General features: G+C 33.9%; 2 protein-coding genes across 2 annotated transcripts; both read left to right on the top strand.

Moving 5' to 3' along the window:
- Positions 1-13994: 13994 nt before the first annotated feature.
- On the top strand, positions 13995-23938 carry Rtca (RNA 3'-terminal phosphate cyclase). The gene is made up of 8 exons (XM_085943460.1): positions 13995-14155; positions 15130-15247; positions 16213-16339; positions 19571-19898; positions 20884-21008; positions 22261-22408; positions 23028-23138; positions 23746-23938. Exons 1-8 carry the CDS (start codon positions 14111-14113, stop codon positions 23827-23829), a joined length of 1086 nt encoding a protein of 361 aa, XP_085799586.1. The 5' UTR covers positions 13995-14110; the 3' UTR covers positions 23830-23938.
- Positions 23939-81531: 57593 nt separating this feature from the next.
- LOC147074586 (atrial natriuretic peptide receptor 1) lies at positions 81532-270844 on the top strand. The gene is made up of 23 exons (XM_085943988.1): positions 81532-81548; positions 105023-105211; positions 205852-206017; positions 219996-220065; positions 230832-230845; positions 238407-238569; positions 240089-240208; positions 247081-247190; positions 248771-248959; positions 252841-252976; positions 253874-254110; positions 255776-255860; positions 257064-257219; positions 257297-257447; positions 258632-258808; positions 259955-260114; positions 261590-261748; positions 263766-263934; positions 264327-264329; positions 265079-265225; positions 268076-268268; positions 269393-269666; positions 270597-270844. The coding sequence occupies exons 1-23, from the start codon at positions 81532-81534 to the stop codon at positions 270842-270844; spliced, it is 3333 nt and encodes a 1110-aa protein (XP_085800114.1).
- The last annotated feature ends 8155 nt before the right edge of the window (positions 270845-278999 follow it).

Raw genomic sequence — 278999 nt, 5'->3', positions numbered from 1 at the left:
AATATGGTGATCAGTGCACATGGGTGCCAATCCTTAGATACGCAGGTTCAAAATCCTGCTGGGTGTCTGGATATTTCTATTGGTTATAAATATTTCTTTGTGTTTTTAAATCATGTATGTTTAATAATCTGTTTGTTTGCAATTATAAAATCAATAACCTATATTAATTTAATTTTCATAGTTGATTTTGGCAAAACTCATGAATTCAAGAATGAAAACCTAACCTAACCTAACAAATAATCCAGTATATCGACTATTTTAAAAATTTGTTTGCTGCTGGCTTCCTGCAGTGTAAACCGACAAGAACAGTGTTTTATTTAGACATGAATTTTATGTCAGTACTATACGACCCAAAGAGGTTGGACGGTTTTTAATATACGGCCATATATTTTCGATACAAAATTTAACGATGAAGTGTGATACAGCGAACCGGACACGGATCCAAGAATACAATGGCATCGTTGTACCTCTATCACACTGTGGGCGTTTCATTTGTTTGATCAAATCATTATTTATACTAAAACGAATATTATTCGGCCTGACACCACTGCAGAATTTAACTTATGAATTTTTGGTAAATAAATATTTTTTGTTTTGACAGTCATATAGTAAACAAAGCCTTGCAAAAGCACGCTAATAATTACATAAATTTGCTGCCGATGTTCTACTATGCATCTATGAAACTGCATATATCTGACATTGAGCAACTTACTCGTTTATAAATAGTGCCTTTTCTAATTCCTCTTGGTTTTTTTATTTTAACAGGAACGTCAGAAACTGACGCTTCACTGACAGATCGACATTCCATGACACGAAGGCCGGCCGCCGGGAGCCGCATCAGTGTTGCCATATTTTGAAAGTGGAATTATAGTACAGAGCCTCCAAAATTATAGTATTTGGGGAAAAAATATAGTACGCGACCAAAAAATCCTAGAAAGCCCTATTTTTAGATAACTTCAAAAAAAATTTCCTCCAATAAAAATAAATAAAGTACTTACTTAATGAAAACTTTTTTCGTAAAAAAAATATTATTTGTCTTTGTGTACAAATTTCCTCAACCACCCAAGAGGTAAAGTGCGATGGCGCGTTTTTTTTATTGTGGTTTCCCCATGAGGCATATTCCACAGCACTCTTTGAGAGTTTACCTTGTGACTTGCGGCAAAACCGATCTAAATAAAAAAAAAAAACCTTCACAGCAAAGCAATATGGCAAGCCTGGCCAGGACAATATTGCTGTGAAGATTTTTTATTTAGATTGGTATTGTCGTAATTTGTCCGCTATGCTCGTCGATAAAACGCCTAGTCGGTTGCGTTTCCATACAGAAAATTCCGTCTAGTCGCAAAACGTACCAAAATTAATAGGTCAGTTTAATAGAGGTATTTACGTTTTCTCTATAAAAAATAACATAATATAATACTTAACAAACATAAAGGATTTTTACAATCGTTTCAAAATATATACGTACCTCCTTATTCCCAAACACCTGCGAAAGACATCGTATTAAAAATAGATACAATCATAATTATTATTATATACATTTACATAATTATATAAAATAGACAATAACATACCATGAAAACGTAGAACTGCATCCAGCCGATATGCTTCCTATTACAAAAATTTAATACAAATTATATTGTATTATAAAATTTAATGGTGATTCATCACGATTCACAGCACCTAACTATTTAGATAATATTATAATATATTGCAGGGGATCAACTGTCAATTATAAAATCGTCATCTTCAATTGTTTCGCTATCAATACCAGAATACATTGTTCTATTAATTTTACTAAGCATTGATGCATCAGGTTGAAAATTAGTACAATTACCGCTCTTTTTGACACATTCTGCAGATAGTAATGTACCATTTAATGTAGATGTAATCAGTCTATTCCTTTGTTTATTTTTTATTAAATTTACTTTGCTAAAAACTCTTTCACATTCGGCATTCGAATGAGGAAGACTTACTACACTAAGAGCAAACGTGGCTATATTTTCAAACTCTAGTTCATTTAAATCATTTGTTAATTTTAAAATACTAGTCCAAAACACGTCAACTTCCGATTCATTTTTTATAACATCTGTGATCGCAATACAAAGTGGAAGTTTCCTCCACTCATCATCTATCATCTGTTGTAAAATAAGATTATTCGATGGGACAATGCGTACATAAATATTTAACAGCGGAGCTATTGAAGGGTAGGAATTTCTAAACTCATTTGATGTAGCGTTTTTTGGTATTAGCAATTTAAGCAAACTTAATGCGGGATCATTAAATTTAAATCTTTTTTTTGATCTCTATACATGACGTTATCATAAATTCCTGACATCTAGTGAAGAAGTCATTTTTCAAATCATTATGGTTACTAAGTTCTGGTGAATTTAAAAGATTAAGAACTTGAATTCCCATATACATATTGACTTTGTTTATGTATTTTGTGCTGTCTGTTGGATTTATTAGGTCTAAGTCAGTAACTGCTACATATGTTCTATCCATAAAACAAATCAAAATATCACAATATAGTTGGCCAATTTTTTCTTGTAAAGTGGTAATTACAACTCTCTCCGACTGAAAATATTCGTTAAATCGAGTAAATTTCGGGAGAATCCACTGCAAAAAGAGAAAGTATAATTTCATAAATGGATCATTAAGATCATTATGAATATGTTCGGTCGCAATAAGGCGTTCCGAAAACCATGAATGGGTAAAAAATAACTTTAACCCTTTATAGGGCAAAGCATTTTTTTCTTCATTTCAAACCGACCTCTATCATTTTGCATCAGATATTTAATATCTTAAAACAATTTTAATATAAAAATAAAAAATATCTATCAGAAATTTGGAAAAACTATAATATATGGTGGTTTTTTTATCAACCAGTGCCCATTCAGGTGTTTTTTTTTTTGATTTTTTGATATATTTTTTTCAAATAAAACAAATAAATAATGGTTCTACATATTATTTATTTAATCATAAGAAAAGTTACAATTCATTTTTTATTTTTTTACACCCATTTACCTAATACTTTTCAAAACATAGTATGCAAAACGGTACGTTAAAAAATAATATATGCGTTTTGGCTCTCTAACCGTACTACAATAAGCACATCGACAGCTCTTTTTCTTAAATTTACTCATGAACTGAAACAAAAATAAAACATATTATCGTAACAGTACCTACCGACCTACAACATTACCATATTACGAAATGACCGAGAAAAATGGAGTATGCTGGGGGAGGCCTACATCCAGCAGTGGATAGACCCCAGCTGATGATGATGTTACTTCTACAGTCAAATATAATACAATACAAGCCCATGAAAGTTGCGATATTGATACTAATTTAGTACTTTAGCATTCAATTGATGTCACAACTAACAAAAAAACACCTTTTCTTCGAGGATATTTTGAAAACTTTTCCGATCCCAAATATTTTGAGTAAAACTAAAATACATTTATGATAGTATACTATATTCACAATAAAATATAACTATACACAGCTGCCTAAGCCGTTTTTTTATTTTTAAAATAATCCTAGAGGTCAGCCATGCGAATTGCAAATTTGAGGTTATGTACTTCCCGCTTGGCAATAGAATGACGAAACAAGTACTCTGTCAAAATATATTTGTAAAAAATATAATGTAAATCGATAAATAAATGCATATTTAATACTTATGTACATACCTTTTTTCACAAAATATAATATAAATGGGAACAAAATGACTTGCAAAGTCAAGTGTCACTCGCGAATTCGTCGAGTCGCGACCGCAAACGCGCAATGGCTGATACATCGACCAAACGATGAAATAGTGTTTTGCGAGCGATTGACGTACACTTCATATTAGATGGTTTATTTCATAACCAGAGAACGTTCTCGACAACGTCTTGACGCACTAAGGTTGATATTTCCATATTTAGTGTATGACTTATAGCTCATAAATGAGGTGGTTGATAAATAAACCGTTTTCGACCTTTGCCCTATAAAGGGTTATTAAAGCATCCCATTGTTCTAGTATTCTATTAACGACTTGGTTTAACGATAGCCAGCGGGTCTGTGCTGGATGTAACATTTTATGTACGTCTACATTCAAAAAGTTCTGAAATTCCCGTAATTGATGTTGACGTTTGGAACTGTTTTTGAAATGGTTGTAAATATTTCGGGCTAAATCTTCACAGCGTCTTGGGAGACGTTTGGAGGCTTCACTGGCACAAAGATGTGCAGAATGGCAAATACATTTTAAAATGATGATCCCAGGGCAGCTATCCATAAACCGAGACGCCACCGAATTGTATTTTCCCATCATTACGTTGCATCCATCAGATGCAAAACCAATAATATTTTCCATCGGACTAGTTCTACTTGTAAATGTTGAAATTAATAAATTGTACAAATGCTCTGCTGTTGCACTGATATCGCTTACATTGTTTTGATTTTCTGAAAAAACTTGAATCAACTCCCACAATGTACTTATTACTTTACCAGTGGTTTTGTCGTAAAACCTAACTACGATGCACGACGTTTTTTGACAAGAAATATCAGTAGACTCATCAGTCAATACGCTAAATTTAGTATGTCTAAGAATATTTGCCAAGTTGTCTTTATATACTGGAGAAATTACATTTTTTAGTATAGCTGTCAATTTTGTTCGCCCGAGTGATATCGTATCGGCTACAGCAGAATCAGAAAAAATATTTTTTAATAAAATTGTTAGGTGGTCAGCGACTTTAAATGATATATTATGTTCCGCAAAAAAACCCGTCAGTTGAATTTCTGCACAGTTGGTATTTTTTTGCTTCGCGGCTTTACTAGTATCTATGAAAAAATCTGAAAGTGTAGTTTTTTGAGTATTATGGTATCTTAATTTTAATAATTCTAGATGTTTTTTACCTTTAGAATGACCCATTATTACCTGTATTTCCGGAGTAAAACTTACGCTACATAGTTTGCATCTGGCTTTGAACTTAGATTGATAATCCTTGGTTAGCCATCCCTTGAATTCAGGTCTTTTTTCCCAAGCATCACGATACGTCTGCAACCTTTTAGCTGGCTTAACTATTTTTGGGGGCGTCGTTTCTCTACTCGAACCATCGCTGTCCATATTCGATCCTAAGATTTAATTTGAAAAAAAAATCATATAGGTACCTAAGCTTATTTTCACACCAAATAATAGTAAGGGGTACCTATGAAAATAGGACGAACCGAGTAGAAAGGTACATAATATAATATTATGGTTCCACAGTTAAATAATTAATTCAGTTATAATAAATATTGCTATTATTTCACCCAATACTAAGTACCTAACGAAATTTTGCCAATCATCAAACTCCAGAGCATCATATAGGTATTAAATTTGTCTAAAATGATTAATTTAATAAAAAAAGTAAGCACCTACCTTTTCTGGATATGCTGTTGTTCTTATGTAGATTAGCACCAAATCACTAGTTAACAAGATACAAATTCGAACTCAGAACAGTTCAAAATTCATTTACTACCACTACACAACCCTTGGTAAATCCAAAATGGTATTACAAATAATTATTATTATCACGACAATATTAATAAATTTTGCACCGGTAAGGCCATCCTCCCACGGCGCAACTTATGTCCGTCGGAACTGAAACTAAAATTCCAGCCAGTATCTAGCTAATGTATTTCAATGGCGGCTCGCTGACGGCGAGACTGGAATCTCTCGGCTTCAAAACGGTCGCGAAGAGATGCGACATGCTAGTCGCGCGGTCTCTCAAGTTTCCAGTCACCGTAAAACAGTGGTACCAACATCATTAGATTCGGTGAAAAATCATATTTTCTTACCAAAATTGGTAGCACTGCAAACAAGTGGCATGCTATAAAAACCATTTACAACACAAGACGTCAAAAGTACAAGACAAGCAAAATTGAAATAACCTAATTTTATTCAAGTAAACGCGGCAGCGTGCGTGTTGTTGGTTTTTGTACAAAACAGCTGGTGGTCCAGTTTGACAGTTTGAGGTTATGTGATTATTATTTCAAGTGGTTTCAGTAGCGCCGTGTGCGAATCATCACATTGGTCAGTTTATGAGTACCATAACCAACCAGTTCCACCAGATTTCAGTTGCGCCGTGGGAGGAGGGCCTTATAGTTACTAGCTTTTTATCTAAACACTATTCAATTATCGGCTTATAATTTTATTTATCTAACGCGACGATGTTGTCTGTGCAATAATTGAAGAGCTTTTGAGGAAGTAAAGAAAAAGAAAATGGAGTTTAGTCTGTTTAGTTTCAGTATGTATGTCCGGGAATTCACCGTATTCCATCTGAATTAGAAAAAAAACGATTGGGACTCCCCGAGTAGAACGGATTCATTGCTGTACTTATATTTTCACATTGATACAATACATTATAATTATTATTATTTCTTTAAGGAAAGAAACAATCGTCAACTTAATAACCCTTTGTCTACTGTACGGTATTATGGTAATACGATACGGTACACCAGTCGGTGTACGAAGGTTCTCTAAGCAACATAGGAAAATAATGAATCATTTCAGGCTATCGGCATGTGGTGCTCATAAAATTTTGTATAAAAAAAAACGACTTGGAAGTTTAAGGTTAAAAATAATATATGATCACTTCGTTGTAGTTTTTACGATCTGCTATCACAGTAAAAATTTTTTTTTTCCAAAATTGAAAATTATAGTATTTTAGGCGTACTATACCTTTTTTATATCGTACATAGTACGCGGGCCAAAAATATAGTACAAATACTATAATTATAGTACGGTTGGCAACACTGAGCCGCATAGATAATATACGTAAAGGGAGCCGCAAACCCAAACACCAGTATTGCCATCTTTTTGTCACCGAACTGTACACAAACCAGTGCTGCCATATTTTTCTATGCTGATTATAGTACAAAGGCGAAAAAAAAAATAGTATTTCTAAAAAATATATAATACAGGAACATTTTTCGTCTTGAATCCTTTAAAATTATAGTATTTTGGTATATTTGGCGTAAAATTATAGTATTTTACATTTTTCGCAGAATTAAAATTATAGTATTGTACTTATAGTACGGTTGGCATCACTGACACAAACCAAAGAAATTAGTATTTCGGCAAAAATTATAGAGTTGTCATTCTGTTGGAAATATACCTACTGTTACACCCCCGTATGGTCCCCACTTGGGGGTGTCTCTGTGTATCTGGAGAGGCCCGAGTCGGTATCAAATCCAACAAATAGTAAAGCGCTGATTACGAAAATAAATAATAATAATTGAGCCGGCAATGCCGTAGCTTATGACGGTTGAAAAATATTTGCAACGTCGCCTTTTTGACAATGCTTCTGGTTGAAAGCGAAACACAAGATGGCGGGCCGAACGCTGCAAACAGCCAAATCGCAAACACGTACATTTCGTCCTCCGTAAAATAAATTATTAAAAATGTAACTATTATAATATAATATTAACTTAAATATACCTTGCCGTTTCCAAAACAATTTCGGTGTGTTATTTGTTCACCTCCAAGTCCTAAAATCCAGACGAAAAACCAGACAACAAAATAAAAGTGACAGCATGTTTTTCACTTTCGAAAATGGAGGGAAGTGACACTACCTATGTATAGGTTAAATTCAGAAATTCTGAGGCCTTTTTATTTAGGTCTTTCCTACAAAAAATGCTTGCCGGCGAATTTAAGAAATTCCATTTTAAATCAGTCAATAGATTATTTTACCTCTTTCAAGCATTTATTTTCTCGGCTCATCTTATATTTCGAAATTATAGTAGGTAGGTAGGTTCTTCGTGTCAAATGATTCTACGAAAATATTAAAATTCTTGTAATTTTGGTGTATTTTTTAATGTACAAATGAAATCTTTAAGGAAAAAACTTCTTTCCTATACCTAATAAAAATTATTATGGTATTTTGGGTGCCCTATATTATCTTTTTTATATCGTACATTAATTTGTACGATAATTAAAAGGGGTGAGAATTAATAGCACATTGCTATAATGAAAGGAGTTTTACCTACAAATAAAACTCTTATTATTCATGTTGACTTTGAAGTCCTTGAGATAGGGTTTGCTCTTCCTTCTTCGCGTGAGGTTATATTCTACTAATTTATTTTCCTTTTTCTTGTCGTTGGTCATTCCTCCCTTTTTATTTACTGGTCATACCCGCGCGTCCCTTTTTTATGTAGGGAGTTTGGGATTCCTTTGTCTTCATTATAATATGGCTCAAGGAACCAGGTAGAAGTTACCTGGACTTCAAAGTCAACATGAATAATAAGAGTTTTGTTGGTAGGTAAAAATCCTTTCATTATTCGAATTTGACTTTGAAGTCCTTGAGATATCTGTTTGTTATCCACCTTGTGTTGGGTGTGCCAAATTCCTGTATGTGAAAATAATGATTCATTGACGAGGTATAGACCATCGTGACGTTCAATGTATGGGTTGAATAGAGAAGTTAATGAGTTATTTTCCCCTTCTGATGGTGGTGTGTCCATCGTTCTCTGGTAGTTGTCGTAAAATGTCGACTCACTACGCCAGTTACCTCTCTTTAAGATATCATCTATTGGGTATATTTACAGTTTAAGGAAGCCACCACTGAGCGGATTCGTGGTTCTTGTACCCCTGCTTCCAACAGTACTGACCTTACCTGATTCCCTATAACTGTCCTGGAGGCTGGTTTTGGTGGTCCTCTTGAAGATATAAATAATTCCGAAATATTCCCACCTTCCTCTCTCCTTGGGTTTGACACGCAGACGAGTTTACGTAACCAGATAATACTGTACACGTAATACGGGGTCGATGTTTTGACACGTGGAAGCGCTTAGCTTCCATTCCGATTGACGATGCTTGGCGGTATCTGTCTTTGCGCCAAACATTGGCCATACAATTATGTGGTCACCTTTATCCACTAATCCATTGTCCACTATCACTGAGTAGTGTGAGGTCATGAACCCTTCGTCCCGATGCGAGAAGCAGTCGAGTAGCTGTCCTGCAAGACGTTTCAAATAGGTTGTACTCCACCGGTGTTGTTTTCCTAAGATGATCTACCACTCGTCCTGGATCCCAAACCGGTGGTTTGACGGGTTTGGTTTAATGTACCGAAATTGCCTTTAACATATTGTGTTATACTACCACGTTGATGCTGATATCTACAATGATAATCGGTTTGCAAAATGTGGCTATGGCTGACTTATGCACCAGGATGGTGTTGTACGACAAACCCTCCGTGTTGTGCAAGTAGTCTAGGTATCTGGCCAATTCCATTGGTTGAGGGCTATTATGATCCATTAGGTTCATGTTACACCATGTCATTGTCTTCCATTTGCTCCAAGCTGGTTTGTAAGTTTTTAGAGTCGAAAGCCGCCATCTGGAAGTAAGGAGTGCCATTTCTTCCACCATTCAATTTTATGTTATTTCACCCCACCCGAAATTATCCATAGTTAAAAGGACAGGTCCTGGGTCCTTGGAAGTGAACGGTTGGGCTCCGTACCTACTAGTGTCGTATGTAGGTGAGGTATTGTATAAGGAGGTACTATCGCCCTTTTTAGTAAGTCCACTTCCCAAAAGCATTGTTTCCAGCTCGGTGCCACTAGTAAGTACTTCCCTTTTGCTGAGTTCAGGTGCGCTAGGGCTCGTGGAAGTAAGTTTGATGGGGGAAATATCGACGCCAGTCTGAAGTCCTATACTCGGTTGAAGGCGTCGTGAAACAGCGCGCCACTGTCTGTAACGTCTCGTGAGACGTACGTTGCAAGGACATATTGTGCTGTTTCGCTTGCGAATAAATCCACCTCGGGAACTCCCCATCTTTGAAACAGGGGGGTGGTTGCGGTGTTGATGAGGTGCCATTCGGGAATGAGTTGTCTGCGAGAAAGATGATCTGCCACGCAGTTGTGACTGGTAAATACTAGTATCTGTCGGCATTGGTTTAGGAGGGTGACAGATTTTGTGCCGCCCTCGTTGTTGATGTATGCCACCACTGTTTTGTTGTCTGTCTGCAGAAGCAGATCTGATCCTATGATTGCTTGTACCCAAGATTGAATTGCAAACATTTCCTTCCTGTTGGAAAGCCATGCCATGCTAACTGGTCTTGTTTCCACGTACCTGATAGGTGGTGTTCATTCAGTTGGCTCCTCAGCCTGTGTCGGCTGCGTCTGTCGTCAGGAAGTGATTGAATGTCATTCTGTGTATCAACTCTGAGGATCCTATCACCTGGAGCGACCACAATATGATGTCCTGTTAGGATTGTGGTGGGAGAATGGGACCTCGACAATATTGATGACTGGAGCTTTGTAGCCGTCGGCAATGCAACCCTCCTCGTGGAGGTAGGATGCGAAGTTAAGTCGCCCAGAATGGATTGAACATGTGCCTGTTTGAGGGACCAACTGCCTTTTTGTACCTGCATTGTGTTAACTCTGAGGATCCCATCGCATAGAGCCACCACATGTTCTGTTGGGCCTGTGGTTGGATTGTCATCAATTGGCGAGGATGGGACCTCGGCCATATTGATGACTGGAGCGTTGTAGCCGTCGGCAATGCATCCTTCCTCGTGGAGGTAGGATATGAAGTTGAGTCGCCCCAGAAGGGATTGGATATGTGCCTGTCTGAGGGACCAACTGACTTTTTGTACCTGCGTTAGCAGATGGTGACGGAGTGCTACACACTTCGTCGGTGACAGAAACCTCCGCTTATTGTGTTTGTCCCACGTGATGTCCAGGAACCCTCATTGTTGGCTTGGAATTAGACAGGATCTTTTTATATTTATTAACCACCCTAAAGACTGTAGGAAGTTTATCCTGTATTCCACCTGTACCGAGACTGTTTCTCGGATTGGTTGGCTACTAAGAAGTCGTCTAGGTAAGTGAATATTCTCATCCATTCTTTCGTAGGCGTTCAGCGACCCAATTGGTCAGGGATGCAAACATAATCGGAGCGGCTGACAGCATGAACGGGAGACACGTGAATTGTAGTAGCTCCCCTCGATGGGCTAGTCGAACGAATCGACGATGTTGAGAAGCCATGGGTACCTGGAGGTACGCCTGGCTTAGATCTATTATTACTAGCCAGTCTACGTTTTGTAAGATGGCTGTAACCTCGTAATGGTGAATTAGTTTGAATAGCTATGGCTATATGAACGCATTCAAACGCTTTCGGTTGAAAACAGGTCATAGGGTCCCGTCTTGTTTCTTATCAGAAACAGGATTGAGAGAAAACTGGGGATTGGACCCGCTTCTTCTAGAACCCCTGAGTTCTTTAACTCCTCGATCTCGAGAGTGACCTCTGCTGATTGTTGCGTTTGATAGTCTTTCGGTAAAAGTAAAGAAGGACTTACCAATGGTGGTGTCCACACAAAAGGTATGCGGGCATTTTTTTTTTACCAATGTTGGGGGGGGGGGTAAACTACGCCATCCAGACTTCCAGAAAGTCTCTTAGGCGGCCCCCAATGTTGTTGGTCGTCCAGATGCGGTCACCTCCGCTTGGAGTACGGACCCCTGGTGGAGCCCATACCTCCCCTGGAGAACTCCCTTCCCACAGGACGTCTCCCCTTGGGAGTACCCCAGCTATAATGTGAGTTCGAGGGCCTTCCGGGACTCTGAGCTCGGAGGAATCTTTGATAGTGCCTCCCGAGTGAAGGTATCCTTCACTGAGGACGAAATCACCTGGCGCCGAGCTTGTATAATCTCGGCGCGCTTCCCGGTAAGCATCTGAGTCATGTCCTCGCAAATTTGATTATGATTTGTCCCCAAAACCCTCTTCGATATTTTTTTTTTGGTACAGGCCCATCGCTGTTATGATGATTTGCGGATTGGTTGCCCAATCCACTAACCGTTGCATACCCTTCCAGAAGCTGCGCGTTGGGAAAACATCGCATTCTGGAGGGCCACGATGGTCCTCTCCGTCAGATGGTTAGCTGATGACGAGTGGTCGTACCGACGCAACTCGTCATTTAGACCTAACTCTATGAACGTAGGGGCCGCCAAGAATTGTTTTTGGGCGTTGTGCCACTCCTTGCCGGTCCCCCTGCTGAAATAAGGTACGTAACGAGGATCCCTCAAACATCAGCATCCTAATCGACGCTCGTACGTTGAACTTTTCCTCCTGTAGCAGTTCTGCTTCGCTGTCTGGTATCCATTGCTTTTAGAATATCCTCCTCGCGGTCATTCAGATGTTGCGCCATAATCACTGATCACTTAACGTTCACTTAACTATCACTTAACGGTCGTCCAAGATAGTTTTTTTATAGTTAGAAATGAAATGTCAGACGCAACATCTAAACAGTAAGAAAGCCAAATCCAGAATGAAGACAAAGGAGTCCCAAACTCCCTACATAAAAAAGGTACGTGCGGGTATGACCAGTAAATAAACAGGGAGGAATGACCAACGACAAGAAAAAGGAAAATAAATTAGTAGAGTATACCCTCACGCGAAGAAGGAAGAGCAAACCATATCTCAAGGACTTCAAAGTCAAATTCGAATAATCACATTTCACAAAAAAATTACTTTAACATTTGGAAAGTAGTTTTCACATAGTATAATTTTAGTGATATTACAAGAATTATTTCGTAATAAAAAGGTTTTTATAGGGAAAACACATTTTATGGAACAGAAAATACGCTAAGTTGTATTTTACCTGGCAATACTGATTACTAATTGGCTAAATGTCAAAAGAATTTGACACAGTGTTGCCAACCGTACTATAATTATAGTATTTGTACTATAATTTTCGTCTGCGTACTATGTACGATATAAAACAGGTATAGTACGCCCAAAATACTATAATTTTGAGAAATAGGAAAAAAAGTTAAACAAAGAAAAACAACGCCAAAATAATCCGTTAGAAGCAAAAAAAACCCTCTGTCTAAAAAAAGGTGACGGCGATTTCCAAACTAGGAGGCGGGGAGTGTTGCAAAGGGAGACAATTAATGTAGACTCACAGGTTTGCAGTTTGCAAATGCATAGTTTATAAAACGGCCGCTAGTTATAAACTACAAAAAAAAAACTGTCCTATAAAAGGTTGTTTGCAAACCTTTCTGCAAATATGGAGACTAATTTTATAATTCCTCACTTCTATACTATTGTGAAGAGCAATGGCTATCTCGTAAAAAATGGAATAAAAGGGTCAAATTAATCATAATGTTGAAATTTGAGGCAATATTGGTTGAAATTTAAAAAAAATTAAGTGGATAAATCAATTCAAGGACCACTAATATTAGTGGTCGTTGAATTGATTTCGCTTCACTTTGTCGTTTTAAGTCAGTTCAATTCATAAAAATATTGGAGCTTAGGAAATCAAAATGACAAAAAAAAAGTTCGCCTTATCTCCACTTTTAAATGATTTTTACGCCAGATATACTGAAGCAAACAAAAATCTATTTACTGAGTTCTTGGTTAGTTTGCTAATATATTTTTCACATTATTTTATTAATAGCAAAAAAAGTTGCCTGCGGCTGCTTTGTTTCGGAGCTATTAATTTTTTTTAATATATGGTTGAAAAATTCTGACCCGGAGGGTCTGCTTCAGGATGTGGGGTCCTTGATAGAATACATTCATCAATGAACGAAGATGAATTTGGATTGACTACTATTGAAATTGATTGTGCTAATAAACAAGCACATTCGTCAAAGATTAATGTTATATACGTAGTAAAATCTTGTATATTTTTTTTCATTTTTGTATTCATAAGTAGGTACATTGTTGACTATTTAAAAAGGTGTCTATATTATTTAATGAAATACGGGGAAGAGGCGGCTAAATTAGATTTTTTTTAAGTGGGCGTAGTAACATAAAGTTTGGAAACCACTGACTTAACATTTGAATTTTGTCTAAAAAACGAGACGTTAATTACCCTTCATGGATATTTTGTCTAAAAAAACAAGACGTTAATTACCCCACGTTTAATTTTTTTTAAATGCAGAAAATTATTGGTCACCCAACGCGTACTATATTTTTTGCCGAAATACTATAATTTTGAAGGCACTGTACTATAATTCCACTTTCAAAATATGGCAACACTGATTTGACAGCAAGATTAGTCGACAGCAAACAGCAAGTGACAAAAACATAAACGCCGATAGTTCACATAGTTGTTTTCTGAATAAAATAATATTATTATAATTGAAAAGCAAAATGGCTAGTAATATTATTGAAATCGATGGAAGTGTCCTCGAGGGGGTAAATTATTTTATTATTTAATCTGGAAACTGTTACGTAGAGAATATAATATTAATTAAATTACGATATGTACAGCTTTGGTTAAACTGTAACTAATAATTAAGTACATTAATTTTTTGATAGTATGTAATTATATCTAATTAAAACTGCCGGTCGATTTGCGTATCCTCGATCTTTTCATTCGCAAATTTATGAACCGGCTATAATTGGTTTAAAATCACGTATTTCCAGGAATGGTGCAATTTCTTATACGTTACAATTACCTACAGTGTAGTCTCTGTAATCTCACTAATCCGGCACTATCTGATTTTATCAGATTACTGGAAAGTGATCGGAAAATTGTAAAATAAAAAAGTATAAAAATTTTATTAACTCATTAAGTCAAACCAATATGTCTTCAGATAGTGCTGGAATTACAGGAGCTGTTTTTTTTTTTTTTTTTAACTTTTTGTCTGTTCTGTTATCTAATAGTCTAATAAAACAGTCAATATACTTCATAGAAACCTCCAATGAAACATGTCTCATTTTGATAAGACTATACTATGTCCAAAGTATGCATACAATATTATTACAAACACAATGATGACAAATAGCTTACAAAGGACAATTCGGGGGCTTAGGGTGACAAGGGCGAAACTACAATAATCACGGTTGACATTGAACTGGCTCCGAAAATCACTTTTATTACATTATTACAAATAAAATCATTACAAAGGCAAAACCTTACACTCTCAACTGTATTTTTTACTGATAAAAATAATATGTCTTAGGGAGAAAATTACTTAAAAGAAGACTATTTTTGTGTTTATCTGAAAACCATTGTTTTGTAGTTTCGCCCTTGTCACCCTAGCCCCCGAATTGAAAGTCATCCTTAATTTTTGTGCATATAAAGGTTATTTTGCCATGCTGTAAATTTTCAATGTTGTCACATCGGAGGTTATTAAGTACATAACATATTATTATTCTTCTTTCAGGGTGGTCAAATATTACGTATGTCAGTAACGCTAAGCGCACTTTGTGGGATTGCAATACGGATTTGTAAAATACGCGCTGGCAGAAGTAAACCAGGACTGGCTGCACAGCATTTAAAAGGTTTATATTTATCTATTTGAAATGTTGTCCTTTTGTTTTCTTCTGTCATGGTTTGATCAAGTGGTACCCGAGGAGCACTAAACGCACACATGGACGCCCCGAAACACGCTGGATAGACGAACTCATAAACTTCGGTGGATGTACATGGCAGCAAAAACCTATGGATCGAGAAGAGTGGAGGGAGGTCTTCATCTAGCAGTCGATCGACCCTGGCAGATATACATATTATACATAATTCATAATGTACGCGTCATGTAAATCAGTACTTCTCAAACTGTGGGGCGTTACCCCCTAGGGGCCCTGGAGCTCCTGCTAGGGAGCCGCGAAATATTCCAGTATTTGAATAAAAATTTGATCACTGGTCGATGCCTCATACAAATCAGTCAAAATCTCGAGTTTGAATAATTTTCACGCAATCACAATACTTTATCCGATATGGATAAATAATCTACTAATATTTATAAATTATTTAGATTTTTTAGTTAAACAAAATATTATACAAAATTCATATTGACGTAATTGCGAAACATACCTATGCAAAACAGGATTTTCATCATTACTGGTAATAAAAAAAAAACAGATGGTGTATTTTAACGGTGACTTTAAAGCAAACCCTGTAAATTATCATTTAAAACATTGTACCGGATATTGATTTATTATGTAAAAATATGCAATCATTCACTTCTCATTAAATTGTGTTTGTGGGCTATAAATTTTAAGTTATTTTTTTAAAATTATTTGTTTTACATGCGATTAAATGAAATGTTCTATTATTTTTAATAATAATTTACCTATAATAATTATTAATGGTAAATAAGGTACTGTTGATTACTAAAGACTAAATTTTTTGGGGAGGGGAGATTTGGATTTATATTTTCTGATTTCGGGTTTGAGAAAAGTTTGAGAAGCACTGATGTAAATAAATAAATTTGAATCTGAAGTATGATGTACTTAATTGTTTGTAGGAATATTGCTCGTGAGGGACATGTGTGGTGCTCGAGTTCGTGGTGCAGAAATTGGATCCACAGAAGTGGAGTTTATTCCCAATCAGATAAAAGGAGGTGAATACTTTGCCGATACTCATACAGCAGGGTAAAAATATAATTACAATCAAATTAAAGGAGATACTGTACTTATTTTCACCGTGCTTTTAGATGACCACTTATAGCGTTTGCTCAAGATACATAAAATGTTGAGTCACGTTGAATCATAATAACGTCAATATAACATGCATAGATCAAAATACAATGACAGCTGTTGTGAAAGTCGTGAGGTATTGAGGCAACGTTGCATTTTATGAAGTCAGTATTTTTGCTATTTTAAAAATTTAGATTTCCCTTTGATTATTAAAATATTTATTAATTGCCATAAATAATGTTAAAAGTATGCAAACGACATTATATAAATTAATCATTATTATAAACTTTATAATATTTTTTTTTTATTGATTTGACCATGTCCGATCTAATAAGATCATAATATGGACCTCCACAGAGTAGAGGTTTGTATTAACAGATTTATTTTTATGAGAAATGGATGTTAGTCACTTGCGCAACCTATTAGGTCCATACTCTGACTCAAACACAAATTGAAAAACAGTATGTGCATTTGCCAGAGCCAGGATTCAAACCTGGGACCTTCGACGTTATAGGCTGACGCTTAAGCCGCTCAGCTATCGTGGGGTTAACTAAATCAATTGACCCATTGTGGATACAGTATACCTGGTACGGTATACTGGATTCGTATATTTATTTTATTGACATGGCAGGAAAATCATAATATTATCATGTCTACTACTTAATCTGCATTGTTGATAATACAATGAGACATATTTAATATTGCTAGTCGTGTTATAAATATTTCAATGTTTGCAGGGTAATCGTATCTTTTCGGTTGTTATTTGTGTGAATACATACAATTTGCGGCTGACAGAATTATGATGTTATCTGTCACTTGTTCTATAATCTATGTGCATGTTATTTCACACACCGAGTTTGTCTTAATCCTTTTCACTATCAGAAAAACAGCTTATAAATGGCTTAACAGCTTATAATGATTTGTGATTTTCCATAAGGGCAATTTTTGAACGAAGCATTATCGATAGGCATTGTATGAGAAAGTGTTTAGAATGTATGAGAAATTTCATTTCTAATTAGATTTTGACAACCGCATCTAAAAGTGGCTTTTGAGCTTCATATGATTCAATGCTAGAGGCGCTAACTGCGGTCATCGGTTTTAATTTTGACAGATGGTAAACAGATTAAATGTCGGAACGTAATGTCGAAAAGCTTTTGTTTATTGTTTTTTATCTTTTACATATTACCGTTGGAAGTATTATTTTGTGTTTAAATTCTCATTTAAGTATTTATTGTGATTTTGTAATACAGAAACATACATATTTTATTAGTAATAGGTTTGTAAAATACATCAAAAGTTCCGTTCACATTCTCGTATTGAATATTGTAATATCATTATTATGAGGTAAATATTGAAGACGTAAGTAGCTTCTTTAAGGATTAATTATTAGCTACATACTTTAACAATCAAACATTTTAAGAATTCAACGATAACGGATAAGTACTGATTAAATATGATAATGTCATTACTACATTTTAGGTTATTTTGCACGTCCCCAAAAGTGGAAGTGATTCACGCTGAAATTTTGTTGTCAAGATTTGGTAACCGGACTGATCCATTCAAAATGACAGACGAGGCCTTTGTGAAACGATTCCGGTTATCGAAACCATTGACAGATATATTAATTTTCAGGTTGGAAGATCTAATGTCAACCCCAACTAGCTGTCATGTGAGCATAGACAAAAACATAATGCAAACTCTTACGCGACCATAAATAATGTCCGTTCAATATTTTCGTTGCATTATTGGACACCGTTCGAAGCACTATACCGTCGGTCCCTATTAAAAAAGTCGGATCTGCAAAATGCTATTTTTCAGTACGAGCAATCAAAGATGTTTCATCAAATATCCTTTGTGACCTATTGCTTGCCATAATGAATAAAAATACGGGTTATAGAAACTTTTCTAAACGTTTATAAAAACATCCGTCTGTCCGGTGAACATAGAAGCAACTGTCAGATCCGACGCATCTTGCTCACCCACGCCCAGCCAACAATGTCGGTTGGTAAGAACCGACATTGTTATTTGGACACTCTCGGTAGATCCGTCATTTTTAACTTGAATATCTCGAAATTTTTCAAACAAACAAAAAAAACTGTGATTGTGGTATAAATGTTTAAAGTGTTTAAATAACTTTATACACCCACGGTGGCCGCGCGGCTTAAGCGTTGGACTATCACGCCGTGGGTCCCAGGTTCGAATCCTGGGTCTAGCAAGTACACATATTGTTTTTCAATTTGTGTCTCTCAGGGTATGGACCTAATAGGTTGAGCAAGTGGCTGACATCCATTTCTCGTAAAAAAAAAATCAAAATCTGTTAATACAAACCTCTACTCTGTGGAGGCCCATATCGTGGGTATTCTGCGAATAAGCATTAAGTCAAAAATACTAGTTTTGAGATAATCGAGTTTGAAAGTTTGGACGGTCTTAACTTGTTTTATACATATAAATGGCAAATTCCTTTCTGCAATATTGCTTTAAGTATGACTTAGTGCAGTTTCGCACGCAGAATTTTGTGAATATATCCTGAGAATGAGAGAAGCAAATGCACTAAAGTCCCTTTAGTGCCTTTTCTCTGAATTGATGTATGTCTTTTTGACTTATAACATAAATTATCTTCGCCAGTTTTATAGATATGACTGTGTGTGTTTTGTAGACTATAGAGCGTACTCTTAATAAGATTACCTCATCATTAAGTCAAAACAGCAAAATTTTGACTTAGTGCTTTTTCGCAGAATACCCACGATATGATCCTATTAGGATCGGACATAGTCGAAAAAAAAAAAACTTTTACGTAATAATCCGAAAATGACAAAATTGCAGATCCGACCTTTTTAATAGGGACCGACGATACTTCCTTTGAAGATACTGTCGCGTTTTGATTCTTGTTTGCGTACTGTTTCGCTCAAAAATCGCCCTTCATGCATCTCGACATCACAATATTATTATTTTGAATGATGGGTATTTGAAGCTATTTCTATAAATTAGGCTAGAATTTATAATCATAATAAATAAAATAAAACATAATATGCACATCATGTAATAATGATCCAGATATCTATTTTAGAGGTTGACGCAAAGAGAGGTTGACGTGTTTTTAAACAATGAAGTATTTTAAAAATCACATGTCATATTTATTAGTGAAGTAGCAAAAGTTTTACATACGGAGTATAATTCTTTTTTCAGATCAACCAGTTTACTTCTGCAAGTAGCGTTACCGTGTGCACTGTTTGCAAATGCCCCTGTCACTCTGCAGCTGCGTGGTGGTACGAACGCGGATATGGCACCACAAGTTGACTTTACAACTGAAGTGTTCCGCCCAAATTTGGAGAAGTTTGGAGGGGCAACGTTCGATTTTGAATTACACCGGCGGGGGTATTTCCCTAAAGGCGGCGGCTATGTCACGGCAAATATTACGCCTGTTACATCCCTTAAATCTATCAATATGACCGATGTCGGTAAACCTAGATGTCTGCATGGGTGGAGCTATGTAGCAGGGACGCTTCCGATACAAGTGAATGCTATAGATTTTTTTTTTTTTTTGTTTCTTTGTTTATTCATTCATTCATTCTGGCATACATGGAATTTTGAGTCTAAGCAAATCTAAGTAAATAGCCAAGACCAACATTAGGCTGTAGTACTGATCATAACGATGGTGAATTTATTATATTCAATTCATTTTTTAAAGTTTTATAAACTTATCGTCCTTTTTATTATTTCGTAGACAGATTTAATTTTACAACAACGGTCTTCTAGAAATGAGGTGGTAACAGAACTTATAGTTCTGTTAAAAAGTTACTCCAAACTTTGATAATTAACTTTAAACCAGGGGTTTGGAGGTGAGCAGTGGAGCAATGGGTTAGTTCAAAGGTGGAGCAAAGAATATTTTAACTGCCTTTACTACTACAGATATTTGTTTCTCAAAATTTAATATTGATTAAATAAATTAAGGCAAGCAATGCGTATTATATTCGACTGTTAAAAGGAAAAAGGCCATAACCCACACTAATCATATTTTACAGTAGGCACAAAAACATTTTTATTATGGTTTTCGGTCAAAGTTATACAATAGACATTCTTTTTATATATTCTTTTTAATATTACAACAAGCCTTAATAATCCACAAGTGCATGTGCAATTTGTGTTTTATATTCCCAATCTGATATTAATTATTGAGGTAATTAAAGAAAAACCAATAAAAATTATGGTTATGTCTTTTTTCCCAGTTTACTTCCTTTAAGAAAAAGATAATAATCCGGCATCTGCAGCTCACATCTTTTGGACACAGCGTGTATTTAGTCGTGTTCAATGTTATTATTCAATCAAACTTATTTTGAAAATTTTAAGGGTTAATACCTTTTTCCTTTCTACAATCGAACTGTATATAAAAATGCGTGTAGTATTTAACACTTGGTTTTATTAATTTTATTGTATCGTTTTCACCAAAGGCTTTTCATTTGGTTATAGCTTTATTGACGTTTATTGTTCGATTGTTTCAGTTGTCTTACCATATGGAAGATGGAGCAAAGAAAGCGCTTAAGGGTCACATAAGTGGAGTTGAACCGAATATAGAGTCGTACAAAGAAACTCAAGAAATGGCACCAAACAATGCAAACGGAATAATGTAAGTTTTGTTTGAAAATAATAAATAAAATGATTGGCATGTTTTTGTCTATTATTTTTGAAAAATCTACATTTTACGGCAGGGGTAGTCAACCTGGTCCCTACTGCCCGCTAGTGGGCGATCCAGCTTTCATGGTGGGCGGTAGGGATAGCACTGTAAAGCGACGGATTGAAGAAAAGGCATGTATTCATTGTGTGGTGCACAGATAACATCTTGTAGGAAAACATCTAAGTACAGGTCTCCATTCATCATTAACTATACTAACATCATCGTATTTAATTTTGCAGCATCTCAGGGATCTCATTAATAATTTAATTATTCAAATGTAATTTCATCAAACTTCATGCTTCTATGTATGCAAAATATAAATAAAAAGATAGAAAACCATTACTTTGGAACCGGTTTTTTACTACTAACAAAGATACAAAAGTAGGCGGTAGGTATGAAAAGGTTCGACGCAATCGACAGTTTGCCGAATACTGATTTACATAATATAAACAACTGTGATTTTAATATAGCTCGATTACAGTGGCGACGGGTGGAGGTGGGGAGTTAAGATCTGACATAAATTGTGCACACAAAATTTTGTCAGTCATACTTATCGTATTTCCTCGATTATAAGACGCATGTTTTTTCCTATTATGGTGTTTCTGAATTTAGGGTGCATCTTATAATCGATGGCGTCTTATAATCGCTGTAAAATTCCGTGGTTGTGATGAATCGTCACTGATTACTGATAGTAGGGGGGTCAGTTAGTCTGGTGAAATGAATGCGAGTCCTGGTTGTGGACTGACAACCTTCCGTTGACACCGTCCGGTAGGATAAAAAAGCACTGGCATCAAAAATTGCAGAATGGGTGTCAGCTGCTTGGAAGAAAATCCCGGAGACAATAGTGAAATATGCTTTCAAGAATAATGCTGCGTCACTAATGCTCTTGATGGTACAGAGGATGGGATTTTGTCGGAAGACACAGACAATCTTAGAATCTAAACAAAAGATCTTAACTGCCTACCTCCACCCTTTGCCACTGCCTGTTGCAAAGTCTGGTGAGCTGCTACGCATGCAACCTTGCAATTAACCACTGGTCCTTAGCAACAATATTTTTTACGTATTACAAAAATCTGTCTGAACAAAAATGTTAGGTCTCAAAAAGAGGACTTATTGGTACTTGTTTGCTGATGTGGTTCCCGTGTTCTTTTGTCTTCTCACTGATTCTTTAAGATAAATTGTAATGTAGTAATTGATCTTCCAGTCTAGTCTGCGAAACAACAAGCGGCTGCTTTATCGGAGGAAGTGGCTTAGGAAAGCGAGGAGTCGACCCAAATACTATTGGTACATTGGCCGCTCAGCAGATTGTTGAAACATTGTCAAGAAACGCCTGCTTCGATTCTTACACACAGGTAATTCATTACTTATTTAGCTTGTTGCAATGTCGGCGAAGATTTATTCTTCTATGTCTCCGGATAGACCTTCATAAAACTTACATCGGTACGTTATATATTCTTCTTTTGACCATGTCCAATCGTAATAGACTCATATGGGCCTTCACAGAGTGGAGGTTTGTATTAACAGATTTTTTTTTTACGAGAAATGGATGTCAGCCACTTGCTCAACCTATTAGGTCCATACTCTGACTCTAAACACAAATTGAAAAATAATATGTGTATTTGTCAGACCCAGGATTCGAACCTGGGATACACGATATTATAAGCCGACAGGTAAGCCGCTCGGCCATCATAGATTTATTGTATTGTAACGACTTTATTTAATATTTAACAAATATTCATTTATTTGCATTCATAAACACTTAAATAGGATCGTGGCCGCACATGTGCCTACAGGTATGCTGTTGGAAATCTCTTGTCTACTGTATGTAACACAGTGACTCAGTATCCAAGAAAGTATTGTTACGTTTTTTGTTTACCAATTGTTTTTCTCCCCACTCACCGTGCCTCAGTCTGCGCCACTGTTCCCTGTGCCTTATCCATACATACATAGTTGATCTTGGAATTGTTTCAGGATCAAATGATAATCTTCATGGCTCTTGCTGAAGGAGTATCGTCTATTCGAGTCGGCGAAGTTACAATGCATACTAAAACCGCCATCTATATCGCAGAAACATTAACTAAGGTAAATAATTGAAAGGCAAAATTATATAAAAAATTTTATCTTGCGTATTTCATTTTGGGTTATACATTTCCTTGAAGGTTTTCCATTGTCAATGTAGCCTTCCAGGAGGCCAATTTTTGAACGAAGCAGTTTCACACGGAGTAGAAAACCTAGTACCCAGCTTCAAATGAAGTATAGCGCTTCGAACGATGTCCAATAACGCAACGAAATTGTCGGGTGTACATTTATGATCATGTAAGAGTTTGCATTATATTTTTGTCTATGCTCAAATGATAGCTGGATTTAGCGCGCGAAAAGTGTTATATTTGTACAAATACTTCTGTCACCACTCACTTTAGTTTCAACGCCTAATGCCGATAATCTGGTTGGAGGTGGAATTAAATCTTCCAACCTAGAAATTAACATATCTGCCGATGGTTTCGATAACCGGAATCGTTTCACAAACGCATCGTCAGTCATTTTGAAAGCATCTGTCCGGTTACAAAATCTTGGCAGCGAAATTGCCGCGTCAATCACTTCCATTTTGGGGACGTAAACATTGGGTTAATTGGTAGGAGTGTTTTTGTGATTGTAGTGTGAATTATGTAAGGTTTTATTTCTTTTCCAGGCTAAATTCACAATTGAAAATGATGGCAATTCAAATGTCATATCATGCGCAGGAATTGGACTTCAAAACAAGAATAACATTTAGATTTTCTAGATTTCGATTTAGGCTGTGTTCCAGAGTACAATTTTCTTTAAATCACCATTATGTGCATCATAGTGTTACTTATCCAGCTATTGTATTTCTCGAGATTAATTTTTTTTTTTTTTTTTTTTTTTTTTTTTTTTTTCTATCTATCAATTTACGTAATTTGAAGCTTTTTATAATAAAAATATGTCTAAAACTATCAGGAGTGTAATGAATAATAAGACGTAACCGTACCCACAAATTGTAAATCAATTTATTTAATTTTTTTATTAATTAATAATCCAATTCAATTTAAATTTCTTTAAAATTCCAAAATGCGTCTAATAAACTGTGGATAGGTACATAATTTATTTGTTTAAAATGCTTTCCTATTTTCTTATAACCAGTTGAATGAATTTATTATAATGAAATTGAACAAATTTAATATTTACTTTCAATGGTACCCCTCGACCACTGTAAACTGTCAAAACAAACTGCCAATTTAGTTGTGAGGTTGTTATTGAAATATTAAGTTCAAAGTTTAATTATTAATTATTGACATTTTTTAACATGTTGTTTGACTGTAACAATATATATATGTAGAATGTACGTCATATTGTATTAGACTTGGTATTAAAAATGGTAAAAATACCTACATTATAATATTAAAATTGTGAATAAATGCATATTTTGATATTAAAAATATTGTAACTATTTTTGTTATCCTATCCAACCATTCCTTTCTTATGCCTAAACAATTTTTTCTTGCAGAAACAGATTAGACAATTCTTTTTAGGTTTTTAAGTCTAAGTTTTCTTCTAGATTCATCGTTCAGATTGTTTAATTAAAGATCTCACAATTTCCAGGCAGAAATACGTATCATTCTGATGGCCTCCAAAATTCACATCAAAATGTTGTGTCCCGGTTGTGGCTCAACCGGGATCCAATCCGGCCAAGCCAGGACATTTGACAGCCCTAGTCGTGCCACGTGAAGTGCCCTTTCGTTATAACATCCGTCACTGAGGACTAACTAGTCTGTTCAAATCACGTTTGTGAAAATAATAGCAAAATATACATAAGAGTTTACAGAATGAAATACAATGGGAATAAAATCAATACCTCAGATACCTTTTTGTCTCAAGTCCGATTTCACCGAGAATGAGTTAAGTACCCACTGATTTTATATCTAAGGTATCATATCATCGTTAATTTTCTACAAACACGTATCTCAAAAAAAGCAACTTTTCAGGAGAGGCAGATAACAACATTATTCTCTCAGTTTTTAATTCAGAAATAAATTTTCTTTTATAAAATATCCATTTAGTAGGTATAGTTACACATAGTTTCATAGAAAAATGTTATGTTTCTTCAATCTATCACATTACACTTTCGACCGATCAGTCATATTGTTGAAGATACAAGAATGCGTTGCAACTTTACTGTGAATCATTCCACAATATTACTGCAGTAAACACGTATCTTGACTTGCGAGAAAGAACTTCAGTATAATCATCTGTCGGAGTTCAGTATTCTGTGTACTTACAAACACGGGAATGGGACAACTGGGCGCCAGGACAATTGGACGCCGCACTGTCGTATACAGAACGTAGACGAGGAATTTTAATCAGTTTCTATCTACTACTTAGTAGTTTTAATTCATATTACTCTTAACATAATGTTTTTTTTATTGTGGATTGAGAATTACCATGCCTAAGGCTTTAATCTGCTAAAATAAAATAAACTCTTCTTTCGTTGGAACTTAAACAATGCACGATTAAATCATTATTTACATGTGCATATTTAAATTCTCACCAACTATTAAATCATAATATAATAATTTAAATATAAATGATAATATTAAATATTTTTTTTAAAAGTTCCTATAAGTACCTAACGTCTATTTAATTTTGAATTGCGTGGCGTCCAGTTGTACGGCGCCAAATCGTCCTAGACCCTACAAACACGTATCTCAAGATATGAGTTTATAGTTTTTAGGTATAAAAGTCTTTTATCATGATACGATTTTTTGTCATTGCTTAAATCTATTATGTATAAAGTATGTTTTAAGATACGTGTTAGTGGAATATGTGCGTATTCAAATTCTGAATTCATTACATCAAATAACTCAAAACTGACAAAAATTGAGATACGTGTTTGTAGAAAATTAACGACGATATAACCAATTCACCCTTTCAATCTATTCATACTAGAAATCAGATGTTCTTAAAATCCATAGACATCAAATCTGCTAAAAAAATAATCTTAAATTGCATTTTCATAAAGGTGTTTTTTTGGACCAGCTGAGAGGTACAGATATACTTATAACTTTCCATACAAAGTACCACATAAAGCGAGGGTGTTGGGGTGTACAGCAACAGAGCGGCAGGTTTCAGGGGGCGGCAAAATAAATGGAAACAATATTAAAAAATATGTTACTTTCAATTATATAAACTGAATCAAACTTGGATATGAAGTACATACCTACATATGTTGTGTACCAACGAAGGGCGGCACTTACCAGAAGGTGGCAAATCGAAGAATTAATGCAAAATATATAAATAAATATTAACAATTACAGCACATTAATGCATCACAGTCGTATATAAATACACCGAAAAGCATTCTCTCAAAGTCTCAATAGAACAGGGCAGTATTCTATAATATGATGGTTGTCCAAGAATTAAAGACCTTTATTATTTAAAAAATCAGGAAAATTTTATTTTTATAAAAAAAGCATACGAAATTTTACTTATATGTCACCACTATTTTTCGACGTCGTCCCCGTTGCGATCGATGCACTTGGTGAGCCGGGGCACAGGTCCTTGATTCCTTTGTCGTAGATCTCCGACGCCGGCGTCCTCAAAAATGTTCTCAGCTCTTCCTCCACGTCAAGATTGTGCCCAGTTTCCTTCCGTTCCCCGCAATGTATCTACCTTAAGGGGGAGGCTTCTACCTACCAGAGGCACCTAGCGGAAAAATACGAAGCTTCCAATTTGAGATATTTTTTCGATAATTTACAATTTCAACTGTATTGTATTATATTAATATGTATCTGAAAACATTAAAAAGAAAAATATTTTTTATTTTAAGTCAAAGATAAACTTAAATATAAAAAATATTAAAACTGAATTAGTCAAAAATCTGTACGAGGAAAAATTGAAAACTTAATAAACTAAATTTTAATAATAAATATGACCATAAAATATAATGTAATAATTACGTAACTGTGTAAGTACATAAATAATATGTAACAAATTCACATTTTTTTACAATTGTGAGTCAGGGTATGGACCTAACAGGTTGAGCAAGTGGCTGACATCCATTTCTCGTAAAAAACAAAATCTGTTAATACAAACCTCTACTCTATGGAGGCCCATATTATGATCCTATTAGGATCGGACATGGTCCAAAAAAAAAAAGTTTATCTTTGACTTAAAATAAAAAATATTTTTCTTTTTAATGTTTTCAGATACATATTTATTAATACAGTTGAAATTGTAAATTATCAAAAAAATGTCTCAATTTGCAAACTTCGTATTTTTCCGCTAGGTGCCTCTGGTAGGTAGAAGCCTCCCCCTTAAGCCCAAGTATTACAACATTTACTGTATATTGTATGTTTTTGTACATTTAAAAGCCAAAACTTAAATATCATGATATTTTTGGTAATGATGCCGCAGATGCCCGCATGAGCTGTCATAAGATTTTTTTACGAAAACAGTTTCTATCGGCGTAGATGCTTTTCGATCCAATTATTATTGTTAATTAAAAATTTGAAATTTTCATACATTTTGATGCATCATTATCACATACTAAGATTATATTACGTTATATTAGGTTGAGGTAGGTTAGGTTTGGTTTGTTTGGTCTAAAAAGAAAGTTATAAAATCTCATGCGCGCATCTGCGGCATATTTACCCTATTTTTTACTCCGTTTATAAATCTATTTACGACTATGTACATATTATTATCTTTCACATATATCTATTATCATTTGCGGTAGGTACCTCTGTATACTAATCGAAAAGATAATCTTTTGGAAATTAATATACCTAGTTATGTGTTCGTTCAAAGATTCTGGGATTGCAATACCGAAAGGAAATACCAATACCGGTATTAATACTGGTATTGGAAAACAACAAAAGTATCTACCAATTAATATAATATACGACTATGTAAAATCCTCTTTAAAATATTATATTTTATAGCATGTGTCATTGTTAGTCACCAAGGACGATAAAGGGCCACAGAAAAACACCAGACATCGCGTAACCCGTCACCAGACACCACAGTCCTGTTCAGCCTTTTATGTTAAGACGGTACTTCAATGAAACGGCAAATAGTTTTCAACTATAGGTGCGACGAAATTTCGGACTGGCTGGCAATCGGAGAGCAAAAGTCGAGCTGTGAACACGTCAATTTGTTTTGTGATGGCGATTCATTCTTATATCGCGTAAAGATGACTAAAAAACGTTACCCATTTACTTGAAAAGGAAAACATGTCAATAAATATATTATTATTATTATTATTAGTAATTGACCAATAAACATAACATTAAATGGACGCATGTTGACTTTTTATTACAAATTATGTTTTGTTCTGCACGCATCGTTTGCACAATCTTCGCGTCGCGTAGTCACGATCGTTTTAGACCGTGCCCCAGCTGAAGTATAGCCTTAATAAAAACATTTTGTTTCCACTTTCAATACCGAATATGTCGGTTATGACTGATTTTTAATACCGGTATTTCGGTATCGAAAAATGCAAACCATGCAATTTATAATGAAACCCCCGTGATCAAGGAATATTTTTATCATCCGAACTGGTTGGTACCACTTTGTTATGAAATTTAATATTAGATTAGATTAGACTGTCGTGAAAAACAGAATGAAAGTCGGCCGAAATTGGCGAAGGGTTTGATGCGTGGGATATTCGGATACCGTATCATTTCGGCAGATTCCGGCCTATTCAAGGGTAAATTAGGTCCTGGTCCTAAGGGTACATAAATACCTATATTGCAGGGTTGGCGAACCTTTTTATGTACGCGTGCCAAAATTTCCAAAATATTATTTGTGTCTTACGTGCCGAGCAGTTTTTCATGGGGAAAAATTAGTTCTTAAGAATTCTATTCTAAAAATGATGATGTTCTAGATACCATTCACAGAACATAGCACACATATAGCTTTGTCGCTTTTTTCAAATACGCCATACATTTCGGTCCACCAATTTTGAAACTGTCGGCCAGAATAGTAATTCAGAGAAGGAGTGGAGCTAGTAGTAGTAACTACTAGCTCCACCATGATTTTGTTTCTTATTTGTTACAGTCATTTTTTGTTGGTAGAAATGAAATTGTTAATGTCTAAATTAGTTTGGTTTTTTACGCACAAATTTACACCATAATTGCTCCGATCAGCTCAGGCATTCTCTCGCTACTGTGATCTCAAGCATTGTAAATCGATCAAAATTAGAGGTTCGCAGCACGGCACCCCCCACCGCCTGATGAGGTTAGTGCGATAATATTATATCGTCTCTGTTCTGGCAGAACACACTAACTGGAGAATACTAGTTTTGAGTAAGTTGACTTTGAAGTTTTTAAAATGTTTGAAATGGTTTATTAAGTAATTGTAAAAATAATGACTTTAAAATAAAGACTGTTTATTTATTAAGAAGGTTTCCAGACGGTAAAGTTTGAAATAAGGAACATTTTGGTACTTATAACTAACTCAATATGTCATTTTTTCGAATTAGTTTCTTCTGCCAGAACAGTGACGATATGTGACGCATAAAGCCTAATGACCGACCTATGCAATTATATATATATTCACATTAAACGTAATGGTTATTCTTCTGATCTGTCATTTATTATTATTATAGGTCTTTTTCTTTTCAAAAACGTGCCTTGCAAAATCAGCCACCAGTGGCACGCGTGCCATAGGTTCGCCATCGCTGTTCTATTGTATCCTGACAAAACATCGACACACAAACAATTCTAAGGTCTTTGTCGGCTTATTATAATCGATTTAATTTTACGGCGTATATAAATGTGGCATGATTATTGACAAATCGTCATTCAATAAAGAAGATTATCCGCAAAAGGTTGCGTATATTGTAAATCTAATATGAAAACCGATAAAGAGGACGTCTATTCAGTGTTTCGGCCAATCATTATAACATCGAGAATTCTCGGAACACTGCCGTTTATTGACATCAGTAAATGTCAGAATCCAGATGAGACTATGCCGAGAATTCTACGAGTTTTGACATTCTTTTGGGCGGTCGCAATAATGCTTACATATTCGATATTTTTGACGATCTCTCTGATCTCGGAGAGCAAGAAAACTAAAATAGAAAACTGGCTAAATGTGTATATTACACAAGTGAAATTATTCGTAGGGGCATTTTTGATGGTGTCAATGGTTGCAGTTACACCTTTTAGAAAAAAAGACTTCACTACTTTGTTGTCAAAAATACGCGAAATCGACGATGAATTAAATGTTTTATCTCCGTTAAATTATAAGAAAGAACTACACAAAATAATCAAATACATGTTATGTGCATCATTAATGTATAAAGTCGTTTATTTTGGAATAGATTTTAATATTAGAAATTGGTGTGACGGAGAATTACTTGCAGAGATTGGACATATTATCGTATTTTCCGTGTTGCTAATTAACACCGTTCAATATTTAGCTATTTTCGCTTTACTTACATACCGTTTCAAGTCTTTAAATGGCTATTTGTTAATGTTTTGTAATAATTATAAAAACGGTCTCTTCTGGGTAAAGCCATCTTGTTATAAAAGTCCTGAAATATTGACTGTCGCTAGAATTCACGATAAACTGTGTTTAATTTTTTCTTGTGTTGAGGATGTATATTCATTTCAATTGGTTCTGTTCATGCTTCGATACTTTATGACGACGATCTTAAAGCTATATTATTGTGTTTCGAACTTATACAACCATCAGCCAAGGTGTGTTCTTGCTGGGGCAATGTTTGTTATTTTGGCGCAAATCGTGCAGCTTTTTTCTATAATATGTTTCACGTCAGCGGCGACAAAAGAAGTAAGTTTTAATAATTAATCTCCCCTTTGTGCTTTACATCCGTCCTTTTATACATACCACATTGCATGCTATACTATAATTAAGTAGTGTCATACGCCATTTTGTATTAATTTTACGGTGCACACGAGAGGCTAAAGCCTATATTATAATATCGCAAAATCATATGGACGCTTTAAAAATAACAAAAGGTGATTTGAAAATAAAGAGATACTTGAATAATTGGTTACATGTAAATTGTACGTAAAACATTTCACCATGGCACAGTTTGCTGTGAGGTTTCTTATCGGAAAGAGATGACCGTATAATATACAGTCTCCAATTTTATTAGATTCAATATGAACATTAATTCAATTTTTATACTTGATTTTGGCAAAATTGATGAATTCAAGAATGAAAACCTAACCTAACCTAATCTAACCTAACAAATAATCCAGTATATCGGCTATTTTCAAAATTTGTTTGCCGCTGGATTCCTATAATGTGTAAACCGACAAGAAACGTGTTTTATTTAGACATAAATTTTATGCCAGTACTATACGATCCAAAGAGGTTGGACGGTCTCTAATATACGGTCATATATGTCCGATAGAACATTTCACGGTGAAGTGTGATACGGTGAACTGCATACGTACAAGTTTCCGGTCACGATTTGAATTTGGCCCGTATTCTCATACGCATCGCTAGTAGACATAAACCGGTTCGCATACAAGCTCTACTCGACTGCAATACATTTATTTGACGTTTAAAAAACACATGTGACTTAATAAACCACTGCACAAAGCGTCAATGCAACATTTTTGGTTGTTCTCAAATGCAGCAAATTTGAAAGCGATGTATAAACGTACCACAGACTCTGACGGTCATAATTTACAACAGGACTATTCACTCTTGCATGTTAGTTTTTATTGTATGAAACAGAAACGTGGAAAAAACAAGTCGTTTTATGGTAAAGGGTGGGTCAAGATTTAGGAGGAGAATCAGATGATATTCTAGAAAGTTTTTTTTATAACGTGGTCATTTTAGAATAAAATTTTGTTCATTCGAACATCAAGTTGTCGTCATATTAAATAATTACAAGATAAAAAGCACTTTTTATATACAACGTTTTTAAATTTTCTGTTGAATCATATAAACTTGACTTGACTAGCTTAAACGATCAAAAAAAAATTGTACTTGATAGAAATACTGAATAAATATAGAATACTGAAATGTCATTTTGACATTTCATATTGATTTCCATAGTAACGTACGTATATATTAATAATTTAGTTGCTAGGACCCCAGACGGGTCGGTTTACGGATTTCTTCCGAAATAACTTTTCATACAAAACAGAATTAACTGAAAATGAATTCAATTCTACTTAAAGATGGCTAAAAGTATTAAAAGAATGCATTGGCATCGTGTTCTGATATATTCTAAAAGTTTCAAATGTCTAGCTAGTCGGGAAGTTAGTTAAAAATCGATTGCAAGATTTGTACTGGATAAGCAACCACCGGACAAACAAGAATACGACCTAATAAAAACGTTGTAAAAATATATAATCACTATTTATTTTTATTCATTTAGAAAAAGAGTATTACGGCATTACAGCGATTGGCCAATGCGCCATAATACATAATAAATACAAAATTATAAAAATATGTGAATTACAAATAACAACTAATACTCGTATAACAAGATTTTTAAGATTTAAGATTTTTTAAACAGATTTGTTAAATTGCTTAAAATTAAACACAACATGTTGTGTTTATTTCCTAGTTTAATAGTACCTAATTAAGACCGGTTTCGTCCAATTCAACATTTCATGCCTCACACAAATTGCAGTAGTTATAAAAGCAGACATTTGAATATAAAATTTAGCTGTCGAAAGATCGGCAATTTTATGTAGTCAGCCAAAATCAATAGCTACATTGACCATTATTTTTAAGATAACGTAAATGATTGAAAACAACAGACTTTAAAAACCAGAACTCGAGTCGAATTTAGTTTTCGGGCTGTTGACATAAGAAAAAATAATGAACTTGTTACCAATATATAATAATTCGAAAAGCGAACCGCCACAACATTCCTGGAGTACATACTAAGTATTTATCGTTGCTTACAATAATTTACAGTGTCGCCGAACTTCCCAGATACTGCATCGAATCGAGATGAAACAAGTACAGAATAATAAAGATAAGACTGATGTAAGTTGATACGAAAGTATTTTTTTTATTCTTATTAATTTACCTTTACCTGCAACTTCTTACAAATTCCACTAATCTATTTCTCTAGTCCAAATATCAGTAGAATAACAACGTGTTTTAGCGCCCGGGGTAGTAAATAGAAATGAGCCCCGTATGAAATAGCACCCTCCAAAACGAGGGGCTTTTAAGTTGTCTAATTGTTTGAATTTTTGATAAATTTATAAGGATTTATAAGTCTCCTAGCCCAGGGGTCGGCAAACTCTTGAACCAAAAGAGCCAAATATGAGTGGCACAACGGTTAAAAAAAATTCGAGAGCCATACGTATATTTTTATAAATATGATTTATTTAAATGAATTAATTACATTTTACAATTGTTTATTTATTAAGTGAAGAAGATTTCCCGAATAAAACTAACGTACCTAAATATTATACTTATGTTTTTATTGTTGACATCATAAATATAATTTTACAGAATAAGAATTACATAAAATTTTTACGCATTCCTTAAAACTAATGTGAATAATGACCTTCGTTGCATTTCTTTGGAGAGTGTGTATGTGTGATATTATGTAACTTGTAGTTTTTAATTTCAAGCGCGACTCCAAAAAATTCTCATCGGTTATTTGGCTTCTCTAAATGTTATTTATATTGTTCATGTTTGAAAATGATTGTTCACATACATATTATTATGTAGACTCGAATATGAGTTCGGAAAGCTATTCCATAATATGTATTAAAAATCGTAGTATCTACTTTATGTAGATCTTTTAGAGCGCCCACTTGTGTTGTGAAGTTAAATTGCATTTTTCTCTCTCCAAATCCTCAGTTTTGGTGGCAAGACCTACAAATTTTGAGCTCCATAACTATTTGCTTGTTAACAATAAAATTGTATTTCAAAAGTGCTCGTGTCAATACCAAATGCAGAAAAATTTGATTTGTCGACTTTTGCAATGGGCGGATTTAAAACAACAACAATCCTACCTTTTTGCATCAACCATCACGGAGAAAAAATTAGGCTAACGATAATGTCATTCATTATAAATAATATAAGTGTACAAATCAATGACAAAAAATAAAAATTGTGAATTTTGCAAAAGTTTTTGTAAAAATTGGGAATTTGGCAAAGAGCCGCACGCCAATACCCAAAGAGCCATATGCGGCTCGCGAGCCGCGGTTTGCCGACCCCTGCCCTAGCCCAATGCGTAATACACTGGCTTATAATTTATTATTATGATTTTTCGTCCGGGGATTCCGGGTTCAAGTCTGGTGAAGTTACAATACATCTATATGATTTTCTCAAAGCTGAGTGATTCTGTCGTTGTTTCACTGCTACTACCACACTACCATTTTACTACTAGTACACTACAACTATAGTTGGGCCTCCAGACAGCATTAATAAGAAAAAAATCTAAACCCAAATGTTTAATTTGCACAAAAAGTATCAAAATATCATTTAAAACTCCGGTTAAAGTTAAGCGTACAACAATTAAATAGGTACATAATAATACGTGCAGAGTTTTTCATGAATAACGTAAATGTTGTAATATAATATATTATAAATTACCAAGATGGCGGTCAAAATTTAAATTTTCTTTAATAATTATTGTCCGATTTGATTGATTGTCAGTTTAGACATATTAGAGTTTAAGATATTTTGCAATCAGAAACCGATAAAATACGGCGCAAAATGGCGACAAAAAAAAACATTTTTCACATTCCCTTCTGATTATAATTATTTTTTTAATATTTGCTGGACCGAGTGGTATCCTAGAGGTAAAATAATATCCGAAAGGTAGACGTAAACTCTAATAAAATCCCTGATCCCTGGTCTGGTGGAACTGAATCAGTTTCACTGACGTAGATCGCCTACAATGTCGTATACTATCTATGCAATCGTATACATCTACGCAATCGTAGACCGTCTACACTATCCTAAACTATCTACGCCATCGTAGTCATCTACGCAATCATAGACCGTCTACACTGTCGTAGACTATTTATGCCATCGTATGCATCTCCGCAATCGTAGACCGTCTACACTATCGTATACTATCAACGCCATCGTAGGAATCCACGCAATCGTAGACCGTCTACACTGTCGTAGACTATCTACGCCATCGTGTGCATCTACGCAATCGTAGACGTCTACGCTGGCGTAGAAGTATTTTTAGTTACGAGACAAAATTTCATTCAAAAATGTAAATGTTATTATTATTTCAGGCTCTTCTTCTATCTATGCAGATATATCATAGTCGTAAGAAAATCTCAGCTTGCGGCTTATTTGATGTTGACTTCTCTCTGGTGCAAACTGTACGCATAATAATTTACATTAATTTTGCATTTTCATACTGATAACATAGTATTGGTTTTTTGGCTGTCAGCTTAAATAAATGTTGATTGCCGTTTTATATTTTTATATATTATTAATTTTAGTTGAGCATATCGACCTTGTTTAGGAAAAAGGGCGTAACCCTCACAGAACAAATTTTACAGGAGGGGCAAAAAACGTTTTTTTGAATGATTTTGGTTTAATATTTTCAAACACAAAAATAGTCACATACATTGGGTGCATGATGATTGATGATTTGGTGTAATATGTTTTCGATCTAACAATAATTAAAGAAGTTGTTACAGAAAATTTATTAAAATTGAGTGTAAATGCTTTTTTCCTAAAACTTAATTAAAGCTCAATTAAAACCTGAATTTAGATAAGAATTTGGCATTTGCGTCTAACTTCCTTTTTACATAACTTGTATTTAGTTGTATACATTGTTAATATCTAATAAAAGCACTTTTCGAAAAATCGAAGGTTACGCCCTTTTTCCTAAACACGGTCGATATGTGCCTCCATATAATGAAGGTTATAATGGTGCCGTCAAAAAAGTACCAATACTTAGTGTTGTTTATTAAAAAAATTGTAAAATGAGTTATTTTATATTGTATTTTATTTTCAGATGATTGCTGCGGTCACAACATACTTGATTATTATTGTGCAGTTCGACATAAATGGACTAAACTCTGTAAAAAAGCAATTGTTGAATAATACCAGTAATGTAATTAAATAATATTATTATAATCACACGAAAGTCATATAATATGCGATCATATATACAAGATATTCAACGATTTAAAATGATATTGCAATTAAGACTATGCATAAGTCGAAAAATAGGTTGAAATCTACTGATGACCAAAACATAGAGCCATTTGACACATGCACTATTATTTAATATCTTACCTCAGAGCCAGACTGTGTTTTATTCATTTTATTCAATGTTACCGGATATAACTAATAACTCTTAAGTATAGATTATCTACCATAATTGTCATATCTTTCTCACCTTATTTGTATTATTATAAGTCTATTCATAACCAAAACTAAAAATTCTTAAAACAATAAATCCGTAAGTGCATTAACAAACGCCATGAAAAAAATTTAATTCCTTTTCACCAAAAGTATTATTTTTGGACTTAAGATGATACATCAGTGAAACGGCCAATAATTTTCAACTATAGGCGCGACGAAATTGTGGACTCGCTGTCATTCGGAGAGAGAATGTCGAGCTGGGAACACGTCAATTTGTTTCGTGATGGCGACGGGGGTATTAATTCTTAAATCGTGTATAGATGACTAAAAATGTTACCCATTTACTTTTAAAAGAAAACATGTCAATGAATATATTATTATTGTTACTAATAGAACAATCGACAGAACATTACATGGACGCATGTTGGATTTACATGAAAAATTATATTTCGTTTGGCATGCGTCATTTGCACCCGCAATCCGCACATCGCCTAGCCAAGATCTTTTTAGACCGTGCCTCAACTGAGGTATAGCCTTAATGCAGTCTAGCTCTCAGGTTTCTGAGTTAGTTTTTAAATCTTAATTTTTGCGTATACCATTTTTAAAATAAGTAATCGCAGTTTTAAGATATAATATATTTATTGGAATTCGTTCTTTTTCATGTAATTTTTAATACTTTAAATACACATAAATATATATATATATAATTCGAAACAATCATATTTTGTTTTATTCATAAGTTGTTTGTTATAAAAATAATGTCTTGAGACCATGCGATTATTTTTGTTATTACCATATTTCCTCTTTTTTATTGGGTATATATTTATATTATTATCATTATAATAAATAACTACATGGTTATGTACGCCACTGCGTTGCCACTAACCACATCCACCGGCCCTAGTCACACGATGTGCACTTCATTACTATATTTAATTATGTACTCATATATTTATATTAAGCCGAAATAAATTTACATAATGTAGATATTTACAAGTACATCTGCCTTTGAAAATCTGAAGCTAATATTCGAAAAAAATAAACAGCATGCCACCGTATTATTCTTATATCGAAAATTTATCATCATTCAATTTGAGTATTCAGCTCATCGCCCATTAATACGATTTGCGATTTGTGGTCTAGCCGTTGTAATGTGCGACGACGATTTATATCGCTGGATTGATGACGGAACTACGTGATAAGGTGACACCAGGAAAGTGGGTACTGGTAGAAGAAGTATTCAGAATTTTAGCAGTGGATCAAGGGTAGCTAAATTAATTATTATCAAAATTAGTTTAAAATAAAAATACGATTATGAATAAAACAAAACAGAACATCTTTTATTATTCTCTTATTCATAGCAAGTAGGTAGATATACATATTCGACTCCTATTATATGAGACGTTGAATCTGACTATGCGTGCTACTAATAGAGATTGCAATACCGAATGAAAATGTCAATACCGGTTTTTCGGTATTTCTTATTGAATACCGGTATTTCTTAAACATTAAAAAAACAGAAGTAGGTGCTTATCAATAAAATATACCTATTAAAATCTTTTTAAAATATTATTTTATAGCAAAAACCTACATTTATTATGTTGACATTTAAAAATATATATTCATCATAATAATTGTAGAACTAGTGATTTTTTACGAATAATTTGAATATATTGATAATTTTAACTAAAGCCATCAAAAGTTCATCAAGTGCAAACAATTCAGCGTTTGTACAGTCCATCAATAATTATAGAATAATTGAACATTTTTGTCACGGATGTTTTCAATTTTGAAATAATATGATAATTCACCGCGATGATTACTTATATAAATGTATTTGATGAAATTTGTTTTATTATTTTTTCACCTCTGATGGATTCACTCAATATGTTCTCATTTTAGCAGCACATAACTTATAATTCATTTTCAAAAACGTAAAAGAGTGTGCTTTCTTAATAACAACAATTCCGGTATTTTGGATTTTTAAATACCGGTATTTCGGTATTGATAACTACTGGAATACCGGTATTGCAATCCCTAGCTACTACGGGTGAATCAAGAGATTTTCAACCTGGCTTGCGTGTTTTTCAAGTCAACCGGATTCCAGCATCCTGAATTGCCGCTAAATACCACCCACATATTATATAATGGCAAAACTACGGGATACTGGCATGACTGCAAGAAGACTGGCGAACAACAGGGTTTCTCGGAAGCTCGTAGTTTCTATATTATGCTCTAACTGAGAATTGGATACGGACAAAGAATAAAAATAATTATTTTAGAAGGGATTAGATCAAGTACGGCGGTTCTGATCAATACGTATGTAAATCAAAAAGTAATATTATTGCAGAATGCACCTTTTAACGAATGAAACTCATTACCTAATACGAGTTATTTAATTTAAAAAAACTTAGTTTAGTTTCTAATTAATTAAGTTAAAATTAAACATCTCCTTGGTAATGGTTTGATTGAGTTATTTCTAAGGTTCTTATCCAAAACTTGACTTCAATTATAAGCTTCGAATAAAGAAATACTACAAAGTTTTAGTATGAGTATTAAGCAAATAAATATAGAAAATTTATGTTAAATAATAAACTTTTGTGTGAACAATTTAAGTATTTTGTTTTATTTTATTTATCTGCCACGCAACTAGGTATTTCTTTTAATATTTTTGTACATAGGTAATTTGGAAAAAATCATCCCTGCTGTAATCACTGGCCACTAAAACCTTAAATTCATTTTGATTTTTTTTAAAGCTCTCTATATATAATAAATGAAAATATAATTAATATTAAATTCTACAGGTTTTTAAAAAGGTTTGTCGATAGCTATTTCGGTTGTAACACAATTATCAAGACTATTCAGATAGGCCGTTTGCCTTTGCTTAAATACTATACGTATAGATAGAGACATAATACATTTAGTACACATAGCATCAGTAATAATATAACGCCAGAATGTTTGCATATATGTAACAAAGGTCTAAAATTAAATTTACTCGAACAATTGGAAATTAATCGCCAATTATCCAAAAGTAATCACATACTTAATGAAAATTTTATAATGCATTCGTCACCACTATTAAATAAAATTTAAGCACACGATTAAGACAATAATTATACTAATAATATTTTAATTGATTAATAATGTCAATAAATAACCAAAGCACTCGAACACAGTACTTTCGATAAATTTTGTAAATTTTGACATCCTTTAAAAAACCCACTTAGGGTTTTCAAAGTATTAATAATATTACAATTAATAATAAGTATACAAAGTCATAATGTTGTTTGCACGAATAAGAAAATGTATTCTGTCTCTATCTATACATATAGTATTTAAGCAAAGGCAAACGGCCTATCTGAATAGTCTTGTTAATGGTGTTACAACCAAAATAGCTATCGACAAACCTGTAGAATTTAATATTAATTATATTTTCATTTCTTGTAAAACGGAATTCTACCAAGTAAATGCTAACTCAATTAATACTCTCTATAAATATTTCTAAATTTCCTAAATTTGTTTCTTCTAACAATCGTGATTTTTTTTATCAGTATAACGCAATTAATGATAATTAACTGGGGTAGGGGTTTTTTTTACCCTATTTATATCCCCTATGGTGGTAATTCTGAGTAGCCAACTTCCCTACAAACTCATAATAGGTCTGAACCACGTATAGAAAGCATGCATACGTAGAGATAACATCACTCGTTCTTGCATCAGTGCGGAGAAATCAAACCCACCGGGCAAGCTTATTGCCATTCAATAAGCTCTGTTGTTTGTTTTCTTTGTTATACGTTTGTGTTGCCATCTATCGTTTTATATAGGTACCTAGTTATATACATAACATTAAAGTTACACTTTGTCACCATATGAATGAATAAAATAATAAATAATTACAAGATAAAAAGAACTTTTTATATACCACGTTTTTAAATTTTCTGTTGAATCATATAAACTTGACAATTCTATGTATTATTAATTTAGGACAAATAAGGCAATTGTCAAAAAATCATTTTTTTTGCTATTTTGCAACAAACAAACAAATATAGAATACTGAAATGTCATTTTGATTTCCATAGTAACGCACGCATATATTAATAATTTAGTTGCTAGGACCACCCTCTTAGCAACCGATAATAGTGGATTAGATTATGGATTTCTTCCGAAATAACTTTTCATATAAAACAGAATTAACTGAAAATGAATTAAATTCTACTTAAAGATGGCTAAAAGTACTAAAAGAATGCATTGGCATCGTGTTCTGACATATTATAAAAGTTTCAAATGTCTAGCTAGTCGGGAAGTTAGTTAAAAATCGATTGCAAAATTTGTACTGGATAAACAACCACCGGACAAACAAGAATACGACCTAATAAAAACGTTGTAAAAATATATTATAATCGCTATATTTTTTTTTTTAAACAGATTTGTTAAATTGCTTAAAATCAGACACAATATGTCGTGTTTATTTCATAGTTTAATAGTACCTAATCAGGACCGGTGTCGTCCGAATCAACATTTCATGGATCACACAAATTGCAGCAGGTATAAAAGCAGACATTTGAATATAAAATTTAACTGTCGGAAGATCGACAATTTTATGTAGAAATTCCACTAATCTATTTCTCTAGTCCAAATATCAGTAGAATAACAAGGTGTTTTAGCGCCCGGGGTAGTAAATAGAAATGAGCCCCGTATGAAATAGCACCCTCCAAAACGAGAGGCTTTTAAGTTGTCTAATTGTTTGAATTTTTGATAAATTTATAAGGATTTATAAGTCCCCTAGTCCAATGCGTAATGCACTGGCTTATAATTTATTATTATAATTAATTATTATTATAAAAATGAAAGTTTACACAAAGAGAAAGTATTTATTAAGCACGAAAACACATACAGTTACATATAAGGCTTCTAGAATAATTCAATATTACATAAAAAAGCGTACGTATAACAAACACTTGAAAATAATGATTTATATTTCAAGAACAAGATAAATGTCTACTGATCATAAAATGAAAACATTTGTAAAATAAACTATTGATAAAAGAAGTAAGTACATTTTATTTATTGAACATTACATAATAATTATAATAATTCAGTGGTGTTTGGGCATAACCAGTTAATTGCAAAATGTTAAATTTACAGGAGAGAATTTTTTAGCTTTGAATTGCCCACATAAATCTCGTTTGAATTTTGTCTAATATTGAGAACACATTTTAAAATAAATAATTGAAGAAGAATACGATAATACGTAGACTGTCAATAATTTCATTAATTAGGAAAATAATGTCACTTATCAGTGATCAAACTATGATAAGGTATTTGATCATTTTTTGACCAAACTAACCAGTGACGTACCTAGATAAAATACCGCCCCTAGGCAGCGCCAAAATGCCGCCTCATTTTTTTATACATTATTTTTATCATCCTTTCATGAGTCCAATATCTAAGAAATGTGTTGTATGGTTACATTACCAACAAAATATCAAGCTAATTATTCGCAAATCTGCACGTGTCATTTCTGGTCACCAACAACGTCAAAGGGCAACGATATTAAACTAGATATCGCGAACCCGACAAAACAAGTGAGTTTAATTTTTAATGTAAAGATATTTTCGTTATTACATACTAAGTTTAGGTAGATTATATCTATATATTCCAAATGATTTTCCTTGATTTGCCGCCCTTCGAGTAACTGCCGCCCCCAAGCGACGTTCAATCTGCCTACCCTCACGGGACGTCACTGATTATTACCAAAGCATTTTGAGCATTTCTAATGAAATATATGTATATATATCAGGTTATTACCAAATGGAAGATAATACTATGACCCAATTTTTACTCTTAACATAAAATTACCAAAAAAAGCAGTTATCAGGTTATGCCCAAACAACACCGAATTATATATTATAAATAGCGTTACATAGTTATCTTGGTATTGAGTACTGACAATTTCTGTCAGAAGTTATAACTTTTCTTTGTGTCAATAGTTGAATGAAAGGTTTGCAAAGAGTCTCAAGTTTTTGTTATTTCTTTTTTATACAATAATAATTGTTATTTGAAGTTGTTTGTACATTATGGTATATAAGTCAATGACTACAACTAACACTTTTCCTATTGATTTGGATTCAAATAATATTAAATTATGTAAAACATAACAGCCAACTTAGTAAAGGCTCTTACTCACTTTGTAAACATTGGCGTAATTCAAAAACTTCTTTTGAACATCGTTGCATGGATAGAATATAAAGAATCATATAATAATATACACAAATACAATATGATATCAAAACGAAATAATAATATAAACTAATAAAGAAAATACATGCTTATGAAAAACTTCAGAAATATACATATTAGAAAATAATTACAAGATTAAAAGAACTTTTTATATACAACGTTTTTAAATTTTCTGTTGAATTATTATGCTCAATATGCTCAAACTTGTACTTGATATGAAGTAAATAAAAAACAAACAAATATAGAAATACTGAATACTGAAACGTCATTTTGATTTCCATAGTAACGCAGGTATTATATTAATAATTTAGTTGTTGACCACCAAGCAACCTTAGCAACCAATAATAGTGGTTTGGATTACGGATTTCTTCCGAAATAACTTTTCATACAAAATAGAATTAACTGAAAATGAATTCAACTCTGCTTAAAGATGGCTAAAAGTATTAAAATAATGCATTGACATCGTGTTCTGATATATTCTAACAGTTTCAAATGTCTAGCGAGTCGGGAAGTGAGTTTAAAATTGATTGCAAGATTTGTACTGAACAAGCAAGAATACGAGCTAATAAAAACGTTGTAAAATCCTAGAAAAATAGTTGGACCGAGTTAGACTCACATTTTTCACCTAAAAATCTTTATTCGCAATTAATACAAAAACCTCAATAATAAAATTTGGCTCGCGCCGGCCGTCTGTTACAATTAAATTAGTAGATAATAATTTCATATATTTTAACTAATTACAGAAAACGAAAAACATGGAATTTGTAATAGATGCATTAGAAATAGCACAACTATAGCATATAATGTAATAATGGGTTACATGTAAAGTGTACGTATTACATTTCACCGTAGCACAGTTCGCCGTGAGCTTTTTTATCGGAAAGAGATGACCGTTCAGTGGCGGCCGGTGGTCTTCAGAATAACATTTTCTGGTAGTGCGCAATTGTTTACCCTCTATAAAGAGAAGATCTTCTTCTTTCACCCTGTCACGACCCAGCATTGGGGCAAAGGGCAAGCACAAGTTCGCGCCACTTCCCTTGGTCCATCGCCAACTCTTGCGCCTCCCGCCATGTCAGACCTGCAGCACGTAGGCAGGGTAAGGGAGGGCCGGCCATGGCAACGGAACCCTTGAGGCTGTGCCATAAGGGTACGACGTGTCACACTTTTTGTTGGCATCCGGAGCACGTGTCTTAGCCACGTAAGGTCGTAAAGCGTCTTTTCATGAATACCTCAATCACCGAAGGCTACCATGTTCTCTTACCGACTTCTCAGAAGGTAAATTACATATGTCTTTGTTTATTTATACTATTTCTCAAAAAAGATTTGAACAGCTAGAATGATTTAATATCAATAAAGAAATATAAATGTCACAGTTTATGGATTTACGCTCTGAGCGAACAATGAGTTAGCCAAATAAATAACCACTGATGTGTATTTTTATTACTTTGAATGAATTTGAGTGGTTTAGAAATAAACGCGGCAGGTTTGTATTTTCGTAAAATGTTGGCAATTCATTAAATATGTTAACTGTAAAATTATTAAAAATTAACTCCCCAACATTGTTATAAAACAGAAACTGGCGTTTTTGTTTCTAGAGTCCTTCGTTTCGTGCGTCGATCTAAAAGTGTGTAAAAAACTCTACACAAAACGCTATTACAGGAACATTCGGCCACCGTTTAAGCAGTTTACAATGACCTCATTGTAATCCTGTGCAAACTGAAAATCTATTTGGATCGCAATCGCTTTGCGCTCATGAACGGAGTATTGTTAATAATACTGCTACATGTTCTACTTTGCGAAGTGAGTGATACACGTATGAATAACAATGAAAAGTTGAGCGATGTCTTCAAAAATGCAGGCAGTGCGTTGCACTTGCATGATATTAGAGGAGCCGCCGCTGGACCGTATAGTATACGGTATACGTACGTATATATACGGTATATATATAGCACCGAGCGTGGAGCATGTCAAGCAATAATGTTCTCATTTAAACCTAACCTAACCTAACAAATAATCTAGTATATCGGCTATTTTCAAAATTTATTTGCCGCTGGCCGGAACCGTGTTTGATTTAGGCATGAAATCTCAGGAGGTACTGTACGACCCAAAGTAAAGAGGTTGGAAGATCTTTAATATACGACTATATATTTTCGATACAACATGTCACAAAATACGACTTTTTGGACACGACAATAATGAGATAAATTTATTCAACAAAGATTTTTAAATTGTTTTACGGTACATATTGATTTTTGTATTGTGTATAGTGTCGCTATTTTGGATACAATTTTGTTGTATAGAGGTTTATTTTTAACATAATATTATAATCATTGATATTTAAGTCAATTCTCAATTCATCAATACTCTCGTATGGCGGCAGGGAATATAATACAATCTAAGAATAGACATAGAAAGAAAACTACACCCACCAGCACAAAATCACAATGTTACAAATACTTCTCACCGGAGGGCAATCTTTAATAGTAGAGCACCTATTCATACCAGCGCGTTTTTATCAATTTGGTGGATGGCAGAAAGCCCCCCAGAGAAGGTATTATACCTTCTCATACAGGACGCAGGTTTCCAGGGACGACTTTACCAGTACGACCATATGCGCTGGAGTAGTTAATACTAGGGAATCCAATCCCGAGCCAAAATTCTGATCCCGAGATTTCGGGATTACAATTTGACAATACCGGGATTCGGGACTGGTCCCGGGATTGACATTTTTTCCATAGTTAATATATTTTTTTTATATTTACAAATAACATTGATAAAATCGGTCAAAAATAAATCTATTATAATTTATAATATTTAAGACATTTTTATTGTTAATATTGTGTACGTTCAGTCTTGAAAATACATAACTTTAATGGAGTTAATAATATTGTAATATAAATAATAATGTGAATTTAATATGAGATTGCTGTTTCTGATAGTAAAGACTTAATGAATGGGTTAGCGAGATTTAAAATAGTAAAGCAAATCGTGGTGTATGGCCTTTCCGCTTCATAAATCTAATTAGTCAGCCCAATATGAAACTGCCGTAAAACGTATGAGGTCATGGTGGAATTACTTTGTTAAAAGTGCGAAGCATTGCTTTTTTCCAATCTTTCTCATTTGTATTAATTTATGTGAAAAAATTAAATGAATTGGCAACTTACATATGGGTATAAATCAAATTTCATTCAAACTCAGTTTATTTCTAATTTAGTTATTTGTTATTAAAAGTATTTTTTCTGTTATATTTTCGTTTTTATTTTATTTTTCATAAAAATTGATAAAAAATCAATCCCGAAATCTTCGGGATTATGTTTACCAATCCCGGGATTCATAGGTATCGAAAATAGCTCGGGATCCCGGGATTGGAATCCCTAGTTAGTTACAATCCCGCGCTGACAAGAGCCCCCCAATTTTTCTCTAAATCATTTCCAAGTATATCACGATAAGGCTTAAATAATTCGACGTAGCAATTGCCCAAAAAATTTCCATGTAAGTATATTTTTTTCTAGAACGACAATTTGAAAAAGAATGTACCATTTTAACTATTATTATTATATTATGCGATAATATTTTAGAAGTGGCGTCTCACATCTGTTAGAAATATATAACCACTTAAAAAACTGCGACACCCAATGGGATTCGAGCGCGCGCCCGTTGGGTGCCGCATTTTTTCATAAAAGATATTTTCTAGTGAGTAGGTAGTTATATATTTCTCTCAGATATTTTCAAATTATGTATACATAATACCTCAATCATTATGTCATATTGTGAAGTATATTATTGAATTCAATAAGTTCTTTAGACACCTTTTGAAGACATCTCTTTTATCTAGTGAAAGAAATTTTGTCAATGGCATATGTACGTCGTAGTAATACTCAACCGTTTATTTTGTCATATTAAATCTGTTATTAATTACATGTAGTATCTTTTAAACAATCAACAGGTGACTAACAATTATTTGTATCGCGTGGGTTTGAAAATCGTTGTGAACAAAACCAACATTTTGTGAAATAACACCTGTTCTGATTCAGATTACCCACTGATTCATGTTCTTTCTTCTATCATAACTGCCAAAGCTCGACTTTTTTACTCGTTCGTTGATCGTCCGTTAGTCAGTAGCAGAGAATAGACAGATCGGACGATTTATTGTCTTCGGTCTTTTGCCTCGTAAATGGAGCTCCTGAACGGCTCATGCAACGTCGTATTACATTTTCTTCAAATCAACCGGATTCCCGAAAGGCCGTTAAATACTATCCATATTATAATATATGGTGGAGCTGCGGAAGGCAGGTATGGCCTGGACCTAAAGAGATGACATGTTTCTTGGAGATGCTGCGTGGTGTCTATTTGGTCCAATTAAAGAGCGAATATTGATTAAGAAGAAACCGAAATCTGCTGGCAATATGTTTCTTAGAGAACATAATAATATATAATATATAAACCGAGTTCTCTGATTATATTATTGATTGCAGCCTACATTCTTTATTAGATATAATATGATGGTGAAGTTACGTATTTAAATTATAATCATATTATAAATGAGATATTTTGGTTTTATGTGTCGATTAAAGTTAATTGATAGAGTTCCTCGCATCAGATGTTTGCGATTACCGACGTTATAATCTTCCATGTTCGTCATTTTTTTAAACCATTTCCTCTCTTGCCGTCGAGGAAGACTTTTTTAGTTTTAATTGGCATATATGATTGAAGGTGTGATAGAAGGTCGTTGTTGCTTGATTGTTGAGATGAGAGTTTATTGGTTGATACAAGAATACACTGAATACTGAATAGGATGATGACGTGAGATTATAATCGCGAGGTAATGATGTAGGTACCTATTGATCAGATCGATAAAACCAAGAAATTAATTATAAGAATGCACTGATAACTTGATTCGTGTGGAATAACGGATGTAATATGTCGAGTGAAGAAGTTGTGACAAAAGCAGTACCTACGTCTCGTGACGGACTCGATGAGTGGAGTGTTTTCTTTTTCAAGTACATAAGTAAAGTTTTTTAGTCATATTTACACGATTTAAGAATATATTCATCCGACGCCATGACAAAACAAATCGACGTGCGCACACCTCGACTGTCTGTCTCCGATTGGCGACGAGTGCTAAATTTCGTCGCACCTACTGTTGAAAATTATTTGCCGTTTTACTGAAGTACGCTCTTAAGGAAACGCTGACAATTATTATTGCTAATGTTTTGTTTTAATAACAAAACCTACATATTAAAGTGTGTCACTAATTTAATGCAGATTAGTATGATAGCTACGTATGTAGGCGAAGACATTAAAATGTTTTATGAAATAAATTTCGTAACGTTATGTTTTTTAAAAATGGTTGATAATATCTGCATAGAAACGAGTATACGATTGCTGCAATGAAATACTAGCGAAGAGAGAATATTATTTGATTCCTTTGATTTCGAAAGCAGTTCATTTTATATTATCAATATGTCAACCATGAAAAAGAAACGAGAAGACGTATATACGGCATTTCATTCCATAATAAGATTATCAAAGCTTTTCGGATTACTTCCTTTAACGGGGATGACAGAAGGTGGATCACGAAAATGCCGACGTGTTTTGGCGTATATTTGGATTACCATTTTAATGTCATTTTGCATTTACATGTTTTACGGAACTATCGGTAAAGAAGCACAAAAATATGAAGAAAATTGGCTGAACATTGCCATATCAAGGGTCAAGCTTGTGATTGGAGGCGTCATGATGCTGACAATGGTCGGAACGACGCCTTTTAGAAAATTGAATCTTATAAGTATACTGTCAAGCATGCGAGAAGTTGACAACGAATTTAAATGCCTGTCACAAAACGATGAAATATTACGTAAGAGAATACAGCAGATATTCTACGTTTGTACGACAGTCGGAATTCTTTACGCTTCTCTTGATTTTCATTTTAAAATACAATGTAACAGATCGTTTGCAGGGGAAATTGGCCATGCGATAATTCTCGTTGTTCACATCGTTCTACAAACGCAATTTGTATCCGTCACGTATCTCCTAGTATCACGCATGAAAACTTTGAACAATTATCTGTCAGATAGCTATACATATTCCATGGTAAAGTCAGACATTTATTGGGTAACAACTGTAGACAGTAAGGGCTCACAGATTTCTGTTTTTGCTAGGATACACGATAAATTATGTGGGATATTTTACAAGGTAGAAAAAGCCTTCTCTCTGCAGTTGCTTCTGATTTTTTCGCAGTGTTTTGTAATAATGATACTGAAACTGTATCAGTGCGTGTCGAGTTTATATGCGGTACGACCGTGGTGTGTTTTGCTAGGCGCTCTGGTTGCGATATTTACAGATATTGTGCAGATTATGTTGGTGATTTTCGCAGTCTCGCAGACTTCATCCGAGGTAATTATCTAACTTAACTAATCATTACAACATATTACGAGGGTGGTCCCAGAAGAACCCGACCTAACAAAGAAAACACAAAAAATTGGGTTGTTTAAATTTCTCTATGTAGTCTCCTTTTAGGTCGATACACTTTTTCCAGCGATGTTCAATAGCTTTGATACCCTGTTTATAGTGAGAATCGTCGAGCTCCTCAAAATAGCCATCAACCGCCGACTCCACCTCTTCACTGTTGGCAAATCATTTACCACCGAGCCATTTTTACAAGTTTGGAAACAGAAAATAATCCGAGGGGGCTAAATCTGGCGAATAGGGTGCGTGAGGAAGCAATTCGAACTTTAACTCATTTATTTTAGCCATCGCGATAACGAATGTGTGAACTGATGAATTGTCCTGATGAAACGAAACAATCTTTTTCGCCAAATGCGGTTGTTTTTTCTTGATTTCATGATATGTTTGCATAATACACGCCGTTGATTGATTTTCCTTTCTGAAGATAATAAATGAAAATTACCCCACGCGCATCCCAAAAAAACTGACACCATGACCTTGCCTGCAGATAGAACTGTCTTCGCCTTCTTTGGAGCCGATTCTCCCCTTTCAGTCGATTGTTTGGACTGTTCTTTCATCTCAGGTGTGAAGTGATTGACTCATGTTTCATCCATGGTTATGAATAGACGCAAAACTCTGCTTTATTGCTGTGAAACTTAGCCAAACACTCGATTGAAACATCCTCACGACGCTGTTTTTGTTCCATTTTGAGTAATCGCGGTACACACCTTGCGCACAGCTTTCTCATGTCCAATTTTTTAGTCAATATGTTATGTATAGCACTTTTTGAAATGCCTATCATAGTATCGTCAAACTTCAAACTTAGGCTTTATAAGGTTGGTACTTTCTATCATGGTTACTTTTTTCAAACAACAACTGCTATCTATACGTCAGGTCGGGTACTTCTTGGACTACCATAATATTGAACATGCATAACTTGAAAACACCTCAGAAATATACCCACGAGAAAAAATCACATTTTGTGAAAAACATGTATGTGTGTGTGACATAATATATTTCGCAGTGATAAAGAGAAACACATGTTGGTATTTTCTTGGTTTTATTTTATAGTAATAAATTTCAGATAAATACGGCACTAAGAAATGACTATAGCCGCGTTGACACGGTCTAAGTACCATCCAAGTACACTTGGACCGAGTGCTATCCAAGCGCATTCGTATGAGACATCTTCATACTAATTATTCCTATCCAAGCTAACTTGGACGAGTGAGACGCGGTCCGAGTAGCTTGGATAGGAATAATTAGGTAGTATGAAGCTGTCGCTTGGATGGCACTCGGTCCAAGTGTACTTGGATCGTACTTGGACCGTGTCAACGCGCTTTAAGTATCACATTGATTTTAGTTTGAGTTGAAAGGTTTACATTATACTTTGAAATTTACATACGGTGAGAGACACAGAGCAGTGGGGTGTGTCGACTACATTATAAGAAGGCCTAAAGACAACTGTGCCCTAGGAAAGCTCAATGATAACTGTTGTATTTCCGTTTGCGTTATTGGCTATGATCTATCAATGACCATAGACAACAACATGACAGTTATAGAGGTATATGCCTACAAAACCTATACACCTTCCCGCACTTTGTTTTACTTCTAACGTGAAGCGATTTTTCGGTGCTTGTAGATACCTACATACGTTAATTGGAATGGATTTTAATAAACCATATCAAAGAACCTATAAAGCTCATGATTATAGCGACGTCGCATCGTCAGATGGTATATCCGCAGTTGGGGCAAAAGATCTTTTGCAAGATTCTATGATTGAATAACTGTAGCTTGTACATTAAGTACCTACCTAAACCGTTACCGTATCCGAAAATGTGTACGTAAACAGTTCACCGTATGACACTTATTCGTGCGCCGCAGTACGTGAAACATGAGTTCGTGTAACATTTAATCAAATGACAAGTTCTTCGTTAAACATTTCACCGTGGAGTATATTTGTACGTATGCTACAACATGCGGAGATGTCTTTAATAGGTTAGGTTAGGGTTAATCTAATTGGAACAGTACTATTTGCAAACTATCGCCGCATTTTGTAAGATACGTACAAATGTATTCCACGGTGAAATGTTCAACGAAGAATTCGTCATTTGATAAAATATTATACGAACTCATGTTTCACGTACTGTGGCGCACGAATAAGTGTCCTACAATGAACTGCATACGTACAACTTACATGTAACTGGTGCAGATACACAATACTGGTCGCAATAATGTTTTATATACGCAGATAAAACATCACTTTTAAAAAAAATATATCACTTTACTCTTTCCTTGAAAAATTGAATAATAGATGTACCTATCACTCTCGAGTGCGCATACATTGCGAACTCCTTTGCGAGCTTTATCTCAGTTAGTATTTTATGAACAGCTATAAGTACGTGATTTTATGCCATCGTGAACATGCAACGATATCATATAAGTCGTTAAAAGTCAATGAACACGGCGTTCGTGAAGTCAAGACATTATTTTCTCATATATTTTACTGTTATATCACAAGCCCACGCAATATTTATATAAGTTACCTACGTATATACAACAACATATATTTTTAACGCCTTCTTGAATACGAAAAGCTTAAAATATGTTATATTTATCTTTCAATACCTGTTTCAGATTTTTTAATTGATCAGACAGCGTAAACAAATAACATACTTATAATTTGGAACGACTGATTGTTAGCGATTTTCACCAGAAGCGGAAATAGTTATTTTAGTACTCGGGGAAATAAAAAAAAATGCACCCTATATGTGACATAATACTTCTATCGATAATAGTTGTACAAATGTACTTATAATACCTATAGATACCAGTGGCGATGGGTGGAGGTAAGCTGTTAAGATTCGGCATAAATAGTGCACACTAAACTTTGTCAGTCATACTTATTTGTTTTCGTTGAATTAAGAATACAATTTGCAGATGCTGCTAGTTAGCTTTTTTTAAATTCAATTATATCCTGCCTAACTAAAGCATAATAATTTAAGTAGGTATGCTATGGGTGATACGATAAAAATAATGCACACTTTTTCAGACATACAATTTGTTTTCGTTGAATTGATAATAAGTACATGTTATTATTACAGATGATGTTGGTTAGTTTATTTTCGGTTAGGACAAATACATAGCTTATATTCAGTACCTTTAGAATTATCTTAAAATGTGTAAATCTTGCCCATTTTTTTGAATATTAAAATGCCTAATTCTTGTCAAATTTGGGATCATAGAGATTATCAATATAATTTTTTATCGTAAATAATTCACTATTGATAAATTATTAATTAATATTAATTAATATTACTTAATTAAAGATATTCGAGATAAAATTTACTAATGATTTTATAAATGCTTTTAAAAATTAATAAATATAAAAAATCTTAACACCACTGCACATGGATGTAATGAAATATGACTATATTCTAAAAAAATAGAGCGAGAGGTTTAAAAGAATACTATTTCATGTAATAAAAATACTTTATGCAGTCATCAACTGTTTAAAATAAATATAAAAGATAATAAGGCTTCAAAATTATATAAATAGATTATCTACAACGTTTAAGGAATGTCCAGGGTTATGCTCTGAAAATAGCATAAAACCTCCATTTTGACCTACGCTGATCATGTGGGCCGTTAAGCCTTGGCCATACCAAACCGTCACCGATAAAAAATATTCTTCAATCTGTAAAATATCTAAAATTATGTATGGTTTAATGGTATAATTTTAGATACCTATAGATAAACGAATATTTTTTGACTACAATCTACTATGGCTTGAAATAGGCAGAGTTTAATTGAACTTTAAAAACTAGCAAACACTATCTACACATTGAAGTCTTAGTTCAAGAAAATAAAAACGTTTGACTGACAAAGTTTAGTGTGCACTATTTATGTCGAATTTTAACAGCCTACCTCCACCCTTCGCCACTGATACATACTACATAATTTTAAACACTTAATCGCTACCTTCAGTTGAAACTATTAAAACGATGTCATTAACTAGTGGTTCTAAACACTAAATTCTCACTGGTTCTCGACACAAAAATTAGTTAGTTAATTAGTTTTTGGACATTCAGTATAGAGAAACGTATTGATTTTACAACGTTTTTATTAGGTCGTATTCTTGTTTGTCCGGTGGTTGTTTATGCAGTACAAATCTGGCAATCGATTTTCAACTGACTTCCCGCTAACTAGACATTTGAAACTGAATGAATATGAAATAATTGAATTCATTTTCAGTTAATTCTGTTTTGTATAAAAAGTTATTTCGGAAGAAATCCGTAAAAAGTAAAACATTATTATTGGTTGCTAGGGGTCTGAGGTCCTAGCAGCTAAATTATTAAGGCTATACCTCAGTTGAGGCATGGTCTAAAAGTATCGTGGCTAGGCGATGCGCGGATTGCGGCTCGCGGGTGCAAATGACGCATGCCGAACGAAATATAATTCGTCATATAAATCCAAAATGCGTCTATTTAATGTCCTGTTTATTGTTTTATTAGTAATAATAATAATATATTCATTGACATGTTTTCTTTTTCAAGTAAATGGGTAACGTTTTTTAGTCATCTTTACACGATTTAAGAATTCATACCCCGTCGCCATCACGAAACAAATTGACGTGTTCACAGCTCGACGTTCTCTCTCCGATTGCCAGCGAGTCCAAAATTTCGTCGCACCTATATTTGAAAAATATTTGCCGTTTCACTGAAGTATCGCCTTAATATATACGTGCGTTACTATGGAAATCAATATGAAATGTCAAAATGACATTTCAGTATTCTATGTTTATTCAGTATTTCTATCAAGTACAATTTTTTTTGATCGTTTAAGCTAGTCAAGTCAAGTTTATATGATTCCACAGAAAATTTAAATACGTTGTAGGTATATAAAAAGTTCTTTTTATCTTGTTATTATTATGTGTTTACTTGAGCTTTATGGACGCCTTACATTTTTAGTGTCGACGTACTGCAGAAATCTTACACAGGCTCGAGAGACGCTTACGAGAGGACGATAAAGATAGAACCGATGTAAGTATCATATTCACTGATCATACAGAGCCAGATTTGCGACATTATTTTTAATCGCATCTAATAAATTAATAAAGCGCTAGTCTTTGCTAAGTCCCACGCTGGAATTAGGATACCTCAAGCGGCTCTCTTTCAATTAGTAAAATTAGGGAATGCAACGATTCGGCGCCGCCAACTGGACGAAAATAACTGGACGCCGAGACAACTATACGACGAACATATAGGTACCGCATAGATGAATGAAATATACATACATTATGATTTGAATTAACAAATAGACAAGAAAGTCTAATAATATATGTATCGCTGGATTTCAAAACCAGATAAGTCCATAATGGGTGAATAGGAGAAAAACAACTTTTTGTTTTCTCAAGTACATAGTCACAAGGGTGAAAGTTTATATTATTATTTCGATTATAGAATATTTAAAATTAATAAGTTCCCCATTTCGATAATGCAAAAATGTTAGAAAGCAGTAGTTCGTCAACAATTCACAAACAAGTAAAAAATACCTAAAGGTGGACTTAGCTGATTTTGAAATCAACCGACACAAATAGCATCTAACTATAATAAAGTGATTGCTGCAGACTCACGCCAATGGTGAGCTTTCACTGAGTTTTCATCTTGCACTGAGGTGCAGCGATATTGGCAGATATTCCGGAAATTCTGTTGGCAAAACTTGCAATATATCTATGACAACATGGTCTTATTATTGTTTTATATAAATTGCGTTTCAAGTATTAGTTCAATACATTGGAGTGTAGCGCTTCTTTGGATTGAAGCGACATTATTCTGTTGCCTAGAATAATAATTCTTTTCTTCATTTAGATTTCTAGGCTACCTCGCTTTTAAGGGTGGAAGTAATGCCTCCGCGAATGAATTCGAAAACTTCAATTTAACATTTTCATTATTTTAAACAATCAATATGTATATAAAAATAAAACAAAAATATCATATTAAGAAATGAACACAATTTAGAAAAAAAACCAACACGTACCTATCTAAAATACTAAAAAGATTTTTTTTAGAAAGTTTCTTAGAAAGTGACAAAACGATTTTGGAAAAATTCGTGGTTTCAATATATCCAATTTCTGATTATAAAAAAATCGATTTTTCTCGGAAATATTAAATAATATAAATTGAGTATTTATATCGTTTCAGACTTTGGTATCGTGACTGCATCATGGCTCGAGTTGATGAAAATAATAAAAAAGTCAATTTATTTGTTAACTTTGTAGTATTTTAGATACATGGTGTTTTTTCACTTTTTATGGAATTTATCAAACTAATAATGTTTAAATATTTTATAAAATATGAAGTAGGTACACACTATAAGATACTATTACTAATGCGCCGGCTAGACGGCAGCGACTTGCCTGCGCGGTATAGATTTTTACAGCGCTTTTCGGTTTGCTTTCCCTGATACAAACTGGTTTGCACAGGTAAGCTTCTCGTAAAGCATGAGCGTCTAGCCGGCGCATTAGACGCACATTTTTTTAAATTATTGTTTTGTTCTTAGATATTGATTATTTAAAATGAATAGTCTCAATAAAACGTATTAAATTGTAGGTACAAGAAATTATTATTTTAGTATTTTTCACCTATTCTCAGCGCTCGGAATTGGAAATTTGACGAACCGGAGCGCTTAATAATTTTACAAAAATATTTGGATAGATAAATATATAAATACATAGTAATCAAATTTTATGTGTATTTTATAAAAAAATAAGAGTGTTAGATTTTATGTTTGTCAAATTAATTTTTCCATAAGACGGAGCAATATTTTTGGGGATTTTATGAGTGCTCCGGTCCAATTCGAGTCCGACCTATTCTTCACTATTCAACATGGCTTTTGAATAAAATGTACATATTGTTTTTCAGGTGCTGCTTTTTTCGATGCAAATTCTCCACAGCCATACAACATTTTCAGCTTGCGGCTTATTTACGGTTGATTTTGCTCTCGCACAATCTGTACGTAATATTATCAATAATTATTTTTATTTAGTTGTATGTAATCAACTGGTTTTAATGAAAAGTATTATGGGTTTGACTCCTTACCACGTCTTGTGAGTGTGATAAATTTCAATTATCTACTTAAAAGGTGAGCACCCTAAGGCCTTTCGCTCACAAGAATACTCAAAAAAGACGAGACTGAAACTAAAATTCCAGCCAGTATCTAGTTAATATATTTAAATGGCGGTTCACTCACGGCAAGACTGGAATCTCTTAGTTTCAAAACGTTCGCGACTAAACTGAAGAGACGCGAAATGCTAGTCTCACTGTCTCTCAGTTTTTAGTCCCTCATAATACAATGGTGCCAATATCAGTATATTTGTTGAAAAATCATATTTTCTTACTAAAATTGGTAGCACTGAACTGAACCGAACAAGTAATAACAAGTCAAGACGTCAAAAGTTAAAGATTTGCAAACCGATTTTTAATTTTAAATGTAATGTATAATTATAGACTGTCAGAATATTCCCGTAAAGACATTACGGAAAAAGCTTGAAATGAAGTAGGAAAGACAATGGGTTTGATAGTTTGAGGTTATGAGATTATATTTCAAGTGGGTTTCAGTATCGCCGTGTGCGAAGTATCAGTCATTGGCCAGTTATGAGTTCCATCAGCAACCAGTTCATCGAATTTAGTTTCTCCATGAGCGAATAGTTGTTTAATGAAGATCCAAAAGTTCACTAGAGCCACAGACAGATGCGTAGAAGAATTCGCATGGACTCTGTAGTTTTATTACTTTACCAGCGCTCGAAATGGAAAAGTTTGTGAACCGGAGCGCTCGTCAAATTTTGTGAAGATATTTATTTACATAGTCATCAAATCGTAGGTGTATTTTATAAAAATAAGTGTTTCAGATTTTCTATTCTATGGTCTATCCAGCTCAGACGGTCAACATATTTTGTCCACGAGACGGAGCGATAAATTTACAAATTTCACGAGCCGGAACGGCGCTCCGGTGCGTTCCGTTCCATTTCGAGCCCTGTAACTTTACCAACATTTTAGATAGGGGGAGGGATTAATCCTGTGGGATTTTTTTTACGAGGGGTTATTTACATGGGGGTTATTGACGGGGGATTCATTTCCAAGGTTTTTTTCCAGGGGTTAATTGACCTTTAATTGTTTTTATATGACATTAAATTATTATTTGTTTCAGATGATTGGAGCGGTAACAACGTACCTAATAATAATTGTACAATTTGACATAACTGGATTAGATAATAAAAATGCCATTCATTACATACCACCAAATAGTAGTTAACTCAAAATACAACAGAACATAGATGTCAGCACATGCGTATGTAGGAAGGTTTTCTAGTTTGAATAATATTAAAAATGTCGAAGAATTGGGCACTGGGATAACTGGACGCCAGGACAAATGGGCGCCGCACTGTTGTATGAAATAAATAATCGTTCGTCACGATTTGATACAGAAAGTAGACGAGTAATTTTAATAAGTTTCTATCTACTACTTTGTAGTTTTATTAGTAGAATTATTAAAAATAAAAGAACTCTCTTCTGGAACTTAACATAATATTATATACAATTAAATTATTATTTACGTGTGCATATTTAAATTCTCACTAAGTATTCAATAATAATATGTAATTATTAAATATATATTTTAAAAGTACGTACCTATAATTCACGGACGTCTATTTATTTTCTAATTTCATTCGATTCATAGCGCCCAGTTGTCCCGGCGCCGAATCGTCCTAGACCCGGAGAATTGATCCAGCTCATATACGACAGGGAGACGTACCTACAGGAATTTAGCAGGCAACATTGGAAAAAAGAAAGCAGGTCAAAATATTTTAATTCTTCTTTTTTTAAAGATAAAACTAATAATACTACAACTAGAGGTTTAAAAGAATTTTTAATACAGTAGAAAACACTAGTTTGTCATCTTTAAATGCATAAGATAATCAATCAAACACATTTAATAAAACCTTGACTGAGCCTAAATATATGAAAGTGAAACTGAAAAAAACGACTAATGGACTAATATCAAGTACATTAGTGGCAAGTCATTTCGCATTGCTGATTAAAATCAGTGATATATATCTAAATTAATATAGATACTATGTAAACTTATTCGTTTATTAATATACTTTTTATTTTTCATTGTTATTGTTGTTTTTTTTACATAGCTACTTCACTATGATGTTAGGCTAATATTGCTATGTAATATATGTGGAAAGTTACAATGCTTTTGACTTTAACAATGTAATATATTAATATATGTATTGTAACCCTAAGCCCTAAGACTTCAGGTTACTTTCCACATGTCACATTATTATCTGGACTTTAACTCGAGTAAGGATGTAGCAATTTATAACAAACATTTCAGTTGTGCTTAGGGTATTGTATATAACAATATTTTGCTACGACCAAACATTTTTGAGATATAACCGAAAAATCAAAAAAACACCCAAAATTTTGCGGTTTTTTGCCAACCAAAAGTTGTGTCGAAGTCATCCGAATTGGCAAAACTCGTTTTCTTGTCACTCATTACCATATATACAAATTAAAAAAAAAATCTTCTACCCGACCTTTTGCAACCATAACGTATTTTTCGGTCTAATTTGACTGGACTAAAATCGATTTTTTATAACATATAACATTTCGGAAGGGGCTGGAGAGTACAACACGTTCTCTTTTGCCCCAAAAAAGAATCTGTAACTTTTTTCTACCCTACGTAGATCTACTGTCCACCCGATAAAGGTCCCGATATTCAGACCGCGGCACGAAATTGTGAATCAATATTGATAGTAGTGCTAGTTATTGTTTATTTGTCAAATGTAATATGGGAAATAGTTTATAATAGAAAATTATGATAATGAAAACTGTGAATAATCAACGAAATATATAATCTAAAATCTTCATTTTCCATGAACAGGTTAACGCATTGTATTCGAAGAATAACCAATAACTGGCTATAATATGATGGGAATTCACAGTTTCGTGTCGCGGCCTGAATATAGTGGACCTTGCTTCACGCTTGATCGGGTGGACATGGATCCATGTAGGATAGAACAAAAGCGCTTAAGTCAAGGAGCAATGAATACTTGAGGATATTAGTTTCAAAGTCAGTAACCTCATTTTTACGTATTTAATATTTTTCTTGATTAAGAATCTATACTATACAAAGTTGTTTATAGGTATTCGTCAGCCGCCATTTTATTTATGTCCTATCCTAATAAGATCATATTATGGGCCTCCACAGAGTGGAGGTTTTATACAGACTTTGTTTTTACGAAAAATGGATGTTAGCCACTTGCTCAACATATTAGGTACATACTCTGACTCATACACAAATTAAAAAAAAACAATATGTGTACTTGCCAGACTTAAAACAAACAATATGTGTACTTGCATGACCCATAATTCAAACCTGGGACCCACCACGTTTTAAGGTTTTTTATTATTATTATTATTAATGATGTGAAGGAAATTTTATTTGGATATTAATTGTAATCTGATTTTTTTACTAATATGTTTGAAAAAAAAAATATTCTTTATGCAGTCCTAAATGTGCTCGACAGTTTTTCGTGATTATTTCAAAATTCTGGAATATGGTAGTTACCAACTTTGAAACTAACATCCTCATATTTTCCATTTTTTTCTAGAAATAAGCAATAACTAGCACTCTCATCGGAACTTGCATTTTATTATCACGGCCTGGCTAATAAAGGGCGCCTTGGCGTGAATTTACATAAAATGGCGCCAATTATTTCAAATTTGTAAAAAACACACGAGTCTGTTTATGTCAAGCATTCCGTTTTATAATAAATAATGCATCGTTTTACAAATATCACCGATATATTATTGTCATGACGATGACATGTAATGCCTCATGTGCTTCAAGGAAAACGCAACTTACTGCTCAGTTGATAGATATATTTTTTTTATATAATCAGAGATTGTAACGCAATTTGGATAAGTGATGCAAACAGAAAATTGGAAATGCAAGTCAAAGGAAAATAGTACCTACCTCCGTATAATAAAATAAAGACTACGGCAAAGGCGACATTTGGGCCAATGCCAGACAGAGAATAATATTATAGTTGAGTTGCTATGGGATTAACATATAGCAAGGCTGTTGTGATTTTCCCATAGAATAGCACTTTATTCACAGTGCAGTCGCGTTAAGTTTTCAATGTGGAAATCAACTCAATCTGCTAATTATTTTTAAGTCGATTTATGTATTTTTACAGCACGTTACTTTATATTTGTAATAAATTAATATATTAGATTTTTTTAAAAACTTAACTACGTGATGTCGGCAACAATTTTGGCAATCTGTCCCTGCCTGTCGTTGGTCCAAAAAGGATGGAGTGCTGTGCTCAAACTTGTCTCTGGAATTCTTAAGCCGAGACGTTTCTTTTCTGACCATGGCCTCTTTTATCGGGAATTTTCTCTTAACCTTCCCGTTGCTATAATGTCACCAGACGTTACCCACTCCATTAAACTGCAAATATTTCAGTTTATCTGCACTTTCTCATCTTCATATGTCGACTATTCCTAGAATCATCAATATTACACGTAATTAAAATGTTATTTTCAAAACCGATAGCATTATCCAGTAAATACATTTAATTGATAGCTGATATCCATCAAATTTTATTTAACTGACATACAATATAAATGCATATTGTAAACAGAGTTTCGCATTTCATTTCGGTTAAAAGAGATAGATTTAAAAGTATATGCGACAAAGAGAGACACACTTAATTGTGAGGAAGATATATGAACGTAAGTGGTGAGATCAAGATAGTATTATGACTTTTATTCTAAATGTATAGAAATACTCACATGATTATAATTAATATTTGATAATTTTAGAGATAAAACAAATACCAAATAATGATGATGAAACCTTACTAGACTTATTTATGTTGCCAAAATAGGCGTTTCCCCTTTACTCATTGTAATATTATCAATCTCGTACGGTAACCCAATGTGACATCACCGGTACGGACGGAATTTCTTAGCATCGTTAGGGAAAAGTTAAATGATAACTGCAGAAGAATCTCTCGGTATGCCGCACGATGTGCCCAAAGTATTGAAACTTACTTTAGCTAGTTTTTAATACTCTAGCATTTTTTATTCTCAACAAAACGTACACTCGTGACTTTGTCTTTACTATTATACGGGGAATAAGAAAACCAAAAGTCAAGAATCGCGTAATACTACCGTCTTTCAATGATGTTTAGTTCCTGGAGTATCTAGGACCTAGGTATTGGTTCTGTGTTAAAAACAAACAATATGTATAGATATACTAATCTTCTTCTTCTTCTTTCACCCTGTCACGTCCCAACATTGGGGCATAGGGCAAGCACAAGTTGGCGCCACTTCCCTCGGTCCATCGCCAACTCCTGTGCCTCCCGCCATGTCAGACCTGCAGCACGTAGGTCGCTTTTGTAGCATCGCTGCAGGGTGAGGGAGGGCCGGCCACAGCGACGGAACCCTTGAGGCTGTGCCACAAGGGTACGAAGTGCCGCACTCTTTGGCGGCATCCGGAATACATGTCTCAGCCACGTAATTCGTCTCTTCGATATACTAATACCTTATAGTTAATGAGTATCTATATAGAGTTAAAAAACTAAATAAAAAAAATAATAAGTAACCTTATATGGCAGCTAAGAAATCGGAAGTCTAAGTTAAAATAATTTACCGAACAATAAAAACAATTTATTATAATTCAAAATTTAGATCAAGATTAAGATAAATATTCAATGTAAAATAATGATAAATAATATAATGTAAATTAGTTATCGTCATAAATGACAACTTTTTTGCTTTATATTTCTGTACCTGAGAACCAGTGTATTCTAAATCCAAAAAACACTTTCAGTAAAACGCAATTTAAGATGTTCACGCTCTTGGTATGTTAATGTAGTTACAGTTTTAGAGTTTTAATGATTTCAGCGCATCTATTCTATACACAATACTGCTATCGGCAGCTATCGAAGGTAGTTTTTCAGTGTTTGTATCAAAGTATTACAATATAGAATACAATTAAAATAAGTTGGTTGTAATTGTTACAATAAGTGCTACGTTTTAACAGCACCTCTCTTGGTTGTCTTAAATTTTAGAGCGAAATAAACAGTTTTGACTGTTTATATGGCTTAATTATTGTAATTGTTACAACAAGTGCTAATACTTCGATACAAAAAATGAAAAACTACCCTTGATAGCTGCCGATAGCAGTTTTGTGTATAGAATAGACGCGCATGTCTGTTATGAACATCTAACACCCCGTTCAAGTTAGTCCGTGATAGGCCTCGGGACAGAGCACACGCACATTACACAGTCACGCATATGAGTCTAAATTAACATGATATACAATCAACTTAAATAATTCTAATGCCAAAAGTGTTCATACGTGTTTCACCAGTCACCCACTAATAACAATACCACTATGGTGACCCCGGCGTGATCTGAACACGCAACCTTCTGAAAACCTGAATTGACCTTGAACGATACACAATAATAATTTAATTGAAAAATTTATGCTTTACTCATTTTCAACTACATCGGATTTGTACACCCTGACTCTAGGAAACTGATTTAATTCTGAATATTATTTATCTTTCAAGCCAATCAGATTTGGTGTTGCCTCCATATATTTTTTGCTCCCCTATTAATGTGAATCACTCAGTCACGCTCTGACCTCTATTTTATACGCCGCACTGGTTGTAAATGAGTATTGTTAGTGTCACGATAAAGCGAAGCGGTGGACGAAAGCGACTGGCGAGGCGATTAATTTCTAACAAAGGAGCTTAGCTTACTCAATCAAGCATCAAAATCAAATCGCTGTCTCATTTAATGAACAATATTTATTGACTTCTGCTAGGATGTTGACTTATATCGCATAATATGAAAAACCACTATAGCGGAACAGGGCAACAACACTCTTGAAATATTAACGTGGATAATATACAGTATAGTCTAATAATATAAGGAGTTTACTTGGAAATACTTTCGCTAAACGGGAAGGCTGCATATGCATAATGCTTAGTAACAACATAGTTAGTATAACTCGTATTTTTGTTGTGTCACGGGTCGTCATCTTGAGAAATTTATTTATTTAGAAAAGAGTATTATGGCAATACAGCGATTGGCCAATGCGCCGAGCTTCTTTATGAGCTGTATGTTGGCGAATTTAAAAGCGGGCGATTCAGCTACTGCGATTTGATGATTACACACAAAACTTTCAATTCGCTGAGAAGCCACAAGTCAGCGACTATTTTGACAGAACGTACTTCGTTTTTTTACCGGGAGGCTACTGCACTCTACTGCGCAGACGCAGTAGGCCCACACGCCGGCGTGTAGCGTGTAGAGTTGACCGGTTTTCAACTTTTCTCGGTAGAGTGTTTACAACCTGCTTGTTAGCTTGTTCGATGATTACACTGGGTGACTTTACAGACATATTGTAAATTCGCCAATAAACAGCTCGTAAAGAAGCTCAATGTAATTGACGCTTAATACATAATAAATACAAATTATAAAATGACTTAATTACAAATAACAACCAATATAACAAGAAAGTATGTGCTTATGTAGATATTAAAATAAAATGATAAATACAATTATAAATTTAACCTATTTAACACGTCCACAAACATGATATAGTTAATAAAAAATAAATCAATCTTTATGGTGCTATCAAATAAGTTAATAGCATGATACACAGCATCGTGGAGCATTACGCATCAGCGACATGGTATCATGAATACCGTAGAGTTACGAGTGATATTGGTGGGAACATGAAAATTAATATGGCGAAGATGAAATGGCGGACGATTTTTATTTTAACTCAAAATATCGGAAAACTTTTCATATAACAATTAAAAACCACTAAGTTGGGGTATTTGTATATCGGGAACTGTATACAGTACGCAAGCTTGCCAAAGAGAAAAAAAATTAAAATCCATTACTTATAACCGATATAAGCACTGACTGCATGGCTACTGTATAGTTCATATCTTGTTCTATAAGATTCGACTAATGGTATACAAACTAAAACTGATAGAATCATGTTGATTATTTGTAATAATAATTGCCACAGAGTTAACTTAAGTCTTGTCACACACATAAACTTGTCTCAACTACAACACGTCGAATTTGTCGATGTGATTTTGTTGTCATTCACAAAATTAATGGAACTTAATGTATTGCCGCGCATAGCATCGGTGGGACATTTTTTGCTAGAAAAAAACACCTGCTTGTTGCATGTAATACATTTCACTCGACATGGGACGCAGGTATTATAGCGAAATACTGCATCGGCGTATGTGTAGGTGCCAGTGGCGAAAAGTGGAGGTAGGCTGTTAAGATCCGACAAACATAGTGCATACTCAACTTTATCAGTCTAACGAACGTATTTGTTTCCATTGAATTAAGACTACAATGTGTAGATAGTATTCGTTAGTTTTTTTTTTTAAATTCAATTAACCTCTGACTTATCCAACCCATAATAGATAATAGTCAAAAAATGTTTGTTTACCTATAAAATATCTAAAATTATGCCATTAAACCATACATAATAAAATTGGAGATATTTTATGGATGGAAGAATATTTTTTATCCATTATGGTTTGGTTTAGGAAGAGCTTAATGGATATTAACAAACTCACCAATACTATTGGTAATATGTATTCTTAATTCAACGAAAACAAATAAGTACCTATGACTGAAAAAGTGTACCGGATCGACCATAGAAAACTTAAATTATTATGGTTTGGTTTAGGCAAGGTTCAATTGTATTTTAAAAACTAAGCAGCACCATCTGAAAATTGTATTCTTAGTTCAATAAAAACAAATAAGTATGACTGACAAAGTATAGTCCTCACCCCCCATCCCCACCCCGAGCCACTGGTAGGTGTAGGCTTCGTCTGTACTCACGAAAGAGAGTTGTAACGTAACATTTCACCCGGTTTTATGTATGACCATATTCCTGGCGAGACAATTTTCAATGTGCGACCGGGTTAAGTATTGTGAAGTATGCAAGTAAGCAATCGCATTTCGTAGGCCGCTTCTATCGCTGCACTTCAACGTGTCCCTAATCAAACAGCATCCAATACAAAGAGTAATCTAAGGCGTCAATCACATCAGAAAGGTGATAACGGACTTACGGAACCAGATGGAAAAGCTACTGGATTGTTTTATCTCGCTCAACCGAGAAGGAATGTTCTCCAGCGATTTCTTGATTGTTTTTAGCTTACCACTGTTTTGTATTTAAGTATATTACTTGTACAAGTATATTACGCAATGCGCAGATTAGATTGGTTTTATGTAGTCAGTGATAACGGCATGTTTGACAACTGAAGTACTCAAGGCTCGAAATGGACCGCAGCGCACCGGAGCGTAGTTCCGGTTCGTTAAATTCTTAGAGATTATCGCTCCGTCTCGTGGAAAATTATTTTGACCTTCTGAGCTAGTTTGGCCATAATATAGCACAAAATCAAACACATTTATTTTTATAAAATATATATAAAATTATATAAATATGTTTTCCGACATTTATCGAGTGCTCCGGTTCGTAAAATTTTCCATTCGAGTTAAAAAGCTACATGTTACATTTGAAATAAATTATTTAATTTTTGTAAAATGTGTTTACCATTTGACATTCACCAAACATATTTTACTTCATATCATATACATAAACAAAACCAACCTCGGGTTTGACTCTGCAGAACCATGGATTATTAAAATGATAGAGTGGAGCCGTTTTATTCTCCGTTATGAAAATGTTTTTTAATTGTCCATTTATAAATCAATAAATAATATACCTATACAAACATAGACTTTTTTATATCTCAATGTAAGTTTTGTTTCATTTCGAAAACATATATTTATTTAAAATTCATGACGTTCACAACGTGAGATTTACATTATAACAAATATCTCACAAGAGAGAAGAAGAAAATAATAAATAACAAAAAAAAGTTTCAAAAATAAAATGCATAGTACATCAATGAAAAAGCCTATGTCTTTAGGGAGCGCATTTACTAGTCTTGCACCCCTCGCTAATGGTGCCTGATAGGCTTAACTCGAGGAAACAGTTCTGACCCAGAATAGGTCATGGCTGCAACAACGTAGGTAATTGACAGGAACATATAAACCTTAAATTCTTTACGACGCCAGGATTGGCAACCATCCCTCGTGATAACAGGCAAAAATGTTTCAAGAGCAGAAGTGACCTACGAGATTCAAGAGAGTGAAAAGTGAGCATGCGTTGTAGAAACGTTGCAGTCGGAAAGTAATCGTTTGACAAAGGAAAATAGTTATATTATGTCATAAAATAAGGACATTTTATTACATATACAATTGGAAATAATAACGATAATTAAATTTATCCAATTTAATACCCCTTTACACGTGCATGAATTTACTGCTGACAATACATATAATCGCGACCATAACAAGAAAATGCACGTGTAAACACGTATTGTCGTGCAAATTGCAAAATTGCATGCATGCACCAAACAAATTCAGAAGCTTCTGAATTTTCATGCTACAATTGTACTGTGCGATATCTGCACCTACGCTGTAGAATTATAGTTGTAAAAAAACAAAGTACACAGCGCAGAGACTCATTTTCAGGTTAACCGATTTTCACGACCTCTCAAATAGTATCATAAAATGACAACATCGCGTCATTACTCTTGAAGAATGAGATTGGCGAGACAGTCAACATTTTTACATATTATAAACAGTTATTATCGCGATAGTTTAAAATACACACTACTGATGCAAGTAAATCCATGCGCGTATAAAGGCGCTATAATTATTATTATCTCGTACGCAGTACAAGAAATCGCAATCTGCGCGATTTCAAGGCTCCTTAGCAAATTTTAGGATTCATACGACGATGTAAAATACCGTTTTAAGCTTCTCTACAACAACTTATTAACAATAAGAATAGATAAACTATAATATTAATCCTTGGATAAAATTAAGTCCAGTACAGTTTCATGACTATTATACACATTATATTCTTATCTCTTGTCATAACACTAGGTACCAGTTAATTGCTAATTATATTCTTATCACGTTCAAGTGTTGGTAAGTCTCACCTGTAATATTAATTAGTGCACATCTTAAAGAGTATCTTAGAATAAGGAAACGTGGCTAATATTATATTGCTTGAGACTTAGAGATGTTATAACACCGACATTTTTTGTTGCTAAATTTTCATAATATAAAAGAATATTCAGTTCGTACTTATCTACGATGAGATGTGTGATGTAGCCTGTTGTTTCATACAAATCTTAATTACTCTGTGTCCACTGCCGTCCCTTCACACTTATGTACAGCGCTATGACATGTCGTCCACAATATTGTTATCCGAAATCAATAGTGGGATAACTAAAATAACCCACTGTTAATAATGGCATATAAAAAATCTTACATCAATTATCTATTATAAGCCGTAGAAAAAAACCAAATAAACAACAAATTTTTAACTATTTCATTTGTATGACATAGACATTAAAGTTCAATTATCTCGAAATTTGTATCTTTGACTTATTCTACTTTTACTCAAGACTCAGATGACCTCCAAAGCAGAATGCAGAAATAAAATAAACGTAACAAAGACGAAAGTCATGTTCAACTGCGTTGCTGGCCAAAAAGAGATCCTCAACAATAGCACACAGCTCGAACAGGTGAAAAACTACGTCTACCTGGGACAACAAGTGTTTATAGATGGATGTACATTGGATGAAATTATTCGCAGAGTAAAGCTAGGCTGGAGTGCTTTTGGCTGCCTGAATAATGTCATCAAAAGTGACCTCCCACTGTGCCTAAAGCGCAAAGTGTTCAACCAGTGTGTGCTCCCCGTAATCACATATGCGTGTGAAACATGGACCCTAAGTAAAAGAGAGATCCTTAGAGAGCTTAGAGGAGCACAACGTTCTATGGAGAGGTGCATGCTGAGCATAATGCGAAAGGACAAACATAGGAATGAGTGGTTCGGAAACAGATGAGAGTTTGCGATGTGATAGAGTTCGCTAAGAATTTCATATGGAGATAGGTAGGACACAAAGCTCGAAGAAGGGACAGTCGTTGGGCAAATCTAGTCATCCAGTGGTACCCAAGAGGTACAAAATGTCTGCAAGGTTGACCTAGAGGCTGCTGGATACTTGAAATGATTACGTTCTGCGGAAGAACGTGGCAACGCAACGCACAGGACCGAAAGCTTGGAGAGGCCTTCATCCAACAGTGGATAGATTCAGCCTGATGATGATTCTACTATTGCTTTTTATAGGTCGTAACGTGTATGTCTAGTACAGAGGTGACGAATCTTTCAGTCAAATTTTAAATTTTAAAATCAACGAATTAACAATAATTAACCAACAGAAATGGAAGGTGAGGCCTTCAATTTTATAATTTATAGTGTTTATGGTGAAAGAATATGCGCAAAGAGGCAGTAATCTTGTAGTGTAATACCAACATAAAGTTCTAAATAATAACAAAGTATCAAGGTAGCAGAAAAATGTTATAAGAGTCGGTAATCTATTACTACTGACTGCCACGGTATCTATAATACAAAAAGTAAACTCGTTGATTTTCAAAGCTTCTAAAAAGCCTTGTCATTATTTTCAATTAGCTGCCATACATTATTTCTACATGCCTAGTTATTTACTACCATTATGTGGGTAGCTTTATAAATCACTTTATTACAGTATAAATGATATTATGTAATATTATTGGAAGGTTGTAAAATCGACTTGTTTCATTAATAAGGAACTATCTTGATTGTGGAATGATTATGCATAGATTCATAATACTTGTGTGGCAAAATTATGGTCGATTTCATCCATATATTTCCCACCTACCTCAAATCCCCTGTTATTGTCGCAAGTTCAGACGACCACCAGTTACGTGTCATCAGTTGACCGTAATTGAATAACAGGCAGTTACCTCAAGTTACCTCAAGACAACAGGCGTGTATAGGCTTGTTACAGTTTAACGAGAAAGTCGATTATACAGACTGATTCAAAAAGTTAAGTGCCTACCACGAGCGTGTCCAGTGCAACTGTCGTAGAAACCATAATTTCTATAGAGTCTCCATGCGAACTCCTTTAATTTGTATCGGCATAGGGTACCGTGGAGTGTCTACTAGGACGTGAGGGCATACCCCAGGGACCAGTTTCAGCCAGACTGCAGAATATCGTAAAACGTCAGTGCCTAGCATCCTACGTGTAACCGCCCGCCTCTCCAGCATCCACATCCATCATCACAATCATTCCACCAATCAATTACAGTCCACTATGAAAACCGCAAACAATACTGGATACTAAAATTTCTGTGGAATAGTTTTTCAATATCTATTCTAAAGGCATACTTAAACTAGAGTGCTAGACTAGTATTTTATTAGACAATTGATAATTAATTAATTGATAAAAATCTACAGGAAGTATAAATTGCAATCATATTATATTGTATTAAACGTGGAAGGGGTATTTTTCAATATTTATATGTAACCTCTTCCGTTTCCGTTATTCCAATTTTTAAATATATTATTTAAAATTCTGATACCTACTTATAACATTCTATCTACTGTCACATGGATACAATCTACATTTATGTGACAATTTATTCTCTATAAACAGAAAGTGTTTTTTTTTTTTAAGTATTTTTGTTTATTGATCGCTATGAATTGAAAAACCGATCGGATGTACCTATAGGCATGTAATGTGATTCAGCACAACAATATTACTCTCATAGAAATTAAAAAATAAATGAAATGAAAGATGAATTGCTGATATAACAAAATTCCGTGCGGAGAAAGCAAGGTGAAAAATATTGAGTTATTTACAAATTAATTATTAATGGTGATATAAGATATCATTATTATGTAATATTAAAACCAAAATTAAAAAATTCTATTATAATAACACGTATAATCAACAATTCTATAAGTATATTTGAGGGATTTTGATTTAATATTATTCAAATTTTGTTGGTTTCAGTCAATGACATTATATGGACGAAGCATCTGGAAAAAAATGACACTCACTTTTTTGTCGGGTCTGCCGAATAGCATAATCTGTTCTAACGCTATAATTAATTGCTATAAATTCCCGATACTTTTTGTCGGGTCTGCCGAATGGTTCGGTTCGAACGGGTTCGCTCAAATGAACATTGACACTAGAAACACTGTTCTAACGCCATTGCAATAAAGGTGATATTGCTATAAATTCCCGATTAATGGAAATTGCGTGACGTCTACCTATACATATGCGAATTTTACTATGCGCGAATTTACTTGCTAGCTACTGTACTGAGTGCGTTGTCCATTAATAATGTCATTAGTTTCAGTCGATATATTTGCGATTTGGCAGCATAAAACTTATACACCAAAATTAACAAGTATACAATACAGTTAGTAGTAAGTAATAAAAAAATTATATTACATCCATTTTTAAAGACATGTGTATGCTTTCTTAATACCGAAAATACCGGTATTTTTGATTAATGAAACCGGTATTTTGGTATCGATAAACAATTGAATACCGGTATTGCAATCCCTGGAGTAGCTAGAGGATGCCTTCAGATTTGATTACCGGGTCAAGATACAAAATGTATAATGGTTTCTGTATAAATCTTAAATCTTGGACGCCTCGTAAAGAGGTTGTGGTATTCGTCCCATTCAAGTCCATGACCTGCATTCAAACACAAATTGGAAATAAAATCGGTGTGTGTACTTATGTACGCGCGTTAGAAGTTATACTTCTTAGGCGTAACAAAACAAAAACAAAACTTGTGATAACCTAGATTCTTCGACTAGCTCTTGATTATCTTGTTAAATTACACACGTAAGAAAACGGGCCGCTTATTGAAGCACCGTTGATTTATTTCTATACATTTTAACTTATATATTACTAGTAATATTATTACTAAATTATATAATGGTTTCTCGCTTTTTTTTATTTTTAAAGTACCAAATGTCACTCTGACGTTTAATAGTTTGTTTACGTAAGGAATTGCAAATGGCCGACAATAATAAATTCGTTGCCTAGGCAACGGAACAATTCTAAACTATAATATTATACTGTATAATCGTCACGATTGCAGTATCATACTGTGGCGTAAAGGTAATGCGTTCGGCTGATAACCGAACAATCGGTGGTTTGAATCCAATCGAGTGCGTTTTTGTTCTGTGAAAAAATAAATTATGTGTTACACGTCACACGCCAAAAATACACTCTGGTCTGATTTTTCAAACGCGCCTAAAGAAGTATAACTTCAAAAAAATAGCAGCTGGTGAATTTTCCAGATGCGAAATTCAAAATCGCCACCAGCTGGGTAAATTCTTCCAGCGGACAACCGCATACTATGACGTTTTTATGTAATAATATTATAATATCTACTTTAAAAATGTCTTGGATGCAAAGAGATGATCCCTGCTTCCTGCTTTTATGAACAGATAAGGCACGATCATTTTCAGAAGAGAATCCTCGCGTTCATATTTTATGAAAATCGTGCTAGTGAATCTTTACGACATGAATAATAATATTATTAGGAAAAATACAAATTTTATAAGTAATATAAAGGTGTTTTCATGATATTACAGTGTGTAAACTTACACCACAGAGATATAAAAAGCGTACGTCTAATAATAATATGTAGGTAATATAATTTTTCAAATATGTTAAATAATAATATGTATCGTTTAACGGCCCACATGCTCAGCGTACGTCAAAATGGAGCTTTTATGCTATTTTCAAAGCATGATCCTGAACAATCCTTAAAAGTTGTAGATAATCTATTTACATAATTAATTTATTAATATTCTCTTTATCTCACTTCTATCGCAGGCCGTCAGTAATATAATACGAGACTATGCGGACTTCCTCGTGGTTAATTTAAACGACTTTGATGTAAGATGGTTATATAGTAATGAAAATGACTAATGCCTCCTCTTAAATCTCAATCAAGTCATAGAGCGGAATGCAGAAACATTTGTCATAACTAAAATTTCCTTAGCAGAAAACACTATGCAGAAACATTGTCCTTAGTTAAGATCATTTCTATTGAAAATAATACCATATTTAAAAATTTTCTTTCCTATAGTTTGGGTAAATTATTTTATAATTGTTAATTAAATAAACGATGACAAAAATATGACAACTGCATTTGAATACGTGTATTAATTAAGGCTCTAAGTACCAAAAACAAAAAAACTGACATTTTTATAGAAAATTGTTCTACATACTAACGCCAATAACTTCAGCTATGGTCTAAGTGCCTCAAGCAAGTCAAAAAAATACAGCAAAATATTTAAACCTGTTGACGTTGTAAGTCCGTTGGCCTGTTTTATTTATAATGGTGTAAATAGCACTACAGTGGTCAACTTCATTCAATATAAAATGGCTGACGATGGTGTGTTGACACTTGCGACTTCCTAATACCTAAAATTATAGAAACTGCCGTGATTGCTTCACACTGTAAAACCACATTTTTCAAAAGGTCTGCTTCATGAAATTTTACTGCAATGACTCGGTATTTTGTATCTACAGGCAATACTACTTTTTGGTACTTAGAGCCTTAATTAATACACGTATTCATTTTATAAATGCAATAACTATAAATACATATTAATATTTAATTATAATACTCTTATGTTTCCGTTATAAGTCATTATACGTGATTCCACAGGCACCGCAAGATATTTTTTTAACATGGTAACACTAGCGTCAAGTGTCATTCTATCACCTGGCATCTTGTATTTCTGCGGACTGGCGTATAAAAGTAAAATAATATTCTGTAAGTACATGCCAAACGAATTAACACTATCAATATCCATATTGAGATAAATTGTTAAATGAATTTGAGTGTATGGACTGTTTTATAGACATGCGAAATTATTTTGACAGCAGCTGTCAGTGGTAAATGGTAATAAAGAAGGGGGCGTGTTCATAACAAAAGTAGTCTATAGGATTGTCTATAGTTAAGTCATGCTTTTCGGCGACTTATCCTTAGGATCGAAATCTTAGATTGTGCATTCCGCTCATAATGCCTATATTATAACAGAATGTACAAATTTTTATATTTATTTATTTATTTATAAAAAGAGTATTACGGCATTACAGCTATTGGCCAATGCGCCATTACATAATAAATACAAATGTATAAAAATATCTTAATTACAAATAACAATAAAAAGACAGCATGTGTAAATAGTAATGAAATATGATAATTTATACAATTATAAATTTAGCCTATTTAATACGTCCACAAACATTATATAGTTAATAAAAAACAAATCAACCTTTATGGTGCCATCAAATAAGCTAATTGCACGATACACAGCATCATGAAACGTAACATCTGTCCTGCGACGAGGTATCTTGAAGACCGTGGAGCTACGAGTGATATTAGTGGGAACATGAAAATTAATATTTGCCAGTATATACGGATTGTAAATGAACCCACGAAGAAGTAAAAAGAAAATGCTTTAAAAGAACAATCACTCTTCGGGTAGACAGGGATTGCATTGATAGCATACCCAGAAGAAAACGAGTCGGGAAATTCATTTTATTGTCATTATCATAAGGAAAGAACCCGTATGTTCTTAAGTAGAGAAATCTAAGAAATCTATTGTGGACTCGATCCAACTTAATTGTGTGGATGGACCTATTAGGACTCCAAATAATGCTGACATATTCAAGAATACTCAACACAAATGATACGTATAATGTACGTAGCACTCGGACGTTTTCGAATGATTTTGAAACCCTCATTCTAGTACTGATGTTAAGAATATGCTGATTGAAAGTATTCATTCTTTATATGTTCACAACGTTCTCAAACGAATGGGAAAGAACCGAAAGGTTAAGCGTCAGTATCAAAACAAGAAAACTGCATTACTTTGGCCACATTACGAGACGACAAACGTACGGTATTACCCAAGATATTATCGAAAAGATCAATGATAAACATGACAGAAGACGGTATCCATGATTGGTAGTAGTGCAACTTTACCAAACTGTTCCGGGTAGCAGATAACAGAGAAAAGATCTCTCTGATAGTGCAATAAGAAGAAGATTGATGATGTAATACACTCATCAATACACAGGGTATATCGACAATCTTTTGACTTATGTTAGACTTGGAATACGTGTTCGAATAAACCTGAATAAACAATAAAGCCAATAAAATATAGTATTTCATTTTATTGGTATCCAATTTATTGACTCGACACTTCTTTTGATAAAAATGGTGTTTGGGTTGTGGCGAATATCCCAATAAAAAATGGGATCGCTGCGCTGCGTCCTTATAAAATAAATATCCTGGCACAATAATTGTCATTGGCGTACCAACATCTTAGTATTGAAAATTTAACGTTCTTTTATATTTTGTGTCCTGGATATAAAAGAATCAATACTAGTCAAATAATACACGATTAAGAACTCAAATAATACCTTGTAATTAGGGAATCCAATCCGGAACCAATTTTTTGATCCCGGGATTTTGGGATTACAATTTGACGATCCCGGGATTGGCATTTTTCGATAGTTAATATAAATTTTTTATAAAAACAGTGATGAAATCGGTCAAAAGAAATCTAGTACCTATAATTAAATTTATACTATTTAAGACATTTATTGTTATTTTTGTGTTTACTGTTTACATAATAATATATTATATGAGATTGCTATTCTGATAGTAAAGACGTAATGAATAGGTTAGCGAGATTTAAAATAAGTAAATAATCATGGTTTATGACCTTTCCGCTTCATAAATCTAATTAGTCAGCCAAATATTATGAAACTGTCGTAAAACGTATGAAATCATGGTGTAATCACTTTGTTAAAAGTGCGAAGCATTGTTTTTTACAATCTTTCTCATTTTTATTAATTTATGAGAAAAAATAAAATAAATTAGTAACACCCGGGCAATAAATCAAACTTCATTCAAACGCAGTTTATTTATAATGTAGTTATATGTTATTAAAAGTATTTTTTCTGTTATATTTTCATTTTATTTTCCATAAAAATTGATAAAAAAAATCAATCCCAAAAGTTTCGGGATTATGTTTATAAATCCCGGGATTCATAGGTATTGAAAATAGTTCGGGATCCCGGGATTGGAAACCCTAGTTGTAATTTCTTTCACTACTGTATAGAAGAAATCAAATATTAAAATCGGCCCTCAGTCGGAAGTGAGCCTCGTAAAGGACCACGTTTTACGCCTCTCAATACAGTTTTCTAAGGAAGAAAATTTAAAGATATAGTCATAAGATTCCTTCTACCATTTCCTGACGTTTCAGTACGTTAATTTGTTAATATCAAAATAGGCGTAAAATATGTAATTTCTGTTGAAATTTGAAATTATTTTGCATGCGCATGATTTATCGTTATATTATAGCCTATACACGTAGGTGTCCGGAAATTTGTACATATGCAGTTCGCCGTATCACACTTCACAGTGAAATGTTGTATCGGAAATATATGACTGTATGTTAAAGACCGTCCAACCTAATTGGGTCGTATAGTACTGAAGTAAAATTTATGTGTAAATAAAACACGGTTCTTGTCGGTTTACAGACGGTTAAAAATAGCCGATATGTTGGATTATTTGTTAGGTTAGGTTAGGTTTTCATTCTTGAATTCATGACTTTTGCCAAAATCAGCTATGAAAATAGAGATGACCGTATAGTATACGGGCATCTCTTTCCGATAAGAAAGCTCACGGTGAACTGTGCTACGGTAAAATGCAATACGTACAATTTACATGTAACCGTAGACGGACATGGATTTATTGGCATCAAAAGCATGTAAATTAAACTACCGCGACAATATCTGTTTATACTTATAACGGTGCTGACTGTTTCGCTAATCTCATTCTTCAAGCATGAGCAAACGCGTTTGTTGTCGTTGTGTGGCGCTATTTGACAGGACGGACAAGTTGGGAAAATCGATAAACGTCAAAATGCTCTACGCGATGTAGTTAGTATTTTTTCCGTCAGGTTCGACATTATATTTCTATTCTGCCCCCATAAGCAAAAACACAGCTAATGGGAAAAAGTCAATTTTGAGAAAAGAGAGGTTATCATGTTTTTCATTGCTGCTTCATTAAAAGTTAATCAATTTTAATAAATGTTTCGGTTTATAATAGATAATTTAAAAATTGATATTTTGATTACATAAAAATGGCAAAATTACAAAAATATTGATTATAAAACTTCACTATTGTCTTTTTATTTATGATTTTGAATGGAATAATGTCAGTTTCATAAGGAAAAAAACAGTAAATATGTTTTTTTGCTTATAATTGAAATTGTAATAGATATTTTTGAAAAATTAAATACTTATTTTTTAATGTAATGGTATTTTATTTATTAAATTATATTGGAATGACAATATATATTTTTAAATATACAAAAATTCGTCAGTTTTGGTAGGAAGACTCCCAAAACGTCATCATATTTGTAGGCAATACTCTTCCTTATTTTTGAATTATGCATTTCTTATTTTCCTTTGTTACTCCACATGGTGCAACGTACACTTGAGGTTTTGGTATATTAAGGAGAGAAGTTTTAGTCAAAAACCTCATATCGTGCTACGCAGAAGCGATATCAAACGAAGTTTTGTATTTTAAATGTATTGCCTCTGACGGCTTTGACAATCATCATGTCCTTCATGTAGGGTCTACACATGATAATATTTCAAAAATGTATTTTTAAAATTATGAAATTGGTTGATTACACATGACTTGTCTTAAATTTCTTTCCACGCTCAAAAATGATCCATAAACTGCTGACCTGTTAATTAATATTTAATTACCACATTTAAATATCATGTTAATTATATCGAATGGCCAGTCACGCCAAACGCGCTTGTTGCAGTGTCATCACTAAATGAGTTAATATTGTCAATTTTTCCTACTACTGTATACTGTGAAAGATTATTCAGTGAAATGCACTTCATAAAAAACAAATATCGAAGCCAGTTGACAAATTTAAACTTAGAAGCAGCCATGCGGCTCGCATTGGAAAAAAGGAATATTGATGAATTTCGTTTTGCATTATTTTTAAATATCAAATGTTCAGAGACATAAGTACAAATATCATAATTTAATAAAACTAGTTAGTTAGAAATGTGTTTTATGATAGATTAAGATTAAAATTAATAAATCTCATTTAGTGCTAACAACGGGCTGGAGCGTTTTCAGTAGTTGGCCATTAGATATAATTAACATGATATTTAAATGTGGTAATTAAAAAGTGATTAACTGGTCATTAATATTTTATTTGCCATTATAATTTCATTGGATTTTGCAGCATTTTGATCAAGTTTATCCAATTGCATACTCTCCAAAAAAAAGTTGAGAATCTTTTTTTCACGATTCTTAGTCCAATTTAGAACTTAATCACCTTTGAGTCTTAAAATATCATTAAAAATGTAGGGCGATATGAAGTTAGTGAATGATTAATTTGAGGTTATCTCATTATTACCAGTTACATGCGGTATTACGTTTATGTAAAAATTCTAGAATCATAAACAAGAAAACAGTAGGCCAGCGTTTTTAAGCAAAAAACACAGCAAATCGATAGATGTGCTGTGTTTTTGTTTATGAATCATTATTTACTGTTTTGTTGCATCGAAAAGCCTAACATTTTTGCAAAAGTAATGAACACATTATGATGATTTCTATATGAAAAAAAATGATTTGCAGTTTATTTTGTTATGCAATTATGTTCAGAATTTTATCTAGTATGTCACCTCATACTTACTTTAATTTTTCATTTTTTCCCATTAGCTGTGTTTTTGCTTATGGGGGCAGTATTGCACATGCGCATATACTGTGCTACTTGCAACTATCGCGTGAAAATTCAGAAACCGCTGAACTTTTTTGATCCATGCATACAGTCTTGTAACTAACACGACAATACGTGTTTACATTAGCATTTTCTTGTTATAGCCGCGATAATCCTTAATGCTAGCAACAAATCCATGCACGTGTTCAATGGTTGGTAAAGTCCACAAATATAAAGATCGCTCAGTAGGCATTTCGATTCTCTAGCTCAAGCAATGGCTGCCATTTTTTTAATATTCATTGTGATTATTCAATTGATTGCAGTTATAAAAGGCTTTACACAAATTTTGCTGCTTATCTACTCATCATGACAAATTGTTTTTTTATATACCTACCCTGCAAATTGAAAATTAATGTCATAGCAGTAGTGTAAAGTTCTCTGTAAATGAACCTACTATGAGAAGTCACCATCCATCTCTATGGAAGAAGTTTTTTTTTCAACATTTGTAGTTCTATATTCTGGGCTTGATATTATGGTTCATGGCCCCCACATTCTAAAGCAAGCCCCCAGGTCAGGATCTTTGGCGGCCCCCCCTTACCCACCGCTAAGCTTAAAGGCAGTGGGACGTTCTACAGAAGCGTTTTCCTAATGGTATTTCAGGTAAAATTAAGGGTATTCGGTGTATTTTGTATTATTGAATAATTTCACTTGAATTAAGGAGTTGACAAATATCAACATAAAATAATCAAAAATTGTAGCATAGAACTAGATATTTTTAAATGTTAATACCCGTTAAGTAAAATAGCGCCGCAAGCGACTTTTTCCCATAAATGTTTATCTCACTTATCATCACTCATTCCAGATCCCGGGCCCCCGGCTAGACCCTTGTCAGCCCCCTCCCTTGTGGGGGCCATGTTATGATTACATTTTAAGTTACATACTATGTAATTTTACCAATTTCGTCGTACGTCACTGCCAGCTACCCATCTTTGTTTGTCATAAAATGATAAATAAATCATAAGAAGTCAATCATTATGACATTAGGTCGTAAACCTAATTTCTTGTCAATCTGTTCACTTTTTTTCATTAGGTACTTAATTCGATCACTAAAGGTTTAGTAGAGGTTAACATCTACAGTTTTAACGATACATATGTACAGAGTACAGACCGTCAAATAAATACATTCGATAATCCACATGATTACGTTATATTGTTTTGGTGTCCACAAGTTCGTAGCTAAATTGATTTTATAAGCTGTCAAAATAAGAAGCTATACTATAGCATATGAATATAGACATTTTATGGATTGGAACATTGAAGTTAATGGCGTCACCAAAACACACCCGATCTTAATCATACGTTCGGATGTAAAGTATCAGTACATTTTATGACTGTGAAACAGGGCTCGAAATGGACCGGAATGCACCGGAGCGCCGTTCCGGTTCATAAAATCGCACCGTCTCGTGAAAATATTGATTTGACTATCTTAACTAGATATGCCATATAATTAAAAATCTAACACACTTATTTTTTATAAAATACACATACAATTAGACAACTATGTTAATATTTTCGTAAAATTATCGAGCGCTCCGGTTCGTAAAATATTCCATTTCGAGCGCTGCTGTGAAAGTTTCAGGAGCATTTGCCCAAGACTTAGGTCACCATGCACTCAAGAGCACTCACTCAATGCAATCACTGGCTAGAGTGGAGCACATAGAGGACAAATTGAAAAAAAATGTGGTAAATAAAAAAAACTAATACAAAACTGATGAAAAAAATAGCAATAAAAGCAAATAAAATATAAAGTAAATCAGATTGGCCTAATAGAATCTCCAATTTGCTTATGTGGCGAATTGCAGGATGCCTATCACATCCTCTGGGAGTGTCCCCATATGTCGGTTGAAAGGGAAGAGCTTCTCAAGTCGGTTAGAGCCTCAGTTGGACCTGTCGACCATTGCGACTTAGTATATGCGAGGGAAAAATTTTCAGCCTTTAAAAAATTTGCGGCATTTTACGGCGAGCGAGAAGGTCTTTTCTCTTCAAGAATTGACCGTAACACACTATATCAAAGTAAGGATCACGCACACTCTAGTGCACGCCAACCAAGGTCTTGGGAAGTTGCACCTGGGACACTTTCGGCACAAGTTTAAAGAGCGCCTAACGTTCGTTACGCCACAGTATACGCCTGCATAACGGGTGTGGAGACGTGGCGGGTGGTGGGGGGACAAGCAAGTAAATACATTTTCACGTTGACACTATGATGTCGTAATAGCTTAAAAATATAGCTATTAAAGAAATCATTAATCATAAAATGCAGCGCTCGAAATGGAAAATTTTACGAACCGGAGCGCTCGATAATTTTACGAAAATATTAACATTGTTCTATAGTATATTGTATAATGTATTTAAAAAAATAAGTATGTTAGATTTTTTTATTTTATGACATATCTCGCTCAGGCGGCCAAATTAATATTTCAACCAGACTTTTAGGAACCGGAACGGCGCTCCGGTCCATTTCGAGCCCTGATAAAATGCAACCATAGGTACACTGGATCGACGAGATAATCAAGTTTAAAGGAAGAAGTAAGTATATGGCAACGAAAAACTAATGACCAAAACATGGAGACAGCAATCATAGTCAGTGGATCAATAATGGCTGAGATTATCATGAAAACTGGGTATGTCGACATCTACCGACTTTTGTAAATGGATAATTTATTATGTTGCTGTATTCAACGTAGTATGGGAAAATGGGAAGTAAAATGACTACACAGCAAATTCAAACATAATAAAGCAAGTGTAATTAATAATTATCATGCCCCACCATCCTAAAATCCGGTTCAAAGATCCTGAGATTATAACCCTTAATTTAACAGTGCCTCTGGGGTACGGCACTTGAATCATAATTAAGGTTGAAGATAAAATGCACTGATACTATAATTTATACTTAAGAACCAGTGTGTCGTATATAAACATAATGTAGCGGCGTGACTTCCCATAGACCCATAGATGGCGCGGCCCATTGACTGGACGCCGCAAGCATTATGTAGACGGATTAGGATTTAGATTAGTAAGTAAATTGTATTTCGCTCCCAACACCAAAGTACCCACAATATATTGACAATTATTATTAAATAAACTTTCAACTATGTTATTGTCGAACATACATAATTTTTGAAAAACACTTACTGAGAAAATATATAATAACCAATAGAAAAAATCATTTTGAAAAAAGTAAGTCACCCCGGCAGGGAATCGAACCCTGCATCTCCCGAGATTACGCCCCGTCCGTTGCATTTACCTCTATGCTACAAGGTGACGTACTAATTGCGACAAATTTTAACTATTGGCCTTTTTAATACTTACTCATCAGCGTTCTTCTAAATCAAGCTACTTTGACAATCGGTTTTTGTTTTATTAAATCAAAGTAGATACCTATTACTTCAATTACTAACCGACATCGTGGATTTCTCCAATATTTTGTATGATGTAACTTATGTTGTTGTTACTTTAATAAGCATATTCTTGGATGAAAAGTAAAATAGACCTAATATCCAATTGCCTTGAATCTATCAAACCCCATCCACATCAGCAGGTACAAAATATATACTTAATTCATTTTCAGCAAAATCGTACATAAGGCACAATGGGTCTGAAGTACAGGTATTAATTAATTATCCAATTGTATTGATTTCCTTTTCCACTTCTATTCGTGATTTCTTCCCCAGTTTCTTCGTGCGAACTAAATCAAGAATTACCTACAATAAATAACTTCAAACAATACTTAACTGGTGAAACAACTCGCCATACATAATAAAATTAGGGTTATTCACGACTTCTATTACAGGTGTATCAAACCGCACATAACATTTATACATTTAACATACTATAAAAGTAATTACAAGATAAATACAACGTTTTAAAATTGTCTGTTGAATTATTATGGTCAATTTGCTCAAACTTGTACTTGATATTATGAAGTAAATAAAAAACAAACAAATATGGAATACTGAAATGTCATTTTGACATTTCATTTTGATTTCCATAGTAATGCACGTATATAATATTAATAATTGAGTTGCCAGGACCACCCCCTTAGCAAACAATAATTGTCTCTTACTTTTTACGGATTTTTCTGAAATAACTTTCCATACAAAACAGAATTAACTGAAAATGAATTCAATTCTGCTTAAAGATGGTTAAAAGTATTAAAACAATGCATTGGCATCGTGTTTTGATATATTTTAAATGTTTCAAATGTTTAGCTTGTCGGGAAGTTAGTTAAAAATCGATTGTAAGATTTGTACTGGACAAACAACCACCGGACAAACAAGAATACGAGCTAATAAAAACGTTGTAATAATATTTATGCATATGTTACACTGAATGTAATTGGATTATAATTGGACAAAATTTAATATTATTATTATTATGTTAGGTTAGGTTTTGTAATTCTGAATTCAACTGAATGTCCATTTTGAGGTTAGTTAACAAGTGTCAACAAACTATCAAATCATGCTATCGCAAACAAACAATCGACTATTGCACGATTGATACCCAACCACGAATCAAATCGCGAAAATACCTTTTAATAAAATTCTTTCGTTATCATATTATTATAGTTCTAGATTTTTTTTGGGCATAGTAAATGTATATTAACGTCATTGTAGTTATTGATTGGTATATTTTTATATACTTAATCAATGACGTTTGAGACATTTGGTTAGTTTGATTAGTTGCAAAAAAGACCACCGGAGCGCTACTATCGAATTTGTCCAATGCATGGACTAGGCAGAAAAATTACTGCCAAATTAACGCACTTGGCAGATATTTTGCCAAATTCATGAATAAGGCAACGGGATTGCATTTTTCATGATTTAGGCAATTTTTTGCCCATTTCATGTAATAGTCAATTTCGCACATTCGGCGTAACACATATAAATATTTGGCGGTTTTTTGTGGAGGAACGAGACCAATGTAGGATGGTAACCAGGTGTTGAGATGAGGGACTATAATACAGACTAAGATACTGACAGTCCGGGAAATTATGATAGAGTGACCTTTCCAATCAATTGTGATCCGCTATTTATCATCGTACTTACATTCAAAATAATATCTTGAAAATAATATTTAAGAAATAACTATTATAATTGCGGTCAGCTATTTATTGAGTTTGCAATAATTCGACACTGGCTGACTGACTATATGGGAAACGGATAGTAAGGAAATCATAATTGTGGTCAGCTATTCAATATCGCCGACCAATATGCTGACACGGTTTGGGTTGTTGATCCCCACAAATATAAATATACATATAATATTTAACACCACAAGATGCCATGCGGCTCAATGATAGTAGTGTAGTTAGTGATAGAAATGAAACAAACACTTTGAGAAAATCACATATTAAATATATTGTGACATCGCCAGGAGTAGAAACCGGGGCTCCCGGGTGAAAGGCTAGAACCTTAGGCACTGTAATACGTGGGTCTTCGGCAAAGATTATTATTGAACGTTTACCTTGTCTTGTAAAGAAATAATTGAAGTACGACTATTTATTAATCACAACACAATTAGTGCAGTAAACAATGCAAATTGATATATTTTCTGCACCTGTAAATACATTAGGCATAGTATGAACGAATTAGCGACCATATTATGGTGCAGTCTATAGGATGCGTTTTTATTAGTCGCACCGATATGAATTTTTCTCCAAGTAATTCTTCGTAGGTGGTTTTCAAATTGGAATGTAAAAAATAATATGACCTCGGTCTACTTTCTGAGATTATGACAGATAAAAAATTCGATTCTACGCGGCCAGTGCGTGGGCTCCGTAATCTCATTATTGTGTGCTCTTTGAAATTAGACAATTTTCTGTCTGTAGGCAACGGATGACCTGCCTATTCCCAAGGAACGTTACTTATTGGGTTCTGTGATATCTAGATATAATAAATAAATAAATAAAAAAGCCTTTTTATTTCTTACAAACAAAAGTAAATGACAGTTAATTGACTATATCTAATGAATATATATAACCTATGAATATATATATATATTATATATATCTATCTATGATTGTATTATCTACTTATTTTCTAGTTTATATAATATTAATTTTTAAAATTTTTGTGTAATACATATATATATATAAAGATTTTTTATTTTGTATATAATACTATTAGATAATGTCTATAAATTAAACAGTGATATGTAATTAGTTTGTTTGGTTTATAAGAACCCCTCTTCGGGTGAAGGCCTCCTCCCTAGAGTCCCACTGGACTTTAGATATCTAGATATATATATATATATATATATATATATATATATATATATACAGGGCTTTTTTTTTAAAAAAAAAGGTGCCGGAACTCACTTCATGTCAAGCTTTTTACTAAATAAAATTATATTCAAATGTCACTTAAATGAAATTTAAAGGAGCTATGCCACGAAGCGAACAAAAAAAGGTTGATTTTTACGATAATTTTTTTATTTTAGTGAAAACAAAGCTACAGAAACAATAAAATACATACATTATATTTGAAATATATTGTACAAATAAGACTAAATAAGACTAACTTTAAAATATAATTGTAAATACATATGTAATGTATTTATTTATGAACTTGAATAAAAGTTTAGAGTGATTTCCAAAGTTTTTTCCAATTCTCGTCTGATACATCATCTCGATTCCTTTTCTTAGTGTTAGAGTCTAAGGCCGAATGTCTTCCTTTAAGTAACCACCTATCAACATATTTTGAAGGATCGAAAAGTGTCAAGGGTGGTCCCACGAGTTTGATGAACAAGAGTGCCGAAACTGTTTTAGTGTTTAACGAAGCTCTTGTTGGGGTAATAATAAGATTCATTTGCGAAAACCCCCGTTCACATTCACTTGAAGAAATGGGAATAGAATTCAGAGCATATACCAAACGCAAGAGTTTTTCAGAATATGTCTTTTCGAGAATGTATTCGCGAAATCCACGAATCATTTCTCGTTCATCTAGTTGTAGCCTGATCGAAATGTTTCTAATTTCCATCTCTCCAAATGTCAACCGATTATCAATGTCTTCAGGCCAATATTTTTGGTCAAGTACGCGAGCCCAAAGTGCAAACTCAACATCTTTATTATCTAGCAGCCTTTTTTCAATTGACGTTTTCAACGTGGAATAAAATATTTTCGGATCAATAGGAGGATCATTTTTAGAAACTTTTTCGTGAAGTAAAACTCCACGAAAATGCAGATTGCTTATAGCAACTGCAGCACATTTATAATAGGGTCCAAAATTCTGTTTTCTTTCTTCAAAAACTTGAACGAGTTCATTTATTTTTCGATTTGCAATGTAAAGGTTCACATTGCGATTTTGTAGGTCCAAACTAAGTTCCGACAATTCTTGGAGAGCGTCGCACATCAATGCTAGATCCAATAAAAATGCTGTTGATGTTATTTTGTTCTTTAAGCCACTGTAAGTACACTTGTCATTTTTATCTCTTGTAGGGTCATTCATCGCTTCTTCAAAATGACGCACAAGGGATTCATAATTATTCCACACAGCCGAAACTGAACGAAAACTAGATGCCACCCATCGGGTACTTAAAACTCTTCCGATTTTCAGTACCTCAACGCCTAGTGATTCTGCACATAAATGCAACTCTCTATTATTTTTCGGCGACGCGTGGTATAAAACATAAAGTTTATCAATAAATGATTTGAATCTATTGATCCCTGAAATTTTTTTTACAACATCACTTACTGATAATTCTAATCTGTGATTAGTACAATGCCAAACTATAATTGAAGGAAATTTTTCTGTCAGCAATTTTTTCACTCCATTTTTAGAACCTAACATCACAGCAGCGCCGTCGCATGCAACCGAAACTAAATATTTTTTTTAAATATTCTTCTGTCATCCCATATAAATCAAGAGATTGGAGTAATGATTCAAATATTCCTTTTGCCGTTACGTCTTTAAGTTCAATCAAATCCAAAAACAAATTAATTGGTGAATTCATTCCAACACTTTCGACACAGCATCGAACATACACAATGAGGGTGGTTTTTTGGCTTATGGTGGTAGACTCATCAATTATCAAAGAAATTATATTTTTCGATTGAACAATTTCTTTGAAAACATTTTTTCTCATTTCATCACATATATGATTTACAATGTTAACACATGCGTTAGTGGAAAGGAGAATATGACCCATTTCGATCCCATTTAGTTCTTGGAGATTAATTTCACTTTCAAACATATTGAAATTGAAACAGCTACTTTATATGCAGTTCGAAAAATGTTTGCTGTTATTACTTTTTCGCGAGATAACGATTTTAAAAAAGTATTTTCAATCTGCTTTTTTTTGGCTTCAGAAATGATTTTTAACGCTGCTTTGTGTGCAATAGATCGTCTGTGATCGAAAATTTTTTTTCGAAGTGACCCCAATTGTAGCTTCCTCTCTTTCCCAGAATACGTGATTTCATTATTGGCCCATTCTTTGGATATTTTCATTCCCATTGTCGTTTCAGTTCCAAGAGTTCCAACGTTTCTGCAAATTGTGCAGCCAAGTTTCATTTTGTGTACGTTCAACCATTCGTTTTTTGAGCAAAAATCGTTTTTTTGATCTAATGACCAGCAGTCTGGCCAATCGTTTTGAGTTCGACCTTGATCCCCGAGATCAGCTAGAGATGATTCAGGAACATCTACATGTACCGATATTTCCATATCTTCTGTCATCGTTTCTGTTTTGAGCTTTTTATTTGCGGAATCGGCGCCGCTGCCGGTGGTTGAGAAGTAACAGGAAATTTTTTTCATATTTAAACTTGGGGTGGCACTAAATAATATATAAAATAGTTGCACAACACGTAATCGTAACACAAACTGACTAAACAAACGTAAATAACAATATACGCAGATGCTGCCATGCGAATGATGAAGATGATATGAAGCTAGTTACATACGCATGTTTGCTATTTAAACTATACGGTTACTTCACTAACACTAACACGCCAACATTCAAAATGGCTTCCACCTGTACCTTATTTTATCATTTTAAGGGGGGACATGCTCGTCGAAGGTCAAAATTGAGTTTTTATTGTATTTTCAAACCATGATCCTGGACACTGCTTAAACGTTGTAGATAATCTATTTATATAATTTTGAAGCCTTATTATCCTTTATAGTTATTTTAAACATTTGATGACTGCATGAAGTATTTTTGTTACATAAAATAGTATTCTTTTAAACCTCTCGCTCTAATGTTTTAGAATATAGTCATATTTCGGTACAGAACTGTGCAGTGGTGTTAAGATTTTTTACATTTATTAATTTTTAAACGCATTTATAAAACCATTAGTATAATTTATTACGAGATAATTTTTGTAAAATATTCACGATAAAAAATTATTTTGATAATCTCTGTGATCCCAAATTTGACAAGAATTAGGCATTTTATTATTCAAAAAATCGGCAAGATTAACACATTTGAAGATGATTCTAAAGATATTTATTATAAGCTATGTCATTGACCATTCAAGTGTGATAAAAATCTTATGAATAATGATTGCTTTATAATAATTATTGACCTAAGAAGAAGGTAGTGTTTTTTTGAAATACGCCATTTCTTTTGTCATTCCCTAGTAGTTAAGCTACAACATACGGCCGTAGCCATAAAATGACAAACTATAATTAAAGTAGGGAGTAAAATTATGTTAACGCGCGTGTTTGAACATGTATCTAACCGATTTATTTTTTATTTTTTTTTAAACGGTACATGTTCAAACACGCGCGTCAATATCATTTTACTCCCTACTTCAATTATAGTTTGTCAATTTATGGCTACGGCCGTATGTTGTAGCTTAACCACTAGGGAATGACAAAAGAAATGGCGTATTTCAAAAAAACACTACCTTATTCTTAGGTCAATAATTATTATAAAGCAATCATTATTCATAAGATGTTTATCACACTTGAATGGACAAAGACGTACCTTATAAAAAATATCTTTGGAATCATCTTGAAATGTGTTAATCTTGCCGATTTTTTGAATAATAAAATGCCTAATTCTTGTCAAATTTGGGATCACAGAGATTATCAATATAATTTTTTATCGTGAATATTTTACAAAAATTATCTCGTAATAAATTATGCTAATGGTTTTATAAATGCGTTTAAAAATTAATAAATGTAAAAAATCTTAACACCACTGCACAGTTATGTACCGAAATATGACTATATTCTAAAACATTAGAGCGAGAGGTTTAAAAGAATACTATTTTATGTAACAAAAATACTTCATGCAGTCATAAAATGTTTAAAATAACTATAAAGGATAATAAGGCTTCAAAATTATATAAATAGATCATCTACAACGTTTAAGGAGTGTCCAGAATCATGGTTTGAATATACAATAAAAACTCAATTTTGACCTTCGACGAGCATGTCCCCCCTTGCGCAAATATTTTTTCGTTTAATTGATTTTGAAATAAAACCGTGAAAAAAGGTGCCGGAACGCCGTTCCACCGCTTTAAATGGAAAAAAAAGCCCTGTATATATATATTACAAAAAAATACTAATATCAGGTTTACTGGACTTACCTTTTAAACACAAGAGATTGCTACGCACGTTTCCACCTACTTACCTATTTCAATTTTTAACCAGAGCTGTAATTAAAGAATTGATTTTGGATAATTTTTACACAATTTTAATGGGAATCACGCTATTTTTTTTTTAGATTTTAGTATAATTTAATAACTTTGTGACCAAGGCCTGAACAAAAACGAACCATAAGTGCGAGCAAGTAAGCATTTGGCACGCTCACATCTATGCACTATGCGTTAGAGTAAGATAGAATTTCTACGGCTGAATTAAATATTTTTTCAAAACGTCGCCAGTAAAAATGGATCAGACTGATTACATTCATTTAAAAACTGCGAGTACGTGTTACTGAAATTTATTGTTTTTGTGTTAAATATAAAGTTAGTGGTACTTAATTATTTTTAGTTATTTTAGTAGAACATATTGTTAACTATTTTGTGTTTAAATTTGGTAGCCGTACTGAGAAGCAACATGATGGTATTATAACGTTTCATAGTTTATTTATTTAGAAAAAGAGTATTACGGCATTACAGCGATTGGCCAATGCGCCATAATACATAATAAATACAAAATTATAAAAATATCTTAATTACAAATAACAACTAATATAAAAAGAAAGTAGAAAAGACAGCATATGTATAATATGTAAATATTAAAGAAACATGATAATATATACAATTATAAATTTAGCCTATTTAACACGTCCACAAACATTATATAGTTAATAAAAAATAAATCAACCTTTATGGTGCCATCAAATAAGTTAATTGCACGATACACAGCATCATGAAATAGTTGAGTTCATAATGATAAAATCGAGGTTCTACTGTGCGTTATACGCCAGAAACACGGCTTCATTTTGTTGAAAAATAGGCGCTCTCTATGTATACTCTGAGCTTGTGACCGATTTGGACTATTTTGAGGTCACTTTTCAAATTTTCGAACCAACAAGTTGCGTCAAAGAAAATCGTCGCTGAATATTATGATGACTGATTGTGGATTTCATATTACTAGGTACTGCAATATTACATCTGCATTATTTTATCAATATAATATCTATATAGACTTTGGTATGCTTGACACAACATTATTCAGATTGAGAACGATGTTGGTGAAAAAAATCAATAAAGTTGGTCTTATTTGTATGTTTTTTCGACTGCCAATGTACCTACTATAGAAACACGTCCAATTATAATTATTTATGAATTGTTTGATTTTCTTCTTTAACATCTGATCGTGATTTTCTTCTATCTCTCTTCCTCTCTCCTTCTCTTTATCTTTATATATACGATAAAACAAAACAATACATGAAGGAAAATAAAAAAACGAAACAATATTAGGAAGTGGGAATTTCTATTACAGGTGTCTGAAATCTACACATTATTTATATAAGTACGCTATCGTTATATTTTTTTATATTTGCAGTGATGTACAGGAAAGGGGAGAAATTAATTAAACAACTAATTGCAAGACTTTACATCACTTGGCATATTGTTTTATGTGAGATAACATTAATTTTATGTAATAATTAGTTTTATACAAAAATCACTCAAGTATTTTTTCACCACGTCCGATCCTAATAAGATCATATAGGCCTCCACAGGGTGGAGGTTTGCATTAATAGATTTTTGTTTTTACGAAAAATGGATGTTGGCAACTTTACTTGCTCAACCTATTAGGTCTATACTATGGCTCCAAACACAAATTGAAAAACAATATAATATTGTGTATTTGCCAGACCCAGAATTCCAACCTGGGATCCCCTTTAAGCGGCTTGGCCATCGTGGACTCATATTATTTTATAAAATTGTAAATAGTAAGTATATAATATGAGTGGTTCACAAGCATAGTGAACCAAGTCCATTCTGGTTATTTTTGAGTAAGTTAGGTTCAAACATAATTTTTGAGTATTTCTTATTCTGTAAGGGTATGATTTCCCTTACACAATAACTTAAATTTACTGTAAATAACACTTCGGAATTGCAATCACACCCTTACAGATTTAGAAATACTCAAATATTATGTTTGAACCTAGCTTACCCAAAAATAACCAGAATGGACTTGGTTCACTATGCTTGTGAAACACTCATATATTATGAATACATCTTTCAAAGTATTGCAAACTGAAATCAATTTTTCAGTCAAGAATATTTTAGATATTTTAGAAAACTTTAGAAAAATCTTAGAGAAAGAAGTGGGATTCGAACATAGGAGATAACGACATAACGTTTTTCGCTTACCGGGTGGTCGCTGTAAGCACTACGCTACTGACTCAGATATCTGTCTCAATATTAGTAATGTCAATGATGTTTAAAATAATTTTTATATCCCGTCAACAAATGGATATCGTCTGTTTATATTAAATCGAGACAATAATATTTCCCAGAGACTATTAATAGCTTTCCTGAAAAGCTGTTATAATAATTGGCTTGTACTATAAGCCCTTTGATACATATTATGTCGAGTTACGTTAAATCAAAACATCATCAAACCATAGATCAAAATATAATTACAAATGCAAAAGCCGCAAGATATTTATGCAACGTCGGATACAAAGTCAGAATAATAAATTGTTGCCATTAAAAACATTCAATTTTCCGATAACTATTAAAATACTCATACAAATAAAATACATACTAATAAATAAATAGTAATATGAAAGTTAAACAATTTTATTGTTGCTTTATTAGTGGTTAGCTGAATTATTAATTGACAGCTTGTGGATACAGTATACCTAATAAGGTATACTGGATTCGTATATATTTTTTTATTGAGATGGCAAAAAAATTCTACCCTCGTGTGTTTATGAAAGCACCTACCCAACTATGATAATTATGTATTTAATATTGCTAAGCTGTTGTATTTGTATATTTAGTCGATATTATAAATATTTAAAATGCTTGCGTGGTAACTAGGGAATCCAATCCCGAGCCAAAATTCTGATCCCGGGATTTCGGGATTACAATTTGACAATCCCGGGATCCCGGGACTGGTCCCGGGATTGGCATTTTTTCCATTGTTAATACAAAATTTTTATATTTACAAATAACATTGATAAAATCGGTCAAAAATAAATCTAGTATAATTTATACTATTTAAGACATTTATTGTTAATATCGTATAGGTACGTTCAATCTTGGAAATACGCAAGTTTAACGGAATAAATATAATATTGTAATATAAATAATAATGTGAATTTAATAGGAGATTGCTGTTTCTGATAGTAAAGACTTAATGAATGGATTAGCGAGATTTAAAATAGTAAAGAAAATAATCATGGCGTACTTATAGCCTTTCCGCTTCATAAATCTAATTAGTCAGCCAAATATGAAACTGCCGTAAAACGTATGATATCATGGTGGAATTACTTTGTTAAAAGTGCCAAGCATTGTTTTTTTCCAATGTTTCCATTTTTAATAATTTATGTGAACAAAATAAAATGAATCGGCAACCTACACATGGGCATAAATCAAACTTCATTCAAACTCAGCTTATTTCTAATGTAGTTATTTTTTATTAAAAGGATTTTTTCTGTTATATTTTCGCTTTTATTTTATTTTCCATAAAAATTGATAAAAAAAATCAATCCCGAAATCCCGGGATTATGTTTATCAATCCCGGGATTCATAGGTATCGAAAATAGCTCGGGATCCCGGGATCCCGGGATTGGAATCCCTAGTGGTAACCATAGCTTTTTGGTCGTTTTAAGACAAGACATAATTATATCACCAGCTGTCACTGCTCTTGCTTTATACCTAGAGTTTATAGGCTTCGTGTAGTATCATAATAATATTGAAATAAACTATTGTATTTTTCCGTTAAACTGACAATCATGGGAATTAAATTTAAAAAATAAAAGGAATGCAAATTCGTCTGTCAATTGTTTATATTTTCATTTCACAGTCGAATGAGAATCAAATAAAATTAAAAGAAAAACAAAATATTTCCCCCAATAAACCGCTAATATTTACTAAATAAACATTCAAACAAATTTTCCTCTGTATGTACACAATATCATGCCCTCAGGTATCCGCTTCTACCGAGCGCTTTATTAAATACTTATCAACTTAAATATTTATTAAATATTTCAGAGGATTATTTAATTTTACATTCCGATACTATACGATATTATACGTTCAAGATGTACTCCACTGGGGTTAGTCCTAAGTACTACACACAGAGTATCCCCAAAGTATCTTGCTTCCAGAACATGATCTTTAATGCCCAGTTCCCTCCACGGATGCAAGGATTATGACGCACTAGTGCACTGAGAATATAAAACTGTACTACCTATCGTACGTATTTAACTGCAAAAACTTAGAAATATATTAATTAAATTGGCGTTTACGTGGTAAAACTTAGTTATGATGTTTTTAAATCAAAGTGAGAGAACACAACTCAAGAATATAATCCGTTCAAATATTTTCAGAGAACTACGTATTATTAAATTTCGTCAATGATGGGTACCATATTTTGTAACTTGAATCGAGACTATCACAGTCATGTGACTGCTACATATGACCATCCGAGCTCTTGCGTCACAGCCGCATAGATTTCGGCATCGTGTCTGACTATGCTTCGCCTCACTGCGTTGCTGCAAGAACGATCTATATGCAACATAATATATGCCATGGCAAGAGGTGAATAACGTACTACAGGATTGATATGGTGAACTTGACAGGTCATGGAATGTAAGTAATTAATACAAAACACCAATGAAAATTTAATGGTATATGTAGCTATACGCGGCTATTCTCTTACATATTATGGAAGTGGGATGAAACCGATGGGTAAGACATATCTAATGGTTAAAGGTACGTATATCATGGTGATGCGAATTATTTGTATGTCGAACAGCCCTCTCAGAGGGTTGGTTCCACTCCTCTCAGCATTATACGGTACGCAAGGCCCGCAGCACTCATCAAGGGAATCAAATGTTTGCTTTCATATTCTGACGCGGCATGTCTAATAGACAAGACAGCGCGGATGACACAAACGGACACGAACGATCCTAATATTTATAATCGTTAGGTTACGCGCATTTTATAACCACTTGGGGATGCGACAGGTCTCAATAACTTGTAGTTGACCATTAGTAGTTATTGGTGCAAGCCAGTGTTAATCGCTAGATTTAAAATACAAAGTGTCTGGGTATGGTGTGTGTACCCGGAAAAGTGCGGGGGTCCGCGAGGTAAATGTGAAAGTCAGTCGTACTCGCTAGATCTTGTTAACCCCATTCCCTCCCGCCGCCTAAAAATCAATAATAAATTTTTGAAATTGACTTCACCCAGACCATTTTTCTGTGTGCCTGCATTGTTGGACGATACTTAACCTTCCAAGAGATTTCTCTCCAGTAGACCGAAAGGGAAAAGAAGGATTGAAGGTAGGAGGAAGAAAGATATAGACCACGGTGGTTGGACTGTGCATGAATAGACAAAATATCTCTGAATCTTAGACAGTGAGGGTAGTTTGTGGAAAGCAAAGATAAGTGGAAACGTTTCCTGAAGATGACCAAGGTCCACTTTGGGTTGCAGTATGACGATAATTATTTTTTAATAATTTAATATTAAAATATACACGGATGTTGTTGTAATATTGTAGTCGGTTTTGTATTACCGCTCAAAGGACGCATGCATATCCTTCCGCGCGAAAACTACCCCAATTCTCCCGCAATTTTCATCTTTCGCAGTTTTCCTTTAGTCTCATTCTGTCTGCTTAGCGGAAAGGACGTGTTTTCCACCGCAAGGAAAACTGATTTTAAAAGCGAAACGTGTTTCGGATAAAATTTCATGTAAATTCTATTATTTTAATAAAGTGTATGAAAACATCGGTAACTTTCTAAAAGGAAACATTGTTGTCAAACGCCGTATAAAGAAAATATTTCATTAAATGTATTATGTTTAAAAATAGTAAAATAATCGTGTATATGTACTAAAAACCACCTGTTTTTAATATAAAGTTTAGATTAGCATAATATTTTAAAAGAAGAGCTTTTTTTAACTAATTCGTTAGTATATAATATTATAATACGCTAAATACATACTTACTATATTTAAAATTAAAAACCATTATATCGCAAGTCACAAAAACAGCGAAAACTATACCACGTTATATATTTATAAAGCACATGTAAGGACACTATCCGTAACATTATCCTAACGACTTTTTATTGGCCATAATCTTGGCCATAAAAGTTTGAATTTATAAAATGCGGTATCATAAGCACAATATACTTATTTACTTGGTGTGATATTATGGATAAAATAATTAATCGTATTTCCACTGCTGAATGAAAGCTTCTCCTGGCTCTTTCAATTACCTTCGCTGCCATGTACATCTGCTGGACTTGGTGAGTTCGTCAATACAGGTGGCCTTGTGGTTAAGTGCCCACTGTATGGCTGAATTGGCTATCCACTCGCCGAGCGAGATTACGGCCTATTGCCACTCCATCAGTTTGGTAACCTCTATCACATCGCATACTCTATCGTCTTTGTCTGTTTCCTTAAGCCAGCTCTCATATCAAAACTCGTCCGCCTGCAACGTATTGAATTCGTGGATGTGACGTCATCGTTATTCACAAAATACATTTTATTTTATGGAGCTTCGCACACTGGTAGAATAAAACATCTGGAGGCACATGCAACTATTTTCACCCGACGTGCAGCGCAGGTATAATCCCGAAATGTCGCACTACGGCATTCATTTTGGCTTCCCGAGTGACGTCGTTGCGCTCAGTTTTGATTTATGACTATTATCCTAGTCGACACGATTTTAAATGTGCGACTGGGCTAATGTGTAAAAGCGTTCTGTTACCCTAATTAATCCCTCTGCGAGCGAATTTAAAAATGGTTGTTTCATTTTAAATAATGAACACTTACCTATCTAAAGTAGAAAACAAAGATTTCTGATAGTAAGTTGTGCTTTATAAATATTTTTATCATTAAAATGCAGTTTTTTTGGAAAATGAAAAAATCATTTTCATAATCCTGACCTCCTCCGGTATCTACCTCATTTCAAGTTTATTCAAAGCCACTTCTTTCCAGTTTAAAACGCCCAAGGTCTTTAAATACAACTCGACGCCATCCCTCCCCTCCATCTTGTACGATGTCGACCAGGCTTTCGCTTGCCTTTCAGCTTCCGTAATATCAGTTTATTTGTCATACGCGAAACGTCCATCCTGTGTACATGGTCCAGCCATCTAATGCGACCTAATCTGATGGAGTGTATAACCCGCGTAAAAAGTGTACAGTTCGTATCTACCGTGTTATTGATAGTTTTTTTTTTACTTTTTCGTACAAGGTGGTTGTTTGTAATTTTGAACAATCACAAAATACCCAGGCTTTGAGAAAATCACATAAATATTGTGTCCTCATCGGGAATCAAAGCCTCAGTGCCTTACGCACTGCACCACGAGAGCCACCTGTTATTGATAGGTTCGAAGATACACGCAGTATACTATGCTCAAATCAGCCCAACACCAGGTTGCTGAGCCATACATGACATTCTCTTATTAGTGTTTTGTACAAGATACATTTAAAAAAAAATGGTTTTGACACTAGAAAATTTGAATTAATATGATTTTAAATCAATTCGAACTTTGGTAATGTGACCACATCAAAGCTCAACTCGGTATAAATAAAAAAATCACGTTATAAGGAGCCATGTACATTATTTCTGTTATGACATTTGAGATTATTTAGTAAACGCATCAAGTGTGGGTAAGTTGGTAAAGTTTACAATAATATTAATATCGCTCAGTTGGCATTCCGATTTTGAGACCCATGCAATGGCTGCCATTTTACAACGTTTTTATTAGCTCGTATTCTTATTTGTCCGGTGGTTGTTTGTCCGATACAAATCTTGCAATCGATTTCTAACTAACTTCCCGGCTAGACATTTGAAACTTTTAGAATATATCAGAACACGATGCCAATGCATTATTTTAATACTGTTAGCCATCTTTAAGCAGAATTGAATTCATTTTCAATTAATTCTGTTTTGTATGGAAAGTTATTTGAGAAAAGTCCGTAAAAAGTAAAAGACTATTATTGGTTGCTAAGGCGGTGGTCCTAGCAACTAAATTATTAATATATACGTGCGTTACTATGGAAATCGAAATGATTAATGTAAAAATGACATTTCAGCATTCTATATTTGTTTGTTTTTTTATTTACTTCATATCAAGTACAAATTTGAGCATATCGAGCATAATAATTTAACAGAAAATTTAAAAACGTTGTATATAAAAAGTTCTTTTTATCTTGTAATTATTTATGTTCATTTTGTTACTCACTCGATTGCAGTTATAAACGATTTTATACAAATTTTACAGGATTCTTGTATAATTTCGAAGTGTAGTATTGTTAGCTGCTTATATATCCATTGTGGCGAATTGCCTTTTTTTCATTGCCTTCAAGTAGAAGTGTGAAGTTCTCTTCAAACGAGCTTACAATGCGAAATCACCTGTAGCTAATTTCATATCTAGCTGCCGATAGCTGTCTTGTGTATAGAATAGATGCTCAGTGGTGCTTTTTTGCTTCTATTTTTCATATATTTGGTCTGTATATATATATATATATATATATGTGGTTTTCAACATACTTTTGTTATAAATGAGTTATATCATTGCCGACTGAAGTAGAAAGCCGATACATTCACAACGATTGGTCCTAGTTTTTCCGCCCCTCCCATTGTTGTCTATGGATGACCTGTCATTCAGGGCTCGAAATGGACCGGAACGCATCGAAAGTTGAAAGTTCCAAAAACCACAAATTCGTCTCTCCTGTGAAGTTGTCATTTTGGATTTACCGTAGTTTAACTCTGGTATACAGATATGTCAAGCAATCTGGGATCTGATTTTGACAGCTGAACAGTGGACCACTCGTTGCTTGTGCAAAAAGATATGCTCAGGCTTTATTAATGTAAAGATGGCGCTGGTTATACACATTTTTATTTTTTATGAAAATACCTGTGTACAACAAATATTTGTCGGAATTTGAAAACAGATGCCTTAATTACTTGTTGATTTAAATATACTTAGTTGCCGCCGTAAAATTCTCATTATTTACCTTTTGAAAGGGTAGAGACCTTAATTTGATATAAATTAAATGAAGTCTCCTTCGCGTTGGAGGGAAAATGATTAAATTTCATTAAGTAGGCATTTCTTGTTTACTTTATTCATCGAAAAAAGAGAGCTTTAGGCAGTCAGAAATATTTTAACGAAATAATTTACAGCGCCTTAAAATTGTATGTGTATTTTTTTCAATTTGTGTGTTAATTAATAATATACCCAGGTATTATCAACAGGTATGTTGTTTTTAATTATTATTAAAAACATTTTTTAAGTATAGTATCAAAGTGGGAATTTGAAGTTATTTTTAAATTATTTAAACACAACGACATCACAAACTAATTCATAGCATATTGTTTATTCTTTTCTTTCGACCATGTCCGATCCTAATAGGATCATATGGGCCTCCACAGAGTATAGGTTTGTATTGACAGATTTTGTTTTTTACGAGAAATGGATGTCAGCCACTTGATCAACCTATTAGGTCCATACCCTGACACACGCAAATTGAAAAACAATATGTGTACTTGCCAGACCCAGGATTCGAACCTGGGACCCACGGCGTTATAGTCCAACTCTTAAGCCGCGCGTCCACCGTGGGCGTAAATTATAGTAGAATATTAAAATATATTATGTATATATATAAGGGCGTATATTGTTTATAGTAAAACTTATTTTTTTCTTTTGACCATATCCGATCCTAATAAGATCATATGCGCCACCACAAATATTGTTTTTACGTGAAATGGATGTTATCCACTTATATTCCATCATACGCAATGCATGACCTGCCTACACCCACTGGATATCACTGTTTGTAAGCCAGTCTACTAAGTCATATATATATATATATATATTTTTTTTTTTTAAACAAGTTCGGATCCTTATAAGATCATATTATGTGGCGCCACAAAGTGGAGATTTGTATTAAGTAACAGATTTTTGTTTTTACGAGAAATTGGTGTTAGCCACTTGCTCAGTCTATTAGGTCCATACTCTGACTCCAAATATAAATTGAAAAACAATATGTGTATTTGACTGACCCATGATTCGTACCTGAGATCCACGATATTATAAGCCGACGCGTAATCAGCTCGGCCATCGTGGGCGTTTCTTATTTAGTGAAGGTAAAAAATGTGAAACGAAAAGTCGTCACGAAATATTATAAAGTATCCGGACAGCATGATATGTCAGGAGGTGTTTGATTATCAGATAAACGAGTTTCGAACAAATAAAACAAATTTTAAATACAGAACATTCGAAACAAATGAAATAATTTTTTTTAATGAATTCATTATAATAATACCCATGACATATTTATTGTGTAAAACTTTCCTCTATAGTCTATAATATGAGAAAACAACAATTTATTATTGTTAACTCTGTATTATTACGTGATTTGATAGTTAATAGTTGCAATGTATCATAATTATTATGTTAAGCCGGGTACCCATTAGCGAGCCACAACTGTATATACTCCAAATAATTAGTTCGCGAGCCTAATAAAAAAATATTTCGCATCTACAGTTGGTTAAAGTATCTCCGCATCTATTTTATACACAAGACTGCTACCGGCCATTACCGGCAGCTATCGAGGGTAGTTTTGTATCGAAGTATTAGCAATTATTATAACAATTACAATAAATTAGTTTTAATTGTTACAGTAAGTGCTATGTTTTAACGGCACCTCTCTTGGCTGTGCTAAATTTTAGAGCGAGGTAGACAGTTTTGACTGTTTAGACGGCTAACTTATTGTAACAATTATAATACAAACGTATGATAAACTACCCTTGTTAACCGCCGATAGCAGCCGATAGTAGTCTTGTGTATAGAATAGATGCGCTGAAGCGGTTACAGTTACGGATCGCTAAAGAGTATCCGGCTTTATACAAATGCCGTGCGTGGAATCAGCACACTTTTTTTTTTTTTTAATAAATGAAAAGTTATAAACCAAAGAATTGAAACAATATAAAATAATTACAAGATAAAAAGAACTTTTTATATACCACGTTTTTAAATTTTCTGTTGAATCATAAACTTGACAATTCTATGTATTAATAAATACTTTTTTTTTGTACTTGATAGAAATACTGAATAAATATAGAATATTGAAATGTCATTTTGACATTTCGTATTGATTTCCATAGTAACGCACGTATATATTAATAATATAGTTGCTAGGACCCCCTTAGCAAGCAATGGTAGTGTTTTCCTTTTTACGAATTTTTTTCCAAAAAAACTATTCATACAAAACAGAATTAACTGAAAATGAATTCAATTCTGCTTAAAGATGGCGAAAAGTATTAAAAGAATGCATTGTCATCGTGTTCTGATATAATCTAAAAGTTTCAAATGTCTAGCTAGTCGGGAAGTTAGTTAAAAATCGATTGCAAGATTTGTACTGGACAAACAACCACCGGATAAACAAGAATACGAGCTAATAAAAACGTTGTAAAATATTAAAACTATGAATTAGTCAAAAATCTGTACGCAAAAAAATTGAAAACCTAATAAACTAAATTTTAACAATAAATATGACCATAAAATATAATATTGTAATAATAAGATGTGGTCCTGAGACAAATTCACATTTTATAAAAAAAAATTACAATTGTAAGTTTATCTTTGACTTAATTATCAAAAAAATGTCTCAAATTGCAAGCTTCGTATTTTTCCGCTAGGTGCCTCGGCTGGTATAAGCATCCCCCTTAATTGCCGTTTTCAAAAACTGTTCTTTTTGACTTCGTATATATGTGGCATTTTTTTTATGTTTCCCCTAAATGGCCTAAATAACAGAGAGCAATGACAAACTGGGCGGGACGCCGAGGCCATACTTTCAAAAAGAGATGTATAGTAAGCCTAATCACATCTGTATCGCTGTATCGGATAGTCACAAGTAAAATGTATGTATTACATTTCACCGTATCACAGTTCGCCGTGAGCTTTCTTATCGGAAAGATATGACCGTATACTATACGTTCATCTTTATAGCACCGAGATGAAAAAATACGCGTTGTTCGTGGAGCATTGCAGACAATAATATTCATTCTGTTCTGATATATTATAAAAGTTTCAAATGTCTAGCTAGTCGGTAAGTTAGTTAAAAATCTTCAATCGTCCAAAACAAATCTTGGACAAACAAGAAAAAATTTGTACTGGACAAACAAAAATACGAGCTAATAAAAACGTGGTAAAATACAGTAATAGCTGCGAGGGGTGTATTAAGAAATTATAAAACTACACCGTCTTCTTCAAGTACATTTTCTTCTACGGAAGTAGGTAACCATGGAAGCGATTTATCCACCTTTGATAGATTGATTTAGATATAATAATATTTTTTTATTATTTATATTTTTTGGGGCACGGTATATTATGTAATGGTAAAACGTAACAACGTAATATATAGATAAAGCAATATCGATTTCATTTCACATCATGTCAGTAAAGATTATTGAGACAGGCATATATATTTTAAAGTCACATATTATACGGTTATCACTTTGATTTATTAGTACGATGTAAATGTATATTGTATATTAATAAATTTTATATTTCGTTTGATAGACCGTTTGTAAACTTCAATTATTTACAAATTTTAAAAATAATTATTGATGTTTGAAAAAAAAACCTACGCTTGGGTATGTGAAAATTTTCAATATGTTAAATTATTTTGCATGAGCTTTGCATATATTGACGCAAAGTGCTGAGATTTTCGTCGATTTGAACGATTTTTACGTTTAAATAGAATCATAGTACATATTTTATCGTTTAGCATCCAATCATAAATCTTCTTTAAAAATGTGTACATTAAAGAAATTGATGCGTAGATAGATTGTTTCGGTTTCTAAATTATGAACTGTATTCCATAGGCACACTATATTCTGTGGCGGTTGTCTTTCTATCAGTAGCGAAGGTTGGAGGTAGGCTGTTAATATCCGCCATAAATAGTGCACATTAAACATTGTTATTATTGAACCAAGACTACAATTTACAGATGGAGTTGGTTGGTTTTTAAAAATCAATTAAACCCTGCCTAAAACAAACTAGAATAGTACATATTGGTATATTTTGGGCGATATGACAAAATTGTGCACACTTTTTTATTCATACTTATTTGTTTTCGTTGGATTAAGAATAGATATTGGTTAGTTGGGCAAGCGCTGTCTAAACCAAACTATAATAGATAAAAATATTCGGTATTGTTCGGTTATCAGGAATACAGCGGAAAACATATTTTGAAAATTGCCGATAAACTGGATTATTTGTTAGATTAACCTAACCAAACCAAACCTAACCTAACCTAACCTAACCTATCCTATCCTAACCTAACCTAAACTAACCCAAACTAACAAATAATCCAGTATATCGGGTATTTTCAAAATGTGTTTTCCGCTGTATTCCTGATAACCGAACAGTACCAAATATTCTTCTAAATATAAAATATCCAAAGTTATGTATGATTTAATTGCATAATTTTAGATAGGTATATTACAGATAGACGAGTATTGTTTGACGATTATCTATTATGGCTTGGTTTCGCAGGGTTTAATCGAATTTTAAAAAACTAACCAACACCATCTGTAAATTGAAGTATTATTTCAATGAAAACAAATACGTATGACTATGACTGACAAAGTTTAGTGTGTACTACTTATAGTGGATTTCAACAGCCAACCTCCACCCTTCGTCACTGGTAGGTACATAGGTAGACAATACTGAGATTTTAACTAAGGTGCGGGTTTATGGTAGACTTTTATGCTGATGTAGAGGGAAAAAATATAATACTTGAGTTAGGTTCAATGGCATAATACATTATTTTGTTTTTTTTTTTGATAATCGTTCACCAGAAAATATTTTCTTAGTACAAGTATGTCATAATATGATACACTACGTATTTTGTTGAAGGAATTTGCTATTTTTTCTGATCAAAATGTTAGTTAGGTAAGTAAATTCGTTGTGCGTTGTTTCATTGCACGTCAAATAAATTGCATAGATAAAGTTGAAGAGCTGCGGTTGCTTCGAGATTGTATAAGCGAGCCCGCTTACACCTAAAATCGTAATTCACTAAAACATTTTCAAATCGATTTCGGAAATCGTCCCCCAGAGAAAATTTCTGCCTTGTCCCATTATTGTCAAAGGAAAACAGATTGAATTACTTATCTTTTGAAATATTATTACATATTCTTTTTGTCATTTCTGAGAAATAATAAAACATAAAATCCTACTAAATCCGTCGCTAGACTAGATTATAATCCTTATTCAGCAAACAATATACATAATCTCTGGGGTTATTAATAATATTCAACTCTGGCTTTACAAAATAACAACCCTCGACATGATAAGTATTACCTTTATTAAAGTATCATGGTTTCAATAATACAATTATAATTTATAATAAACTATTTCTTTTATCCAACGAATAATTCACAAGATTTAAGAATATATCATTCTGATTATTGAACATATATAATTTTGAAAAACACTTTCGGAGAGAATATATTATAACCAATAGAAAAAATCTTTTTTGAAAAAAAATATCCGTATCTCCCAGGTTTACCTCCCAGGTTGATTTGGAAGAGCGCTGATGAGTAGGTATTAAAATTGACCAATAGTTAAAATTTGTCGCAATTAGTATGTCACCTCGTAGCATAGTGACGCCCTATCCGTTGCATTACCACTAAATTATAACATTAAATACTAATTAATTTAAATACAAATTTTAACTATTGGCCTTTTTAAGTAGCTTGATTTCGAAGAGCGGTGATGAGCAGCGAATAGTTAAAATTTGTCGCAATTAGTAAGTCGCCTTGTAGCATAGAGGATAATGCCCGGACGGGTGTAAACCCAAGAGATGCTGGTTCGATTCCTGCCGGGTGTCTTACTTTTTTCAAAAAGATTTTTTCTATTGGTTATAATATATCTTCTCAGAAGTGTTTTTCAAAATTATGTATATATGTGTTTTTTTTTTTTAAATAAGACTATAATTTACAGATGGTATCGTTTAATTTTTAAAAATCAATTAAACCCTGCCTAAACAAATCCACAATAGTATAAGTATATTATTTTAGGCGATACGACAAAATTGTGCACACTTTTTCATTCATTATTTTCATTCATCATTCATTTTCGTTGGATTAAGAATACATATTAGGTACACATATTATTGTTGGTTTATTTTTTTTATTTCATCAAGCCCTGCCTAATTTTTAGATATTTTATAGATATACGAATATTTTTTGACTATTACATGGTTTTCGCAGGAATTTTAAAAACTAATCAACATCATACTTCTGTAAATTGTAGTCTTATTTCAATGAAAACAAGTACCTATGTATGACTGAAAAAGTTTATTGTGCACTATTTATGGCGGATCTTAACAGCCTACCTCCACCCTTCGCCACTGGTATCTTTTTCTTATTGTGGCACCATTAGGGCGATCTTAGCTTTGTCATCTGCAACCCGGAACAGTTCAGTGGAGCTGCACTTGTACCAAACACTGAGGTTCTTACGCCACGAAATGCAGCGTTACTGCTACGCTTATCATGAATGACAATTTGGGTAATGCAGTGCTTTTATCCTCTCATATATAAGTCAACAATACTTCGCTACCATATGATGCATTCCACATCGCGTTATGTAAGCTTTCTCGTAGTATGTTCGTGTGTTTTTAATTTTATTAGATTATTAAAGGATTGATTGATAACTTCATTATTAACTAACCGTTAGTTTTTAGAATATTAACGGTGATTTAAATTCAGTGTAAATTGTTGTGAAACCTAATTTAAGATATATTTATAACCAACATGATAAAGTAGTGTGTGAATAGTGTTGATTTAGAAAAATTCGTCAAATTTCAATGATGAAAAGACAAAAAAATAACGTTTAAAATACAACGAGATAAAACACCGCTCGTGATAATATAAATCCCGAATATCTACGATGTTTTTACGCCAGTACACTTCCAACACGTATCAGCTCTTCGCCCTAATATTATTTATGGAAATTTGGCTGGGAAAAATAGCTTTCCTATTGAATTTCATTTCACACAATTCCGTCTCTGGCCTCCCGCTTGCTGGAAATAAAACTTATCAAGCCGACCCGGGCGAGAAAACCCAAAAAAACTTTGAAGAACTTACTTGGGAATCCGGACAAACAGATATTTTACAAGAAAATACAGAGATACGTATATTGGGAGATACTATATTATTTAATTCTCTTGAAATACGTTATGATTCCGACGATCGAACTTCGTGGAGGCGCCACGGAAATAAGAATACGTCAAAAAAGTATTCAAACGTAAAAACGTCTCCGATTTCAACAACAAAGAGTCTTGACAGCGATACAGAGAACTTATTAAACGTTTCAAACGATTTTGATTCTACGGAATACGGATACGATAATATATCATACGTAGATACCGCGAATTCATCAATTTTCAATGTCGCAGTAAAGGATTATCAATATGATGTTGTACTTGATAGAAAACAAAGATCTTCTGGTGTTTGGTTTGAGGATTTCGTGCATTATAATGTTGGAGTGTTGATGGCGTCGCACTTGGACTCACCGTTTGACTTGGAGAGGTGCGGACCAGCTGTGGACATGGCTCTTGAAGAAGTCAACGAAAAGTTTCTCTCCGCTCATAAAATACGGCTAATCAAAGTGCAGGGGAGGTAAGTTGTATTTTATTACAATTTTCTTAATTTTTTTTTTTTTAATTTTAAGACCTAATTAATATTAGGTCACTTCAAAAATAATGCAATATTTCGAGAAAGTTTGATAGTGATACAATTTTTCGTTTTTTTTAAGAAAATATATTATCCATTATTATTTTTAAAAATCTTTCCATCATCAATTCGTCAGCGATAGAATATTATCCCGATTTTAAGCTGAAGAATAAAATATCAAGATTCCCTTAGACATCATATTCTGGTTTAAATATAGATGTCTCTAAGACAAAAGTAACGATAAACTGATTTACTGACCTAAAAACAAAAGCTTTTGTAGACTGGAGAAAAGATGATAATTTGGTGGGACCAGTGGGTCTATTCTATACTTATCGAACACTAAATTGATAAATAGTATCAAACTTAGGGTAGGTTTGTATCAAAATATTAGCACTTATTGTAACAATTACACGAAGCCGGTTTTTATTGTTGCAATAAGTGCTATATTTTAACAGCACCTATCTTGCTGCTGTTAAAATATAGCACTTATTGCAACAATAAAAACCGGCTTCGTGTAATTGTTACAATAAGTGCTAATATTTTGATACAAACATACCCTAAGTGTGATAATATTTTTCACTTTATCACTTTAGCGGTCGATAAGCATAGAATAGACCCACTGATCAGGTTATGACTTTTAAGCTGTCTCAGTTTTTTTACAGTTTTTTTTTGTACTGTATGTGCTTTGCGTTAGTTTTATTGTGATGAAAAATTACACCACTTATGTTAGCTAAGATTGACTGCTTTAATCGGTGCATGGCGCATCCATAATTTTCTCCTGATCTGGCACCATCAGTCTGATTATCATCTTTTTTGTACTCTACAAAATCATATGAATTCGTGTGTGCCGCTTTTGGAACAACAAAGCAGTTTATCATTAATACATTTATCTTTAAACATTCTTTGCGGCTTTCTTTTGCAAGCTCTTGCATCTTGTCCAGGAAGACTTTTGGGTCTTTTGCCGAGGCAACAAATACGTCTGTATAACGTTGGTAATCTGTTAATGACATTGTCTGTGTTATCTTATTCAAGTCCTGAATAGAGTTTGGGTGATATCGTGTTGCTTTGCAGCACACCCTTGCTAATAGGAAACCTGGAAGATAGCGTATGAAATACTTACGTAAATTTAACATAACATCATTGATATACTACTGGATGAATCATATGCTTCTTAAAATGACGCCCGATTTTCAGCGACTCGGTCAGTGTTAAAACTTACTGTTTTAATATCAGCGGACTTAACTCGATATAAGCTCACTTAATATTTGTCTCGAAAACGACCTGGCAATAATTATGAGTAAGCCCGATCTAGCTTGCATCTTACTCTAACTAATAGTCAGCGCATGACGACTTGCTCTGTCCGCTCAGACATGAATTTTTGGTAGCTTGCAAGCTTTGGGATGCAGACACCCTTAGGTTCACTATTCCAAGAATGCAAATTTAGTTTTACAGCCAGGGCATTACGGGTGAAATTCGGGAATCCATGTTAACGGTCTTAACGCATTATACCTACAAGGAAATATTATAAGACGATATTCGTAATATCTTCTTTTGTGGTACATTTTTAAAATGACACTTGTATGGGAACTCCTCATCTAGTAGTATATCAATGCATAAAATAGACAAATGTACGCGAAATACTATCCATTCGACACTCGGTTACTGTGACAGAATAATGTGAATTTTGTAAATATTTTTTTTAATTATTGTCGGCGCCATAGAAATCATTCTGTGGTCCTCATGGGTTGAGAATCCATGACATATAAGAATAAAGCAAAACTGAAGAAAAACAATACTGCTTAGTAACGTCGACAAGCAATTAGTCGGGGATTAAAGACAGTAATTGGTACGACTAAGTTTTGTATATTAGATTACTCTAGTTTTTGTTGTCGTCGCTAATTCGATTTTTAATCTTGCCTCTTGCCACTTGTTTGATAAATTAGTGAAGAAGATTGTGGCGAAATAATAAAACACAGAGACGAAGCGACTGGATCAAGTAAATTAGATTCTAAAAGTATTCAGACAGCCACAGCGTCGGCCATTTAAAATTTCAACTTGATTACGTACAATTCGATAATCTGATACGTTTGAGTTTGAAATACATCAATCAGTTTTGTTTCAAACCAATAATGATTTCAGAATAATCCACTTTGCAGTTCGAGCGAATGGATAACCGAGTGATTAAGATGGAAATAAAATTTGCGAGAGAGAAATTTATGAAATCGAATTATGTATTCCCAAATAACACTTTTACAAATTACTTTTATTTAATACGGAAAATTGAACACAAGAAAATGAATTTGTAGTGATAAGTGCTGAATGGAAGCGTCTCTATATATAGAAGAAAATTTTGCCCAGAGTAAATGTGAGTGAGATAAAAATTCTGTACTGTTCGGTTAAAGCGGATACAGCGGAAAACGCATTTTGAAAATAGCCGATAAACTGGATTATTTGTTAGGTTAACCTAACCAAACCTAACCTAACCTAACCCAACCTAACCTAACCTAAACTAACCCAAACTAACAAATAATCCAGTTTATCGGTTATTTTCAAAATGCGTTTTCCGCTGTATCCGCTTTAACCGAACAGTACCAAAAATTCTTCACGAAACATCATAAATTCAAAGAGAGAGCACCGTGGTATACCAAGACTTATTCGATTCTGAGCTAAACGTGGTTTTGAACGTTTTTTGCGACCCGGTTTTCGCCTTTCGGCATCTTCGCAAAGAAATACTCTAAAAATGGAGTAGTACAAAACTAAAATCCATTAGAATTTAAATTCAAATTCCTTCGGTCGATAGTATTAAAGTTATTTTTATTGCGAAGGTAGTTTTTAAAATAAACGTCTAGTTTGAAGTCTTCGCCACAAGCTCAATATTTTCCGCTAGGTGCCTCTGGTAAGTAAAGGTATCGCTTTAACCAAAAATATATGTCTAGTTAACCGGCTTTTAGTGAAAAATTACACGATTATCGGATTATTTAGTTGTTTATTACATAAGCATAGTAGTTATTATTGTATACTGTTTTTAGATCTCTTATACAAGTTATAACATTTACTTTAATTCCTTGGAACCATAATAATATTGATATAATATAAACAGTTTACTTCTAACACAAAGGGCATTATTAATGTTATGAACAATAGAAGTAAACCTAAATGCATTGTATTCATCTTGAACAATACGACAAACAGCTGTCATTTAAGATGGCTTTATGAATACGGCTCCATAAAAGGACAAAATGTCGAGTAGTTATTTATGTAAGAGACAATAATAATAATGATTCAGTTAGCGCGGTGCTAAAATATTTTTATCGCACACCAGGCCGTGTACAGTTGGCGCGTAAAAATTTTCCCGCGCTAAATATTCTCATTTTTTCAGCCGTGGAATAAATCCAATTGAATAATAGGCGATAAAAAGCGGCAGTAAAGTTACTTGGAAACGAGATCGCCGCGCCGGTAGGGTTGGATATCGTTCTGTCGATGACTTGTGAGCGATGTTATTGATAAGAATTCAAAATAGAGCTTCAATATTGGGAGTATTGGGACCATACATAAATAATATTTGATATAAATAAAAGGGATTTCAAGTTATACATATTTATATTTTTTATAAAAAATCGATGTTTTTTAAAATGAATATAAAAAATATTAAAACTATGAATTAGTCAAAAATCTCTCGACATAACATAGAAAACTTAATAAACTGAATTTTAATAATAAATATGACTATAAAACAATATGTAGTAATAAGATGGGACTCTTTGGAAGGACCGTGGCCATGGCCCCCACAAGGGGGGGCTGACAAGGCTCTAGCCTGGGGGCCCTGGTTCAGGAAGGGCCCGGTGTGGCAATTCGACCCGATAAATGAGATAAATACAAATCACAAATTTGTTCTAATAATAAAAAAAAGTCGCTTGCGGCACTATTTTACTTCGATTATATTAATAATTTAAAATATTTGATTGTACGATGTAATTTTTATTTAATTAAAATGGATGTAAGTAGGTACATATTAAAAATACAAAAAAAAATCGCTGAAAATACACCTAAATTTTACCGCGTACACCATTTTGGAAAACACTACCGCAGCGCGTCACACTACCTTTACCCTTAGCGATAGGAAGGGGGGGGGGAACCAACCATCCTAGCCTGGGGGCCCGCTTCAGAATGTGGGGACCATGACCGTGGGACTTATAAATTGGTGCAATTATCTGGGGCATCCAATGTTTTATTTAATATTTCGACGCGGCGTGTTCAAAAGACTAAATAGCGGGGACGAAACTGACAATCCTAATAATTATGACTACCGCACGTAATTGATGTCCACTATTGAATGTGACAGTTCGTAATTACCCTTAATTATACATGCAGGCAAATGTGGAATTTCGTGGCACCTACTAGCTTTTGTCAACTCGCCCAAACAATTCTTCTGTACGCACCATTTATGTCGGATCACCACAACCTACCTCCACCCTTCACAACTGCATGGTAATTACTTTTGGACAAACACCCATCGGTAATCAACCCTCCCCAATTAATTAAATATGATAATAAAAATTAATAAGTAAATATTTTGTTGGATTAAAATTTCATGAAAGTCTTTAATACGTTTCTGTAGCCACTGTCTAGCCGTCGTAAAGTGCGGAGAGCCTTAGATGCTCAGATATTTCATTACGTGCCTTTAATCAAAACAGGTGTCCTATGCTTAGAATATATTTTCCGCATTTGCAGGCTTGTTTATCAGATAATCTTCCATATCACGATACTGTTTATTGTGCGCCCTACAATGGTTTGCAATTTGAAAAAGGATTAATACGTTCGACATCCGGGATATGCCTCTCGGAGAGATGCTGTATGCTGGCTCACCCATACTGCTCATGTGGACAGTTAGCTTTCAACTAAACGTAGACTTACTAATATAACATTTAGTATCTAGGAACTAGGAGCCCTATGCAGAATCCAAGATTTCGATCTTAAGGATAAGTGGCCGAAAAGCATGACTTAACTATAGACTATACTGAGTATAGAGTTAAGGAATCCTTAACCATAGACTACTTTTGTTATGAACACGCCCCCTTCTGTATTACCATTTACCACTGACAGCTGCTGTCAAAATAAATTCGCGTGTCTATAAAACAGTCCATACACTCAAATTTATTTAACAATGTATCTCAATATGGATATTGATAGTGTTAATTCGTTTGGCATGTACTTGCAGAATACTATTTTACTTTTTATACCCTAACCCGCAGAAATACAAGATGCCAGAATGACACTTGACGCTAGTGTTACCATGTTAAAAAAAATATCTTGCGGTGCCTGTGGAATCACGTATAATGACTTATAACGGAAACATAAGAGTATTATAATTAAATATTAATATGTATTTATAGTTATTGCATTTATAAAATGCAGTTGTCATCGTTTAACAATTATAAAATAATTTACCTGACTATAGGAAAGAGAATTTTTAAATATGGTATTATTTTCAGCAGAAAAAAACGAACAAAGCTTAAGACGAGGTGAACCATAGACAACATGATCTTAACTAAGGACAATGTTTCTGCATAGTGTTTTCTGCTAAGGAAATTTTAGTTATGACAAATGTTTCTCCATTCCGCTCTAGGACTATGTAAATATTCTTAGTGTATAAAAAGCGAGAATATAGGTAATTCTAATAAAAATGCGCTGTTTGCAAATAAATAAATAAAGCAACGCGATAGCTCATTTCTCGGGAACGTGATCGTGCCTACGCAATTTTCTCGTTGACAATGAGTGCCGTAGCTGGTAAAAGTATGCAATTTGTATTCATTTTGTTCATGACACAATATTTTGTACGGCTGTTTCACAGTTCATTATAAGGCTTGACTTGTTTTGAAGACAGAATAATTTTATTGGAAACCATTTCCACCATGGCAACACTGAATCACATGATCGTCGACATGCGTGTTGACGCTATTCAAAAATGTCCACTCCTAGAGAAGCCTACGTCAGCTACAAGGGATCCTTAGCATTACGTTTGACAGTAAACTAAAGTAAAGTGGTTTTATTGTTACCATTTGTAACGAAAGATAGTTTGTTGGTTTTTTTTTCTGCGTATTAAAAGTCCTTTATAATTCCTCAGTACAAAAAAGAAAACTAAAGTATTTTCATATTTATGTCACACTTTAAATTTGTAATATTATGCATTGTTCATTGTACATAATATATAATTTAGAAAAACACTTTCTGAGAGAGTATATTATAACCAATAGAAAAAATCTCTTTTGAAAAAAGTAAGCCACACCGGCCGGGAATCGAACCCTGCATCTCCACGGGTAAACGTCGCATTTATCCAATATGCTATGGCGTGACATACTAATTGCGACATATTTTAACTATTGGTTACTTTTAATACCTACTCATAAGCGCTCTTCGAAATCAAGCTACTTTGGCAATCGATTTTTGTGGGTAACTATTTACTATTACTTCGATTACTAACCGACGTCGTGGAATTTCTCCAATATTTTTTAGATGTAACTACTTGCACTTGCTAATAATTTATAATTAACATTTCTTTTATTCAAACGAATAATTCACAAGATTTAAGAATATATCATTCTCTCATTTTGATATATCATATAAGTCATTTCGAATATGAAGCAAAATTGTAGAACTTTTTACATAGTTAAACGGTTAATATGTTTTTATACATATTTATGTCCACGTTTTGTTGGGACATATGTATTAACATATTATATAATAGGTATGTTTAACCCCACGATTGCCGCGTGGCTTAAGCGTCGGCCTATAGCGTCGTGGGTCCCTGGTTCAAGTCCTGGGTCTGGAAAGTACACATATTTTTTTTAATTTGTGTATTTGTCAGAGTATGTACCTAATAGGTTCAGCAAATGGCTGATATCCATGTCTCGTTCCGAAATCTGTTAATACAAACCTCCGCTCTGTGGAGGTCCATATGATCCTATTAGGATCGGATATAGTCGAAAGAAAAAATCAATCCAGGCATGTTTATTGGTTCAAGGACACGTCGTTTCATGAAATGTTTTTATTAAAATACGCAAATATCTACGATGTGGAGTGTATAGACTACTTTGAAAGCGGAGACATTTTTCGAGTTTAAACAAGTATCTGTACATACGCATTTATGTAAGAAATAATTATATAATTTGTTTGAGGGTGGATCATGGCCCCCACAAAGGGGGGGCTGACAGGGCTCTAGCCTGGGGGCCCGGGCTCAGGAAGGGCCCGGCGTGGCGAATCGACCAGATAAGTGAGTTAAACACACATCACAAATTGTCTCGAATAGTAAAAAAAAGTCGCCTGCGGTGCTATTTATCTTCAGTATTATTATTTAAAATTAAGTGGTTATACTATACAATTATTAATTGTGTATCGGTACTCGACAGCTCCATAATTCAAATAGATGAATTCAAATATACAAAAAACACTAAATATACACATTAATTTTACCGCGTAGGTACACCATTTGGAAAACGCTACTCTAGAGCGTCACACTGCCTTTATCTTTAGCGATAGGTAGGGGGCCCGTCAAAGATCCTAGCCTGGGGGGGGGGGGGGGCGCTTCATGATGTGGGGGCCATGGGGTGGATAGCATGTTTATACTAGAATTAGACCATACTTTCGACTTCAAACAAACATTCAATGTATAGAAAATTCATACAGGATCTGAAATAATAATTGAAGATCGGTTCAGCCAATCTCACTACTGATTATTACTACCTACATTTTAGAAAACTAAAATAAATTCTCCTTAAGGCTATACTTCAGCTGGGGCACGGTCTAAAACGATCGTGACTACGCGACGCGGAGATTGTGCAAACGACGGGTGCAGAACAAAACATAATTTGTCATAAAAATTCAACATACGTCCATTTAATGTTCTGTTTATTGTTCTATTAGTAACAATAATAATATATTCTTTGACATGTTTTCTTTTTCAAGTAAATGGGTAACGTTTTTTAGTCATCTTTACACGACTTAAGAATTAATTCCCCCGTCGCCATCACAAAACAAATTGACGTCTTCACAGCTCGACTTTCGCTCTCCGATTGCCAGCCAGTCCGAAATTTCGTCGCACCTATAGTTGAAAATTATTTGCCGTTTCACTGAAGTACCGTCTTAAATATATATTTATTACACCTATATTCTGTGGTGTAATTGTCTTTCCAAATACCTAGATTAATTATAACAATATAGTGAATACTTTGGTAGTTGCGTACCTGGTTATAAATTACTGCTGAAGTAGGGTTAACGACTCTTCATAATTATTTGCAATAAAAAAATTCCACTAATTACCTACTTGACGGGAATATCAAATTATATTATTTACTACTTTATTCGTTATTTAGATAATTTTCTTGCCGTAAAAACAGTAATTAATATTACTTTATTTCTTACCAAACTTATATTAACGTTACTTAATGATTTATGCATAAAATGTCATCATTATGTAAAACTAACTATTTACGAATCATATGCATACAGGTTTAGCAAAACAATCAATAACACTGTACGGTAAAGATCTACCATCGTAAGTTGGCAGCCGGTCGAATTTGAAACTAAAATTGTTTATCGAGGATAAATTTGTTATAAATGCCATTTAATTTTACAACATGTTTCTCGAATTATGGATTGCATAATATTTGTACAGAAATCTACTACCAATAAAAAATTATAAATTACTATTTTTTTGTTAGTTATGGTAAAATTCTCAATGTCATACTAGCGCCCTCGCTGAAATGCCAATTTATGATGGTACGAGGGTGGGTCAATAAGTCCTTAGAAAAGCCGACAGGTGGCGCGACTAGTACTGTAAGCGGTTTGTTTTCATGCAGCGGCACTACCGATTCAGTATGCTGCGAAGTTTCAATCAGATTGGTCGGGTTGTTGTTTTTTATTTTCGTACATTTAAAAAAAAAAATTGCTTGTTTACAAAAATGGAGAAAATTGAGTTTAGAGCTGTTATTAAACATTTTAATATAAAAGGGTTAACAGCAAAGGAAATAAAAAATGAGTTGGATTTAGTTCACGGCATATCTGCTCCTTCACTTGCAACTATTTATAACTGGTTAAATGAATTTAAACGTGGTCGTACATCAACAAAGGATGAACCACGCTCAGGACGTCCTGTAGAGGTGACTACACCAGAAATGATCAATAAAATCCACGATATGGTGTTAAGTGACCGAAGATTAAAGTTGAGTGAGATAATTGAGGTTACAGGGATCTCAAAAGGTAGCGTCATTTCTATTTTACATGACAAATTGGGCATGAAAAAAGTTTCTGCAAGATGGGTGCCGCGTTTGCTCACAGTCGACAATAAACGCAATAGGGTGGTGGCCTCTAAAGCCCTGTTGTCACTCATGCAACGCAATCCGGATGAATTTTTTCGTCGCTTTGTGACTGTAGATGAAACATGGATACACCACTATACTCCCGAGACGAAAGAACAGTCAAAGCAGTGGATTGTGAAAGGCGAACCATGTCCAAAGAAGGCGAAAACCGTAAAATCAGCTGGTAAGGTTATGGCTACTGTATTTTGGGATGCACGTGGAATTATTTTCGTTGACTATTTGGAAAAAGGAAAAACAATAACAGGGGATTATTATGCACTCTTATTGGACCAGCTAAAAAACGAAATTGAAGAAAAACGGCCTCATTTAAACAGGAAAAAAATCCTCTTTCACCAGGACAATGCCCGTGTTCACACATGTTTACGATCAATGGCTAAAATTGAAGAATTGAAGTTCGAATTGGTCGACCACCCACCGTATTCGCCAGATTTAGCCCCCAGTGACTTTTTCCTTTTCCCAAACTTAAAAAAATGGCTAAGTGGACAACGTTTTTTTTCAAATGAAGAAGTCATCGATCGGACAAATGCTTATTTTGAGGACCTTCCGAAAAATTATTTTTCTGACGGTTTAAAAAAAATTGAGAAACGTCTAACCAAGTGTATTGAGCTCCAAGGAGATTATGTTGAAAAATAAAAAAAAAATACAAAAATAAAAACTGTTTTAATGCTTTTTTCTAAGGAATTATTGACCCACCCTCGTAGGTAGATCTATAGCTTTCGGCGATCTAAAGTGTTGGCATTTTAAAAAATACGATTTTCCGTCATACGTGCGCGATAGGATTTTTTACTATTTGTCCTATTTTCAAAATAATGGAATTTCCGTTAACAGTATTTTTACGAAAATGCAACACTATTGTGACAAAATAGTGAAACCTTTTTCATGCAGTGTTTTTTTGTATCCGGATAGAGTTTTGATGACATCTACTACAGAACAAATAATAAATAGAATACCGATAGGCTATATTCAGGGCTCGAAATGGATCGAAACGCACCGGAGCGCCGTTCCGGTTTGTGAAATCAGTAAAATTATCGGTCCGCCTCGTGAAAAAAATAATTTTACCGTCTAAGCTAGATAGGCCATATAACAAAAAATCCAACACGCCTATTTTTTTTATAAAATATACATACAATTTGATAACTGTGTTAATCTTCAGAAAATTATCGAGCGCTCCGGTTCATAAACTTTTCCATTTTGAGCGCTGGCTATATTCAATACGCCGCATGTTGATGTAGGGTTTTGAATATGTGAGTGTCCTACAAAAATGAAGCACGCATTATGCACGTGCAATAGTGTGTGTAATACACCAACATCAAATGAGCGTAAATGCATAAACCGACAGCAGTTTTCATTATTCGACGTAAAACGTATTCTTGACACTTGTGTAAGTTTAACCCGGACTCTTCCTTACTCAAGTCGGTTACCTGCTATTGCCTTACCCGTTATGTATTTCAGTTCCCATTATTTATGAGTTCCCTGCGTGTAACATAATAAATTTGGAAATAATAGATTATAATAACATTCTTATGTTACAGCTTGTTATAGCTTGCTATAAATGCACCTAGCTTATGGCGTTTTTATTAGCGTTTTTTGATACCTTCAACAGCTTTAAATGTGCTGAAAATAAGCTACATATTTGGTTTATTTATTCAGATCTTTAATGAAGGCAGGTCAGTAACAACACAATCAAACAATATGAGCATTCTTGGCATTATAGTGATATAATGGTATCATATATTATAATCCAAGTGGTATCAATGTGGTATATACGAGTTCGACCTAGAGGCCGCTGGATCGATGAAATGATAAAGTTCTGCGAGTACGTGGCAACGCAACGCACAGAACCGAGAGAAGTGGAAGCAGCTTGAAGAGGCCTTCATCCAGCAGTGGATAGATTCAGGCTGATGATGATGATAATATAATTGAATGTGTTCTTAGGCATATTGTGGCATCGGATTGACGATTATCGTGGATTCCACTCTCTGGTACTACCTAATCATTACTAATCGTAGGTTGTTAGATTATTTCACAAAATCTAGCGTTTTTTCCTGCCAAATAATAGTTTGTTTTCGCACCCCGTCTAGCATGTTTTTGTCAACGACAGTTGGCAACACTGCTGGTCACGATTCGCCAGGGCGACATAACGCACACTTTGAAAAAATACTGATTCAAGGAGAAAATAACTCATTCTCCGGATACTAATTATAATATCGTTACCTTTGAATAACGGCGTATAGACTGCTAATGTGTTGATTCTATTTCCTGTTTGTGTAAACTAATATACTCATGGACGGTATATTATGTTTTATTATATAATATTATATATGTATATATGAGTAGTACCCATTTCTATTGATACTCGTAAACATAATGTTATAATGAGGGTTATTTTTTTGTACTATGAAAATGGATACTGTTTACTAGTATAATAGTTTGAATATTGCTTCACCATATAATGCTACCTAACTGTTTTGAATATGGTTTCATTCCAGTGTTGCCAACCGTACTATAATTATAGTATTTGTACTATAATTTTGGTCCGCGTACTATGTACGATATAAAACAGCACGCCCAAAATACTATAATTTTGAATATCGGAAAAAATATGTAAAACGTACTAAACTTTCGATATTTCCGTTCGATAAATTGGTGAAAAGTACTATAATTTTGCAATATAAGAAGATTTGGAGAACTTGGAAAAAAAATCTCGAAAAACGTAAAAATAATCCCTTGTTAAAAATGAAATTTCTAAAATTCTTCGTTAAGCATTTTTGGTCGGAAGGTAGAGGTACCTAAATAAAAAGGGGTCTCGGAGTTTCTCAAATTCTCCGTTACTTTTTTTCTGAGAAACAAAAAACCTGTACATTTTCAACAGATGACAACGCGTACTATATTTTTTCCCCAAATACTATAATTTTGGAGGCTCTGTACTATAATTCCACTTTGAAATGATGGCAACACTGTATCATTCTGTATTTTACATTATATCGACATGTGAATAATATCATCCCTTCACTACGACAACTACAACGTAACCTGAATTATTAATATTATTATGCTCTGTTATTGAGATTATTACTGAATGTGATACATTCACAAATTAGTGGTATAATTTGTCATCGTTACAATAATAATATCACAATATTGATTCGATACTTATTTTATACAAAAGATTTAATTGGAAAAACAGTTGCAGGGTGGATTACAAAAACAACATAGGCATGTCAGTTTTTTTCGTATTTGAGGTTTATTTGTGTCATTTTGTTTTTTTAATGTTGTCTATATGCTCTCATTTATCGTTTTTTCAAAAACAGCACATAACACGAGTTAAAAGGTGTTAAAGTTTTTTGTAATCCAGCAAAAAAAAATATTTGGCAAAAAAGTTTCTACAAATCCATCATAATAATTAAGTCAAATGACATCAGCTGAATTTTTCTGATTATTATTTCTCATTGAAAAATAAGCACATTAATTATTGTGTAGTATCACATAAAAAAGACATAACTCACAAAGATGAGATTCTATTACTATATTCTTCTATAGATTCTATTAAAACATTAAAATTAATTCGTCACTGTTCTGGCAGAAGACACTAATTCGAAAAAATGACATATTGAGTTAGTTATTTATACCAAAATGTTCCTTATTTCAAACTTTACCGTCTGGAAACCTTCTTAATAAATAAACAGTCTTCATTTTAAAGTCATCTTTTTTACGATTACTTAATAAACTCACATGATAGACCATTTCAAACATTTTAACAATTTCAAAGTCAAATTACTCAAAACTAGTATTCTCCAGTTAGTGTGTTCTGCCAGAACAGAGACGTTATGATACTAGAGAATAATTAACCAATATTAATTACGTGAATTATAATTTTTTTATTGTTTTTACTTATAGCGCCCATATACGTGCATCGCGATAATAACTGTTTACACGTAAAAGTACTGACTGCCTAGCCAATTTCATTCAAGAGTTAAGTTAGTTAAGTTATAGTAGAGTATTCGTTTTATAACATTGCAGTTTTTACTAAACTGATACGCCTCTTTGCCTGATTACCTCGCTTAAAATTAGATCAAATGGTATTCACTTGTATTCATATATTATGTACTTAATAATAAGTAAATAAATAATATATGTAAAAAAAATATTTCTAGAATATATTAAGTACATCATTTTTATCCTAGAGCCGGAGTGCAAAGTTATTAAGCGTATACTCAAAACGAGACGCAATCCTGTCATTGTATGGTGCTATTTGAGAGGTCATGAAAATCACTTAACGTCAAAATGAGTCTCTGCGCGGTGTATTTCGTTTTTTTTCTGTAGGTTCGCCGCTATCGCTCTACTACGCAGGCGCAGATATCGCGCGGTCAAATTATTGTCGCCTGAAGATTCAGAAGCTTCTGAACTTTTTTGATCCATCTTGCAACTTGCACGATAATACGTGTTTACATGTACATTTTTTTGTTATGGTCGTGAAAATAATAAGTCCATGCACGTGTAAACGGGGTATTATTTTGACAGTTGTATTTACTACAAGATCGATTTCATCAGACCCGGAGGCACCAGTCACAGATAAAATAAAAACTATACCTACCTAAATTCTAACTACCAACGTACCTAGTAAAATAGCAATGCATCTTTTTCCTAGTGATAGGGTGACAATATAATGATATTATTGGTTTATTTTTTGTATACAATTACGTATATATTTGAGTGATCAAGTTATAGGCTTTTTGGCTTAAATTACAGAGTTTCTGTTGTGATTTGAGTATTATTTTATATGCATCTTTTTAGCATTTCAGTATAATTTAATAATTAAGGACCCTTTAGAATCTTCTGATGAATTGATTGCGTCATCTGCGTTAAAGAAACCTGCCGCTGGATTCCATTATTAATATATTTTTAATTGGGACGGTTCTTAAGGACAAAACCGATCTTGTAGTGAATAAATTAACCTTCTACTAGCAGCATGTATACTCCAAAACTTAGAAACAGTAGACGAGTTTGTATATCTGGGATCGACCATTAGTGGAGAAGGCGGATGTGAAGCAGAGATAAGAAGGCTCACGCAGATTGCGAACAATGATATGATACGTCTTACCACTATATGGAAGGATCGGGGAATTTCAATTGCCACGACAATGATTTTTCGCAATCTAGTAATAATAAACTCCCCCTTATTATATTTTGCTTAATACTAATCAATTATTAATGTGATTATAATTATTATATTATAACCTAGCGGATTAAAATATATTAACTTTATTATCCATTATTATTGTTTTATTATCCGCAAACCCATAATATCTCCAATGCTACATGAACAACGCGTATTTTTTATTTGATCTTGATGCTTTGGCGTGTCTCGTCGTTGAGGGACAAGACCGCCGTGATTGGGGATGACCAGGAGGTGTAGATGGAGAATCGTTAGGACGAGAGATGAGAAAACGAGATTTGGTGGATGCTCCGATGGATGGAGGAGCGAGTTTTATTTGCAGCATAAACAGTCGGTACAAGAGTATGTTATAAGATCGTTATGTTACAATACTTATGATACTGTTCCGAGGTCCGAGTTCGGTGGAACAGAATGCTGTGCGAAGCAACTGACACGAACCTTACTGATCGGACCGAGATTAAGATTGATACTAATATGTATTTAGACTGACTATATATATGCTACTAACTATGGTTCGTATGCATGAGATTCCCAAAAACCTTATAGGCTATATACTGCACGTTTGTATGCATGAGTACAAACGTAATTCGTTGTTTAATGCGATGTCATCATGTATCATGGTGTCCGTATAATGGCAATCTTATAAAATTTTATTCCCTGATCAATAATTCAAAATTTTGAAATTGTAAATGTGTCTGAAAGTGTGTTAATAATTATAAATAAATAATTATTATGAACTTTAAATAATTTATCAGTTATTTTATCACATTTATTTTATAATTTTACTTTACGAAAGGATAAAATATTGCCAGTAAACATTTCCATTTGGTGGCAATAATGAATATTATTATTATGACTAACTTCACTTCAATTGTGAGATGTCAAAACAGAATAAGAATAAATGACAGAAATGCAAATGGATTTAGATAATAATATGTAATGAGCTCTGTATAATATTATCATTTATACCAATCACCGTATGACACTAATGATATATTAAGTGTATTTGAGAGTTGTGCCTTGTTTATTACAGTTATCTTACAATAATTAACTAGGTAGGTACCATAATATTTTGAAGAATGCAGAATGCTTCCAATTGCATATTTTAATGCCAAATACAGCAGTAGGTACCTATTTTTGCGGTCATTTAGCGGAGATATTTTATCGTAATCTTACGTAAATCCATCTTATCTCTCCATGAGAAATATTGCGCTTTGACATTTGGCATTTGAAAATGACAGATGAAGCAGCCATTTTGAATGGCGTGTGACGTCAGATTGCTTACGTCGCCAACAGTGCTATACGCTATATGATGGAAAATCGGTTAAATAGCTTATAAAGAATTTGGGAATCTCATACATACGACCTTATATGCATGAATACTCTGATTGCTGATGAAGTTTGCAATTGAGAAATCTGCTGGCCTCTGCATTATTTCACTTCGAACGTGAGATCCCATCGAATAATGCCACGCGTTTAGAATATGCTGACTGTAAATGCGACGATTGTGCGATAGTTTAAATAACTTGCTAATATTCTTACACTGTCGAAATAATCCTATCAAGGCCCGAAGTCATTGACCCAGTTGCGTCCCTAGACAAAATTCGGCCCCTAGGCAGCGCCAAAATGCCGCCCCATTTTCATACAGTATTTTTTATCATCCTTTCATGTCTCCAATATCTAAGAAATATGTTCTAATATCGGTAATAATATGTTTAGTTTGAGATCGCAAAGGTTTAGGCATTATTAAATCGATAATCGATGACGCCGTGACGCTTCGATACAGACTAAAATCGTGGACCCGGAGTGGTAGGTGGGACGCTCTGTAAGAGGAGGGTGCATCGACGACCAACGCAACTTCCGTGCGTACCGGTTAATAACTCAGACGGTAATTATTCGCAAATTTCCACGTGTTGTTTCTGGTCACCAAGGACGTCGAAGGGCAACGAAAGTAAACTAGACTGAGGGAACTGAATTTTTTAAAATAATAATAGCTATTTATATAAATATTTCAAATGATTCTCTACGATTTGTCGCTCTTCAAGTAACTGCCGCCCCCAAGCGACGCTCAATCTGCGTACCCCCACGGGACGTTACTGCATTGACCGCTACAATGCTATACGATCATCTCTTTCCAGTAAGATAGCTCACGGTTAACTGTACTACGGCAAAATATAATACGTACAATTTACATGTAATCATAATTGTTTAAATCCATCGAATATTCAAATAAGCTTAGTGACAGCAATTCACTGTTACCCACTAGTTTATTCGTGTGTCTACACTCTACAATAATACGCAACATTACCCACCGTCACCTGTCAAAGTAAATACGCGCTGTTACGTATAAGTACAAGTATTTATATCACGGAGTCATAAAGTAAATAGGATATATAGCCTCCCCATACATATAGGTATATAAACAGGACTCGCCCTAATGGAGAATAAAGCTGCGAATTTTGCTTCCATTTAGAGCGACTTTATTTTTAGAATGCCATCTTTCTGTCTGTTGGAAACTGAAAATATCGCGAGTGTTATTTTATAGTCACAGCCGTCCTGATATTATGATAGACAAACTAGGCAAATTTCCAAGGCGCAGAATGAGTCGGGGCACCAACATTCAAAATTTAATCGTGAAAGGTATGGTATGGAGCCGGGTTCAACGTCGCCTCTTCACTCTCAGCGTCATGAGAGGCTGCTTGGTGCGTACTCCTCGTTTCTCCTAAAGTCAGACCACCGCACATCGCGCATCTGGTCTTGAAGCTCAGTATACGGTTGCTCTGAGCTTTCATAAGGTGCCATGATTCGATACCGTAAAGCAACACCGTCAGAATGCAAGCGTCGAATAGGTAGCATTTGATTTTGACCGAGTACAATCGTGAGTCCCTTACACGCCGCCATGAGTTGAATGTTGCTCCAGCCATTCCATTCGGATAGCGAGCTCTTTCTGCAAAATGCCATCGACCGTGATGTGTAGAGTATATGCTTTATAACTTTGCACTCCGGCGCTACGATGAAAGTGTGGTAATATATTCTATAAAAATATTTGTTATATTACATAATACAATTGAATATCATTTGATCTAATTGTATGCGAAAGCAAAAAGGCGTATCGGTGTAGTAAAAAGTACAAAAAAGTGCAAAGTTGTAAAACGTATACTCTACCCCAGGTATTTGAAACTGTTGACGCTCTCGATGTTTTGCCCCTCGATAATCACAGGGAAATCTGAATCAGAACAGGTGCTATTGCATAAAACGTTGGTTTTCTGTAATTTCTGGTGTAATGTAGTGAAATTTATATCCGTTATTCATAGATCAAAAATAAATTCAGTTATTCATTATAAACAGCAAGTGTAAGTACGTAATGATTCACAAAATATATTATATTCCACATTCATGACAATATTTTTTTCAATATTTTGGAATTCGGCACGATTTGTTGATAACAAAAACCATTATCATTATAAATCCCAAATGTGATTGCAACTTGAATATTGTAGTTCAGTGTGAGACTCTATTACGCTGCTCACATTAACAGATTCTAATGCAGCGGTGCCCAACCCGTAGCTCGTTTTAATGTGGCTCGCATATTCAGATTATATACAAAGCCAGAGAAAAAGAAAAACGGACATGCCTACATTTACAATTTTCAAGAAGATTGGGAAGAGAAATATTTTTTTATTTATTTTAAGAACAAATTGTATTGATTTGATTTGCGGTTCAACAGTTACTATTGGAAAAAAGGGCAACGTAGAACGACATTTTACAACGGTTCATAAAAAATATGGTATTGAATATCCTATTATTATTAACACATCGACTGCTGACTAGATGATAACTTTTTATTTACCACATTTAAATAGCATGCTAATTATATGGCGCGTCTTCAGCGTCCAATGTATTAGCAGCAGTTTAAGAAAATCTAAAGTGAAAGAATTGAAAGCCACATTAGTTGCCCAACAATCTATATTTACTAAGTCCGTAACGAAATCAAAATAGGCTACAATTGCTTCATTTAAGATTGCACATATTACTACTTACAATGCACAAAAAACCCTGTATTGTTTTAAATTTGCAGTAGATTAGAAGTATTAATAAACAGTAGTAGTGTAATATTATTGTGTTTTCTTTTACCTATTGTGGTGATTTTTTCAAAAAAAAAAGGTCATCGTCATATGTTTTTAAATTCTCAATTTGCTCGAGATAGACTAAAGTTTGGGCACCACTGTTCTAATGAGTGAAAAAACGTTTTCTAAATCATCTCTTGTTTACTAAAAACCTTCACATTAACTTGCCAAACTATTATACTAAATTGCAATCGTTAATAGACGTATAAACTATTTTCTTATCTTATTTTTCTATTTAAATCACACAATAATCACTTAAATTGCCGACAATTACTGTCTAAAATAAAGTTTAATATACCTACATAGGGTAAATAATCAGTTCCCCACACATTCACACTAAAGCAATCTCGGATACGATACCAGTAATTCGTCTCTGCAAAACTATAAATAATCATCATATCAAGGCTCGAAATGGACCGGAACGCACCGGAGCGCCGTTCCTGTTCGTGAAATCGGTAAAATTATCGCTGTCTTGTGGAAAAAATAATTTGACCGAATGAGCTAGATAAGCCATAAAATAGAAAATCTAATACACTTATTTTTATAAAAAAACATAGACTTTGATAAATATGTGAATATCTTTAGAAAACTGTCGATCGCTCCGGTTCGTAAATTTTTCCATTTCGAGCGCTGCATCATATTGATCGCGTTAATATAAAATTTAACATCGAATTAGTATTTATCACTATAAAACACATGTTTAAATTGAAAATCAATCCAATCACCTAATAAATTAATGATTAATTTGACCATATTTTATGGGCATCGAATTGCAAAAGTGTATGTTTAATTTTGAATTAGTATTTAGTTCCTAGTGAAAATTAAAAAAAAATCAGACGGTAATTATTATAGATAGTTCAATATTTCTTCGCCATTTTGGAATTTAGTGCCTCTGCGTAAAACGATTCAATATTTTAAAAATGACTACTAGAATATTCCTATTTATCATGCCAAATTTCATGCTTGTATACACAATTGCATAGTTATTTAATGCCAGACTATATTATTAATGTAAGTACACTTTTAATTACTTCTTTACACTGTAAATAAAACGATAAAATAATAAATTTAAAGGCGCTTATTGCTACGTATAGTAGCAATTGTCTATGGTGCGTAGACGTCTTTATTTATGGCTAATTCTCTATAAAAGATAGAGTAGCGTTATCTAATTTACGACTTCAGAAGACATCTATGTAATTAGCATATAATAAAGTTTTCACAACTTCATTGCCCATATAAATAAAGCTTCACGATAGCAACTTCGAATATGACTGTCACAGTGAAACAGCCCCATATAAGCATACTTTATCTTTATAAATAGGTACTTATAATGGAATTATTTTTATTTTATTCATATCGACCGTGTTTAGGAAAAAGGGCGTAACCCACACAGCAAAAAAATTACAGGAGAGGTAAAAAACGTTTTTTGAATGATTTTGGTTTAATATTAATAAAAAAAAGTAGGCAGACATTAAGTGCATGATGATTGATGATTTGGTGTAATATCTTTTTGATCTAATGATAATTAAAGAAATTATTACAAAAAATCATTAAAATTGAGGGTAAATGCTTTTTTCCTTCAAATCATCGAATCAAAACTTAATTAAAGCTCAATTAAAACCTGAATTTTGATAATAATTTTGCATTTGCGGCTTACTTCCTTTTTACAGAACATGTATATAATTGCATATATTGTAAATATCTAATAAAAGTACTTTTCGAAAAATCGAGGGTTACGGCCTTTTTCCTAAACACAGTCGATATAAACCTACGATGACCTCAGAGGCAGACGGATGCAAATCCAAATACCCAATTGTTCAGGAGAGCCAAAAAACAATTTTTATTTTAAACGAATACTCATAACTTCTAAGAAAATATACATAGAATGATCATTATTTTTTAAAATCTAATTCAATTAAAGTACTTCTGGAATATTTAAGAAAGGAATAAATATAATACAATTTTATATCTAAAAAAAATAAAATAAAAAACGAAGTGTGGATTTGCATACTTCTGCCTCTAAAGATATTTTGTTAATGTGGATTTGTATCTTATTTACCTAGCCAAAATAAAACAATTTATAAGTTAAAAAAAATTATAGGTATAAATATAACAAAGCAAAACACATTTTTTTTTAAATTTTATTATGTTATCATCATCATCACCAGCCTGAATCTATTCACTGCTGGATGAAGGCCTCGCTAATCTCCAAGCTGATTCCACTTCTCTCGTTCCTGTGCGTTGCGTTGCCAAGTTTTTCCACAGAACTTTATCATTTCATCGATCCATCGGCCTCTAGGTCTACCTTGCGGATGTTTTTTACCTCTTGGATATACCACTGGATGACTAAATTTGTCCAACGATTGTCCTTTCTTCGAGCCATGTTCCAGCCCATTTCCATTTGAGGTTTTTAGCAAACTTTATCACATCATTAATCCTTGTCTGTTCCCTTATCCACTCATTCCTTTTTTTGTCCTTTTCGTTATGCCCAGCATGCACCTTTCCATACTACGTTGTGCTACTCTAAGTTTCTAGATCTTTCTTCTACTTAGGCTCAATGTTTCACACGCATGTGGTTACGGGAAGTACACACTGGTTGAACACTTTGCACTTTAGGCATTTTCGAAGAAATTATTCAGGCGGCCAAAAGCACTTCAGCCTAGCTTTATTCTGCTAACAATTTCATCAAATATACATCCATATATAGACACTTATTGTGCCAGATAGATGTAGTTTTTCACCTGTTCGAGCTGAATGCCATTGATGAGGATTTCTTTTTGGCCTGCAAAGCAGTTGATCATGACTTTATTCTTTGATACATTTATTTTCAAGCCTACTTTGTTGCTTACTCCAGCGAGTTACTGCATTCTGCTTTGGAGGCCTTCTGAGTCTTGCAAACTACTATTTATTGTTATCGGGAAAGCGTAGATGACTTACGTATTCTCCATTTATGGAGACCCGTGTCATTCCAGTCAAGTTGTCTAAATAAGTCTTCAAATGTAGCTGTAAATAGTTTAGGTGAGATTGTATCACCTTGTCGGACTCCTTTGCTGATAGGAAATGCGATATGGTTTATGGAGATGTTGTTGCGCTACTAACTGTATATATTATTGAAAATATTTATATAGCGCCCGGGGATTCCTTGATTTCTGAGTGCATCGAGTATTGAAAATTTCTTTATGGAATCGAACGCTTTGTCGTGGTCTATAAAACCCATGGATAGCGGCAGCTTGTATTCCTGTTACCGCTCTGATTTCTCTGATGACTTAGATTATATGGTCCATAGTGCTGTATCCTCCTCTAAAGCTCGTTCTCCTGGCTGGCTCTCGTCTAGTACATATTGCAGACGGTTTGAGAGAATTTTATCTTAGTGGATTATTGGATTTGCATCTTTCTGCTTCTAAGGTAGGTATGGCATTTGCATCTTTATGCTATGCATATCTTGGATTAGGATTTTCATCTCTCTGCCACTAATAGATAAAGCCTTTAGCATGACGATTCTTAAAAAAACTCATTTTCCCCAAAAACGGAGTTGCATCCGTCTGCCTCTGAGGTATAGGTATTATGTAGTGACATCAATCGGCAAAAATAATAAATAAAAGCTCGGGCGGTAATGCAGTTTACTGCATTTTCATTTATTAAAAAAAAAACAAAAATGAGTCATGCTTTCACTTTTTATTAATTTCATTTGTTTTCAAATACGTGAGTCACTCTTTCATTTGTTCCTTTTGTTCCATTCATTAAACACTAGCTGAGCCAGCTGGCTCTCGCCAGTCTGTCTCGCTAGGTCTTGCAGACGGCTTGGCGGTATTGGATATTAATATAATTGTGAAGTATGCATAGGCGGCGCCATAATTTTCCCTTCGTCATAGATTTTCATTCACCTCAGACAGTTTGATATTTCGCTGATTTGTCAGTTTTACGATTTGCATGTCGTCACTACCAATATAAATTCGGGGTCATATGCGTAGTCTATTCTGGAGTCTGGCCTTTACAATATCGTCTGACACCACTTCAGACAGATATGCCTAGCAGAACAGCTGGCAATCGCCGATTGCTACTACTGACATTTTAATAGAATATACCTAATATGTTTATATATTGCACTTTCTCATTCATTCTTATTTATTTTCGTTAAACTAAGAACATACATTACACTTCATGTTGTTGGTTAGTTTTTTATAATTCATTAAACCCTGCCTAAACCAAACAATAGTAGTTAACATATTATTCTATCTATTAAATATCCAAAATGATGTATGATTTAATGGCATAATTTTAAATATTTATAGACAGATGCGTATTATGGCTTGGTTTCCCAGGGTTTAATTGAATTTAAAAAACTAACCAACAACATGACGTGTAATGTATGTGCATAGTTTAACGAAAATAAATATGAATGAATGAGAACACTATCTGTAAATTGTAGTCTTAGTTCAATGTAAATAAATACGTATAACTAACAACGTTTAGTCTGTACTATCTATGGTGGATCCACCCTACCTCCACCCATCGCCACTGCAGGATAGTCTTATTTTTCATACATTTAGATTATTGCGATATAATACGTTTTATTTATTAAATGGGATCACCTTAGATTGCACCCACTATTTCTTATAATAAGTCTTTTAAGATACTCGTAATTACCACTCTGAAGGGGTGTGTCCATATGCTTTGCTTAGGAGCAAAAATGGTACTTTATTTTAAAATTCGTAAGTTCTTAATATACTAATGAATAAATTTCAACATGTTAAAATTATTATTTAACAAATTATCTTTGTGGGGAAATAAAAAAAATATTATTTTTTATCATGTACAAAAATGGAAAAAGAAACAGGTAGGTACTTACTTATTATACCTAATTGTGTCGTATAAAGGTCATAATCGACTATATTTGACTATAAATATATATTTCACTTAGAAGAAATAAAAGATGAAATAGCAAACAACATGCATAATATCATTATCAAAAGAAACATTACTGCAATTTAATTTTTATTAATATTAATAGTTACTAATGATATAAAAGAAGAAGAAAGGTTACTGTAATTTTATATGTAATTATTATTATAAAATATATACCTAAACATTATTAATGTTTAATTACTTGTATTAAACGTCACATGAATTTCATTTACCAACGAAATGTAAAAATAATACAATTATTACTGAATCACGATAACTACCTATCTATTTTATATGGAAGTGTGTGATACTCGACGTTGATCTGACAATAGTATATATCTGACATTTATAGTCAATTTTTCAGGGGGTTCAAAAAACTGTTTTTGTCGGTATCAGTATTATTTTTATTTTTCAAGTGAAATGATTTAATATTAGTACTAAAACAGTCATTTAAAGATAGATGTATGAAAATTGTAATGTCATAATAAAATAAATCACGCAGATAGATAATATTTCTTTTTAGTTTCTAGACACTTCGATGTAAATAGACACTATTTTTCACGTCAAATTTGAGCATTTTAGGATTTTTTTCGTAGAACAATAATATTTCCAATCGATCCGTCACCATTTTGTACAAAATACACCAATAACCTAGAATTTGCCAAAACTGCAGATAGATACTATTGTCAGATCACAGTCGAATTACTATAATATTGAGAAGAGCGTAATATGTACCTATATAATGTAGTTTCTTATTTATTAAGTCTGAAATTATTCAATGTATTGATGGAATTATTAAAATTATCTTCATCTTACAATAAATGTCTTGATTGAAATTGATTATTTATGGGTGCTAATAGAAATGTCACATTTTTTCGATTACTTATTACTGCATATTCTAAATTTGAAATCTGATACGTCAAATGAACTTTTTTTGCGAAAGAAAACAAATGACAATCTAAGTCTATTAGTTTGACAGATAAAAAGCAGTGACATGGTTTTAGATTATATTTTCGTAGTAATTAGTGAGGAAATATGTATTTATTTTGTGTTAAAACTCAAGAATACGCCAATGTGCTACTTACAGATTTGAATAATTTTGTGGAATATTAATTTAGATATTTTGCAATATTGATTATATAAAAAGTATTAAACGACATTATAATCAATTTGAGGTACACGGACTGCAAGATGCGAAAATGTATAGTGACGGATATAAAACGCGATTTAAAAACGATAGTATCTGTGATTGTGTCGAGTTTTATCAGATTGTGTCCGATTCAAATGGAAGTAGATTCGGGACTCTAAAAATTGAAGTGAATTCTTTTAATAATCAACAAAACGGTGTTTAAATAAAAAAGTTGACGTATTTTCCAAAATCTCTTAGGATAATAATATATAGGAGATAGGAGATAATATATAGGAGATGAATAATTAAAAATGGTTATATGTTTTTATTATTTTTGGGAATATACTTCCACACAATAAAAGTTTTGATTTCTATAAAAAATAAGGTGTAAGTACAATTATTTAGTATCACCTACCTATATTTCAAATTACGTCAAAATACTACCTACTTCACTACAATCCTTGATATTCGGATAAAAATGAACAATTTTATTATTTATAGTGTAATAATATAATATATTTATATATTTTTTTTAGATTCCTTTATGGATACCTCGCATCTACTATCGAGGTTTCCTTAAGGAACTTGGCACGCAAACTACTCTACTTGGTGCTAGTCGAATAAAAATTATGCCGGTTGATGATGATGATGCCTTATTGAAAACCATTCTTCTACCCGCATCGGGTGTTAATAATTTGAATTCTAGGTAATGGTAAACTCTATAAATATTAATATCGTTCAGTTGGCATACCGATTTTCTGACACACGCAATGCCTGTCACTTGTATTATGATTAGGTACTTACTATACTGCAGCTGTTATAAAATGGGTTTACAGAAATTTTACAGTATTTTTCAACTAAATAAGAATTCCGAAGTGTAGTATTATTTGCTGCTTATTTACTCATCGTGGCGGATTATCTTTTTATATGCCCTGCAAATCGTTAAATAAATTTCAAATCAGTGGTGTGAAGTTCACTGCAAATTAACGTGCAATGCGAGACATCTGTGGCCAAATTAATCAGTGAACCAGTGGTGCTTTTTTGTTTCAATATTAAAAATTTGACTGATAAGGTTTTTTGAATATGTTTGATATTAATTATTTAATTTATCTTTTTAATTAATATGAAAATTTAAATAATATCGTCGTTTAGTATTTTGTGTTTGTTTGGATGTCAATTTAATGTTTATGAAATCATGCTCAGTGCTCTCAGTGCTCCGTGGCTTGTTAGGATCTGTGTGATTTAAATGTGAGGCTTGACAAGAGTGACAGCTGAAATTATGTTTTTAGCAAATAAGCTAATTTAATATATTCAAAACTAAAATTTTGCGGACTAAACATTTCATGGCCTAATCCTTAAAGTAATCTTTTATACTGAAAGTCGATATTGCATTGTACATATTGATTCGGTGAACTATGGTTGTTGATAGCTTAAAACTCTATTATTATGACTGCCTTTGGCCTCTTTTTTAATATATAGTAACAGCATCACAAATTTCGTTCTCCTTTCACTATAGTGCACTGCAATTCTCAAGTTTTCAAAGGTGGGTGGTAAATATTTCTCAGCTTTAAAGCCACGTCCCCACGCGACGACAAACTTTCTCTATAAAGCCAATTACTGTTGACACTTGCAACACTTTTATGTTACTTTATAAAGGTTTCGCTAATAACATCCCCTGCTTTTTCCATGTACTCTGCGATATATTGCGTGTTGTCTAGATTAGTAGTCAACAACCGGCTGACGACGTGTGCGTCATTGCGGCCCATAAATCGTTGACCTTAAGCTCAAATTACATAGGCAGGTCCTGAGGTTTTCTGCCACGATCGCCCTTCGATCATGAAAAATCACTTTTGATTCGTCTTCTGGAGTCATGACCGAATTGGAACAATTCATATTTTTGGGAATGATCGTGTCGAAGATTACCGACAATATTATGTATATCTGAAGTAACCTTTGGCTTCCAAGAGTGGCCGCGCGAGCGTGTCCTGTCTTTTCCGTTTACATAACAACACACATTTGACATTTTCATAATAAAAGCTGCCTGACTTTATTTTTTATTTTAACAGATAATAATAATAAAAAACAAAAATAATACAATTGTAAATATAATCAGCCACTCGTTCCTTGTCTAACGTTCATATTTTGTTGATTTACTTATAATTGTTTACACGAGTAACTAATGTATGGTTTGCGCTGTATGCCAGACACTGACCTTTATGTTGAGAGGGCTGGCACACACTGGGGAAGGTTCGGTGTTCACGCACTCATGCACTGGTAAACGGATGGTACACTTTTGATGGATGACATGAGGTTGATGAATGATGATGAATCGTTCATGATGGATGAAATAGACGCGACATTCACTCAAACCGTAACAAATTTAGTTCAACAAAGGTCGAACAGATACGTTTTGTATGAATCAATCTGTAGTTAACGAGTCTTCGTTCGTGTCGTATCAGATAGAGCTCGATAGCTTTAGCTAGCCTACGCACTCGGCTGTCTTGGAGTAACTAAACTTAACTTTCATCACAGTCGATCATGATTCATGACAGGTGGTCTTGTGACAATAATTGGGGATTTGAGGTTGGTGGAAAGAAAGGATAAATACAAATATAAATCCCCTAACCAGTGTATATTATTATGAACCAATCAAATCAAGCGCCAATATGATTGAGTTGATAGCTGAATCGTTCCGCGTACCTAATTGTTATTTAAAGTAGATGTGTCTCGATTTCTCACGACGACCGTTGAATCTGGTTGACTCTACGATTCTGTGGTGTAATTAGGCCTTTAATGTAACTTACGTCTCTATGTTGAATGATTTCTGAATACTACACAAACATTACAAATGAATTTGAATTTCCATGCGCCTGTCAATTACCTACGTGGTCGCAGCCATGATTTATTCTGGATTGGAACCGTTTACTCGTATCAAGCCTACCAGGCACCATTAGTGAGGGGTGCAAGATTAGTAAATGCGCTCCCTAAAGACATAGACATTTTCAATGATGTCCTTTCCATTTTGTTTTTGAAACTGTATTTTTCTGTATAAAATTGTATGTTTTTCGTTCTCAAAAATTATATTTTTCTGTATCAAATTGTACTTAAGTATGTTTTGATTAATTTTTTTGTTATTATTATTATTATTATTATTGCTATTATATTTTTTTTCTGTATTCTCTTCTTCTCTCTTGTGAGGGTAATGTTTGACTTATAATGTAAATCTCATGTTGTGTACGTCTTGAATTTAGATTTGTTATGTCCACAATGTTTTGTATTCTTAAATAAATAAATAAATAAATACATGATGCTTGAAGAAAATCTATAATTATATATTTAATTATATAACATTATATATGTATCCACAGTTGCATAGTAAACATAAAAATGCACATTCGTTGGTATTACTGAATATTTAAATCCTCATTTCTAACACGATTTATGGATTTTTATAAAAAGATGAGCTAAATACGAGATGCCTTTTAATGTTAACTTGTATATACGAACCATATTAACTACTTAAAGTGGAGAATTTGCAATTATAACATTAATATAAAACGCATAATTTAATCATAACGTAGAAAAAATGTTAAATTACATATTACAGATTATTTCTAATAATTATGTTGCCAAAGTTCTAAGGTGTTTCCAAATTATGTAGGTATGTTCAATTAAGTATATTATTGTAAATTATTTGTTGAATAAAAAGATAGAAGAATTATTAAAAATGCATTTTTGTTGGAAAATTAATTTCGCTAAGTAGATGATAGTCTTACTTATATAATCCATTTTCTTTTTGACTGATTGATGAAAATCTGCATGCATTCCTTAAATAATTTAATAGTTGTGACCTTGTTATTTGCAAAAGTTCAATATATGTTTGAAAGGGTTGCCACCCTCTGATCTAGATAGTAAAACGTAGCCAAAACCAACTTATGGCTATATTATGTGCTTCGCTAAACCTTATGATATAGGCAATAAAAATATGTTATTATTATAATATAGTGTAGCTTGGAAATATACATATAAGACAAATCATCTACTCATTGGACTGCGTGGAATTCGAAAGCGCACCCTTCACTTATCAAGCGAATGCGTTTACCAATTAAAATTCTTCGTAATCTATTAATTAATGTTTTAAAATTCGGTCAATAAATGGTTAACATCTTTGTAATAATTATATTATCCGTGGTCAATTCACTGTTGGACAAAGCTCTCCCTAAGCTCATTTTACTCTTGATCCTATTTGTTACGTATGTACATCAGTTGAATTTGGTGAGTTCATCGATCCATCGGGTTTAAGGGTGGCACTATGGTCAGCTGTTAATGCCACTCGGGTAGCATTGTATTTATACAGAGGTATTCCACTTACCGAGTGACAAATCTGCCCCATTTCTGTTTCACCAGCTTGGCGATCTATATCACGCGTACTCTTGTCTGCATGCTAATACATTGGTAGATTTGTTGTGCCCAATATGCATAATTCCATGCTACGTTGCTCTACTTAGAGATGTCTAAATTTATAAATTCTCAAACTTTTTCTTTCGTATCATAATAATTATATTCTATGTCAGATGTGAATTTGCGGTGCATAGCGACTAAAGATGCCAAAGTGTTGCAAAAAATAAGTCATATAAAAATGTACAAAATTTAATTTAATTACAATTTTCAATGTTGTAAGCTTAGGCTTCTATATTTTACATTAAACACAATTGGTTACCCAATACTTGTTCACATCTACGACGACATCTTATGTGCAGTAAACTCATAATAATGATAGTGGATCACTTAGCACGGGGCTCGGCAAATCGCGGCTCTTTTGGTATTGGCGTGAGGCTCTTTGCCAAACTCCCATTTTTTACAAAAACTTTTGCAAAATTCACAATTTTTATATTTTTGGCATTGATTTGTACACTTATAATGACATTATCGCGAGCCTAATTTTTCCTCCGTGATGGTTGATGCAAGAAGGTATGATTGTTGTTGTTTTAAATCCGCCCATTGCAAAAGTCGACAAATTAAATTTGTCTCCATTTGATATTGACACGAGCACTTATTAAATACAATTTTATTAGTGTATTTAACAAGAAAAGAGTTATGGAGCTCAAAATTTCTAGATCTTGCCACCAAAATTGAGGATTTGGAGAGAAAAATGCAATTTAATTTCACAACACAAGTGAAGCGCTCTAAAAGATCTACATAAGGTAGATACTACGATTTTGAACACATGGAATAGCTTTCCGAACTCATATTCGAGTCTACCTAATAATATGTATGTGAACAATCATTTTCAAACATGAACAATATAAATAGCATTTAGAGAAGCCAAATAACCAATGAGAATTATTTGGAGTCACGCCTGAAATTAAAAACTACAAGTTACATACCAAACATACAGAAACTCTCAGAAAGAAATACAAGGAAGGTCATTGTTCGTTAGTTTTAAGGAATGCGTGAAAATTGTATGTAATTCATATTCTGTAAAAATTATATTCATAATTTAAACAATAAAAACATATTTTTAAGTTACTTTTATTCGGGAAATCTTCTTCACTTAATAAATAAACAATTATAAAATGTAATTAATTCATTTAAATAAATCATATTTATAAAAATATACGTATGGCTCTCGATTTTTTTAACCGTTGTGCTACTCTTATTTGGCTCCTTTGGTCCAAGAATTTGCCGAACCCTGACTTAGCACTTATCAGTGGGATTATTGCCATGCCCCCCACATCCTGAAGCGGGCCCCAGGCCAGGATCTATGGCTCCCCCCTTACCTATCGCTAAAATTAAGGGCAGAGTGATTTTCTACATCCACAAATCCAGTTGATTTATTGAGTTGTCGGCACTTAGCATATTATGAAGCACTGATCGCGACCTTTTTTTGTAGTAACCAATTAACATGCAACCCTTCACCATATTGGATAGCAGATAAAAAGCCATTTGGAAGTCAGGAATCACACTTAAAATATATTAATACAAGTGAATTATCATTTAATTATATCAATCATCATAGTATCACATCAAATTACATCGCACAGCCACACATTTTTAAATGTTAATAATCATTTAGGAAAATAGCGCCACAGGCGACTTTTTCTTACTATTAGATCAAATGTATGGTGTGTTTTTTTCACTCAACTGATCGACTCCCACGCCGGGCCCCTCTAAGTCTCTTTCCCCCCCTTGTAGTGGCCATGATTATTGCACATACAAGATTTAATTAAACAATTAACACACTATGCATATAGGATGTGACAGTTTCTACACTAGCGAAGTTTGCCTTTTGGATGGAATTAAACTATTTGTAAGAACAACAGGTACATTCATTAACGGTAGAGTTATAATATGTAGGCCATGGCCCCCACATTCTGAAGCGGGCCCACGGGCTAGGATCTTTGGCGGGCCCCCCTAACTATCTCTAAAGATAAAGGCAGTGTGACGCTCTACAGTAGCGTTTTCCAAATGGGGTACGCGGTAAAATTATATATTAATGTATATTAAGTGTGTTTTTGTATATTTTAATACCTAGATCCATTTGAATTATGGAGTTGTCGAGTATCGATACATAATTAAACATTGTATTGTACAAACACGCAATTTTAAATAATAATATCATTGAAGGAAAATAGCGCCTTTTTTAAGGGGGGACATGCTCGTCGTAGGTCAAAATTGAGTTTTTATTGTATTTTCAAACCATGATCCTGGACACTTCTTAAACGTTGTAGATAATCTATTTATTTATTTGTTGATCTATTTATTGATTTATTTGAAGCACCTTGTTTACCTTGCCCACTCTGCATGCAATTTTATTAGATAAGTAATAATTATTCTCACATCTAACTAAGCTCGGGCTGAATGAAAAATTATTTTTAAGTAGACAGAGAAAATACATTTAAAAGTTCTCATGCCATGTTCCGATAGGTTTTTAAATTCGTAGCAACACGTTTTAAAAATGACACTTCTGACATTAGAGAATACATTGGGACGCATGTGGCGCAATTGTTAAAGCACATTGGCGCGAATCCAGTGGACACGGGTTCAAGTCAAGCCAGGCGTCGTATTTTTTTGAAAGATTTTTTCTAGTGGGTAATATATCTGAGTTGTTTTGAAATTATATATATATATATATATTATTAAACAATATATTATGTGAAGCGCTTAGTTTCAAAAGCCCCTAAAACGGTAAGATAATATGTAGTTATATGGATATTTTTGTGACCTATATGATGGCCAAACATTGGCTTTAAAAAACGCCAAAATTCGTCAATACGTAAGTATGATCAAAAATTAGGGTCAATTTCAAAACCCGCTAAAATGGTTGGGTGTGCTTTTCAAATACCGCTAAAATGGAAAGCCAAAATACTCTTTAGAATGTAACGAATGAAAAAATAAATACATAAAGTTCACATATTTAATAGATATGATTTTTTCTAATTATTTTCAAAACTACCTAAAATCGTTTTTCTCATTTTTCTCTGTACTACCTAAAATAGTTTTAAGGGCTTTTGAAACTAGGCGCTTCATGTGTAGGTATACCACTAATTTTATTTCTTTACTATATAACTATACCTATCATAATATGTGAATAAATCTAGTATAGGGACTATATAGTTTTACCGTAAACCTTACTAATGTCAGAATTAAGGGATACCATTTGAACGTAGCTTTAGATCTGAATTATTTCTTTTAGTAGTCTGGCCATAATATAAAACATACGGCTTACGCCCCCTTACATAGAAAAACTAATGAAGAAACCTACTCACTGCCCAAATTATAGCCTCGAGAGGGTGTTTTTTTATGTGATAAGTCTACACTGTTGTTGCTAACTTAAAAAAAGGTATTTTTATAACAAATAAATAAAATTATAACAAGAAGTTCTTCTTTGTTTTCAACAGCTTTTCTTTTTAATATAGTTTGATACAAGTTTTAAATGGATAATAAAAATTATATAAAAGCAAGTTTCTAAAACACTTGGTAAAGTGGACGAAAACGTTAAAAAATAACAAGACGTTGAACTAAGTGTAATAGTTACACTCAAGGTACGATTATGGTATGACACAAGAATGTGTTGAATGGTGTTTTAGATACAATATGTTTAAGGGCCCACATGCCCAACGTAGGTCAAAATGGAGATTTTTATGGTATTTTCATAGCATAACCCTGGACATTCCTTAAACGTTGTAGATAATCTATTTATATAATTTTGAAGCCTTATTATCCTTTATATTTATTTTAAACATTTGATGACTGCATAAAGTATTTTTATTACATAAAACAGTATTCTTTTAAACTTCTCGATCTAGGGTTTTAGAATATAGTCATATTTCAGTACATCCATGTGCAGTAGTGTTAGGATTTTTTACATTTATTAATTTTTAAACGCATTTATAAAACCATCAGTATAATTTATGTCGACATTATTATAGTGAAATATTTACGATAAAAAAATATATTTCATAATATCTGTAATTTCAAATTGAATTTAAAAGACTAACAAACACTATCTACTCATTGTAGTCTTACTTTAACCCATTGCAGAGAGAATTAATTTTTCAACACTTAAAAAGGCACACTGATTACTACAATCGATATAACTCATATATTATTCATTCAATTCAAATAATTTTTTTTAAATATTTAAAGCTTTTGAATTTTTCTATGAAGTATTTACATTTTAAGTAAACTTTGTTTATAAGTGGAATGAAAAAAATATGTCAAATATAGTTTTTTGAGTTTTTAGCCTTTTTTTATACAAATTGACATAGATAAAAAGTCTATGATAGAAGTCAATAATAAAAAGAAAATATACTAAAACTGGAGCTAAATATAATACTCTTCAAGATATTTAGAAGATGGGGGGCCATTTTATGTTTATTACTGCCTCAAACACCCCATACCTAGCGAACTGATCATTATTTTGACAAATTTAAATAAAAATAAATTTTATAAATCAAATATTTCTTAAAAAATATATCGGACTGTATATTACTAACATCATAAAATGATAGCTACATATATTATTAAGTAATTTCAACTTTAAATAAAATCAAAATATGATAATTTTTTTTTGATTTTCATCATGTCCTGCATTCTGTAACACCGGCGCCAAATTGGCGCCGATTTAATGTTGCAATTGTATGGAACACAAGAGCAGTACGGAAACATAATAAACAAATGAATCCAGTTTTTTCAAAATGTGTGTGTGAGTTTTATGTGCTTTTTAATTGTACTATTACAAGTTGGTGACTTAAATTACTATAAATCATTGACAAAAGAAATTCTCTTGTCTAATTTTATAAGTCAATTTCAATTAAACGATTGCACCTGTTTCTTCGAATACTGTCATAAAAGCTCCTTAGCAGAGTTGCATCGAACAAATTTAAATTATAGCGGGAAACAGAAGCATTATCGTGTCGTTACACCGTAAAATATTCTGCCACTCGTAAATATGCAAAGCTGCCATTTAATAATTAAAACAATCAACTAATGGCTACTTTGTTCACTGAATTAATTGACATTTTTTGCATCATTCGATCACGTGTAATGGCAATTAATATTTGCATCTGTGTTTCTAATATTTCATGGAGAGAGCCACATGCACAAAATATAAGCTTTGGGAAGCCAGAGCAAACTATAGAGAGGTGGTCAGAATAAAATGATATAAAAACAGTTAAAATACATTAAGAAAATTTCAATTCATAATAATTACAAGATAAAAAGAACTTTTTATACAGAACGTTTTTAAATTTTCTGTTGAATCATATAAACATGACTAGACTAGCTTAAACGGTCAAAAAAATTGTACTTGATAGAAAAAATACTGAAATGTTATTTTGACATTTGATTTCCATAGTAACGCACGTATATATTAATAATTGAGTTGCTAAGACCCCAGACCCCTAGCAACCAATATTAGTGAATTGGATTACGGATTTCTTCCGAAATAACTTTTCATACAAAACAGAATTAACTGAAAATTAATTCAATTCTACTTAAAGATGTCTAAAAGTATTCAAAAATGCATTGACATCGTGTTCTGATATATTCTAAAAGTTTCAAATGTCTAGCTAGTCGGGAAGTTAGTTAAAAATCGATTGCAAGATTTGTACTGGATAAACAACCACCGGACAAACAAGAATACGATCTAATAAAAAACGTTTTAAAATCAATACGTTTCTCTATACTGAATGCCCAAAAACTAAAAAAAAAAATATTTGTTGTGTCGAGAACCAGTGAGAATTTAGTGTTCAGTACCACTAGTTAATGAAATCGTTTTAGTAGTTTCAACTGAAGGTAGCGATTAAGTGTTTAAAATTAATTAAGAACTACATTAGATTGCCAATGAAACAACAGCATTTATCGGGATTAAGTTTAATATCTAGTTTACAATACGGCACTTTAAGATGGAACTATTGCTAAATGATTGTACCCGAATGTTCTGAATATATATTATTAATTTTTATTACATTTTAACAACGACATTATTAATGGACAACGCACTCAAGATTTGTATCGGATAAACAACCACCGGAGAAATAAGAATACGACCTAATAAAAACGTTGTAAAATAAAAATAGTAAATTAAAAAATACTTTAATTATTATAAAAAATGTTATTAGCCGGATACACTGCTGGGTGAAGGCCTCCACATAGCTCCCTCCTTTGTTCTTCGCTGTTAAGTACATCCACCGAGCTTTATGAGTTCGTCTATCCAGCGGGTTTTAGGACGTCCCTAAATGGCTGCATTTGTCCAGCGGTCCATTGCTATTTCATCTGCTTAGCGACATTGCGTAGCTTTTCTTGTCTGCTTCATTATCCATTGGTTTATTTTGTGATGGAGAAATGGTTATTATTATTCATTCGATCAATCCATTGGGTCTATATTTTGAAACAAAACACACACTGAAAGAACAGCATGCTGAAGTTGATTACCTAATGCATTATTGGATACTTAAGATGAAAGGAAAATAAAATCGAAAAAATGTATTTGACACAATCTTTCCCTTCGTCGTTTCTGTATCCCACCTTATTTTTAATATTCTATTTTGAATGTATCGTAAAAATCATATTCAAATTGCATTATAATATTAAAAGTTAAGGGGGCATATCTGCCTGGATATTATTTTTAATGATCCGTTATAAATTTTCTTCCAAGCCATGAACCAAGCACGTAATTATTTTTAGCACCACTAGAGATAATCCATGATTAATCTACCACTCTCTGTAGATTATAACGTCAGAGGAAATTTATCGCTTTGTGAAAATTTTGATGACCTACAACCAGCCGTTGACAACCAAAGATTTGGACAATACCAAAATGGAGGTATAATATAAATTCGTTGTATTATCTATTTATTTATTTATGAAAACAAAACGTTGTGGACATAACAAATCTAAATTCAAGACGTACACAACATGAGATTTACATTTTAACAAATATTACCCTCTAAAGAGAGAAGAGAATATAGAAAACAATAATAATAATTACAAAAAAAAAATCAAAACATATTTAAGTACAATTTAATACAGAAAAAGAAAATTTTGAAAACAAAAAAATAAAGTTTCATAAACAAAATGCAAAGTACATCATAGAAAATGTCTATGTCTTTAAAGTGCACATTTACTAATCTTGCATCACCTCCATCCTGCAATCCCCTCGCTAATGGTGCCTGATAGATAGGCTTGAGACAAGGAAACGGTTCCGATCCAGAATAAATCATGCCTGCGACCACGTAGGTAATTGACAGGCGCATGTAAATTCAAATTCATTAGGGCACCAGGGTTGGAAACCATCCCTCGCGATAACAGGCAAAAGTGTTTCAAGAGCAGAAGAAACTTACGAGATTCAAGAGAGTGAAAAGTAAGCATGCCTTGTAGAAAGGCAGTAGGTAAATAATCATTTGACGAATTATCGAAAGGAAAATAATAACATAATATACCTGTCGTTATTTGAGTGATTTCTGTGTAATTGTCGGAAGAATAAGAGTAATAGCAGGGCTCGAAATGAACCGGAGCGCCGTTCGGGTTCATCATATCAGCAAAATTATCGCTCCGTCTCGTGGAAAAAATAATTTGAACGTATGAGGTAGATAACCCACAAAAAAAATCTAAAACACTTATTTTTATAAAATATACCTTCAAAAATTAGATAACTATGTTAATATTTTTCGAAAATTCACGAGCGTTGAGTAATAGCCCGTTTACACGCGCATGGATTTAGTAGCGGCAGTACGTATTGTCACGTTCATAACGATAAAATGCAAATAATGGGTGTTTTTTTAGAGGTATAGAACTTTGAAATGGAATAAAATAAAGATGACTTTTTATATTGACATGAAATTTACTTTATTCGAAAGATGCTCTTCTGGCATTATAATTTAAATATGACTTCTGGCATATGACCGCCACGGCTGGCTCGGACGTAGTCTAATCTGGAGGTCCAATTTTCGATGACTTTTTCCAACATTTGTGGCCGTATATCGGCAATAACGCGGCGAATGTTGTCCTCCAAGTGGTCAATCGTTTCGGGCTTATCGGCGTAAACTAGTGACTTCACATATCCCCACAGAAAATAGTCAAGCGGCGTTAAATCGCACGATCTTGGAGGCCAATTCACGGGTCCGAAACGTGAAACTATGCGGTTACCAAACGTTTCCTTCAATAAATCAATTGTGGCACGAGCTGTGTGACATGTTGCGCCGTCTTGTTCAAACCACATCTCCTGCACATCATGGTTGTTCAATTGATGAACGAAAAAGTCAGTAATCATGGCTCTATAGCGGTCACCATTGACTGTAACGTTCTGACCAGCATCGTTTTTAAAGAAGTACGGACCAATTATTCCACCAGCCCATAAAGCACACCAAACAGTAAATTTTTCTGGATGTAACGATGTCTCAACATACACTTGAGGATTATCATCACTCCAAATACGGCAGTTTTGTTTATTGACGTATCCATTCAACCAAAAGTGAGCTTCATCGCTAAACAAAATTCGCTTATGAAAATCGGGATCAACGGCAATCTTGTTTTAAAATAAATTTTCACAATTTGGAAGCGTTGTTCAGGCGTCAGTCTATTCATGTTGAAATGCCAAACCAAACTAAACATAAATCACTTAACAGCTGACAAAATGGCCGCCAATTAAAAAAGTGCTACCAGCTTAAAGTTCTATACCTCTAAAAAAACACCCGATAAACACGTATTATCGTTCGTGTTACAAGATTTCATGCATGCATAAAAAAGTTTAGCGGCTTCTGAATAATTTACAAGCAATAGTTGCAACTTGCATGACGTATGCGCATGCGCAGTAGAACGGTGGTGGCGAACCTGCCGGAAAAAAATACGAACTACATTGCTCAAAGCATTTTGACGTTTACTGATTTTCACAACCTGTCAAATAGCAGCATTAAATTACAACAATGCGTCTCGCTTACGCTTGAAGAATAATGAGATTGGTGAGACAGTCAGCACTTTTGCGTATACTATCATGATAGTTTAATTTACACACTATTGTAAAGCCATGATAAGTGCAAATGACAAAGTTTAGGATATAAGATTTTATTTAGTCAATGAAAATAGAGTTACTAAAATAAAATTATAATATTTTGTTTATACATTGTGTAATATTCGTTAATTCCCATATTTTTGAAGTGGTTTTGCATTTAAATCTGAAATATTTACAGTTAGTATCGTTTTACACTCCGTGTTACCTTCCCTTTCCTTCGCCGTGAAACATTGTATCGGAAATATATGGCCGTATATTAAAGACAGCCCAACCTCTTTGGGTCGTATAGTACTGACATAAAATTCATGTCTAAATAAAACACGGTTCTTGTCGGTTTACACTTTACAGGAAGCCAGCAGCAAACAAATTATGAAAATAGCCGATATATTGGATTATTTGTTAGGTTAGGTTAGGTTTTCTTTCTGGAAATCATGAATTTTGCAAAAATCAGCTATGAAAATTGAATTAATGTTCATACTGAATGTAATAAAATTGGAGACCGTATAGTATACGGTCATCTCTTTCCGATAGAAAGCTCACGGCGAACTGTGCCACGGTGAAATGTTTTACATACAATTTATATGTAACCTTTACACTCACGGTGCGCAGTACACATAAAACATTAATGCCGTCTTTGATACTAATTAACCGATTTGTTATAATTTAGTAAAATGACACAACGCTAAGCGAGACAGGCATAAAGGATTGTCCATAGACTTTTTTGGGATTTTCAAAAAACATGTTTTTTGAGAATGAAAACAATTATGTCTTTAGCTTACTCAAATATATGTATGAAATTTAATGTAGCTATATAAAAAAAATCGGCATTAACATGTCCGTGCTATCGATAAAATTTCAGAGAAATGTTGTGAAAGAAACCGTAGGTATTGGTTATCCCCACAAAGGTTTCTGAAAGCCGCCAACGGTTTATAAACGAATAAAAAATTTGAATCAAAATTTAGCGGCATAAGAGTTAAACACATTATATAGTAATATAATAGAATGTAAAAATTCCTTTATGAAAGAAAACACCCGAGAACGCGTCGGCAAACACGTAGGTATGAATTTTTCAATGCTAGCAACACAAAGGATGAAATAAACACTCAAGGAGGAGGGTTTGGGCTTACTACAGTGACGGATCAACCTATAGGCCTAATGATTACATATTATATTATTATTTATTTGTTTTAAGGTTTCGAGATAAATTAAATCAATCGTACTTACTTAAATATTTGGACATTAGGGTAAATGGACGATTGCCATCTTGGCACCGATAAATAATAATGAAATTCGTAGAGAAATATACATACGTAACAACTTGAAACATACATTAACAAGTACAGGTCAAACGCAGAATAGTACCTATCTAAACTATAAAATCTGTATCTCAAAACCAGGAAATCCTGAATCCAATTGTAACTTGTTAACCCCAATTCACTTTTTGAGTGTCTATGACAGGAATCCAAAATTCCTAAAACAATAAAGGTTACGTTTTAGTTTTAGTATACGTTTTATAACTTTGCACTTTTTTACACTCGTTACTATACTTATACGCCTCTTTGCCTGACTACCTTGTATACAATTAGATCAAATGATATTTACTTGTATTAATATATATAATACAGTGGCGAAGGGTGGAGGTAGGCTGTTAAGATGCGCCATAAATAGTGCACATTAATCTTTGTCAGTTATACTTATTTGTTTTCATTGAAATAATACTACAATTTACAGACGGTGTTGGTTAATATTTAAAATTCAATTAAACACTGCGAAAACCAAGCGATTAGAAAATAGTCAAAAAATACTCGTATATCTATAAAATATCTTAAGTTATGCAATTAAATCATAGGTACGTAACTTTGGATATTTTATAGATAGAATAATATATTATAGTTTGGTTTAGGCAGGGCTTAATGACTTAAAAAAAATGAACCAACAATGTGTGTAATATGTATTCCTAATTCAACTAAAACAAATAAGTATGAATGAAAAAGTATGTACAATTTTGTCAGATCGCCTAAAGTATAGCAAAACTATTATGATTTGGTTTAGGTAGGGTTTAATTGATTTTTAAAAACTAACCAACACCATCTATAAATTGTAGTCTTAGTTCAATGCAAACAAATACGTATGACTAAGAAATTTTAACGTGCACTATTTATGTCAGATCTTAACAGTCTACCTCCACCTTTCGCCACTGATAATATGTAGTAATAAATAAATAAATAAACAGATAATAATATATGTAAAAAAATATATTTTTGGAATATATTATATCATTTTCATCCTAGAGCCTGAGTACAAAGTTATGAAGCATATACTCTACAATATATATCTACATGCTAACACGAACAAGATTCCATTCAATATGTATATATGCCAGGCTTGCATTATTTCGGGCTGAGAAATCGTTTTGTAATCTAGAGCCCCGTCAATAAGTTAATAGTCAATTCCATAACCGTGTACAATTACTGGTGAAAATCAATATCATAATAAATGCGTTTGGCCGAACCCGACTGTAAATGAAGTACCTCAGTTTTGGGTATCTGCTCCTGAGATGTTCCCAGGCGTAAACAACTGCTGATGCTTCACCTCCAAACGTAGGGCCTCGCGATACGCTCGATTAAGAACGCGTGTGGTGCGGGGCGGGTTGGTTTGAAGGCTCCATGTTTGTGTTGTGTTTGTGCCAGAGTATGGACCGAATAGGTAGATCAAGTGGCTAACATCCATTTTTCGTAAAAACAATAATCTGTTAATACAAAACCTTCACTCTGTGGAGGCCCATAATTGATCTTATTAGAATCGGACATAGTAAAAATAAGTTATATATTTCCGTTATAAAAATCTGTAAATCTAGAACAAGTGATATTTTTTCAGAATATCTAAACATTCTAAACAATTACAAACACATTACCCGCGGTGCCTAGTTTTTTCATGGGGCCTTCTATTGTCTTGATACGCTTTAGTCAGTACCAATTCATTTTACAAGGGACGAAGTAGAAATTTATTCCGTTTGCAAAAAGGCGTTGGGCTTTCCTAACAAATCGTGAATATTTTAAATAGAGACCCGCATTCGAGTCGCATTGGTCTTTTGTATTTTTTTGTGTTAAGGTAAATACAGATTGTACACAGGTAACTTAGGTGCCTACTTGCTTATGCGTTTCCACGCCATTGTTCCTCGAATTACCTTACTTTTTCATCGTCGTACTCTCGTGACGGAAAGATATAATCATACTGGAATAGAGAGGTTAATAATAACGATTGGAATTCTGTATGTAAAACGATTTCTTCATATTTATCTATCGCAAACCTGCTGGCAGAATATGCTATAATAATATATATATTTATTTTGCTGATTCCCAGTTTCTTTAGTATCGATGTATTGGTTATATGCTCCATCTAAGATAAGGATAGTGAACGTTTTTATGCTTAGGTGTCAAAAAACAAAACAAATAATTATTGTAAATTGGCAAGGGTTTTTTAACATGTATAATATGTTTTACTGCTTGCCACGATATTAACCCTTTGGAGACAAACAGAAAAGGAGGAAAAAGTGGATCAACAGCCAGATTAAATTTTGTAGTAAATTTAACAAGCGTTTACTAAAACTGTTAAAACTTGTATAATATGTGATTAATTTAAATATGTTTTCAAAAATTGTGTTGCTATTGAAACATTTTAATTTAAACTCATTTTTTTCTAAATATGTAGGTAAATTTTTAGGGTTTTAAGGAATATTAAACATTAATAAAAATAAAACATTTTAACCGAGGACAAACGGCGTCAAACTGGCGCCGATTGTTTCCAATGGGTTAAAATTGTATGCAGAAATTCAACTGTAACGCAGAAAATGTTACTATAACTATTTTATCAAAATTTTTCACGTCCTCGCTACGCTTACCCTAGCAGAGCGCTCTCAAAGCTTGTCATCCAATCACCGATGTTAAGCAACATTGAGCGCGTCTACGACCTGGATGGGTGACCGCTTGGGAACATTTTATTATAATTTTTCACGTTCTAAGATTCAAATTCGCGTGGGTTCGAATCCATCATCCGACAAATATTTTTTATATTTTTTATTTTATTGTTATATTTTAATTTAATTTATATTTTTACTTTAATTGATCTCAATTAAGGAAATACATGTGGGTATATAATATATTGTTTTATATTTCATATGAAGCACAATTACACAGGTTATATAATATTACATGGCCGGATAACACGAACGTATCTATTAATCTATGAATTGATAAGTAAAGGTTCACAATAATAATTTTACATTTGCTATTTTAAGGAAAGAACGAGCGTATCAAAACGACTACATTTTTGAAGCTCTGTTTGACAACTGTGCGGTTCCGTCTCGTTATTGTCTATGCTCTAGAAATGACATGTCAGTTGAAGAGTTGGATAAAACCTCTACAGTACATATTATTATTCTGATACATGCATATAATATTTAAAAACTATCGACTTGAATTGATGAAACAAACTGTTTGAAGCATGTGTCTAAGTGATTTTAGTAAACTCTATACGTATTTGTAAAGAATTCGACACTTCCTGGCATATCATACGAATGAGATCTGGCACCTTTATTTTGAAATACTTACTAAAAATTCCAAACGAAGTCCGACAGTAAATCAACACTACAAAAGAGTCCCAACACTAAAACAACTGCCTCAGTCAAAGCTCTTCGGGTCGAATAAAAGCTGGACTTTATTTGGAATAATAAAGACTTTAAGCTTCGAAAAGGAGTAAGGAAATGTGAAAAATAGATTCTGAGTTTTACTGTACCCGATGTTTATTTTTATACCCGCGGTTAACTTAACATTTTTATGACAGGCAGACGCGCATAATAAAGTGATCGCGTAAGACTTAAGCCTGTTTCAAACGTTTTCATCACACCATGCATGAAACACTGTCATGTGCTGTCACCAATCTATTCACTTATATATTATTATAGGGACCGTGCATATTTAGGCGGAGATGCATGGAATGTCACGAATCGCCACTTGTTTGCCAAGGTGAATGCTCCGCCTAGAGACCGAAAAGTTTAACGTGAGGCCTGGCGGCGGCGCTCGTGTTCTTATTCTTATCTATGGGTTTCGATTTCGAAGTACTGTGAGTATTGCCAGAATTGGAATATATTATTTCCCACTTCCTTAAATATGTATATATTTTCGCAAATTTCAAATAATGATATACATTTTTTCCCAATAACTAAGTATAAATTTTATAAGGCAACATTAAAATTTTAAGTGTGTTTTGTAGCTGTCATCGCGGCAACTGTTTTGATAACGTTGTTGAAGAGCCAAATTTATTTTGTCGTTTTTCTTCTTCACAGTAGGAGATAAGATGACTAATAAACTTCCTGCTGTCACTTTTCAAAACTTTTGCCATTATTAAGAGCGTACTTCAGTGAAACGGGAAATAATTTTCAACAGTAGGTGCGACAAAATTTGGCACTCGTCGACAATCGGAGACCGACAGTCGAGGTGTGCGCACATCGATTTGTTTTGTAATGGCGTCGGATGAATATATTCTTAAATCGTGTAAAGATGACTAAAAAACTTTACTTATGTACTTGAAAAAGAAAACATGTCAATGAATATACTATTATTATTAGTAATATAACAATAAACGTAACATTAAATGGACGCATGTTGAATTTTGATGACAAATTATATTTCTTTCGGCACACATTTGCACAATCCGCGCATCGCCTACCCACGATCTTTTAAGACCATGCCTCAACTGAAGTATAGCCTTAATAAGTCAAAATGACTGATACCACCCACTTATGAGAAACATCAAATGCGTTCAGGATGAGGGGAATGAATACTGAAACGCAAAAGGGGATCTAGTTCTCCAAGCCGCCGCCCATCACCGTAAACTTTTCGCACTCTACCAGAGTCGCGGAAAAATATGAACACGATTCTACGCTTTCTTTTCCTACAGTAAGACTGTAATGACGTAACATCGTACCATTTTCATTCTGATTCCAAGGCTTAGATCCTGGCTACAGAGTAAATACTTTCCTCAATCAATTACATAAACTGAATGCAAGAATATCTGCAAAATAGTTGCTAAGATAAACCCTGAAACTTAGATTTTTTTGTAAATGTATGTATGCTGAATTTAGATGAACAATATTAGATATATAATTATGATCACAAACAACATAATGCTATATATTGATTATAATCAAACATCACAACATGTCGCCATGTTACTAATATTTTTTTTTTGTTCAACGAATAATTCACAATATTTAATAACCTAACATTCTTTATTGAACCATGTATTTCACTAATATATGTATTTTGTTCTGTGGTTACCAATTCAACCACATTATTGCCGTTATGTAAATATCATCAAAATGAATATTCGAAACGTCCATATTATGCCGTTATAGTCCAAACTTTGGTCCAAAATCTTTTTTATTACTATTATCATTATTTGTGGCGTACATTTTCAAAAACCGCAAAGTCAATAATTCCATATTTGTGGTAAACAGCGCTTTTATATCGTAACCGGTTGGTTTTAACGATTTCAATATTCCATCATATTGTATTTTCAAATTATAAAAAGTGCCAAATTTTATTATCTACTAAACCCTTCATTGCAATAATTATAAACAAAATAAATTGGACATATTGATATTTATTTGTATGTATGTATATATATTTTACAACGTTTTTCTTAGCTCGTATTCTTATTTGTCCGGTACAAATCTTGCAATCGATTTTTAACTGACTTCCCGACTAGTTAGACATTTGAAACTATATATATATATAATATAATATATAAATATAATAATATAATAAAATATATAAATATAGCAGAACACGATGCCAATGCATTTTTAATACGTGTAGCCATCTTTGAGTAGTATTGAATTCATATTCAGTTAATTCTGTTTTGTATTATATGACATTCTCTTATTAATGCTTTGTACAAGATACATTTTAAAAAATCAATTTTGTTTTAACACTAGAAAATTTGAATTAATATGATTTTAAATCAATTCGAGTTTTGGTAATGTGACCACACCAAAGCTCAAGTCGGTATAAATAAAAAAAATCACGTTATAAGGAGATGTAATTTAATCCTGTTATGACATTTGAAATTATTTAGTAAACGCATCAAGTGTGGGTAAGTTGATAAAGTTTACAATAATATTAATATCGCTCAGTTGGCATTCCGATTTTGAGACCCATGCAATGGCTGCCAATTTATTATTACAACGTTTTTCTTAGCTCGTATTCTTATTTGTCCGGTGGTTCTTTGTCCGGTACAGATCTTGCAATCGATTTTTAACTAACTTCCCGACTAGCTAGACATTTGAAACTTTTAGAATATATCAGAACACGATGCCAATGCATTTTTTAAATTTACTTTTAGCCATCTTTAAGTAGAATTGAATTCGTTTCAGCTAATTCTGCTTTGTATGAAAAGTTATTTCGACACCATTATTGGTTGCTAGGGGGTCTGGGATCCTAGCAACTAAATTAATAATATATACGTGCGTCACTATGGAAATCAATATGACATGTCAAAATGATATTTCAGTATTATTTCTATCAAGTACAATTTTTTTTGATCGTTTAAGCTAGTCAAGTCAAGTTTATATGATTCAACAAAAAAAAAAACGTGAGTATATAAAAGTTCTTTTTATCTTGTAATTATTTTTAATCGATTTCTGCAGCCATGAAGTTAAAAAAAACAATTTCCATTACAATTTGTGTAAAATTACATACACGTGTACGTATTTCTGTGAGAGTTTACAATACGTGAACTTGGAGGTTTTTGTAAATAGGCATCTTAATTTTATTTTAGAATTGTTATTCTAAGCTGTTAAAACCTTCGATGTCACAAAAATAAAATTTTACATGGGAGACAAAAAACTGTAAAGCTAGTAAGTTTCCGAATATCTAATAAACCATTTCTTTTATTCAACGAATAATTCACAAGAATTGAGAATGTTACATTCCATATACTGAACATACATAACTTGAAAACACCTCAGATATAATACCCACTATAAAAAATCACATTTGAAAAATTAAGATGCACGGCGGGGTTTGAACCCATATATCCACTGGTATCGCGCCAGTATGCTTTAACCGATTAAGCTACGATCTTTCTACCTAATTGCGATAATTTAAACTAGTAGGATCTATATAAAATAATTAAGCTGAATAATATATTCTTCCTTTAAACCTTGTTTAATAAGTATTAAACTGACGAAATCGATAGAATATAATATCTCTTATGATTTTGGTAGAAACAGTTATATTTCTAGAGAAAATTTTATCCTTTTGCATATTATGAATATCTACATATTGCGATCTCTTGATCCTTTAGTGTCCCTCGTGTATTTGGAGAGTACAACCGTATACGCGAGTAGATACAGTATATTATCAAAGGTATTACAAGCCTAAACAATGAAAATATATTTCAACTGGGCCCGCAGCTGTCAAACGTAACGTAACATAATTTATTATTATAATTCTGTAATGAAATTAAATTTAAATAATTATAATTTAATCTCAAAGCAACAAAAACTAATTGGTTTAAGTTGTGTACTTTTTTTTCTATTTGAGTCGTTTTTTTTTTTGCAATCCATGTTTCGTCTTTCGGCATCCTCAGGCTTAACGTATAACATAAATAACATAAAATCCTTGTTATCTATTAAGAAAAGGATCAAGTTATATAAGATTTTTTTAATATGAAATGACTAAAAAGTTCAAAGCGACAACGTTCTGCTAGCTTGGTGGAAAAAAAACCTATTTTTTAATTTCTTTTATATTATTATCTATCAATTCATGGTGGAACTGCATTGTGTTGTTGTTTAATTTAATAAAACGCATTTTTTTTTGTAGTACATATTCCACTTTTAATCAATAAATTAGTACCGGTTTCGTCCGCCTCAGAGGGACATTTTTAACTCAAATGTCCCTCTGAGGCGGACGAAACCGGTACTAACTTATTGATTAAAAGTGGAATATGTACTACAAAAAAATGCGTTTTATTAAATTAATCAACAAAACCTATTTTTTCAATGAAATACTTCAATATCTTTAAAAATACGTTTTAATCAATTGAATGATTTTGGAGGAGATCTAAAATCTGAATGAAAATTGTTAAGCAATACTGCGCGCGTTCGTCAAAATATTTAATCGTATACAATGATGATTGAAGTAAACATTTTTCTCTGCTATCTGAAGATTTTGCGGAAACTGTAATTTTCTTGGATCATCCATATTATTATGATGTTATCATTTCTAAATACCGTTGAGTAATTTCACAAGATCCAACAATTCATCTCGGCTGTGGATTTTATATTATTAAATAATTGTTTTTCTTATTTTATCCCTGAATTATATTGCTTTAGACGTAATTAATCCAAGAAAAATAAAATATTCGCGGAGTTTTCATTTGCTATATAAATAAACGCTCAGATATTTTACTTAAAATTATAAAGCATGTTATTTTTTTAGTATAAAATATATTAGATCTGTGTTATTAATTATTATATTCTTAGTATCTAGATTGTCTGTAACTCCTCGAGCGAAAACATAATATGAGCATGTGTAATGGAGAGTCAAACAGAGAGAAAACGTATTAAACATACACGTATAAACACAAATTTTAAATTTGAATAATTTTATGAATCGTTTATTTTAATCGGGTAAATAAAACAGTTACTACTTTTAAAATAGTTTCATAATATTACATAATTTATAAAAACACTTACTGAGAGAGTATATTATAACCAATAGAAAAAATCTTTTTTGAAAAAAGTAAGCCACCCGGCCGGGAATTGAACCCTGCATCTCCACAGGTAAACGCCCCAATCGTCGCATTTATCCAATATGCTACGGTTTGACATACTAATAGCGACAAATTTTAGCTATTGGTCATTTTAATACCTACTCATCGGCGCTCTTCGAAATCAAGCTACTTTGGCAATCGATTTTTGTTTATTAAATCAAAGTAGGTAACTATTTACTATTACTTTTGATAACTAACCGACGTCGTGGAATTTCTCCAATATTTTTTAGAAGTAACTACTTGCACTTGCTAATAATTTATAATTAAGTATTTCTTTTATTCAAACGAATAATTCACAAGATTTAAGAATATATCATTCTGATTATTGAACATTATCAGCGCTCGAAATGGAAAATTTTACGAACCGGAGCGCTTGATAATTTTACGAAAATAATAACACTGTTACTTATCTAATTCCATACATATATGTATTTAAAAAAACTAATGTGTTAGATTTTTAATTATATGACATATCTCGCTCAGACGGTCAATTTAATATTTACACGAGACGGAGCGATAATTTTGGGGATTATGTGAACCGTAACGGCGCTCCGGTGCGTTCCGGTCTATTTCGAGCCCTGAACACTATATAATTTAAATTATATAATGTTCAATAATCAGAATGATATATTCTTAAATCTTGTGAATTATTCGTTTGAATAAAAGAAATAGTTAATTATAGTTTCATAATAGTTTGACAGATGCTGCTAGTGCGGTTATAGCGTATGAATTGATAAGAGAATCCAAAAATTAGTGTGGTATCCAAGAGATTTAAGGGTAATTATAGTAGGGATACCGTCTATTGTAACCATAGTCGCCAAGAGTGGCTGCCACCCGGGTGCCATCCCAAGATTGCCCCCCCTCAAAATAAGAGATGTCAAAACAATTAGTTTATTGTCATCAAAATTAGGGATTTCAATACCGTTTGAATATATCAATACCGGTATTTCGTCAAAACTTATTCTTGAAAAAAGAAGTAACTATCAATAAATATAAGTAACTATTTAAATCTATTCAAAATACTATTTTTTTTTCAATTTACGTAAGTACACTTATTATGTTTACCTTTATAAATATATGTATAGATGATAATATTTTAGAACTGATAATTTTTACAAAAATACTAGTCCGGGTACAGGAAAATCTCTCTCAAATTCAACGTTTGTTTGAAGTATATTTGTATTCAAGTATATTTGAGGGATTTTGTTTTAATATTATGTAACTTTTCTTGGTTTCAATATATTTGAGTTTTGGAAGCATAAAACTTATACGCGATTTTTAATATACGATATAATGGTAAATAAGGAAAAAATACATTTAATTCATTTCCGAAAACGTAAACGTGTATGCTTTCTTAATACAGAAAATACCGGTATTTCGGTATCGATAAATAATTGAATACTGGTTTTGAAATACCGGATTTGCAATCCCTAATAAAATGTATATTAAAAATTATTAAATATTTTACCAATTAAATAACCTGAATTATATATAGAGTATCTTAAATCGATAGATAATGGAAGCACAATTTATATAAGTATATTTTTTAATGTTATGAAAGATGATTTCGCGAGTTTTTTCAACATAAAGTTCATTTTATGTAAGTAATTGAATTACATATATTTTTCAATAATATTATTAGAAATATTTTTTCTGGCTCTTACCGCCCCCTGAATCTTACTGCCCGGGTATTTTGCTCCTCTAACACCTTCGCTTGACGCTTCCCTGAACTACCAAAATACACAATCAAATCAAAAATAGAAACACATCAATGAGAAAGAATCCGATGGTTCTACAAAGACTCTATCAGGCTTATACAGCAGCTCATAGGCAAAAAATTAAGTCTGATATACCAGAATAAAGACAGTTAGACACAACGTACAGCTAAACATATGACAGAGATTGGGATATGGAGAAGATGTATGAGAATATTGTCAGATAGTACTGTCACCTGGAAATATCAGTACCTAATAAATAATAGCCGACGACCCCACCCTCATTGTGTGTGCTCCTGCTCTAAAGCAATGGGTGAAGCGTTAACGGCCCACATGCTCATCGTACGTCAAAATGGAGCTTTTATGCTATTTTCAAAGCATGATCCTGGACATTCCTTAAACGTTGTAGATAACCAAAGACATAGCTTATAATCAGTATCTTTAAAAGTATCTTTAAATGTGTAAATCTTGCCCATTTTTTGAATAATAAAATGCCTAATTCTTGTCAAATTTGGGATCACAGAGATTATCAATATAATTTTTTATTGTAAATATTTCACTATAATAATGTCGACAGAAATTTTACTAATGGTTTTATAAATGCTTTTAAAAATTATTAAATATAAAAAATCTTAACACCACTTCACATGGACGTACTGAAATATGACTATATTCTAAAATATTAGAGCGAGAGGTTTAAAAGAATACTATTTTATGTAATAAAAATACTTTATGCAATCATCAATAATGTTTAAAATAAATATAAAGGATAATAAGGCTTCAAAATTATGTAAATTGATTATCTACAACGTTTAAGGAATGTCCAGGATCATGCTTTGAAAATAGCATAAAAGCTCCATTTTGACGTACGCTGAGCATGTCCCCCCTTAAGCGAATGATTAGAATAATTAAGAACTATTCCTTATAAAAAAGGTGTGTAAATATAACCTTTACTCTACGGAGGTCAATATAATCTGGTCAGGAGTGAACAAGCTAGTTTAGTTGTCATATTACCATCTCTCCTGATTCAGATCGGCGACGGACCGATCGTCAGCCAAGCCGGCTCGCACATCAAAACTCTTCTCGTCTGCAACGTCTCTAATACGTTGATTCTAGTGCTGCTAGCAACAAGTCGCATGAGTCTCGGACATTTCCATGTGCTTTTTCTCTCCCTGGCACTTTGCATTAGAGTAAACTCAGTAAATTTAGTCAGAGCTCACTTGAGCGCAGCAATCTAAGTCTTGGGCATCTTCTCCCAGGACACTCCCAGGCCAATTCTTAGATGCTTCACATCACCAATTGACGGGTCCCGTGATACTCTCGATTAAGACAGAGGGTGGTACGGGGCGGGTTTGGTGGAGGGACTTTAACTTCAATGTAAGTCGAAGACGCCAGAACGCATGCGCACACCTACGAATTCGTCATTCCTATACCGACTCACCGGTCGCCGCATCCAAATATATACGTATCGAGAGGTTACGCGCGACTGTCGCTAGGTCATGTCCCCCACATCCTGAAGCGGGCCCACAGGCTTAGGATCTTTGGTGGGCACCACTACCCATCGTTTAAGATAATGTCAGTATGACGCTTTGTAGTAGCGTTTTCCAAATGGTGTATGCGGTAAAATCGATGCGTATATTTAGTGTTTTTTTTGTATACTTTAATACATCCATTTGAATTATGGAGGTGTCCAGTTCGATACACAATTTAAAATTGAATCGTAATACCGTAATAATCGTAACCACATAATTTAAAAAATAACATTAATGATGGAAAATAGACCCGCAGGCGACTTTTTTTACAGTTAAAGAGAATTTGTGTATCTGGTCGACTCGACACGCCGGGCCCCCAGGCTAGAGCCCTGTCAGCCCCCCCCCCCCCCCTTTGTTGGAGGCATGTGCTAGGTAGATGTGCGCGGTCTTCATATGCAACATCGGAGCGGCGTTTCTAATATGTTTGATGTATGTATGTGCGGTAGACGAGGCGAGTTTAGATGTATGAACCGGCGAAAATACTTGGAGGTTCACAACACGGAATATGTAACTTCTAAAAGAAAGAAATGAGGACGAGCAGAAACCCTCTCATTCCCTGTGTGCGCGCCTACCCTAGTACACTAATTTTATTGGTAAATTAAAAGTTCAATCGATTTAAAACGGAAATAATTTAGATCACAGCTTTAATAAAACTTTGGCAGGGTAAATGGTGTTCCGTCAAGCAAAACTTTCGGGTTTCCCTTCCGTGGCAATTTGAAGTTTTCGCGGTTTGTTCCAGTAAACAACCCACTGTGAAATTCTTGATGACACTAATTAAGAAAGAAGGAAGATTTTTTTAATTTTTAAGTAATAAATTATGTCATACAATATGTGCCGTATTGTGTTCGCCAACTTATAGCTATTATGGATATTAGTACTTTTTGTTTTCACCGTTAGTGTTATTATGTAAGAATTTATTTATTGCACTATCCGAAGAATTAAAAAAAACCTTTTTTTGTCGCCAGTGGCGAACTAAGATAAATAAAATATAAAAATATAATATGTAAACATTACCTACATAATTATTAAGTATTTATTTTTTACCATTTTACCTATATTTATTTTTTCCACTATTGCTTGATTTGGAATAGAATTCTGTTATATTATATCGAAAGCGTTTTTTAATTTGATGATATTTTCATAGTGTAGAAATTATTTTTAATTACTTTCATGCGGATTTTTGTTAGCTATACGCAAATGCAGACATAGTCCAAATAAGCATTAATCATTCAAGTGAATCTTTCTGGTTGCAAACAATTCATCATGACTTCGACAACAATAACAATACAGAACATGATAAAACAGAACAGCCAGGTTTTCTCCAGGTGTTCTGTTTTGTCATGTTCTGTTTTGTCACTGTCCTGTTTTGTCATGGAACCGACTGAGATTTAACATTCTTCATATTATTATATATGACAATGTGCTAGGTGCAGATTGCGTAGGCTTAAACCTTTACATTATACCCAAGTTTTTAATGAAAAATACCCACTCATCCGGTCATGAGTTTGTCATTGGTAAATAAAATTTATTAGGCCTTTCTGAACATAATTATGTGGTTAATCAGTAATATTTCTTAATACGCGCCCCCATAAATTTCAGCTTTCAAAAGTTCGGTCCTGGCCTAAATGGGAAGATTTAAAAGAACATGTGGTAGGTAGTATATTCATGGCACGTATTGTATGACATAATTAATTACTCCATTGCTTCAGTGGCGTTCATGCAATGTAGAGCAACAGATATAATTTAATTAAAATATTTTATAGATTTTACTGTAGCGGGTGAATAGATAAATTATCTAAATTTTGTTATCAATTAATCGCAAATAATATATTATAACACGAAAACAATAATTAATATAAATATACATGTACCTACACAAGTACACAGGAACATACCTATCGATAGTAGTAGGAAGGTATTCATTATTCTCACTTCAATATGTTATTATTGGCACCCGTTTCCATTTTAGTGTATCTATAGAAGATAAAAGTGTCAACTAATAAAAAAAATAATTAAAGAAGTACATACTTACTACAAAATAAATAATAATGGTTTAGTTTACCTTATAGTTATGGCGAGCCTTCACGCTTAAAAACAGATTAAATTTAATAAAAATATTTTATAGATTCGATACCTACATAAAGATTCTACTACTAAAAAGGAGGCATGATTCTATTAAAGATACATACTTATTTAATATCGAATATAACCAAATGCATACCTACTTGTATTCTTCCCAAAAGGATGGTGTTATTTTAAATATGTATTTCATATAATATGAATAGGTAGGTGGGTAATTCAATACGTATCTATAGGTACTTATATAAATATTTTCGGTATAGGTATATAGGTATTCATCAAAAATTATTTAAATTTGCATATTGCGAACTATACCTTAACATTGTTTATTCGTTTTTTTTTATTTATTTAGTGAGTAGTTACAGTTGGTGACATCTCACATTAGTTAATATTATTAAACTCCCAACATATTGCACAACGAGAAAACTATTGTTTACGAGAAATGACATTTTAATACGCTTACCTACCGAATGTATTAATCGTATTTACAACGGGGTTTTTTAGAAACACTGCAAATATTCAAATTATTCAAAATATTATGTTTTTATACTTCATCATTTACTTAGTAGGTATCTAGGTAATAAGGTTTTTACCCTTTCTTCGTGTATTAACTTATAATCTTTTTTTATTGTATTAATAAATAATAATAGTACAAAACTTAAATCAATTAGAATTTAAATTCAAACTCCATCAAGTACCCTCGGTCGATAGTATTGATGATGATGGTATATAATAGGCTCAACAATAGGTAATTTTCAAAACGCTTTCGATATAAAACAGTCCAGCTCCAAAAGAAGCAATAGTGGGAAAATAAATGTAGGTATAATGCAATATTACGTACTGATTTTATATTGATTTATTTACCCTTGTACGCCACTGTAATGAAAGATAAATACTCTCGCAGCAGGGTGCAGTTTCAAAAAAAGGCGTTTATGAATCCCCTTGAAAACCGTGTTTTCTCTTGGACAGCATTGTCGAAATATGGACGCATTTGAAACGCATTTAAAACGCAATCGGCTCGCAAATAAAACGCAAATAAAACGCAAACGTCGTTTGGCGGATGAATCCGAAACTTCGCTTTGCCGTGTGCGCGCAGCCTAATCGGATATTGAAATGTATTTAGATACACAGTCACGTCTCTAGGCAAAGAGCCACCCTTAAAGGGGGACATGCTCAGCGTAGGTCAAAATGGAGCTTTTGTTCTATTTTCAAAGCATGATCCTGGACAAGATAATCTCTGTGATCCCAAATTTGACAAGAATTAGGCATTTTATTATTCAAAAAATGGGCAAGATTAACACATTTGAGGATAATTCTAAAGATACTGATTATAAGCTATGGCTTTGACCATTCAATTGTGATAAACATCTTACGAATAATGATTGTTTTATAATAATTATTGACCTAAGAATAAGGTAGTATTTCTTTTAAATACATATAAAAGATAATGTCGACATAAATTTTACTAATGGTTTTATAAATGCTTTTAAAAATTAATAAATATAAAAAATCTTAACACCACTTCACATGGACGTACTGAAATATGACTATATTCTAAAATATTAGAGCGAGAGGTTTAAAAGAATACTATTTTATGTAATAAAAATACTTTATGCAGTCATCAATAATGTTTAAAATAAATATAAAGGATACAAAGGCTTCAAAATTATATAAATAGATTATCTACAACGTTAAAGGAATGTCCAGGATCATGCTTTGAAAATAGAATAAAAGCTCCATTTTAACCTACGCTGAGCATGTCCCCCCTTAAGCAGACTTAGAATGTCGCCCCATTCATTTTGTATTACAAGCTTTCTGCAATTTTGTTAAGTACGTACCTAACCAATTACCATTTTTTTTTATTATTTATTTCTGGATATCTTAAACAGATAAATACACGAAAAATCTTTAAATCGATTTAGGTATACACTATAAATATACCTATTGAGAATTAGAGATTTCCATGAAACTTGTTCTCAAACTGTGGTAGTTTTAGGTACGTGGAGGTTTATGGTCATTACAATATGTATAACATGTTACAATAATACCTATTGTAATACATATTGTAATAATAATATTAATTTTTATTATAGACACTCCAGCGCTCAGAATCTAAAAGTTTACGAACCGGAGCGCTCGAAAATGTTCTGAGGATATTAGCATGGTTATCAAATGTTATGAGTATTTTATAAACATAAGTGTGCTAGATTTTTTTGGTACAGTTCGATTATGAGGAATACAGCGGAAAACACATTTTCGAGGGCATACTGACAGATGGCATTAACTCTGTTCTGAGTTCTGAGATAATCGTAAAAAGGACTTTCATTTTTTTTTTCAAAGCGTTCTCCCACGTAGATTTTTTTATGATTTAAAAACAATTTTTCTACATTATAAAGACTAACCTTTATGGCAAACATAATATACGACATGTTACAAGTCCTGTATTTTGTATACGCAGAACGCATTAGATCATTATCATGATTTCTATCAGAATAAAAAAATAACAATATGATTTAATAATGTTTCTATTTTTTCACCATTATATCCTCTGCCTTTGTGCGTTTTACCAGGACGTAGAGCGTAAAATTGTATACATTTTGGCATTTAAAACAGAAAAACAGCAAAAACTGAAATAATGCGTTGTCAGTATACCCTCGTTTTGAAAATACCCGATATACAGGATTATTTGTTAGTTTGGGTTGGTTTAGGTTAGGTTAGGTTGGGTTAGGTTGGGTTTGGTTAGGTTAGGTTAAACTAACAAATAATCCAGTATATCGGGTATTTTCAAAATGTGTTTGCCGCTGTATTCCTTATAACCGAACTGTACCGATTTTTTTGTTATATGTCATATCTAGCTCAGACTGAGCGATAACTTTACATATTTCACGAACCGGAATAGCACTCTGGTACGCTACGGTCCATCTTGAGCTCTGAGACACAGTTTTATTTTAATATTTACGTGTGTATATTATTAAAGGAAGCATGTTGATAATTTAATTCTAGCTAAGTGGTTCGTAATAGAATTAATGGCTAGGAAGAAAATTCATCTATTTTAGTAAATAACAATAACCTGTTAAAAACGGTTTCTAAAAGTATTATTATGTATTTTTTCGAAATAATTACCAAAGTAATTAAATAGAAACGGATGGCATAAATCTGAAATAACTATCAACTCTAGCGCGTCAATAGAAGGGAAATTCTTTATTTTAAATAGCCAGCATACAGTAACTTCACCCGATCTGGCGAGCCCTGGTACTGCGGACGGACTCATAAAATTGGTGGCACCCTTCTTAAAATTTCTGATTTCCTAACTAACATTTAGTTCTATAGTAGAACAACTTTACTCTGAAATTACGCATATTGCGATTTCTTTTACTACGCACGAATTACCACACGAAGTAACTTCAATTACTGTTACCGTTTTTATTTCCGACCGGTCTTACATAATTACAACGCTTAGGCGTTGGACTATCACGCCGTGGGTCCCAGATTCGAATCCTGGGTCTGGCAAGTACACATATTGTTTTTCAATTGGTGTGTAAGTCAGGGTATGGACCTAATGGGTTGAGCAAGTGACTGACATCCATTTCTCGTAAAAAACAAAAACAAAATCTGTTAATACAAAATTCTACTCTGTGGAGGCCCATATGATCCTATTAGTATCAAACATAGTCTTACATAAAGCCAATTGCATCGTTTTCTCTCGCTCTTACAATTTTTTTTTTTTTTTTTTTCAAAACGATCGAACTTTACGATTATGTGGATGTTTATCGTGTCCGGAAACTTGTACGTATGCAGTTCGCCGTATCACACTTCACCGTGAAATGTTTTATCGGAAATATATGGCCGTATGTTAAAGACCGTCCAACCTCTTTGGGTCATATAGTACTGACTGAAATTCATGTCGAAATAAAAGACGGTTCTTGTCGGTTTACACTATACAGGAAGCCAGCAGCAAACAAATTTTGAAAATAGCCGATATACTGGATTATTTGTTAGGTTAGGTTATGTTTTCATTCTTGAATTCATAAATTTTGCCAAAATAATCTATGAAAATTGAATTAATATTCATATTGAGTCTAATAAATTTAGCGACCGTATAGTACACGGTCGTCTCTTTCCGATAGAAAACTCACGGCTAACTGTGCTACGGTGAAATGCTTTACGTACAATTTACATATAACCGATGTTTATAGCAGTGGCGAAGGGTGACGTTTGGAAACAGGTAGGCTGTGGAGAAAGCACACTTGTTAGATGTATTTACGGGAAATAAGAAGATAATCCGACATAACTACTGATGAATAGGTAGCTACACAAAAACCGATGAAATTTCAAAAGCTCACTGATGGTATAAAATTAAGCAATTAATTTGAATTATGTATTTTCTTAAATATAAACGCAAGATACGCTCAAAATATATTGAAAATATCCGTTGTTGTGAATCTGTTCCATAACAATTTATAATTTAACCCATAAACTAGACATTTTAAAATACTTATATATTTAAAGCACAGACTTAGATACAATATTAGATTTCAACTTACATAATTGGCTGAATAAATTGTCTTAGTCTATGAATAAACTAACTGACAAATAAAAATCACGAGATAAATTATTTATTATTTTTAACAACAACCAATTGATTGAATCCCTAGAAATTATTTTTTTTAAATTATCTTATAAATTATTTTGAATAAATGTGCACTTACGTAAAATGTAAGCGCTCCTTTAATAGCTTACCAATTTATATGGGCCGCCGCAGACGTCTTGAAATTATGAGAAACAAACTTCATATAAAAAAAGTTTTCGATTCACGCGAACGTAATCCATACAATATGTGAAGCGAAACGAGATGTCGCTTATTTTTTTAAACCTTCGAGACATGCCATAAATGGTGCTTATTGAAATAGTGGAAAGGTCGTAAAATTATTATGACAATTATACGATAGATGTCGTTGGGCATATTGAATATATTATTATGTGATTATATTATTTAATATGTCAATATAAAATTAAAAAATATTTTTCTTAAGAAGGTAGGCTTTAAATAATCGCCTAGTATGGAGTCTTCGCCACTGCTAGTATTTGAAAATTATTAATAGTACGCAAAAAAAAAATGTACTTATTCCACTTTTTATTTGATAAATTTGGACCAAATTTGGACAGGTTTTGTCCGTCTCAAAGGGACATTTTCAACTCAATAATACAATGCAGTTCCACCATGTATTGACAGTTAGTACTTATAGATACCGTTTGAAAGAGCCTAATCAATACAAGAAACAACCGTCATTTGTTACGATGAGATAGATATAAGCCGCAGCTCTATTATAGTAAACGCAATATTTACGAGTAGGTAAATGACACATAATATTATGAACAAAATTGAAGCATTATCATATATTTGTATTATTCACAACATATTCAATATAATGCCATCTGTTGCCACGCAAGATTAATATCTATAATACAAACCAAACAGTATTTCCGGAAATACATCATTTATGTCGGTAATAATAAAATAAAAACGAAACCTTTCATATTTACCCATATTGCTTCAAAGATTACAGAAGGACTTTTACAAAATTCCTTTTACTTCGAACCCTTAAGGCTATACCTCAGCTGAGGCATGGTCTAAAAAGATCGTGACTATGCGATGCGTGGATTGCGGGTCGCGGGTGCAAATGACCCGAACCGAACGAAATATAATTTGTCATAAAAATTCAACATGCGTCCTTTTTATGTTATGTTTATTATTATATTCTTAATATAATGCATGTACATGTATAATACAAATACATGCGGAACGTTTTAAAGTCATCTTTACACGATTTAAGAATATATTCATCCGACTCCATCACAAAAGAAATTGACGTGCGAACAGGTCGACTATCCCTCTCCGAATTGCAATGCGCCTCCTCAACGCGGCCGAAATTTCGTTCCACATAGTGTTGAAAATTATTTGCCGTTTCACTTATGTACGCTCTTAACATGTCATTGCTCTTAACACTAAAACTTAAAAATAAAAATGTCCGGGTAGGTCGATAAAAGATACTAACTCAAAAAGGTTACATAAATATATTTTTATTGCTATAGATCTAAAACCTTCCACTACATACTCTGTAAATATATTCTATGCCAACAAACAGAATAATTTCTCTTCTTGTGATACTATATAATATAGGTACCTATTTATGATTTTTAAGTAGCGTCATGGGAGCAATTTCCCAGAAATTCACCTATGCTATTTTTATTCCGGATATTATTTGATCTGTCTTAAGCGCTCACTATTGGTTGCGTCAGTACAACTGGCCAATGCCGTTTATGTGCTTTGTATTAAATTTATAGTGATAGTAATTTTTATTTGCCCTAAAACCGGATAGGACGTGAATTTTTTTCTAACGATAGATACGTGTAAACTATAAAGAATTTGCGCCCATAATATTATAATGTTTGAGAATTTCACTTTGTTTGTTATCGTATTATTATAGATTTTTTGTTGTTTAAAACTTAAAAACTTCAGTATGTATGTAGATACACATATTTATATATTTTTACTACGAGGAGCCCCAATTGGTGCTGTGGGTAAGGGTTACATGTAAGTTGTACGTATGCAGATCATCGTGGGACACTTATTTGTGCGCCGCAATACGTGAAACATGAGTTCGTATAACATTTTATCAAATGACGAGTTCTTCGTTGAACATTTCACCGTGGAATACATTTGTACGTATCTTACAAAATGCGGCGATAGTTTGCAAATAGTACTGTTCCAATTAGATTAACCCTAACCTAAGCTAATCTAACCTAACCTAACCTAACCGAAACCTAACCTAATAAAGACATCTTCACATGTTGTAGCATACGTACAAATATACTACACGGTGAAATAGTCAACGAAGAACTCGTCATTTGATTAAATGTTACACGAACGCATGTTTCACGTACTGCGGCGCACAAATAAGTGTCCTGCGGTGAATTGTTTACGTACAAATTTCCGGATACGGTGAGTAAGGCCCCCAACTGCTTAAATCCGCTCCTGCTATTTCTGTCACTCGCCATATAAAAGCCTCTTTCAACCGACTCAAAGGCAAACGAAATGAGAGCAATTATTATTAAGCAAATAATCATCAAACGATAGAACTGATCACGCTAAGCCCTTTAATAAATTTCCGTTCAAATCAAACAGATCAACTCCGCTTTTATGATAACTAATATTTTATTAAATCAGTTTGAACGCGTATTTGAAACCCTGATATTAATTGAATCCATTGACGTCCATAATAATGTAAACAAGCAATATTATTCAGTATTAAAATAAAATAATTAATTAAGTAATTGAATTATTATCAATTGACAATAAGTAAACTAGACACTTACAAGATATGACTTTTTTGGTGTACAATGAAGATTTCCTGGGCTGGGCCACCGCCATCTTTAGATTAATAAAGCCTGAGCATAACTTTTTTCACAAGCAACGAGTGGTCCACTTTCCATCTGTCAAAATCAGATACCAGATTGCTTGACATATTGATTCGCCCTTTCTCGTTGCAAATTGAATTATAAAAAAATCTCAAATCAAATATATTAACTATTAGTGTTATTTAATAAATAATATACATTCCTATTATTCATCAGTTGTCAAATTCAGACTAGTCCTTCACACAAAATCCGGTGGTAATATCGATTTTTAAAAAATATGTAGCATTTGATCTATGCATTACATTTGTAGAAGGTGTGTTAATGCTAGTGTATTATTTATCATGTAACTTATCTATTCAAATCAAACCATTCCCTGTGTGAACACGATAGACGCGTCAGTATGAGCACTCTATAGAACAGTGGCAGGCAATGACAGTTTACACATTGACACCAACGGAAAAAGTAGGACCAGTCGTTGTGAATGAATCGGCTTTCTACTTGAGTCGGCAATGGCTGGGCACAATATTATCAAAGGTTTTAATTTGGTTAAGGTTAAGGTTTAGGCCAATAAGAAATACATGAGAATCTGCAGTGTCCTGTCATATATTCCGCAATGCGAAATATTATTTATACCCAGTTTACAGCTGCTTGGATTTACTGCTGACAGTTAATACGCATTATCGCGGCCATAACAAAAAAATACACGTGTAAACACGCTTTATCGTGTAAATTTCAAGTTTGCATGCATGACTATAAAAAGTTCAGAAGCTTCTAAATTTTTATGCGACAATTGGGCTGTTCGATATCTGTTTGATTTGATTTTGATTTGATCGAAGGTTTGATTTATGGCTGTCCGGTAGACGAGGCGAGTTAATATGATTAATGGGTAGAGCCTAGTGCGTAGTGTTGCCAACTGTTATTGAAAAAAATAGGGTATAAAAATAAGCTATTTGGCAGAAAAAAACGTTAAATTTTCTTATAATTAAAAAAATGTTTATAAAACTAGAACTTTGTCGAAATAAGTCATAATTTTTGACATTGTTTTACGACGGAAAAATACATTAAAGTAGAATTAATTGTTTTGCTACTACTCGCAATCACTTAAAAAAAATCCGGTCACATTTAATTTTGATTGTTGATGTTGATTTTGAAGTAAGTAAATTGGTGTAATATTCTAGCTTTTTGTGAGAAATTTTAAGCTGTTTGTGGTGTTTACAAACGCTAGATTTAACGCCATACGCCAGGTGCGTATTTTGCAAGCTAGACACCTACCCAAAAATGCTATATCTGGCAAGAAAAATGCTAAGTTGGCAACGCTGCTAGTGGGTCAAGCAAAGGATATATCTTCGAACCAGGGCCCGAAATGGACCGGAACGCACCGGAGCGCCGTTCCTGTTCGGGAAATCGGTAAAATTATCGCTCCGTCTCGTGGAATAAATAATTTGACAGACTGAGCTAGATAGGACATATAATAGAAAATCTAACACACTTATTTTTATGAAAAAAACACATATCTTTACTATGTAAAAATCTTCAGAAAACTGTCGAGCGCTGCTTTGAACCCATTTTAATAAGTAATAGTCTTTTCCAGGTTACATTAATTTTTAAAACTAGATACTTACAGCTTAATTTATCACATGGAATTGTTTTTTATTATCTCAAAGTGTATGTATTCAAATATTTATATAAGCAATTTCATTTTTCTGGTATATTCTGTTAGAGTTTTATAAAACACTTTTCTCTTATATCAGAAGGTCCATTGAAAATTCATTCATTATTCACCAAGTAATATTGTATAGTATTGCATATTTTATAACTGAATTGCATGCTCGCAGCGAAACGTAGCCATTTGCATAGTAACTGCATGTTTACTGAGTCTAAAACAACGGCGACAGGAGCTGTTTCACAGTAATATTACCATACTGCCCTTCTGAGTAATAAGGGAGTAAATAGGTACAAAATTAAACGAATAAGAACTTATAGGGTGTGATGGTTTAGGTTATTTAGAGACCCGGTTAGTAATTGATTTCTATGTAGTGTATTTGAAAATAACAAAATTTATTAGGTGTTGTCTAATGAAAGAAATAACCAAACTAACTTCATACTAAGAATTGGAGAAATGAGGTAATTTAACGTAATTGCGGGGAAAATAAAAATATTTGGGGTGATTTAGTGAGACTGAACTCGATTGGTAATTACGGGATGGATGTTCCCATTGCCGACTCAAGTATAAAGCCGATACATTAACAACGACTGGTCCTACTTTTTCCGCCCATCCCGTTGTTGTATATGGATGACCTGTCATTGTTCTATAGATAGAGTGCTCATACTGACGCGTCTGTCGTGTTCACACAGGGAATGGTTTGATTTGTATAGATGAGTTATATGATAAATAATACACTAGCATTAACACACCTTCTACAAATGTAATGCATAGATCAAAGCTACATATTTTTTGGAAATCGATATTACCACCGGTTTTGTGCGAAGGACCAGTCTGACTTTGACAGCTGATGAATAACAGGAATGTATACCTATTATTTATAAAAAAATAACACTGAGAGTTAATATATTTGATTTGAGAATTTTTTATAATTCATTTTGAAACGAGAAAGGGCGAATCAATATGTAAAGCAATCTGGGATCTGATTTTAACAGCTGAACAGTGGACCACTCGTTGATTGTACAAAAGATATGCTCAGGCTTTATTAATCTAAAGATGGCGCTGATATTCCACATCTGCTGATTGATGAATGTATATAATAATAACGTATGTAATAATTAATTATTGGTTATATAATTAAGTAAAAATTGATTAATGCTCTCTGGAGATTTTGTGTGTTACATTTGGATGTAATTACTATTTTTTCCTCACCTTTCTAGATGTGGTCCCAAGAGGCTCTACTGAGAGCGGTATTCCCGAGACCTTAATTCTCTTTTCAGGCATACTCTTTCTTCCTGTGGTGTTTGCCATATTGACTCTATCTCGAGAAAGATGATTCATGTTCCTTCATTGTTTATATTATTACTATAGAACGCGGCATGCTGCATTTGTATAAATTGGAAGGGCAATGCATGAATCCTCACTCACTCATCGAGTCCTTCACTCGACGTAGTTAACAATCATTTCCACTCGAATCAAGTCTCTCAGTTCATTAATATAATCAATCTCTTGATCACATCGATCTCACCAGTTCCTACATCAGTATTCGCAATTATAACCTCACGCTTACATCTTTATCATCGTATGTATTGTATTCTCGTATCCACAAATAAACTCTCATCCAGACAACTTCAAGCAAGACGACCTTTTATCTCCTCCACCATCATCTATCGCCAAATATTATGATAATTGAAGAGTGACATTCCAAATCGGCCTTAGTCCAAAATTACAATTTTTCATGTTTTGATGGAATTCGATGAGTGTGCTGAGATCTATAGTCTCACTAAAACTTATATTTTATCAGAAAATCCTAAATTTGATGTCGAATTTTCCCATTTTTTTCAAAACAGCACTAAGGTAACGGTTGATTCTTTCCAAACTCGCCTAAGGAAATGCGCATGCGCAATTGAACTCTTGTTGCTACATTTACGCTCCAAGCGGCTATAATATAATATTGTAACACGTCAGATTAGAAATGTCAGATGAAATATTAGAGGATTTGTGTTTTATAAGTTCATGTGCACATCATCAAACTATTTTTTTTATTGAAGATGATCCCTACATTGTAGTGTTATTATAAAATATATTATTATGCTATAAAAGTTACAATGTTTACCTTTTTATCAAAAAATGCAATAAAGTGAAAGACATTTAATATTATTTTTATTCATTAATCATCCCAACAGACCTGTCCATGACCACATTCTATTACAAAATCATAATTGTACACACAAAAGATACTCAACTTTACTTTATTGTCTTCCAAACTGCCCTCAGTACAGACGTAGGGCCATTTTGAAAAAAAAGTCAGTTTTTGAATGAAGTTGTTTGAAGTTTTACTATACTTTTTAATGTTATTTATATTTCATGTTTTCGAGTCTTTGAATTTTCTATGAAATTGCCAAACATTATAGTACCGAAAAATTAAGAGGTAAATTGCAATTCACAAAAATATGATTATCTCAAAATCAGATTTTTAGACTTAGGACGGTTTGGAATGTCACTCTTCAATTTTATTATGACTCATCACTGTCTTCAATAATAATTATTTTTAGTTCAGGGATGTGATTCTAAGAGACATGTACATTGATATTTCTACTACTTACTAACAGCGCCTGTACACGTGCATGTCTACCAATTACTGGTAGCAAAAGTGAGTATTTTAGACTATCGTGACAATAACAATTTACACGTAAAAGTGCTGACCGTCTCTCTCCAATCTCATTCTTTAAGAGTGAGCGAGATGCGATGTTGTCGTTTTATGGTACTATTTCGTACTATTTGACATGTAGTGAAATTCGGTCTACCTTAAAAATTTATTCGTAGTTCGTTGTTTTGCCAGCAGGTACGCCACTATCGTTCTACTGCGCAGGCGCAGATCGAGAAAATCCTACTGTCGCATAAAAATTCAGAAGCTTCCAAACTTTTTTAATTCATGCATGTAAGCTTGCAACTGCAGGGTAATACATGTTTACCCATACATTTTCTTGTGATGACCGTGATAATACTTACTGTCAACAGTAAATCCATGCACGTGTAAACGGGGTAATACGTTTGTAGTTGGAATGTATGATTTTTGTTGTACAGTGAAATCCCGATTCTACGATTTTCAAGGGACCCTAGAAAAAAAACGATACATGCGGGAAACGATAAATGCGGGATATATAAAAAAAAACAATTAAAAAAACTCGTTTTTATCCTGGATTTTTTCGACGTCTTGAATTATTGTTTCTCTGTTTCTCAGCTAAAGTTCTAGTTTTCTTCGTGGGGGCATACGAGGTACGAGGGTGGGTCAATAAGTCCTTAGAAAAGCCGACAGGTGGCGCGACTAGTACTGTAAGCGGTTTGTTTTCATGCAGCGGCACTACCGATTCAGTATGCTGCGAAGTTTCAATCAGATTGGTCGGGTTGTTGTGTGTTTCTCGTACATTAAAAAAAAAAATTGCTTGTGGAAAATGGAAAAATGGAAAATGGAGAAAATTGAGTTTAGAGCTGTTATTAAACATTTTAATATAAAAGGGTTAACAGCAAAGGAAATAAAAAATGAGTTGGATTTAGTTCACGGCATATCTGCTCCTTCACTTGCAACTATTTATAACTGGTTAAATGAATTTAAACGTGGTCGTACATCAACAATGGATGAACCACGCTCAGGACGTCCTGTAGAGGTGACTACACCAGAAATGATCAATAAAATCCACGATATGGTGTTAAGTGACCGAAGATTAAAGTTGAGTGAGATAATTGAGGTTACAGGGATCTCAAAAGGTAGCGTCATTTCTATTTTACATGACAAATTGGGCATGAAAAATATTTCTGCAAGATGGGTGCCGCGTTTGCTCACAGTCGACAATAAACGCAATAGGGTGGTGGCCTCTAAAGCCCTGTTGTCCCTCATGCAACGCAATCCGGATGAATTTTTTCGTCGCTTTGTGACTGTAGATGAAACATGGATACACCACTATACTCCCGAGACGAAAGAACAGTCAAAGCAGTGGATTGCGAAGGCAAACCATGTCCAAAGAAGGCGAAAACCGTAAAATCAGCTGGTAAGGTTATGGCTACTGTATTTTGGGATGCACGTGAAATTATTTTCGTTGACTATTTGGAAAAAGGAAAAACAATAACAGGGGATTATTATGCATCTTTATTGGACCAGCTAAAAAACAAAATTGAAGAAAAACGGCCTCATTTAAACAGGAAAAAAATCCTCTTTCATCAGGACAATGCCCGTGTTCACACATGTTTACGATCAATGGCTAAAATTGAAGAATTGAAGTTCGAATTGGTCGACCACCCACCGTATTCGCCAGATTTAGCCCCCAGTGACTTTTTCCTTTTCCCAAACTTAAAAAAATGGGTAAGTGGACAACGTTTTTTTTCAAATGAAGAAGTCATCGATCGGACAAATGCTTATTTTGAGGACCTTCCGAAAACTTATTTTTCTGACGGTTTAAAAAAAATTGAGAAACGTCTAACCAAGTGTATTGAGCTCCAAGGAGATTATGTTGAGAAATAAAAAAAAAATACAAAAATAAAAACTGTTTTAATGCTTTTTTCTAAGGAATTATTGACCCACCCTCGTATGTTATAGTATGTATCATAAATAATTCTACGAAATCGAAATGATAAATATTCAACAAAAACGGTCAATCGGGATAATATTTGTGACGGAACCATAATATTTAGACGATAGATCGAGGAAAACGATAAATCGGGGAACGGTTAATGTAGGATTATCTAACATTGTTCTTATGGGTATTTGGCGGGACTTTCAAAAATGAACGATCCGTGCGGGAAAACGATTTATGCGAGAACAGTTGATTGGGGTTCCACTGTATTTTATATCGTCATGGGCCTCAAAATCAATTGGTGACTCTAGCTTATATATCCCTAAACCCGTAATTGGTTCATAGTCTGCGGAATACCAAAGATGGTCAATCGCGCGTTTGTTTCAGCAAACATACTATTATGCCAGATTTTAGAAAAACACACCTCTACGTACATCAGTTTTGTTACCTTTATTATATGTCCTATAAATACATCTTATTATATTAACTATGATCACAAAGATTTTTATAACTGACAATTTGAAAAGCGACCCGCGGCTTGCCCTTGGTTTGTTTACCCACGCACTCATTAATTCATATATGGAGCCCCAGCGTCTAATACTCTAAGAGCGGTTTCACACGAAAGATTTGCGTATCCGTTACCGTGTCCGGAAATTTGTACTTATGCAGTTCGCCGTATCACAATTCAAAGTAAAATGTTGTATTGGAAATATATTATGGTTGTATATTTAAAGATCGTCCAACCTCTTTGGATCGTTTAGTACTGAGATAAAATTCTTGTATATATAAAACACGGTTTCTGTCGCTTTACAGGAAGCCAGGAGCAACCATGCTGGATTATTTGTTAGGTTAGGTTAGGCTAAGTTAAGTTAGGTTAGGTTAGGTTAGGTTTTCATTCTTGAAGGAACATTATTGTCTGCAATGCTCCACGAACAACGCGTATTTTTTTCATCTCTTTCCGATAAGAAATCTCACGGCGAACTGTGCTACGGTGAAATGTAATATATACAATTTACATATTGTGACCATCCGATACAGCCGATACAGGTGTTATTAGGCTAACCATGCATCCCTGTTTGAAAGGATGGCCTTGGCGTCCCGCCCAGTTTGTCATTTTTCTCGGTTATTTATGGGGAAAATAAAAAAAATGCCCCATATATACGAAGTCAGAAAGAACAGTTTTTCAAAACGCCAATTAAGGGGGATGCTTATACCAGCAGAGGCACCTAGCGGAAAAATACGAACTTGCAATTTGAGACATTTTTTTGATAATTAAGTCAAAGATAAACTTACAATTGTAAAAAAATGTTATAAAATGTGAATTTGTCACAGGACCACATTTCATTATTACAATATTATATTTTATGGTCATATTTATTATTAAAATTTAGTTTATTAAGTTTTCAATTTTATCTCGTACAGATTTTTGACTAATTAATAGTTTTAATATTTTACAACGATTTTTTTATTAGCTCGTATTCTTGTTTGTCCGGTGGTTGTTTGTCCAGTACAAATCTTGCAATCGATTTTTAACTAACTTCCCGACTAGCTAGACATTTGAAACTTTTAGAATATATCAGAACACGATGCCAATGCATTATTTTAATACTTTTAGCCATTTTTAAGTAGAATTGAATTCATTTTAGTTCATTCAGTTAATTCTGTTTTGTATGAAAAGTTATTTCAGAAGAAATCCGTAAAACGTAAAACACTATTATTGGTTGTTAGGGGTCTGGGGTCCTAGCAACTAAATTATTAATATATGTATGCGTTACTATGGAAATCCATTATGTCTTAAGCGTAGGGTGTTCAACCAATGTGTGCTACCCGTGCTCACGTATGGCTGCGAGACGTGGACCCTCAACACGAGAGATGTCCAAAGGCTAAGAGTCACACAGCGAGGCATGGAGAGGTGCATGTTGGGCATCACGCGAAAGGACCGTAAGAGAAACGAATGGATTAGGAAGCAGACAAGAGTACGCGATGTAATAGACGTTGCCAAACAGCTGAAATGAAGATGGGCGGGGCACATTGCTCGCCGAAAGGACGGCTGCTGGACAAATGCCGTCATACAATGGTACCCAAGGGGTACGAAACGGCCACAGGGTCGCCCTAAAATCCGCTGGATTGACGAACTGGTAAAGTTCGGCGGAAATACGTGGCAACGAACGACACAGGACCGATAGAGTTGGAAAAAGCTTGGGGAGGCCTTCATCCAGCAGTGGATTGACCCCGGCTGATGATGATGATGACTATGGAAATCAATATGAAATGTCAAAATGACATTTCAGTATTATTTCTATCAAGTACAAATTTTTTTGATCGTTTAAGCTAGTCAAGTCAAGTTTATATGATTCAACAGAAAATTTAAAAACGTTGTATATAAAAAGTTTTTTTTTATCTTGTAATTATTTTATATTTATTTAAAAAAAAACGATTCTTGTCTTGGTCTCAGTCTTGAAGCTGTACTTGGTGACATCTATCTAAAAACGGGACGTATGGTCAGGTTCGTCATACCTGTAGCGGATACGTGAAGAATCCTCCGTGTGAAACCGCTCGTACCTCTGCCCCACGATATGCTGAATAATGTAAAAGTTGTTTGAAATAGATATAAAAATATAATCTCCTCATTAGCACGAGTTCCGCATCCGTGTATCCATAATAGGTGCGTCGAAAGGCACTTAGCTACTCGGCGCCAGTGAACAATTTTCAGTTCATTACCTCCACCAAATGACTGAGTACATACTCACTTCATACGGACCGTTTCACAGCAGGATTCCTATCAAAGAGTATTCCTAGAGGAATTCATAATATTATGATTTGTACATACATAATTTTGAGAAACACTTTCTGAGAAAATATATTATAACCAAAAGAAAAAAATTTAACTATTGGCCACTTTTAATACCCACTCATCAGCGCTCTTCTAAATCAAGCTACTTTGGCAATCGATTTTTGTTTATTAAATCAAAGTAGATACATATTGCTTCAATGTCGCAAATTGTCGCAATTAGTATGTCACCACGTAGAATAGAGGTAATGCGAGGATGGGGTATAAACCCGGGAGATGCAGGGTTCGATTCCCTGCCGGGGTGGCTTACTTTTTTCAAAAAACATTATTTCTATTGGTTATAATATATTTTCTCAGAAAGTGTTTTCAAAATTATGTATTTTCAATAATTAGAATGGTACATTCTTAAATCTTGTATATTATTCGTTAAATAAAAGAAATAGTTAATTATAAATTATGATTTATACTGTATTACTTAACGAAGGCTAGCGCACTGAGAGTCCAATTAGAAAAAATATTGATTTTCTTATTGCGGGGCTTAAATTATGTATTGCAACCTATGGACGAATTGTACCTACATGAACGATAGAAAACTTGTCTTGATTTTGTTTCGAGTAGTGAGAGGTAATTGATAATAATAATAAATACTTAGGTATTTCATTCACTGTCGGATCCAACCAAACACATTTATTTTGATACTATTATACACATTATAGAAATAATCTTAATTTATTGAAAGGGGCTCGAGATTACAGCACTCTCTGTAGCCGCAAAAAATCCTGGAGAAGTTACATTTTAAATCATTTTAAATCGAATACTTGCTATAATGGTCTAGATGGCTTACAAACAGGTAGGGAATGTAAAAAACCACTGTTTGACTGGTTTCGCTCTTCATTTTATTTGAAGCGCAAAGTACGCTGCAGGGCGAGAATTTCAAATAAAATGAAACTGGTGCTGCTTTGGTCAATTAATCATGATCACAATAATACATCCATGGGGGGGGAGGCTAACAGGGCTCTAGTCTAGTGGCCCGGCCAGATAAATGAGATCAACACAGATCTTAAATTTGCTCTAATAATTAAAAAAAAGTCTGAGGTTATTACCATTTTAAAATATATGATTGTGCGAGGTAATGTTTGGTTATGTAGGTATTGATAGTCGACAACTCTATAATTCAATGTCTTAAAAATCGCTAAAATACACTGAATTATGAATATAATGATCAATAATGATGCGATATGATAGACAATAACCATAGAACCAGACGGATGTACATTGACTTGAGTCGGAATGCAACTGATTTTACTGATTCATAAGGATGCAATTCCTTGTACATCCTTCTGCTTCTAATGAGTTATAGTTGTTACATCCGTATACATCATTGAAAATCATTTATTCTTTAATGGTATGTTTACATTTGACACTAATATCGTCATATTCATGTATGACACCATATTCACTTAAGTGTAAACAGTAAGTATATTTTTGTATCTGCCACTTATTTTGCGTGTGTCGACTCTCACCTACCACTTATTCAATCTACTTATATACGCAAATGTAAACACCGCGTATTCGACAAGTTCGAACTTGGAGCGATATATCACCGAAGTTGGACCACCGTCTACTTTTATGTCAAGTACCTGACACAATATTCGTAGTTTGACAGGTACCTAGTGAATTGCATATGTATATTTCTAAAACAACGGACAATCAATAATCATAGGTACACCATGAATGTATGCCCAACGTTTACGTTAATAAATGTACTGTAGCGATCTGTCAAAAATCATAGACAATGAGAAATAAATCGGATGTGCCGTGTTCTATGGATTTTGTTCGAAAATAAAATATCGCTTGTTCTCGGCACATACGATTAATTCTGATGCACTCTGTGAAGAAAAAATGCGCTTCAAATGGTATTACCTAATTCATTTTGGCCCACACCTGCATTCGTATTAGGTACGATAATATTATATTGAATATGCAATGACGATCAAGTGCTAGATATCGCAATGTTACTGTTAATCGTTCTTCTACGCATTTCTGAATTGTGTGTCTTGTTTTTTGGCAAAAGGTCCAATCTTGCAAACTAAAGTTCACAAATTGAGTTGGATCTTCGATTTTAAACTCTGACATTAAACGGAAGACACCTAGTTCTTCTCGTCGCTGAATCCATTCCCGCACCCATCTAGACCATTTTTTCCTCCTTTTTGTTGCCAAAAGACTTAAAATAATAACACTCGCTGCTTTCTTTTTTAACATTCCCATATTGACAACTGACATAACGTTTTTGAGAAGTATACAAAATAAGTGTCCGAATAAATTACAATATCATAATGTAAACACCGCATATATTTATTCCAATGTTGCCATTGAATAAAGTGTCGAGACTTTATTTCAACGAGAAGTATACCAGAATTTTATGTCAGATCCATGCAGGTGTAAACAGTAAATGAAATTTTATGTCCGACACATAAAATAAGTATAACGGTATAAGTGTCAGATGTAAACGTACCATAAGATAGGACTTGCATCTCTCAGCCACTGATAAACATGACCATTAACTATAAGTTGTCATCATTAACTCATTTCTCCAAATTTTGGACTTGCATCCGTATGCTTCTCGGGTACAGATATTTGACCTCGAACTCCATTTGGAAAACGCCACAAAAGAACGTCAGATTACCTTTAACCTTATCGGTAGGTAGGGGGGCATAGAACCTAGCCTGTGGGCCCGCTTCATTATGTGGGGGCCATGAATACATAAATACACACTTTTTGCCGATGTCTTATGATCGTAATACTACATATTAATTTAATTTTGATTATATTATGATATTGATAAACTGAATGCTATTCGCTATACATATAATATATGTAACTTATATTTGCAATTTCGCAATGGGACGTATGTTTATTTACTCCAACTCATAATACGGGGAAGTATAGAGGGCTGATGCCCAGATATAATGAGATTGCTTGACTAAGCAACCTCCGTAAGTGGCTCAAAGTCCAAGGCGTTGATCTTATGCGACTGGCCCAGGATATTAGGGGGGGTCGTCAACCTTCCATAGAAGACGGCGCCAGAAGAAGAAGATATTGGGTACGTCAATTAATTTTTTTTTTTAATTCACGGGAAATTGGAATTTGAAAAATGGCACCAATTTTCATCATCAAATGCGACGTTATCACGTGTCTGAAAACTTATACATATGCAGTTCGCCGTATCACACTTCACCGTGAAATGTTGTATTGGAAATATATGGCCACATATTAAAGACCGTCCAACTTCTTTGGGTCAGTGGCGTACCCAGGGGGGGGGGCAAGGGGCCTTGGCCCCCCCCAAAAACATTGAAATTGTAAGCCAATAGATTAGACAAATAAAAACACGGCAAAAAATGATTTGTAATAATTCTCCATCACCCTTTTTAGAAAAATTTCTTAGATTTTAATTTATAACACAAAAATTTCGAAACACTAATGTCAGGTTTTTTTAGAAACCCAATACCTAAGGGAACTGTCAAAAAATTCTCGGTGTCCACCCGAATTCCGGAGTGGTGTAGGTCATGGCTGGGGAGGGCTGACAGGGCTCTAGCCTGTGGGCCCGGGCTGTGGGGGGCCCGGCGTGTCGGGTTGACCAGATAAGTGAGATAAACACACATCATAAATTAGCTTTAACAGAAAAAAAATCGCCTGCGGCGCTATTACTCTTAGTGACCATGAACATTTTCAATTACTTATATAATTGTGCAATATAATATGTTTTGATTATTATGTGTCAATACTCGACAGCTCCATTATTAAAGTAGATGTATTAAAAATCGCCAATAATTCACTGTATAAGTACCCTTAATTTGAACTGAAACACAATTTGAAGAACGTTAATGTAGTGTTTCACACTGCCTTTCATCTTAGCGGTAGGTAGGGGGCCCGACAAATATCGTAGCTTGAAGGCCCGTTTCAGGATGTGAGGACCATGGTGTAGGTACACCGAGAAGGAAAAGATCCTATGGGACTAATTTACATTCTCCTCCTTGCCCCCCCCCCCAATATTAAATCCTGGGTGCGCCACTGCTTTGGGTCGTATAGTACTGACATAAAATTCATGTCTAAATAAAACACGGTTCTTGTCGGTTTACATTTTACAGGAAGCTAACGGCAAACAAATTTTGAAAATAGCCGATATACTTGATTATTTGTTAGGTTTGATCGGGTTATGTTAGGTTTGGTTTTCATTCTCGAATTCGTGAATTTTGCCAGAATCAGCTATGAAAATTGAATTAATGTTCATATTGAATCTAATAAAATTGGAGACCGTATACTATACGGTCATCTCTTTCCGATAAGAAAGCTCATGACGAACTGTGCCACGGTGAAATGTTTTATGTACAATGTAACCACGTTATTATGTTTTGTTATGTATTGTTTTACTGACTATGCAACGTGTTTAGAAATATTATTTAATTTAACATAACGACAACATTATTGCATGTTATCGTTCAGAAACCTCTATTTTACATACATTATTTGCCAGGGCGTATTTGCATGTAGAGTTGGGTATTTCCCGAGAAAATCTCAATTTCAAGATTCGGGATTTTCCGAAATGATGAAATTTTGAATTCTCTAGATTCGGGATTTCCAGAAAAGAAATCGGGAAATTCCAAAAAAAAATATGTTTTTTTTTTATTTATGTAAGAAGACAAACAAAATAGAAGTAGGAAAACAAAAATAATTTAAAACATTACTTATTAAAATAGAATTTCAAAAAAACAGACTGTCAATCGCTGCGTCTGACAATCGCGTACGCTTTTGAGACACAAAATTCCCTGATGTTGCAAAAATTGCGATCATTTTGATTCGACGTTAGCTGAATTTGCTAAATGTTAAATGCCTCCCCTCCCCCCGATCAGTCCTTGAATTTTGTGTTTTCTGTCAACTTTTTCCATATAGAACATCGTTTTTTTTTCAATTAATATTTGATAATAAAGAAATCCCGAATCCCGAGAAAATATTCTTGAGATCCGGGATTTCCCGAAATGTTAAAAATTTCCATTCTCGAGAATCGGGATGGAAAATCCCGAAAATTTTTCGAGAATTCCAGTCGGGAAATTCCCGAAACCCAACTCTATTTGCATGTATATTGATATGGTGATTCATTTGATAATTTATTATTACAGAAACATCATTGGTAAATATATTTAACTATTGTTTTATCAACCACCGTCGGAATCATGATGTGAACCGTAGTATATCTCTAATATTTTCTGAATACAGCATTTGTCCGCTCAAATTGATGTAATTGGGTAGTAATAGGTACCCTCGCCAAACGAATGTCAGGAAGAAACATTATTTTTATCCATATCTCAATTGAATAAATTTACACAAATGCCGCTGATTGTTTAAAAATGTATTCTAAATTATTTTTTTTAAACGGTACATGTTCAAACACGCGCGTTAACATCATTTTACTGCCTACTTCAATTATAGTTTGTAAATTTATGGCTACGGCCGTATGTTGTAGCTTAACCACTGGGGAATGTCAAAAAAAATGGTGTATGTATTTCAAAAAAACACTACCTTATTCTTAGGTCAATAATTATTTTAAAGCATTCATTATTCGTAGGATGTTTATCACACTTGAATGGTCAAAGACATAGATTATAATGAGTATCTTTAGAATTATCTTCAAATGTGTTAATCTTGCCCATTTTTTGAATAATAAAATCCCTAATTCTTGTCAAATTTGGGATCACAGAGATTATCAATATAATTTTTTATCGTAAATATTTCACTTTAATAATATCGATATAAATTATACTGATGGTTTTATAAATACGTTTAAAAATTAATAAATGTAAAAAAATTTAACACCGCTGCACAGTTATGTACTGAAATATGACTATATTCTAAAACATTAGAGCGAGAGGTTTAAAAGAATACTATTTTATGCAATAAAAATACTTTATGTAGTCATCAAATGTTTAAAATAAATATAAAGGATAATAAGGCTTCAAAATTATATAAATAGATTATCTACAACGTTTAAGGTATGTCCAGGATCATGCTTTGAAAATAGAAAAAAAGCTCCATTTTGACCCACGCTGAGCACGTCCGCCCTTAAGAGTACTTTTTCATTTGTTATTTTAAAAACTCCCATTTTTGTCACAATCCGTTTATTTATAGATATCAGAGATGAAGACTAATTACTAGGCAATTGTTAAAAATCAAATTAATTAAATCTTATTTACCGCTCGACTTTTTTATTTGCTGAAGTGAAAACTTTACCGGAAGACGGTATTAAAGCAAGAACTAAGTACCTACTGTCAGATAAAAAGTTTTTCTGGCGGTCGGAAATTAAAAATTGCGTTTTTCCCCCCATTTCTTTTATTTCATTTGCCGGAAGTTCGCACATTCTACTTGCTTTGAAAAGTTACCACGTTTGATACAATGCCAATTTTGGTCCTAGATCTAATTTATTCTGAAAACCATTCGTGCGATGAAAAAAATATATTTAGAGATGCCAAATTGCTCTCGTTTTATAGCATTGATACTATTGATAGTCAACCTGGTCCCTACCGTGCACTAGTAGGCGTACCAGCTTTTATGGTGGGCGATAGGGGTTTTAAAAACATTTTCATTATGTTTTCATAAAATTCCCCGTGACAATTTAAATTTCAGAAAATATACTATTTGTAACGCCCTCGCATAAGTTTAGTTCACGTTACGTAAGTGAAAATAAATGGCAAACATAAAGAGGAGACCTTCGTTTGTTCCTCACAAAAATTGGGCCAGATATTCAGTATTTAGTTTCGCAGCATCGGCCTCAGGGATCTCATTAATAATTTAATTAATTAAATGTAATTTCATCAGACTTCATACTTCTATGTATGAAAAGTATAAATAAAAAGAGATTTAACTACAGTAAGTTGTTTTATAAAGATTTATTCTGCCAAACTTAGCGAAGGTCTGACACAAAGTGTTTTGCAAGTAATTATTATTATATGCTTTAACTTGCTGTAACTCTGCTTTATAAATTTTATAAAGTAAAGTTTCTTCCCTACTTTATAAATCAACATTACTGTGGAACCGTTGGGCGGTCAGAAAATTTTACTACTAACAGAGATACAAAAGTGGGCGGTAGGTATAAAAAGGTTGACTACCTCTTTTCTATAGGATCTCTTATGTGCTTACAAAACTAAGAACATAACCACATATTTTACGGACTCCCAACAAAACCTCCTGAACCAAAACCGCCCGGACATTGCCGCCCAGACATTACCGCCAAAACATTTTAGAAATGAGACAATTTTTATTTTGACATAATATTATATTTTAGATACAAGAATTAAAAAAAAACATACGAATAAAGATATACAAAAATAGTAGATATTCCAGGTATTCCATTAGATATAAGCTATGTATGCAGTTGCATCGGATTAAACACGTATTAACGGCTTTTTTTGTTTTGTCTTTAGTACTGTGTGGTACACTTAAGTGCTTAAAGTTGATGATTTTAAGTTATTACTCTACAACACCTGCAATGTATTAAATCTCAAGTTACACTGATTATCGTAAGTACGTAAATTTCTATCGATACGTAATTAGAAAAACCAAAAAAGCACTTGTTTTTATATATTTTTGTCGGCGGTTTTGTCAAGGTGGATTTGGTTTGGTGGCAATCTCCGGGCGGTTTTGTCGGGATGCCATATTTTACAGTTGGATTTTTATTTAATTTACTCCGCCCACTTCGTACTAATACACGTCCAGTAGGCGGCTCTCGTGGTGCAGTGCGTAAGGCACTCGCCTTCCACCCGAGAGTTCTGGGTTCGATCCCGGTGAGGACACAATATTTATGTGTTTTTCTCAAAGCCTGGGTGTTTGTGATTGTTCAAAATTACTAATAACCACCAGTGACGTCCCGTGGGGGTAGGCAGATTGAGCGTCGCTTGGGGGCGGCAGTTACTCGAAGGGCGGCAAATCGAGGAGAATCATTAGATATATTATATAGAAATACGTACCTTAACTTAGTAATAACGGAAATATCTTTCCATTAAAAAAATGAGCTCAGTGGTTGGAAACAAAACATAAAAGATTTAATTTTTCGTCGGGTTCGCGATATCTAGTTTACTTCATTGTCCTTGGACGTCACGTCCTTGATGACCAGCAATGATGCGTGCAGATTTCCGAATTATATTTAGATTATAGGTAGGTACATAGGTGCTTACCTAATTAATTTATCCAAATATTTTTTGTGTGGTTTTGAACGTTGTCAGGTGTATTTTACAACGTTTTTATTAGGTCGTATTCTTATTTGTCCTGCGGTTGTTTGTCCGGTATACATCTTGCAATCGATTTTTAATTAACTTCCCGACTAGCTAGACATTTGAAACTTTTAGAATGTATCAGACAGAACACGATGCCAATGCATTTTTTTAATACTTTCAGCCATCTTTAAGTAGAATTAAATTCATTTACAGTTAATTCTGTTTTCTATGAAAAGTTATTTCGGAAGAAATCCATAATCCAATCCACTATTATTGGTTGCTAGGAAATTATTAATATATACGTGCGTTACTATGGAAATCAATATGAGTGTCAAAATGACATTTCAGTGTTATTTCTATCAAATACAATTTTTTTTGATCGTTTAAGCTAGTCAAGTCAAGTTTATGATTCAACAGAAAATTTAAAAACGTTGTATATAAAAAATTTCTTTTTATCTTGTTATTATTTAAATGTATCTGAAACCGCGGACCCGCAATGTTGTTTATTGAAAATAGTATAGATGGCATTTCAATTAGATTTAGTGGTATTTTATTAGTGATGTATCCATACAACACATTTCTTAGATATGTCTTGAAAGGATGATAAAAAGTATCTACTGTATTCAAAATATGGTGCGGCTCTTTGGCGCTGCCTAGGGGCCGCATTTTATCTAGGGACGTCACTGATAACCACCTTGTACGAAAAAGCAAGAATATGGTTATTAATAATTCTAAAAAAAACAAAAAAACAAGATTTTAAGATATTGAGCCGCGTCAAAAATTTCATCATGAGCCCCTATATTCCAAAATGACGGAGAGAGTTTCCATAATTACCATTTGATATTCTGTTATGATTGGTTTTCAGTTGAAATGTGTATTTTGCGGTGCGGAATACTAATTAGATATCAAACTTGACATACGGTTGCAATTGGAAGCACATAAAATAACAATGTGGTTGCCAAAATTAAAATTATCCTAAAAACTGAGAGATTGGTTTGATTTAAAATTTAGTTGTGTAGTTTATGGTAATTAGGGAATCCAATCCCGAGCCAAAATTCTGATGCCGGGATTTCGGGATTACAATTTGACAATCCCGGGATTGGCATTTTTTCCATTGTTAATATCAAAATTTTATATTTACAAAATAACATTGATAAAATCGGTCAAAATAAATCTAGTATATTTTATATTATTTAATACATTTATTGTTAATATTGTATACGTTCAATCTTAGAAATACATAAGTTTAATGGAGTAAATAATAATGTGATTTAATATGAGATTACTGTTTCTGATAGTAAAGACTTAATGAATGGGTTAGCGAGATTTAAAATAATAAAGTAAATCATGGTGTACTTATGGTCTTTCCGCTTCATAAATCTAATTAGTCAGCCAAATATGAAACTGCCGTAAAACGTATGAGATCATGGTGGAATTACTTTGTTAATAGTGCGAAGCATTGTTTTTTTCGAATCTTTCTCATTTGTATTAATTTATGTGAAAAAATAAAATGAATTGGCAACTTACATATGGGTATAAATCAAATTTTATTCAAACTCATTTCTAATTTAGTTATTTGTTATTAAAAGTATTTTTTCTGTTATATTTTCGTTTTTATTTTATTTTCCATAAAAATTTATAAAAAAATTCAATCCCGAAAGTTTCGGGATTATGTTTATCAATCCCGGGATTCATAGGTATCAAAAATAGCTCGGGATCCCGGGATTGGAATCCCTAATGGTAATTAATACTAATTCGATGTTAAACTTAATATTTTCAATCGGAAACCAAAATGGCAACCAAAAAATCACGCTTTAGTTAGATTATTTTTCATACAATTACCGATTGTATTTATAAAAAGGTTTTACGTTTTTTAAAACTATGCTCTATAATAGGGTTTTAAAAGTTTCTAAAAATAATGATTTGTTTATTAATCATACCATAGGTCGTGCTTTTATACAAAAGAGCACCGTTCGTTGGATTCTTAAGAAGGTATGCCTCAGGACTATAGCCAATTATTGCAAACAAACAATATTTCTAAAATAGTAGTCGGAAAAATACGGCCAGCCGCTTGTTTTTAATCCGGCCCACATGCTTTACAGGGAAAAAACAGTGCTCTTATGTGAAATTATATCGTAAAGCCATATCGCCAAAAATTTGCATTGTTTGAAACACAAATCACATTAACCAAGTTTGACCATTTTCCATTCTGTAAAAAAATGCAAATATTATCGAAAACCCTAAATCGCGGCGGATATATTTAAATGTGCAAAAGGCATTTATTTCTATATTTAAAAATCCATTTGGCTATGCAATTAAGGAGCTTCCGTCAGACCTTCAATCGGATGATGATGTCAAAATGATGATAATATACTAAAAATTATGTTTTAAAGAAATGGATCTAACTCAATTCTATTAATATCTTTAGGAAGATAAAAAATACGGTCAATTAAAATCATATACTCTGGGATTTATATCTATATTTGGGAGACTTTACCAATGTGTCATCAATGTGCCATCTGTGTCACTAGATTTCAAAATCAGCCAAGTCCATAATAGAAGAATAGGAGAAAAGCAGCTTTTTGTTTTCTCAAATACACAGTTACAAGGGTGAAGGTTTATAATATTATTTCGAGTATAGAATATTTAAAATTAATAAATACCACATTTTGATAATGCAGAAATGTTAGAAAGCAGTAGTTCTTCAGCAATTCACAAAAAAAGTCAAAAATATCTAAAGGTGGACTTGGCTGATTTTGAAATGTAGCGACACATTTTCGAAAATAAAGTTCATCGCAATCACCGCTCGATAATTTTACGAACATATTAACATTGTTATCTAATTGTGTATGTATTTTATAAAAATAAGCGTGTATTTTTTTATTGTATGACATATCTCATACAGTCAAATTAATATAATCCACGAGACGGAGCGATACTTTTGGTGATTTTATGAACCGGAACGGCGCTCCTATGCCTATCGAGCCCTGATTTCAATACAGATCATTATTAATAGATGATCATTTGCAAAACAACTTTAATGATATGAAGTACTAACTTCAAAGTCCAGTAAAAATTACATTTATCGCATTTTGAAAATTTGAATTTTTGACATGTTTTTTTTTTGCCCTATGAGTAGAATTAACCATCTTCGAGTTTGCTACATGACCCGCTTAGCCTAAAAATTTTACGATCTGGCCCTTTCAAAAAAAAAAGTTTGCACACCTTCAGAACAGTGATGCAAACGGTACTATAATGATAGTACAGTACCTACTATAATTTTAATTTCGCGAAAAATGTAAAATACTATAATTTTATGCCAAATATGCCAAAATACTATAATTTTAAAGGATTCAAGACGTAAATGTTCATGTACTATATATTTTTTTCAGAAATACTATAATTTTTACACCTTTGTACTATAATCAGCATAAAAAAAGATGCCAACACAGCTCCAGAGTCTAAAAGATTGATTTCTTTATACATGCACATCAATATAGGCTCTAAATATTAGTTAAATCCCAATTAGCATGATGTTTTTTTGGATCCAGAGGAACAACTTAATAAATGATTTCAGCGAAGTGTTAATTATTAATACCCATTCCTTGTTGGAAAAAAGGTCTGTGCCTACTCTATAAAAGCCGATTACGTGCAGTAATAGTATGGAGAGAAACAAATGAATTTACCTTTCTTTTGAATATACTCGTACCTTACCCTTTTTACCCATTTGATGTTAGATAATATTATGTAGGCAACGTTATAAAACTCTATGGCAGGGGAAGGCAAACTTTTTGGATGGAGGGCCAAATTTAAGAATTCAAAATGAGCGGCGGGCCGCAAGTAAAATACCATTTTTAGATATACACTATTTATTATCACGAAAAATAAACATAACAAAAAAAATAATGAGAAGAATGAAAGTGTTGTACATTTTTTCAAATTCAGGTGTTAATTTTGTGGTTGATATTTTCAAAACTGCTTGTAAATGGGCATCGGAGATATTTGATCGTAAAGAATTTTTATTGAGGTTCATGATCAAAAATGTTTGTTCACATATATAGGTTGATCCTAAAACAACGAACATTTTTCTTGCATAATCTTTAAGTTGTTCGAATTTGTCTGAATTAAGGGCATTGTAAAATTTGGATATATCTTCGCGACGATGCAATTCTCTTAAATCAGTGTCACACTGCAGACCAATAATCTCAAGTTGTAGCTCTGTCAGTACACTATCAATATCTATTGAAAATGGATCGCGTACTGTTGCTAAACTTGTCTCAATTTTTCGGAAGTCACCAAATCTTTGTAAAAAATCGTCATTCAGAGCTTTAATAATTTTACCATATTCTTCAAATTTATATTCTGGTATATTCAGCAACTTCAAAGTTGGAAAGTGGTCCACGTTCTTATTCGATATTTGTCGAAGGAACAACTTGAGTTTTAATTGAAATCCATTCAAACTCTTCACCATATCGTGGGCATATATTTTTTTTCCTTGCAACGCAGAGTTAAAAGTATTTAAATGTGTCACGATGTTCAACATAGAAAATAGTGGTTACATAGTGTGAGACGAGACGCAAGGAAGACGTACTGAGATAATAAATCAACGAAACAACAAATTCTTCAAATTTTAATCTATTGTCAATATTTTTTAAAAAAAATACAAAAAAAGTTATTCGTAATCAGAAGTACAATTAATGATGGCGGGCCGCAAAAAAATACCCGGCGGGCCACATGCGGCCCGCGGGCCGCAGTTTGCCCTCCCCTGCTCTAGGGCAAGGATGGCGAACCTATAGCACGCGAGATGATTTTACATGGCACGCGAATGTTTTATGTTGAAGAGAAAAAAAAATTAGATACCTACAGTAATTTAAAAAATATTTTTTTTTACAAAAAAGTTTTACAAAAAAATATTCTTAAGTATAATTAAAAAATAATGCCGATATAACCGTGAGTGATTTCTTCGGCTTGTAATAATATTTACCAATCGATGCACAAACGTAATCGACGAAATTCATTCATAAATGACAGGTCCCATTAAAAATAGCAGGCAGATACTTTTCAAGAATAAGCATTATGTTTAATTTAAATCGCATAGGTCGGTCCTTAAGTTTTATGCGACACATAATATTATCGCACTGACCTCAACAGGCGGCGGGGAAGCTGGGTCGCAAACCTCTCATTTTGACCGACTTACCTACATTCATTTTATAATGCTTGAGATCACTGTAGCGAGAAAATGCCTCGTCTAATCGGAGCAATTTTGGAGTCAATTTGTGCATAAAGAACCAACATAAGCAATACAGTAATACTCAATATTTATATTTTTTGAACTTTTTTAATAGAATTGTTAGAACTATTTCTTAATTTTTCCCTGGCACGCGTACCTAAAAAGGTTCGCCATCCCTGCTCTATGGAATCTCGGTAGTTTTGAAAGTAAGATATATTATCTCTCTGTGGTATTTATCTACATAGATAGATACCTACATCATTGATATAAAAGAATCTTAGAAAAATGTCTTGTGAATTGGATGACAGATGGCTGTCAATTTGGCGCCAACGCTTCGAAAACATTAAGAAGTTTTCTTTACATCCCTGCACCAACCGTATTGTTTGTTATTCTGCAAAGTTAATATTATTATTATTACCCCTTTCCCAGTGACGTGGACAGTCTGTCCTAATAATAATTTCATAATTCGTAATTTGATGGACCTTTAAAAGTCCACGATGGCTAAGCGTCTTAAGCGTCGTCTTATAACGTCGTGGGACACAGATTCGAATCCTGTGTCTGGAAAATACACATATTGTTTTTTAATTTGTGCCTGAGTCAAAGTATGGACCTAATAGGTTGAGCAAGTGTCTAACATCTATTTCTCAAAAGCCACCGCCTTGCGCTAAAAAGAATTTTCCAGGGTTTTTGCAAGGCGGTTTCATAGGCCCTGGCCGAATTCAAATAATTAGCAATACCCGTTGTGGGTAGACGAATGGTTTTTAATAAGGTATCTTTCTCAGCCGGCACAATTTTCATTTGACTAGCATCAAGTAGAGTAGTTTGCATGCCAAAGTTCTTAAATAAACCTCGATAGTAAATGCGAAGTATCCATAAAGGCATCTAAGAAAAAAAACATATATTTCTCGTAAGAACAAAAATCAGTTAATACAAACCGCCACCCTGTGGAGAAGGCCATTATTAGAATCGGACATTGTATAAAATAGTTAATATAAATAAAATTGTGATTAATGTGGGATTTCTATAGTAGGTAACCAGAGAAACACGTGAGGGCAATTAATTATTGTTATTATGAGCCGGCTAGACGGCAGCGACTTGAGCGGTATAAAATTCGATTTTACAGCGCTTTTCGGTTTGCGCGTACAGTTTTCCCATCCATACACACGGGCTTCCCTATACAAATCAGTTTGCGCAGGTAAGCTTGTGGTAAAGTATGAGCGTCTAGCCGGCTCTTTGATTTATTTGCGGTTTCTTAAATAAAGGTGTTAATTTAGATTTGTGTGCGTGAGTGTGCAATGCGCGTGTGTTGCATTCGGACAGTCATAACTTAGTTGAGCAGGACGCTACATTACCATATCGATTGTATTATTATTGTCCAAATTACATTATTTATTGCCCAATTCGGAATTAAAATTTTTGCTGCATATAAAGTGTGCATTATTTGGATTCAATTTTAAATCGGTTTTCATTTGTTTGGCGTTTAATACTGTCAAAATGATTTTATTTTTCATATCGACTTTGGAGAGGAAAAGGGGCGTAACAGTTTTTTCAAAATAGATTTTATTGCATAATAACAATGTACACGACTAAATACACGTTGTGTCCAAAAGATTTGAGCTACAAATGCCGATGTATTATCTTACTTTAGCTAGCAATTAAAAAAAAAGGAAAGTGATGAGGGAAAAACGACTTAACCATCATTTTTGTTTAACTCAATAATTAATATCAGATTAAGGATATAAAAACCAAATTATTAATAATTATCATGCACTTCAAGGTTATGACGTGATATATTAATATTTTGTAGTTGTGATCCTTATCGTCACAACTACAAAATAAATGGAAAGAGTTTCTAAGTAGGATTGAAGTAAAGTTTAGTTAAATAGCAAAGAGCATGAGACATAAGCAAAGGCCATGGGTTACGTGCGTCCTTTTCAAGCTGAACAATAATTACTTCCGTAACCTCGCAACTGACAACCGTAAAATTAAATTAGAATACAAAAAGGAATTGCACGGCTGAAGGCACGTGCAATCTATGATTAAAGATGTACTTATTAAAGTCCTGGACGCCACACGGTCTTGATACCGTGAAAGATTATAATTATATAGCAGTGAGGAATAAAGGGGGAATAATAAATGAAAGAGCAATTTATGTACTTGACCAAAACTATATTATAGCAAAAACAAGAATATTACATTAAACGGTTATTAAGGAAATACTATAATAACGGCAAGCAGCTAAGTTTTAAAAGAAACATTGGAAGATAAGTGAATCAAATAATAGTTTTAAAATACCAAACTTGGAACGACACAGAGGCCTCAAGCACTGCGGCTGCAATCGTGCTGCTGTAAGTGACGTCCATTATAAATGTTGGGTAAAACCAAAGCAGAGCACGACTATACTGGATGACAGACAGAATCAAAAAGCCTGGTTTCTGCGTTCGCACCTTGCGACCTCCGTTGCGGCCGGAAATTCCAACAGCGACATCTGTTATTAATCGCGTTGCTCCATCGACGTTACCATAGATCATCGTCGGGGTTGCCAGCGGTATAAATGTTGGTTATGTTCATTTTGAACATAACAGACGTCTATTTTGTATTTTAACTTTGGCCGAAAATCATAACGAAAATGTTTTTGTGCCTCCTGTAAAATTTAATTTGTGTGGATTACTCCCTTTTCCTTTCCACAGTCGATATGTATTATATTATAATATGGCAGTAAAAATGGTATTAAACAAAGTAAAATGGTGTTATTAATGTGAAAGGGGTGATAAGTATTGTGTGTAAAGTAGGAAACAGTATAAAATAGTATGTACATGTGTGTATTCTTTTGGTTCACAATACTAGGTTAGTGGTAAGTTTTAATCATGTCTTTAGGTCAAATATCAAGAAAGCGTCATTGAGAATATCCTTACTGTACAGTCCGATTGTAATACTTAAATATATTTTAGTGAAGTCCACATGACTAATGGGATAAATATTATATAAATCAATCAACGAAGCGACCTCTAGCAAACCTGGATAATTCAGCTAGTGTACGAGAAAGGTGAAATTTGTATTTCTTTCTCATCTTTCATCCCAGCGTCATTTAAGGGCGTTACCTGTTAAAAATTGTCTCCAAAGGCTGTGGAGATCTGAAAAAAATAATACACACTTTTCAGTCATACTGGTTTGTTTTAATTTAACCTATAACATAAATTTCAGATGAAATTGGTTATTTTTTAAAAGTATTCAATTAAACCCTGTATGTATCAACCCGTTGTAGTAGAAATGGGCTGTGTAGGTCCGACAAAAATAGCATACACTTTTTAAATAATACTTATTTGTTTTCATTGAACTGAGAATACAAATTGAAGATGGTTTTTAAATTTCGACGAAACCCTCCCTAAACCAAATCATAATAGATAAAACATATTTTTTCTATCTATAAAATATCTAAAGTTAGGTAAATACCTATATATAATTTTATATATATTTTTAGATAGAAGAATTTTGTTATCTAATATATATTATGCTTTGCTTTAGGCAGGGTTTAACTAAATTAAAAAAACTAACCAACACCATCTGAATTCGGTATTCATAGTTCAATGGAAACAAATAAGTATGTCTTACAAAGTTTAGTGTGCACTATTTATGTCGGATCTCCACAGTCTATCTTCACCCTTCCCCACTGTTACCTATATAGTATTGTGTACTATTTTAGTTAATTCAAGTAATAAATAGATGTTTGGCAGTTGTAATTTTTTAAAAAAACTTGCCTTTGCACTTTAATGCGCCGATTCGGGAAAATTCTAGCTTTCCTACGGAACGCCACTGTTTTTGCCTACGGCGGGAAAAATACTTTGATCTATTTTATTGGTAAAAAATAAGTTTTCGACTGAATATAGTGAAAATATAAGACTTACCATGTTAAGTTAGCTTATTTATAATGTAATGGTAAAAAAAACAAGACGTGTTTGCTCAGTTACGTCATCTGTCGCTTTCGCCATTATCATGGCTTTCAACCCGTCGTATATGTTATATTATAATATTATTATATAATAATAATAATTATGGAAGTATGGACGCTAAACCAAGAGATGTCACGGAGACTTGAAGCTTTCGAGATGTGGCTGTATAGGCGCATCCTCAAAATTCCTTGGACTGACCGTGTGACAAATGTTGAAGTTCTCAATCGAATGGGGAAGGACCGAGAAGTTCTGCGTAGTATCAAAACCAGGAAACTACAGTACCTCGGCCACATTATGAGAGGACAAAAATACAGCATTCGCCAACTTGTCATTCAAGGAAAAATCAATGGGAAGCGTAGCAGAGGACGGCGCCGCATTTCGTGGCTTAAGAACCTCCGTGATTGGTACGAGTGCAGCTCCACTGAACTGTTCCGGGTAGCAGACGACAAAGATAAGATCGCCTTGATGGTGGCCGACCTCTGCTAGGGGACGGCACAATAAGAAGATATAATAAATATAAATATATTATAATATGTATTATCTAAGATCAATTAATGAGAATTGCATAAATATTAATAAGATAATATATAGAATCATTAAAAACCCATTAAACATTACAATTTGATAACATACGTGCAAATAGATTATACTTATTACGTTTTTAATTCGTAGAAATAACCGCTTCGGCAAAGTGCTTTTCGATGAAAATTCCAATCTGCTTAAGTGATTTTCGCTATTTGAGAATGAAAGTTTCGGCCAATTTCCCATCGTACTTTCGTATAAATTACAATATGCAACCATTTAGAACCAGGATATCTATGTCTGTGGTAATATCCTCGTCACAAATACAATATAATAAATACATATAATACATAAATAAAAAACATATAGGTACTGTTCGGTTATCAGTAATACAGCGGAAAACACATTTTGAAAATAGCCGATAAACTGGATTATTTGCTAGGTTAACCTAACCAAACCTAACCTAACCTAACCTAACCCAAACTAACAAATAATAAATAATATCGGGTATTTTCAAAATGTGTTTTCCGCTGTATTCCTGATAACCGAACAGTACCAAAACATATATTTCCAAAACAAAATATTTCCCAAATACATAATAAATACATAATCCCAGCAAATACATATTATAATAAACAGAATATTATGTAATACGAATTTGCTTTTTTAATCAGATTAACCCTTAAATATAAAAATAAAACTCCACACCTCAGATCATGATTATTTAAACTCTCATGGCTAAAATTATTAAACATGGATTATGCTTTGCCTACTGATTCTCTGAATACTGGTTGTCCAGATTCGAAAGAAAATTTATTTGTCAAAGTAACCGAATCCAAACAATTCAAACAATTTTACTTTTCTGATAATTATGTAATTACAATAATAAAACTAAAGAAGTAATAATAACAGACGAACAATAACGTCGCACAGAATATAGGCTACTGAACGTAAAATTAAAATAATCTCATCTAGTTATTCTACGTATATTTTTCGAAACGCTTTTGCGTCGGAGATCATTAGTAAAACATGTTCCATGTTAAAAATCGATATTGCTATAGGTTTCTTTTATTGTATTAACTGTCAATTCATGGTGGAACTGCGTTGTATTATTGATTAATTTAATAAAACGTATTTTTTAGTAGTTATTCCACTTTTCATAAATAAATCTGGGTTTTTTTATTTAATCATACATATTTATTTGATGATACACTGGAATGATATTTTAAGTGCTTATTGCGTCATATTTTGTTTTGTGTTAATGTAGTATAAAATAATAATAATATCCAATCACATTAATTTTAATTTATTTGTTATTGACAAAGTATTATTGGACGGATAATGCAATGTATTGTTAGAGGCGGCTCTCGTGGTGCAGTGGGTAAGGCGCTAGCCTCCCGCCCGAGAGTTCTGGGTTCGATCCCGGTGAGGACACAATATTTATGTGTTTTTCTCAAAGCCTGGGTGTTTGTGATTGTTCAATATTACTAACAACCACCTTGTACGAAAAAGCAAGGACATGGTTATTAATAATTCTAAAAAAAAAATGTATTCGTAGATTATTTGTGTCGCCTTTTGATTTCAGTTGAAATGTCCCTCTGAAGCGGACGAAACTGGTCCAGATTTATTTATTAAAAGACAGTGGAAAACTACCAAAAAAATTGCGTTTTATTAAATTAATCAATAATCCTGTATTTGTAAAGGAATCCAAGGTCTTTTATATTCACAGCATCTAATATTACGCGATCGCGTTAAGTGGTATTAATCTGTTTAATTATAAAGACACATTATATTTTAACCAATATATTTGATCTAAACTTAATCTGTGAGGATTTAAACGCCGCCATTTTTAACCTTCCTCAATCAACTGTCGGGACCAGTGTTTATTAATTATTAAGCTCGTTAATTCAAACAGTTTGTGTTGGTAATCAAACAGGGAGGGTCTCTCTACGTGACAAATTGGTTGACATACAAACTAGGCGCAACCACAACTTTATCTGTATAATTTAGTTGACATTCTCAATGTCTCAGATGTTACTAAATGCACTGATGCATACAGAGTTCAGTCGACATTGTTGATTGGGATAACTACAGAAAATACTGTTTAAGTTTACTATACAATCAAGATATCTCTTCTTAATGCGTTTAATTCACTATCATCATCATCCAGGATCGATTCACTGCTGGATGAAGGCATCCCCCAACTCCCTTCAATCTTCTTAGTCTATAGTTATTCGCTACCACGTATACCCAGCAAATGAGGAATTTAGGGTGTCTCTGCGGTCATTTAGAACATCCTAATATTACGACAGCTTGCCGATGCAACTCGAGACGGTGAGCATAACCACACGTAGTAGATATGTGTATATTGTGTGCTATCAAGGTATGGAGAGAGATGAAGCGGGGTACAGTGAGAGTAATAAGGCTAGGTAAGGTACGCACGGAGTTGGTCACTGTGCGTTGACAACATCTGGTGGTTAGCCCACCGAGCGGCCGTTTATGGGCGTCGAATTGTACCATCCGGTGTCTAACCAGTGGGAATACTTGGTGCCTCTTAGGCATAAAGCCCATTGACGCAGCGAGTGCGGCGCTCGCGCAAAATTTCTACAAGTGGCGCGTAAATCATCAAAAATACAACGTAATCAAATACGCCAGCGCCCACTGGACTTAACGATGCCTTGCGCGCCGCCTGCCGCATGAGTCACCGTTTTTCGCTTCTCGGCGATACGATTTAATGAAAATACAAAGAAGTCCATTCATTGAACACGGCTACCAAAATTACGCTGCTTGAGGCGTCGTCGATCGACGGACCAAAAGCAATTATTTAATAACAGAGAACCCATTGTTTTATTTTATTCCGTGTCATTATATTTCGCTGGTTGAATAATGTAGTCGTAAATATTTATTACAAGCCCCGAAATAATATAATATTTTTATTGCTTTGTTATGAGAGACGCTGTAAAAATAATTGTTTTGTGCTGCTTGGGCCGCTTATTACATAGGTGAAGGGTAATGCGCGGCGAGAGACGTGTGATTATGGTTATGAATACGCCGACTTCGCCCGCTCGACGCGTTCTGTGGGCACCATCGCTTAGGTACCATTGTATGACGGAATGTGTCCACCGATTGCCCAATCGCCAAGCCCATTGCCGTTTCATCTGCTTATCGACCGTTATCAGATCGCATACTCGTGTTTGCTTCCGTATCCATTGGTTTATTTTATGGTTTCTCGGCGTTGTATCTAACATGCACCTTTCCATGATACGTTGCGCTACTCGTAATTTTTAGATTACTCCTACATTAAGAGTCCATGTTTCACACGCATACGTAAACACTGGTATCGAGCATTGATTGAAAATTTTGTGACTTAGGATACAATGGGAGGTCACAAAGATACTATTCAGCCAAAATGTACGCAAAATGTTACAATTTTTAGAAGTTGCAAATCAATTGAAAATCGCTGTGAAAAGTTTTCCAAATGTAGTAATCATACCTCTCAGCATTACAAACGTAACACAATTTAATATATTGTATGTTATGTTGTCAAAACAAAATAATGAAGCGAAGGAGGTTGTCGGCATTTCCTCAATCATAACTAGATCAATAGGGTCTATTATGTTTGCTTCTTTGATTAATTATTTGTTTAATTGATAATTTCCATTCTGGGAGGACGAAAGCGGTCCAAAATTTAATTAATAAAGTGGAATAAGTACTATAAATTTGTGTTTTATTTAATTAAAAAAATAATTAATCAAATAATACAATGCAGTTCCACCAATAATTGACAGTTAATTGAGGTATTATAAATAGGTATCATAAAAGATATTATGTTTGCGACAATGTCTCTTGTAATGTATGAGCTACATTTGTATACATAGCAAGGACAATCCATAACTCGTCACTCAGCACACTACTCACATCTAGTCCGATCACTCGGCAGTCAGTTGTCACTCCACTCAAGCCCAGTTTCTCGATTATATTAACATCTAGATACATCGCCAGTCAACAGTTTAAAAATATAGTCAATATCAGTACATCAGTACATCCATACCCGCGATTATAGCATCACTCTCTCATCATTATCATTGTATGTATTTATTCTTGTAAGGATAAATAAACTTTTCTCGAAACATCTAAAAAATATGAATATTCTCTCTCCAGACCTCACCAATCCCCAAACAAATATATTTCACCAAGTACATAAAGTTAATGATATAACTCAGAGGACGCACTGATAAACGAATAATTTAAAAATGTGCTATATATACCTAACCAGGAACATTTTATGTAGCAAAATATGGCTTTGTTCTAAATTTAAACTGATGACATTAACGAAATGTTGATTTCTAGTATGAAAAAACAGATGGCACAATAATACACATTTCCTCCAAACTCTACGATTTGTTGTGATTATTTTTTTAAAGATGCCTACCACAAATTTTTATTTTTTTACTTTAATAGATCATTTTTGGACCCTTAAGAGCGGAATGCAGAAACATTTGTCATAACTAAAATTTCCTTAGCAGAAAACACTATGCAGAAACATTGTCCTTAGTCAAGATCAATTCTATTGAAAATAATACCATATTTAAAAAAAAAATCCAAATATGACAACTGCATTTTATAAATGCAATAACTATAAATACATATTAATATTTAATTATAATACTCTTATGTTTCCGTTATAAGTCATTATACGTGATTCCACAGGCACCACAAGATATTTTTTTAACATGGTAACACTAGCGTCAAGTGTCGTTCTATCACCTGGCATCTTGTATTTCTGCGGGCTGGCGGATAAAAGTAAAATAATATTCTGCAAGTACATGTCAAACGAATTAACACTATCAATATCCATATTGAGATACATTTTTAAATGAATTTGAGTGTATGGTCTGTTTTATAAACATGCGAATTTATTTTGACAGCAGCTGTCAGTGGTAAATGGTAATACAGAAGGGGGCGTGTTCATAACAAAAGTAGTATATGGTTAAGGATTCCTTAACTCTATACTCAGTTATAGTCTATAGTTAAGTCATGCTTTTCGGCAACTTATCCTTAGGATCGAAATCTTGGATTCTGCATAGGGCTCTAAGTAGATAATAACAGCGAAGTATGGTTGATACGAATCACCTATCTGATTTGTAAAATATTAAATTATTTTTTATGAATTTTATATTACTTATTAATCATTTGTGTTTGTATTTATTTGTAAAAAAGGATTTTTTTAAATATTCCACCTGTTTTTTAACGTTTAAAATAAAGACAGTAGGTAGATCATGAGACCGTATTTGTCCAAGTAGATGTCAAGTATATGCCTGAAATGTTTTCCTACCACTATATTCTACTGTATGGAGTAAACCGCGTGTGTGTGCAAGATCTGGAAAGCAATTTTGTTGACTTTTCGGAGTACGGATTAAAATTGGGACCGCTTCGATTCCCCATTTGCGAACCCTTTCGAGTTTCTCGTTTCAAGTTGAAATTCGCCAAAGATTGTAGCACCTTCGGACGCCCGTACCGTTAAGGACATTATAATATACATACTAGATTTTTAAAAAATACGTTCGTTCATACATTTGAAAGATGGGATAATTATCTTAATTAAGTACATTATAAATTTCATGTGACGACAGTTTTTTAATGACGCAAGAAACAAACCACTATGACAGAATGTCATATTATTTAAACATTTGTGATCGTTTTCTTCATATTTACTCGTTTGTTTATTACACTATAACCTCTGACTTGAGACTTGATATCTACTTAGTACACAGATGTTTTAAATGACATCAAAAAATTGCCAGTAGATATGTACATAATATTCAAATACATAATTTCTTAGTGTAAGACCTCAGTGGCAGCGTTGTGCGGAGCAAAGCGTGTGGCGTGCATGTTAATCAAGTGCATACAATATGCACGCTGCACGCTCTTAATGTAACGCTTAGTAATGAGTTGCGAGATAAATTATACGAATCGATCGCTTAGCCGGCTCGCACATCAACACTCGTCTCGTCTGCAACGTGCCGAATACGTCGATATGATGTCATCGTTATTTACAAAACACACGTTGCCAAATGAAGGTCCGCAAATTGGTCAAATGCGACTTTTTAGTTTGAAAAAACATCTAGTGCTCTTATCAACAAATTGCATGCGTGAGTCGAAGACGCCGTAACACATACACACACCTACGAATTGGACATTCCTATACTGGCTCGCCGGTCGCCGCATCCAAATATCCATACGTTCCGAGAGGTTAACTGTGACTGTCGCTAGGTAGATGTGCGCAGTCTTCATATGCAACATCGGATCGACGTTCGTAGACGTACAGTGAATGGTTTGAATTTGATTTTTTTTCGAATTTCGCGTAATTTTTGTATGATTATTCTCCGACTGCCTTTCTATAAGGCATGCTTACTTTTCACTCTCTTGAATCTCGTCAGTCTCTTCTTCTCTTGAAACACTTTTTCCTGTTATCGCGAGGGATGGTTTCTAGGATTACTAATGAATTTGAATTTACATGCGCCTCTCAATTACCTACGTGATCGCAGCCATGATTTATTCTGGATCAGAACCGTTTCCTCGTGCCAAGCCAAGCCTATCAGGAACCATTAGCGAGGGGTGCAAAATTAGTAAATGCGCTCCCCAAAGACATAGACATTTTCAATGATGTACTTTGAATTTTGTTTTTGAAACTTTATTTTTCTGTATTAAATTGTACTTAAGTATGTTTTGATTCTATTTTTTCTGTTATTATTATTACTTTCTATATTCTCTTCTTCTCTCTTGTGAGGGTAATATTTGTTATAATGTATGTAAATCTCATGTTGTGTACGTATTGAATTTAGATTTGTTATGTCTACAATTTTTTGTATTCGTAAATAAATAAGGTATCAGCTGCTATCCGGAACAGTTCGATGGAGCTACACTCCTACTAATCACAGAACTTCGTAAACCACGAAATGATGTGTCGTCCTTTTATACGCTTACCGTTGATATTTCCTTGGGTGACAATTTGTGGAAATCTGTACTTTTATACTCTCATAATATGACCGAGGTACTTTAATTTTCTTGTTTTGATACCACGTAGAACTTCTCGGTTCTTTCCCATTCAATTGACTGAGAACGTCAACATTCATTTTATTGTCACCCGGTCAGTCCAAGTATTTTTGAGGATACGTCTATTCAGCCATATGTCGAAACCTCAATTATCCGTAACATATCCCGATTTAGCGTACATATACCACATAAATGGATTGAAAGAACATAACAAAAAACCACACGCAGTTTCAGACCCAACCTAAGGTGTCTATTGCTACTGAGGTGTCTCAAGAAAGACACTCCTTGCGATCTCAATTCCAATTTTCATTTCCTCATATTTGAACCATTTATCATTGACCCATGATGGTAAATATTTATAGTGGGTCACACATCAGTCCACTGTTAATAACAAAACTTGTGTTTGTGTTAGGTTACATTCCGCACTGATCAAAAAGGGTAATTTAATCTATTAAATTTGTTTTGAATCTTTGGTCCTTTTACACTCCACCCTGTTATAAGGACGAAACCCCATGTTTGGCATATCCGACCGCACTAAAGTATGTCCAAAATATTTACTTCGTACCCTGTCACCTAATGAACTTGGGTTTCAAAGACATTACAAGTTTTATCGAATTTAATTAAAAATGAGACATTTCTCTTATAAGAAAATTCGTTTTTTGATATACTTTCGCCGTTTGTGTTTCTCCATAATGAATCTAAAAACTTTGTATTTAATTTGTAAAATTGATTCTGGGTATAGACCTATTCAGTTGATTACTTAAAAGTCATTAGTAATGTTGGGGTCACTCTAGTGTGGTGTTCGATGTGTAGGTAGAGGATGATGATAATGACGAAGTCTACGATGTAGCAGGGTGAGATTTATTAGCAGCGTATCGGTACAATAGTATATTATACATGATAGTTACTAGCTAAATACTCTGATTCGAGTGACATTGAGATAAATTGTTCTTCGTTATTTATACAATAAAAGATAGTACATTAACATTAAATTCTGTTACATAATCATATTAAACTAAATATAGAGTCAGCGTTTTAAATTGAGTAGCGAAATGAAATATTATTTTTTATTACAGTTGTACGAAAATATAATACTATGAAAAATGATTATTCGACTAATACACCGTAATGGTATAATGTGCTGTGATATGATGTAATAATACACCGTCTCTAATTTCGCCAACCGACTTGCTGGTCTAGCTGAGTTGTTTACTGGAAATGGATTCGCTGGGAATATACTACTGCAAAGTAATTTGATATTTTTATAAACAATAGATATTTATGCTATTATTCTGCATCTACAGTAATATTATTACTAGTATCAATTTTACACATCATATAAAAAGCTTTCAAGACGCTTCTGTGACCTCAGTGCCGATATTAGCAAGTGTGAGGCACCTAAATATATTATTACTACATTTTATACTGCATTTTGATGATGAGTTAGAGCCGAATGCAGAAACATTTGTCATAACTAAAATTTCCTTAGCAGAAAACACTATGCAGAAACATTGTCCTTAGTTAAGATCATTTCTATTGAAAATAATACCATATTTAAAAATTCTCTTTCCTATAGTTTAGGTAAATTATTTTATAATTGTTAAACGATGACAAAAATATGACAACTGCATTTTATAAATGCAATAACTATAAATACATATTAATATTTAATTATAATACTCTTATGTTTCCGTTATAAGTCATTATACGTGATTTCACAGGCACCGCAAGATATTTTTTAACATGGCAACACTAGCGTCAAGTGTCATTTTATCATCTGGCATCTTGTATTTCTGCGGGCTGGCGTATACAAGTAAAATAATATTCTGAAAGTACATTCCAAACGAATTAACACTATCAATATCCATATTGAGATAAATTGTTAAATGAATATGAGTGTATGGACTGTTTTATAGCACGCGAATTTATTTTGACAGCAGCTGTCAGTGGTAAAATGGTAATACGGAAAGAGGCGTGTTCATAATAAAAGTAGTCTATGGTTAAGGATTCCTTAACTCTATACTCAGGATTGTCTATAGTTAAGTCATTTTTTTCGGCGACTTATCCTTAGGATCGAAATCTTAGATTGTGCATGCCGCTCTTAGTTCTGAATGTGTTTTTGTAAGTAGTAGTCCTGTATATAGCTGTACAATTATATTATTATCATGGCTGCAGACGCCTTAGCAACAATCTGTGGAACTACGTATCCCCCCAGTTTTAGGTAGGTATAATTAAAGTGCCATAAATTGACAGCCAAGATTATTGATGGTTCACAAATAGAAACATGCCATTCTCAATTTTTCCTCATAATTTATTATATTGCTCTACTTCACAAATATTTGAATGAAATTAAAAATCACCAATTTTTCATTATTATTTTTTATTACCTACGACTCGCTTAGGGCGCGAGGCTTCCGAAAACGCGAGGCCCAATTGGGATCAAATCAGCCTAAGACCGGACCTGATAGATAAGGTCATATTTACACTTGAAAAGATCCTGTCTAAAACGTATTTCGGGAGAGGGGGGCAATAACTATTCTCAAAGTTTCTTTATAGATTTTTTCGATTTATTTTTATGGTTCCGGAGTCTTTATTAATTTGGACCCTTAGGCTATAGTCTTACTAATGTACGTCCTCAAGCGAATGGGAAAGGATCGAGAAATTTCGCGTAGTATCAAAACCAGAAAACTATAGCACCTTGGCCATATTATTATGATGGTATAAAAGCAATTCGTGAATTATGGTATGAATGGTGGTATGATTACAGCTTTATCGAACTTTTACGTTTAGCAGATGATATAGTGAGAATCACTTCGATGGTGGAAGACTTCCGATAGGGGATGGCACGAAAAGAAGACGATATATTTAAAACATCACCATCATGCCACAGTAGTGTAAATTCGATAATAAGCATTTTTTAACGTTTTAACGAGTCGTGAAAATACCACAATAAAATAGCATAAAAAAAATCTTCAAGAATTTTTTTTAAATAAGCCACATAAAAAGTAAATTACCATTGGGTCCATTCAATATAAAAGGCGGCTATCGATGGTAGTTTACCATATTTATGTATTGAGGCAGTTAATTGTTACAAAAAGTCAACCAATTATACTCAACCTTTTTTTTCTTCGGGCCAAATACATATATTTGTAAAGTAACGCGAGCCGCATCACTACTGGTGTGACGAAAAAAATCATGAAACCCCCCCACCCTTTTTTACAAAATATTTTTGAGATTTTAAAAATTATGCGTGTTTTTTAAATTAATCATGTGCAATAGCAACACTCTTATACCAGATCTGATGTGGACCATAATGACAATCCTCTTCGGGTGTCACTATCTGTGCGTCAAAGTCGAAACGAATCTCAAGATATACGAAATTCCTGATAATAAATGTGTTTCGGGCCGCACATAAAAGCTTAAAGGGCCGCAGGTTGATTATCGCTTGTTTAAACTGTCAAAAATCTTGGCTGTGCTAACTTTTAGAGCGAGATAGATAGTTTTGACAGTTTAGATGGCTAACTTATTGTAACAATTATAATACCTCAATACATAACTATGATAAACTACCGTCGACAGCCGCCTTGTGTATAGAATAGACCTATGTGTCTTATTCTAAGCAGAGTATAATATGGACCACAACATATTGGATGATGTATTAACAGGCTTTTTATGAAGAATAGTTATTTGTAATTCGCCGAACCCATTGGACTCTTGCGCTGGATCAAATATTTATGGGGGGAAAATACAAGTTAATTGCTTGCTTGCACTCGCGACTAGAATTGGGTATTTCTCGAGAAAATCTCAATCTCGAGATTCGGGATTTCCCGAAATGATAAAATTTTGAATTCTTGAGATTCGGGATTTCCAGAAAAGAATTCTCGAGATATCGGGAAATTTAAAAAAAACCTGTAACAACCATAAAATCAGTGTAAAAACAGACGAATTCGGAAAAATATGATTTTTTTTATTTATGTAAGAAGACAAACAAAATAGATGTAGGAAAACAAAAATATGTAATTCAAAACATTACTTATTAAAATAGAATTTCAAAAAACACAGACTGTCAATCGCTGCGTCTGACAATCGCGTACGCTTTTGGGACACAAAATTCCCTAATGTTGCAAAAATTGCGCTCATTTTGAGTCGACGTTGGCTTAATTGTGTTAAATGCCCCGATAAGTCTTTGAAAGTTTTGTGTAAAATCGTTTTTTCAATTAATATTTGATAATAAAGATATCCCGAATCCCGACAAAAGATTCCCGAGATCCGGGATTTCCCGAAATGTTAACAATTTCAATTCTCGAGATTCATGATGGAAAATCTCGAAAATTTCTCGAGAATTCCCGTCGGGAAATTCCCGAAACCCAACTCTACTCGCGACCCACGGTTTATAATATATCTCTATATATATAAAAATCTTGTGTCACGATGTTTGTGGTCGAACTCCTCCGAAATGGCTCAACCGATTTTTATGAATTTTTTTATGTATAATTTTTAGGTATGAGAATAGGTCAACAAGTATATTTCACACCGCTAAGTGATTAGGGTATCTCTATCCAGAAAAAATTTCTTTTATTTTTTTGACAATTTTTTTTTTGTATTTTTTTTAATATTTGGCATAAAAAATACCTATAACCCAAAATTTTCACCTTCCTACCCCCACCCTCCCATTTTTTAATCGCGATTTTATTGTTTTTGTATGAACAAATTTAACCGTCGTTCGTATTTCAAACAGAACGAAATTAATTATTTATGTTGTTGAATCAGTCCGATAAGAATTCAAGAGAAGCGTCGCGTCATTTTGACATTTCATTCGGCATATCACAACGCAGTGCGTGCAAAATTTTGTACGATTTATTTTAATTTATCTATTTTTATGTGCGTGTATTACAGTGCACAATGCCAGCAAGACGCAAAGGGGGCCATTTGGGCCGTCGAACGAATAAAGCAACACACATGCAAAACAGTAGAGCAGAAAGAACAGACGAACAAATCCAACAAGATAACAAAAACGTGCGTGTAAGAATGACGCAATTGCGTGCATCGCAATCAGAAGAGGCACGAACTGAACGAAATCAACAACGACAATTGGAACGGAGCCAAGCGCGCCGGTTCGTAGTTAACACACGCAGAGCAAATGACCGACAACGCCAACAAGTACATCGAACATTTACATCCGCTTCGTACCTTCGTCTCGCATTCGAGTACGAGCCAGATATTGAATATTCCGCTCATCCGAAAGTGCTGGTAATTATATACAAATACAATCGCCCTACGCACTAGGTCAGCGTAGGTGCAAATATATATAATACATCAAATTCAATTACGACGAGAAACCATGAAAACAATTCCATCACAGTTGAAACTGTCATCCATTCGTAGGAATTTAAGATTATATATTTTCTTTTCTCTCACAGCATGCCCGTTACATTTGCTTCATTTCGTATGATTGGGATTTGACATTACTTTCTATAGGAGCATTATGAGTGCCAGCAGCGGTCGCGCCAAAGACAACTCCGATCTATTGATTAGGCTTTGGAACTATAGTCTGTATGAACGACGTTGTAATGCGGTTGCCAAAAGCTGTATCGATAAGCGCGACAATACTCTGCCTTGCTTTCTGATAATCAGGCTTGGCAATACGCACCCCGGACAGATATTATAAACATAAGTTTTACTTTTAATCTGTGCAGCTAATTCTCTACAAGTCTCTATTATTTTTCATTTCAGTTACCCGTCGTGTTCCGGGGCACGTGCACCCGGATTGGCAGCCGATATGCACTTCGTCCATGACGTCATCGCGTTTATTGGACCCGCCTGTGCATTTGCTCTGGAGCCTGTAGCTCGCCTTGCTGCCTATTGGAATACTCCCATCATCACAGGAATGGGTGATCAGGTACTTTATTACATTTAAACATTAATTGGTTCATCTTTGATATTACAATTTTCGCGGTTCAATAAAAACGGACACACTAACATTAAAATTGCAAAATACTACATATTTAATAAATCGTCTCTGTTCTGGCAGAACACACTAACTAGAGAATTCTAGTTTTGAGTAATTTGACTTTGAAGTTGTTAAAATGTTTGAAATGGTCTATCACGTGAGTTTATTAAGTAATCGTAAAAAGTATGACTTTAAAATAAAGACTTTTTATTTATTAAGAAGGTTTCCAGACGGTAAAGTTTGAAATAAGGAACATTTTGCTATAACTAACTCAATATGTCATTTTTCGAATTAGTGTCTTCTGCCAGAACAGTGACAAAATATAACTAAGCTTAACATCATTAAAATCCAAGCCGAGACAAAATAAAAAAAGGTCTTCAGTAAATCTATAGGCCTTTCATTATAAAATATAACTAACGATCTTCAGAATCGATAATAAATTAAATAGGTACTCGTCACTCAAACTTACCATATTACATTGTATTAGAATTAGTCGATATCAAACCTTTCAATCAAGCATTCCACTAATTAACCTCTAAATAATAATGAATAATCATTCCTCGTATATTGTGTTGTGTAAATTACTAGGTACTACTAATAGGTACTACATTCAAACGGATAACTAAATTAATAATATTATCTAAATATTCTAAATGAATAAATGTACTACATTGTATACGTGCATACAATAAACAACTATAAAATCAGTTGTGTATATTAATCAATTATGTATCCACATATCAAAACTTAAACTTGAAAAAAAATTAAAGTAAAACTATCACAAAAATATTGCGGCCCCTTAAATGAATAAACAAAGACAAACCTATACATACTTTGATTTTGGCATTTTAGAGTCGGATTATTGGGAATTAGATCCACGTGCATGTGATATGATGTGACGCCGTCTATATCATACCATATCATATACATTTAATAAATAATCTTTGCTGAATATGACGGTTACAAGTAAGCGAGCTTTCTTATCGGAAAGAGATGACCGTATACTATACAGTCTCTAATTTTATTAGATTCAATATGAATATTAATTCAATTTTCATAGCTGTTTTTGGCAAAATTCATTAATTCAAGAATGAAAACCTAACCTAATCTAACCTAAGAAATAATCCAGTATATCGGCTATTTTAAAAAATTGTTTGCTGCTGGCTTCCTATAAAGTTTAAACCGACAAAAACCGTGTTTTCTTTAGACATGAATTTTATGTCAGTACTATACGACCCAAATAGGTTGGACGGCCATATATTTCCGATACAACCTTTCACGGTGAAGTGTGCAGTGACGTCCCTAGATAAAATGCCGCCCCTAGGCAGCACCAAAAAGCCGCCTCATTTTTATACAGTATTTGTATCATCTTTTCATGAGTCGAATATCTAAGAGATGTGTTGTATGGGTACATTACTAATAAAATATCATACTAATTGTTAGAAAATCTGCACGTGTCGTTTCTGGTCACCAAGTACGTCAAAGGGCAACGAAAGTAAACTAGATATCGCAAACCCGATAAAACCAGTAAGCTGATGTTTTTAATGGAAAGATATTTCTATATAGTATTCCAAATAATTTTCCTCGATTTGCCGCCCTTCGAGTAACTGCCACCCACATGCGACGCTCAATCTGCCTACCCCCACGGGACGTCACTGGAAGTGTGATACGGCGAACTGCATACGTACAAGTTTCCGGACACGGAATATGACATATACTCTCGTATAGTTTTTTTTAATACAATAAATGGCATTATATAAAATGACAAAACTTTGGAATTCATCGTCAATCCTCGACGATCCCGATCAAATCCCATGATAAGCCTTCTTATAACAAAAATTTTGCCAGGTAAACGGATGGAACCAAAACAGCTACCTATGTAACAGTTTCATTAAATATGCAAATGAATCTGTCAATTATTGTCTGAGAACGATTTAACAAATTAGTTTTGTGTAAGTAATGTATTACAAGTAGGGAATCCAATCCCGAGCCAAAATTCTGATCCCGGGATTTCGGGATTACAATTTGACAATCCCGGAATCCCAGGACTGATCCCGGGATTGGCATTTTTCCATTGTTAATATAAAAATTTTATATTTACAAATAACATTGATAAAATCGGTCAAAAATAAATCTAGTATAATTTATACTATTTAAGACATTTATTGTTAATATTGTATACTTTCAATCTTGGAAATACATAAGTTTAATGGAGTAAATAATATTGTAATAAAAATAATAATGTGAATTTAATATGAGATTGCTGTTTCTGATAGTAAAGACTTAATGAATGGGTTAGCGAGATTTAAAATAGTAAAACAAATCATGGTGTACTTATGGCCTTTCCGCTTCATAAATCTAATAAGTCAGCCAAATATGAAACTACCGTAAAACGTATGAGATCATGGTGGAATTACTTGTTAATAGTGCGAAGCATTGTTTTTTTCCAATCTTTCTCATTTTTATTAATTTATGTGAAAAAATAAAATAAATCGGCAACTTACAGATGGGTATAAATTTTTATCAAACTTCATTCAAACTCAGTTTATTTCTAATGTAGTTATTTATTATTAAAAGTGTTTTTTCTGTTATATTTTCGTTTTTATTTTATTTTCCATAAAAATTGATAAAAAATCAATCCCGAAGGATTCGGGATTATGTTTATCAATCCCGGGATTCATTGGTATCGAAAATAGCTCGGGATCCCGGGATTGGAATCCCTAGCGCATACAATATTGCTCGTCCCGGTAGGTTGTTCCACGCCTCAGCTACGTTAAATACGACGGCGGATAGCTGACATATGGGCAGCTGACATACTAGGTATCGAAAATAGCTCGGGATCCCGGGATCCCGGGATTAGAACCCCTAATTACAAGGTACCTACTGCTATTTTTTCTAATAAGTACATAATTTATTATAACCTACTTATGTTTCATGAAATATTCTCAGTTTCAGTTTTCTCGTTACAATGGTATTAAAAAAACGATGTCTTATCATTGAACGACATAATGAGTTGGGGTTGAAAAAGTCAGCAGATTCCAAACAAATCATTCGGGACATTTTTTCAGATTTAGGTCTGAATACATACTTTTCCTTTAGCGTTATATTATATAATATGTGTCTTTTAGAATAATAAACGTTATGTAGAAATCGTTGATTAAAAACATCGGCATTTTCTTTCCCGGCGATAAATCATTTGTCACATTAAGTGCGATCGGCCATAAACTTGTGTACCCACCACGGAAAAGGTTTACGACGGAGGTTTTATGGTTGAATCTTAAGAACTTGGTGGTTTTATTCAGCTGCGCGCAACTGTCGAATTGTGATAACACTATTGCCGGCATTATTGAGGCTGTATGGATACTATGTGGGCTCGCACATCAGAACTCGCCGCATGCGTCTTACGACGAATTCGTCGATGTGACGTCATCGTAAACCAAGAAACAAACGTTATCAAATGGAGCTTCGCAGATTGGCCGATGCAACTGCAACTCTGCGACCCTGCGACATGCCTCGAGTTGCATTGGTCAAAGCCTGCATGTCGTTCTCGAAAAATGTCGATTCCGCGCATGCGCACAGCCTGCGGCCATCTGCCATTTCTGTCTCTGTCTCTATCTACACTGTCATTGCTCGCTCATCGCTGGTCACCGTGTTTGACGTTTGTTCATACAATCAACACAATAAAAATGGCAGACGAGAGACTTCTCCTTTTTCGTGTTTGACGTTTGCCGCTAGGCAAATGTGCGAGATTGTAGCATGCAACATTTGCCGGCAGTCTCAGAAATTTTGATTTATGCCCGTCAGGTACACAAGGCGAATTGTGATGTGCGAGTCGGCTAACCGTGGCTTTATCCAACTGACTTCTTCTTAGGTATGCTTACATACTGCAGTCTGCAATTTAGAAGAGATTTTTATTTAGCTGCGTATTTTTTTCGAGATATTATGTTCTCTTTTTATATTTTAATATTTATCGGTTCTATTACTTTTTTCCTTTCTTTGTAATTATATTTCATGTCATGTTGTGAACATCTTAAACTTATAATTTGTACTGTCCACAATATGGTAAAAAATAAATTAATTAAAATTGAATTGAAAATATAATCATAGGTATGTATATGTGTAATTTAATAAATAAAAATCATTTAGAACAATCACATTTGAAGAAACATACATATTTGAAAAATGCTAGAATAAAATGCATGGTGGAGAGTTAGGTACTTATATTAATTAAATTATCAATACAATTAGTGCCATCGTGTATATGAATTAGTTTAAGTTCAATTCTTAAATCTTTTATATTATTCATTTAATATAAAATTATTCAGCTCTCAGAAAGCGCTTCATTGAGAAATGTAAAAATTGTTGTTAACTTCGTCGCAATTAGATAGGACACACATAACTTGGTGGTTAGAGCAAATGGGCGCGAATCCCAGGGGTTAAGGGTTTAAATTCCACTGGGTGTAGTCTTTTTTATGAAGATTTTTTTCTAGTGGTTATTTTTCTCTGAGGTGTTTTGAAGTTATGTAGGATATACAATATTTCTGTTTTTAGCTTTTATTCTTTTTAATGTATTTATATGTATAGGTGCACAGGGTTAATTGTTGACTAGTATATTAAAGTGACACTGACAGCTCGCGCAGATCGCCGCCATTTTAAGTTTGGTGCGCATTCCTGTACGCATCTTCGTGACGTGTGCATTTTTTATAGTTTTCTTATTTGGCCGATAAACCGCTTACTGCGTTGAATGCGGTTCAAAAGTGTATGAATACGGCTGTATGATTCTGGAGCCAAGTGTCCTATAGGCAATATTCAATTTTTTATTTTGATTGAAGGTTGTGGTTCGATCATTGGTTGTTTTACGTTTACACTGTTGACATTGGTAATATAATATATTAGAATATATTTTAACATGGCGAAAATATTAATACCTTTCTATGAATCTGATTACAATATGTTGAGGGATTGACATGAGAACAGAAAGTGATTACAGTATTTTGCTGAAGTTAAGCGTCAATGACATTGAGCTACTTTACGAGCTGCTTGTTGGCGAATTTACAATCTGCCTGTAAAGTTGCCCAGTGTCATCATCGAACAAGCTAACAAGCAGATTGTAAACAATCTACCGAGAAAAGTTTAAAGCCGGTCAACTTTACATGCTACATGCCGGCGTGAGTAGTAGAGCGTAGTAGCGACCTCCCGGTAAAAAAACGAACTACGTTCTGTCAAAATCTTAGACTATAGATACATATAGACGCCACCCATTGCATTGCTAAATGAAGCTCGTGCCGTGCGTTTGGTTTGTGGGCGAGCGAACGCATTCATACACAAATGTTTGAGACCATAGACCATTTCGCTAGTGCTCGCACTAGACGCTCAGAATTAAAATATAATTTTATTTTTTTTACGTTATATAGTATTTTTAAGCGGTCAAAATGCAACCATTGGGTAAAGCTCTTCATAATTTAAGTTATTTCAAAGAAACACAAGGTCATTTGATATTAAAATACATATTAATATACAAATAAATTATCACGAACATGTATCAACTTACCTATGAAACGTAATACCATCTTCTTGCTTATCAGTACGGCTACCACATTTTAATACAACACACACAACCATCTTTTCTACTTAATTAACTAAAAATATTTACCACTGACTTTATGTTACACAAAAAATATCAATTTTAGCAACACGCGCTCGCAGGTTATCGACACTAAGTTAAGCAACAAACTTAGATTTGGCGGCGATACCACAGCAAATCATCTCACACATCTGTAAACTCTTTATTTTACTCTAGCGCGTGTCGCAGAGATTATAAGGGTGCCGAATACTTTCTCACTCGCACGTATGCATCGTTTTTGTTCAGGCCTGGTCAAAATAGTTTCTAGTAGTAACTATATAGCTTCTTGGCTTCTCAGCGAATCGAAAGTTTTGTGTGTCATCGTCACAATCGCAGTAGCTGAATCGCCCGCTTTTAAATTCGCCAACAAACAGCTTGTAAAGTAGCTCAATGTAATTGACGCTTTAGTAACTTCCAGGTGATTTTTATGCTTTGTTGGTATTCTACCTTAGTATTGCCATCTGACAGTTAAAATCTCTATCTATCCATAACGATATATTTATTTATATTGTGTTCTTCAGTTGAGAACACGGTACGTATTAACTAGGTAAATATTTGCTTCGTATTTTATCGTTATTGCTCTACTTAATAGCAACTTGTTGGATTAATATAGTAATTTTAGTCAATCATGTAATAATGATTAATCATTTTTAATGGTTTGCAAGAACTTCCTGTCTGCTTCGTATGTAAACTATTTCACGTCAGAATCTAATCTCCTGAGTACACATTGACAACATTCATCTCGTCTTGCCATATTAGTACAAATCCTTTGCAATGTGATGTTAGAATAGTAAATTATTAGAACAAAGAATGGATTAGCGGAATCCATAATGCGATAAGAGATTTTAAAGCTTAGTGCTTACAATCTTACGATGTTCCAAATTCAAATTAATTACAAAGCTTGTAATAGCATATGGTAAAGGAAAGCTTTCTATGCGAATAGACTGCGATCCGCACCATATCCAGTTTTAATTGGTTGTGAAGCATATTTTTGAAGTTATACTTCTTTTAGGACGTTTGGTAGAGAGTGAAATTGAGAGCTGCGCTCGCACACCGTTACAAAAGTGCACAGTATGAAGTTAGCTGCGAATCAGCCAGCTGTATACAAACACAAGTTTTATAGTAGAATTGTTCCGTTGCCTAGGAAACGAATTTATTATTTTCAATGAAATTCCTTACGTACACAAACGATTAAACGTCGCAGTGACAGATGTTACTTTAAAAATAAAAACAACAAGAAATAATTATATAATTTAGTAATATATAAGTTAAAGTGTAGAGAAATAAACCAACCGCGCTCCAATAAGCGGCTTTTTTTCTTGAGTGTGTAATTTAACAAGATAATTAGGAGCTAGTCGAAGAATCTAGGTTATCACAAGTTTTGTTTTTATTTTGTTACGCCAAAGAAGTATAACTTCTAACGCGCGTACATAAGTACACACACACCGATTTTTTTATGACTGGGGATATCTCAAGAGCAGTTACTCAAGACAGCTCGCCATGCACTCAAATATGCTTTGCCTGAATTTACACGACTTTAAATTGAACGTAGTTATGCAGAATGTAGCCAGTCCACAATAATGTCGAGCTGAGATAATGGCACTTTAGCAGCAACATGATATTAAAAATGTATGTAAAATAATTGAAAATGGTATTTTATTTCAAGAATATTTTTTTTGCGGCTTGGCTATTTTCAGCAGAACGTAGAAAAACCCTTCTCGCATCTGATCTATATTATCATATCTTATTTTTTTATTTTTTGTGGACTGGCTACTTTATGCATAACTGTGTCCAATTAAGAGTACCCATGGGAGAGAAAAGCACGTACAGAAAAAATTAAAAATTGTAGTAAGTAAAAAAAGCTAACACAAAACTGACGGACAATCTAAGTGAAAAGATCTTCACGTTGGTAATAATATGACGCCGAAAATATTCTAAATACAACAAAACAGGCATTTTTACCGACCAGGCCGGACGGTGCGATGGACCAAACAGCTGCAACTCTTCCCTTTCCGTACACATTTTAGGACATTCCCAATGGATGTAGTTCGCATCCTGTATTTCTCCGTATCCGGAAATTTTTACGTAAACAGTTCACCGCAGGACAATAATTATTCGTGCGCCGCAGTACGTGAAACATGATTTCGTGTAACATTTAATCAAATGACGAGTTCTTCGTTGAACATTTCACCGTGGAGTATATTTGTACGTATGTGATGTACATGTGGCGAATTTTATGAGATGTCTTTACTAGGTTACGTCAGGTTAGGTTAGGTTAGGGTTAATCTAATTGGAACAGTACTATTTGCAAACCATTGCCGCATTTTGTAAGATACGTACAAATGTATTCCACGGTGAAATGTTCAACGAAGAACTCGTCATTTGATAAAATGTTATACAAACTCATGTTTCACGTACTGCGACGCACGAATAAAGTGTTCCACGATGAACTGCGTACGTACAACTTACATGTAACCGCATTTCTCCACCATATGGACATGTTGAATGGGTAAGAAGAAGACAAGAACTCTTTTGTAACTGACCGAAAACTTGCGAACTCATTCCAACCTCAAAAACGGCATGCTTATGTTGTCCAGTTATAGTATGTTGTGATTGATACTGACTATTCAGATAATAATTTCACACTACCGTAGCTAAGACAGTTTCACTTTAAAACACTTTTGCAATAGTGTCTCCTGATCGGTCTTGATATGGGACACTTTATAGTGCTTAAAACATCCCTTGTGACTTGGTTTTCATTGTCAATCTACTGGATTTTATTATTCGTAAGTCTTAAAAAGTTTTAAAACAAACTGGGGTTTCAGTATTTTATTCCAGTACCTACACCATCTCTAATAATATACCCTAGCTGAAATCAGCTCAAATCGTAATGTGAATGTAATCCCACCCCTTCCGTTGAAACAAACTAAGATGTCAGAATAGTGGAACTTTATGAACACAAGTGCCTTAAGTACGTCCGTTTTATTTGAAATTACTTCCATTTAAAAAGCGCTCATCCAACGAGACCGTGTTCATAAAATGACCAATTATTTGCGGTACTTTAATCAGAGGGAAGCGATATATTTAAATGCCGCAATCACAGCGAACGGTAGAACAAAATAGAGATCGACACGCGAACTTTCATTATGTGGAATTGCAAGGAACGTTTCCGAACACGGATAAGTTTTCTTTAATTGTTATTATGTACTTAAACAATGATGGTCGGGTAAAAAGGGATACCTATTTAATACTTAAGGGATTCTGTGTATCGCAGCCAGGTTTACACGCGCATTTAGATGAGAACTGGGAACGGAATCAGAACCTAATTCTGGAACTCCGAAATAGTTATTTTGAAAGATAATTAATAAAATATTAAAACTTTGCGACCACGCTCGTAAAAAGGACTAATTACTAATACATTCGTCTTAAAGTCATTTTGTAATTGGCGACAGAGACTAATATGTTGTTGTAATTTCTTGATAAGGGTGAGAGTGGTAAATCATAATAAACAATTTATGTGCGGGTGAGATCTCCCTAACCGTATTTATTTTATGAATATTTTAATGATACACAAGATTTAATATCGCCCACGATGACCGTTTGAATACTCTATTCTCTATCTCAGATATTTTGATGGTTACGGCTTGATACTTACGACTACCACTCGCTAACCCACTTTTGAATCATTCAGAATTTCATATAAATATATCTTCTTCTTCTTCTTCCACCCTGTCACGTCCCAACATTGGGGCATAGGGCAAGCACAAGTTGGCGCCACTTCCCTCGGTCCATCGCCAACTCCTGCGCTTCCCGCCATGTCAGACCTGCAGCACGTAGGTCGCTTTTGTAGCACCGCTGCAGGGTGAGGGAGGGCCACAAGGGTACGAAGTGCCGCACTCTTTAGCGGCATCCGGAATACATGTCGCAGCCACGTTAATCGTCTCTTCGTGATAACTTCAATCACCGAAGGCTGTTGTGTCTGTTCACGAACTCGGGTGTTTGTAACGCGGTCGTACCAATGTACCCCTAAGATTCGGCGGAGACATCGATTCTCAAAGCTCAAAAGCCGAGACTCTTGAAGCTTAGTAAGATGCCATGTCTCACAGCCATACAGGAGCACAGGTAGCACGCACGCGTTAAACAAACGACATTTGGTCCTCACAGAATACAGCCTTGACCTCCATGCGACTCCAAGCTGGTTGAATGCAGAGCCCGCCACACCCATGCGGATTCCAAGCTCACCAGAAATACCACCATCATCGGCAACCATGGCACCCAAGTATTTGAATCTGGACACCAGCTCGACGGGCAGACCGGAAACCCGGAGAGAAGTGTCGGCGTCGATGCATGCAACACTGCACATGGATTTGGTCTTAGCCGCATTCAGATGAAGACCCACACGTTTCGAGTTCGCGGCGAGCCTGTTCACGGTCACCTCCAACCTTTCGATCGTCGAGTCAAACACGACTGCGTCGTCTGCATACTCCAAGTCGTACAGTCTTTCTTCGCATATATCGGTTGTGTCATCATGATGTAGACGTATCCCACTGTCGGGGCAAACCGTCTTACGCATTATGAAATCCACCATGATGATAAAAAGAAAGGGCGCAAGATATACGATACTTATTATTAAATTTATAATTTACGTTCTGTCATTCTCTCTGTCCTTCACTTTCGGTGGGCTTTTATTTAGACATGAAGTTGATCTTGATACTATACGGCCATATATGTTCGATACAACAGCTCACGGTGAACTGTGTTACGGCCAACTACATGCATGCATACAAATTTCCGGACACGCTGTATAGTAAGTATTGTGAGAATGGCGGAAACTAGATTTTTTTTTTTAATTAATATTACCTTTTTTTAAGTAAATATAAAACTGTGTGAAAATGCTTGCAGTGTTTGACAGACTGTCTGAAGTTTGTTACAAACGATATTCAATACAGATAAAGTAGGTACAGACCTACAAATTTATTTGTAGAATGACCAAAAATGGAACTACAAACTACTGCCGTAGGATGCCATTTTGAAAATGTCATTCGAATGTCAGATTTTGTCTTGATTGGGTAGTTTTCGACAGTAGCTCCCCCATCCATTCTTTAAATAAGTTTGTAGGTCTATAGTCATTAATCATTATTCATAACTTCTGTTCTGCTTCACACATTGTGTGCAATCCTAACGTCAAAAAGCAAATTCGGAAATTTTTTACTTATTATTATTCTGAAATATAGGTATATCGTCACTAATATAAGAAAAAGGCTTATTCTTAATACTTCATTATATTTTCCTTATTTTTTTAATTTGTCCCATGTTAATCACTGTGTGTAATACCCTTCGGTATGTATATAAATAGGTACCTACATTATATTCATACTTAATAAATGTGCTTGCGCAATATTAAAAAAAATTTGAAACTTTTATTTTCCAACCATGTCCGATCGTAATAGGATCATTTTATTATAGGCCTCCACAGAGTGGGGTTTGTATTAACAGATTTTATTTTTTTACGAGAAATGGATACAGCCACTTGCACAACCTATTAGATCCAAACTATGACTCATACACATATTGAAAAACAATATGTGTACTTGCCAGACCCAGGATTCGAACCTGGGACCCACGACGCTATACGGTGTACCTTTTAAGCTGTCAAATATATTGATTAAAATCGTATTATCATTATTTATTTTAAATAACCTATTTAAAGTTCCGCTGCTGGTTTTCTTCAATATCTTTGAAAGACATCGACTCAATTGCATTTCCCATCTCGCAATATCAGAGATGTTTGATGTATATATCTTTACTGCTGAAACACACAGTAGCTATCTGTATGAATATTTATGAAGGCATGCTAGCGCAGTTCAAATCCCATGATAATCAAAACTCCCGCGGGGCACGTCATGAGAAGCAAAATTTTCATCCCTTATCCCTTTTGTTTGATAACGTAAATGCAGCGTACTGATACCATACAAACAAACAAGTTGGATTTTATTCATTGTATAATAAACAACGAAAGGCGAAAAATAAAGAAGAAGTCTCTCTCTTTATAATCTTATACAGGCATGTCCGGTTTCATCGTCTACCACACTCCGCCAATGTCATTCTTCAAATTTGGACAAACATATTATATTTGGGTGAAAAAACTTAAGATTCGCAGATGATACCACACTAATCGCTGCTGATGAAAGAGAACTCACAGAGCTGCTACACCGGGTAGAGGAAGAGAGTCGCAAATACGGCCTCCTTATTAATAGGAATAAGACCAAGTTAATGGTTGTTGATCGGGCCAACCTTCTACTAACACCAAGTACACTCCAAAACCTCGAAACAGTCGACTAGTTTGTATATCTGGGATAGACCATCAGTGGAAAGGGCGGATGCAAAGCGGAAATAAAAAGGCGCACACAGATTGCAAAAAATGAGATGACACGCCTTACCACTATATGGAAGGATCGGGGAATTTCGACTGCCACAAAAATGATGCTTGTGCAGACATTGGTGTTCTCGATATTTCTATACGGAGTCGAGTCGTGGATCCTGAATACAAGAGAACGGAAAGCAATTGATGCCTTTGAGATATGGTGTTGGCGCCAAATGCTTCGCATTTCTTGGACGGAGCACAGGACGAACCAGTCAATCATCCAGACTCTGAAGATAAAGGAACGGCTCTCGACGATATGTCTGAGAAGAATTCTGCAATTTTTTGGACATATTGTCAGGCCTGGTAGTTTTAGGTAGCCTCCAGGGAAGGTGAAGCAGAGGAAGAGCGTCTGTGCGAAAGAGCGACCAAGTGAAAGAGCTGACTGGGGGCACCATCCATTCTGCCCTGAGAGAAGCGGAATATCGAGAAGGATGGAAAGTCTTGGTCGCTCAAAGGATGGCGAAATTTAAATGTGGTCACGATCCTCAGCCATGAGTGCACGACCAAGAAGAAGAAGAAGCACTAAGGTGTTAGGTACAAATTAATTAACAAAACTTGTCATTCACCATCAGAAATACTCGATTTCCCAGTCGTCGTGAAAATTTCGGTCTACATTTGGGCAATCATTACACTCATCGTCAGCATAATATTATCTTACTGTGGAAACTGTGCGACTGTAAGCAGACTACGCCTCAGTATAAAGCGCAAGAATTCACATAATCTCTTACTCTCACTCATGTTGTTGGAATGCGGTATGAATTACATAATACGACGAGACTGCACGGACGTACTTCCTCAGGATTAATTTGAAAATAGCTTTCACTTAAGCTGATTATGGAAATAAAAATAGTAATGGTTAATTCTGCTACTTATTTTTATTACAACTGAGTAATGCCTAATGGGTTGAAAAAGTGGCTAACAACCGATTCTCGTAAAGAAAATCTATTATGAAACCTCTTCAAAAGGCGGCCAAGATCTACGCCGGATTGTAGAGCTAACACATAGATATATTCACATTCGCGAAAAAGGACTCAAGAATGTTACTAGGTACTATTTGAACTACTATATCTGTATAATTGTATTTTCACTGCGTTTGTATGTTTATGTTATGTTCTCTTTTTATATTTTCATTTTTATCCCTTTTATTACTTTTCTTTTTCTTTCTTCTTTATAATAATGTTTCATGTCATATTGTGAACATCTTAAAATTATAATTTGTAATGTCCACAATATGCAAAAAAAAAATTGAATTGGAATTGAATTGAATTAATACTTTTACAAGTACACATGTTATTCCTAATATTATTTGATTACATTTTAAATACCTACTTGTAAAATGTTATTATTCTAATAGCAACGTATTTAATTTGAATGTTTTCACCTGACGTATCCTCATTTAAACACGAAAAACATTAACAATTCAAGTCATTTATTTTTTAAACAGTTTTTTTTATTAACAATTTATACTTCATTTACAGTTTCTTTAATTTTAATGTGAATTTGTTTAACTCGATTTTCTATGCACTTTGATTATTTTAATCCTCAGCTTCTCTAAAATTATTTTGTTTAAAAAAAAAACACAAGTAAAATATCTAATAAGACATTATTTTGATATTTGAATGTTCTACAATGTAAGCCAATAGAATAATATATATTGCGCACACTTACATTGTTGACTTATCAATGATCCTCACTGCAGAGTATTTTTTTATTTATTAAAGTTCTCAATATCCAAAGAGCCGATTTCATTCATCCATATTACTTTCAGAGGTCATTTCCCGCCAAAGCTTTCCTTATTACTCCCTCTCCCCCGCCATCTCGCTGTCATTTTTGACAGGCCTTTGCAGTGGTATTAAATATATTTTCCTCTTCTTTCACAGCCCCCCTCCGAGGGAGAACTGACAGTGACGTCCGGAATACTGGGGAGGGTGCACAAATGGAAGAACGAAAGTGCGGTAAGTTCGTTTCTGCCTTTCTTATAATATTATGACAATTACTTTAAGATTTCGTTCACTGATATGAGCATTCAATTATTCTATGGAATAGACATAACGTTTGTAAAATAAAAATGCCTTTAATTTTTCTACATTGATATTCATTTGTTAGTTTTTAATGAAATAAGCATCTGACTGGAAAAAACACTACCTTATTCTCAGGTCAATACTTATTATAAAGCAACCATTATTCGTAGGATGTTTACTACACTTGAATGATCAAAAACATAGCTTATAATTAGTATCTTTAGAATTATCTTGAAATGTGTTGATCTTGCCCATTTTTTGAATAATAAAATGCCTAATTCTTGTCAAATTTGGGATCACAGAGTTTATCAATATATTTTTTTATCGTAAATATTTCACTATAATAATGTCAACATAAATTATACGAATGGGTTTATAAATGCGTTTAAAAATAATAAATGTAAAAATTCTTAACACCACTGCACATGCATGTACTGGAATATGACTATATTCTAAAACATTAGAGCGAGAGGTTTAAAAGAATACTATTTTATGTAATAAAAATACTTTATACAGTCATCAAATATTTAAAATAAATATAAAGGATAATAAGGCTTCAAAATTATATAAATAGATTATCTACAACGTTTAATGAATGTCCAGGATCATGCTTTGAAAATGCAATAAAAGCTCCATTTTGACCTAACCTTATTGGTGATGAACTGAGTTTATTTTAGTTGATATTGTTTGTTGTGACCTTTGTGGTGATCGATTTGGCACTGAATTAAAATATATTGAGACATAAAGGTTTAGAAGATGGAGTGGGATTTTGGACATAATATTGGCTCAAACATATTATCTATGTGGCATCGAAAGCTGCTATTTTCGATTCCCGTATTGAGAACCGAAATGTAATATACAGAAATAACCGAGTTGTTACTAGCCAGGCATGCAGAAACCAACCAGCCCACATATAATACTACAAATAGAGAATACGTATGTGCTAGGTGTGATCATATAAAACTCCACGCCCTATATTATTAGGTACAGCATAATACGATAATATTCGCTTTATCTATTATAAAATACCATATTGTTTAGGTTCGAGTACGTATATGTGTGTGAATAACTTTTAATGAGATAAAATGGAATGTTTATGTTATTTTTCTTTGTAATTATTATGTTGGTCTAATAAAATTGTTAGCAAGCTATAGCGGGTAGAATTCAGTAGCGGCTGCTCTAACATCATACACGTACACAGCACTCCTTACTGATTTATTCATCATAATAAACATTCATAGCTCATTTATCGCAACGTATATAATACTGTAAGGGTGGTTATTTTACCCATAACAATAAAATGAATGCTTCACTAGCTTGATGCTTTCTCGCTATTTATAAAAAAAAGGTAGCAGTAATATTATCAATTTATTATAATATTTATTTTGACGTAAACAACATATGCACTGAAATGTAAAAAAATCCGTTTTAGTGTTGTAATTATCAATGTATTAAAACAATCGTTTTTTTTACAACGTTTTTATTAGGTCGTATTCTTATTTGTCCGGTGGTTGTTTATCCGGTAAAAATCTTGCAATCAATTTTTAACTAACTTCCCGACTAGCTAGACATTTAAAACTTTTAGAATATATCAGAACACGATGCCAATGCATTCTTTTAATACTTTTAGCCATCTCTTTAAGTAGAATTGAATTCATTTTCAGTTTATTCTGTTTTTTATGAAAAGTTATTTCGGAAGAAATCCGTAATCCAATCCACTATTATTGGTTGCTAAGGGGGTGGTCCTAGCAACTAAATTATTAGTATATTCGTGCGTTACTATGGAAATCAATATGAGTGTCAAAATGACATTTCAGTATTATTTCTATCAAATACAATTTGTTTTGATCGTTTAAGCTAGTCAAGTCAAGTTTATATGATTCAACAGAAAATTTAAAAACGTTGTATATAAAAAGTTCTTTTTATCTTCTAATTATTTAAAACTAAACGCATTGTATGAAAATATTTTAGCTTAGTACGTTTTATTATAAAATATTTTATTTTTAATTCTTCCGTATATTTAATCTAACATATTTAAAGTAAGTACAAACATACATACATAATATAGTTGACTTTGAGCTTCAGGTCAACTGCATTAGTAGTTTTATAAAACATTTTATTTTATAGTGCTTGGGATAGTAGTTTTGCTTAAATTAAAAATTTTAATGATATTACATTATTTACTGTAGTGATAAAACAAAGTTTAGACTTATTCGAAAAGTAACTTCTAATGCTGTGTATTTTTAGTGCACCACCAAGCAACCACCGACCGCCACTGGTGCTACTATCGCAAAAACAATATACTACCACCCGAGTCTGTAATATACATATATTTTAATTTAACGGATAGTACAGAATATTTAGATCTTTACTGCGTTGTTCCGCAAGTCAATCAACTCTGTTTACACATATGGATCGATTTCATTGAGGGTTAGAATATGCTGGAAAGGAAGGGGAAAACTTAGTTTTCAAAACACTAACTTTCAAAAAGGTTATTCCTAAAAGTTCGCTGTAAAATAAAAATTATTTAAACCAAGAGTAACTACTATTCATTGAAGCAATATATAGTCATATTACAATGATATTACTAATATTAAATTCCACTAATATAGATTTTAGTCAATAGCTATTTTGTTTGTTACATTACTACTAAGGTTATATACATTATATCTGAAATAGTTATCGACTAAAAACTAAACTAGTGGCATTTACTATTAATAATTCTGCCAAAATTATTTATAGATTATGACACATGTTAAACAAACGCTAATGATCACCTGTCGTAAATGATTACATGTAAATTGTACGTAAAACATTTCACCATGGCATAGTTCGCCGTGAGCTTTCGGTATCTATACGGTCTCCAATTTTATTAGATTCATTATGAACATTAATTCATTTTTCATAGCTGATTTTGGAAAAATTCATGAATTCAAGAATGAAAACCTAACCTAACCTAACAAATAATCCAGTATATCGGCTATTTTCAAAATTTGTTTGCTACGGGCTTCGTGTAAGTGTAAAGTGTAAACCAACAAGAACCGTGATTTATTTCGACATGAATTTTATGTCAGTACTATACGACCCAAAGAGGTTGAACGGTCGTTAATATACGGCCATATATTTTCGAAACAACATTTCACGGTGAAGTGTGATACGGCGAACTGCATACTATTACGTACAAGTTACCAGACACGGTCGTAAATACAGAAACGTCGTAGATGACAGTTTAAAATACACATTGACTGCTGACTAGATAATTACTTTTTAATTAACTCATTTAAATAGCATGCTAATTATATCGAATGTCCACCTAATCGGTACGCGCTAGGCGCGTCTTTAGCGTCCAATGTATTTTAATATAAGATTGTAACATTTTTTTTATTCAATTCTACTTTTTGAATATTGGACCTACATAATATGGAAATACTTCAAATATGCATATTTATTTTAAGTCGACACTGATACAATCTTTTATTGTCAAGGAAACTATTATTTCCCATGTTGCAGTTGCCTCCTTTAGTCATTTGTCAGTACGCCACTGGGAACATTATTAAGTTTAACTGCCAATCATGAAAAAAGTCTAACATTTTTTTTGTGTGTTATTCGCGAAAAACTGAAATAAAAATGTATGCTTCTTGATCAAAATTTTGCGGAGTAATAATGAATTAACCCAGATCCGGTAAATAAAAAAAGCACTGTCATAAAAATCAATGCTATCTAAGTCAACCTAAGTACAAATGCGTCATTAAAGCTTCATTTTTCGAGATAAAAAAAGATTTGAACAAAATGTATTGGTACCTATTGTCAAGACTGGGGGCAAAACCAATGGCTGTAGGCTGAGGGAGGGGGTGGAAGGAGTCCAATAATCAAACTTGGGTGGAGAACCGTTTATATTTTACAGCGTACAGTTTGCAATGTTTTTTTTTTTATAGATTATCAATGTTAATGTTCGAGAATTAAAATGAAATGACTCGCCCCGACATAGAGGTATTAAATAAAAAGAGGGGCAAGGAATTGACTTTCTCGTATAACTGAATGAAGCAGGCCAACAATATCCGACAACTTACGAGGAATAGCGACGCGATAAAAAAAAATCAGGGCATCACGGAGGATTTACTTTGGTCATTATAACGTACCCATATAATATAATGTTAACGTGGAAATTTTGCCACAAATTGATTACCAGCCAGCCTCACCATACTAGCCTGCTTCACCATACTTTCATATAACCTGCCGCCCCTAGCGCCCCGATAAGGATCGAGGTCCGTCGGCTATTATTTTCAGTTCCTTGATTTCTTGGAATGAGACTAGGTAAAATGTTTGTTACACACAACTAATTTTGGACATTTATAACAACACTACTACTTACTTGAATATATGTAACTTATTATAATTTGTCTAATTAACAGCCTACTTCTTGTTATAAGACGGTAAGAAGCCGGTTTTGGCCTAATCCCCGAATACGTTTAACGAATAAGTTTTTGGTCTGTCAAGACACTTTGACCAGTAAAATTACATATTGTAAATGCAAATCATTATAATGAAAACAAAAAAATATACATAGGTACCAATATCATTATATTTTCTTCAAGACACAGAAAGAAGATTTCTTAATATACGTTTTACAACTATTAGTTGCTAGCCATTCTCTCGATCTCTTGGTTAGATTAATATTTGATCGGGATCCATTCCATTCAGCGCATCTATTCTATATACAAGACTGCTATCGGCCTATTGATGGCTATCGATGGTAGTTTTTAATATTTTTGTATTGAGGTATTATAATTTTTACAATAAGTTATGTGTAATTGTTACAATAAGTGCTATGTTTTAACAGCACCTCTCTTGTCTGTGCCAACTTTTAGAACGAGATAGACAGTTTTGACTGTTTAGACATATAACTTATTGTAACAATTAATTATAATACCTCAATACAAGGATATGATAAACTACTAACTAAGCATATAGAATAGATGCGCATGACGTATTTAGGAATATGCTTACTGATTTCCATAATACTTTAATCCCATTGATTTATCATATATGATAGGCATTGAGCTAAATTCAGATAGGTATGTTGATTTGATCAGTACTTAAATAATTTCTGACAGTTCATTGAGCATTCATTGATCGGCGTATTAGTATTGGACGATATGCCGCCAATGAGGTATCGACAGATTATTATGGACTACTTTTCAACCAATGAGGTTTTATATCGTTATGATGCTGGTTTTCTCAAACTGAAGGTGGGCTATGTACAAATTTCGGTTGTAAGTACGTCTCTACGAAAGCAGGGAAAAATTCAAACCTAGTTAATTCGACCTAATCATGTTTCATGATGTAAAAAACTGCGAAATTAATAAGGTCAGTACACACCTATCCGATGAATGAGACCAATTGTATGGTAATATATTACTTACCTTATATGTTTATAACTAACGGTGAAGAAACGTAAACAACACGATAAATAAAAACGTTTCGAAAGAAAAGGAATATAAATTCTACCGTATACTAGAAATAGGTAAGAAGACCACAAAAATTAGATCAATAATCTATTTCCAAAGAAAATAACAACAACATCGTATTAGATAAATTTTATTGCATATAGGTATATTTTCTTCTGTCAGTTATGTTCCAAAAATAGATTATAAACTATGTTAACTTAGGTACTGATATATTCACAGTAGAGTAATAAATAAAAGTTTTCTTAATCGCTTTTTGTTTTCTGTTTCTGGAATTAAAGAAGTAGCAACCACTTTATAACAATAAATCTGTTTATTTGGATGTTCGCTAAAAATCAACGAAACTGGTATAAATTCTAATGTATTCACGCTCTGTACTATTTCATTTAAGGGGACGCTCTACAGAATTGCCCATGAGAATTGACAATATGATTTTTTTACATGTGGTCCGGAATTGTTGCTCTACTGGTAATATTCAAAGGTCGCCGACAATGCTTTGGTCTAAAGTAAATAATGATCTCTTAATTAAATTTAAATCATAAACACTGTCGAAGTGAAGAAAGTATGGGGTGACCAAAAAATGATATCTTCTAATTTACGTAAATGTTACTAAATTCAATTTGTTAATCAGCTGTTTGGTGGGAAGTATTGCAACCAATATGATGGATAGCCACGATATAAACTTAATAATATATTAATAACGTTTTAACCTGAAATTATCCGAGAAATAAACATACGAAGGATGTTGAAATACATATCTACCTACATTTTTTTTCATGTGCTATTCAAAAAACAATATTAATGAATAGTATTTATTTTGAATGTGTAAGACCTATTACATAATTATTAAAAAAATAGGTACATATTGTTTAATTCGAATGCATATTTATAAAAAAACGTGGAATATAGTGACGCCTGTTTATTATAAGAAGAAAGTGACTTTTTATTACTTACCCGATTGGTTTAAATTTAGTCTGACACTTTTACAAACAAGTAACGCAACTTTTATCCTAGTGAAACAATATGTAGGTACAATAATTATTGTATTTTGTTGGTAAGTAAAGCCATTGCAAGAAATAATTTATATAAAAAATGATTATTAACGTGGAGTAACCCACAGATTATTTTTTTATTCAAAGCTAGCGGGTGGCTGAGAACATAACAAAGGTACCGACAATTCAATCACGCCAGGGCTGTCGAGACGTATTACTTATTCTTATGATAAGTTGTTTTTAATTGTGTGCAATTTGGCGGAAAAATATAATATATACAGTTTCTTACCACTCGGTTATCCAATGAGCTGGGTTTTGTTTAACCTTCTGCCGACATCCTACAGTTTTATTTTTTATCTGCCCATCTCGCGTAAGGCTATTTGAAATTATAAAAGTCACACAGTACAACAGTGTTTAAATCTAATATGTAATTGCACAGGTTTAATTAAAAACTATAACGAAATTACAATTTAATGATTTACAGATTTTCCTATGTTAAATCAACTTAATAGCAATTTTAATGATACAAGATACATATTACGATATACTCAAAATACACATCAGATAATATGTGAAATATTTTGATAAGCAAAAAAATAAGAACAATACAAAAATAACATAACATAATCAGCTAGTCTTTTCATACTTATTTTAGATGAACGTTGTATGCCGTTTGACGCTTGGAAATATGTAATTATTCCATCTGTATAGTAAGCTATTTTTAACTTTAAATTTGTACCTCTTTAAAACGTACTATTAGATTGATATTATTTTGACAGCCCTGTATTCCTTCGGCCGGCGACAGGTTACATTGCGTACATGTTATGTTTGAAGGTAATAATAATAATGATTATTCATTCGACTGAAAATTGTAATTAATAATTATTGCGTTTCTTAAAATAAATTAGACTGAATTAAAGTGACGTCCTTTCAACGCCGAGGTTACTTTCCGACTAAACTATGAATAACCTTGTCCTGTACAACTCACTATTAAGTCGTTTTTTGCGACCCGGGATTTACCTGTTGGCATCTTTAGCCCAAAGCAGAATGCAGGAACTCGCTGAAGTAAGCAACAAAGTAGGTTTGAAAATAAATGTAACAAAGACGAAAGAGTCATGTTCAACTGCTTTGCAGGCCAAAAAGAGATCCTCATCAATGGCACTCAGCTCGAACAGGTGAAAAGTTACATCTATCTGGGACAACAAGTGTCTATAGATGGATGTATATTTGATGAAATTGTTCGCAGAGAAAAGCTAGGCTGGAGTGCTTTTGGCCGCCTGAATAATATCTTCAAAAGTGACCTTCCACTGTGCCTAAAGCGCAAGTGATCAACCAGTGTGTGTTTACCGTGATCACATATGCGTGTGAAACATGGACCCTAAGTAAAAGAGAGATCCAGCAACTTAGAGTAGCACAACGTGGTATGGAGAGGTGCGTGCTGGGCATTACGCGAAAGGACAAGAAGAGGAATGAGTGGATAAGGAAGCAGACAAGGGTTTGCGGTGTAATAGAGTTTATTAAAAGTCTTAAATGGAGATGGGCTGGACACATAGCTCAAAGAAGAGACAATCGTTGGACAAATCTAGTCATCCAGTGGTATCCAAGAAGTACAAAACGTCCGCAAGATAGACCTAGAGGCCGCTGGATCGATGAAATGATAAAGTTCTGCGGAAGTACGTGGCAACGCAATTCATAGGACCGAGAGAAGTGAATGCAGCTTGAAGAGGCGTTTATCCAGCAGTGGATAGATTCAGGCCGATGATGATTATGATTCTTTATAAACAATAAAAATACTACACTCAAGAGGTGTAAATCGTCAATTCTAAGAAAAATAATTAATGGAGTTAACTAATGAGATATTCGTCTTTAATAATACTCTTACATGGTACCTACTTTTTGATAACATTATTTTTAAAAAAACTATACATATAAACTCGCCTAATATAATATATATGTATATACACACCTATACATACCTAAATCCTCATCCATACATTCTCACACATACATAATATATAAATTGTGTGTCAATAACATTGACCATAATTATAGTCTCATATGTAAAACATCATATAGGATATAACAAAGGGTTACTAGGAAAGCTAAGTTGATCATTCAATATAGGTAAGCTCTGTGACTGTGCTCTATTTATTTCTAATATATCTTGGTAGAATAATTTATAATCACCCGTATGACTGTGAAGTATTTTTGTACCCTTTTAATGTCAAACGTGTGTTTTTCATTTAATTGAAACTGGTATAACTTCCGTATGATCGCTAAAGCACGAGGGCATGTAATAGATATTCGTTATCACATTAAATTTTCTTCTTCCCATGCCATTCCTTATCGGAGTTTGGCCGCCATTAGGGTGATCTTTGATTTTTTTTAATTTAATTTAAATCGTTGGTAGGTACTTACATATTGTTTAATTAGTTACATAATACATTTATATCAACCATTTCAGATGTCAAACAAAATCGTCCCGGAACTAAAGCACTCAAAGGCTGTGAAAGGGTAGACGGCGTTAATTGTTATTCAAATTAACAATCATAAAAATTGTTGTTTTTATTTAATAAAATGCATTTTTTATGTAGCACTTATTTTACTTTTAATCAAGAGATTAGGACCGGTTTCATCCGCCTCCGAGGGACATTTTCAACATTTCAACTGAAAATGTCCCTCTGAGGCGGACGAAACCGGTCCTAATCTCTTGATTAAAAGTGGAATAAGTACTATATAAAAATTGCGTTTTATTAAATAAAAACAACAATACAATGCAGTTCCACCATGAATTGACAGTTAACAAAATAAAAGAAATCATAAAAATGACAATGGCATATTATATGGCATGGGTCATAAACAAGATTTTTTTAATGCATCAACGTACAGAAAATTTATTTTGCAACGGCTATAAAAACGCTCAAAACCATAGACTATAGATACATATAGACGCCACCCGTTGCATTGCTAAATGAAGCTACGTGCCGTGCGTTTGGTTTGTGGGCGAGCGAACGCATTCGCCTATAAATGTTCGAGACCATAGACCATTTCGCTAGTACTCGCCCAAAGTGCTCGCACTAGACGCTCAGAATTAAAATATAATTTTCTGTTTTTTTACGTTATATAGTATTTTTAAGCGGTCAAAATGCAACCAATTAGGTAAATATACCCATAATTTAAGTTATTTTAAAGAAACACTAGGTCACTGATATTAAAATAAATAATAATATACAAATAAATTGTCACGAACATGTATCAACTTACCTATGAAACGTAATACCATCTTCTTGCTTATCAGTAGGGCTACCATATTTTAATACAAATGCAGAACCACCTTTCCTACTTAATTAACTAAAAATATTTGGGCATTTTCGCCAAAGTTTGTACATGTTTGAAATTTGGGTAATATTATTTTTTCACTCAAATTAACCATTTTTATATAGCTAGCAGATTCCTTGTTCTATTGCTGAATTGGTGATAGCAATTTTTCAGCAAAATATTGATTAATACAATATTTATATCATTTTTATTATGAAATTGGGCATAATAAGTTTCCGTTCCGTGACTACGAAACTTAGCTTTTAAAACATGAATGAAACACTTTTTATCACTTAAAAGAGCTCTATTAGATTAAAAAAACCATACACTTCAAAATAAAACTACAAATAGTCAAAAAATATTATTGAATTTTAATTCTTGGGCACATTTCGTTCCCCTCCGTTACCCTATGTCTATAATGGCAGAGCATTTTTCCTTTAGTATTTGAAAAAACCAATCAATGTTCGTTCTGCTATTTTTTTAAAGACAATAATCACTTTTACTAAATTTTATTGGAAAAATAAATAAGTTTCGTTATTTAATAATCAAATGAAAAATAGTTAACGTTCAACTTTTTTGGGGACATTTTCGGAATGGAACGAAATGGTAACGGAGTGTAATTTGTAAAGCTTAAGTTACATGTTACCATAAAAACAAATTTTTGTTTTATGAAATTTATTTGAATTTTTTGATAGACAGATAAATATTCAACGTGCGTCAAAATAACAAAACAAATCAAACTTAATCACTAAAATAGACATATTTTATAATAAATTTCACAATACTTGTAAAATAAGGTAGGTAATAATTTTGACACACTATACATTACCATAACTTTATTTGGCATTTATATTATTTGTAACTCAGATAAAAAATATTTTTAAGCAAATTAACAATATATGAAAAAAAAAATCAGCAAGGGATTCAGACGCGAGTTCCTAGCGCGGCACGGAGTATATAACTTTTACGAAAATAATTATAGTCAAACTCGGTTATTACGATCTCTGACATAGCGAGATCTCGGATGTAATAACGAAACATTTGTTGACAATTGGTTTATGATTTTCGCCATACATTTAATTTTTTCACTGTTATAACGAGCAACTTATCGGATATACCGAGCTAAAATACTGTTAATGTGTCGACCGTTTTAAAACATTTCGACCCTAAGCAATAAAATCCGATTGGACAGGATGCCGCCGGGGTCGGATTACGTTTATGACACTAGTAAAGTGTCTAAGTACCTACCTTATTGGTGTTTCACCGACAATAATAAAAAAGTATCCACGCATATGGTTGAAAAATCCAAGGTTTGTGAAGTCCGTAGGTACCTACCAGCGTTAATTACAATAAACAACTTCTTTTGTAGTTTATGAATGCCATGCTCGTTTCGGGGATTTTTACGATGGTTTCCAAATTTTTTATTTTCGGCTTTTTGTGTAATGTGACATGCTCATTTAAAAATACCTATTCTCTGATATAACGAGTAACGCTTATAACAAGCAAATTCAGTCGGTCCCATCTTCCTCGTAATAACCAAGTTCGACTTTATGTTGTCTTGAAATTTAATTGTATTCATCAACATAAAATGTAGCTATACAGGTTGATTGTAATCAAGACGTACTTTTCTGACATTTCGTGAATACCTACAGTTCTAGGTATTAAATCTAATCGAGTACACATTTCTGTTAAACGTGACAAAAAAATACTTTTTCATACATTTTTATAAATTTCTATGCCTAAAATGTATGGAGAAGTTTTAAAATTTTGGTGGCGTATAACAGAAAGAGTATGACAGAGCCAGTGCCTGTCTCGCAATTATTTCAGTCTGGTGTTTTTTCTTTTCCTTCTGTTGTTTTTTTTTATCTCCATACTTTTATGTGCGCTATTTTTGCGTATTCAGACATATCACATACTTTTTTAATCTTTATTATATTATTATATTATAGTCAGGTTATTTTCTATATTTTTTAATGAAAATATTTTTGTTTTTCATACGAACAGACAAAATAATTTTTTTTATAATCTATGAAGAACTAAACACACACTGTAAACCCAACTTTATGCATGCCATTTCGTTACTTTTACATTCCACATATACGTTACCACCAATATAGTTTCGGAGTGGAAGTAACGGATTCTGTTTCAGAAGTGTTTGAAGCCAAAATTTAGCTTAGTTTTATTGTTAAACCTGCGATATGTTTTATTATATCTGTAGTATGAAAGATAAGCTCCATATGTGTAGTATGTGAAATAGAAATATGTGTTTTCTTACCTTATAAATCGTGGTAACAGTAGTGGAACTTCTTAAATGACCAACCCAGAAAGCAACCTGTTCCGATAGCGATACCGACACACACCAACAATTTAAAGTGTACATGGCGATCAGTGTTATACAAAAATGTTGCTACATTAAAAAAAAACATATTTATAGTGAAAATTTTTCGCCTTCATGCTAAAATCGTGGTAACGGAATGTGGAGTTCCACTTTTTCAAATATCCTGGGACACACTTTAAACGTGATTTTTTTTCAATATTGGTACAAATTTACGAAAAAACTATATATTTTCCAAAAATATATAATGTAAGCTGTTGAAAACACTACGAATTTAATTTTACACACTCAAAATTAATGACGAAATCAGACTTTGTTTATTTGAATTTATGGGTGGGACATGGTAAAAACGCACTACCTTTCGATCTAAATAATCAATTAAAAATATATACAGGTCAGATAGTTGTATTTAACTGATTGAATAGAGTAAATTAATAAATTTGCATGTTAAAAGTACATAACTTTCCAACATTTTATAATATAATAACTATGAAAAAATCAATCAAAGTCATGGGACATGCCAAAAACGCAATGTACAAACTTTGGCGAAAATGCCCATTTACCACTGACTTTATGTTTAAGACAAAAAGTAGCAAATTTAGCAACACGAACAACACGCTACGTGAAGCGATTCAGCACTATTTGCCGGCGATGTTTTTGGAAACCAACTTAAAAATATGTAGACCTTTTATCTTACTCTAGCGCGTGTCGCCTAGATTATAAGGGTGCCGAATACTTTCTCACTCGCACTCATGCATCGTTTTTGTTCAGGCCTTGCTCAAAACCCTGCAAATTTCCCTTCAAATGTTCTAATAGAAAAAAAATCATAAGATTACCTTTAGCTGTAAAAGTCTTTGGTATACTATTATGTAGTTGGGATGAAGTGCTCGTCAAAAACATACTCACATTATGTCTAAAACGAACTGTTCAACCAATGTGTACTTTGCATAATAATATGCGTCGAAATATAGACCCTTGACATAATAAAAATGCAAAAACTAACTGTAGCAGAGCGTGGTAGGTAAAACATGTAACGACAAAAAACAGAATAAGTATACAAGGGACCAAGGACATGCGCTGTAATATTGTTTACTGAAAACCTAAAATGGAAATGGGCAAAATATAGAGCTCGAGGAATAGAGACTGCTTGAAAAAAATGTTGGAAACGTCGGAAAGATAGGCCAAGAGCCTGCTGAAACAAGTAAACGCAATCAACAGGATAGATACCACAGAACAGATAATAAATATAATACCGATAGGCTATATTCAATACGCCGCATGTTGAAGCATGCTTTTGAATGTGTGTGTCCTACAAAAATGAAGCACGCATTATTCACATGCAATAGTGTGTGTAATACACCAACATTAAATGGGCGTAAATGCATAAACCGAGAATAGTATTCGAAGTAAAATGTATTCTTGACACGTGTGTAAGTTTAACACGGGTTCTTCCTTACTCGAGTCGGTTACCTGCCATCGCCTTACCCGTTATGTATGTCAGTTCCCATTATTTCTGGGTTCCCTGATAGAGACGAATGATATCATCTTTGAGAGGTTTTCATCCATCAGTACATGGATCTATTCTGATCGCTGATTCAATAGATAAATAAATAAAGATTACTGTAAAAATCAGCGCAATAAAAAGTTTTAATTATTATACGCGTGTATAATTGAGTTGATTTCGTGGAAAAAAAGGCCGTAGTCATTTTTTTCTATACTTATGTTTTAATTTTTAATAATTACATCATGGATAAAATATGAGAGAAGACGTCACGCCCCCATGGGGAGACATACGACTTCCGCAGGTCGCCGCAAAATGTTTCAGTAGAACTACAAATATTTAATGTTGAATATTAAAAAAAAAAACACCCCAAACGCTAGACTCAGGATTACATTATTGACAAATTACAATTGGTTAAGAACACAATTTGCTAAATCATTAAAATATCACCATATTACGTGGACAGCTCCAGAAGAATTTATTGATCGATATGAAGGTGAATTTAACGGTAAAAGTATTCCAGAATTTTGGATAAGGCGACCGTATGAATATCCGTCTAGTGCAGGAGTCGGCAAACCGTGGCTCGCGAGCTACATGCGGCTCTTTGGGTATTGGCGTGCGGCTCTTTGCCGAATTCCCGATTCACAATTTTTACAAAAACTTTTGCAAAAATTCACACTTTTTATTTTTTATCATTGATTTGTACACTTATTATATTATATTATGTAATGACAATGTCGCGAAACTAATTTTTCCTCCGTGATGGTTGATGCAAAAAGGTTTGATTGTTGTTGTTTTAAATCCGCCCATTGCAAAAGTCTAAAAATTAAATTTTTCTCCATTTGATATTTTAACAATAAAAACATATATTTACGTTAGTTTTATTCGGGAAATCTACTTCGCTTAATAAATAAACAATTATAAAATGTTATTAATTCATTTAAATAAATCGTATTTATAAAAATATATGTAGGAATGGCTCTCGAATTTTTTTTAACCGTTGTGCCACTCATATTTGGCTCCTTTGGTCCAAAAGTTTGCCGACCCCTGGTCTAGTGCAAAAGCAGCATTGGCAATCACAATTCCTTTCGTACGGCAGTGGCGAAAGGTGGAGGTAGGCTGTGAAGATTCGTCATAAATAGTGCACCCCGAAATTTTATTTAATTTTTATTTGTTTGCATTGAACTCAGAACACAATTTGCAGATTGTGCCGGTTAATTTTTAAAATTTAATTAAACTCTGCCTAAACCAAACCATAATAATTTAGGTATGCTATGAGCGATCGGACAAAATAGTACATACTTTTGTCATACTTATTTTTTTAATTCATTAAGCCCTGCTTACATCAACACATAATCGATAAAAAATATTGTTCTATCTATAAAACATCTAAAATTGTGTATGGCTTAATCTCATAATTTTAGATATTTTATAGATAAACGAATATTTTTTGAGTACTACCTACAATGGCTTGGATTAGGCAGGGTTTAATTTAATTTAAAAAAAAAACTAACAAACACTAGCTACACATAGTAGTATTAGTTCAATGAAAACAAATAAGTTTGACTGACAAAGTTTAGTGTGCACTATTTATGTCAGATCTTAACAGCCTACCTCCACCCTTCACCACTGTTCAACGGAGACTTTGTAAGATTCCCTGCGAATAACCATTTCTAACACTTCATCCGATATCGATTTGTTATATTAAAAAAATCAACCATATCTCTCTGGTAGTTCAGTACGTACATCTGGGTGTTTGTGGTTTCTCTTATATTACTAAATACACCACTGTTTCACTACATTACTTTCATTGGGCCTCGTGGTCTGTTATTATGTTAATAGTATATACATATTTATATATCTTCACGTATAGTAAAATTTTCTTATTTTATTTGTAATATAATATATGTACTTATATATATTATATCGAACTCATAAAGTTCGATGGGTGTGTACACAGCAGCGAAGAATTAGGGACTGAAAAAAGTGGAAGGAGCTCGGGGAGGCCTTCATTCAGCAACGGATCGTTCTCAGCTGCTGATGATGAATATTTTTTTTTTTATTTAAAAAAGACATGTTGAGTACATAACAAATTATTAATTCAGGACGTATCACTAAGGTTAAAGGGAGTATGACGCTGTAGTGTATAGTAACGTTTTACAAATAATGGTGTTCGAGGTAAAATTAAGGGTATTCAGTGTATCGACACGTCACAATAATCAAAAATTGCATCTAAAGTGACCACAGTCGACTTTTTTACAATTAGAACAAATTTGTGATGTGTATTTATCAGGTTGATCCGCTACGCTAGGCTCTCCTGATCCCGGGCCACCAGGCTAAAGCCCTGTCATCCCCATCCCCTTGCAGGGGCCACGATAGTAATAATTAATGCAAAAAAGCTTTTGATAACTAAAATAATTTATTTTAGGCGAAAGGTGGCCGGAAATTATTTTTTTTTCAGATTTTAAGGCCCGTGGTATAAAATTTTTTGTAAAGCACTGACTTATACGACTTACGTATTCAAATAAGTCTGAAAACTTTTCAGAATAATATGTAACGCAAAACAATACATTCATTTTATTGTGTATTTCTGCTCGGAAAATATCCCAAGATTGCGACAAGGGTTTGTCTTACAAAGATTTCCATAAATTTAATGATCGAATGTACTTATACTTTATTCAGCCGTTTTTTATATCACTCGTATTTTTGTTACCTCAATAAAAACAATTTCGAATTCAAATATTTAACTCTCAGTGTTGCTATTTTACATGCTTTTTCTCTTATTTTCTGCTCGCATATTCTCAATTGTCTACTTTGTGATCTTTAAATATTATATTATGATAATATAATCATATACCTGTTTTTTTACACAAAATTCACTGTATTTCCACAAGAGTACCTACAATGAAAACCTCGATTTTAAAGTATTCATTATTTCCCGCTTTCCACGTGTTTCTATATTTCCGTTTCATTTTAGAATATTCTACCCGGTTATACGTTTTATATTTCTCGCAATTTACGTCTGAAATACATGTTGAAAATTAAATTAAAATAAAAAAAAACAACAAATCGCGGTTGGTTAAGGCTATACTTCAGTTGAGGCATGATCTAAAAAGATGCGCGGATTGTGCAAATGACGCGTGCCGAACGAAATATAATATGTCATAAAAATCCAACATGCGTCCATTTAATGTCATGTTTATTGTTATATTACTAATAATAATAGTATATTCATTGACATGTTGGTACTGTTCGGTTATCAGGAATGCAGCGGAAAACACATTTTGAAAATACCCGATATACTGGATTATTTGTTAGTTTGGGTTAGGTTAGGTTTGGTTAGGTTAACCTTACAAATAATCCAGTTTATCGGCTATTTTCAAAATATGTTTTCCGCTGTATTCCTGATAACCGAACAGTACAACATGTTTTCTTTTTTAAGTACATACGTAAAGTTTTTTAGTCATCTTTACACGATTTAAGAATACTTTCATCCAACGCCATGACAAAACAAATCGACGTGGACACACCTCGACTGTCCGTCTCCAATTGGCGACGCGTGAGAAATTTTGTCGCACCTACTGTTGAAAATTATTTGCCGTTTCACTGAAGCACGCTCTTAAGGTGCTAATAAATATGAGCATTACTTTTTATAGGCACGTCTTTAGTGTTGCACATGTTTATATAGCCAGTGGTGGTTGCTCCGATGGATGCAGAAGAGAGTTTTATTTGCAGCGTAAACAGTCTGTACAAGAGTATGTTACAAGAGCGTTATGTTACAATACTTATGTTATGATATTGTCCCGAAGTCCGAAATCGTGGGACAGGGGCGACATACACGAAACTTAGTGATCGGACGGAGATTATGATAGATACTAATAGGTATTTAGACTGAGCTAGTAATCAACTATGACCTGCTTATTATATGCATGAATATTCGGTAAATTGAGAGTCCATTGCTGATGAAGTTTGCAATTGAGAAATCTGCTGGCCTCTACATTGTTGCACTTCGATGTCAGGCTTGTAGAATGACGTGCTGACTGTAGCTGCGACATCGTGCGATAGTTGAAATGATTTGATAATTCTTACAATGTTGAAATAATACTGAGAAGGCCTGAAGTCATTGACCACTACAAATCTATGCTATTGATAGAGTTTCATATAAAAGCCACAAGGGTACAAGAAAATGAACTGAACCATAAAAGTAGTTTTTAAATTTGTAAACAAATATAATTTATTTGTTTCATGAATTTGTTTCACGTATAGTCGTTAGTAATTAGTCATTAATATTTATTTTATAAATTCTAATTAAGTACTTTATCAATACATATTGATCATTTCACATCGCTTTACGTTATAATTCAGATGGTTTATGCCATTCAAAATTTTTTTTTTTTTATCATATTTCCATTTTTTTATTTTTTTATTTGGGTGAAGGAGGCTGGCATCCGGGCGGCAACCACCCTTACTGCGGCCCTGATAAATTGTTTTATAAATATTGATTAACGCAGTGGTATTCAAATTGTGCGCTGCAACCAAAAATAAAGGGGTGCAGTGCAAGTTATAAGACTTGAAAATTCCAGATAATCTTAATACATCGCGCTGATGCACAACTACGAGAGATCCATGAATGTATAATGTATCGTTGGTATTTTTCAGCTGCAGAGTATGTTCAAAGACAAAACGAAGTACCCGACGTTGACGAGGATGTCTTACTGCCAGTGTCGCCTGAGGCTAGTCTTCAGCAGCGTGTTCCGCCAGTTCGGGTGGACCCACGTCGCACTGCTTCTCGACCGCTCCGATCTCTTCTCACTGACAGTTGGTAAGCGAGTTATATTTACTAATAAATATTTAAAAAAAAAAAAAAAAAAACACAGGTATCTTGCAGGATCTTGTAGTATCTTTTTGTGTCCTGCAATGATATTATGGCCGCAATTAACCAGTATTAAAGGCGTAGAATGAGTCAACGTTGACATAACATCATCGCATACCTACTCATGGCCCCTATACCCTGAAGCGGGCCCCCTACCTATCGCTAGAATTAAAGGTAGTGGGACGCTCTACAGAAACGTTTACTAATTGGTTTTTCGGGTAAAATTAATGGTATTCGATGTATTTTTAGCGATTTTTTTGTATTGTTGAATAAATCCACTTGAATTGTGGAGTTGCCGAATATTGACACACAATAATCAAAAATTTCATCAAATATATAAGATAATTTTAAATGTCATACCTTATCATACCGGACCCGGAAATTTCCGATTTTTTTCCGGGCCGTAACTAATCTAATATTTTCAGCCATCTATGGACTTTTTCAAAAAACCTTTGATGCAGTCAAGTAAGCAAAGATTCAAACCACTCTTTTGCATCGTTTGTTAGTAGATACTACTACTATCGACTGGAAAACTTGTCGGTATTGATTGGGTTTTAATATTCTTTAAGTAAAATCTCGCCGCAGGTGACTTTTTCCTGATTAGAACAAATGTGTGATGTGTGTCTCGCTTGTCAGGTCGACTCGCCACGCCGGCAAACCTCCCCAGAGCCCGGGCCCCCAGGCTAGAGTCCTGTCAGCCTCCAGTGGGGGCCATGTCCATACTATTTTTCTTCTACTATCTGCAGAGTCAACGAACAATAGGTCTGACACGAACATATTTCGAAGCCGACGACGGAGAAAGTCTGTTCAGACTAAGTTAAGCGCCGGGTAGACGCTCATGCTTTTCCACAAATTTACCTGCGCAAACCGGTTTGTATCGGGAAGCCCGTGTGTATGGCCGGGAAAACTGTAGCTCGCGCAAACCGAAAAGCACTGTAAAAATTTTCCGTATTTTTTGCAGAAACTACCTATATCGCACAGGCGCATAGTCGACGTTCCGGCTAGGAGAGAAATCGAGAAACTTATTGAATATTATTATCCCGGTGTTGATGGAGTGTTGTCAGGCCAGACACAGAAAAAATCAAAAACGTTTGGTCAATTGAGTCTAGACGAAATCGGCGTATATTATACTATAATAAAGGCTTTTGGTTGGCGTATACTAGACTGTAGGTACTCTATTTCTATTCTGAATTAATCTATTGCAGTCAAGCCTAACACCTTGATAAAAAGAGAGCGTCTCGCTCGCCGGAAGACGCCATAATCTATTTAAAAGCTGATCAATTCTCTTTTGTATAATATATTAGCATATATTGGTCAAAGATGCTGAAGATTCGTTCATTATCTGTACTACTGAAAACGGCTAAAGGGCACCCATAAAAATCGTCCGGTCGACGACCAACGGATTGAGAAGTATGGAATAATTTGAAATTATTAAAATTATTCATAATTTCATTGTGCTATTTTGCAGGTAAAAACTTGGAATACGGATTGAGAAAAGAAGGTCTTCTGCGCTTTGTCAGGGAGCTGAATGGTAATGAAGAGGAGCCTTTCGAAAGTTACCTCAAAGACGCCAGCATGTATGCAAGAGGTATGTAAAATATATGGAAAATAAACTTTTTGAAACACCTCAGAAACATATAACTATGTACATTTTTAATTAACTATTCCTTTTATTCAACGAATGATTCACAAGATTTAAGAATGTACTATTATAATTATTGAACATACATAATTCTGAAAACACTCATGAGAAAATATAGCCAATAGAAAAAATCTTTTTCGAAAAAAGTAAGACACCCGGCATTTAGAGAGCGCTTATGAGCAGGTATTGATAAGGCCAATAGTTAAAATTTGTCGCAATTAAGCATGGCAGTCGTAGCATAGTGGTTAATGCACAGGGCGCGAAACCCAAGAGACGCAGGTTTGTTACTTGCCGGGTGTCTTCGTAAAAGATTTTTTCTATTGGCTATATTTTCTCATGAGTGTTTTCAGAATTATGCACCTATATTATTATGTACATATTATGAAAAATCTTTTTCATTTTCCGGTCGAGAGCTAAATCGGTAGATTAAAGGATTCGTCCGGAAAGTGAAAGTTTGAGTTTGAGTCCCACTCGGTCCTACCTTTTTTTGATTTTTTTTAATATGTAAGTATGTTTCGTTATATACGAAACGGTGAGGTCGCGGATTCAAAGGCTTGTCAATAAAGACATAGTATTGTGTTTAAATGTGTATTTGATCCAGTGCAAGGACCCGATGTGTTCGGCGAATAGCTAATTCCTTTTTTTTAAGTCTGTTAATACATCCTCTACTCTTCGGATACCTATATGCTACGCGTAGGATCGAATTTGGTACCTAATTTACATTTTAGGTACTTTTATGTTTATGAGATTTTTCAAAATTATATATTTTCTATACTTAATAAAGAATTTAACATTTCTAAATTTTGTTTTTTATTCAGTATTGAATAATAAAAAAGTTGGTTTACAATCCATATATCTTTATAGATGCCTTGTTTATTTTTAATTGAAATTGCATGGCAAAAAAAATATTTATCTATGTATAATGTAATAAGTAAGTCACTCACTACTCATTGATTTGCCATATATTATTATAAAATCAAAAAGTAGAAAAAACCTTATATCATAGAGATAAAGTCTAAATTTTAGAGCCAGACAGACAGTTTTGACTGTTTAGAGTCCAGTGGTTCCCAAAGTTGACTGGGCCCCGACCCATCTAACAAAAATTTCCAATCTTGGGACCCACCTCTTAGCTGTCTTAGAGAAAAGAGGGTATAAATATTGGTAATGCTCAGATTCCCTAGTGGCGAGTCGTGGAACTACTTAATGCTGTCTTATTTGTTCTGATTGAAATAAAAAAAATATTTTTTATAAGTGTTACCAATATGAATGAAAGACTGTTGAAATAAGAAACACAAGTTAAATAAAAAAAAATATTACTTAAATACCTACACCTGCAAGGTTTTTTTACAAAGTTATTTCAATGGGAAGGATGTATTTTTTTCTTATTTTTCTTCATTACAGTTTTAGCATCAACTTCAACTTTAGTTACTTTTAATCGCAGTGAGTTTGATATATCCAATTTATTTCGGTATTTAGTTTTAATGTTAACCATAGCCGAAAATCCGACCTCACATAGATATGAGGTAGTAAAGAGGAAGAAGATTTTCATAGCTTCATCGAACAGGCAAGGATAATTATCAGCAACTGAGAGCCAGAATTTCGTTAACTGTTTACGATTGAAACTATTTTTCAGTGACGTATCTTCTGATAAATCAATGAGTTCTTCACTTGCTTTTGTTGACATACTAGTTGGTAATTCGTCTTGAAATGGGTTACAAATCCAACGCAACGAATCAAGCCATCTGTAGTGCATTGGCAATTCAAATTATTATTATTTTATCACAATATTTTCCGTAACTTAAGTTTATTTCAATTTTTAAGAATTATAAATAGCTGAATGAAATATCAAATTTATCACTTTCCATTTTTTTAAATTCATGTATACAGTGGCGAGGGCCCACTCAATATTCGCTCACGACCCACTGGTGGGTCGCGACCCATAGTTTGGGAAACCATGGTTTAGACGGTTTTATTGTAATTGTTACAATAAGTGCTAATAATTCTACTACTACAAACCAACCCTAGATACCTGCCGTAGCGACCGAAAGCAGTATTGTGTATAGAATAGATGCGCAGAGAGTATTAAAAACCATTAGTTAAAATTTGTCGCAATTAAGTATGACGTCTTTAGCATGGTAGTATATGTGCATGGACACGATACCCGAGAGATGCAGGTTCATTTCCTGCTTCTTTCTTACTTTTTTCAAAAAGATTTTTTTCTATTGGTTATAATCAATGACATTAATATGGACGAAGCATCTGGAAAAAAAATGACACTCACTTTTTTGTCGGGTCTGCCGAATGGCATAATCTATTCTAACGCCATTACAATAAAGGTGATATTGCTATAAATTCCTGATGCTTTTTGTCGGTCTGCCGAATGGTTCGGTTCGAATGGGTTCGTTCAAATGAACATTGATACTAGAAACACTGTTCTAACGCCATTACGATAAAAGTGATATTGCTATAAATTCCCGATGTGTGATATCGCATAATGGAAATTGCGTGACGTCTACCTATACATGTGCGAATTTACTTGCTAGCTACTGTATTGAGTGCGTTGTCCAAGTGTTTTCCAAATTATGTATATTCAGATTTACATATGCTTTACATTGCAACTCAAATAGTTAATCTCTTAAATTTATATCTACATTCATATGTCAGTGTTTTCAATTATACCACTGTTCATAGATTGCACGTATATTTAAAAAAAAACTTTGATTCCATGCTCGCAAATACGTAGCTTGATGTATAAATACAAATGCATAACTTGGTCCAAATTTATTCATGATGCGAGAGTAAAACAAAGTCTTTGAAGTTAAATTGAATCCCGAAAAGTTTACACAAAGTGAAATCTGTAGGCGAGTCATGTTTTCGATTCATCAATTCGTTTTTCTTTTCAATTTATACACCTTTAAACTTAAATAATATATTTTTATAAAGGTGTAGTATGTACTCAGTCGGCGCACGCGTCCAGGACATTTTTCTTGCTCTGAAACTTCGTGTGCCTGGAATGGAAATTAGGACTAATAAAATCTTCAGAATTTACACATATGCGACTTTAATCGGGGATTTATTTATTGATCGATATACCCTGTGCCTTGTTTATCTTACTTGGAGTCAACATTACACTTATTAAACACATTGACTGCTGACTAGACAATTACTTTTTAATTACCACATTTAAATACCATACTAATTATATCGATTGGCCACCTAATCGTTATGCGCTAGATGCGTCTTTAGCGTCCAATGTATTAATCGTTTATTACCTAGCATGAATAATTAACAATCATACGTGATTATTGTTTTCAAAATGAAATAATTGCAAGATAAAAAGAACTTTTTATATACAACGTTTTTAAATTTTCTGTTGAATCATATAAACTTGACTTGACTAGCTGAAACGATCAAAAAAATTTGTACTTGATAGAAATACTGAATAAATATAGAATACTGACATGTCATTTTCACATTTCATATTGATTTCCACAATAACGCACGTATATATTAATAATTTAGTTGCTAGGACCCCAGACCCCTAGCGACCAATAATAGTGTTTTACTTTTTACGAATTTCTTCCGTAATAACTTTTCATACAAAACAGAATTAACTGCAAATGAATTCAAGTCTACCTAAAGATGGCTAAAGGTATTAAAAGAATGCATTGGAATCGTGTTCTGATAATATATTCTAAAAGTTTCAAATGTCTAGCTAGTCGGGAAGTTAGTTAAAAATCGATTGCAAGATTTGTACCGGATAAATAACCACTGGACAAACAAGAATACGACCTAATAAAAATGCTGTAAAAGGTGACTATTTTCAACTGTAATTATGAATCATAATTAGCACATCTGAAATGCTCACACCCAATTCGGTTCAATCATACGCTATATTTGGATGAAGTCCTAAAGCTAGAAAACTCGTCTAGTGGATCCTTAATTGGGAGAGAGATTGATGTATGCTAGTCAGGCCTACATACATATATTTTTTAGAATTATTAATAACCATGTCCTTGCCGCTTCGTATAATGTGGTCGTTAGTAATTTTGAACATCCAAAAACACCCAGGTTTTGAGAAAATCACATAAATATTGTGTCCTCACTGAGAATCGTACCCAGAACTCTCAGGTGCAAAGCCAGCGTCTTGCACTGCACTACGAGAACCGCCCCATCATACATATTAGAATCTTTAAAAAAAATCTTGAAACGGATGAGATTTGAACACATGTATTTCGCTTATCGGGAAGGCGTCGTAGTAGGATACAGTGGGTTTGCAAGAGCTTTCTTCTTCTTCCGGTGCCGTCTTCAATCGAACGATGATGACCAAATTATCAGCCAGTCTCTCAATTGTAGGTCTGACGTATCAGATCAGCAATGCTTTGGACATTGGGTCACTTACGGAGATTGAGTTACCAACTCCTTCTGGCTATTACTTTCAAATCAAATTTTATTTATTTTACAAGTAGGGAACTTTACAGATTATTAATTTAAAACGTTCACGGAGACTCCAAAAGCACTTTACAACATCTTACCGCAGCAACTCACTTACATAACAGTAAAACCATAGCATACCACATCCTTGGCCAGATCGACGCCAAGAAAAATAGAGGAGGAGATCTATGCCTTCAATGAATCCCATCGCACATGGGCATTGAAGGTAATGAAAGGGCGGATGATCTGGCAAAGGAAGCTGGCCATTCAGGGGTACCATATCAGTGGATATCAGAAAACCTGGACTGGAATGAGGCTATAAAGAAAATGGGCCAAAGTATGTGGATAGATTTTCACCATAGGGCATCATTAGAAAAGGGGAAATGGAGTAAGTCTATTCTACCATCACCACAAGAGATGCCCTAGTTTGTAGAGTCTTCTTTGATGAGTAATGAGCTTAAGTTAATACTGAGGCTAAGAACAGGGCACACAATGGGCAAAAGATTTGATATCGTCATGGGAAGAAGCGAATCGCAACTCTGCGATGAATGTCATGTTTTAGAGGACATTTTACATACAGCACTACAATGTCCTAAATATGAACTTCACAGAGTACAGCTGCGAATTGCGGATATATATGAGAATGTCGACGAATTGAAGGGTGTCCTGGCGGTGGGTAGGACGGAAGAGCTAATCAAAATTGTAAAGTTATTTAACAGAATAGGAGTGAGGACCTGGTCGACGGATCCCCTTCTAGAAGAGAAGAGGCGATATGACAGCGAGTCGCAGTCAAAGCCTCGGTAAAATCACAAAAAAAAAAAAAAACTTTAACGGCATGTCAAAACAATATAACAAAATAACTTACATTTTAAGATATTAAACAGTAAAAGAGTAAGCACAAAAATTATAAATTAAATACAAGTAGGGATTGCAATACCGGTATTTGTGAAATATATGAAAAAAAACAGAAGTATTTACCAATATATAATATCGAGGGTATACTGACAGAAAGCATTATCTCATTAAAACAAGTTCTGAGATAATCGCAAAAAGGACTTTAATTTTTTTTTCAAAGCGTTCTCCCACATAGATTTTTTTATGGTTTAAAAACATTTTTTCTACAATATAAAGACTAAGAGGCTATCCATGGACTGAAGCCGTATGCGGCTTAGATTCGTGTGCCATACTAAACTTATGATTTTTGTCATTAAAATATATTTTCACTAAATTTGTAAGTGTAAGTGTATGGTATAAACGAATACGATCAGATGCTTATAATATACGTTGCGAAAATATATTTCCATGAACAGAAAAGATAAGCTTAGTATGGCACACGGTTCGAAACCGCATAACGTTTCAGTCCATGGATGGCATATAACCTTTATGGCAAACACAATATACGACATCTTACAAGTCCTGTATTTTGTATACGCAGAACGCATTAGGTCATTATCATGCTTTTTATCAGAATAAAAAAATAACAATATGATTTAATAATGTTTCTATTTTCTCACCATTATATCCTATGCCTTTGTGCGTTTTACCAGGACGTAGAGCGTAAAATTCTATACATTTTGGCATTTAAAACAGCAAAAACTGAAATAATGCGTTCTGTCAGTATACCCTCGATATATACCCATATATCTCTTTAATATATTATTAATATTTTATAACATGTGCCATTGCCTCTCCAAGGGCGTTGAAAGGAAACATAAGTAAACCAGATATCGCGTAACCCAACAAAAATTAATAAATGATGTTAAACTTTTTACGTTAATTAATACATTTTGTTTCCACTTTCAATGCCGAATATATCGGTATTATCTGATTGTTAAAACCGGTATTTCGATATCAAAAAATACTAGGTTTTGAAATACCGGTATTGCAATCCCTAGGTACAAGGTAGTACACCAAATGACGTACCATTGCTGCCTTAAATATTAAAATTTTCTCTGTATTGCGAGCTGGATTAAATAATCATACTTTTTTACGGTTGATGTTACTTATAAGTTCTCTTGGCTCGTCTTAAAATTTCTTCATTGGCAATCCTTATTTTCTGAAAGTCTTACGTCTTTTAATCGCAAGAACCACTGCCTCAAATTTTTAGATTTAGCATAAACCGTGTATTTTTTTTAAATATGTTTTATTTTATATTAGTTTACAAAAAGTTAGCATGCCTATAACTCTGATAGATATTTATTTCCCGATAACTAATGTTTTACAAAATCAGTCGTCTTTCAACCATCTTTGTAATCAAAATCGACTAACTTGATTCATATTATAGTATTAGCATTACTCCTAATTTAGTTATGGCATCTTTTTATTTGAAAGTCGGTACGTCCGAATACGTTCATTGATATTTGCCACCTGTTTATTCTTTCCAGTCGTAATATTGAGCGTCAGAGGAATGCTGGTGAGGAAGTTCATGCTGGCAGCCCACGCCTTAGGCATGACGAAGGGGGAGTGGACATTCTTGGACGTAGAAATATTCCAGGTCAGTCTATAATATTTTTAATAAAGTTTCTATTTCAATCACCAGAGCGATGTAATTGGTCAAAATCATAAATAATTCGCATCGGGGTCACCATTTATTAGGGGGGGTAGTTGTTGTGCTGAGTCAACTACCCTTGTACAGTTTTATAATGTAAATTTTAACTTCACATTTTTGGAACGGACGCATGTCTCGTAATGTCTATATATTGAAGCTGTCTTGACAACTGACGTTTTTGATGTTTACGTCTGCTTTTGTCTATGCTCATTTTTAAAGCTTAGACATGTCAGTTTACAGTTGCAGAGTTAGGTAAAATTTCTACAATTAATATCAAGAAAAAACATAAAAAGGGTGTGTAGACACCAAATGAAACTTGAAAACCATCGCAATCTTGGCAGTGAGATTTACCGATTAATCTACTAATGTAATTTCTAATCTCATGGTTAAATTAATGGAAGGTCAATTCGTATTCCGGATTCTTTGTAGCAAACATTACACCTGTACTCTGAGATGGCAATGTCACACTGATAGAGAAAGATTAAAACGCGTTGCATTAGTATATTCTTCTTTCTAGCACAACTCTTGGCTTCCTATCTGCCTCTATCTAGGTTTGTCCAAAGCCGCTCCAGCTTAGGATACCCCAAGGTCTTTAACATCCAAATAATCCTTTAATATCCAGCTCGACACTATCTCTCAAGTTTGTCTTCAGAAAGTACCAGCATAGTCTTTATTACCCGAAATTCTATTATGCCTTACGTACCGACATCGTATAGGTATGATTGGCTCTTCGAAATCGACAAACTCATAACTATGGAATCCCGGAATCCCAGGACTGGTCCCGGGATTGGCATTTTTCCATTGTTAATATAAAATTTTTATATTTACAAAGAACATTGATAAAATCGGTCAAAAATAAATCTAGTATAATTTATACTACGAGTATTTAAGACATTTATTGTTAATATTGTATACGTTCAATCTTGGAAATACATGAGTTTAATGAAGTAAATAATATTGTAATATAAATAATAACGTGAATTTAATATGAGATTGCTGTTTCTGATAGTAAAGACTTAATGAATAGGTTAGCGAGATTTAAAATAGTATAGTAAATCATGGTGTACTTATGGCCTTTCCGCTTCCTAAATCTAATTAGTCAGCCAAATATGAAACTGCCGTTAAACGTATGAGATCATGGTGGAATTACTTTGTTAATATTGCGAAGTATTGTTTTTTCCAATCTTTCTCATTTTTATTAATTCATGTGAAAAAAAAATGAATCGGCAACTTACACATGGGTGTAAATCAAATTTCATTCAGTCAGTTTATTTCTAATGTAGTTATTTATTATTAAAAGTATTTTTTCTGTTTATTTTCGATTTTATTTTATTTTCCATAAAAATTGATGAAAAAATCAATCTTGAAGGTTTCGGGATTATGTTTATCAATCCCGGGATTCATAGGTATCGAAAATAGCTCGGGATCCCGGGTTCCCGGGATTGGAATCTCTACTCATAACTGATTAATCGCACGTGCAATTAATTTGAACTGGTGTGACGATTTGTTTGTTTTTTCTCCTCCAGGGTTCATACTGGGGTGAGCCGGATTGGGAAGTGGGTGACGCCAGCGACCAGGACGCTCGCTCTGCATACGAGGCACTCCTGAGGGTTTCTTTGCTGCAGCCGACCAGCGACAGGTTCCACGACTTTGCAGTCAAAGTCAGAGCTAGGGCGCAGAGCCACTATAATTATACGTTCTTTGATGGTGAAGAGGTTTGTACATTCTTCTCGGCATTCTTACAAATGGCCAAAACCATTAGAGCAATTCGAAAATAGCAGAAATATTATATTTAAGCTTATTCGCTATTTTCCAAAATGATAATCTGAATAACTTTTAAAATTAAGTACTTACCTAAGTATCATATCTTAGATTGATATATAGAATTGAATATCAATTCTAAATAAATTCTGAATGACCAATTGAAATGAAACAACAATGAAAACATTTCACCGTGGTACAGTTCGCCGTGAGCTTTCTATCGGAAAGAGATGACCGTATACTATACTGTCTCCAATTTTATTAGATTCAATACGACCATTAATTCAATTTTCATAGCTGATTTTGGCAAAATTCATGAATTCAAGAATGAAAACCTAACCTAATCTAATCTAACAAATAATCTAGTATGTCGGCTATTTTCAAAATTTGTTTACTGCTGGCTTCCTGTAAAGTGTAAACTGACAAGAACCGTGTTTCATTTAGACATAAATTTTTTGTCAACACTATACGACCCAAACAGGTTGGACGGTCTTTAATATACGGCCATACATTTCCGATACAACATTTCACGGTGAAATGTGATACGGCGAACTGCATACGCACCTACAAGTTTCCGGACACGCTGCGACATACATATTCAAAGTGCCGCCCCTGTGGATCAATTCTATTATACAAGGCGGCTATCGAAGATAGTTTATCGTAGTGATCTATTGAGGCGGTTAATTTGTTACAATAAGCTAACCGTCTAAACACTCTTAACTGTCAAAAAGTGCTATGTTTTAACAGCTCCTCTCTTGGTTGTGTTAACTTTTAGAGCGAGATAGACAGTTTAGACGGCTAACTTATTGTAATAATTATAATACATACCTCAATACATAAATATATTAAACTGCCGGCGATAGCCGTCGACAGCGGCCTTGTGTATAGAATAGACCCACTGAATAGACTCAAATGCAGACCATTATTATGTTGAGTCTCAAAATCTATGTAAATTAATTACATACCTACCTACACATTTTATTATTTTTATAACGTAACCCATAGCTGACGGGCCGCACAAAATTGTGTTTTTGCTAATTACGTTTCAAATGCAAATTTACACGTTAATTACAAAATTAATTAAAAGGGCCTGTAAGCATTGTGTTAAATGGACATTGAACAAAGCTAAAATACAATGACGGAACTTTAGCTACCTACTAATGATGGAAAAATCAAAGTGGTGGTTAGATAATATCTAATTCACGCAACCAATATTATAATTCACTGCAATAAATCAATTTAACTACTTTAATCACCTGTTAACCACTGCGCATCTATTTTATGCACAAGACTGTTTTCGGCCGCTATCTACGATAGGAAAGTATCCAAGTATTAGCACTTATTGTAACAATTACAATTAGTTAGTTCTAATTGTTACAATAAATGCCATGTTTTAACAGCACCTCTTTTCGCTGTGATAAATTTTAGTGAGTGAGATAGACAGTTTTGACAGTTCAGACGACTAAACTTATTGTAATTGTTGCAATAAGTGTTAATATTTTGATCATGGCCCCCACAAGGGGGGGGCTGACAGGGCTCTAGCCTGGGGGCCCGGGCTCAGGTGTGGCCCGGCGTGGCGAGTTAACCAGATAAGTGAGATAAACACAAATTTGCTCTAATAGTAAAAAAGTCGCCTGCGGCGCTATTGTCCTTTAATAATATCTATACACAATTTCTCTGCAATATTTAATTGAATATGGATACTCGACAACTCCATAATAATTCAAATGGTTTTAAGTATTAAAATATACAAAAAAACACTAAATATACACATTAATTTTACTGCGTACACCATTTGGAAAACGCTACTGTAGAGCGTCACACTGCCTTTATCCTTAGAGATAGGTAGGGGGGCCGCCAAAGATCCTAGCCTGGGGCCCGCTTCAGGATGTGGGGGCTATTATTTCGATACTTTCCTACCCTATTTAGCTGCCGTAAAAACCGAAAGCAGTCTTGTGTATAGAATAGAATGATGCGCTGATACAAAACCCAAACAACACCATCACAAAAGTGTGTGAGATGAAAGACATTTCCTGTGGAGTTTGTGGAATCTCGTTTAACGTATCTGCCTGCGTCATTGCAAAGTTTATTACGTAAATCTCACGTACCGGCCCACGGCCTACCGTCTTTTTTACCATTTTTTTTGTGACCCACCGGAATTTCGTTTGTAAAGAAAAATGGAAAAACTTTTAATTACAGCTGCCAAAGCGAATAACAATTACAAAATCGGAAAATACTTCCCCCTGAAAAAAAAAAGAAATTTCAAAAAATATAATAAAATTACGTAAAGAGGCGCAAGGTTTTAGAATTATCGGCAGATAGGTAGGTAGGTGCTTATCGTGAATCTTCGCTTTGTCATATTTTTCTTCCATTATTTTACCACAAATTTATATTTCATATTATTTTTTTTATGTAAATTATTTTCATATAACACAGTCATATACTAACTCCTTAGTTAGAAGCAGACTTTAGAGTGGGTCTATCGTTTGGGCCCCGCATCAGTTGAAGTGCGGCCTTATGGTGGAGAGGGTCCAGAAGAAAATATTGAGACTCCTTTACTTTCGGCTGTATGGATATATTTTTTTTCTAGATGCCTTTATGGTTACTATCGAGTTTCTTTCAAGACTTTGTCACGCAAACTACACTACTTTATACTAGTCAAATGGAAATTATGCCGGCTGAGAAATATGCCTTATTGAAAACCATTCGTCTCCCCGCATCGGGTATTGCGAATTTGAATTCGGCCAGGGCCTATGAAACCGCCTTGCAAAAATTCTTTGTAGCGCAAGGCGGTGGTGATACTGATGAATATTTTGTGATATTCATTGGGAACTGAGAACTGCGATGTATAGCCGAGTTTTTCCCGTGGTAAAAGAAACGTCGCATAGGACTGATATTCTGAGCATATACTTATCCTATCTTACATGACTGCAATCACAGGATCTGAAAGGCATGAATCATCATTACATGTCACCATTTATTATTTTGATTCTTTTTATTTCATACATCAATAGATAAATTAAAAGTGCATCTCTTCCGGCCTCATTTGCCATTGTCCCCGGAAGGTCTCGAATGTCAGCATCTGCCATCTGTAATAAAAAGTTCAGGTTGTGCCGCTCCTTGCTTGGACAATCTAGGAGTAAGTGTAGGACGTCCTGGTCGCTTCCGTCGTCGCATGGGCACTTTCCGTCAGATGTTATTTTAAACCGGTGCAGGTATGCTCGCATGGCTCCGTGACCTGTAAGGATTTGAGTAATCTCAAAACAGGTTGTATGGATATTATCCGTGGCTATTCTGACTGACTTTCTCTTAGGTATGCTTACATACTGTAGCTTAAAATTTAGATGGGATCTTTATTTAGCTACATATTTTTTCGCGGCGTAAATGAAAACTCTGCCATTCTTGGTGGCGTTGGCTTGTGTGTCTCTGATAATTATCTTAGGCATCAGTTGTTTGTTCCCCCAAGGTGCAGAACTAACCTACCATTAGTAATGCCAATTGAGAGGGCAATAACCATGTTTAAAGAAATCGCTTCGGATATTGATATATTCCACTTACGTGAGGTGAATTTAGGTGGACGTTGTTTTATAAGTTATTAAGATAAGGTCGATCAATAGTTCACTCTGTGTGCTTCCATTTACTTTTATTTTTGTTATTTTATTAATTATTATATTTAATAACTCACACTGCTCTGTATTTTTAATTGAAAAATTGTTTACTCTTATTTTATGTCATGTCGTGTCACGCTTTAAATTTATAATTTGATATGTAAAATAAATGAATTTGAATCCGAAATTTGAATAAACTTAGTAATCCATGAATAATTAATTTCTAGGTGAATTTCTTCATCGGGGCGTTCTACGACGGCGTGTACTTATTAGGAATGGCTCTAAATGAGACTCTCACGGAAGGTGGAAACATCACGGACGGAGTTGCCATCACCAGAAGAATGTGGGACAGGGATTTCCATGGTTGGTACTTCAAAATATCTCGCCATGTACGACATGAAATCTTGTTTTATAGATTGTTTTATAGGCCATAGGGTATACTACCCTCCACGTAACATTGCAATTTGGAATAGATTTTTTTGAATTATTTGATGAAATCAGCCAATCACGCGCCTGGCATTACGGAGTGCGTATTACACACAAATCTTGTCACTGTGTACAATTGCAAAGTTACGTGGATGATACCTTACCCTCGATTTATATTGAGGCGGACAGAAAATGATGTGTCGACTCAAACGTATTGTCAAGAAAATGAGATTTAGCAATGAAATTATTCCCAGGTAGAACGAATTATAACCTCCATTCTCATTACATCTACGAAATTACGAATAAACCTATCACTGCACAGGGGTTTTCAAAAATTTTCGTCTAGTAGCGCCCAATAAAAATACCAATTAGTTACGAGTAGACGGAGTAGTCTGTGTTTCCTAATAGTAATTTACGTCTTAGTACCTGTACAGTAGAACCTCGATATAATTGACTAATGCGGGTTGGAGGGTTGTCCATTAAAGCCGAAAAACCGTTATATAAAAACACAAATAAAATCGAGTTTATTCGTCTTCGGATGATATATCCAAACAAGCCCGTTGTGGAGTGACGTTAAACGTTCGATGTCAACATGCTTGCTTGTTTTGGTTGCACTTTTGAAGAAGAAGATCAACTCTCGAAAATGCGTATAATATAGTACTTAAGTTGAATTTCGTTATCTGATGAATAGTCAATAATAATATTATTTGACACTTCGGTTTAAACATGTTTAACATTAATAGGATGTTTTTAGCAATTTTTACATTTGACCGGATATTGTGTCTTTTATATCCGAAGTCCGTTATATCGAGGTTTGACTGTACCTACTTCTAGGTATAACAGGGCATGTCAGAATAGACGACAACGGTGATCGAGATGCCGACTATTCACTCCTGGACCTGGATCCAGCCACGGGGCGCTTCCACGTCGTCGCGCACTACTACGGCCTGGGGAGGACTTACGCCCCCGTTCCTGGCATGGGGATTCACTGGCCTGGAGGGCGACGTTCTGCCCCGAGGGATGTACCTCGGTGTGGATTCTTGGGGGCTGATCCATCGTGCCACGGAGGAGGTACGTTATATTAAACCATTATTTTAAAAACAATTACACCACAACCATAGTCTGTGATTGCAGTAAATTCAGCAATACTCATTACACTTTATCCAAATAGGTACCTACTTCCAAAATACATTGTAGCCAATATAAAAATGAAACCATGGTATTTAACGTTTAATTTGTTTATAATCATATTAATATTATATACCTACACATAATACCTACTACTTTTTTATTGTCACAAATTTATTTATTTATTTGAATACAAAACATTGTGGACATAACAAATCTAAATTCAAGACGTAGACAACATGAGATTTACATTATGAGTCAAATATTACTCTCACAAGAGAGAAGAAGAGAATATAGAAAAAAATATAACAATAATAATAATAATAAATCAAAACATACTTAAGTACAATTTAATACAGAAAAATATTTTTTTTGAAAACAAAAAACATACAATTTTATACAGAAGAACAAAATTTCAATAACAAAATGCAAAGTACATCATTGCAAATGTATATGTCTTTAGGGCGCGCATTTACTAATCTTGCACCTCTCGCTAATGGTGCCTGATAGGCTTGACACGAGGAAACGGTTCTGATCAAGAATAAATCATTGCTGCGACCACGTAGGTAATTGACAGGCGCATGTAAACTCAAATTCATTAGGACACCAGGATTGGAAACCATCCCTCGCGATAACAGGCAAAAGTGTTTCAAGAGCAGAATAATCTTGGTGTTTTACCACAAGAACCACTGTATCTTTGGGTATAAATGAATTGCATGGAGCTTGCAGTAGACGTAATATGGATGTTTCCTCGAGGCGTCCAAGTTCCACAATAGTATAATATAGCACCTACCGATTTTATTATATGTCACGACAGTGAAAAATAGTATGATAATATAATTGAATTTTACTAGGTATATAAGCTACATGTTTAGTCCTGGCACTAATGTTTCCAGAAACACGCAAACATTCAGCAATCTACGGCTTCGGTGGATGATCAAGATCTAAAGAATGACGTATATCAGTTTGATTCAACTGTATTTTTCATTTCTTTTCGCGTGGCGAAATTATCAAACATTCACGTGTTTTCAAAAACAGACATACGAGTGCCACAACTAAATTTATTCATAAATAAATAGTCGTTTATGGATTTAAAATTGAAGGGTTGAAAGTCTTTACCTAGGGTCTAAGTGCCAAAAAAAGCTCTACATAGAACGTTTCAATATTGTCCTTGTTTAAATATTTTATTCTTCCTTTGTTTATTTTATCTTTAGAATTATGTAAACTTATCATAATATCATACTGATATTCTTCTGTAACTTTCTAAAAATAAAAATGTAAGTTTTCATACTATATGTATGGTTTTATTCTTTTTTGTTATATATTATCTCAGTGTCACATTTTTGGCACTTAGACCCTATAGACTTTCAAACCTTCAATTACCGAGAGCACAAGCGACCCACGAAATGCAGTCGATTATGGTCGAAAACCATAAGTATAGAAAAACATAACGGCTTTCAACACATTGTCATTTTCGTACATTCAGTCATTATGCAGTTCGTGCATGACGATTTTCAGAATTACCTAAAAATATGAGAATTAAGAGAAAAATATACTTACTTAAACATCGCCTTACTATATTTTTTTATAATTTCATGCTGCTAACAGACGCCATAGACATATTTTTATATGGATCTTTTGGGTTCGGAATCATTCTAGCGTTTGCTTGCACATTGGCTTGCCTAGCATACAAGTGAGTATTAATATTTTATAACAAAGTTTGTATTGTAATAATATGGTCTTTCTGTAACGATAGTTTCTTTCGCAGTTAACAACTTCCATCTCTTGGAATGTGATCAAAATGGGTAAAATAATATGTAAATCTAATCTGAAAATACAGTCTTAATATATTATCTACTTGACCTAATCCAACCTGTATGGTGCAAGTGGCTAAATTAGTAAAATATATTGGCCGGAATCCTATGCATGAGGGTTCGAGTCTCGCCCGATATCAAATGGCGAATAGAGATAACCGCTTTGACTCCATATCATTACACCAGTTAATTCTTGACTGGATATAGTGGCTTCGTTTGCAGGCTCTTTGGGCTTGGTCTTGTTACCCGTTCAACATGTCCATGTGGCGGAGACATACAGGATACAAACCACATCCCCTGGGAATGTCCTAAAATGTGTACGTAACGGGAATAGCTGCTCAAGTCGGTTCAACCAGCTATTGGGTCCATCGGACCGTCCGACCTGGTCGCCACAATGGCCAATTTTATTGCATTTAGAAAATTTGCGGTGTCATACTGCCAACGTGAAGATCTCTTAACTTAGAATGTTCGGCAGTTTTGTAGCAGCTTTAATTTGTTACTTACTAAAATTTTTAATATTGCCTCAACGTGCTCATCTCTCCCATGGATACCTACCTTAACTTAAAGTCCTGTAAATTCAGTCAAAGTGCATTTGAGTCATAAAAAAATGATGCTTCACATATCCAAACCTAGAGTCCCGTGATACGCCCGATTAACCGGGTGTGGTTTGGAGGGGCCATTAGCCTCAATGTTTCCGGATTATGATATTGTATAAACGCTCAACTATGCATCATTAGGCAATTGATGCATTGTTCAATGTCATCTTTAAAATTCTAGCATCAACTCGTAGACCCTGATCTTGTCAATTCTGGTGTAGTCCATTTACATTTTGATACGCACCGGAGCACAACTTCGGTTCATGAAAGCCCCGAAACTATCGCACCATCTTGTGGAAAAAATAATATAAGGCCATATAACAAAAAATCTAATAATAATCTTTTTATAAAATATACATAATATTATGTTGATATTCTTAGAAAATTATCGGGTGCTCCGGTTCGTAAAATTTTCCATTTCGAGTGCTCTACGCACTGTGCTGTATTATTTGCAAATTATAATATAATGCATTCTTCTAATTCCAGACATATGCGGCTGTCAGCTGATTTAAACAATATGTCATGGAGAATCAGACCAGATGAAGTTCTTCTTGAAGTGGGCAAACCGTTTGGATCAAAACTGGGACTGCAGAAAATCAATGATGTATTAAAATTCACACACATAATATTAATACAATATTTGTTCAGAATGGCTTCTTTACAATTCTCAATAAGATCTCTTCATTTCCAATGTTTCAGTTGAGCTACGGACTGCACAGTGCAAGAGCATCCATAGTTTCTTGCAATTCCATTCCTCCAGCGCAAGTTTTTACCACGATAGGAATTTATAAAGGGAATAGGGTCGCCATTAAAAAGGTCACAAAGAAGAAAGTTGATATAAATAAGAAACTTTTATGGGAAATAAAACAGGTAAGTTTTGTGATATTATTCGTTGCGATGCAAAACTATAGCTAGGTGCTTAAGTCCCTAAGCCGGCTCTCACATCAAAACTCGTCTCGCCTTCAATGTGTCGCATACGTCGATGTGACGTCTCGTTTTTCACAAAACACACGTTGCCAAATGGAGCTCCGCAGTTTGGTCGAATGCGACTTTTTAGTTTGAAAAAAAACATCTACTGTTGCAATCGACAAGTCGCATGCTTCTCGGGCTACGAGTCGCCAGGACGCATATTAACACATACGAAGTGATCATTCCTATACAGGCTCACCGATCGCCGTATTCAAATATTCGAAGGTTGCGTGTGACTATTGCTAGGTAGATGTGCGCGGTCTTCATACGCAACACCGGATCGACGTTCTTGGAAGGCTGTGTGGCAGACGAGGCGAGATGTGATAGCTGGTAATAGCTGAAATGCGTGGCTAACTTTAAGAGACCAATTTCGGCGACGTAAGTTCAGTGAGAGAAACATATATTATTCTTATTAGAACGCCTAAGTAGAAGAGAGAAAGAATACATTGTGATTGACGAGGAATGAACTGAAGTTAATACTGAGGCTAAGAACAGGGCACACAATGGGCAAAATATTTGATGTCCTCATGGGAAGAAGCGAATCACAGCTCTGCGATGAATGTCATGTTTTAGAGGACATTGTACATATAGCACTACAATGCCCTAAATAATATGAACTTCACAGAGTACAGCTGCGAATTGCGGATATCTATGAGAATGTCGACAAATTGAAGGGTGTCCTGACGGTGGGTAAGACGGAAGAGCTAGGCAAAATCGTAACGTTATTTAACAGAATAGGAGTGAGGACCTGATCGACGGATCCCATTCTAGAAGAGAAGAGGCGATATGACAGCGAGGCGCAGTCAAAGCCTCGGTAAAATCACAAACAAAAAATACATTGTGACGTCTTTCTTAATATTATTCTTGTTACAACGGCTGCTTAACGTCGCAACTCTGCATTACACTCATAGATACTTTTATTTGTTTAATATTCCTTGTTCTTCAATGTGGTCTTTAACAATGTGTCGATTTGGACGTGACTCTTTCGAAAACCGGCAAGTCCACAATTCGGTCAGAGATACATTATGATCACTTATTTTATTAACTAAAAGAAATACTCGATATTTAAATTTTATTATTTTCAGGTTAGAGATGTATCCCATGAAAATACTGTAAGGTTCGTTGGGGCGTGTATAGAATGTCCAACTGTGTTAATACTCACTGAATATTGTCCAAAGGGCTCTTTGAGAGACGTGTTGAATAACGATGCTTTAAAACTAGATTGGAATTTCCGTATGTCACTGATTCACGACATAGTAAAGGTAAGCAGAACTGGTTACATGTCATTTTTACAAATATATCATTTCCGAAAACATTTGTACGTCTTATAGATAGCAGAAGAACATTTTTTTCTGAATGGTCATTTGCACAATTAAAAAAAAAAAACACGTGCCATTTGTTTGATATCGTGACCGGAAACTTGTACGTATGCAGTTCAATGACAATTATTAATGGACAACGCACTCAGTACAGTAGCTAGCAAGTAAATTCATTCATCAAGTACATTCGCACATGTATAGGTAGACGTCACGCAATTTCCATTATGCGATATCACGCATCGGGAATTTATAGCAATATCACCTTTATTGTAATGGCGTTAGAACAGTATTTCTAGTGTCAATGTTCATTTGAGCGAACCCGTTCAAACCGAACCATTCGGCAGACCCGACAAAGAGCATCGGGAATTTATAGCAATATCACCTTTATTGTATTGGAGTTAGAACAGTTTATGCCATTCGGCAGACCCGACAAAAAAGTGTGTGTCATTTTTTTGTCTAGATGCTTCGTCCATATTAATGTCATTGATGCAGTTCGACACCGTGAAATGTTGTGTCGAAAATATATGGCCGTATATTAAAGACCGTCCAACCTCTTTGGGTCGTATTTATAGTACTGACATAAAATTCATGTCTAAATAAAACACGGTTCTTGTCAGTTTACACTTTACAGGAAGCCAGCGGCAAACAAATTTTGAAAATAACCGATATACTGGATTATTTGTTAGGTTGGGTTAGGTTAAATTAAGTTTTCATTCTTGAATTCAATAATTTTGCTATAATCAACTATGAAAATTGAATTAATGTTCATATTGAATCTAATAAAATTGGAGACCGTATAGTATGCGGTCATCTCTTACCAATGATATGTCATTGTCACTTACCGGTAGAAAACTCACGGCGAACTGAAATGTTTTACGCACATTTTACATGTAACCGTTTGATATATAAAGTGTATTTAAAAAAAATATGTGCCATTTAAATTTAAATAGAAAATTTCACATTAATTCGTAACAAATATTCGATAATTATGATAGGTTTGGTTTGACTTTTTAGAATGAAATTAGTATTAAAGTACTAAAAGACCCTTGACTTTGGTTTAACAAAATGATTACAAAAAAAATGTTCTAGGGAATGGCATACTTGCACAGCTCCGAGGTCATGGTCCACGGTAAACTTAGGTCCTACAACTGTCTCATTGATGGAAGATTCGTGTTGAAGATATCAGACTTTGGACTGTCGACGCTTATTACACCAGCTGAAGTTATAAAAGACCATAATTATTACAACAGTAAGTAACATAGATTCTCGTTATGTGGGAAACCATTTTGCTTTTTCCTTACATCATCATCATCAACCGGGGTCGATTCACTGCTGGGTGAAGGGCTCACATAGCTCCCTCCACACTTCTCGGTCCTTAGTTTTTCGCTGGCAGGTGCATCCACAGAACTTTGTGAATTCGTCTATCCAGGGGGTTTTAGAGCGTCCATGTGGTACCACTGTATGAAGGTATTTGTCCAGTTGTTATCCACTCGCCGAGCAACATGTCTAGCCCATTACCATTTCAATTGCTTAGCAACATCTATCCCATCGCTTACTCTTGTCTGCTTCCTTATCCCTTGGTTTATTTTGTGATCTTTCTGTGTTACGCCCAACATGCACCTTTCCATTCCACGTTGTGCTTCTCGTAATTTTTGGAATCTTACATTAAGTGTCCATGTTTCACACGCATACGTGAGCGTTGTTGGCACACATTGCTTGAACACTTTACGCTTAAGACAAAATGGGAAGTCACATTTGAATAATATACTATCCAAGCGCCCAAATGCACGTCTGCGAGCAATCTCATCATACATACCACAGTCGATTGACATTAATCGCACCGTGAGTGTAAAACCAAGGCATCTGCAAATTTTTCAATTTCGAGATTAAATGCAAAACAACTGCAAAAGTCGTGAACTTGATCATGTAAAAATGAAGTAACTGAAAGAACATGCAATATAATATAGATATAAACAAATACTATGGTTTTTGCCCAAGATAGGTGTAGTTTCTGACCTGCTCGATTAAGTGCCATTGACGAGAATCGCTTTTCAGTACAATTCATTATAAAATAATTAGAAGTGAAACTTTCCACAAGAAAAGTCGCCACGATAAGATATTATAAATAAAACCATCATTAATACCTCCTAGTCGAAACATAAACATTAGGCGTAAAAATTGTGTGATTGGCAATCTAATGTATTTGGTGGCGCTTTTAGCAGTGGACTGTAATTTGAAGGTGTTGCTGGTTGGTGGATTACGGATCTAGGGGGGGGTTAACATAGGATGCCAGACACTGACCTTTATGTTGAGAAAGCTGGCGCGCGCTGGGGCTGATTCGGTGTTCACGCACTCACGCACTGCTAAACGGACGATACACTTTTGATGGATGCTATAGATGCGACGTTCACTACAAACCGTAACAGATTTAGTGTGACGAAGGTCGAACAGATGCATTTTGTATGAATCACGCTGTAGTTGACGCGGCCTCGTTCGTATCGTATCGGATAGAGCGCGATAACTTTAACAAGCCTACGCGGTCGGCTGTCTTGGAGTAACTGAATGTTATTCGCAATCACGGTCGTCTCATGACCCGTGATTGCTGGTTGCCTTGTCTTGTGATAATAATAAATAAGGATGTGAGGTAAGTGGGGAAATAAGGGATGACGGCCACCATATTTGAAAGTAACAATTATTGATGAAGTATTGGTGTTTTAATTCCAGAACTACTATGGGTTGCTCCTGAGCTTCTTCCTTTGACAGTGATACCGGGAATACCCGCCACACAAAAAGGAGACGTGTACAGTTTTGGAATTATTCTGGAAGAAATCGTCGTTCGAGGCGGACCTTTCGAAGCAGCTAGACAATTTTTAGACCCTCAAGGTAAACTTCAATAATAATATTATAAAAAATTGTATTTAGGTATATTATAACCCACTATTCAGTATCAAAAAAGCAGGTCGTTGGCGATTCTACGGCACTCTCCCATTGTCATTATTCAACTTGAACAAATGTATTACATTTGGCTGATGACACACACATTAAACAACAATAATAATTAATTATTGACTTTCACCACAACAAATAAATACTTTTGGGAGTAGATGTGGTGTGTGAGATAATGTCGTTGTTGCTTGTAGGCTTCAAGGAGAGGTTATAATCGTGGATACGGATGTACTGGTGAGATCGATGTGATCAAGAAATTTATTATATTAATGAACTGAGAGACTTGAGTCCAGTGGAATAATAGTTGACTACGTCGAGTGAAGGACTCGTGACGGACTCGATGAGTGAGTGAGGATTCACGGATTGCCCGTCCAATTTATACAAATGCAGGACATTATATTACAAGAGATATTGTCGTAATTAATAAATCATAACAGACTCTTCTGATTTAGTTATGATTGAGGAATCATTATCGCTCTATTGTTTTGTTTTGGCAACAACACATACCTATTAATGTGTGTCACTCGTTTAATGCTGAGTGGTATGATTGCTACATACTCAATTTCAAATTACAAGTTGTGGTATTTTTGGGTATTTATTTTGATGAGGTCACGTGGGGTTCCTCGTAATTCATTTCAAGACGACTTTCACGTAACTGGTTGGATTTACATTTTCACTACTCAATTTCTATGCGTCGGGTGTGGGTCTAAATCCCCAAGGCCGGAATCCCGAAGGTCGAAAAACCATTTTTTTGTGGAAAATGGGTTTTGTCTCTCTTGTAAAATTTCAAAATAAGTGCTAAGATTGCGCAAATTTTTACAGGAGAGACAAAAACCCACTTGTTCTAAAAAAAAAGGTTTTTGTCTCTCTTGTAAAATTTGCGCAATTCAAGATAAGTGTTAAGATTGCGCAATTGTTACTGTTTATATTTTTTTTATTTTTCGGGATTTCGGCATTTGGGATTCCGGCCATTCGGGATTTCGGCCATTAGGGATTTCAGCATTCGGGATTTCGGCATTCGGGATTTCGGCCTTCGGGATTTAGGCTTTCGGGATTTCGTCCGGCACCCCTATGCGTCTACCTATTGTACGATCTGTTATGCCCCTCATGGAAGAAAGCAGAAGAATCAGGTGACTTATATTTATGTTGAAAGGAACCTGAGGTGGTATGGTGGAGTTCTCCTTCCTTACCGCCACCTTACCATGTACTATATTTCCGTGCTGCTCCCGAGTAGTATGCACAGCTGTTTTGTTTAAAGACCTTCGTCTTGAAGGTAATTGTCAGGTAATTTACCTTCAGGGATGTGTTTAGACTAGATGGCGAGAAGATAATCGGGAAACAATAAGCTTTCACGAAAGTTAAAACAAGTATATTCAACGTAAATGGAAGTACATATACAGCGGACAATATATACGTGTTACAAAGAATTTAAAATAATAGACGAGGCCGCGAGGTGCGTGGACCTTTTTATAATGTATTGTGGTTGCTAATATGCTAAAATATGCTAAAAAATAAATAAATTGATTAATAATTGAAAATTGACTTCTTGTATATGATCAGGCGTGGGTCCATAGTACTATGACCGTCTGCTGGCCCACATTTGTGTATAACAAGTTATAATAATTCTGTAGGTATTGCATCATATTACATGGTTATTGTTTATTAACCCTTATTAAGAGGCCATCCATGGACTGAAACCGTATGCGGTTTAGATCTGTGTGCCATACTAAACTTCCATGACCAGAAAAGATAAGCTTAGTATGGCACACGGTTCTAAACCGCATACGGTTTAAGTCCATGGATGGCCTATAACTAAAGTTTGGTAGGTATAACATACCAACTGTGAAACTTGGGAGGTCATATGACAGATCGACGGGTTGGACATGCCTGCTATATGTTATTATATTACAAAATGTACGAAAAATGGTTATAAACATTGGATTTCTGTCTATAGAAATTATCAGCAGAGTTGGGGCAAGAGAGACTCCTGCGTTTAGACCAGCCGTGGAACAGCGAGACTGCCCGGACAACCTGATCGACTTGATGGAGAGGTGCTGGAGTGATAACCCTGACGACAGACCCACATTCGATACTTTGAAAGGGACAGTTCGCTGCGTTATGAAGTACACATATATTTTATTTTTTACTGGGTACTTCTCACTGCCACTCCCTTGAACCAGAACATCTGAACACTTGTAATAAATATATTGCAACTGAACTATTCCACCTACGATTTTTTTGTACTATCGGTACTTAGTGCACAATTGTATGTGTTGTGATCTGTATAAAGTTCTTTTATGGTATGTGAAAAAATCCATAATCTTTACTTATTTTCTCTCTCTTATATCTTTAGACTAAATGACGTCGCGTAGGGGTAGGCAGGCCATGTGCTGCAAAAGGGTGGCACATTATAAAGAGTAACAAATGAAAGAACGAAGATAAACATTGTAACTTTTGAGAGTAGTTGTGATTTTCTGTGAAGCATAATATTATTATGATTCGATAGCTTCGTTAGAGAGTAACAGCTTAGTTTAAACAATAATTGAAACATAAAAAATCATGACAGCGTACCTACCAGTGGTGAAGGCTCCATTTTTAAAGCCTACCTTCTAAGAAAAATAAAGATCTTCAAGTATTTAATTAAAATTAATATAAATAAAGAAATGTGTAAAAAAATTGAGTCATCTATCATCAGAATTTAGAATACCGTTTAGTTTAGAATCAAAAATAAGTGACAAGCGCCATCTGTTCTCAACTAAACTAACAAATTAATGGAGAAATAATCCCAGGTCTATTTTATGTGGCCCGTCACCTACGGCCCGTCACCTACGTCACGTCAGACATGTCTGGAAATTTGTATGGAGTTTATAAGCGATAGGCGAACAGCCTAAACTCTATATGGATATGTTTGTTGTCGATGCCGTTTTAGCAAATAATAAATAAATAAGAAGATTTAAAAAAATTATTTCTATTGGGTCCAATCAGATATAATTATAAATTGTTTTTAAAAATCCCTTAGATAAAGAATTGGAGAATGCTATTTACCTACTGTAGATTTACGCAGAACTTGTTACTGACTTTTACAGAGTTGCTTTACAATGAATGAGAAATCTCCTGCATATCAATGGATATCAAGCAATCACTTTCTCATGTGTGCACTCCGTAAGCTTGCGCAGAAATGCCCAACTTGGAGAGAATACTGCATCGGTTGATTGCAATACATTTTATAGATTCATGTTAATGAATAATATATGTTTTTAATTTCAGAGGATATTGTGATAACCTTATGGATGATCTATTGAGACGTATGGAGCAGTATGCCAATAATCTAGAAACACTAGTCGAAGAAAAGACAGAACAATTATCACTAGAAAAGAAAAGATCTGAAGAACTTCTTTACCAAGTGCTGCCGAGGTTTGTGTGATACTTTCAAATTACAAACAACATTATTAAATCATATTATCTAGTATTACCTACTTAGTTTACATATCAAATTATAATGAACCTGAGAAGGCTTTCAACAGTCCGAACCGCCCTTCCCTCTGGAGGATACTAGGAGCATACGACACCTCTCCCAAGATCATTGCCAAAATCAAATCAAAGGCCCACTATATTCAGACTATAGCACAAAACTGTGAATTTAGATCATAGTGCGAACATGTATTACTATGGCAGGATCTAAATGGCTGCAGATTTTTAGCGACACACGTTAAATGTAGAGCGAAGCTCTTTCAACAATTGCTGTAATACCGATAATTTGTGGCTTATAATTTATCAAACAGATGGCACTCTGTGTTTATTTTTTTAGATTATGCAAATCAATCGACAGTGACTAGTAATTTGAGTTTAAAGTCGAGCGAGATAACTCGCTGAAGGCATAGAACCGGTTAAGCAATGACTAGCACTACCATCGGAAATCGCAATTTAGTGCCGAGGTCTGTCTATAGATAAAATCCCTGCATGAGAATAGCTATGCAGTGTCAGAATTGGTAACACTGTCGCAGCATGGTATGGGGGTCATGACTGAAGTTAGACAGGGATGAGTCTTTGCTTCGTTTCTCTTCAGCATCCTCTTCGACTTCATACTACAAAAGTCAATAGGTATCACCTTATTGAGACAGATTGTAATATTGTAATTCAAATTGAAATATATACATATACAGATACGAGGGTGGGTCAATAATTCCTTAGAAAAAAGCATTAAAACAGTTTTTATTTTTGTATTTTTTTTTTATTTCTCAACATAATCTCCTTGGAGCTCAATACACTTGGTTAGACGTTTCTCAATTTTTTTTAAACCGTCAGAAAAATAAATTTTCGGAAGGTCCTCAAAATAAGCATTTGTCCGATCGATGACTTCTTCATTTGAAAAAAAACGTTGTCCACTTAGCCATTTTTTTAAGTTTGGGAAAAGGAAAAAGTCACTGGGGGCTAAATCTGGCGAATACGGTGGGTGGTCGACCAATTCGAACTTCAATTCTTCAATTTTAGCCATTGATCGTAAACATGTGTGAACACGGGTATTGTCCTGATGAAAGAGGATTTTTTTCCTGTTTAAATGAGGCCGTTTTTCTTCAATTTTGTTTTTTAGCTGGTCCAGTAAAGATGCATAATAATCCCCTGTTATTGTTTTTCCTTTTTCCAAATAGTCAACGAAAATAATTTCACGTGCATCCCAAAATACAGTAGCCATAACCTTACCAGCTGATTTTACGGTTTTCGCCTTCTTTGGACATGGTTTGCCTTCGCAGTCCACTGCTTTGACTGTTCTTTCGTCTCGGGAGTATAGTGGTGTATCCATGTTTCATCTACAGTCACAAAGCGACGAAAAAATTCATCCGGATTGCGTTGCATGAGCGACAACAGGGCTTTAGAGGCCACCACCCTATTGCGTTTATTGTCGACTGTGAGCAAACGCGGCACCCATCTTGCAGAAATATTTTTCATGCCCAATTTGTCATGTAAAATAGAAATGACGCTACCTTTTGAGATCCCTGTAACCTCAATTATCTCACTCAACTTTAATCTTCGGTCACTTAACACCATTTCGTGGATTTTATTGATCATTTCTGGTGTAGTCACCTCTACAGGACGTCCTGAGCGTGGTTCATCCTTTGTTGATGTACGACCACGTTTAAATTCATTTAACCAGTTATAAATAGTTGCAAGTGAAGGAGCAGATATTCCGTGAACTAAATCCAACTCATTTTTTATTTCCTTTGCTGTTAACCCTTTTATATTAAAATGTTTAATAACAGCTCTAAACTCAATTTTCTCCATTTTCCATTTTTCCATTTTCCACAAGCAAATTTTTTTTTTAAATGTACGAGAAACACACAACAACCCGACCAATCTGATTGAAACTTCGCAGCATACTGAATCGGTAGTGCCGCTGCATGAAAACAAACCGCTTACAGTACTAGTCGCGCCACCTGTCGGCTTTTCTAAGGACTTATTGACCCACCCTCGTATATTCTTTTTAACATTACAAAACGCCGTAAAGCCCAATGACATTACGTCGCTGTAGGATTGGTTTTCCGAATAGACCAAATGTTCAGGAGACAAAAAACAAGTTTCATAATCCTATATTTAAATACATAGAGATATTTAAATTGTTATTTTTACAGCATATTAATGATGTATTCATTACCATTACAAAGTAATTTAAAGAAAGGGATGGTTCTCGTCCAATTAGATACAAAAAAACATTCTGCATTAAGAGGTCGATTTCGACAAAAACGGATATTCGTCAAACCAATCCTATAACGACGATTAGTATAGTAGTATAAGCGAAAAAATCATATAAATACCCCCAGGCTTGGAGAAAAAAAAACACATAAATGTATTGTGACCTCGCCGGGAATCAGACCCGGAACCCCCGGATGAAAAGCAAGTTCTTTACGTACTGGACTACTGTGAAGCGACATAGGGTACGACGATGATGCTATCCTATTCAGAAAATCAATACAGGTTACCACCATTTTATTTATTTATATATTAAAACCTGTCCCGATCCAGATTTCCCCTGACTAGCGAGTGCCGACAGCTTTAAATACCTGCGGGTACACATCTCGATAGACTTCCCAAAGAAAGCTCGCTATCCGAATGAAAATAGTTGTAGTAAAATTCAACTCAATGTGGAATGGAATGTATAAGACTCACCGCCTGTTCGACGCTTGCATTCTAACGATGTTACTACTGGGTTCTGGGTTTCTGGGTGACAGAATACGTCTAATCTATGGATTATATTTCTCAATTTTTCAGGCTTGTGGCCCAGCAACTGATGGCTGGAGAGATGGTACAGCCGGAGCAATTTGAATGCGTGACGATATACTTCAGTGATATTGTTGGGTTCACAGCTCTGTGTGCTCAGAGCACTCCCATGGAAGTTGTGGACCTCCTCAATGACCTTTACAGCACGTTTGATAGGATAATTGGATTCTATGACGTATATAAAGTAAGTTATGGTTTACAATAAACACTGTAGAATTACATAATATTACAATAACCTAAAACAATCGCTTGTATAAAACTATCAATTCAATATTTTTATGAACCTCGTGCTTTTGTCAAATGTCATGGCCGAATATAGTGGGCCTTGGCTTTCATGTGTATGAAAATTGTGACCCATTGATTTTTATAGATCAAACTTTTCGATGCATTCTTCAATACCAATGATTATTAATAATTATTTTTCTAATTGTTGTTATTATTAAGGCTATACCTCAGTTGAGGCACGGTCTAAAAAGATCGTGTCTAGGCGATGCGCGGATTGCGAGTCGCCGGTGCAAATGACGCATGCCAAATGAAATATAATTTCGTAAGATCATACGGGTCTCCACAGAGTGGAGGTTTGTATTAACAGATTTTGTTTTTACGAGAAATGGATGTCAGCCACTTGCTCCACCCATTAGTTCCATACTCTGACTCATACACAAATTCAATATGTGTACTTGCCAGACCCAGGATTCGAACCTCGACGCTATAGGCCGATGCTTAAGCCGCGTGGCCATCGGGAGTGAATAATATTACCCAAATAATATTATGAAATTATCCATAAGTAGTTTCATCAACCCTCAATAATTGGTAGTATTAATATATTTTAGTTTTTCCTTTTATGGATGAACGATAACGTGTCCTTAAAATGTTGTGGGTCCCGGGTTCAAATCACGGGTCTGACTTAATTCACATGTCATTTGGAGTCAGAGTATGGACTTCATAGGTTAAGCAAGTGGCTAATATTTATTTCATGTAAAACAAAAATCTGTTAACCCATTCGCTGCGGACCTTTTAATTAATATTCAATTACCACATTTAAATAACATGCTAATTATATATAATGGCCACCTGATGGGCAACGCACCAGTTGTGTTGGACGCAATGAATGGGTTAATTGGGTTAATACAACCTCCAGTCTGTGGAGGCCCATATCTTTTTAAGTTATAATGATGTAATGGTAGGTACCTAATTTTTTTATCTTCTTATTATTATTAATTTATGTGTGTCATTCTAGTGTATAACTAAAACATACGCAGTATAAACAAATAATTAATAATACATACCAATCATTGTGTTTGACAGGTTGAAACAATTGGTGATGCATACATGGTGGTGTCAGGTCTCCCCGAGAGAAATGGCGATGACCACGCCCGAGAGATATGTCTAATGGCACTGGCCATCCAGGATGCGGTGAAGTGCTTCACTATTCGACACAGACCTGAGTACCAGCTCAAAGTGAGAATCGGGATCCACTCGGGACCCGTCTGTGCTGGAGTGGTCGGGGTCAAGATGCCGCATTTTTGTTTGTTTGGAGACACTGTTAATACGGCTTCCAGGATGGAATCAGCAGGGCAACGTAAGATATAATGAATATAATTATTATTAATGATATCATAAATATAATGATTAATAATATAAAACGGTTTCATCGTTTCCACTTGACGACAGGAAATGGAAATATTCATTCAGTTACACTCATGGCAACAGGGTGTAATTAATGGTGAGATCATATAAAGATGGATATTTCAATTCAATTCAATTTATTTATTTTTTTAACATATTGTGGACATTACAAATTATAAGTTTAAGACGTTCACAACATGACATTTAGAAACAAAGATATATAAATATAACAGTATTACATAAAAAAAGAGATATATCAGTAGATGAATTAGATAGGTACAAGGAAGTACACCGGATAAGTTAAGCAGACCCTATTTTAAGAATTTATAAAACAACATCCACCTAAACTCATTCTCACGTAGGTGGAATATATCAACACCCGAAGCAATTTCGTTGAACATAGTTATCACTCTCCCAATTGGCATTACCAGTGGCAGGTTGGTTCTGCACCTTGGGAGAATAAACAACTGATGGTCTCTATTTCTAAGATAGTTATCAGGGACACACAGGTCAACAAAACGTCGTAGATATGTCACTGTTGACAGAACAAAGCCATAAACACTAACACAAGTCACAAAATCACATACGTAGTCAAAATGGTTCACAATTTCAATACAGAGGCATCCGACAGACCTCATTCCATGCACACAACTTTGGTGACTACTGATCTACGTAATATTCCCAAAACTCATGTTTCTGTTATTGTTTTACTGCTACTATTGCACTACTATACTACTGTCATTGGAGTTCATGGCCTATTGTAGTATTAAAAGTCGTTCTGGATTTCCTATCAACTATTAGAACAACCAGAGGCTCCCTTGTTATTAATCCAAACTCATTGAGTTTAAATTGTTATAGCAATCTTTGTTTTGCACCATTCCAGCTCTGATGATTCACATGAGCGACGCAACCAAGCAAATCCTCTGCAGATTTGGAACATTCAAAATGGAGCACAGGGGCGAAGTGGAACTGAAAGGAAAAGGAAGGATGCTAACACATTGGCTGATAGGCTGTTCCGAACCTGACCCCAGGCCCCCGACGCCAATCCATTGCCCCGCAGAGCCTACTGAAATTGCTCCGTTTCCCCTCATCTTCCCGTCAGTTGTTTTAAGCAAGAGCTCAGAACCATAAGGAGATAAGAGAATAAATATTGCTTTCAACTTATATTGTATGTAGCATTTTAATAGTGGGTAATAAACTATTATATTCGATCCGAATTAGGATTGGCATATAGCTGGAATATACATGCTGTCCTGCTTTGGCATTTCTCTCGCAAAAGTAGATACCACGTGATATCTAATATCAACAGTTGTCAATACGATGTAACATTAATTTACTAATGTCGGTGGCATTTGTGGCGGTTTATATTTTTGATTCGATAATGACATCAACTAAGAAAAAAGTTATTAAAAGACAGTGTTGTATAGTCCATTCATAGTTAAACTACGTAGTTGACTGATTTATGTATGTTTCATATGTCGAAAATACGTTGATATAATTTTACATACATCAATCGATAGGGACAGCATGTCCGATTACTCTAGGTCTGTCAATTTGAATCATTTGAAAAATATATCGTAAAAGCAGGATCACACATATCCAGTTATTTCATTGTGTTTCGGTTAAGAAATTAATTTGGTTTTTCATGGATTTCGTTAATTGATAAACGGTGATTCAATTATTGTTGGCAAGTTTCTCCGGAATATGAGTTATGTCAAACTCAATTAATAATGGCCAAATCCTATGAGCGAAAGGAACGGAGAGATAAGTCTTGAATTTTGAAAAATGATTTGAATACTTGTGCTAATAATTAACCAGAATGAGTACAATATAACATAAATAAGAAAAGGGAGTTGAAAGACAGCTTGCGAGCCTAATACTACAAGGTTCTAAGTGTTCGTCCTTGAGAAAACAAACCAACAATGAAGTACTATTCTAAGCTGCCTCATTGTTACTTTTGTTTCGCCAAGAACAAACACTTAGAACCATGTAGTTCTCCACTCGCGAGCAGCTGTTCACTTAAAAGCTTTAAAACTCAATCTTAAACAAGAAAAGAAGTTATTTTAGACTTTTCTCCTTTGTCTTTTATGACACAGAATTACACTGAAACCAAAAAATCTCCAGTGCTGATCATGACTGAGTAAATTCCGACCATATAGTTACATAAACAATATCGTTTACATTACAGGTAATTTTCTGACAAGCAACTGAAATATACATAGAGTACCTAGTTACTTTATGACAGTGATCTCCAAACGGTAGCTCACGGCAGCATTTTCTGTAGCTCGCGTAGGATATTTTATCATATTTCTAATTTTGCCTCTCAAATTTTATTATTGGACTCCGAAATGAAATATTTTTCGAATTGACTCACAGATGATAGAAACAGAATCACAGATGTACATCTTGATAATTATTGCATCCAGATGGGAGTGAAAAGGTACTCACCGAGAATTGAAAAAATTGTTGAAGAAAGTGATAGCCAATATTTTCACTGATTATTTTTACTTCTACTCACACTTATTGGAAGATATTTTTCAATTATTATTTTGTTTGTAAATACATAATTAAAGTACGTATTTTATGTTTTATTGGAAGTCCGCTGTCCTAATTTATTTTAAGTAATATAATAATATTATGTATGGTATGGATCATCATCAGCCGAGGTCAATCCACTGCTGGATGAAGGCCTCCCCAAGCTTCTTCCAACTCTCTCGGTCCTGTGTCGTTCGCTGCCACGTATTTCTTTGTGCATTTCGGTGAGCAATGTGCCCCGCCCATCTCCATTTCAGCTGTTTGGTAACGTCTATTACATCGCGTACTCCTGTCTGCTTCCTAACCCATTCGTTTCTCTTACGGTTCTTTCGCGTGATGCCCAACATACACCTCTCTATGCCTCGCTGTGTGACTCTTAGCCTTTGGACATCTCTCGTGTTGAGGGTCCACGTCTCGCAGCCATACGTGAGCACAGGCAGCACACATTGGTTGAAGATGATGATAGTATGGATAAAGGATGATAATAAAAAAAATATAAAGAAGGAATATGTATAAGTAGGTCACCAGACAATTTCAATTTCTGAAAGTAGCTCACATCCTTATTGAGTTTGGAAACCACTGCTTTATGAGATATCCTGTTAAGATAGTAACTTTGTTCATTATTGAATTATTGAGAAAAGCTTACATGGTTTTAAATAATTCTAAGTAGGTAGTCAAGGAAACGGAAGACAACTCAAATTTTAAATTGAGGAATGAACAATATGTAGGTACGAATCGCTTTATTTTTATTTTAGAGAGAAGTCTCTACTTTTTTCGGTGTATTTAAGGCTATACCTCAGTTGAGGCACGGTCTAAAAAGATCGTGGCTAGGCGATGCGTGGATTGCGGGTCGCGGGTGCAAATGACGCATGCCGAACGAAACATAATTTGTCATATAAATCCAACATGCGTCCATTTAATGTTCTGTTTATTGTTCTATTAGTAACAATAATAATATATTCATTGACATGTTTTCTTTTTCAAGTAAATGGGTAACGTTTTTAGTCATCTTTACACGATTTAAGATTTAATACCCCCGACACCATCACGAAACAAATTGACGTATTCACATCTCGACGTTCGCTCTCAGAATGCCAGCGAGTCCAAAATTTCGTCGCGCCTATGGTTGAAAATTATTTGCCGTTTCACTGATGTATCGTCTTAACAATAATTATTTCATGTCTTCTAACTAATCTTCCTTATGCTCAATAGTGCTTGAAAAATAAAATTCATTATGCCCTAAGGATCTAAATGCGATCTATCTTACCAATCAATGCTACGTACAATGTAATGTGAAATTTTGGTAGGCACTATGTGTATGTATGTCAATTCATAAAGATAAAAGATGACATACAGCGAAAGAGAATTATTTTTTAACAGGTATTATATTTTATATAAGAGAAAATGTAATATTTTTAGGCAATTTGTTAACAATACATATAATTATTCATTATTGTAGTTTGTATAAAATAGGAAATATATCTACGGTGGACACTTGGTCAAGTGTTTTTTAAATGATGATTACTTAAGTATTTTATTCACATGCATATTATTGATGACCTGAGTTATTATGTTGCCAGTTAAAAAAATATTAAATGGTCTCAGCTCAGGATACTCTGTTTTGTCTATTCAAAAATGATATCAAACATTCATTAGGTATTTACATAATTTTCATAACACCTATTAGAAAAAATTATTGCATCCAACAGGACTTGAACCTACATACATCGCAATCCGAGCTTTGCTAATTAAACAATACTTTATCATGACAAAATTTACTAACAATATTCATCTGAGGTGTTATTTTAAGTATTGCACCGACTGCGCAATTGGTAAAGCACATTGCATGCAGTGACATCCCGTGGGGATAGGCAGATTGAGCGTCGCTTGGGGGCGGCAGTTACTCGAAGGGCGGCCAATCGATGAGAATTATTTGGTATATTATATAGAAATAGCTGCTCCAATAAAAAATTCAGCTGACTGGTTGGAAACAAAATGTATTAACTAACATAAAAAGACAGAACTAACAGTATTTTTTTGTCAGGTTCGCGATGTCTAGTTTACTTCTGTTGCCCTTCGACGTCCTTGGTGACAAGAAACAACACGTGCAGATTGGCGAATAATAATTACAGTCTGACTTATTCACCAGTGCGCATGGAAGTTGCGTTGCCCGTCAAAACTAAAGATGCACCCCGCTCTACATAGTAGTTCTTATATCATTACAAATGTTGCCAAGTTTTGTGAAGAAGAAAAGCGACACAGATCACAATTAATTCCTAAGACAGATCAAATTAATGTATCACAAAAATGATATGTAAGAAGCCACTGTATTACCAACGTCAAAAAATCTCCACTTTTGGGGAAACAATATTTTATAAATATAATTTTGTATGTTTTATTGGTATATAATATGTTGTTAGTAATGTATCCATACAACACATTTTTTAGATATTGGAGTCATGAAAGGATGATAAAAAATACTGTATAAAAAATGGGGCGGCATTTTGGCGCTGGGCGGCATTTTATCTAGGGACGTCACTGATTGCATGGAATACGATGGATGCACATTCAAGTCCTGCTTGGTACAAATATTTTTTTTTTAATTCACTTTTTTTTTCACTCTATAATCCAATGTGGATTTTTGCCGCCTCGTGAAGAGGTTTCTTAACAGATTTTTTTATGAGAAATGGACGTTAACCATTTGCTCAATATTTGATCCATACTCTAGGTCCAATCGCGCATTTAAAAACAATATGCGAATTTGCCAGACCGGGGATTTTAACCCGAGACCTATGACTTCATAAACCGGCATGTTATAGCTCGGCCATTGCGGGACATACAAATAATCATATTCTTTCTAATGGGTACCTACCTATAAATATTTCTGAGGTGTTATGAAAAAATAGTTTATTCAATATTCAATACTAGTACATTCTTAAATTTTTTGATGTTTTCCTTATAAAAATAGAATACTTACTGGTATTTGGTAACATGACAAAAATATACAATGATTATCCTAAATTCTCTGCAAGTAGACATTTAATTTATAATTTTAAACAGTAAAACCTCTATTATCATGATTCAATAATTTTATCTGAGGTGTAACTCATTAAGTACATTCTTAAACACTATTGCACTTAATAAGTTTTATTGTTTATATGATGACTTATGACATAATATTTATTCCTGAAAAAAGGTTATTTTTCTGGTTATCCAGTACAGTTAGGCTCTATACTTATTGGATTTGTTCAATCCCTACTTACTTTTCCTGATTTTAGATAATATTTCAATTAAATATTAATAAAATTAATGTTTGATGGACTAAGTATTAAAAAAAAATGTCAAATTAAATGTATAAATGTGTTTAGGTAACCTTCATCAAATGAAAAGAAATAGGTAATATTAAATATATTTATAATATGTATTATTCTTTCGAAGATAACATAAAAAAACTATATATTATTATAACAAATGAAAGATATTTAACTAATAATTAAATTGTGCACTGTCTCTCTACAACAGGCATATGACTATAATCTCAAATTTAATATTATTTTATGCAAAGAATTTGGACTATAAATATGTAGTAGGAATCGTGGCTACATGTAAATTGTACGTATTACATTTCACCGTAGCACAGTTCGCCGTGAGGTTTCTTATCGGAAAAAGATAACCGTATTCTGTATTTCTAATTTAATTACATACCTATTTTTTGCTGTCTTTCCCTTGTATTTCGGTAGTTTTTAATACGTATTATGTAAGTGGTTTAGGTACAAGTCGGTTTACAGGAAGCCAGGCGGGAACCGCACCAATTTTCATAGCTGATTTTGGCAAAATTCATGAATTCAAGAATGAAAACTTAACCTAACCTAAACTAACAATCCAGTATATTATCTGCTTATTTCAAAATTTGTTTGCTGCTTGCTTCCTGTAAAACGACAAGAACTGTGTTTTATTTAGACATGAATTATATCTCAATATAACCCAAAGAGCTTGGACGGTCTTTAATATATATTTCCGACATTTCATGGCGAAGTGTGATACGGCGAACTGCATACGTACAAATTTCCGGACAAGGGTTATACATTATTTCAGTTGACAGTTTTCATGACACTTGGAAATTATTTTGCAAGCGCATGACAAGTTAAGTTGGTAAACTCCACAAATATTAAGAACTCAGTTGCCATTCCGATTTTATTACATACGTATCGACGGTCATTTTTAAAATGTTTATTGTGATGACTAACCTGAGTGCAGTTATAAACAGTTTTACATGATGTTTCAACTAAATAATGATGCCGAAGTGTAGTATTATTGGCTGTCTATCTGGTCACCGTGACGGATTGTCTTTTTATATGCATAGCAAATTGGAAAATAAATCTCAAAGCAGCAGTGTGAAGTTCTCTGCAAAGGAACCTGCAATGCGAGTCACTTGTAGCTATTTTCATATGTGGACCAGTACCCCTTTTTTTGCTTCAATTCCATACATCTAGGCTCCGTCTCTATAAGAGATTTTGAACATCTTTGATGGCATGCTATTTTTTAAATGACAGATTTTAATATAATTCTACGTTTAAATCAATTCATGTTTTTGTTTCCACCTAGTTCTCGCCCAACAATACCTATACCCGATACCTTACTTCTACCTATACCTAATTTCATGGTTTTAAAAGATATTATATCATATATTAAGATTAAGTTTAGGAGTTAATAATACCATTCGATGTAGAAGCGTCTTTTCTTCTCTAATCTTCTATAATTCAACAAAAAAAATATCAAAAATTTATTCGGGTCATAAAATCGAATAACCCCTTCTGGGATTAATCATCAATTCAATTATAAACGGGAATATCTGGATTGATTATTTGTTAAACTGAAAAATTTCATTGTGCATTGCTAAGTCTTCATTGAAATGAGAATTTTTTCAAAATTTTCAAATTCGATTATCTTAGAAGAAGCTATTTTGAGTTGTTTACCTATCGAAGTAAGGTATTGATATACAAGGATTTGAAATAATGACCCTTACTGCAGGATGTACAGTCCACTTTTCAATCACATCCAATCTGTATTAACTGTTATTAAACTAAAATTTGTATGAGTGGACCCTGTTAAATTAAAATTTCTATGGGCAGACTACTTTATGAAGGACTGTTTATTTTTCACAAGGCGCATTATCATAATATCAATGTTTTCATACATCACTAGTGTACCCTCGTGGATCATGGTTTCTTCCAGACTAGCTTGTGTGACCCTTTGTGATGCCAATTGTATGCTTCGTGGCAAAGACTGGACACGACCGGCCTACTTTATTAATTCGAAATTTGCTGTAATTCGAATTTTCACAAAATTAAACCTACATTTCATAATTTGTAATTTTAAATTTATATTCTTTCAATTAAGAATTAACAAGGTTTTTCTATAATGGGATGAATTTTAATTTATTACGGTTGACCAATGACATTAATATGGACGAAGCATTTGGAAAAAAAAATGACACTCACTTTTTTGTCAGGTCTGCCGAATGGCATAATCTATTCTTTTACAATAAAGGTGAGATTGCTATAAATTCCTGATGCTTTTTGTCGGGTCTTCCGAATGGTTCGGTTCGAACGGGTTCGCTCAAATGAACATTGACACTAGAAACACTGTTCTAACGCCATTACAATAAAGGTCATATTGCTATAAATTCCCAATGCGTGATATCGCATAATGGCAATTGCGTGATGTCTAGCTATACATGTGCGAATGTCACTATACGCGAATTTACTTGCTAGCTACTGTATTGAGTGCGTTGTCCATTTATAATGTCATTGCGGCTGACACATATTATTATTAAATAATTCCTAGTAGCATGCAGTAGAAATGATCTATTTCAAAACGTTAGGGGACCAGAATTTTACACCGATTTTCACATATGTATTAATTTTTGTTTTCATTTTAAAATATACAAGAGGCATAGGGGAATGATAACTAATTTGAAATGCTTCCAAGAAATCGATCACTTCTACTGTTGATACTTCCGTGTATTATTTTTATTTTTAAACTATCAAATCCATATTAAAATTTTAGAAAACATATTTGCATGTAATATAAATGTGAAGGCACTATCTAAATGTGTTATTTTTGTCAAATTAATAATAAAAAATAAATATTATAATTTACTTTGCTGTTTCACAATAAAATTGTTTAATTTTTATTAGTAATAAATATTATGAAAAGTTTTATTTGATTAATAAAATTTATGCAAAATGATTATTTATGTCTTTTATATAAAATGTCTCCAATCAACCTGCTGTCCGACAAAAATAAATCAGCGATAACAGCAAATCGCTGTAGTCGCATATAGAATACTTCTCAGTGATGTATCTGTCATCGCGGCAACACATCGTCGCTGTAGGATTGGTTTCCCGAATAGACCAAATGTTCAGGAGACGAAAAACAAATTTCATAATCCTATATTTAAATACATGGAGATATTTAAATTGTTATTTTTTCAGCATATGAATGATGTATTCATTACCATTACAAAGTAATTTAAAGAAAGGGACGGTTCTAGTCCAATTAGATACAAAAAAACATTCTGCATTAAGAGGTTGATTTTGACAAAAACGGATATTCGGGAAACCAATCCTATAGCGACGACATGCTAGAGGCGTGTTTAAATAATGTATTGACTCTCTTATTAGATGTGACTACTTCTTCTTTGCAATAAACCAACAATTTACTAATAATAATTCTAACATCACCGTTT

The sequence above is a fragment of the Rhyacophila brunnea genome, unplaced genomic scaffold (genome assembly GCF_057557595.1).
Source record: "Rhyacophila brunnea isolate RB1 unplaced genomic scaffold, BYU_Rbru_1.0 scaffold_16, whole genome shotgun sequence".
Taxonomy (NCBI): domain Eukaryota; kingdom Metazoa; phylum Arthropoda; class Insecta; order Trichoptera; family Rhyacophilidae; genus Rhyacophila; species Rhyacophila brunnea.
Note: the sequence above shows the minus strand (reverse complement) of the source record. Positions and strands in the feature narration are given on the sequence as shown.

What these genes read in the sequence shown, in the direction of transcription:
- Rtca (XM_085943460.1), top strand. Translation starts at nt 14,111, where the DNA reads ATGGCTAGTAATATTATTGAAATCGATGGAAGTGTCCTCGAGGGG. An exon ending in GGCTGCACAGCATTTAAAAG is followed by an intron (nt 15,248 to 16,212) that starts GTTTATATTTAT and finishes AATTGTTTGTAG; the next exon opens with GAATATTGCTCGTGAGGGAC. An exon ending in CAGGGACGCTTCCGATACAA is followed by an intron (nt 19,899 to 20,883) that starts GTGAATGCTATA and finishes CGATTGTTTCAG; the next exon opens with TTGTCTTACCATATGGAAGA.
- LOC147074586 (XM_085943988.1), top strand. An exon ending in TTTTATGGGAAATAAAACAG is followed by an intron (nt 257,448 to 258,631) that starts GTAAGTTTTGTG and finishes TATTATTTTCAG; the next exon opens with GTTAGAGATGTATCCCATGA. An exon ending in GATTCTATGACGTATATAAA is followed by an intron (nt 268,269 to 269,392) that starts GTAAGTTATGGT and finishes TGTGTTTGACAG; the next exon opens with GTTGAAACAATTGGTGATGC.